This window comes from Malaya genurostris, chromosome 3 (assembly GCF_030247185.1).
Source record: "Malaya genurostris strain Urasoe2022 chromosome 3, Malgen_1.1, whole genome shotgun sequence".
Classification (NCBI taxonomy): Eukaryota; Metazoa; Arthropoda; class Insecta; order Diptera; family Culicidae; genus Malaya; species Malaya genurostris.
Genome location: NC_080572.1, coordinates 205,650,447 through 205,938,804, shown reverse-complemented (window position 1 = coordinate 205,938,804; position 288,358 = coordinate 205,650,447). Strand labels below are relative to the sequence as shown.

The 288,358-nt window shown below is 36.4% G+C and overlaps 9 protein-coding genes and 2 long non-coding RNA genes across 21 annotated transcripts; 5 read left to right on the top strand and 6 right to left on the bottom strand.

The window, feature by feature from the left end:
* Positions 1–88,567: 88,567 nt before the first annotated feature.
* On the top strand, positions 88,568–91,979 carry LOC131437542 (uncharacterized). Its single transcript, XM_058606951.1, has 2 exons — positions 88,568–88,787; positions 91,236–91,979. Exons 1-2 carry the CDS (start codon positions 88,611–88,613, stop codon positions 91,674–91,676), a joined length of 618 nt encoding a protein of 205 aa, XP_058462934.1. The 5' UTR covers positions 88,568–88,610; the 3' UTR covers positions 91,677–91,979.
* A 7,398-nt stretch (positions 91,980–99,377) lies between these two features.
* LOC131438626 (origin recognition complex subunit 4) lies at positions 99,378–101,209 on the bottom strand. The gene is made up of 4 exons (XM_058608757.1): positions 100,901–101,209; positions 100,501–100,846; positions 100,174–100,325; positions 99,378–100,122 (listed from the first exon to the last, which is right to left on the bottom strand). Exons 1-4 carry the CDS (start codon positions 101,090–101,092, stop codon positions 99,436–99,438), a joined length of 1,377 nt encoding a protein of 458 aa, XP_058464740.1. The 5' UTR covers positions 101,093–101,209; the 3' UTR covers positions 99,378–99,435.
* Positions 101,210–107,895: 6,686 nt separating this feature from the next.
* Positions 107,896–120,725, top strand: LOC131439065 (uncharacterized). 3 transcript variants are annotated; one of them, XR_009231052.1, is made up of 2 exons: positions 107,896–108,031; positions 120,076–120,725. XR_009231052.1 is itself a non-coding variant. In XM_058609607.1 (2 exons), the coding sequence occupies exons 1-2, from the start codon at positions 108,728–108,730 to the stop codon at positions 120,168–120,170; spliced, it is 375 nt and encodes a 124-aa protein (XP_058465590.1). In that variant the 5' UTR covers positions 108,307–108,727; the 3' UTR covers positions 120,171–120,725. The 3 variants fall into 3 exon arrangements, 2 of the variants coding, with proteins under 2 accessions (XP_058465590.1, XP_058465589.1); XM_058609607.1 differs by lacking the exon at positions 107,896–108,031 and adding an exon at positions 108,307–109,007; XM_058609606.1 differs by lacking the exon at positions 107,896–108,031 and adding an exon at positions 118,891–120,001.
* A 3,109-nt stretch (positions 120,726–123,834) lies between these two features.
* LOC131439063 (upstream-binding protein 1) lies at positions 123,835–185,526 on the bottom strand. Of its 2 annotated transcripts, XM_058609601.1 has the most exons (11): positions 184,729–185,526; positions 163,342–163,717; positions 138,281–138,350; positions 137,790–138,217; positions 131,693–131,753; positions 131,377–131,623; positions 131,026–131,313; positions 130,743–130,915; positions 130,309–130,683; positions 130,139–130,213; positions 123,835–125,285 (listed from the first exon to the last, which is right to left on the bottom strand). In XM_058609601.1, exons 1-11 carry the CDS (start codon positions 184,990–184,992, stop codon positions 124,793–124,795), a joined length of 2,850 nt encoding a protein of 949 aa, XP_058465584.1. In that variant the 5' UTR covers positions 184,993–185,526; the 3' UTR covers positions 123,835–124,792. The 2 variants fall into 2 exon arrangements, with proteins under 2 accessions (XP_058465584.1, XP_058465585.1); XM_058609602.1 differs by lacking the exons at positions 163,342–163,717; positions 184,729–185,526 and adding an exon at positions 138,413–138,719.
* Positions 185,527–190,191: 4,665 nt separating this feature from the next.
* LOC131439064 (probable inactive tRNA-specific adenosine deaminase-like protein 3) lies at positions 190,192–233,952 on the bottom strand. Of its 4 annotated transcripts, none has more exons than XR_009231051.1 (4): positions 233,704–233,952; positions 233,272–233,516; positions 233,030–233,208; positions 190,192–190,578 (listed from the first exon to the last, which is right to left on the bottom strand). XR_009231051.1 is itself a non-coding variant. In XM_058609605.1 (4 exons), exon 4 carries the CDS (start codon positions 208,182–208,184, stop codon positions 207,036–207,038), a length of 1,149 nt encoding a protein of 382 aa, XP_058465588.1. In that variant the 5' UTR covers positions 208,185–208,276; positions 233,030–233,208; positions 233,272–233,516; positions 233,704–233,952; the 3' UTR covers positions 206,970–207,035. The 4 variants fall into 4 exon arrangements, 2 of the variants coding, with proteins under 2 accessions (XP_058465588.1, XP_058465587.1); XM_058609605.1 differs by lacking the exon at positions 190,192–190,578 and adding an exon at positions 206,970–208,276; XR_009231050.1 differs by lacking the exons at positions 233,030–233,208; positions 233,272–233,516.
* Positions 233,953–235,864: 1,912 nt separating this feature from the next.
* LOC131436041 (WW domain-containing oxidoreductase) lies at positions 235,865–237,567 on the top strand. The gene has a single exon (XM_058604473.1). The coding sequence runs from the start codon at positions 236,109–236,111 to the stop codon at positions 237,327–237,329; it is 1,221 nt and encodes a 406-aa protein (XP_058460456.1). The 5' UTR covers positions 235,865–236,108; the 3' UTR covers positions 237,330–237,567.
* A 100-nt stretch (positions 237,568–237,667) lies between these two features.
* LOC131436039 (iduronate 2-sulfatase) lies at positions 237,668–239,799 on the bottom strand. Its single transcript, XM_058604472.1, has 3 exons — positions 239,525–239,799; positions 238,273–239,470; positions 237,668–238,210 (listed from the first exon to the last, which is right to left on the bottom strand). The coding sequence occupies exons 1-3, from the start codon at positions 239,735–239,737 to the stop codon at positions 238,074–238,076; spliced, it is 1,548 nt and encodes a 515-aa protein (XP_058460455.1). The 5' UTR covers positions 239,738–239,799; the 3' UTR covers positions 237,668–238,073.
* A 5,349-nt stretch (positions 239,800–245,148) lies between these two features.
* On the top strand, positions 245,149–247,103 carry LOC131436461 (uncharacterized). Of its 3 annotated transcripts, none has more exons than XR_009230627.1 (3): positions 245,149–245,207; positions 245,435–245,816; positions 246,218–247,103. It is a non-coding gene; the product is annotated as an uncharacterized LOC131436461 (long non-coding RNA). The 3 variants fall into 3 exon arrangements; XR_009230628.1 differs by lacking the exon at positions 245,149–245,207 and adding an exon at positions 245,238–245,345; XR_009230626.1 differs by lacking the exon at positions 245,149–245,207 and having other exon boundaries at positions 245,434–245,816; positions 246,218–246,525; positions 246,587–247,103.
* A 3,222-nt stretch (positions 247,104–250,325) lies between these two features.
* On the bottom strand, positions 250,326–251,024 carry LOC131438036 (uncharacterized). The gene is made up of 3 exons (XR_009230872.1): positions 250,971–251,024; positions 250,806–250,892; positions 250,326–250,744 (listed from the first exon to the last, which is right to left on the bottom strand). It is a non-coding gene; the product is annotated as an uncharacterized LOC131438036 (long non-coding RNA).
* Positions 251,025–256,129: 5,105 nt separating this feature from the next.
* On the top strand, positions 256,130–258,397 carry LOC131438377 (E3 ubiquitin-protein ligase RNF113A). Of its 2 annotated transcripts, XR_009230929.1 has the most exons (4): positions 256,130–256,398; positions 256,458–257,154; positions 257,588–257,848; positions 257,913–258,397. XR_009230929.1 is itself a non-coding variant. In XM_058608377.1 (3 exons), exons 1-3 carry the CDS (start codon positions 256,332–256,334, stop codon positions 257,751–257,753), a joined length of 930 nt encoding a protein of 309 aa, XP_058464360.1. In that variant the 5' UTR covers positions 256,130–256,331; the 3' UTR covers positions 257,754–258,397. The 2 variants fall into 2 exon arrangements, 1 of the variants encoding a protein (XP_058464360.1); XM_058608377.1 differs by having other exon boundaries at positions 257,588–258,397.
* A 5,969-nt stretch (positions 258,398–264,366) lies between these two features.
* On the bottom strand, positions 264,367–280,714 carry LOC131435806 (H(+)/Cl(-) exchange transporter 5). Of its 2 annotated transcripts, none has more exons than XM_058604016.1 (12): positions 280,089–280,714; positions 277,130–277,412; positions 268,792–268,955; positions 267,892–268,728; positions 267,622–267,836; positions 267,356–267,564; positions 267,156–267,296; positions 265,781–265,890; positions 265,620–265,720; positions 265,399–265,562; positions 265,122–265,335; positions 264,367–265,060 (listed from the first exon to the last, which is right to left on the bottom strand). In XM_058604016.1, the coding sequence occupies exons 1-12, from the start codon at positions 280,194–280,196 to the stop codon at positions 264,970–264,972; spliced, it is 2,637 nt and encodes an 878-aa protein (XP_058459999.1). In that variant the 5' UTR covers positions 280,197–280,714; the 3' UTR covers positions 264,367–264,969. The 2 variants fall into 2 exon arrangements, with proteins under 2 accessions (XP_058459999.1, XP_058460000.1); XM_058604017.1 differs by lacking the exon at positions 280,089–280,714 and adding an exon at positions 277,654–277,805.
* Between the last annotated feature and the right edge of the window lie 7,644 nt (positions 280,715–288,358).

The following is a 288,358-nucleotide window of genomic DNA, read 5'->3' as shown; positions in this document are numbered from 1 at the left end:
GTGAAACTCGATTACAAATCCTTGCCGGGACCACAATATTATACGGTGCGAGATTGGCAAGTGTTAAATCAGTCCGAGACATCGATTGAAGTCGAAAATTTTCGTAAGAAAGCTATGGTCTGGCAAGCAATTTGTAGCTGCGGTAAGATTTCGGAACCCTTCATCACCACTGCTTCAATAAACAGCGAAATATACATCAAGGAATATTTACAAAAACGACTTCTAGTCATGATTTGAAGCCACAAGGATCCTGTTGTCTTCTGGCCAGATATTGCTTCTTGCCACTACTCGAAATCAACGGTAGAATGGTAGGTATACTACCAAAAATGTCACTTTCGTCCCAAAAGACATGAATCCACCAAATTGCCCACAACTTCGACCAATTGGGGAATTTTGGGCATTAACGAAAGCACTTCTTAGGAAACATGTCTCGGCAGCCGAAACCATTCAACAGTTCGAAAAAGATTGGAAAAAAGTGTCAAAACTTGTCGCCAAAAGTCTGTACGGAATTTAATGAGGAACGTTCGCAAGAAGGTGCGCCAGCTAGTCTACAATGGCTAAGTAGCAAATGTTGAGAATAATATTCTATTATTGTAGATTAATATTATCAGTATATCGAATAAAATTTGAATATCAAACACTTGTGAATTATTTACAGCGAAATCAAAGTGCGTCCATACTTTTTGGGACAGTCTTTAAATATGTAAACAAACCACTGATAGCTGTCAAAAGGTGAACTTGATTCATCGGCAGTTCATTGGTAGTTCATTCGAGTGGTCATCGTGCAAAACCTAATTGACAATGAATACAGTGACTCATTTGATAGACCACAAATGTCAATTGAATTAATTGGAATACAGAGACAGTTAAAGGTCAGAAGTTTCATTTTCATCAAAATAATTTCATTTGAAATCGAAATTTTGTCGCACTGCAAGTAACCGTTTCCGAGTTACAACTACTTGAAAAAAGTGTGTGCAAATAGTTAAACCACCCTTTTTAAAAAAATCGGTTTTGAGTCGAATAAGTCTCCCTGTCCGTGCAAAATCAATGGATACGGAGAACGCGTACAAAGTTTCATTCAAATCGGAGTCACTTGATCCTGATTTGGTTACTTCTTCTGCTGTTAATTTCTGAAACTGCTCATATGCGTTCAAATGCAATAGATTCATATCCAAAGTTATCAAAACACAGAAAGCAGTCGTTTCGATACGCTTCCACGCGACCTAGATGAAGTCATTAAAAAAGCTCAAGACGACCTGATGCCGCCGACTCAAGTGCCTTGGTACTGGAGAACTCTAGTGCGACTGGGCACAATAGTCATAGTCTGCAGACATATTCCTAAAATTGTTGATATTCAACTGACAATGCTGCGGATGATCGATTCAGCACCATTTTTTTCAGATTCCAGACGCCAGCCAGATGGAACGGATGGGAACATCGAAACGTTAAACGTGTGAAAAGTCAAAATCAGTGTGCTCACTCCATTGGAAGATGACTTTTTCTTTCTCGCCCTTCTCTCGTATCGTTTGATTTCTTTATTTTCCAACTCTTATTTGTAACTTTCCACCGTTGGAAACAGCCAGCATAACAGTGGTCTCGCATACACCTCTGGTTCTGGACTCACCGTTGGCGATGGTGGATTGCTGCTTTGGGTCGGGTCGGACTCGCCTTGATTTGCATCTTGTCGAACTCAAATGCCAAGCAGTATTATGGACCCAACCAGTAGCAGCACGCACCGTTTGCCGTACTAGACCATGTCAGTTAGACAGTCAATCAGCAGACAATAATTTCGAGCAACCTGCGTGAGAAAATTTCTTCACTGCAATTTCAAAATTGATTTAATTAGCGATTTTCATTCTGTGCGCTTCGACTTCTACTTCATTCATACATCGAACGCGCCCATTTTTTTTCTCTTGGATTCGGATGGCTTCGATTGTCAGACCATGCCCGGTAGCTGATAGGCAAGTGTGAGCCAATCCGCAATTGTCATGAATTATTTATTAGCGATTTTCTGCACCAATTCAATCAATTAGGTTGGATTCATTTCGTCTTTCTTCGACAGCCTCTACCAATCCGGCTGAGACTTTCTTCTGTTTTGTCTACTTTAGTCTATCAGCCACGAGCGGGTATGTGCCGAGAGTTGTAGCTATTCGACCCGAGAGCGCTTCGTCGATGTTCAGTCAAAAACTACCGTATGGTTTTGGTGTGGTCTCTGTCTCTCTCTCTCTATCCGACGCCGCTCTATCTCTACAACTGCTACTCCCAGTAACGGAAAAATCCGTTTCAAGCTCAATTAGAGGGAAATCAGTATTTAGGAGAAGGCGCGTTTTTCTCTTTCCTTATGCGTTAGTAATTTGTATTTTCGAGACTCACATGCTTCTGGGCGCTACTGTTTTCAGGGCATCGCCACAATTTTCCCACGGGTAGTGTACGATTGAAAATTGGAGTTGGTTTTGATTTTTCCGTGTTTTTAGGGAGCTCTAATTCGGGGTTGGTGCCCTAACTTAGCGGCGGAAGATGCAACCTTGATTCTTCCAATTACATCAAATGGTAACCCCGTTTTTCCCATTCAGTGATTTTTCTAGCTTTGGAAACGTTTTAAAATGTTAGTAAATATTTATTGATTTTGATCAACAAATGAACAGCAATCATTTTGTGCTTCCAATTGTGCATTTGATTTCTATGGTTCGAATTGTATTAGAAGCTTGTTGCTCAATAGCTTCATCGGGGTGAAATACACTGTCAATTAATTGGTTCAATGTCAGTGTAAAATATTTTATGAAGTGACAATTATTTTGAACGAACCATCCAATAAAAACTCCGATATTTATAACATTAGCTGAGCCACCATAATGTTTCGCTGATTAAAGTAATGCACTTATTTTGAACATCTTTCTGCCTTGTAAAGGGACAAATGATCTCACTTCGCTCATGAATTCAATGTATAACTGAAAGAATAAAGTATGCACAAACGACTGCTAGACGCTTGCAACATACACCCGCCAATCAGCGCTCACAATAAGCTTCATTCGATATTTTTTTCATTTCAAAAAGCTTAGAATGGCCGAACATTCTCATTCTACTGATATGTCAGCACAAACAAACATTTATTGACAGCAGTACTTTAAGGTACCGCTGTGATGAATTTTATTTTTACTGCAAATTGGTGATCCAATTTAAGTGTGCAACTAGACGCTTGCAATATGCACCCGCCGTACTCTTCGAACCTTGCCCCGGTTGACTATCAGCGTTTGGTATTGATGGGACTCCCAATTGCAGTTGCAGTAGCAGCGACATGAAACCATTTTTGAAGAAGTAAAATGGCTTATCGACTGGTTTGCTTCGAAAGAAAACTGGTTGTTGGGATGGTATCCATATTTTTCCAGATATATGAGGAAAGGTTTAGAATCCAAAGGTTGGTGTTTCAAATAGAAAAATATCAAATTCCTCCCTGGAACTGAATGGAATGATACGGAAACAACTTCTAAACAAACCACTAATAGCAGTCAACCGCCGTTGCCGTTTATATTTGAAATGCACAACGTACAAAGATCAGAAACCATTGCTGAATGAATATATTTTCAGATGAGTGTATGTCGAAATAAAAGTTGTTAAACATACTGAACTATTTGTTTCATTAGACTCATTCCAACGCAACAATTGACTATAGCTAAAATATCTAAATCCAATTTTGCCTGCGGACCATCTCAAACGCCTTCAGTCTTCGAAGGATCAAAAGTTGTACTGCAGTGTGTGTTCGTGATGATGGATTGCTTGATTTGTTCTCTAGCAGCGACAGCGCTAAACTAAAAACGATCAATTCTCCGATTCTTCTGGAAGTTCATCAACTCCTGAGCGCTCATTGGATAGTGCTAGATATTGCGGTCTTCTCGATGGAGCAAAAACCTAATCTCCGGGTTTTTCGGATTTTGGAATTACTTTCAGGTTCGGTTCGGGTACGGGTTAGGACTTTTATGTTTTTATCGGGTTCGGGTTTGTGAGAAAACTCGGTTTTCGGGTTTTGCCTTTCTCATATATAAAGGTTATCCAATCACCGTGAAAACCGACTTTTGAACCGAGGCCCGGAGAGCCGAGTGTCATACACCATTCGACTCAGTTCGTCGAGTACGCAAAATGTCTGTGTGTGTGTGTGTGTGTGTGTGTGTGTGTGTGTGTATGTGTATGTAACGTTTATTTGTACTAATTTTTCTCGGAGATGGCTGAACCGATTTTCACAAACTTAGATTCAAATGAAAGATCTTGTGGTCCCATACAAAATTCCTGAATATTATTTGGATCCGACTTCCCGTTCCGGAATTATGAGTTAAAATGTGCAGAAAATTGTGAAAATAAGTGCACCAACTTTTTTCGGAGATGGCTGAACCGCTTTTCATAAACTTAGATTCAAATAAAAGCTCTTTAGGTCCGATACTACATTCCTGAATTTCATTTTGATCTAACTTCCAGTTCCAGAGTTATGGGGTAAAATGTGCAAAAAAATCTCAATTTGTTTTCTAGCTTTTCTCATAGATGGCGCGACCGATTTTCACGAACTTAGATTTAAATGAAAGCATACGGAATTCTTAAATTTCATCCGAATCCGAGAGTATATAGTAAAGTGTGTTAAAAAATTTATACCATCACTAAAAAGGGCGCAAAACCGTAAAAAAATTTCTAAGTCGACCCCAAATCTTCTCCAATTGATAGTTTTTATCAGTTGACGGTCAAACAATCCGATTCCGTTTATTCCTTCAAGAATCGGAGAAAATTATTTTAAAGAATACCACAGTATTATATGATTGATATAAGAAAGGCATCATTACACCGCTAGGTGGATTAAAACAGGGTTTTTTAGGATTTCGAAACTTTGTCGTCGGGTACGGGCTACGACCTACGACCTCCCCCTAATATAATGGAGACGAAATTCGATGATAATATGCCCCGGAAACTTGTAGATTGTACGGCCCATACCCCAAAATAAGTTTTAATTGGAATACAATTGCGATGAGCACGATATCCCAAAAACCAATCAATCGATTAATTCCTAGTTTTGAGGTGTCTTTACTAGCTCATGAACGTAGTAAATACTTTTATTTCTACACCACTTTTAAATTGCGATTTCTACCAAGCCTTAAAAGTTTCAGCGATGACGTCATCAATCGATTTAAATCTGTATTGTATATAAATTTATTTCACCTCGGTTTAAACCATTGAGTCTTTTACTGAGGGATTATTTAAATCTCTTTCCAGCAAGCTTTTTTTTAATTCCGAAAATAGTCGCTGGGGTCATTTCTGGTAAATATGGTGGATGCGGCAGGAATTCAAATTTCAATTAATGGAATTTAGCCATAGTAAGGATAAGTTCTAACCAATTTGCGAAAAAAAATTCATATTTAGCTGCTCATGCTGAATTGTGAGTACACTTTCTTTTGGTAAAGATATCTTCACCATGTCAGTCATCTTCTGAAACTTCAACCAACAGTTCCATTTGGACGAGAAGAGCGTGAAGCATAATCGGTATTTGCACGACCTCATTTAAATTCAGCATATCAGTCATTAATGGTTGATTGGCTTAGAGCAGAACTCGTGTAATGTTTAACAAACCTTTTTTGCTTGCCCATTATTATTTTTTTTAAAGAAAACAGTATTGAAAGCGCAATAACTAGAACACTTATAAAACAAGTACCAATACATTTGGACAGATCTGAAGGATGTTTCTATTGAACGCTAGAAAAATTTTTAATTGGTGACTCTATCTGTCTGTCAGATCGAGAGCTTATTGACGGTGTATTACCTTAACTTTACTTTACATTTCGAGGGTTCGACAATGTTCGCAATGTGATAGCAAATTTACGCGAGGTAGTATTTGTATTACCTCTTCATGCAATTTCAATACGACAATTTCAAATTTGAATGCTAAGATAAATCCTGATCCTCACGCGATCGCTAGAGTCTCTTGTAGCTTCTAATCGTATTTGGATAGTAAATTGCTCATGAATTGGTCATATTTTACACGAATTATTAAGAACGCTTCACCACGAAATGTATCAACATCCTTTAATTTGAAAAATAAAAATCTGAGCCGAGTACCCGATCTAGCGAAATTGTAACGCTGTACTCATGCAAAGGTTAGCAAAACAAATTTGGTTTTGCTTCAAACCATTAAGCTTACCCTAGCATTAGACTAAAAAATGTTTATTTGCTACTACGGAAGCGGAAAACCTTCTTCCGATTTATTTTATTTTAATTCGGCCAAATCCATTGAGCACCACACAATATCGATCCACACGTAATTCTCAGCTGAGTTCAATTAAAAGCCAATTTTCTCGATTTTTCAAGTTCATACTTCTGTGGTCTCTCTCTTTCTCTGTGCTTCCACCCATTCACCACCCTGTCTCGCACCCACTGGCTCCATTACTACCTGCATGATCTACTTCTACTCCATGAAGCAGTGAGGCTGGCATAACCGGCTCTTGTCCGAGACGTACATTTTTTTTCTTTTAAGCTGGAAACTTTTCTCTTCCGGTTCATTCTTAAACTTAATTTCCTTCCACACCACCGTCCCTGGGATGACCCCACGCCATCGCTTCACCTCCGGATTGGGCCTTCCAGCAGTTTTTTTTTTCGAAGAAAGAATCTTCACCATCAATCATCTTACCTTGTCCTTGAATTCAGCCAAAATTGTTCACCGGATACCATTGAACTGAACAACCGGTGATTCGTCTGTGGCGGATTGTGCTTCGTTGCTTCTTTCGCACCAACTAGGATGAGCAATTATTGTCATTGTTCGTGTTCGTGTTTATACAAAATATACTGTCCACCGCTTTATTAAGTTCGCTACATTCGTTATATTTGCATATATTTATAAATTAGGCACTGGGTGGAAATACCAAGCTTAAAAATAATGATAGTTAAAACATTTTGGAAAGTGAAACAAAGATATTCAAGTGAACGTTACAATCGTTGGCGAATAATAATTAAATTATTTCAAAGAGCAAAACTTCTAACACTTTTCATCTTCTGCAAGACTAATAGATTTCTAAACCAATACTACAATCCTATTGCAAAGCAATCATCATTCTAAGTTAGCCTGAAGCACTTGACAAACAAGTTATCTCTGTTTGCTACTTCGTTCTCAGTGATTTACGTTTTGTCTCCGAAGCATGACGAAACGAATTGTAGATTTACTAGTCACCTTATGGGAGGCTGAAATTCGTCAGTCATGCTGGGCGCTAGGCCATACGTAAATCCTTCTCGATCTTCAATCCGTCAACAATTTTCCAATTGAACCATTACCAGTTGAAGTGTGTTACTATCAAAAATTGATCAAACGAAAATGTTAGTAAATCTAACTTTTTTTTATTAAACAAAATCAAAATGTTTTCTTTCCAAGTTAAACTTTTACAGAACAAAGTTTTAGCAAATATGAATTGCCGGACCGTTTATTTGACTTTTTTAATCAAGTATTGCGTAACCTCCCTATTCAGTTTCCTTCCAGCTGAACACATCTCACCGATAACTATCGCATGACGATTGTAATTATTTCGACTTGTTTTGCTTATCGTTACTATTTGGAGTCACCATATGATTCTGTAGTCAAACACGTACCGATTCAAACGCGTCATTCAAATACTGCGCCTGCTGTGTGTTCTAGACATGCAAAATGCTGCGCTCCTGTTACTTCTAAAAATCAAACTCAGGCTAAATAGCGTTTTACTAGGTTTAAACAAAATAAGGCAGTGAATTCGCCATCTGGAATTAAAATAACATTTTGTCGCTATAATCACTGTTTTGAATGTGGAAAAAATATTGTTCTTCATATTGACCACCATTGTTTCTCCAGTTGCGATTCACTTCGGTGGCGAAGTCGATATATCATCGGAGACGTTCGATTATCGCTTAAGCGATATTTCTCAATGTGAACTTTCGTTATCAAATATTGCTGACAAAAAAAAATCACTTGTAAACTTCGAGGTTCAGTGTTTTGTGTTTCATGAACAAAAATCTCGGAAGAGATTTTTTCAGTCACCAAGTTTTTTTTTATAAACTCTCAACGACTGATTTTTTCACGAGTGGTAATGAAATGAACTTTTTCTGATCATGATTTTCCCAACACTGACCAAGACTTTGCTTTGCCTTTCGCTCTTCGAATCGCACATTTCAAATTACCATTAAACCGAAGATGAGGTAACCCTTTTCGAGACTCGAAGGGATTTGCAATCATTTTAAACCAATTTTGGATTTCAACGAGTGTAAAGAAGCGTACTCCAGTAACAGCGCACGGTGTCGATTGAAATAAGTGCTAGTTAGATGGCACCAAAGTTTTCAATCCATAGTTTTGTGAGTTCAAAATCTAACGGTTGAAAGAAACACACTATTTTTGCGATTTTTAGAGCTCAGCTTCTTAGAAACCGTGATTTGCGGTGTTTACTGTATCTCAGCGCAGACTTATCAAAAGTCAACAAATTAAAGCAGCATAGTTGGAGCAGATGTTTTTCTAGACCCCAACATATTTGTTCGATTTTTTTTAAATTTTTTTCATTTTTGCCTTTCTCATATAGAAAGGTTTGCAATCACTGTGAAAACCGACTTTTGAACCGAGTGTCATATACCATTCGACTCAGTTCGTCGAGTACGCAAAATGTCTGTGTGTGTATGTGTGTGTGTGTATGTGCGTATGTGTGTATGTAACGTTTTTTTGCACTAACTTTTCTCGGAGATGGCTGAACCGATTTTCACAAACTTAGATTCAAATGAAAGGTCTTGTGGTTCCATACAAAATTCCTGAATATTATTTGGATCCGACTTCCGGTTCCGTAAATATGGGGTAAAATGTGCAAAATATTGTGAAAATAAGTGCACTAACTTTTCTCAGAGATGGCTTAACCGATTTTCACAAACTCAGGTTCAAATGAAAGGTCCTGTGGTACCATGCGTAATTTCTGAATTTCATACGGATCCGACTTCCGGATCCGGAAATATAGGGTAAAGTGGGTTAAAATTGTATACCATCTCTGAAAATGGGGAAAAATCTTGAACAATTTTCTAAATCGACCTCAAATCTTTTCTAATTGATAGTTTTTATCAGTAGACGGTCAAACAAACCGATTTCGGTTATTCTTTTAAGAATCGAAGAAAATTATTGTGAAGAATACCACAGTATTATATACGATAATATGATTGATATGAGAAAGGCATCATTACACCACTAGGTGGATTAAAACAGGTTTTTGTGGTTGTTTAAAGTCAAAAGTACGTCATTTTGTAGCTGTAAAACCTCCCCAAAATAAAAAAAAACGAAAAGGAAAACGTCATGATCGGGTTTTTTACATGTAGAAAGTATGTAGAAATTAAAAAAAAAAGGTGAAGTAGTTTACGAATGATGATGAACACGGACCTTTAAAATCTGTTAATTTGAAGGGAGAAAAAAGCTCATTTTTGAACCCCCAAACTTATGCAAGGTACACATACCCATTTTGCACAGTTATTCTACGTTTCGTCTTTGACTCATCAGTGCGTAGCAGCTTATGTTAAGCTGCAAGCGCCACCTGGCCGCTCAACATAAGCCACTAGGCAGACGTAAAATTAATGCTATTTGCAAACCACTTTTTGCTATTACAAGGAAGTGTAATGTCGGACGAAACAGATTTCGGTCATCTATCCGTACAGATTATGATGATTTGAAGGGGGAAAAAGCTTATGTTTTAACCCCCGGCTAGATAGCCGAAATCTGTTTCGTCCGAGACGTCAGTCTGGACATTACACTTCGTTGTAATAGAAAAAAGTGTTTTGCAAATAGCATTAACTTCACGTCTGCCTAGCAGTTTATGTTGAGCCGCCAGATCGTGCTAGTAGCTTAACATATTCTGCTACGCACTGATGAGTCAAAGACGAAACGTAAAATAACTGTTTCAAAATCTACTTTCGAGAAAAACGCTTTTAAAATTTATTGTCTACAACAAAAAAAATATCTTTCTAACAACGTGGGGTCTAACACTATCGATAAATCATATATTTTCTTTGTATTTGTCATAATAAAACAGTTCAACAATGTCTTGTCAAATGTTCAAGTCAATCGAAGCAGAACTGTGCACCTGTGCGCAGACGTGTTGTCTGTTAGCAAAAAAGCAAGCGGGTAATGTCAGAGACATAACCGGATTGACGTGAATACTAATAATGTCCTCTAATTTAATGCAGATGCAATGAATAGTAAAATATCGGACACCACTTGCAAATCCTGTAGTCACCCAAGCGCATCAATTTGCACTCGTTTGATGCGAAGTTTGCGCTACGAACGGTTCACTAAGATGATTATTTCCATATCTATTTTGCATATTCCAACAGTTGAATAATTCTTATAGCACTTTTTTAAATATTTATAGCCCATAAAAGGGCTGATTTGTAGAATTTTCTTCGTCCTTGTGCACTTTTTGTTGTATTTTGCTCCACTGCAAACTGTATGCTGATGTAATTAACTTTGTTTGAGCGAAACTCACACTGCCAATGGCGCACAACATAAATCCCGCCACAATTTTTTACAGCACTTAAGCTAAGGCTTACAAAGCCAATATGCAAAATGCTTATTTACCAATACCATAGGAAGAAAATTTCGCAGTAGTTCTTCGAGAAAAACGGCGGAGGCACTGAAAAAAAAACGATAAAGTCACTTCGCTTCTCTAACATAGTCCACAATATTGGTGTCATTTTACTCGAATGTAGAACACTGAAACAGCAGAACATATTTCCTCCATTTCAAACTGAATACTTGACTCTGGAACTGAATTCTGAACATGTAACTACATTCAGGAGCTGAGCTCTGGACCTGAACCAACCAAAATAAGGTGTTCAAGATGAAATTACTTTATTTCCTGCCCAAAATTACAATCATCTCTCTGATTCAACAATTCAAATGTAAGAAATTAGCTGACATCCCTTATAAACAGTGCGCTTCCAGCTAGACATAGAAGTACATGTAAGTAATAAAGCCTACATGTTGTTCAAGCCAGTATAAACCATTCAATGTCGATGGAAGGATATCGAACAATACATAGCATTCAGCAAGAAACATACAACCTGTCTTGCGAGTGAGACACGGACGGAGTGAGAGAAGTTTGCTTTCGATCAATTAAATATGATGATAAGCCAAAGTCTGTATATTTTGATTCAGACTTAAACCTAATGATAATGCACAAAATATTCTTCTTGCAAAGGAACTTTACTCTTTCGCTCGTACCCTCGGGCTAAAGTATTTCCGGAACAACAATAATCCTATGACCATGTTAATCCATTCCATGTTCCATTTTAGCTCTCGCTTGTGGTCGTTCTTTTGATCACGATGAATCAATTGTTGGGTCTCTTTTCATCCGAGTAATTTTCATTGCGGTGTAAGCACAAGTACAACTTCTTTTTATTTTTTAAATCAGAAAACTTTGTATCTTGCTACGAACAAACTCAACAATTTGTTACCCGAGCGAAATTTCTGAGACTTTGTGATTTTCTTCAATATTTTAAACACTTTGTCGTATTCAACAGAATTCCAAATTGTGATAAATAATACTTCAGACTTCAGACCGATTGATTTTTTTGTACTATCGTGCAGTAATGAACTAGCAGAATATGGTAGCTAAGAGTTCATCAAAATCATCCACATCTCTTAGATCTTCTCTCGAAAGCCCTATCTGACTGTATTGTATTGAGAGATGTAACCATAACAACAAAAAACTACTTGAAGCAAAACAAACTTTCAAAAGACCACAAAAAATCTCGCACTGAGGGAGCGAACACAAAATAAAAGTATTCGCTTAATGGATTTACTCAGACGGAATAAGATGTGGTGGTAACACTGGAGATGATGATGATTACGCTGCTGTTGCTTCTGGGTAGAGACAATCTCCTTCCCCCCTCTCGTCCGGATACCTCAGGCTGACTGACTTGTTGGCTGGCTGGCTGGCTGGCTGGCTGGCTGAATGTAGAACTCTCTAACATCCATTAAATAATGGCGGAAGGAAATGGGATGTACTTTGGTATTTTAACTTTTTCTCTATTCTACCCACAAGCACTCAAACGGCGTTCTCAGCCAAAAGCATTTGGTGTTAAATTGTTGAGAAGATGAATAGAGTTGGACTAGCCAATATCGCCTCAACAAATTTGGAGGGGATATTTTGTTTCGAATCAAGCTACTGATTTGTTCCACATACTCAAATTGGGCTGGGACGATTCAACTCACAGGCCTTACTTCACATCAATTGTACAGTTTGTAGTAAGTTCGGAGATTATAAGATTATGTATTTCAAGCTTTCAGTTTAGAACTTATACAAAATACAACAAAAATTTCACTACAAATAAAGCTTGCTTCAAATAGAATTGGAACAAAGACAATTGCCTGTATTTCAGTTATTTATTATTGAATTCAAGATCTTTTTTTTTATACAAATGTAGCGTTTACTTCAAACTTTTATAAAAAATATGGATAAAATTATTCGTCACGGTTTCGAAGGAATTCTCGAATTTTTCCTGTAACACGGCTCATTAGGCGGCGCACATCTTCTTCGTCCATCGTTTTAGCTATCTTATTCCACCAGGTCGTCATCTGATTGATGTCTTTGACAACCTTCCCCTTTGCCTTGAGTCTCCTCTTCATGATTGCCCAGTATTTTTAAATAGGGCGGAACTGGGGGCAGTTGGGTGGGTTAAGGTTTTTCGGAACAAACTGGACCCCTTTCTCTGCAGCACCGAATTTTCAGGCCAAATCACGGTCCGACAGATTAGGATTCCTCTTAATCGTCTTCAAAATCTTACCACGCAGTTTCCGGTCGACAGTTCCACTCCGACGATTAGCTAGAGGCTTCCGAATCGACGTCAATGTTTCCTTATACCATATGATAACGCACCATACGGTATTTCTAGGTAATTTCAGCTATTTAGCTAGCCTAAATGCAGACCACAATCCAAATCCGTCCACCAGGAGCGCCACAATATGAGCAAAAGTTTGTTCCAATTCTAAATGAAGCAAGCTTTAATTTTTGAACCAAACCCAATGATTTTAAACGATGTGAAATTGTCTGGTAAGTGATTTATAATGTAGGTACTGTGACGATATTGTTTGTAATAGTGAACTTATAGCAGTCGACTGTATGTTTTCTACGTTAAATTCGCCCATTTTTCCAAGTGTTGTTCTTAACTAATTTCAGATTTAGGATGAATTAAACTAGTGATGGTGAAACAGTTAATTTTAAAGAACCGTTCTGAACTTGATAGTTCTACCGAAAGAACCGTTCATTTGTTCTTCTAAAATCTTGAATGTTTCTGCTAAAACCGCGCAAGAGCAAGTAATTACATTTCGTTGGTGACAAACTCTTCAAATGGAAAGCAATAACTTTTTTGCATGTATTTCAAGTAGACATCGTTCACTTTTGTGCACTTTTTCATAGATCGCTAATACGCACATTTTCCACTACATTCTTAAAATCTACAACTATTTCGAAATTTGCAGATATTATTACACTATCTTATCGAATTTATTTAATCGCTTTTATTTCTTCTGAAACGATTAGAGAACCATCGTTCGTCAACAAAGAACTGTTGTGCACTCATTTTTACATACAAGAGTTTTACAATTCATCTCTAAATAAAACCCATTAATAGCAAGGGTAGTTAGTTATAGTTAAAGACTGTCACAGAAAGAATGGATGCACTTTGATTTCGCTGTAAATAATTCACAAGTGTTAGATATTCCAATTTTACTCGATATACTGATAATATTAGACTACAACAACAGAATATTATTCTCAACATTTGCTACTTAGCCATTGTAGACTAGCTGGCGCACCTTCTTGCGAACGTTCCTCATTAAATTCCGTGCAGACTTCTTGGCGACAAGTTTTGACACTTTTTTTCCAATCTTTTTCGAACTGTTGAATGTTTTCGGCTGCCGAGACATGTTTCCTAAGATGTGCCTTCGTTAATGCCCAAAATTCTTCAATTGGTCGAAGTTGTGGGCAATTTGGTGGATTCATGTCTTTTGGGACGGAAGTGGTAGTATACCATTTTTGGTAGTATACCATTCTACCGTTGATTTCGAGTAGTGGCAAGAAGCAAGATCTGGCCAGAAGATAACAGGATCCTTGTGGCTTCGAATCATGGGTAGAAGTCGTTTTTGTTAACATTCCTTGATGTATATTTCGCTGTTCATCTAAGCAGTGGTGATGAAGGGTTTCGAAATCTTACCGCAGCTACAAATTGCTTGCCAGACCATAGCTTTCTTACCAAATTTTTCGACTTCAATCGATGTCTCGGACTGGTTTAACACTTGCCCTTCTCGCACCGTATAATATTGTGGTCCCGGCAAGAATTTGTAATCGAGTTCCACGTAGGTTTCGTCGTCCATGATTATGCAGTTCAAATTTCCAGCAAGAATCGTATTGTACATCTTTCGAACCCTCGGCCTTATCGATGCTTCTTGTTTCGGACTACGTTTTGGTTATTTCTGGTTCTTATAGGTTCAAAGATTCAATCGTTCTTTAGCACGATCGAAGTGCCAACTTTTTTGGCCACATCCCGAACTGAAACCTCCTTCTTTTGCTCGAACGCCTTCAGTATACGTTTATCCAACTGAGGGTTAGCAGGACCTTTTTTTCGACCCGTTTTCGGTGTTATTCTCACCGAACTTCCTGATTGCATTTACACGGCTTTTTCACTTACTCCTTCCATTTTTGCTATCTTTCTCAGTGACAGTCCGCGTTCTGTGCACCATTTGTATACAATTTTTCGACGTTGTTCTGCTGAAAGTCCACGCATTTCGAAACAAACTAATGAAAACGAATAACAGCTGCACAAGTGGTTAGAGAAGAGCGTAAACAACAGGACGCAGCCATAAAAATTGACAGATTCTGAACCATTGCGAAATGGCAGGGGTTTTTGGTTGCGTCCATACTTTCTGGGACAGTCTTTATTTAATGCGAAATATTTTCTATCGCTTTCTTCACATATGTATCACCTTTCTGGCTGCTTCAGATGTTGAACCGTTGGGTGAGTCATTTTCGCAAATTTTCCTAAGAATCGAAGCGCTTCTCTGAAAGTCCATGGCTCAGCGAGGCAAATATATTATAGTCGAACGGGGACAGATCTGGTGAGTAAGTCACATGGTCAAGCACTTCCCAGCGTGTCACGATCGCATTTTAGCTTGTGAGATTTTACATTCTCGTGAAGCCAAATTACCTTTTATTGTCTCAATCTTTCCTATAGATCCTAGATGTTTGGAAATTGCTAGCTGTTGTTCTTCCAGCGCCTCTGCATACTGTCGTTACTTTCTCGTGTCGCCTTCTTGCAATAATCCTTGCAATTCGGCGTCACACACAATTTTTAACTTGCCGGAGTGTGCAGCATCGTTTAAGATGAAATCTCGTTAAAGATTTCGTTTGAGATCTATCGTCATAAACCTCCAGAGGCGTACGGAGTCTGTTGATCAAACATGAAAAGCAGTGCATGGCACATATGTCTGAAATGTAATGTAGATGTAGTATTTTCTAGTCGCGATCCGGGACTTCAAAATATTATTTTTATTGGTAGCATCAATTTGGCATTCCTGACAACAAGAATCACTCACAAATTATCGTTGTAGTCCGAGCAGTAAGGAGATAATTTCAGCGGTTTGATCCGTCAAAACTGGATGAAAGTCTGGGTCTTCTCAATTACGGTCTTCTACTCCAAATCCACCAAAATTTACGAAATATTCAACATTTTCCCCTGTGTGTGTGCATGTGTGTATGTATGTATGTACGTGTGTATGCGTGTGTGTTTGACCTATCCAAAGCCGCATTGTCTGGCAGCGATTTACAGAAAAAGATGTTTCCATGCGTTTTGCAAATAACTTTAGTCCAGAGACTTTAACTCAATCGAATTCCGTTGGCCCATTTCAAATAGAGCGCAAATCGTGTTCCGAGGTCACCGTTCCATCGACCAGCCCCGCCTCAATGCAATGTTTGCATCAAATGGATTCGAATATTAAGGACTGAGGGCGTTAGATGCACATCTCCTTCGAATTGGACTTTCCGAAACTAATCATTGTGCTTGTGGCGAAAGTAATCGCGATATTGATCATGTCGTTTGGACATGCGTGGAGTATCGTGATGTCAATTCCTTGCGTACTCAAGGTAGACTATCCAATGTCCCAGTTCGCGACATTCTTGCTTGTCGTGACCTTACATACATGAAACTTCTTTAGCATTTCATTAAGTCCATTGGAGTTCCAAATTAAATTTTATTTTATGTTAGACTCCTTTTCCCTTCCATGAGTTCAACCAATATCCAACTATATGATATTGAATTAAAGTGATCAACTGATACAAACAAACCTGAAATAGTTATAAGATCATGTACAAAATAAACGTATTTTATTTAATTTAATTTAAAATAGCCACTCGCTTGATAAAAACAGTGTTTAGATTAACTAATGAAAGTACTATGTATTGTGGATGCCACGGCGAAGAAAAACTTATGTATATTGCCTATGAAATAAACGTATTTATGAGAATAAATTAAGGGCTGAGGCCAGTAGGTCGCGTATAAACACGTGGCTCGCTCTGCGTATTACATTTTCCTCCATGCTCTCTCGCAAATGTGCAAAATGACTCTCGATGTGGCCGGGTGGCCAAGAAAGTTTTGATATTTTCGGTTACAAGTTTGACTACATCACATAAAATCCAATAAAGCTACCGCTTGTTAGGCAGCCTTGCTGAGCCGATTTTATTTCTCTCTCATGTTTCATTACGTTACCAGGGAACTGAAATGGTGCCGACATAGAAATCGACAGTTCACAAAAATAACATTCACGCGACAACATATATGTTTTTATGCACTAATCGCATCGTCAATGAATCATTCTGAAATTTTCACAGAATAATCTAAACTGATTTTCTAAGAGATTGTTAGTTGGGTTTTTTTATATTCGTCACTGTTTATGAGAAAATCAGATTTGAAGCGTGAAAATAGCCCTCTAAAACGCCCTAAAACACACTGGCCTCAGCCCTTAAGGACAAACTTTCGATTCCTCACAAATGGCGAGAATATAAAAATTATTTACACCGAAACAGTTACACTGAATGTTGCACATATTTTTCGTGTATTTAATTCATTCATCCATTTTCAATGCGCACCTCCTTATATTACTCACACCCATCTAGAATAACGTTGTACTATTCACCGCACAAATGAGAGAAGGATGAGAATGAATAAGCAATAATCGTGGAGAACTCGAATCTACGAATACATTCTTCGTTGCTGGTATACATGGTTACACTTACTCATAAGACGCATTTTGCTTTATGCGACGAGTTATTTATGGATGAGATGAAAAATGTTAATCTATGACTAATTCAAGAAATATAACAAAATACTTTTATGAAAATAAGTTGACGAAAAGTCTATCCAGAATTGAGACCAATTTAGAACCATACTAAAAAGTTCAAATACACCTCAGCAAAAGGACGTCAAGTCGGAATAGTTTTCCTATTTGAAAGATATGTAATAATTTGCGCAACCTCTCATTCTACTACTAACGCCAATGCTTATCTATTAATGCCATTGAAGACTCGGGGGAAGACATGAGAAACCATCACAAATTTCAATATTTTTTATTACAAAAACTTTGATTCCTCTGAAAACTAAGTGATTTGGTCATAGAAAAAAATCAGCACACTTCAACTAATACTCACATTGTCGATATACATCAATACGTAGGCACCTCTACGCTAAATAATAGAATGCATTCGTCGAAACTCGGTTCTACTGACATGAATGAGAGCAGAAAATGTTCTGGGTTCGAGCCTTATAGGAAGAAAACAAATTGTTATTTGCCACTTTTAAGAATGTTAGAAATAACATGCTTTACTTTATTCGATGAACAATAAGTAGCTGTTTATGTGACCCAAAAGCCTTACTCTAAAATGCCTTACCCTCAGCTGTTTAGGTGTTAAAAAGTGCTAAAATGAATTAGTGCTAGTTACAGTTTTGAACGTTTATACCTAAGTTTATATCATTAAATTAACAATCGGTCCGAAAATATTAAAGTTAAATTTGTATTGACACGGCGTAGAGAAATTTGAATTTTATCTGGTGAGTAAAAATGAAGGTCTTCTTTTGTACAATTCGTGCTTGGAGCCGCTAGAGTTTTCGAGGTAAATGTCAATCTACGAAAATGACACTAAAACGTACTTTCGCAAACACACACCACTAGGAGTTTTAAACGTTACAATACTTGCTTGTGCTGATATCAAACATTTTATTTAAACCGACTGTTCTAAAGAAAAATGCTTCAAAATTTGTACACATATCACACTTGCTATGAAAATTTTGTTTCAGTTGTTGACAAAGGAAAAATCTTTTGAATCTATAAATAAAGGGTGTTTTTTATGAGCTTGCTCGTTTGAAATTTAAATAACACATATGCTAAATAATAAAATGGCCAAATTTTGTTTTGTATTTGGTAGATAATTTCTTGGCATTTAACATTTAAATATGATCTTGGGCATAACATACGCCCGCCACGACTTTTTTTCACATAGATCATTCTGGAGGTCCCACTTTCGACCACTTTTTCAAGTAATTCACCAGTCCAATTCTCGAAATAATGTTGTCGTTGAAATAAGTCCAATTCTTTCAATAAGTCCAATTTTTCGGCCGCAGTATGACAAGTGGCACCATCCTGTTGAAACCACATTTCATCCACGTCTTGAAGATTTGGCAACGAAAATTCAGCGATCATGGTTCTGTATCGATTACCATTCATGTCGTCCTTCCTCATTTGTAAAGGTAATTCTTGAACGGCCGGTGGATTTTCTTTGCTTCAAATACGGCAGTTTTGCTCGTTGACGTATTCATTCAACCTAAAATGCGCCTCATCACACCGTTGCAAAACAAAAAGTGTTCTGTAAGTAGCAGAAAATTTACGTCTGCTTAGCAGTTCAAATTGAACTGCCGAGTTTGACACTAAGCAGTTCAATTAGAACTGCTCTGCACTAATAATATTTTTTTTTCGTTAACATAATTACTGACACGAATTTGGGCTGATTATAAACATAAATTCATTCAAATTGTTTTGGTTAGTTCAGCAAAGCGTGACTCAACAAATATTTTGCATATTCGACAACATTCTCGAAACCAAAAGTATCAGCAATAATGCAATTGAATTTGACCGTTGAATACTTTCAGAAAAAAAAGTGCAGATAGAAAAAACGCGTTTTCGGTTACGAAAGTTACAGCCACTTGATCTTCGAACTTAATTCACAATCTAGTAGTAGATTTCAAACGAACTTAAGCTTGTAGAAATCGGTTCAGTAATCTCCGAGAAAATTGTGCGTAGTAAAAAATGCATTTTGTCGGTTGCGTCACTTATTTCAATATATATCTGGAACCAAAAGCTGAGTCGAATGGTATGTAACACTCGGAGTTTTCGGAGCTCCGATCATAAGTCGGTTTCTCCGGCAATTCTATTACCTTTCTGTAGAGTGATGGATTGAGAGCATTCCCCAAACCAAATGTATCAGCATTTATATTGATTACACTTTCTGAAGTAATTAGTTCGTCCATAGAAATCGGTAATGCTTTTTAAAAAAGAAAAGCATTTTGTCCGTTAAGTCACTTATACCAATATATCTCCGGAACCAGAAGTGAAAGCAACTTGATCTTCGAACTTGATTTATAACCCAATAATAGCTTTAAAACTAGTAAAAGTTTGTTAAAATCGGTTCAGTCATCTCCGAGAAAATTGTGCGGAGAGAAAAATCTTTAAAACGGTGCACACTTTAAAACATTTTCCAATCTCGTCAAGCTGAGTCGAATGGTATACTACACTAGGGGTCTCCGGAACTCCGATCGAAATTCCAGTAATTTTACTGCCCTTCTATAGAGAAAGGCAAAAACGCAAAATTCACACTGTTACTATCGGATGACCGCTTACATTTCTTTGTCTTTTTCTCTCTCTCTCTCTCTCTCTCTTTTCTTGATGCTGCTTTCGTATCTGGTGGTTGATTTTTCTCGGTAATCCGCTCGTACAGTCCCACTAAACGAGACATGTGATGGAGACTTTAGTACTGCTAGAAAACTATTCCGGAAAAGAAAAGTGAATACCTTACAACCTACTTTTAATTCACTTATCAAACCCAACTTAACAGTGCATCAAACCGCAGTTTCTATCTTGCAATTATGCAAAAAAGATGTCATTCAGATCGGAATCTTTAATTTTATAGATATGAATTATCTTTGAAGAAAACATTTAAAAAGAATGAATGTTTTTTTATTCAAGGTCACAATCATGCTTCGTTTTTGTAACGTTTAAAAAAATTTCCTTTTTCAACCATTCTACACTGTCACTACGAAACAATAAAAAGGACCAGGCTAATAATGGATCATCCCGTGAACCAAAAAATTGTGATCGATTGGTATGAGACCAAGGAGTATTATTATAAAACTTTACAAAGTAATAATAACCTACACCGAATGATACCTTCGCCGATATTTTGCAAACGCTGTCTCGTCGATTCGCCGCATATCCAAAATCCTCTTGCCCTGCCGATTTTGATATTTTGGATCGGCGTTGCAAGTAAGTGAATTTCCTATCGTATACCTTGCTAACGTAAATCGTTGAAACAAAATAAGTTTCATAAATCAAACCGCATACAATAACTAACTATATTATGTCTACATCTCCTGCACTTTTTCACGTATAGGGCACATATCTTGAAATATAATGTGTAAAAATGCATCACATAGTATCTGACAAATTTTATGTAACATAACATAAATGTCCAATATAAGTGAGCTCCAAACCCAACTCCAATGCTAGACCATCAACTCACTACCAACAGCAGCAATAACGAAATCATTGAAATTAAACCTTAATTTCAATCCACGGCAGCAGTATTTCCAAACCAGTTTAAAGACTTGAAGATTACTCCAGTAGCCTCTAGCACTGTTTACAACTGACGCCTCTAATCCGAGCCGTACAATAATATCGTGTTCATCATCGAATCAAAGAGACTCCATTAGGATGACGAGCGTCTCCGTTTCACTAACAGCTCTGCAGCACATCAGACGGGCTTTGTTAGACACGAAAAGTTGTTGAGTCATAAGCACCGCAGCAAAAAGAAACTCGAAAATTGTTCTGCTTCTGTCAATTAGCGCACTAGATTCTTTTTTCTTTCCAAACATCGATTGTGATTTTCACTCACGAGCAATAATACAAAGTACGTATAGGTGAACTCGAAGCAGACACTTCGTTCTGTACACTCTGATTTCAAGGTTGATTTATTATCATCATCATTATCAAGATGTCCACTTCTTACTTTCTTTGCTCAAGCGATGGATTCAAGGATGACCTGCCCAAACAATCCATGAATGGAACCGTGAATGAAAGGTTGAAGCCTCGCTACTAGCGTAACCTCAATGAATTTGTATCGCTCGATCAGCAGCCGGCGACTAACAAGTTTTAATGGATTTGTGCTTTCGAAAGGACTTGATGGACTCGTCCATTTATAACTGTGCCTTAGATGACGGACGGCGACCATGATGACGTATGTCTCGCCACACTGCTGTTCAGAACGAAATGCCACATGAACGGGCTGGACATGGGCTGGATTGTCCAGCTTCAGCTCATCCACTTGAGCGACCCGGCAGTTCGAAGCCATGTAACCATGCGAAGTGAAGGATGATTGTGCTTTTTAGATTTCCTACTCCTCCCCCAGATGTGTAGGACCATCTACTCCTTTGCTCGGGCTACAGCAACTACAGACCATCATCCCCTAAAAGCGGCTCCCGGCTCTTTGACCGCTACCGCACGCTTTTTGAACATCTTAGATTCAATTATCTCGTACAAATGGCTTTAAAAGCATGTGATTTTTTTCATCCCATTCGAGCATTGTATCATTTGGTTTCATTCAAAATGTAAAGAATCGGTTCTCAAAGGTTTTGTGTTTCTGTTTGTTGACCATTTCCAAAAACTGCGAGAAAGAATTCTAAATTATTCGCGGATTACGGAATCGCCTATATGGCTACAAGCCAACTTTGCTATAAGACTAATCGCGCAACACTCAACTTGCAGTCTTAAATGAGATATGGTAGTATAAAATAGTAGAGAGTTTCGATAACTTCAGAATAATTTGAAGGAAAATGAATCTTAATTGAAGCCCAGTTTGTATTTCACCCAAGAAAATTGGAATTGGATCGTGCGTCGACAAAAGGGCCTAACTGTTCTTCGTTTACGTTATATTTATATTTGAAGAATTTTATCGATTGAGTAACCAAAGACAAGCTCTCATTTGCAGTTAGGCACTTTGGTCATTGTGCGCTCGAATAATCTGCAACCATCACAAATCAGCTGTTTTTCGAAGAAAGGCGAATCATACAAAAGTAAATAAATCGAGTTTCTCTTTACTATTAATAAATGCTTCAGAATCCTACCATTTTGTCCCTAAATTTTGATTCTACAAAAATTTCAATCTTAATAAAACAACGAACTACAAAGAGCAAAACTGCCATTCCATTTGTTTTCCAGTTTTTTGTAAGTATCGCCTTCCGTGTCGAGAGAAAGGGCGAACCTATTTCGTTTTCGTCTTTTTAGACGGGTTTCCGAACTTTTCACTACTGGAAATAATAAATGGGTCAATAAAATTACTCGCGGATTTATTTTAATCTCGAAAACCAGTCAATTTCACGAAAAATGCACAAGGGTGTAACTTCATTATTCACACAGGAGGCACACAAAAGTAAACACTTCGAAAAATACCAAAGTTTTTTTTATGTTGATTTATTCAGCTGTACAGTTTGTGATTTATGTATAATTTGCTCTCAAATGTAAATTTAGTTCAATTGCGCCGCTCCTTTTAGTGCATGTGGCGTAAGTTTACACGATTTTTTTAAGTGTATAAGGGTGAAGTATTGCAAATTTCTCAAATTATTTTTTTCATTCTCCTATGGAAATGTAATACAATCACTTGAAAAAATCCTCTAGTGAAAATTGGTCCGGAGTGCCAAGTGTCATATTCCAATCGACTCAGTTCGTCGAGATGAGTAATGCCTTGATCTATCGATTGTCACAAACTTAGATTCAATGAAAGATATTATGGTCCCATTCGGAATCCCTGAATTTCCGAATCCTGTATATAAAAAAACGATACAAAAACATGTTCTAATCCACCTAGTGGTACGATAGTGTCTTTCTTATGAATATCATATTTCACGAGAAATTGTTGCAAGTTTCTTATTGATAGTTATTTTGAATAACTCAGGAGACTGTCGCAGTTCGCAACATTTATTAGAAAAACCAATGAAAACCCGGTCAAACTTTGACTCAGTCACGGTTAGTTCGTTTGGTTATAAGCTAATAAGACCTCCATGCTAGATGAAATTATTTGCTAGTTTTAAGGAATTTGTTCCATTTTCTATGCCTGGTGGAAAAATGTTGTGAAAAAATTATTCATTCTAAATAGTGTTTAGTTTGACTGAATAGTAGTTGTTTGATTTACCTCTCATGCTCCATTTCTATTTATCCTATTATTCGAAAATGAAACGAGCCAAGCGAAATCCTGCACTTATGTTACTTTTGTATACGAAATTCAAAATTATTTTTGAATCAGTTGCATAAAACCTTCTTTGTGATTGAATTTTTAATCAATTTAAATTTTGAATTAAATTCAGGGATTATGTTTGAAACTATAAGACCTCTCATTTGAACCTAAGTTTGTAAGAATTAGTCAAGCCATCACTAAGAATAGTGAGTTCGTTTGATTTTAAAGTAACCGGAAGCCGGGGACTGATATAGCCGGAATGGATACGTTTGACCGTCAACTGACAAAGCCCATTGATTGAAACTGATATAAGCCTCCAGCAATCCCGTTTCCCATGTTTTGCATCACTGTTCGTAAAAATCGATCACACCATCACACCTAAGAAAAGTGAGTAAGTAACATAAAATAGGAATTTTTAAGTAACATAAAATAAGAAGTCGGAACAAGATGAATTTCAAAATTTTTCTATATAATTTCAATACCTTTTATTTGAATCTACTTTCGTGAAAATCGCCTTAGCCATCTCCGAGAAGAATTAGTAGGCATATTTTCATTATTTTGCACATTTTACTCCATAATTCCGGAGCCGGAAGTCAGATCCAAGCCAAACTCAAGAATTTTATTCGAATGTTGAACGAATAATTTTAATCAGAATATACATTTGCAGAGTCATTACGAATCCTAGACTACGGGAAGCTTTAGTTACAATGTAACTTGAATGTCAGTTGTTTATCGAGCATTTATTTAAAGCTAGTCAAACAACCTATCGTAAAACAGCATTGAAATTGAATTAGACCTTAATCTGCATAAATGGTCAATATACTGGCTCGATTCGTGTACTGTGCTGAACTATGCTTGTGTAATCATCGATGGCAAAATTTATGCATTCAAAATTATTTTCTCCTTGATTTTGACAGGGTCTATCTCAAGAATGCGCATCGAAAAACTTCGGCGCGACGAATCAAATTTATACTGAATTAGCTTTTCCAGAAAAACTATCATCCGGTCATTAATATACGATCAATTACTGTCGAAAAAAAAACACAACACTTTGATCGGAGTCCACCGAATTAGAACATAAAAAATTCAAAACATCATCATCGCTTAATTTGTTTCCCGCTAATCAATTTTCGCTTCGACGATGAACTGAAACATGAGCCCGACGAAACGATGCTGGAGTGAGCATGGCAACTTTGGCCGAGACTTAATCTCCATTTGTCAAAACAAAATTAATATTGATTGATTTATAACTTGCCCGGGTTCTGAAACTCATCACAGCACTGGGTGCCGGAGAGCCATGCGCTTTTTAAGTAGTCTCCGAAGGTGTAGAAAGATCAATCGTTTACCGAGAAAATTTATTAGGTCTATCCTCCGGTATTAGGTCCGAACAGCTTGTGCGAGGAAACTGTGAAGGGTAAATAAAAATTTTCACATTGTCATTCGATCTTCATTTGTCATCTCCCTGTGTGGAGTACTGTCGGGATACAAGTGTTATCGAAAATTCACTGATAGCAGTCGTGTGCCTCTTGTCGAAAGGCACTCAAACAGTAGCAGAGAAGGTTTGATTTATTGCCTGTGAGTTTAACTGATCCGTGTGAGAAGGAATGTCTTACAAAGGAAACAAAACGTATTTCAGCATCTACACAAAAACTAATCTCCTGAAGCGGAATATTTGAGCAATGTTTAAATGTTTCGATAGGTTTTATAACAAAGAAAAGGATAGAAATACTAGCTATTATATATTCAAAAATGCACAGATTTTCACTCAGAGTGTCGCGATTTGTCGAAGTTTGTCGTAGCTAATCGTTTCAGCAGAACCAATTCTGACAACATGCCGAAACTGGAAACATACTCATCCCGTATCTACAAACGTAGTTGTTTTTTAATGATTTAATTCTTTCGCAACAGATCACCGAACAAATGATATATAATATAATAAATCCATAACATTAATCTTTCTTCAAAAGCGTTTCGCTTTCACGCAATCTACCTGGAATTGATCCCTATTCCGGTAATGTGTTACAAAAGCCACTATAATCGGCACAAACTAATACAATATACCTCTATTATCTCTAATATTTGTCTCAACCTGATAAAATGAAATACATTTGAACATTTGAACCTGGAAGTTTTGCAGGTCATTCATGAAACTGATTGGAATAAATGATAAAGGTTTCCTATTGAAAGTCTACATTTCAACTGGCTAACAACTCAGTTTAACTATTTGTGAATATCTTTCGAAGGGCAGGTTGGAAAAGAGGCTAGTGTGTAATGTCAAAGCCATAACCGAATTAATGTGAATGTGGAAAAAAAACTTTCTTCCAAATTTCCTTGATGTTAAACTATTTTGAATACATTCATAATGGACAAAATAATTTTTTGTCAAAACAAGTTCGCATTTCAATAACGACCAACGAGCAATGTATTAAAATTATCTTACAGACGATACGAACATAGTGTAAATTAATTAATTACTGATGCTGGCTGCGTAAACGGATCTGGTTATACATTCACATGACTAAGCATTCACAAACCAAAAGGCGTGGCTAACGTTAGCAAATGCATAACAATCGAAAAATGAAATGTTTCTTTATTCATGTTTTCACTGATCATTTAAACTATCATTGATAATTTTGTAAAGTAATTCAAAATAATATTTTCGGAGATACACCGATCAACAGAAACACATTTTATAAAAGAGATGCCTCATTGCCATGATTCCGGATGTGCTGTTTACACTGAGATTTATTTTTACGTGGAAGATACGTACAGCGTAAAAAAATGCAAAAAAACACAAAAGTAATCACATGCCAAATGTCTTAGGAATGCATGGAACGTCCAGATCTGGTGTAATCTGGGATGTTGAATAAAAAAATTTTTTGATACCAAATGTCTTAAAAATGCATTAAACGTAGATATCTGGTGTAATCTAAAAAAAAAGTTTTGAAGATTAGCAAAAACTTCGCAAATCCGTGTAATAAAACCACGTAACTTCAGAAATCCGCGTAAAAAAACGTGTATCTTCAGAAATCCGCGTAAAAGAACCGCATAAAAAACGCGTAAGGAAAGACCTCAGTGTAATATGCTTTTCCGGGTACTTCTGCAAGCACATTTTGGAATTCATAGTGTAGTTTGTCAAAAAAATCATAGTATAGTTTATCAAAAAACCTGTTTTTATGTGCGCAGATGCAAATACCTTGCCATAATATAAACTTTCTTGCGGAAGAAATCGAATTCAAGCTTGCTAAGGACATCTAACTGTTGCTTTATAGAACTTTTGTCCGGGAAGCTGCTCATAATCCATCTTCACGAACGTTTTATCATCCATGACATCGTTACTAAAGACATTCCCAGAAAGTATGGACGCAAGCAAAAACCGCTGCCATTTCGCAATGGTTCAGAATCTGTCAATTTTTATGGCTGCGTCCTGTTGTTTACACTCTTCTCTAACCACTTGTGCAGTTGTTCTTTCGCTTTCATTAGTTTGTTTCGAAATACGTGGACTTTCAGCATAACAACGTCGAAAAAAGTTGGCAAATGGTGCACAGAACGCGGACTGTCACTGAGAAAGATAGCAAAAATGGAAGGAGTAAGTGAAAAAGCCGTGCGAAATGCAATCAGGAAGTTCGGTGAGGATAACACCTTTGAGGATAAACCGAAAACGGGTCGAAAAAAGGTCCTGTTAACCCTCAGTTGGATAAACGTATACTGAAGGCGTTCGAGCAAAAGAAGGAGGTTCCAGTTCGGGATGTAGCCAAAAAAGTGGGCACTTCGAAGTCAAATGTTCTTCGTGCTATGGAACGTTTGAATCTTCGAACCTATAAGAAGCTAAAACAACCAAAATGTAGTTCGAAACAAGAAGCATCGATCAGGCCGAGGGTTCGAAAGCTGTACAATACGATTCTTGCTGGAAATTTGAACTGCATAATCATGGACGACGAAACCTACGTGAAACTCGATTACAAATCCTTGCGGGACCACAATATTATACGGCACGAGAAGGGCAAGTGTTAAACCAGCCCGAAACATCGATTGAAGTCGAAAAATTTGGTAAGAAAGCTATGGTCTGGCAAGCAATTTGCAGCTGCGGTAATATTTCGAAACCCTTCATCACCACTGCGTCAATTAACAGCGAAATATACATCAAGAAATGTTTACAAAAACGACGTTTACCCATGATTCGAAGCCACAAGGATCCTATTGTCTTCTGGCCAGATATTGCTTCTTGCCACTATTCGAAATCAACTGTAGAATGGTATACTACCAAAAATGTCATCCACCAAATTGCCCACAACTTCAACCAATTGAGGAATTTTGGGCATTAACGAAAGCACATCTTAGGAAACATGTCTCGGCAGCCGAAACCATTCAACAGTTCGAAAAAGATTGGAAAAAAGTGTCAAAACTTGTCGCCAAGAAGTCTGTACGGAATTTCGCAAGAAGGTGCGCCAGCTAGTCTACAATGGCAAAGTAGCAAATGTTGAGAATAATATTCTGCTGTTGTAGTCTAATATTATCAGTATATCTAATAAAATTTTAATGTCTTACACTTGTGAATTATTTACTGCGAAATCAAAGTGCGTCCATACTTTTTGGGGCAGTCTTTATAAGGTTTTAACGAAATCTATCGTATTTTGTTGAAACCTTAAAGAAAACTTCCTGTCACGTCTTTTGACCACTGAATTCTGATTCTATGTCCTGTTTGGTTGCTTACTGTCTCGAAAACAACAAAAGTCACTTCGTAGACGAATCCATCTGCAGGGCTTGTATTGTGAATGCTCAAACGAACGAAGCAACAAAAATCATCCGCTGTGGAAACTTTGCTTGACATAACTGAATAAGAGACCTGTATTACAGAGAAACTGGATGCGTCAGAGCGACGACACGACCTGCCACTCGTCTATCAAAACTGTATCGTAAATTTAACTACCCCTCAGTAACTGGAAATGTCAAATCGAAAACGCTAGTGAATTTTTTTAAACTGGCAGCACAAGTTGATATATTTATTGATTTTGAATAACAGTCACCATAACCTTGGTTACTGCATATCGAAGGCAAGATTAATGTAAACAAAATAAATTTCAGATCGGTTATTATATTACGGAACATTTTAATGGATTTACCTGACTCGAGCGGAATGTAAAAATTGAGGAGTATGAGTTATGTCTTTTATAAAGCCAAGTTCAAAATTCAGGTCTTGACTTGGAACCGTTGTGTGAGAAGGAAGACATGGAAATGACCGACAACGAGCTGAGCGAAGCTAGTGCTCTGCGGTACCTGCATAACGTACGGTAAAATGATTTCTTCGTGGAATTCCACTAGTAATCCTCGAATAGTGGCCAACAAAGTGAAATACTGTTTCCACTGCTGTGCAATCAACCGACACAAAACAATTTTGACACCGGCATATTACACCGAATCCTACTGCCCAGAAAAGCTAGCAGTTGAAGTGTACGGATGAATCGCTGGAAGCAGATCATTGTCCTCGTTCGTTGGTTTCATCCATAGTTTCGATTAAATTCCGAAAATCGAGTCCATTTAAATGCATTTCTGCTTAATTTGGACAAAGTTTAATACTAATAGAACTATTCCACCGCTTTCAAAACATGTTTATTTGTTTTGGGGTTCCTTGGTAACTAGTCCATAGCAACTTAAACAGTGTTGCTCGAGAAGATTATTTTTATCATTTACAAGGGGTCGCTAGATTTATGGTAACTGGCGGTGAATCGTTAGCGAACAGTTTTAATGCTGATTTTTCTTCGGAGTGCCTGGTCGTGTCGTCGGTCAGAGTATATGCTACTGAGCAGACCAGTTCCCTTACTTGGTGAATTGGCTGTGCTGCCAGTCTCAGTTAACACATGAACTAAGCAATCCATGGCAATGTAATGAAATGAAGGGTTCTTTTTAGTTAGTACTGTACGAGAATGAAGAACTTTTCTTCACAAGACCCAATTTGATCACATATCAAAAGTATTTCAAACATTGTATAGCATAAATTTTGCATTTGAGCCCGTTTTCAAAACGATCAATTTGTTTCTTGTAAGTTTATACTGTGTATATATCCTAGAAACACAAAAGGTAATGTTTATTCAAATAATATTCATCGGGACTCAAAGTTATGAATCTAGTTTTCTCATAGGCATCTTCAATATGACAACCGTTCATCAAATGCTAACCTCATGAAGCATACTCATCAGCTGGCGCACATTCTCATGAGCTAATGAACGAACGAAGCAGCTCTCCTTGCTTGGGTTGCACTGTGAATTCTACCTAACATACGAATGTGTGTGAATAGCGCATAGTGTGAAGCTCTTTTGTTAACATTCGTTGCTTCAATTTGCAAGCCCTGATCCTTCTGACGGTGAAGGTTATGCATCGGCTTTTCAGTATTGTATAAATTAAGAACTCCTCTTATTTTCTCTTCTTCCAACGTTTCGGTCCTTATTGGACCTTTTTCAAGGAATCTTATTGTGTCAATTATATTCAAAATTAAACAATTCATATAAACCTTTTTCAACATTTACGGACAATTATGGTGTTCTTTTGCCTGTTAATTTTAGCTAAACATATAGTGGTCATACTTTATCTAAAACTATTGGTGATATCATGAAGCGACGACGCACAGGTTTACCCAAACCTTCCACTGCGACGCTTGCTGTGATCCCTGTGATTTTCGGCTCGCGGTTTCCTTCTAGTACTACTTCTTTGAAAATAAACTAATCATGACGAAAGCACTAAAAGAGGAAACATTTTAATACCAACTGATGTCAAACCTTTCCAGATCCGATAACTAGGAGTGCTCCAGTAAAATAAACAGTGTGTCCAGATGCTAAATGGTTTCAATTTCATTGATCGGAAGTAAATCCTTATCGCTATACCATTGTAGCACCTAACGATTGGTCAACATAGTGTGTATGTACAAAATAATAAACAAAATAATTTCCTGTACACATTATCTCGTGCTATGTTGAAAAAAAATTGTCCGAGACTCTTACTGAAGTTCATCATAATATAGATTTCGCCATCCGGAATCGTCATTCAGAACCCTGTCGTAATTCTTCCGAGTATGTTCTACGCATAACTGTCCCACACACTACCTTGATCAGAAAGTTCCTGGATCCACCACCGCGTGGCGCTCTCAGTCAATCGACTAGATTTTTTTTGTAAGTTGTCACATCTGTCATTGATATTCTATCAAATTTCAGTTTGATACCTGAACGTTAGGAAAGTTACACAGTATGAGTACATCTGCGATTATGAATATCCTCGATTTTGGAAAATTTCCAAAATGGAATTGAATTTGTAACAACAAGTTAGCATTAAATTTTGCGTTAAGAATGGTTTTAATGGTGCGACGACATTTCAAATGTAAGAAGAGTGTTTCGGCAACGTTACCCTGAAGAAAAAAATCTTTAATCAGTGACACGAATGTTTCAGAAGTGGCCGTGGGTCTATGAATGATGATGAGAGAGTTTTCAGTCGAAAAAGAAGACGATGCTCACCGTTTTCATTGATTACAAGTGTGTTGTGTATCATTAATTCCTTCCACAAGCCCAGACCGTCAACAAGGAGTATTATTTGGGCGCTATGAGACTTTTGTGTGAAGCAATTCGCCGAAAAAGGCCAGATTTGTGAGCAAACAGCTCGTGCATCCCATAGAATTTAAGCAAAAATATAACTGTCAACATCTACAACACTTTCATGTAAAGTCCTTAAGTGATTGGAGGGAAATTTATCTATGAAATTAGTAACCAAAGGGAAGTTAAAAAAATGCTCTTAGGCCCTTTTTTGAAAAATCATCTTATTCAAAGAGAACCTTTCTTGAGTGAGATTGGCTAATTTCCAATTGAGTTTGCAAACAAAATAGAAAAAATATTTAAAACACAGGTTAATACTAATGCAACTAATAAAACTTTTACTTGTGTATGGCATTTCTATCAAATTCATCTACAAACAGTTCAACATGCCAATCTCAAAAACATATAAACAGTTCGTGCTCGCATCTCAGCCAACGCAGTCGAAAATCGTTTGCGGTCGAAGCAAAAGAAACAAAGACAATACAGTGCAGTGAACAATAGAGTGTACGGAATGGTCAAATACGATTTAACAAAGCCTGAAACTTGGCCAACAAGGCCAAATTCAATTTGTATAGATTTCAAGCGTTGCAAAGTTAGACCAGCAGCAAATGAAATTGAAATCTTACATAAAGAACGAATGCATCTAGACGCTAATAATGTAACTGAGATTCAATTCAACAAGGCGTCTAACTGTGTGTACATTATGTTTAAACGTGAAAGCGATGCTATTGCATTCGCTTCGGTTAACAACGAGGTGCACAGCGTTGAGTGTGACAACATTAAATACAAAATTCCTGTGCACATGGTGGACAATGCCATACAAGTACGCGTGCATGACCTTCCCCCGCTGTCCAGCGATGAGTATGTTCGGGAAACTATGACGCAGTACGGTGAAGTTCTTTCCATCGAAAGGGAAGTATGGCGGAATTTTTTTCCGGGTATCCGGAATGGCGTGCGAGTGGTACGTATGCAACTACGTAAAGCAATTCCATCTTACATCATTTTTAATCAAGACGGGAAACATCCGTGTAAATCGCTGATTACGTATGAAAATCAACTGGTTACATGTCAGTTTTGTGAACAACCTGCACAGTACGGCAAACCTTGCACTGAAACTGCGAAAACAAACAAAACAAACAAAAACAAGGACAACCGCTCAACAACGGAAACTAGTGAGTGCAGTGCTCCTGTTTCAAAATCACCTTCACCATCTAACCAAACAGCAACTGCAACCAATGTACAACAAGGCGCTTCTACAGTAACTAGCAACGAGATCAAGACTGCGAATAACAAGGAAAACGAAAAGAAAACGGAAATCAACAATGCCACCGATGCGTCAATGGACGACGAGACGAGCCACGAACAAAGTGCCCCTCAATCCTCGCAGGAGGGAAATGGAAGCTCCTCTCCCCCTAGAAAAAGGGTGACAACGAGATCGAATACAAAGAATTTTTTATTTAAAAAATCGGCTCAATCGGCCACGTAAAGCTTGTACACAAATAGGCCTGAATAAAGATGTCTTTTAAATAAAAAAAAATAAAAAACATATAAACGCTATAACAGCAACTAACTAGATTAGACGATAATGACTATTCCAGTGCACCATTCATGGCTTTAACAAATTGCGTCAATAATGCTCTGAGAACAACGAACCGTGCTAGCGCCGTTCAGGTGGGTTTGAAGTGAATTTATGTTTATGTTCCGACCGGCTCCTCTTTTTTTTCAATTCGGTGCGGTTCGACCAAAGAGACTCCGACTATAATTTATTAATTAAGTTTTTGTTTCGATTTATGATTTTTTTGTCTTTCTTCCACCCGCACAGCCTCAGACAGAGCACTTTTCGAGCGGTCAGCGTGAATTCATTGAGAAATTTCGAAGCAAAATAATTCAGCCACTAACTTTTACGAACGCACACACAAGGTGCCGCTGGGAGATTCCTATAGGATCAGATAGACATCAGAAGCGGTTTGCCGACAAAATTTTTAAAATAATAGCGGCGCTCCGATTTTGGGGTTTTCGACGCCCGCTGAGTGAGTGTGTGATATATTGGAGGGACTACGGTGTCGAAGAATTTCCGGGGCTGTGCTAATATTTACCATGCAGTTATAAGTTAGTCGAAATTTAATATCATCAGTAAGATTTTGCTCACAACGGGATACTTTTCATCGTATGCAAAGTATGACATATAAAGAAAATGAAATTCATTGATGGAATTGGAGAACAAAACTTTTCTTTTATGTATACGAACGACTTCGTCGGTATCGCATAGCACTTGTTTCAGTTTCAATCTGAAGTACCATGCAAGCCGCATTTCAAACACTATTGTAGTACAGGAATTCTGACGTGTCAGAAAAAAACCATTTACGGCTACCAGCTCAACATAACCGCTGATGATAATGACGACGATTCGGTACCATTCATTTCAATTTTACGACCATCCACATGAAACCGCCGTGTAGCAATCGGTTCTTTACTACGTGCAATGCTTTTTATCGCGTCTTTTGAGCGGCTTTGGGGTCCGCAGATTCGTGGAACGGTGCCGATCATTAAACTGCTAGGAACATCTCCGACGGCCGGTCTCGTTTGAGATCTGCTTTCGCTTGCTCTCATGATTACTCAATTAGACCAGATTGCCACGGCAAGAAGTCAAACTACACCCTACACCAATTTCAAGCACAGGCCGCCTGATTACCGGAAACGAAGTTTAGTTGAAGTACAAATATGCTACCATTCATCATCCGATAGATGGTGAAAAGACTATTTTTCATGTAGGTTTGTAGGGCCAATGTCGGCAATATGAGGTTTCCAGTCTATACCACCTCCGTGTCTCTTGTTTATTTCCTTTGTGCTAATCCACGGTTCGGGACTGTTACGCTTAGGAACGATGAAAAAGAACAAAAATAGAGCTCCGCTACACTTGTGGTAAAGCAAGGCTTCAAATATACCTGCTCCGTAACAAAGGAAAGCGCCAGTCCTCCACTTCAGCTTTCATGTTGACCGTTAATCATTTCAAACATGGGTCAAGGAAATGATCATCTCCTTTGCCGAAAGCCGTATTAAACCGATGAGATACCTTAAGAGAACTTAATACCATTAAACAAAGTTTCACCGATTTCGGTTAAATTTGTTTGGAACTGCTATCATTGCTGATCTACAAATCTAGTGTTACTCTAATGATTATCTTATTTGAGGATTAGTCAACAATGCGCTTATATATCGAGTAAACGAAAAAATCTTTTGATTGAAACAAATCGCTTGGGCATTTAATATTGATTTTAAACAGCTTTGATACATTCAAGTAAGAAGAATAAATCAGACTAGTATGAAATGAACACTAGCCCGAACGTAACTACAGAAATCTTTATTGTAATTAAGCCATTGATTTCACAGTAAAAATTAGAGGTTTTGTGGAAGAAAAACGTGATTAATCCACCTGGCAGTGAGATGATACCTTTTTTTATTAATCCGCATGTGTTTTTGCATCGATATTCTTAGGTGTTTTAGCTCTCATGACATTATTTTAATTATCGTCGTTTTAAACGGCAAATTGAGATTTTAATCACTCATTACCCTGTAATTTTGAAACTGCAAATCGTATCGAATTTCAATCTTAACGTGTGACAATCGATTGAACATTCCATGAGATGTTGAAGTAAGTTCCACTTTAGAGTTTTTCGTCATCATTTATGGTACTTCCAGAGCCGGTATTCAGGAACTAGCATAACCCAAAATGATTCGTATGGCCATAAATTAATACGCCAAACAATTTATATCTTCATTCGGTATGAATTTTAAAAACTCATCATCTGTAATTCCAGAATCGGATAAAATTCACCAATTTTGTATGGGACCTTAAGTCCTTAAATTAAGTTTTTGCTTTTAAAATTCGATTTGGCCTTTTTGAAAAAATGATTGAGCTTTGAGAAACGATTCGATACTGGAACCGGAATTCTAAAATCGGTGTAGCCGAAATCAGTTAAATTTACCTGAGGAGTGTGTAGACATCTTTGAGAAATTGTAGTGCGAATTAAAATTTGGGGGTACATTCCGAATCAAAAAACCAATACCGCTTAAACTGAAATAAATTTATTTGGTAATTATAAACGATAAACCTGATTAATTTATGTGATATGGACATTTTTATACTAATCACCCTGTATCTCCTAAACCAGAAGTCGGATCTGACTAAAAAGTAAGATGTTTTATAGGATTTTAAGAACTCTCATTTGAATCATAGATGATTCTTAGATTTCATTTGAATCTTAGATCGGTTCAGCCATCTACGAGAAAAATTAATTGCATTATTTGAATTTCGTTTCACATATCATCCTGTGGTTCCGCAATCAGAAGTCGGATACAAACGTAATTTAGGAACCTTGTTTGGGAGTATACTACTTTTCATATGAATCTGAGTTTGTAGAAAACGGTTTAGCCATCTCCGAGAAAATTGAGTGAAATTATTTGTCACACACGCATTTGCTGATCTCGACGAACTGAGTCGTCATATAATTCTAGCATTTATTGCTGTAAGTAGCTTAAATCAATATAATTATCGAATTACTTCCAACCCTAAAATGCTGAAATCATCTGGTTTACATATGCCATATTCGAACGATTATGTTGCCAAAAACGAACCGTGCTAAAATCGGTCCGAGACAAATTGTCATGAAAAAGGATGCTGTACACAGTCTTTTTGGTACTTAGAAACAATTGTATGTAACAGTATAAAAATTCGTGTTTTACGTTGTTCCCAAGCATTTCTTTGTCATACAGCGCTCAAAACTCCTACTGCTGGAATAGGGGGAAAAGTCGCTTATACAAAAATGTCGATATCTCCGTTGAAAATGGACGGATTTTAACAATCTATGGCTTGTTGGATAGCTATTACCGTGCGGAATCTAAGTCTGAAAACATATTCTGTTTTCAAGGTCAATTGTGACAGATACTGTCAAAAAACTGAAAATTTTGACATAAAACTTCGTATAACTCAAAAAGTAAACATCCGATCTCAAAACCATTCAATAGCGTTCTGGGTGACGGGGAGACCTTTCATTTGCGACTAGTTTGATCAAAATCGGTCCAGCCATCTCTGAGATCTCGACCTCTTAGTTGACAACACACATACACACACACACACACATACACACACACACACACACACACACACACACACACACACACACACACACACACACACACACACACACACACACACACACACACACACACACACACACACACACACACACACACACACACACACACACACACACACACACACACACACACACACACACACACACACACACACACACACACACACACACACACACACACACACACACACACACACACAGACATTTGCTCAGTTCGTCGAGCTGAATCGATTGGTATATGACATTCGGCCCTCCGGGCCTCGGAAAATTTTTCGAAAGTTTGAACGAATTCTATACCTATTTTTCATATTTATAAAAAAAAAGGTAAAACAGTACATATTGTGTTACCAAAGACGATGTTCGTCGAAAACCAATTACTTTTCCTATCACTCCTAATTCCGAACCAGAACAACACCCACTGCGTTAGTTAAATCAAAGATGCATTTTTATTCATTTTATTGTGCATTATTAGTCATCTGAAAAATAATTACAGTTTCTTAATTTGGCTGCATGCAAAAACAGCGATCTTTTGTTCTTACTCCAGCCATTAGCTATACAGACTTCTCTGCAATCGATTTGACTGCTTTTGTCCAAGATTTTCAAGATTTTTCTATAGTCGCTGCTTGTTGTCTTGGGCCAAATGACAACAAACTTTCAAATTTAAATTTGCATATAAATTAGAAAAGAATCGGTTTAAAAAGAGGTCCTTTTCTAAATTATATATAAAAAATTATATATAAAACTAAAAACAAACCAATTCACGGAAAAAATTAGTTTCATTTCATTTTCAGTGAGTCAACGTTACTCGTATTCAGGGATGCAAACTGCCTCCCCTTTTTTATTACTGTAGTCTGTTAACCCACATTTACATTTTCTATTATTCGTACTGTACCACGCTGCTGCATCCAAACTAAAATTCTATTACAGTAGGCATGCGAAGCAGTATCGCGTTAAAAACTACCGCCGAAATCACTGCCGCTTGAGGTAGGTAGAAATTCTATCTTTCTAAATTTTACTGTCTACTTTTCCGCGCTACTGTCTCCTTTTTCGCGCTACTGTAGCACAAAAAATGTAGCTCGCTACGGTAGAAAAATGTACTTTGCCGCTGTAGAAAAAACTACATTAGTGCGATAGAAAAATGTACTTTACCGCGGTAGTTAACAGTGGTATCGAAGAACAGTAAGCGCAGCACATTGCCTATATTCTTCGCTATTTCGAAGATGATTTTCACTTATTCAGAATGTTTATAAAGTAGTATTGCTAATATCATGTATTTAACCCCGGTTTTAATCTTTTGATCGTTGCCAGGAAGTATTAATGGTTGGTTTTGCCAGAGGATATTAATGAAGTATTTTTCTCGAACAAAAAATGTTTTGAAGTAAAATTATTAAATTGCAGAATTATTTATGTATTTCAAATAAAGAAATTATGTAATCGCTGTGAGAATCAACTTTGGAATAGAGGCTCATAGGGCCGAGAGTCTTATACCGTTTGAATCAGTTCACTTAGTTCGCACTGTGACTGTGTGATTAGTTCAATAAATTATTCATGTTTTCTGGACTTGTTAATTGATGGACAAGTAAACTAAATTCGACTTTACTGGTTCCGGAAAGTAGTGGGCGAAAGATATTTTTGAAATGGTTTGATCGATTCTCACTAACTTCGAATAAAATTGAAAGACTAGTTCCGAAATGATATATTTATACGTGTAAAATAATTCAAACCGCGATTTGAACAAAATAATAAAATCAATTAGTATTTCGATCGAAATGAATGAAAAACTCACTCGGAATGGAAATACTCGGAACTCTGCCAGTTAGAAGGTTTTGTTATTTTAAGAACAAATTAACTGATTAATGAGTGCGTTTCACAATAAAATATAATCAATAATTAAACACAGTACTAAAGAAACAAATTAAAATAGTAACTTAAACCGCCATAGTTAGATTCGTTATACTCTATTTGTACTACCGTCAATCATATGTATTAAAAATAGCTTTATACTGTGTTATAACATGCAGATCATCCAAATTTATTTCCATTGGTATGATCGCCGTCTTGCTATCCCCGTCAGCTGATTATTCATTTATATTATTTTTCCAATGGTGTCGCTTTAGAAAGAGAAAAGAAGGTGCTTCGCATATCGTGTTCTCTCTGACAGCAACCTAAGTACTACCTGAAAAGTGTTGACTTATGACCACTACGGTTTTTTACACTTTTCATTCTGTTACGCACTAAACACAGAATTGAGTCAACATCGGTTACATCAATCGAAAGCTTCCCAAGAAACAAATGCACCTAGTGTTATAAAATATCTAGTATATTTACATGCCTAGAGCCACTTCAGTAAACTCGAAGAAAATTAAATCTTACACAAATAATTTCAAGTGCACCGACTCTGTTAAACGGAAACCTTTATGATAATTGTTAGTTTAGGTTAGGTAGAGTTAACACCCACGCTATATCTGAGAAACGCTGGAATGACGACTTAGCCCACAGTGGGAAGTTTCTAATAAGAAAAAATCGGTAAAATATTGCTGACTTTCGAACAGCTCAACAATAAGATCAGTAAAAAGTATCATTTACCGATCGATCGGTAGAGCTGAGCTGAGACTTATTTCTTCATAATTTTATACTGAATTATTTATCACTCCATACTGAAGTTTGGGGACATTTACATAAAAATTGTAAATACACGAGATTGGTAAGCTATAGAGCATTACTGCTATTTTATTTGGTTTTTTTTACCTTTTTTTATATATATAAAAAATAGGTATAGAATTCGCTCAAACTTTCGAAAATTTTTCCGAGGCCCGGAGGGCCGAATGACATATACCAATCGATTCAGCTCGACGAACTGAGCAAATGTCTGTGTGTGTGTGTATGTGTGTGTGTCTGTATGTGTGTTGTCAACTAAGAGGTCGAGATCTCAGAGATGGCTGGACCGATTTTGATCAAACTAGTCGCAAATGAAAGGTCTCCCCGTCACCCAAAACGCTATTGAATGGTTTTGAGATCGGATGTTTACTTTTTGAGTTATACGAAGTTTTATGTCAAAATTTTCACTTTTTTGACAGTATCTGTCACAATTGACCTTGAAAACAGAATATGTTTTCAGACTTAGATTCCGCACGATAATACCTATCCAAAAAGCCATAGATTGTTAAAATCCGTCCATTTTTAACGGAGATATCGAAATTTTTGTGTAAACGACTTTTCCCCCTATTCCAGCAGTAGGAGTTTTGAGCGCTGTATGACAAAGCAATGCTTGGGAGCAACGGAAAACACGATTTTTTATTCTGTTACATACAATTGTTTCTAAGTACCAAAAAGACTGTGTACAGCATCCTTTTCCATGACATTTAGCCTCGGACCGATTTTAGCACGGCTCGTTTTTGGCAACATAATCGTTCGAATATGACATATATATATATACCAGATGATGGCAGAATTTTTTTAATTATATTGTTTCAAACTACTGACAGCAATAAATGCTGAAAGAACATAACATCCATATACCATTCGAATCAGTTCGTCGAGATCAGCAAATGCGTGTGTGACAAATAATTTCACTCAATTTTCTCGGAAAATTTCTTTTCTACAAATTCAGATTCATACGAAAATTCGTATGCTCCCAAACAAAGTTCCTGAATTATGTTTGGTTCCGACCTCTGGTTCCGGAACTACAGGATGACATATGAAACGAAATCAAAATTGTGTAACTCATTCTACTCGTAGATGGCTGAATCGATCTAAGATTCAAATGAATTCTAAGAATCATCTAAGATTCAAATGAAAAGTTTCAAGATTTTATAAAACATTTTGCTCTTCAGCCAGATCCAACATCCGGTTTCGGGGATACAGGGTGATTGGTATAAAAATGTCTATTCCACATAAATTAATCAGGTTTATCGGGTTAGCAGATTTGGATAGCCGATAAAAAAATTAACTTTTTGTCGATTCAGAAGGCACCTAAAAATTTAATTCCTGCTATGATTTCTCAAAGATGTCTTCACTGATTTTCAAATATTTTGAAACAAATGTAAACTATACAGCTATTCAGGTGAATTTATCTGACTTCGGCCATACCGATTTTAGAATTCCGGTTCCAGTATAAAATCGTTTCTCAAAGCTCAATCGTTTTCTCAAAAAAAGCCTAATCAAATATCAGAAACAAAAATTCAAATTAAAATAAACTTATATACAAAATTAATTAATTTTATCCAATTATGACTTCCGGTTCTCGAATTACATGATGATGAATTTTTAAAATTCACACCGATATAGAAGATGGGATTGAGCTTCAAAGTTGGACTCAAAACTGTTGTAATTTATTCGTCATATGGCCATACGAATCGGTTTGGGTTATGCTGGTTCCTGAATACCGGCTCTGGAAGTACCTTAAATTACCGTAAACTCTAAAGTGGAACTTACATATCATGGCATCTTTAATCGATTATCACACTTCTAGATTTAAATTCGATCCGATTTGCAGTTTCGACATTACAGAGTAATGAGTGATTAAAATCTCAAATTGTCGCTTAAAACGACGGTCATTAAAATAATGTCATGAAAACTTAAACACCGAAGAATATTCATGCAAAAAACACATGCAGATTGGTAAAAAAAGGTATCATCTCACTGCTAGGTGGATTAAACACGTTTTTCTATTAAAACCTGGTAAAATATCATCTTTGGTCACACAAAATCGATTTATTTAAGTGTGCTCGAAAAAACATTAGGCTTACTGCCCAAAACATGGAAAATATTTAGCTATCGAAGACTATATCTTTCAGAAATCGTTATTAGCTTTTCAATTTCAGTAAATTATGTAATTATCCGAAATTTAATTTGTGCTGATGATGATCGCTAGAAAGCATCCTAATATATTAGTAAAACAAAAGTTTACCATTTGTATTTTTTATCCTCATGTTTACCGGAATCAATAAAAAATCAACGCAACGCATGAATTATTCTTTTGCTTGGGATTTACTAAAAAAAAATTTTCTGACGAAAAATGATTTCCACTTCGAGTCACTAAAATTCTAAACGTAGCGAAATACTTAACGATTTCTTTAGACTCGACATTAGATTTTTCTAGTTGGGAGAGAGTTGTACAAGCGATACTGATCGTTCAATAAAAATACATCTTTAAAGATAGTAACATCGACAAAAGGTTAGAAGAGAAAATCAAATTGCTTCTTGTCCTTATTTGATTAAACCAAGCTTCTATTGGGTTGTAAACACAGCCTAAATATATTGTTTGCATGGCTAGATTACAGGAAAAGCCTTCTGTGTTTCCGTTGAAGAGACTTAAAAAAGTTCTTTGAAGAATCCCTTAGAAATGCATACTTTTGAAATAAAGATATAACTAGAGATAAAAATGCAAGGAAAAAATGAAATTGCCCGCTTCAGAAAACTTGATTTTTTTCTTAGTAGGGTAACGGTACCTTCATTCATTTCAGCTCCGTGCATCAATAAGCTGAAATATGATGCATTCTGAGTGCATTCGCGAAGGTACACTAGTATTATGCACAATTATGACGTAATCTGATTTCTCAGAGCCGAAATAAAAATATTTCATCCGATTTTATCATATTTTGTTGATTGGTACTCGCGTAATCCTCAAAATAACGTGGTAGCTCCACAAATGAAATGATTATTAGTACAATAACCCTATGTAAGATGAATGCATTTCTATAGCCATAAATTTTAATCTTTTATTAGTCTGGATTATTCAAAACATAAAATATAGTCAACACAAAAATTTTACAAGATAGGCTCATACAAATGCAATTCTTCGTGTAAAAACAGGTCTTGATACCAGATAACGAATTGCATCGTTCAAAAAGATTATCAATAATATCAACAAATTCCTAGTTCAATAAAATATAATCAGTTGTTCAAATAGATAAATAATTTGTCTTTACGCAAAAATAATACTTATGCATGTGAAAGATCAATTTAATCAAACTTTCACTACACACCTTCTGAGCAAACACCGTAAAGTACAGCGGTAGAATACATTTGCGTCCGCAGTAGAATACATTTTTTTCGTTGGCGGTAGGAAGCTACAGTACATTTTTGAAATCTACGGGAGTTTCGAGCAGCAGTACAAAGCCGTACCATCAAGAAAAGGTAGAATGAAGTAGAACAAAATTTAGTTTTACTTGTACCGTTCTGATCGTCGCTGGTACTCTCTCTGCGGTAAATGTACCATCAAGCTATTGTAGCAGGCTGTAGAATTTTGAATGTGTAGAATGTACAGGGATAAATGTATTCTACCGCTACCGTTTGCATCCCAGTCGTATTCACGTCAATCCGGTTGTGACTCTGACATTACCCATTCGGCTTTTTGGGGTCCTGAAAAGGACCATTTATTTAAAGCTTACATTATATAATAATATTATTTCTCCGGCGTTTCACAATGTCTAGTGCATTTCTCATAAGTGCACATCCAGGCCTGTACCCAGGATTTCGTTTCGGGAGGGGCCCAAAGATTAAAAATAATGTTACTGAAGATTCATATAATTCTAATTCTCGGTGTGCCTTTTACGGGTGTTTTTAACAGATACTTTAAAATTTTCCACTGGAACTGTTATTGTATTACATTTCTTTACGTTTACTGTCTTGTTATTTCTGCAAACCACGTTTTAGACCTTCTAAATAATTATATATCTGTTTTAGATTTCGGGAGGGGCCCGGGCCCCTCGCCCCCCCCCCCCCCCCCCCTCTGGGTACGTGACTGTGCACATCATCAGAAACTGAATGCCACTGTTAAAATTACCCTACAACAGTTCGGAGTGACTAAATTTTAAAGCGATTTTCGTGAAAAGCTCTCTTTTGTCGTGAAGACGATTTACTTTACTATGGGGGCCCTCTTTCAAAATTTACCCTCTGAGATAGTGATAAGTTTTTGACTGTGATAATCTCTTGTTGTATCTAACGTATTTTTTTGGTACATGCCATCGGAAATATGATCATCAACTTATGATAACATTTTCAGTTGTATGACATAATCACTAATAATTCAAAATTAAAGTTTTCTGAAATTTTTGATATCAACGAGTATCAAAAAAAGAAAACTTATGAAGCCTTTCTCGTACTTGAGTAGGTATAGAAGGTTAACACTTGATATATTTCGTTCATTCTAGCCTGCGCAGTTAACTGAGCAGGAAGTAAAGCCAGAGCATCATTCCGGTTGGTTAAGGTCCAGAGCTCAGTTGCAGATCCTGTATCAAGAATTCAGTTCAGAATTGAATCAATTGCGGGACGTTTGCAAAACCAGTTTCGCTTCAAACAAGAGTGATTGCATCATCCTGCTGCTGGGCGTTTGCATTGGAGCAAAATACAACGCAAAGTGGACAACGATGGGGAAACATTCTTCAAAATCTGCGAATGGATCTAAATTTTTTAAGGACTATAAAAATTACTTCTACGCAAATCGGAGCTAAAAATCCAGTGTAATTCTATGATAATTTGATTAGTTCCGTGCACTTTTCGCAGTACGAAACTCGCACCAAAGGAGTGCAAATAAAACTAGCATATTGCCACTTCGCGATCGAGAAAAATGTTCCGAACAGTGTTTGATATCGTAGAGAATTCCATAATTTGGCCTTGCTGAAATCCAGAAATGAGTCCCGTACAGCATTTGATAGTTTCTTTGGTTGAAATACGCTGCGCCTTGGTATTACATTCCTGTAGTGGAATTTGAACTTCTGTTTCAACAGACTTCGCAGCCGATTTAGAGTGTACAGAACCATTGCATGGCTGGTGCTACGATTCTACTGATACTACGAATCCTTCCAGGTCGTGGTTCGAACATACGACAACTGGTTTGTACATGTTTGGTTGAAATACACAAATCCGAAATGAAAAAATCAACATCGAAACTGTATGTTGCTCTTTTTTACCGTTAGGATCGCACTTTTTCCAAAATGGGCAAACGAAATCACGAAAGCTCATCACAAAAATTGCTTCCGTATCGAATCCACCCGCACTGTGAGCAGTTCTGCTGTGGGACGTTCAAAGTGCTAGTTTCGCTTGGAACGACGGAGAAAAATCAGAGAAATCGACCCTTCTAAGGGCTATAAATGTTTTCCAGGCAACTGATTTGCCCAGAATGTTGCTCGTGAAAATAATTATCAACTTTGTTGAAAGTCAGAGAACCTGTGTAACCTGGTAGCCTCTGGTTCATTTCAGAATGCAAAGCATTTTACAAAGAACTTTGCTCGAAATTGATGATTTATTAGTACAACAATGTACCAAAATAAATGTGCATTTCTACAGTTATCAGCCGCTGGTGGTGGTGATCTTACTTCGTCCGCGTTTCTTATCGCTATTTTTATTTTTATCATACTATATTATATTATATCATATTATATTACATTATATCGGGGCATCGGACGAATTGATTGTGAACAACCAGCCCAAGTATGTATAGCGATAAGCTTCATCAATACACTGGATATTATGGTTGGAAGAGCATCTTTTATTCCCGCGGAATACGAGTAAGTGACTCTGCTTACATATCCACCCAACCCTTTTTGCTCGCTTTTTTGTAAAAGCTATAGTAAGAAGGTGAATGAATGATTCATATCGAGGCTACTGTAACTCCTTGAACTGATGGTGGCTTCACTTCACATCACATCACAGGGTTATCTCGAATGAGAATGAAGCAAGTAAACCTAAATGGATCAGTTTTGATTTAAAGTCTTCACATTACTCAACAAATCTACGTCATACTCATAGCATAGTGTCACGGTTATGTTCATTGAATCCATTGTACGTATTTATTGCCTCCAGTTGAAAACGGTTACGGCTCCCGGTTCTGCGATTGTAGGCCAACTCTTTATTTAGCTTTCATTACCACACTTATGTCCTGTAAATATTGTCCGACAGGGTTCCAAACAGAAGCACTGAAGGCGGCGATCTACTGGGCGACTGTAAAAATTTCTTCTCATCATCATAAATTTCCATATATTATAATTTATATGATACTGTACTAATCACAGTAATTTCCCAGATTTAATTGTATCTGCCGAGTGCTACTGGTTCTGCTGCTCTTTACAGCCACGCCAAGCCTACAGTCTACAGTAGTTTACTACCAGTCGTAGCAGCTGTTTATGGGGCCAGAAGGTAAGAAACCAGCGTGACTCAGTGTATCCACAAAAAGTGGCAATGTCATGATGCATGTAGGTACAAGCCTTCCAGCGGATAAACGTCGCTAGATTGCGTCTACGATGACGTATAGGTTTATGAGGCAAACGTGTCTTATTGATGATAGACGGCATAATGTAAGCTTCAATATAAAATTATTAGAAAAATCGTTAAATAAAATACTAAGATTCTTAAAAACAAACATGATCTCAACAATTTATTTTCTACCTTTGACAGAAATTCCATAGATGTAAGTTGAATTTACAACAGTAACACAAAAGGTAACTTTTTTTTTTAATTAAACAAAAAAAACTATATTTCACGAATATTTAATTCATAATAAAACAACACTTATAGAACAGAAATTCTTCATGCCTATGACAGGATGTTCGTTGAAGTAAAACTATTGGCCATAGGCTAATATCGCCGTGGTGAGGTCATAACACTTCAGTCTGCTAATAAATAACATGTTGACCACCGCAGATTATACTGCGCTAAAATCCTTTGCATCGGCGGCTGGCATTATAAGCGCACGGGAATAAAAAAGAAATCCGACCATTTCGCGTCACGCCCAATGGCGCCAAGCAACGAGCTTGTAGAGCCCGCGTCTTGCCACATAGATTGAAGGCCGGGGGTTGGTTAGTTACCGCGTTTCTCCGGGCACAGCATCACGATCAAGCAGCAAACGGTCCCAAACCAGTATGTATCGGGAAGGACTGTCTATCCCCTTGCATTGGATACGAAAGATTCGGTCAAACAGAACATTATTTCTAAGAGTTGAGTGGCTGAGTGACAGACTTAGCTTCCGGTGAATCTCTCAACGTGAGGAGCAATTTGCTATTGGAGCGATCAATTTTTAAGTAAGCCACAAGAATAAAAATATAATTTCTCCATACGATAGTATCATCCGATATGCAGTGAAAGTAAGTACATTAGACTTTGAAGGAAAATAATTTCCAACATAGTATGAATCCGTGCCAACAACCGGCCAACTGAAGTTTGGTAGCGCAGCCTGAAATGATAAAGAAGAATGACAGATTATTTGCCGTGGGTACTACTAACTTTAATATATGGAGCTTATTCGAAAGCCTTCTTTTAGAGATGAGTAAAAAGCGATCGAGAATATCTCTTATTGAAATTCTCATGGTTAGCTAGCTAGAAACAATCACGCTTGGTGACTGAGGATTTCAAAGTTTTTCCGATCACTACAAAAACCTTTTTCGACCGGTCAGTGCACCATTTACGCCAAGTGAATGACAACCATTCACGTTAATCGAGTGACAATTATTCCATTTCGAACCATATATAGCTGATCAAGTTAGATGTGAAATTGTCGAAGTATTCCAAATATTCCAAACAGCCATTTTTCCACTAGGAATTGTTTCTGAACTACTAGATTTTGATATCAGTTATCATTAGAATATTTCAATTCCATTTTAATAGTATTCACGTCAGTTCGGTTGTGTGTCTTACATTACCCATCTCTCTTTTACTTAGTGAGATCCGATGAGAGTTAATTGTATACATTCAGAAATTTTTTTTGAACTTTCACAATATCAAAATTAATTTGCCTCACACATTACTGCAATTCATCAAATTTACGGTTACTTTCCTCATAAATGGGAAACGGAAAATCGTTTAAAACTCTTAAATTGGACTAAGTATAAGTAACAACGTATCAACTTCCTTTAAATATCTATGCGTTTTCGTCACCACTTTTAGATATTTTTAGATTTGATAGATTTTCTTTCTCCATACCTGGCATGACAAATTCGCTCATTAATTCTTTACATACGAATAAAAATTACACTTTCAATCCGAATGAAATTCAACATCAGGTGAATCCGGATCAGATTCATGAATCATTTTCATTGGGTTGATGCGCGGCATCCTGGTGACATGTCCAGCCAATCGCAGTCGTCCAACTTTTGATATATAATACAATTAGTCTATCAGAAAGTAAAAAGCTAAGAAATCTCTTTTGGTCTGCGTCTGCGTCAGGTCTGCGTCTGCGTCAGGTCTGCGTCTGCGTCAGGTCTGCGAACAGCCAGTAGTTACTGGGAGCCAGATCTGGAGAATACGGTAGATATGGGAGCAACTCGAAGTTCAATTCATGTAGTTTTGCATTGTTTTGATTGCCTGGCGACACGGTGCGTTGTCTTGATGAAACAACATTTTTTTCTTTGCTATATGCGGTCGTTTCTTTGCAATTTCAAACCTTCAAATGCTCTAATAACGCTATATAATATTCACTGTTAATGGTATTTCCTTTCTCAAGACAGTCGATAAATATTGACCCCCGCACATTACAAAATACCGAGACCTTTATCTTTGTAGCTAGTTGTTGCGCTTTCGAGCGCTTTGGACGAGGGTCACCAGTTACTGTCCAGTTAGATGACGATCGTTTCGTTTCCGAAATGAAATGGTGAATCCATTTCTCATCCATTGTCACATATCGACGCAAAAATTCCGGTTTGGCGCGTTTAAACATGGCCAAACACTCCTCAGGGGGTGTTTGACCATGTTTAAACGGGCGCTGGTCTTACAAGCAAGTTGTTACATGTTCGAGCCCTGACCTGGAAGGATTATTAGTGTCAGTAGAATCGTATTACTAGCCATGCAATGATTCTGTACGCTGTGAATCGGCTGCGAAGTCGGTTGAAACAGAGAGACCAAATTCCACAAAAGGAATGTAATAATAAAACTTTGCTTTGCTTATATGTCAAGAAGTATAAACAATAGACAAAAAAGGTAGAGTTTCTCAAAATCAGACAGATTTTTAAAAATTGTTGAAATATGTCCATAAAATGTTTTTCTACAAGATTTTATGAGATGATATCCGAAGAATTTTAGAGTCTAGTTTCATTATTCAAAATTGATTTGTATACATTTCGTGGATTGATTAATTTTATTTTGTGTGAACTTTTTACTGATTGTCCCACGATTATCATTTGCCGACGACCTTAAGTTATTCAAAATTATTAAGACAACTGAGGATGCCATTTCTCTCCAGAGTCAACTAGAAATTTTTTCGGAGTGGTGCGAGATTAATCGAATGACATTAAATATCAGTAAATGCTCGATCATCACGTTCACACGGAAAAGAACACCTATACGTTTCGACTATTCTCTCCGAGGATCTACGATAGATAGAGTCACATGTGTCAAGGATCTTGGGGTTTATCTTGGGGTTTTTCTTGACGAACAACTGAACTACAAGCAACATATCTCGTACATTGTTGCAAAAGCTTCACGTTGCCTGGGATTTGTAATGAGAACTGCTAAGCACTTCACAGATATCTACTGTTTGAAGTCTCTCTACTGCTCGCTTGTACGTTCAACGCTCGAATATTGTTCGGCGGTATGGAACCCGCTTTACCATAATGGGAATATCAGAATCGAATCAATACAGCGCAGATTTGTTCGTTTCGCTCTTCGCCAGTTACCATGGAATAATCCTCATCAGTTGCCGAGTTATGAAAGCCGCGGACTGCTTATCGGACTCGATACACTGAAGGTGCGACGTGATCTGTCCCGTGCATTGCTAATCGCCGACGTTTTGTTGAACAATGTCGATTGTTCAGCACTTCTTTGTCAAATAAACATAAATGTTCGCGCACGAGCTCTTCGCAACAACAACCTCCTCAGAATGCCTTTACGCCGCACTAATTATGGAATCAATGGCGCCATCATTGGATTGCAACGTTCTTTCAATGCTGTTTCGACGGGTTCCGATTTCCATGTCCCGCGCAGTCGAATTAAAACTAGTTTTTTAAATATACTTAGAAATAATCATTAGGACCATTTTTTGTCTGTTGATTATGTATATTAGTAAATAAATAAATAAACTTGTATTTTTATCCATGATTCTTCCATTTTGACTTACTGTTCAATAAGTAATGTTATAACCATTATCAGTAGTCAACGAGAAATGAGATATGAAAAAATCTCATGCTCTATCAGTGTTTGGCCAGACATTTTTATGCCATTAAATGTATTCTTTATTTTCAATTTTTTGTCTTTTATAACATTTTTTGTTACAATGCGAGAGATACAACTTATATTATTTCTTTTTGGGCTTCGAACGTTGCTTACATACTAAGCTGTTTTTCAAGTCTGTTTACATTTTCAACATTTCAGTTGATTTGAATTGTCAAACAGAGGGAAAAATTAAATTTGGTAAATATGTGTATGGTGTTCTGTGCAGAATGATGCCAGGGACGACACAGTTGATGGGAACAAAGATACATTCGTAAGGTCTTTGCGAATTTTTAGTGACGGCACAGTCAATTTATTTTTATTATCATCAATGACACATATAACATATCTATGAATAGTATGTAGAATTTTTCTCGAAGAAACATAATAAAAACACGACAATGCGTGTCTCGGAAAAAAATAGAATTGCGATGCTCCTCAGAAGTGGATTATCTGAAACCAAAACATCGAGGTTTAAAGATTATAGATTATAGATTCCCACAGGTAACGCTCGGAGGGTTCTTCAAGATTTAAATTTTTTAATTTGGAAGTCTTTGAAGGAGAAAACGTCATGGCTAGCGTTAAAAAACGATCGATTTGTTATTGAAAAACAAAAATTGCTAATAAATTTGAAAAAATTTTCCCGCGTTAACTACCTAATGTATATACGAAAATAGTATTTCTAATTTCAACAAAATCGGCAGTATTAATGTTATGAGGGGTACCGGCTTTGAAATAGGGAAGTGTGAGAAAAACGCTTTAGAAGTTGAACGCAATATTGACTACGATACTAAATTTTATACTCTATACTGACAAAATATACCGTTTAGGTGTTGTGATTTCATTTTACAATAACTTTAAAAAAAATTCAACGTTTCTTTTGGAATATCATTTCAATTATAAAACAGAGCTAAATTATCAACACTTGGATAAAAAATAAAACTAGGCATTTTTCCGGGCGATTTTATCCTATAAGGACGTTTGTACTCGCATTAAAACTTTTATAAATAAAACTGAAAAGTTAGGTATTATAAAGACAACAAAACATGTGCCAAGTAGTAATAGCGCGCACGGTAGAGATGGTCGGGAAGGCATTTTGTTAAACCCGAACCTGACCCGTTCCCGATGGAAAATAAAAAAAACTTTTACCCGTACCCTACCCGGACCCGAAATTAATTTTTCTTTCAAAATCCAAACCCCAAAACAAATAAAAATATTCACCTGTACTCAACCCGAACCCGAACCGTACCCGTTGAAAATGAAAAAATCGATCCGAACCCGACAAACATATCTTTTTCTGTACTCGAGCACGACCAATAACCGTCGGGTACGGCTTCGGGTCGGGATTCGGGTACAAATACCCAAAACCCGATCATTTCTAGTGTGTATGTCACTAATGTCACTCATTTTTTCAGAAATGGCTTAACCGATTTTCAGAAACTTAGGCTCAAATAAAAAATCTCACACTCCCATAGGTTGCTATTGAATTTCATCGTACTTTCATAGGGTAAAGTCATTTAGATCGACGATGTAAAACGTGCTTAATCCACCTAGCAGTGAGATGATACCATTTTTTTTATCAATCCGCATGAGTTTTTTGCACGAATATTCTTCGATGGCTTAGATCTCATGACATTATTTTAATAACCGTCGTTTTAGGCGGCAGTTTGAGATTTTAATCACTCACTATCCAGTAAAGTCGAAACTACCAATCGGATCGAATTTGAATCTAAACGTGAGACAATCGATTGAGCATGCTATGAGATGTCGAAGTTAGTTCCACTTTAGAGTTTTTCGTTATTATTTACGGTACTTCCAGAGCCGGTATTGAATTTTTTGCCTTTTTTGATAAAATGATTGAGCTTTGAGAAACCATTCGATAACGGAACCGGAATTCGAAAATCGGTGAAATTCAACTGAAGAGTTGAATAGTTTACATTTGATTCAAAATGTTTGTAAATCAGTGTAGACATCTTTGAGAAATCGTAGTCAACATTAAATTTTTTGGTACCTTCCGAATCGAAAACTGAATACTGCTAAAACTGAAATAAGCTTATTTGATAATCGACTATCCAAATCTACAAACCCGATAAACCTGATTATTTTTTGCGACATTTTTATACTAATCACCCTGAATCTCCTAAACCAGAAGTTGGATTTGACTAAAAAGTAAGATATTTTATAGGATCTTAAAAATTTTGTTTGAAACTTAGATGGTTCTTAGATTTCATTTGAATTGTAGATTGGTTCAGCCATCTACGAGAAAAATGAGTTACATTATTTTAATTTCGTTTCACATATCATCCTGTAGTTCCAGAACCAGAGGTCGGAACCAAACATAATTCAGGAACCTTGTTTGGGAGTATACGACTTTTCAAATGAAACTGAGTTTGTAGAAAACTGTTGAGTCATCTCCGAAATAATTGAGTGAAATTATTTGTCACACACGCATTTACTGATCTCGACGAACTGATTAGAATGGTATATGGGTGTTCTGTTCTTCCAGCATTTATTGTTGTAAGTAGTTTAAATCAATATAATTATGGACTTGCTTTCAACTCGAAGATTCGCCAATCATCTGGTTTTCATATGTCATATTCGAAGGATTATTTTTCCAAAAACGAACAGTGCTTAAATCGGTCCGATGCAAAATTTCATTAAAAAGGATGCTGTACACTGTCTTTTTTTGGTACTTAGAAACAATTGTATGTAACAGTATATTTCACGTTGCTCCCAAGCATCGCTTTATCATACAGCGCTCAAAACTTCTACTACTTTAACGATATCACCGTTAAAAATGAATGAATTTCAACAAACTATTGCTTGTTGGAAAGCTATTCGAAATCTAAGTCTCAAAACATATTCTGTTTACAAGAACAATTGTGATAGAAAATCTCAAAAACATTCAATAGCGTCAAAGGCAACGGGGAGACATTTCATTTGCGACTAATTTGATTAAAATCGGTCCAGTCATCTCTGAGATCTCGACCTCTTTGTTGACAACACACATACAGACTCACACACATACAAACATACGGACATTTGCTCAGTTCGTCGACCTGAATCGATTGGTGAATGATGATGTATGACATTCGGCCTAGGAAATTTTTTCTATAGTTTGAGCGAATTCTATACCTATTTTGATAAAACAAAAGTTGAAACCTATTTTAATCCACCTAGTGGTGTAATGATGCCTTTCTCGTATTACTCATTACATCATAAATATAACCGTGAAATTCGCAAAAACAACTGTTTATTGAATAGGAATAGGATAATTTGTTCGGATCTAATCTCACAAACTCTATAAATCCTGTTTAACCTGTAGTTCCGGAACCGAAAGTAGTATCCACAACAAATTAAGGAATTCCGTATGAAACTGTAAGACTTTTCTTTTGAACCTATAAGTTTGTGAAAATCTATTCGGCCATCACCAAAAAAAGTGAGTGAGATCCTGTTTGCAGTTTCTAATCACTATTTCCAATTCTCCCGAAACCGGATTCAGATGAACGGAATAGCCGAAGTTGGTTCGTTTGCTACCAACAAATATGACCTACAAATTGGAACAGTTTTGAACGTAGTTAAACTTATACTTACTATCTCATGCTCTATTTCGTTTAAACCAATTAAACTAAATCTAACGAAACGAACCTGCGTTTCTGTTACTACTGCGTGCTAAACAGCATGAAACATGTAGTAGGATTGTTATTATTATTATTGACATCACTACACAACGTGTACGAAATAGAACAATGCACGCCTTGTTCGTTTTGTGTTTTCTTCTTCTTTGGTGTACATATTGTCACTCTATATGGCGATTTGAAAACTTTGACACTCATCGCCCTGTAACTGCGGAACCGGAAGTCGGATCCGGATGAAATTTCATCGAAGTGAATTTGGTTTTAGGAGTTTTTCTTCTCCACTTTCGGTGCTCTCGGAACAGGAAAAGAGGGGACCAGTAGTGAAGAATTAAGTTTTTATGCCCACAAACTAACAAGCTCTGCAAACTAGAAGAATTTATCAGACAGTTTTATGGGATTTGTACCTGATTTTAACCATCGTTCGTGGAAAAATACTAATAAAATTGGTAATTTTCCACTTATCACGCTTTAGTTCCGGAACCGGAAGTCGGATCCAGTTTGCGAAAATCGGTTGAGTTGTTCCAGAGATAATTGAGTGTAAACTTTTTCTCAAATTTTCACGTATTACCATATAACTCCGGAACCGTAAGTCACATTCAAACGAAAGTCAATAGCAAGCTATGGGACCATAATACCTTTTATTTGAATCTTAGTTTGTGAAAATCGGTTCAGCCATCTCTGAAAAAAAATGAGTGCATATTTTTTTCACTTTTTTTGGTACATATCATCCTATATCTCCGGAACCGGAAGTCGGATCGGAATGAAATTTAATAGTAGGCTATGGGACTATGAGACCTTTCATTTGAATCTTTGTTTGTGAAAATCGGTTTGGCCATCTCTTAGAAAAGTGTTTAATGTCAACCGGGTCCGATTTCCGGTTCCCAAACTATAGGGCAAAGTGTGATTAAAATTTCAAACAGTCGTTTAGTGCGACGTTGCAAAATAAAGAAAAAATCCTTATCAACTTGAAAAGTTTGGAAAAAAATATTACTTGACAAAATCTACTAGTGATATTTTTATTTGAGTAATATGAGTAAGGCATGATTACACCACTTGGTGGATTAAAATAGGTTTTCATCACGACATCGCTCGACCACTTGTACCGGCTCTGATAAAAAACTATTCGATAAGATGACAGAATCAAAAAGTGCTTGTATTTCAGAAAAATTTTAAACATTCCAAACTAAAGCCCTATAATACATTTTTCATAACAACAAAATTGGTACAGATTTATGGAAGTTTTTGATCACTAATAATACTGACAATTATTGAACTATCAACTATCATCATAACTAAAAGAAGCAAATTAAATGGACAGAGACGGAAATAATCGAAATATAGGTTGATTACAAATTTAAATGATTCGATACCATTTGCAGTTAATTTCTAAGCTTAACTCTGAAGTAACTAACCAGTCAACTGTAAAAAAAGATCAATTACCAACCAACAACACATAAATTCTTACTTACTATCTGATGGTAATCTAGCAACTCTAGAAACCACAAACAAGTCGTAAATGTGACGCATTTATTGCACATTATTGCACCATAAAACTACCTGTAGGCAATAAAAAGTAACTTTTCGACCACAAAACGAAAAGGAACCGCAAAGGTGTTTACAATCGTAAATCCACTTTAATTAGACACCCATGGCAGTTATCGGCATCACTGTGATTTCTGCCCTTACGTTCGTCCACTGTGAGGGTGGCATCCATTCCGGTTCCGTGTCTAATTCCAACGCCTTCAATTTTGTGTCTTCTGCCTTTGTTTCCTCATCGTCGTTCCGCTGCACTCGGGAGGCAAGATGCAGTATGTCTTGCTCGGAATGGAAATTATGAGCCGTAACCTCCCAGCTAGCGCTAGTAAAGTAAGAGGAAGATATAATGTTATTTCTCGGGATCAAACGAAACCCTGGCTTACATCATCAAATGGGAGAAAGTAAAAATCATCACGCAAGAACCAAAAAAAGTGAACCAAGTGTCCACCCACTTTCTTTTCTCCAAAGTGTCAGGATAGTTATAAAACTGCCTCTCTGGATATAGAAATATTGAAAAAATATTTTACGGATATTACCCATTCCGAGACTGCCTGCAGAGAACATGGGAAAATGGGATGACGGGCAGCAAACCTAAAAAAAGCAGCTTTGTACCTGTGCTCTTGAAGAGGAACGCATCTCAGCGCAAGGCGCCGAGTAGATAAATCATAAATATCATAAAAAAAAAGACTTCAATATTCGTTAAGCAGCAGAAAAGGATGACATCGGCTAAAGGACAAAGCGTATTTAAGCACACGCTCTTAAAAACCGAAGGCATCCCATCAGGTTCAAACCTTTCATGCGCATCATGATGACCGAAAAATAGATTTTTAGATTAGCACAACCCAGTTGCCCCATGCTGTTCGGAATAACACTTTAATAGGATTAGCAGTTGTTGTTTCGTTCCAAACAGCAAGTTGTACCTGTCTACAACTGAGAAGGACATAGAAATGCAAAATCGATGCATACTACTGGAATGAGTTGAGTTGTGAAAACATTTTGCCAATCCAAACGATAAACAGTAGGATGATAAATGTTCATGTGTTGATACTCGTAGAGGTAATATATCATGGATTGTTTCTTGGAAAGAAACACTATTATTCAAATTGACTGCTTAGTTTGTATTCTTTGTCTAATTACCAATCAACGCGAGTGAATATTTTATATAGCAGCGTGTTTATGACAGCCAATCGATCCACTCCTATCGTTTGCACACCTATGTAAATAGATTTGTTCATTCAAGATAATGCATCCAGTTTCATTCACACGGTATTCACATTGGTTTAGCTTCTGATGTTGAATAATGTATGTCCACCCGGTTTACTCTCCGATATTTATTTCAAGTAAAACGTGTTCTACCGATTGATTGATATATGGATTATTTGTATTAAACCCTAACGTACACGACTTTGACTGAAACATATTTGCTAGATTTTCACATTTTGGCAAATGGCCGATTTACTTTTTTATGTCCTAATGCTCCAAGTAAGAAATTGTTCAAAGTCCACGTAGTCTCCTAATTTCATTTATAAAAAAATACTTCGAAACTCAGCCAAACCAGTCGGAAATTTATTTTCTTATGGCGGGAAATCATCATCAGCTGAGCTTAACTCAACGAAAAATAGATTCGTATAAGGTAAATGATTGAAATATCGAAAGTAAAAATTTGCGAAAAATACACCACTGAGGTTAAACTCGAACATGCCAACTTTTTGCTTGTTAATTTGAACCACTCTTTGAAAAAAAAATATTTTGTTTTCTATTTCTATATCCAGTGAAGACGAACGAAAAAAATTCAATCCCTTTTCGGCTTGTGAGTCTTAAATGAGTGATAGTTTATGGTAACATCTCAAAATAAAGAAATTTTCGAAATTTGTTAAGGGGGTAAGGGATAAACAGTTTCGGAAAGTCGTTTTTTTTTACATTCTCTTGTAGTTTTATATGTCGGGTGCATGATGGTTTTGTGTGCCTAAATTCCCCAGTTGAAGATCGCGTTTTTTGCTTAAATATGACACGAACTGTTAAAAAATCAAAATAATAACTTAAGTACGACGAAGAGGGGAGAAATAACTCGTACTTTAAGTAAATTTGAGAACATTTTTGATTTCAGATAATTCTACGCCGAGTAATCGTGTTCACCGGGCAACGTGATTCTCAAAAGAGGTTTTGGGGAATGCTCTGTTATCACCTTATTTTTCAATATTAATATACGGAAATTTACCTAAATATTCTTAAAATGATGTAAAAAACCTGTTTTAATCCACCTAGTGGTGTCATGATGCCTTTCTCATGTACATATAATATTGTGGTATTCTATTAAAAAAATTTCTCTTCGATTTTTGAAAGAAACCAAGTGATTGTTCATGCATAACATACAGAATAAAACAGTGCTTTGATTGCGAAAGCCATCCTTAAGAGAACGACACTTCCGGCACCGGAACCCGAGAACCGGTATAATCGAAGTCGGTTCGTACTGCCACCAACTAACATGACACACAAACTCTTCTAGTACGCACCCTATAACTCAGGATTCGGAAGTCGGATCCGGATGAAATTCAGGAATTCTGTACGAGACCTGAAGACCTTTCATTTGAATCTAAGTTTTGGAAATCGGTCAAACCATCGCTGAGAAAAGTGAGTGAGATCCATTTTGGTATATATGACCACTATTTCCGGTACTTCCGGAACCGGATACCGGGAACCAGGATAGCCGGAATCGGTTTGTTTAGTTGCCTACTGATAATGACTATCGATTTGTGTAGTTTTGAGACCAGTTTAGAAAAATTTTTACGTATTTTGTTTCGCCGGTTTAAGTGACGGTGTACAATATTGAACACACTTTACCCTATAATTCCGGAACCGGAAGTCGGATCCTGATGAAATTCAGGAATTATGTATGGGACCACGAGACCTTTCATTTGAATCCTAGTTTGTCAAAATCGGTTCAGCCATCTCTGAGAAAACCTAGTGAGATTATTTGACACATACACACACACATACATACACACACACACACACACACACACACACACACACACACACACACACACACACACACACACACACACACACACACACACACACACACACACACACACACACACACACACACACACACACACACACACACACACACACACACACACACACACACACACACACACACACACACACACACACACACACACACACACACACACACACACACACACACACACACACACACACACACACACACACACACACACACACACACACACACACACACACACAGACATTGCTCAGCTCGATGAACTGAGTCGAATGGTATATGACACTTGGCCCTCCGGGCCAATTTTCACTGGTCGGTTTTTCAAGTGATTGCATAACCTTTCTATATGAGAAAGGCAAAAAGTTTTAATAAATTTGCTTAAGCTGTTTCTTCTTAAAAAGTTACAAAAAAAAACTTTTTTGATTCAAATTATCTCTTACTTCCCCTTAAAACGTTTGCATTGGTGTGAAATTTCCTAACAAGTATAAAAATACTTTTTATCATTAGACTTAACTGCGGAATAATAATGGTGGTATTGAATGTTCCTTAGAACAGAAAAAGATTCTATTGAAGTTGCCGTTTTGCCAAAATTACCAGCACGAATGATTGTTCCGTTTGCTGTCAAAACACTAGCCGAAGCATTTCATTTGAGCGTCGTGAATATGATTCTGGCTGTAGTTTTGCGATCTACCTGTTGTTTTTATTAATCAAAAAAATTAGGACTAAACGACGTATTGTTTCACTGTTGGGCGCAATGCTGTCACAATAGTTTCGACGGGTTAATATAGGGATTATGGTTAAATTACCAAATTTAGGTTAGTATGGTGAATAAAGTAAGTAGTAAGTAGTAAGTAGTAAGTAGTAAGTAGTAAGTAGTAAGTAGTAAGTAGTAAGTAGTAAGTAGTAAGTAGTAAGTAGTAAGTAGTAAGTAGTAAGTAGTAAGTAGTAAGTAGTAAGTAGTAAGTAGTAAGTAGTAAGTAGTAAGTAGTAAGTAGTAAGTAGTAAGTAGTAAGTAGTAAGTAGTAAGTAGTAAGTAGTAAGTAGTAAGTAGTAAGTAGTAAGTAGTAAGTAGTAAGTAGTAAGTAGTAAGTAGTAAGTAGTAAGTAGTAAGTAGTAAGTAGTAAGTAGTAAGTAGTAAGTAGTAAGTAGTAAGTAGTAAGTAGTAAGTAGTAAGTAATAAGTAGTAAGTAGTAAGTAGTAAGTAGTAAGTAGTAAGTAGTAAGTAGTAAGTAGTAAGTAGGAAGTAGTAAGTAGTAAGTAGTAAGTAGTAAGTAGTAAGTAGTAAGTCGTAAGTAGTAAGTAGTAAGTGGTGAGTAGTAAGTAGTAAGTAGTAAACAGTAAGTAATTCGGCTTTTTCCAGATTTTTAATTAAGCATTTTATATTCGACTTTTGAATAAATTTTCGGATCCAAATTATGATTCCAGAATCATAGGTAGATGAATGATGGAATTTCTAAACCGTCACATAAATGACGAAGCAAAATTGGGTTAAATCTTTAAAACTAATTTAAAAAAAAATTAAATTTGCATATATTGTTAGTCGATAGCCACACAAACTCACCACGATTCGGGAAGCTCTATAAATTGTGATTCAAGAAATCCTAAATACTTCAAGATCTCATACAAATGTTGATCAGAAAGGCATCATTTCATTAGTTACATCATCTTGACGAAGTGTGAGTGATGGCTTCCTCATATTTTCATGCATATTACTGATGTATTCTACAAAAAAAATCCTTTGAATCATGATAAAAAGCAAGAAAGTTTAGCCTTTCCAATTTGTCAATGATTGTGAGCCAAATTAAAAAAAAAATCTCGCTTTTGCAATACCGCTCTAAATGACGATTTAACATTTAATACTATGTTCACACTATGAGTTAAAACAAGTTTTAACTCTGATTTCATTTCAGCGAAATAACATGTTTTACTTTTGCGTTATTTCATATTCAGAAACGTCACATTAAAACATGTTTTCCCGAAATAACATGATATAATTGTCAGTAAAGCACAAGCCTGCTAGCATTTTCCGTCACTTTACGACTATGTCAATTGACAAGCTGTTCAACAACAGCAGTTTTCCATCAAATAAGCCATGTAATCATAATAAAACAAAACTGGAAACTGGTACTAACGTTGCCAGGTATACCGATTTCTCGGTATTTATACAGATTTTTGCCGTCTATACCGAAATATAGATATGTACTCCCAAAATACCGATAACTCACGAATCATATAGATAAGTACCGATTTTGGTTTTTAGTTTGAATAGACATGAAACAAGGTTGTCGTGGGACCTTTTTTTGCTCACCTCTTGGTGACATTTTCTACTATTTATGTAGAAGAGACTCTGATACCGATATGGTACAGATAGATTTTTGCGTCGAATACAGATTTTTGGAAAAACGACCTGGCACGCAGACTGGTACAACCACTTTTGTTTTTGAACTAAAAGATGACTTTTTCGATCATTTGCTGCTCAAAAATATTCGAAACGTTGGCAATAATCGTGAAACGATAATATCCTTCATAGCTAGGAGAAGTACCTGCCTTACTTCTTATTTTTCGGATGTTGTCAAAATACTTTTTTCTTTCGTACCTGCGACGTAGGCATTTTTGCAGTTTGTTTTTAAACAAACTCAATATCAAGTAATATGTCATGCGTATAACATAATCTTAGTGTGAACAGTGCGGTTTTAACTTTATATTACTATCGTTAAAACATGTTATTTTCTGCAGGTGTGAACATAGTATAAAACACTATTCGCCCTGTATTTCCGAAACCGGAATTAGGATCGGGATAGAATTTAATGGTCCTGAGACCTTGCATTCGAGCCTAAATTAGTGAAAATTGGTTCAGCCGTATGTGAGAAAATTAAGTGAAGTTTTTGATCTTCTTTCACGGTACTTTCGAAGCCGAGAAGTAGGAAATCGGTAAAACCAAAATCAATGTATTTGGTAATCACCTAACCAGACCTGGCCACTGAATTATAATTCTGGAACCGGTAGTCGCACCCGGATAATATTCGATAAGGTTGTGAGGGATTGTAAGACCAATCATTTGAATCTAAGTTTGTAAAAATTAGTTGAAAAAATCGAGCGAATTTTTTCCATTTTGTTGCACATGGCGCTAAAACTTCACTACGATCGTCGCATCTATGTATTCCTGAAAAATGCAACGCACGTACAAGATTTATATAAATTCAAAAAATATCAACGTACGCAATCAAGTCGATTGGAACATAGTATTTTTGTGCTTGTGATTTTATTTTGCAACATCAGAAACACGGGGTCTCTTCCGTCATAAACCCCAATTTAAGTTCTTTCAAACCGAAGGATGTCATTTTATAGGTAATTATAATCATCAAATTTGTTTGACGATTTAGGCCATGATACACAGCTTTTCCAATCAGTACAATAAAAAAACCCAAATATATAAAACATTTCCCAGTTATGCACTGTCCGAAAAAATAAGCTGTAAATACTTTAAGCCGCATCTTTTACCAATTTTTGAAGGAACACATTGTTATATGTAAAAACACTTTTGCTATAAGTGTGTGTGTGGAATTTATTTTCCATCCATGTAAAACTCTAAGCGTAAACACAGAATGAAACGAATTCATCTTAATCGAGAACTTCACCAACATTTCCGAATCAAGTTTTACAATATCTGATTCAATCAATCAATCAATCTAATTGTATGAAGACTTTTCAGATTCTGGTGCATGTTGAACGCAAACTATAAAACAATATTGAATTTGTAACCTTTTCCGTCACAGATGGTGTAACTGTGATGTCTTTCGGTTTGTATTGGATCCCCTAGAGTGATCAATATTGATATGTACATAATAGTCCCACATAGAAAATTGGTACGTTGAGAAGAAATTCATATGGGGCTAAATATGGGCAGTATAGTAATATTAAAGATTTAATTGCCTATAGTAACAGCTTCCAACAAAAATATGTTAATGTCAAATAGCACATGTACTACACCAACTAGGAACTTTGATTCTTCATGTCAGGAATTGATATTTCCACAACTTCTTGTTATTCATATGGCGCCACCACTGGCAGGTAGATCAAGTCAGTTTCCCAACTTGACAAGCATTTCCTACCGATGTCTAACGCATGTACCGTTTATGAGTGGACTTTCTGGAGTAGGGTAAGAGAGGAAAGATCAAATTGATGGTAATTCCTTTCATCCTTCATCCTTCATCCTCAGGCATCAATCAAAGTGCGTCGGTCCGTTCGATTCTGGGTTCAAACAATCAACTAACTCAGGCGGCACAATTGTGTGAATTAGATTATGTGAATGTCAGGAAAACAGTTTGTCGGTCTAAGTCAAAAGATGTCGGTGATTGATGGCACTCTAATTTATTTTCAATCCGTTGTCAATCAATCAGGAAATTGGTGCAAGTTTTGCAACAGGTAAACCGAGCCTCTTTCCAGCCGCCGCCAGCTTGGAGACGCCACCTATTGTCCGTGTTTTGTCACTGTTTGTGAAAGTCAGGCAAATTTTCCCATTTTACGTCAATTCATCATACATTTCAAAGTCAGGCTGTAAACGAGAAGTTTGAAAAAACAACGTTACAATGGAAATCCACTTGAAAGACCGAAGTCGAACAATATCGAGAGCAGCAAAAATCACAAACCCTCCTCTAGACATTTGTTTTTCTTTGGCTCAATCTCGATCCAATATTAGAGAGAATTTACCACGGGATGCTTTTCTATACTTTCGGATTCTGATTTGTTTTTTTCTAGGTTCTCGTACCGTAAGCTAATCCTTAGTTTTTTTGCTGGGACGTCACGCAGAGCCAGTGCATTTCTATGCAAACAAGCTTAGCATTCGCAAATTCAAAAGTCATTCCTTATATGACGGTATGAGAAAATCATTTCTTCAATACGAAGAATCCAGTTGGTGGCTGTTTATGTATAGAAAAAAGTTTCTGTCTTTCTGTGCATATCAAGTAATCTCAACACGATTTTTTAAATCGTTTATTTACTCACGGCTTTTACCTAATTGTGGTCAGGAGGGTGGAGTCTAAGAAGCCAGTAAGAAAACTGTTTTCAATGTCGTATCTGATTCCAGTTTAATAATATTAATCAAAGAATCGTTCTGCATATATAGATTCAATCCGCAGAAAAAAATGACTCGTCGAAATGTAAAAGCAAAGTCTTGGCATTACATTCCTTTCGTGAAATTTGGCCTTTCTGTTTAAATAGACTTCGCAGCCGATTCTTAGCGTACAGAATCATTGCATGGCTAGTACTATGGATCCTACTGAGCCTAAGAATCCTTCCAGGTCGGGGCTCGAACACACATCGTCGATATGTATTATTTTCCAATTATCCTAATATTAAAAATGAGTCATATAAACGTTTTGTATTTGAATATCATACAAAAGCTGCAAAAAAAACTTGTAAGTTCCAATTTTGAAACATAAGAGGTATGCCAAATATCAGATCAATCGGTAAAATATTTTAATGTCCTTTATCTTCCACATTTCCTATGGCTTTTAAAATACAATTCTTCTATAAAAAATCTTTGATATCTTTCACATTACCAAGGAAAACAAAATAACCGTCAGAAAATGTAAAACTTCCATCAAAATACAAACATTTCTATACCTCCATTCGATTGTTTATACTTTGCAAATTAGGTGTCATGCACAAACTACATCACGCCAAATTTCCAATAAAATTATCTTCATTCCCCCTTTCCCCACCTCTCCCTCATTGCACAATTAACTAGAAAAAACAAAAATAATTAAATTTTAAAACCTCCCCACAAAAATCACGTAACAAGTCTCATACCCCTCCCCTCCCCTTCTTCGATTAGATTTTTCCATTCTATTCAATGTCTTTCTCGTGAAGCACAAAACATTGTGTAACGCTTGACAGCAGCACAAAAAAAAATTTTGAATTTTACTGGTGACAGAATTTCACAAACGATACAATTCACAACTACTTAATTTTTCAAATGACTTTATTATTCCACTCGCACAGAATTTTACACGCTCCGAGCGTAATCCGCCATGTAATTTCCAAATCACACAATTTTACATGTTCTTGAAATATAAATTTATATGAAATACGACGCTCCATTTATGTGCATCTTATAAGATGTAGAATCACAAGATTTTTTCGAACTGTAAGTCTATTCAAATTAATCTTTTCTATTTCAATTTGTTAGAACCCCTCTTCAGAATCTTTGGGCTGCGACTTTCGGAACTTCTTCAATCTCCTGCGAAACAATACATGTGTTGTTGACTTCAGGCAGTGCAAAGTTCAAGTTTCGATACAAGATACAACTTTGCTTAAAGAACAAATGCGAACATCAATTTTGCTTCAACTGAACAAAGCTAATAATGTTATATACATTCAATTCGTAAATGAGTAGAAAGCAATTTAATTCGTTGAAACAACCACAACGTGCGTTATGTACAATTATTGAGAAGGTTACACTTTAGAAGTTCGTGTGCATAACTTTCCATCAGGCTCTAGCGAGCGGTGTGTTCGTACGAAGAAATACATTCTATCGAAAAGGAAGCTTGGATGATTTTTTTTCTCAGGTATTCTCAATAGCGTAAATCTATTACGCATGCGCTTCAGGAAGCCTGTACCTTCTTATGTGATATTTAGGCAGGACGCAAAGATTTTGCCTAATTCGCTTGTCACATACAACCATCAACTTGCCAAATCTTCTTCGTTACAGCGTGACGTAATTTCTGGATGTCGCCTTACAATAAAAAAGACCAATTTTCCTTTCACTTATAATGTTAAAAGTTGTTAAAATGATAAGAAAAAATTGAATAGATCTCCTAGTTTCAAGATTCTATCTTATAAATGTTTGGCTGAAGCTAATATCGAATAGTTTGGAAAATCTGTTTTTCTGCTAAAATGAAAATCAAAGAATTCCAGAAAAAAAACTGTAATAAGCAAGTAAATTATACTTCTCAGGGACTACAAATAAGCAAATCATAGGGAGTATCCGAGTCGATACTTTGAGTTATCGATACTTTCTTTCAAGAATCGGGTATTTTTGGTATCGATATCGCATCAGGGCGATACTGTTAGTATCGATACTTTTGGTCTCGATACTTACAGTATCGCAACGGATTAAAGTCAATTTCCATTACGACGGATTTTTTTTTGTTTCAATTATAGAGGCTTTAACCTTAAGGTCAGGCGAATCTTCGGGTTAGAAAAACTTTCTAAGGCTATAACCACAAATCACGCACATAAAGACCATACTTTCAGAGGATTCAATCATTTCAATTTTTCACACTCATGCGCTCTCTCTTAGTGTGCCTGTGGGACGACGCGAGATTGTCGAGTACGAATTTTAACGACGGCTAGCCCTGGTCCCGTCGTAATAGCAACAGGAATTGTTTCTATTTCTTCGCGTTTTGGCTTCGGCTCATCAGTGCTTAAAGCAGTTTAAATTGAACTGCCATCTCGCGCCTAGTAGTTCAATTTAAACCGCAAGCTTAGCACTGATTTGCCGAAGAAATAAAAACAAAATATGTGTTTTTTGCACAAACCAACAGAACTCCTAAATGTTCAAAAGGAACTGGCTTTTAGTGTAGTATCCGTGTATCAATTTAAAGATTATGACATGAAATTTTTTGAGAAAATAAGTGAAATGCGGAATCATCATGACTCCAACACAAAGTGGCTTGCGGAAATTCTTTGACGTGGACCAAAAGTCACGAAAGGCGAAGTGCAATCTGTGTGGCAACCAATAATAGCGGTACAACAAATTTATGGAAAAACCTTTCTGTACATCATAATATAATGCCATAGTCGACAATTTTATTATATTTCGAAATGATTGCTGCGCAAGTATCAATTGATACTTATGACCCGTTTGTCTAGAAACTTCAAAGAACAACCCTATGACATAAATATTGTCAAAATCATAGAATATTTTTATAGTTTAGGCAGCAGTATTTTCTTGTTTCATAATAATTTACTTGTATCTATGCGAAATATTTTTTCGAAAATAATTCTTTTAAAATTTTGGATGGCCTGAAAAGCAAACCGATGTAAGTTCGATGTTGAATCTAGTTTTTTGAAGGGGCAAATGCATCAAATGCAAACACACTCATTGAAACTCATTGCCTCTTGGGTCAGCCAAACGGTGCATGAAATAAATTCACAGAAGGTCCACTTGCTGAATTGCAAATGCAACTGTGTTTCTCGTGTTATAAGAACCCTAAAGAAGCGTTTGAGTGCCCGAAGCTAAAAAAAATACCCAAACCAACTCCCTGCTATGAATGCTGGTTCCTGAAGCCAACGCTTTTTGTTGTGGCGGTGGTGTTGTTCTCAACAATATCTTAAGCTATGTTCATAGCATAGAATTTTGATTTTGTATACAGTATATAATTATGAAATTGGAATTTTTATCTGATATCCTGGAAATCATAAATTTCTCAATTCAGGATAGTAGATTTAAAGCCGAAGAATTTTCATAGTATTTTTAAAACGTAAATACTATCGAAGCCCGGTAAAACTCAATGTATTTAATATAAATATAATTCTAACTTGGTGCTCTCTATACAACCGGTAATTTGAATTTCCTTCGACTAAGAAATTGAATCTTTATTAGTATAGTTTGATTTTATACTTACGAAACAGTTTACTTTTGTTAGTGCTACCACATGAAGAAAGATATGAGCATTGCTTAAACACAGCATCTGATAGCGAAATTTTGGCTTCAAGCCAATTGCATATGCAAATGAAAATCGTTCAACCGGGGTGGTCCAAACATGCCAATTCGAGTCCACTAAAAAGTGGTGTAAGTCGTGGGCAGTATACCATGAAGCGTGCTGGGTTACATGTGTTTACGAGGTGCAAAAAAATCCCTTACCAGAAAGTAATTCAAAACATTACACGAATGGATCGTAATGGATGATGAAACTTACATCAAGGTCGAGTTCCGCCAACTTCCTGAGTAAGTATATTCGAGTGCCAAATCAAAATTATATATTCTGAAGGATGTTTGTTTTGCGAGTACGCAAAATGTCTGTGTGTGTGTATGTGCGTATGTGTGTATGTAACGTTTTTTGCACTAACTTTTCTCGGAGATGGCTGAACCGATTTTCACAAACTTAGATTCAAATGAAAGGTCTTGTGGTCCCATACCAAATTCCTTAATATTATTTGGATCCGACTTCCGGTTCCGGAATTATGGGGTGAAATGTGCAAAAAAATTTGAAAATAAGTGCACTAACTTTTCTCAGAGATGGTTGAACCGAATTTCACAAACTTAGACTCAAATGAAAGGTCTTGAGGTCCCATAAAAATTCCTAAATATTATTTTGATCCGACTTCCGGTTCGGGAGTTATGGGGTAAAATGAGCAAAAAAAAATTTGTGTCCTAACTTTCTCATAGATGGCGCGACCGATTCTCACAAACTTAGGTTCAAATGAAAGATCCTGTAGTCCTATACGTAATGCCTGAATTTCATGCGGATCCGACTTCCGGATCCGGAAATATAGGGTAAAGTGGGTTAAAAATTGTATACCATCACTGAAAATGGGAAAAAACCTTAAACAAATTTCTAAATCGACCTAAAATCTTTTCCAATTGATAGTTTTTATCAGTAAACGGTCAAACAAACCGATTTCGGTTATTCTTTCAAAAGTCGAAGAAAATTATTTTGAAGAATTTATATGATAGTATGATTGATATGAGAAAGGCATCATTACACCACTAGGTGGATTAAAACAGGTTTTTTAAATTGAAACCAGTAAAGATTATTTGTCATGAATTTGGGAATACCATGGTCAAAAAAATTCATTTCGTGGTCACAATCAGTTCAAAAGAGTTTCTAAAAAAACTCAGTGGCTGAAAAAATCACTGATGACGAATATCGCTAAAGAGATAATCGAGTCTCCGATGATATTTCGATGCTGAATTTCCATTACGCTTCAGTTCGACACCGATGTGATTCGAGTATGATTTAATTATTATATTTACTTCAATGATAAAATTTCAACTGAGAAATAATGACAGTGATATTTACTATGCACGTAAGGTGGTCAATATGAACAATAATATTATTTCCACATTACAAATAGTGAGCGCTATTTAACATGAATTTGATTTTTAGAAGTAACATTTGCGCAACATTTTGCATGTCTTCAACACACAGCAGGCGCAGTATTTTAATGACGCGTTTCAATTGGCGTCTGGCGTTGCGATAACCTGCGCTCCTGTTACTTCTGCATTCAACCTAAATTGGGTAATAGTTTTTAATCAGTTGGATAACATGCTTTGTGATTTGTATATTTTAATGTTTTTACTATCATCATAACTGTTAATAATTGTAGTATACATGTTAATATGATTTCAAAAAACCTGTTTTAATCCGCCCAGTGGTGTAATGATGCCTTTCTCATATCAATCATACTATCATATACAATACTGTGGTATTCTTCAAAATAATTTTCTTTGATTCTTAAAAGAATAACCGACATCGGTTTGTTTGACCGTCTTCTGCTAAAAACTATCAATTGGAAAAGATTAGAGGTCGATTTAGAAAACTTTTTACTGTTTTTCTCCATTTTCGTGATGGTATATAATTTTTAACCTACTTTACCATATATACCCGGATCCGGAAGTCGGATACGCATAAAATTCAGGATTTTACCCATAACTCCGGAACCGGAAGTCGGATCCAAATAATATTCAGGAATTTTTTATGAGACCTCAAGACCTTTCATTCGAATCTAAGTTTGTGGAAATCGGTTCAGACATCTCTGAGAAAAGTTAGTGCACCTATTTTCACAATTTTTTGCACATTTTACCCCATAATTCTGGAATCCGCATGAAATTCAGGATTTTACCCATAACTTCGGAACCGGAAGTCGGATCCAAATAATATTCAGGAATTTTTTATGAGACCTCGAGACCTTTCATTTGAATCTAAGTTTGTGAAAATCGGTTCAGCCATCTCTGAGAAAAGTTAGTGCACTTATTTTCACAATTTTTTGCACATTTCACCCCATAATTTCAGAATCCGCATGAAATTCAGGATTTTACCCATAACTTCGGAACCGGAAGTCGGATCCAAATAATATTCAGGAATTTTTCATGAGACCACAAGACCTTTCATTTGAATCTAAATTTGTGAACATCGGTTCAGCCATCACCGAGAAAAGCTAGTACAAAAAACGTTACATACACACCACACACATACACACACAAATGCTGAATGTCGCATCAAATCAGCTAAGCCCTCTATACGTGGGCCCAAGCATTAGTCACAATTGGCTTACACGCTTAGTTGTAGCTACTCAGTGGCACAAAATGGTTTTTACCCAACATTGGGTAGAACCCTACCAAATTGATTGATACGATATCAGATAAAAGTGTCACTGAATTTAAGTGACTCTTGGCTAACTTTTTTTATACAAGTCTTGAACAGGTATGGTTTTTGCAAAAATTGAGCAGCTGGTACCTAATTTTGTAAAAACCTTGCCTACCCTAAAAAAAACTAAAAAAAAACTCTACTGATAAAAACTGATGCACTCCTAGTCCGATTACTCCCGTTTATGTTTCTCAAACCAAATGCGTTTTGTAACTGAAGATTGTAGCTTTCGAGCAGTGTATAACACCCCGAGTGAAAATATTATTTTCAGCACTATTACGCAAGACCAAAAGTGACAATTTTTGCCCCGATCTCTCCTATTACTGATCACAGCACTTGCTGCATTAATTCATGATATTATACATGATATATGAATTTCGAATACATCACTACTGTTCATCCACTTATCAACATAGCATCAAATCGCAAGAGATAAAATTATGCTTTTTCTTTTCATTTCAGTTTTTTTAATCGGTGAAATTATTCATCATGTGTACTGCAAAGTTGAATTGTTGGTATATAACGGATATGAAAACTCACTTCCCAAAAATCTTCTGTTCGTGAATCATATCGGATATATTCAATCTGTCAACTTTTTTTTCTAAATATCATCGAGGAAAATGATCGCTAGTAAACTTTTCACAACTGATTTTCTTCTATGTGGAATCAGTTTCAGTGAGAATCGCATTTGCAAAAAAATCAGTAGTAAACTTTTCTACAGTGTATATTCTGATCGATTTTTTTTTGCTTAAAATCACTTGCGAAAAATTTCTGTAAAATATTGAATGCGGAATTGGTTCAATCCTGTGCACACTTTCGTCGAGCACGCATCCAATTCGAAAAGCTGAAGCATAATCGAGAAGAACTAACAGTAAGACACCTATCGGTCACTAGCAAAAAGTAACTAACCAAAGTCGATACAGCAGCTCATCATAAATAAGGCGGCTCTCGTGACAGGTAACTATGTACACACAAACACGTGCTCATTTTCAAATATCAATAAAATAGTACACCTCTTTTTTCATGCATCGTCGTACTAAAGTGACCTAGGTACTGTAGCCTGGAATGAAATAACAACATTATAGCGTTCTATGTTCTTGGTAAGCATTGGCCGTATCCCAATGCATGTCAAAAACGCATAACTTGCCTAATTTTCGATTTAAAATCTGAAAACTGAAAACTGCTATTGAAAAGCAGGGGGTAATGGGCTTTGCGGTGAATTAATGGACAAACCGGTTTCCCCGATAGGCCCATGGCAAAGGAGGTACATTTTGCTTTTGTTTAGACTCCCAATCAACCATTCATCGCGGTAAACATATTTATTATTCTTACACACTGTCTTACTCCACCCTACTGATGCGCCCCTGCTGTATGTTAAATATGGAAGAACGGCAAACCGGGCAAGTAGCCCCGTGAGCGGCTCAGGGTTGCGGTGCACCGCACGGTGTTGTTACTCAGTTACCAATCAACTACAGAACAAAATAATTTTTAGTGGCTTAATACGCACGTTGATCGCTATCTGCCAGATACGGAGGAAATTAAGTTTTGCAGGAATTCATTGAACTGCATTCGCACCTTCGAAGAAAAGATACCCGTTTTGCAGTGCTTTTTAGGGAAGGAAAATGATAACTTGTTTTAATGTTCTTATAAGAATAGTCGTGCTGCAAATTGACATTGGAAAAAGTAATTTTTTGATTGTTATTCTAAGATAAACAATCAGTCTCCTGAAAAAAGTGGAAAAAGAGTTCCACAAAATATCCGGCGAACATAAATGCGTTTCATTTCTTAATAAGAAAACTAAACAATTTCCAATCACGAAGTATCGAGTAAAGTATTAAAAATTAGAGTTTACGTTTACTCTTGACAGACTAGAAGTTATCAGGAATAGATAGAGTTCTTTGCATTTATTGGAGCTCAGCCACGCCTCTTGAAGACACATTTGTAAAGCCTGTTCACTCGATAAAAACCCTGTTTTAATCTACCTAGTGGTATTATGATACATTTCTCTTTATCGTAATAAGGGAAATGGATTAAGTTTCCACTTTAGCATTTTTGACAACGCTTTTTTTCAAAATTGACAGAAATTGCAAGTGAGAGTCCCATCGAAGCAAAAGAGATGGTCCGACGGGTCGAAGCCTTGAGGGTACGGCATGTGCCATGATACTTTCCAAATGAGTTCTTTCAATGCGTCCTTCTCCAGTTTAGTAGTATGAGACCAAGCCCTGCCTTCGGACATGTTTAGGTCGTTTTTAGATCAAAGCAGTGTTCAAAATAATAATTCATGATCGGTTACGATCCTTGTTAACCATTTATCCAGATTCCAATAACTTCTTCACTGCACCAGAATTTTAATGGTGATGACAACAACTCGAAAAATTCGTCCTAAATGTTGGTAATGTCTAAAACTTTATATTGGATTCCATTTTTTCCGTTTCTTTCGTTTTGTTTTATCAGTGCATTAGCAGTTCATGTTAAACTACTAATACCACCTAATAGTTCAACATAAATCGCAAAGCAGATGTGAACTTAAATTTATTTGCAAAGCCTTTTTTTGCACTGTAGGGCCATGTCTTTTCGGAAGTGCCGAGAGAGTACTCTAGTAATGATTTTGCACAAAAAAAGGTTTTATGCACATTTTTTTTGAAAAAGGTGTTTTGCAAATAGCTTAAACTTTACGTCTGCTTAGGGGTTTATTTTGAACCATAACGTGGCGTTAGCAGTTCAAACTTAAAAATAAAAAAATGGCAATGTGTACTTAGCGCTAATCGGTACCCATGCGGAACCAATACTCCAAAATAACTATGTTTATTCCAATCGAACAGCAATCAGAAACAACCTATATCTTACTTGATCTAATCACTAGATTAGATTGCGCCACAAACTTGATACTTAAAAGTGATACTACGGCGAAGAAAAACTTATGTAAACTGCCTTAAGAAATAAACATATTTATGGAAAAAATCTTGATACTTGGTAAATAACTATGACGCTATTGTAATGACGGAAGCCTTACATACAAACCGTCTTCGTATGCAACAGGTGAAAGGCCATTTATCGGTAGCTTACATCTTTATTCGTGAATACGACTTATTTTACTATGCCATGTGTTTTCTATATTTACCCTGTACAAAAATGGGTAGAACTAAATCGTGAATATGGATCTCTTGTTTTATTTAAAGGAGCACCTTATTTTTTTCTCCATGCCGAAGGAAATATGTTCAGTAATTTATAATGAATTTTTCACTAGTATGAGATATCAAAAACTCAAAAAATGAAGTTTTCCAAAATTTTTGGTATGAACGAGCATTAAGGTGAACAGATTGACTGCTGTGGGTTTACGACACGCAGTCACGAGAACATTGAGCGGTAAAAAACGCTTTGAACACACAAAGTCATTTTCCTATCTCGTCGAACTGAGTTGAATAGTACATATATAATACTCTGGGTCTCCGTCCTAAAGTCGGATTTTCCAGTAATTCTATAGAAAAAAACCTGGTCTTGTGATTGCCATTCAATTTTATCCAGATACGACTTCGGTTCCGAAAAAATAGGATGGAGAATTTCGAAAATTTTAATCTGTCATTAAAAGTGGTTTTGCAAAATCTTTATGCAACTGTGCTTAAACTGTTCCAATATACAGGTTACGCCATCTAACTTTTTTTTAAACTAGCGGTTATTTCGCATTGGTAACCATAATGTCACTTCTGATTTGACAGAAACTTAGTTTTATCCTTCCGCTCAACGAAAACGCTTGAGAAACGCGTGAAAATAGTGAAGTTTTACTTTAAAAATCATGGTAATGTTACAGAATGTGTGCCAAAAAATCATCTTCTCGGATGAGGCACATTTTCAACTCGACGGGCATGTTAACAAGCAAAATTGTCGCATCTGGGGGACGGAAAACCCGCACGTTATCATGGAGAAGCCGATGCATCCTCAGAGAGTGACGGTTTGGTGCGGATTTTGGTCTGGCGGCATCATTAGGCCATTTTTCTTCGAAAATGAGGCAGGAGCCGCCGCCACGGTCAATGGCGAGCGCTATCGCGCCATGATTAGTGATTGGTTCTTCCCATTACTTGAAGAGGAAGACTTGGACACCATTTGGTTCCAACTAGACGGTACTCAGTGCCACACAGCCAACGCTACGATCGATCTTCTGCGCACAGTCTTCGAAGATCGAATTATCAGTCGAATTCGAAGAGACAATTCAAGCCTTAAAGGACAACATTCGTGCAGCCATAGCTGAAATAAAGCTGCATACAATCGAAAATGTATTAAAAAACTGGACCGACCGTATAGCATACTGCAAGGCCTGCAATTTGAATGAAATTATATTCCACAATTACCCGAAAGGATTGTACTTTAATATGAAAAATTAAATTTGAAATCGGATAAACCGTTTGTGTTGTATTGCATGTTTAAAAAAAAAAGTTACATGGCGGACCCTGTAACAGATCGGCTGAAAAGTTCGTATCGTTTCTATGAGAGGGCGTCACTAGAATTAAATCCATACCATTTTCAGTTAGTACCAACCTTCAAAAGATACGTGTATAGATTTGACAGCTGTCTGATTATTAGTTTGTGAGATATTGCATTTTGAGTGAAGCTACTTTTGTTATTGTGAAAAAAATGGAAAAAAAAGGAATTTCGTGTGTTGATGAAACACTACTTTTTGATGAAAAAAAGTGCCGCCGATACCAAAAAATGGCTTGATGAGTGTTATCCAGACTTTGCACCGGGCGAAGCAACAATTCGCAAGTGGTTTGCAAAATTTCGTACTGGTCATATGAGCACCGAAGACGATGAACGCAGTGGACGTCCAAAAGAGGCTGTTACCGATGAAAACTTGAAAAAAATCCACAAAATGATTTTCAATGACCGTAAAGTGAAGTTGATTGAGATAGCTAACACCCTAAAGATATCAAAGGAACGTGTTGGACATATTATTCACGAATATTTGGATATGAGAAAGCTTTGTGCAAAATGGGTGCCGCGTGAGTTCACAATCGATCAAAAACAACAACGAAAAACCATGCTGAAATTGAACGAATTGGGCTTCGAATTGCTCCCTCATCCTCCGTATTCTCCAGATTTGGCCCCCAGTGACTTTTTCCTGTTCTCAGACCTCAAGAGAATGCTCGCTGGTAAAAAATTTAGAAGCAATGAAGAGGTAATCGCTGAAACTGAGGCCGAGTTTGAGGCAAAGGACAAATCGTACTACAAAAATGGTATCGAAAAGTTGGAAGATCGCTATAATCGCTGTATCGCCTCTGATGGCAATTATGTTGAATAATAAAAACGAATTTTGGCAAAAAAATGTGTGTTTCTATTAAACGATACGAACTTTTCAGCCGAACTGTTATAGGTCTTGTAAGTTGATGGCCCAACGAATCGACTTTGCCTACACCCAATCTTTTAGCCATTATCATCAACTGCAGAACATTCTGTCTTTTGAACGCAATGCAATGATTTATTAGGATTTACGTCGTGGATTATCAAGACTAGAGGACTTCAATCAACTTAATTCGACTTTTGGCAGTGCAGCACCACCTATGCGACTGTAAAAAATTGGTATAACGAATTAAATCGTGGTCCTAGTTCGCTTGCCGATGAGTTCAAAAAAGGTCGTCAAAAATCAGTGGTTTTGCCAGAAAACATTGATGCAGTTACAAATCTGATAATGAAAGATCGTCATGTGACGTACCGTGAAATGGAGACATCCTTGGGCATTCGGGTGAAAAACATATATGTTATTCTGCATGAACATTTAATCGTGAAAAAAATATTCACATAATTTGACAATCGCTCAAAAAAGACTCGTATCGATTGGTGCAAAGAAATGCTGAAATTCGATCGTGGTATTTTAAATTTGGTGTATAACACAGGTAACGAAACATGGATTTACTCATATGAGCCCGAAACTAAACAGCAGTCGAAAATTGGTTCAAGCGTATGCAAAAGGGATCAGGGTCATTTCGCCGAAAGCAATTTCGCCTAAAGCCGTTTCGCCGAAAGTCATTTCGCCGAAAGGGCAATTTCGCCGAAAGAGTAATTTCGCCGAAAGGGTAATTTCGCCGAATGACATTTCGCCGAATGGGTCATTTCGCCGATTCCTGCAATTGTCTTAATATTATAATAGGAATTGAAATAAAATAAAAACAAATGAATGATAATACGTTAACGCCCGTTTTGTTGACCTACAATTGTACTTCTTGAATAAATATTGATTCTTGTACTCTTGATTCATGAACTACAGATCGGAGTTCCCAAGAAACTTGTTGACTATTAGCCACTAAGTATCAAAACAATCGTATAGGTGTATCTACCAAGCAAATGTATGTGATAATTTCCGTTTACTAAGTGAAAAAATATCTAATGCGGCTTCGCCACATTGTTTTGATTCGTGTGCTGTCCGACCTAGCTACCGCTCGACCTAACTAAAGCTAAGAAACCTAGCTTTGAGTAGACCGGGTGTATGCAAGAGGCCGCCGCTTCAGTTATACAGGAGGCATAATAACACAAAAAATAATAATATAATGTATTCGAAATTACCCTTTCGGCGAAATGTCCCTTTCGGCGAAATGTCCCTTTCAGTGAAATGACCCTTTCGGCGAAATGACCCTTTCGGCGAAATGACCTATTCGGCGAAACGACTTTCGGCGAAATGACCCGCTCCCATGCAAAAATGTATTGATCATCAAGGGGAACATTTTGAAAAACAATAAAATCATTTCCGAGCAAATAAAATACTGTTTTCATTTTTAGACTAAATATATGATACACGTATTACGCAATTTTGTTACAATAGAAATATGAATTCAGTCGAGATTGTGAGATACCTTCAAATTTTAAATTTTCATTTATCATTTCGAATTCCTGCTCTTAATAATAAAATTCATAGGTTCTGGTCAGTCTTTTTCATACACATCAACTAATTTAAATAGTCATACTACCAAATAGTTTGAAATCTGGTAATTCAACAAGAAAGATCATTTGTGACTTTTGTGACAACACATCAACTAATTTAAACTTTTATACAGGTATATTGTGAAACTTAATAATTCAACATAAATAGTATACCATGAGGATTCGTTTTAGAAATTTGAATATTCTGTGAAGATGCTGTTCTTTTCTGGGACGCGGTGTATTGTGAAGTTTGTTTTTTCGGGAATATACAACATTCTAGGAAATAAATCGTTGGTCAATAAGTTCCCAGTCCGACAGATAGAAAAATCCCCTCTAGGGTTCAATAGAAAAATCCTTCAAGTGTCATCACTCAAAATTTCCTGACATTCGGTTTATTAGTATGTTAATTACAGTGCTTTCAGTGACGCTCAGAGATGCCAGATCTGCAGATTTGTCTGTAAATCTGCAGATTTCGGATATAGTGCTGCAGACATTTTTTGTTATGCAGACTTTTGAAAATCGAGTTTTTCGCAGACTTTCGTCCAAATTCATAGACTTTTGAAATTGCCGCAGCCTTTTTTTTTGCTCGCCAAATCAATTTTGCGTGTTTTACTTAATAGAGAAATTGCTGCCACCAAGGCATGTTTGCGAACTGCAGATTTTTATTCACATTTACAGACTTTTTAAACCCTGACTGCAGATATTTGAAATTTTCACCTGGCATCTCTGGTGAAGCTTCTTCTAGAAAATGGGAAGCAATGGAGATAAAAAAAACGTCGTGTGTTCATTAAACACTGTGTTTTTGCATAGAAACAAATACTGTGCAAGCATAGAAAAGGCTCGATAGGCATTATTCGGCAAGCAAATAAACCATTCTTGTTATTGGCATACTGAATTTATACGGTCGTGCAAACATCGACGATGCAATACGCTCTGATCGTCCAGAAGAGGCTGTTGTTGCGGAAATCGTCCCAAAAGTTCTCTCCATCGTTATGTGTTAACAATTTCGCATAACCACTAGAATATAAAAAAACGTAGCGTTTTCTCACTCTTCTTGATGAAAAAAACAACGACGGAAACATACTGGCTCACAAGAATGTTTGGCCATTGTAAAGCGTAGCGGTCAGCAGTGCGTTTAAAAGGCAGAATTTAGATAAAACGATCCGTAATGTAGAAGAAAAAAGTGCTGTTTTCATCAAGAAACTCGCATTGCTAGCGTATCCACCACATTCACCAGATTCAGCCTCCTGAGACTATTCATTGTTCTCAGATTTCAGTAAGAAGAAATTCACATCGAATAACGATGTCATCGCTAAAACTGATGCGTTTTTAGGGCTAAGGAGAAATCGTAGCATGAAAGTGGTGTAGAAATTTTGGAATTGAATACGTTGAATCATCAAATGGATATTAAAAAAAAACGTGTAGGTTTTTAACATACCGGGGACTTTTTGGCCAACATGTTAGTTTATTTAAAAAAAATTAATTCCAGGAAATAGTTTTCAGTGAAATGTTTTCAATAGCTTTATCTAATTGAACCAGCAAACTTTCCAGGAAATGTGAGTTTAGAAGTAATTGTGTTGTGAAATCAGTTCTCAAATGAACTCAAATAGCACCAAATAAATAGATTAAAGTTAAAAAACGGGTAAGCGTTTGATAGTTTCCAATCAGAACAGATACTATTAGCTTCTAGTAATCAGCTTCTAGTCATCGAACGAAACAGGATGGCAATGTCCTGATTTAACGCATATGCCATGTACGCTGGATCCACTGGATGCTTGTTCTCGCCTTTAAACTTTCCGAGACCATTCGAAACATTAATGGAACACATGCTTAACGCAACGTTCGTTGGGCAGTCTGATATGAATACACGAACGGAAAGAAGATTTTTTTTAAATATATTATTAGTGGCTTCCCCGGTGAAAGAATCGCCCTTTCATAACCCGTTTGTGTAACAGGAACGAAATAATATGCATTGAAAGGGTATGCCAGTTTTTGTATTCATTATCTACTGCATCATTTACATATTTGATAAATTTTCGCTTAAAACCAGAAAAATGCTTAAGCACAAGTTGACAGTTGAAGCGTATAACCTTCATCGTTATCAAAATCCTTCGTCTCGTATAAAATGGATAAATGTTCGATCGTGCTAAACTCTTAACGCATAAGCTATAAGCTGCATTTTTCCATATCAAGATTCGGCATCTCGTTTTAACATGCACCGATGGAATCTTGGTTGCATATCGAAGTGATAAAATCAGCGGTAATTTCTGCAAGCCAGAAATTGAAGGAATATATCGGTGTTAAGATTTCGATCTTTGCCAGAGTTGGAATCAAACCAATCTTCAAAAGAATAGACTGGGCCCGCGATCTTCCATCTCAGCATTGTATATGGAATTCAACATGAAACACTTGCCGCTACATTTTTTTATACACTCTCAGAATGTGCGCTTTTTTATTAAATCATTGAATTAATTACGAACAAAGTAATGTTCGCCGACAAAATATGCTCCTTTCGGAAGCGGTTTTTCGTTAATCTCCAATGTTTCGCGCGCCGCAAACCTGTAAGAAGCTCACGGCCGCGAAGCATAAAGCTATTAATTAAAAATCTTTATAATTTTCCTACCGCATTCTGGAAGCCGCGTAGGTTTGCAATTTGCTGAAACGATACTCGGGTCCAGCTGGCAATCCTGACATAGCAGCCCAGTAAAAAAAAACAAAAATTACATAATAATTAAGCTTCGAAATCACGCATGCAGAAGATGACGCATAACGCAAACTAATTCAATGCCAATGTTTGCCTAGTCTAAAACTATTTCATAATATATTGTTTAAATTCATCTGTGTAAAATTACCTTTCAATCACGAGTTTTCCAGTTTTCGTTGGACATTTTCTCTTTTGTTTCTCACATTCATTATAAATTGCGTTCGGGTTTTAATACGTGAACACTATTTTAAATCACAATAATAATTGCCAAAATCTCGTTGCAGCACAATGTAACCAATCAAACCATCGTGGAATAATGGTTTATTTCATATTTATTTGCATACAACAATGTACTAGCTATCTATCATATGTTGCCAAAAATTTTATTCTATTTTATTTATCGATTCAGTTATTCAGGCGTATCTAAGGCGCAACGTTGTTTTAGATCGCTTTTTGGTAATTAAGTCGAGAGACCGACTTTTTGTTGGCAAAACCGATCCCCTACGATGGAGGGTGACATATCAATTTTTACCCCGGGCGCTTATTATACTAGGTATCAATGTTTTCTAATTCAAAAGAGCAATACTAACACTCCAATGCTTCTCTAACTTCTCGATGCCGCGCTTATAGAAGAATTGGTCATTTGCCTCAAAATAGGCTTCAGTAATCACTGGGAGCCATAACTGAACTATACGGTGGATGAGAAAGCAGTTCGAAATGCAATTCGTTCAATTTACACATCGCTGCCATCGACTTGAGAATCGGTGCATGTCTAGGTGAAACAGTGAGTTTTTCTTCAACATATGAGCCCGCTTTTCCTTGATTTTTGCATTCAAACGATCCAAGATAGTCGATGAAGATTATACCATATGCATCTCGAAATGTAGAAGCCATAACTTTCTCAGTTGACAGTTGTGCCTTTGGACGCTTCGGACGTTGTTCGCCAGCTGCAGGGCACTCAGACGATGATCGTTTTGATTCCGGAGTGAAGTGATGGATCCATATTTTATCCATTGTCACATTTCGGCGCGAAAAAAGTCTGATTTATTACTCGTAAACATGTCCAAACACTGCTATGAATCCTCAACACGTTCAATCGCCCTTATTCTGAATAATGTGGTTCGATCGAATCATAGCTACCTTTGATTTTGCTAGCGTTATTGGGAATGCAAATGAAATACGTTTTTGGGAATACAAATGAATACGTGGTTCACGCAAAACTCACACGCGCGTGTAGACGCTTCGCAAATCTTCTCATTTATTCTGACAGCACCCGAAAAACTTCATTTTAAAACAAAAGCCTTTCTTTTCTATTTTTTAATAATATTTTTTTAGACTCACTTGAAAGTTTCTATTCGATTGAAGTTCTATTCAAGTTTGAAGACTTAATTGCGGCCACTTCTGGTTCCGAATAAATAATGGTGTAAGTGACGTAAAAGACAAAACACTAATTTTACGTCATTTTTTCTCAGTTGGTTGACACAAACTAGATTCCAAACGAGCCTAAGTTTGGAATTAACTATTGGTTCCTTTAAAAGGTTTGAAGTTCAAATGACTGTCGCGTACGGTTCCTGTGATGTAATGGTATAATGTTGCCAAATATATGACTGCACGGTAACTGCTAAATCATGTTTTTGTGAAATACTCTTACCCGAATTAATCTGAAGGAATTTGTATCAAAAATTAACCCAAATTCGTGTGAGAAATAATCTAAATAGAATGGCAACAAAATTTAACTAAAACTGAATCAATGACAAGAGAAAAGCATTTTCACACCACTAGGTGGATGAGAAATCGGTTTTTATTTGCAATATTAGTAGTCGCTTTTAACACATTTTGTCTTATTATTGAGCAACTGAAAGGTACTATCCCAAAAGAAATTTTCATCTTTCATTGACATCATTTTCGTGTCGCACCGATGAAAAGAGATGAAAATCAGAAGGAGCCAGGTCTGGTGATTATGGCGAGTGTGGATAAGTTCTCTACATAGCGTAAAAAGAAGCGGTGTCTTGTTGCAAAATGACTCTGAGTGTCTACGAGGCGTTTTTCGATGATTTCGTTGCTTTGATTTATAATTTGTTGGCGGTAGCGGGCAATATTAACTGGTTCGCCGGGTTTAAGAATCTCGTAATACACTTCTTCCTTCTGATGCTACCATACACATAACACGAAATGATCGGCTGAATGCGAAAATCGAATAAGTGCAACATAGTTTGAAAAACCCGTTCAAGTATTTTGGAATTCAAAAACCGGATGAAAACATTGAGTGCAAAAGCCGGGCAGGGATCTTTTCTGCAAGATCCGGACAAAAAAAAACTTTGAATGCAAAAACCGGACAAAAACTTAGCCGGTTCTCCCGAAACAATTATGTTTATCCAGTTATTGCTTTAAAAATTCTAAGTACTTTGCTTTGCTAAGACGATTACCGAGCACTTTGTGGTGCAAATCTCGGCAAGTATATATTTGTAACGACATAACTCCGGAACTACTCAACGGATTGTTATCTATTGCAAACTTGGTAGTTCTTACTCTTCAGAGATGTTATTATAAGGGTATTTTTGAAGTGAGAGGGCGAAACATGGCATGTGGTCCTAATTTTTCTCGATGAGATCAGAGATTGATTGCCACTCAGAGGTGAACGAAGGGGTGGAGGTCGTAGCAAGTGCTTCTAAAGAAAGGAAGGTGCAAAATTGATCGAATTTGACTACAAATAATCATGGAGAAAAGCTGTTGTTAATTTCACTAAAAAGGGGGTTTTCTTAGTAAAATTTTTTTCTTTATGAGAACAGATACTACTTTTACATCAGAGAGGGTTATAAAGATAGTTATTTATTTATACAGCTGGAAAATTTAATAATAATTGACATTTGTTAAATTTGGAATTGTCGAGATCCATGCCAACATTACATTTGGTTACCGTGTATCCGATGTGCAAATCTAGACCATTTTTCGCAAAAACTCAGCATTCAAATTTGAGTGTGATTTACAGATAAATGGGTTAAATTCCTAGTGTTAGTGCCATAGTATCAACTGATAAATTCTATGGTCACACAGTTAAAAAAATTCTTGTGATTTTACATCTTACCAGATGCACATAAATGGAGCGTCATATTTCACACAAATCTATATTCAAGAATATGTAAAATTGTGTGATTTGAAAATTACATGGCTTTAAAACGAAAGGAATAAAAAATCAAAAGATCGACATCAACAACGCGACTTGAACCGAAAAACATTAGATCACAAAGCACACCAGTAAGTCGACTGAGCCACAGAAGCACATATCTGCTTGCAGGTAAATCGTGCATATAAATTCATACAGTCTTACTTGCTAGCCGAGTGCGAATAACACTCGGAGCCGGTAAATATCTGCACGAATGGAATAATGTGTCATTTGAAAAGTTCAGTAGTTATGAGCTGTATCGTTTGAAGAATTATGTCACCTGTAAAATTCATAATTTCTCTCTGTGCACATTAATGCTTGAGCTACTATCCTTTGGAAAAGCCATAATTGAAAATTATTTTCAATTTTTAAACAATAAAGTACAGTTGTTTTACATGCCAATTATGATAGGATAACAAGAACAATGACAGAAGTTTAGTGGCAATTCAAAATAATTCCACTCCATCTGCCTTCCTAACAACCGATGTTATACTTTAGAAAGGCCATAATTGAAAATTATTTTCAATTATTAATCAATAAAGTACAGTTGTTTTACATGCCAATTATGATAGGATAACAAGTTCAATGACACAATTTTAGTGACAATTCAAAATAATTCTACTCCACCTGCCTTCTTAACCACCGATATCGGTATTTATAAGCATGAATATTATATGGTTTGCCAACCAACGATAATCACCTTTTCATACAGGCCTAATGAATGTCCATCGCTACAACGACTTAATGAATCATTTAAAACCACATAAACGGTCTTGCAATCGGTAATAATTTTCGCGTTTATTTACTGTAAATTTTATACCATTTACACCTTACTTCACGCCTTTTCCCTTTCATCGGTGCTCGTGCACTTATTCATCCAACATGATCAGTAAATAAAAACCACAACCAAACTCTACAAGCAGTTCAGCGCATCGAGCAGACTCGAATGATCAATAAACACAAATAATGAATTTGATGATTGTTATTATCCTCATCAAAGACGATAATCATGAAATCATAACTTGATTGCTATGGAAAGCTTTGGTTCACATGCAAATGAACCTGGTAGAGCATTATTCTCAAATATCTTATTCGATACTCTTTGCAGTCATGATTTTACTTTTCACCGAAAACAACAAAAATTCGTCTAAACAAGCTTGGTCTATTGCCATTCCGAGCAGGTGGCGATGCAGCGATCATATCACGCGAAAATACACCACTCTGACCGGGTTAAAAATGACGATCGTCAGCCTTTGTGACAGAGTGTAGTGCCCCACATAGAGCCGTGCCACCGTTACTATAGCAACGGATCGATGATTGGTGGAACGCACTGAACGCAAGCTCCGCCCATCGCATCTGTGCGGTTTTCCATGATTCGCAGACCCCGCTCAGTCACTATAAACCATATTTCATTGGAACGTGCATTGAAAATATGGCACTTGTTAGTGCAGCTGCGAATGAAAAAAAATCATTCATAGTTTTGTACGGCATTGATTGATTCTACCCAAATCATGACAAGTTGTAACGAATCTTTACCGACTCGTAAGAAATGAGTTTTAACAATTGCCAAAGTTTACAACTTACTAGTTATAGAAAAAGAAATGTAAATTTTCAATATTTATTCATGCTAACGATTTTATTGGCTTGTCCGGATTCTAATAATTATTTGAGCAATTTTTGGAATGAAGTAATCGAAGAAATCAAAGTAAATATTAATTAAGACTATACTCGTCGACGGAGAATTTGCTTATGGCTTTCAATACGTTATACATTTTCCAACACATTAACTAAAAAATGTCACAAAAAGGAAAACTTAGCATCATGCGGAATTGACAGGTATCAGTAGTCTTGCCAGTTTAGGCTAACGCCAATATCATTTCGAAATTTAGTTAGAATCTCGTTGGTCAAAGTGTTCGTTAGTTGAATATTGACTAGTTGGAGCATGATCCAAATAAAAGACAAAATCTAACGTAAAATTGTGTTGACGTTTGAGCGTCATTATAATGATAATGATTATAATTATAATAGTCAGATTCGTGACTATCATTGAGAAAACATTCGCTAATCGAATAATCTGTGTACCACACTGTAGCTTTCAACGAGGTCAGCCATCTCTCATAAAATTGAGCGTCTATAGCAGCCCTTACACGTGACAATATTATTGTCAATCCAAAGTATTGTCAATACCAATTGACTTGGTAACTTGAGTCCGCATTTTTCGAGAAAATCAAGCGTTTGGAGCTTCAAATATTGCAAATGAACATTGAAATATTGAGAGATGAGTTCATTGCACATATTTGGCAGTTTCCTCTCTGTAGAGAAAGTATTGTCGGATTGATGAGCAGTTTTGATTTCTTGACAATATTTTCGTCAATCCAATGAAGTTTCCACTACACGATCAAAAGTATTGTCAATACTCCTTGTATTGACAATAATATTGTCTCGTGTAAGGGCAGCTTATAAGAAAGGCAGTTTGTGTTCGCCAGAAATACTTTCTGACCCTACCCGCATGCATGTGCCTGGAAGAGTTCCCCCCAGACGCCTGGCCGTGTCTGGCAGAAGGTGTTGCGAAATGTTGGCAGAATTCCAGCAATGTAACAACCGTTTCCGGCATAGAATTTCACCTAGCTGTTATGAACGGTTCTGTTTCTGCCGGATTTACAAGACTGGCAGAACCGTTTTGAATCGGTTCTTCATTTTTAGCACCTTTGGTTTTATTTTTTCCATTATAAGTTTAAATGAAGGGCAATTACATAGCTTTCGCACTATCAAACATAACATCTTCATCTCTCAATATACCAGTATTTTCATTTCATTTACCTGGTCTCAAGACTCGTTTTCATTTTTGGATGAACATGCAGGATTGACGAATATCAAATAATTCATTTGAAAGGAAAAAGAAGGAAGAGCGATCTTGCTATACGTCACGTGGCGCAAAATTGACGCAATTTCGTCTGCAAAATTTTGACAGTTGCCGAAATCTTGCCAGGCCAGCTGTCCGAATCACTCAAAAGCGGATATGTGCGGGGTTGGGAATCGAACCCAAGCGGATTGCGCAGAAGACATTAATTTATCCATCACGCTACACCCGACCCCACAAATCACCAAAAAGATGACAAACATATGTGTAAAACAATGGGAAATATTTCAAATATATTAAATCTTCCTGCTTCCTTTCAATTGTTGTATTTTATGTGCAGAAACCCGGAAATTAATTAGGAGTACAGCTGGTAAAAGTTATATATGTGCGAGTAATAGCATCTCATTAGTACAAAACAGACAAGACGTTTCCGAATTTTGTTTTAAATCCTTTGAAGCGTTTTTTCTTGTTTTTTTTCCTCATAGAAAGGACTCAAACCTTCATATTTATCTTTACCGTGAAGATTCTGCTCTGAAACATGTGTAAAATACGGTCCAGAACGCTACACGCAGAGAAATGGTGCTTGTTTAAAATATGAATATGATTGTTTTAAACCATTTTCTTACTTCAACATCAACAAAGATCTCTGTTCAATGTGAATTAATATTTTGGTCATGCCAAACGAAAAAAAAATTGTTTCAGCTGATTTTATTGTTGAAATAATTTATCAATATATTGCGTATCAACAAAAGCAGAGTTGATTTTATTGGCAATATGTATGTTGATTCAATTCTTTATTGTTCAAAAGAACCGTACCAGTCCTATTCCTTATAAACCAGAGCTGTTGTTCAATCGTGAATGAACAGAAAAGTTTTTTTAAGCGTTTCAAAAGTAAAATTTTATCTGCTTATATAGTTTTCATCGGGCTTTTCATCAATCCAAGCATAAGTATTGATAGTTAATAATATTAGAAACTGCAATAGCACGTTTCCTTAACAGCATATATTTGATACAGGTTATCTCTGTCTTCACCGGGAAAGGGTATTGAATCATTGGATACTATAAAAAGTAATATTGGATTGATTGTGGTATGTAGATAAATATTATAAATGAAAGGAATATAAATGTAATTGGAATTCCTTACAAATATATAAATTGATGAAAAATGTACCAAAAACAAGCCTTCAAAATTACTTCGAAAGAAATCATTTTACTCGTAAAAACAAAACAAAATGAATAATATTTACAAATAAAAGCGTAAGTTGAAATACTATCATTTCAAGTTGATATTTTTTTCATTTATTTCAACTGCCGAGTTTATAAATTCAAAACACTATAAATATTACCTTTATCCAAAATTAGTTCATTTTAAACTGATTTTTCAAGTTGAATTTACTATGAAATTGTTTGTCAAAATATTTGTTGGTATTATCCAAATATTTATAGAAACAAACTAATCCACTGAGCAAAATCAAATACCTAGTTTTGTTGTTTCAATATTTGCTATATTAAAATAATTTTTCTTCTGTCACTATTACAACAACATAAATTGTTACGTGAAACCCAAATTTAGTTACATTTACAATATTTTTCTCTGTGTGTACAGATGACCTGTTGCTCGTTTGTAATCATGAGTGAAAAATCGAGTTCAAGACTGCATTATGTCTTAAAACGAACCCCAATAAATAGTTTAAACACTTTTTGCTATTGCACTGAAGTGCAATGTCTAAACTGACGTCTCGAACGAAACACGTATCGGTTTGCTGGTCGCAGAGATTATGCACGCAGAGAAACAAATTGTAAAAATTTGAGTTTCACCGAACGAATATTTTTGTTGTAATAGTTACAAACGAAAATCTGGTTTGATATTGCAAATATTGCTACTTGAAACTACAAAACATGATCGTTTATATTTCTCGGTGGATTAGTTTGTTTTAATCAATAGTTTGATAATAATAACAAATATTTTATTTCCCTTAAATTTTCCTGTCAATCTCTTGACAAACAATTTCACAGTAAATTCAATTTAAAAAATAGTTTTAAATGAAACGAACTCTAGTTAAAGTCAATAATTGTAACGCTTTAAATTCACAAAACCTTTTAGTTGAAATAAATTTCAAGGAAATTAGTTATTTCAACTAACGCTTTTGATATCATGACGTTTGGACATGCGTGGAGTATCGTGATGTCAGATCTCAACTAATAAATTCTTTGCGTACCCAAGGTAGACTATCCAATATCCCAGTTCGAGACATTCTTGCTTGTCGTGACCTTTCATACATGAAACTTATTTATCATTTCATAAAGAAAACTGGAGTTTCAATTTAATAAAGGCCCCTTTCAAGACTTAGTTCTGATCCCAGCTGCGTCCATGAGTTCAACCAATAGCTAAATTAGAATAAAAATAATGTAATGATACAAACAAACTCGAAACAGTTTATGAAATTATTAACAAAATGTCTGAAAATAACAGCTTATTTTATAATTTATAGAAGTTAATCGTTTGGTTCAAATAATATTTCCGAGTAGATTTCATAATTAATGACGAGTTACCTAAGATGATATTTAAGTAATAAGAGAATATGTTTTAATAAATGCAAAACGTTGTGACTATGTTAGAATTAAATTAGGATAAGAATATTATGTAAAAGTGATGCTATGGCGAAGAAAAACTTATGTAAACTGCCTTAAGAAATAAACGTATTTATGAAAAAAAAACGCTTTTGATTGTTGGAACCATACATTTTTGTTTGATTTTAGGAATAAAATGATTTCTTTCAAACTAATTTACCAAGTAATGTTTGATACTATTTTTATTTGTTTTCAATTTCCTAATGTACAAATTTTTTAAATTTTGCATTTTTTATCGCTTGATGAAGCCATGATTTTTTAAATTTTATATAGCATCCAACGATTCGGTGCTCCTTCAGTCAAAATAAAGATCCTGCATGAAATATGTTTTTGCAAAGAAAATGTGTTATGCAATGTTATGTAATTTTCAAAATATTCCCAATTATCGATACATACGCTTGAATTATTGAAAATCTCCTAGGAAATTAAAGAAATGTATGTAAACGTTACTTATGAAACTTGCAAAAAACTTTATCCGCGGGAAATAAAAAAATGCCCTGGAGTATTCTCGCGGGAAAAAATGCTCTTGTTTATTAGAAATAAAACTGTTACGGTTCATTTGAACAGTAAACTTAGTTATATCAGTACACAAATAAGATTTGAATTGAACCCATTTTTTTTCTTGAAATAAAGATACAGCAGGATTGAGTCAACACGGATATTTCGATAACGTCAATTCAACTTTGGTTGACATGTAATAAATAGTTAGTTTATTTCAACAACAAAATTCGTCGGGAGCAAATAAATTGTTCGTTTAGTTAAACCAAAGTTTAGATTCAAATCAAGTAGTGAGTTTTTTTTATATTTAAGGGAGAAATTGGTTCAAAACACTTATATTCTAGCTTGAAATGAACATAAATCATTTTAAAAACTCTACTAACTGTTTTTTTTATTTCAAACATGCTCCATATATCTGCGTGTAGTAGTTTTAAAGGTTAAACACTGCTGAGTCGGAGACGATACTTAAAAAGAAATCAAAGTGGTGATGTGCATTTATCATAAATTTGGAGGTTATGTTTGACATCTCAAATTACTAATTTCACATTGAAGACTCAGTCAATAATTCCAAAATACAGATAAGCAAATGATAAAACCGAAATGCAAATGCGTTACGAAAGTTCATTGCCTTTCTATGTTCAACTATGTATCATATCATTGTGAAAAAAATCAATACCCCGACGATATGGATACAAATTAAGTCAGCTCTTTCCAAATTTACATTAAATGCGGGTATAACGTTTACTGTATAAATACCCCCCGTAGTTCCATTTATAACGGCAGTCTGTTATCGAAGAAGATAAAACAATACCAAATAAGACCACGTATAATTCACAATCCACAATGAAAATTTTCCTGTTACTCACACTAATCTACGTTGTAAACGCCGCTGAAACACCAGGATTTTTCATCAAACTTTCCAAAAGCGTTCCTCGCATTGGACGTCGTGGGGATTTCGAGAACTTTTTTCTGAAGCAATCAAAAAGTGTTCCTCGAATTGGTCGACGAAGTGGATTTTCAGTAAGTAGGGATGAAATATTACAGCACTTAAGACAATATCAGAAAGCATGCAACATATGCTAAATCAACTGTAAAAATTTACACGATTTTTTTCAAAGTGTATAGATCAAACAGTGTTACAAGTTATATAATACGATATCGTTTTGTTCCAAAATTCTGTATTTTGAATTCTTAGTCTAAATGTTTCTCAAAGTAGATCTGAAAGGACTGATTAAAAAGATAAAAAGATTAAAAAGATAAAAAGATTAAAAAGAAAGAAAAGATTTTCTGCTGTGAACGACCGTAACTAGGTTAAAACCGGGTAAAAATAAACGATATAATAATAATAAGATTTTGCCCCACGGAGGTGAGTGAAAATTGACGGTGCGGGAGAGCGAAGTAGTAGTGAGTAAAGAGAGGTACAATTTTTTTTTCAACAAGTACAATTATTATAAAAGGAACAATCGCCAACCTCAATATGGTTGAATTAATTATTTTTTACATGTGGAATATGGAATGGAATTTTATTCAAAAGATTTCTCCCGAATTTTGGGTAGAGAAATTCCACATGCATAATCATCCGGGTTGGGAGAGCTCGACACTCACAACACGTCTTTCACCGGCCCCGAGACTCAATATTGCCTTTCATAGCAAAGATCAAACAACTATCGACGCTTCTCTCGAAACCCAAGGCCAAGATCATAAACCTTCGTTTTTCTGCTATATCTAAGCTCTTAGATTGATGTCAGAGTGTGCGCGGAACGCGAACCGAAGCGAAGCGATTCAATGTGATGTAGTGCATCGCATTCACTGTGACAGGTTTGCTTTGATCAAATCAAAGACATCATATTAAGAAGATATCCAGCTATCATATTACTCGAACAAATCATTGGCAACATCGTTTTTTGCGAGCATGGCGCCCTCAGGCGAGTCCGCATCGAATCGCGTACATAGAAGTAGTGGAGAGCACTGCGCACCAATACAATTGACATGATACGTTGAATGTGATGCCGTGCGATGGCGTTGCTGAACTGAAGATTGATTTCGCTCCAAGCTGACAGGATCTGAGTAAAACCATAAATCAAATAAACATAGATTTCCCATTGTACGGAGACACTGACAGCGCTTCTAGTGAGAAACGAGTGTACTTTTTTCCATTAGCTACTGTAGTTGTGTTAAATGCGCAGGCTACTTTATACATGTATTTTAGGAGCATTTACGCACCCATTCTACACCAGACGGCGCTTTTGGTGTCACTTGTTGCTCAACTACAGTACTATTACACTGGGGAATGTAGGTTTATTTTATTTATGGTAAAACCCAACCCAGTTCTGACCCCAACTGCTATCAAATGTATGCATTCGACAGCAGTTGGGGTTGGAGTTAGTTTTGGCTTCACCCCTCTATCGATCATGATACGTTAGTGTCACAGCCTAAATAAGTTAAGGCATATTGACTCTGTTTTCTCAGAGTCAATATGCCTTAACTTATTTAGGCTGTGAACCATTTCGCGGTTAATTTTAACTTTTGGTTGAAATCTGACACTCGAGCGGATAATTTGATGTTGTCAAAAATAACCCTGCTCGAGAGCATGGTTATTTTTGACAGATCGATGATTATTTCCCGACACTAAAAAAAATCTTCCAATGAAAATTCTAATATTAATTCTTTAGTTGAAATTATTTCCAGTGGAAAATAAACCCAAATTACTATCTTTCCTTCAAAACTTGAAATGGGCCGCAGTTTAAGTTAAATTTAACTACTCGACACAAAATAACCACTCAAGTGTCAGATTTCAAATAAAAGTTAAAATTAACCGCGAAATGGTTCACAGCCTTACAAATATTTTTGGGATTTCCAATGAGCGTAGGTGATTTAGGAATCCATTCATTTAATACTGCGTGCATGTGTTAAAAAAAGGTTGAATCAGGGACATTTAGGATCTAGATACGTCTAGGAAAATATCTGGATGGATTAATGTCTTTCGAAAGCAGTACAACATTTCAATGGGTCCATATGTTCTGTGATTGAGAGACTGATTTCTCCGGTTTTTTAATGGCAATCACTTTTACTTGTCTTCAGTCAGGTGGCACAGTATTTTCAAACCTGTTCAAATATTTCATTTAGCGTCTTTAGGCGACGTTGAAGGCAGATTCTTCACGAAGTTGAATTTTATTCTGTCTAACCCAGGAGCATTATTATTACAAGACAAAAGTTTGCGTAATCATTCTTCAATTCGAGTATTACTCACTCTCATTATCCACGTACCGATATCTTATTTGCCTGGCCGTATTTCAACGAGTTTTAATTTTGTAACGAATACCGATCGTTAATACGGGCAGTATTAACGAAACCATAAACGCTCTAATGCTTTTTACAGATGAACCAGAGATTTGTGTCATTTTTGTAAAATCCTGTCATTTAACGAATTCTAGAGTAATTTTTCATTTCATTTATCTCTCGTTACAGCAACCAGCACAGGAATACTCCAGCAACTGGTTTGAACGACTTATAAGTCCTTCTAAACGACCATTGACTGAAAAAAATGATTTGGCGGAAAGCAGCCGCACTTATAGTAAAGTGCGTCCTCTCGATCTGCACCACATTATTGACATTCTCTCGGATGACCTGTTTTTCGGATCAGATCTCAAATTTATCTCATGGGACGTCCTGGACAAAGCACTGGAAGAAGATCCTGATCTAATGAACAAACTAAGTGCATTGGCGCGAGATAAGGAGGTCCATCAGTTGAAGCAGCTACTGTCCACTGACAAAAATGAGATAGTCCAGTACGTTCCGCTCGAGGGCGAAACGGCAGATGCTCGTTCCAATAAAGCCTATATTTATCGCACTGACGGGAATGGACAGAACGCGCAAGTTAGTAAGGAGAATGTTGAATATCAACAATGAAATTATGTAAATGACTATCGAAAATAGATTATAGTTTCTAGAGGGAACAGATTTCCAGTGATAATGCAAATTTACAGATTGGATAGTTTTGTACTTTATACCACTAAAAGGAAATGTAATATTTCATAAAGTTGATGGAAATGAGTATTAAGATAACACCTAAAATAAGAATTTTCAGACGGACTATCAAATCCCTCTATAAACTACAATCAATCCTAGTGCCGAACTCATTTCGGAATAGTGTAATAAGATCAGTAGGATAAATGTATTTTATATATGTCAACAAGATGTTTGTCACTTGAATCTACACTGTGTTCTTTCAATTTCATGCTAAAAATGTTTCGAAATCCATACAATTTTTCGATAATAACGAAATAGACAATTTGCACAATCTTTGATATTCGAACAGAATCAATAGTCCAATAGTAGCTTTCCCACGAGCTTAAGCTTGTTGAAATCGGTTCAGCCATCTCCGAAAAAATTGAGCGGTAAAAAAATATTTGAAAAGCGCTTACACATATACACAGAGAGAGATTTTCCGATCTCATCGAGCTGAGTTGAACGGTTTATAACACTATGGGTCTCCGAGTACTATCTTTTCATAGAGAACGACAAGGTTTATTCACCAGACCTGGCCCTTTCCGACTATAATTTCTTTGTCTCCTGTGGCCACGCAAAGCGTGCATCGATATTCACTGAGTGCTGAGTCGTGCTCACAAATTACCAAAAAGAAACACATCGATTTTTTTTTTAATTATTGAACTGATTTTCAGGCAATTAGGAATAGATAGTAATTTTGTCTTAAAAATTGATATTGATTTTAATTCAGACCTAGTTTTTCCGGTTCCGTAGAAAAAAAAAACAAAACCCTAAATATAAACTTAGTATTTTTTCATTCTATCTGCCAAATCCTGTAATATTATTTGCTGTATCTAGAAAACGTCTTCAACTCGACCTATGGCCGGTCTTCGCCAACCACCCAAGGCAGTTCGCTTTCTCATCTCATCAAAGTCAGTCGATACAACAAAACCGCTTACGTTCGGGACGGAAGAAACCAAGTACAGTATTGTGTAGTGAACAATAGAACGACCTCGAAATGAGTGAACCAAACGAACAAAAGCTACCACAGCTACGAAAGAATACAATTATTGTTGACTTCAGCAAGTGCAAAATTCGACCTTCGATACGAGAACTGAAAGGTTTGCCTAAATAGCAAATGCATCTTGACATTAAACTTATTTATTTATTTATTTATTTATTTCGTCAAGCAAATGTAGACTACATATAAATGGTTTACAATGTTTACTTAGATACTACGCATTATTTCTACGACTAAGCTGTAATTTCAATTCATTTTTGGACATACAAAGGTCAAGATGTTCGCAATATTGATTGTAGTGGCGCATTATACGATTGATTGGGCTATATTTTGCATAATTTGTTCTAGTGTTTCTTTCTAAAAATAATTTCCTGGTTCGTAATTGACGGCTAGGTGTATAAAAATTTATTTGCGATAATAAAGAAGGTGATTGAATGCGTTGAGAAATAATGTCGCTGATAAAATAAACCATTGCAAGGTCGCGGCGTTCTTTAAGTGTTTGAATATTGATGAGCATGCAGCGTGCTTCATATGGTGGTAAAGGAAATGCTGTCCAGTTTAATTTACGAAGTGCATATAAAAGAAATTGTTTTTTAATAGATTCGATGCGTTCTTCGTGAATAATATTGTATGGATTTCATACTAGGCTGCAATATTCCAAAATAGGTCTGACATATGTACTGTATAATAATTTAACTGTGTATGGGTCCTGAAAGTTATGACTGAAGCGTTTAATAAAGCCCAGCATGCTATTTGCTTTATTGATTATGGTATTGTAGCGTTCCACAAAAGTGAGCTTGGAGTCTAAGATTACGCCTAAATCTCTTACAATTTTACATTTTTCTACAAGTTGATTTCCTAGATGTACATATGTTTGTGGATATAGTTTCATTTTCCTACTGAAAGTTATTGAGTTACATTTTTTTACATTGAGTTGGAGTAGACTTTTGCAGCACCAAATGTGGAATAGATTGATTTCGTTCTGGAATATTACATTGTCGTTGATATTTTTTATTTCCATGAAGAGTTTCATGTCGTCTGCATATATAAGCACTTTCAGATTTTTTAATTGGTGCAGACAGAATACTTTGGAAGCGGACTACCTGTACACGATTCGTTAAGTATGATTTGAGCCATTCCAGAAGAGTATGTTTTATGCCATATTTTTGTAGTTTGTGTAGAAGTAATGGTATGTCAATACGGTCGAAGGCTTTGCTAAAGTCAGTGTAAAGAGTTTCTACGTAGTTTCCGGCGTCCATTGCATTCAGAGTGAATGTCATAAATACTAAGAGATATGTTGTAGTTGAGCGGCCTTTAAAAAAGCCATGTTGTTTGTTTGTTATTACATTTTTAAGTTGATGAACAAGTTTTTTGTTAACAATTTTTTTGGTACAAGAAAGGAAGATTTCCATGCTTTAGAAAAAGTACTTTTATTAAGTGATAAGTTAAAAAGTAGTTGTAGTGGTAGTGTAAGTTCTTCAGCAAGATTTTTTTTAAATATTGGTGGTATACTGTCAGGTCCAGGCCCTTTTGAGACGTCTAAGTTTTTCAGTGCTGTCGAAATGTCATGTTCTGATAGATAGTTTACAGAGATGGAGTTTGAAAATGCAGGTATGAAGGAGAAGTATTCACGATCACGGTCAGTTTCGGAATAAGATGTATATACTTCTTGAAAAAAAAATTTGCAAATTGATTGCAGATTTCTGTACTATTTTTCCCTACATGTTCGTCGAGGTGCATTTGAGATGGAAAATTGTTGCTTTTTAGTTTGGTTTTTGTGTAGTTAAAAAAGTTCTTAGAACAAGTCTTTATTTCGTTTTCAATTTTGCGGTTATATTCTTCATGTGCTGTGTTAATGGCTATTTTGAGTTGATTGCATAGGTTTAAGTAATTTTGAAGATGAGCATCACTTTTTTCTTGTTTGTAAGTTTTGTGTGCTTTTTGTTTCCTATTTTTCAAATGTTTTAGTTGTGAATTGAACCATACAGGTAATTTGTTGTTATGATTTTTTCTTCTTCTTTTCATAGGCAAAGTTTCGGCTAATATTTTGTTTATAAAGTGATAGAATTTGTTTACTTCGACGTCGATGTGTTGTTTACATCCAGTTTTATGAAGAGTTGAATGCAATTCAATTCGCAAAAGACGATAACAATGTGCACTATGTGGAGCACGAAACTATTAAGTACAACATTTTAGTATATATGGAAGATAGTGCTACAGAAGCAGGGTTGCAAACGGTACTGGAGAATGACACGAAACAGCAGACATTCAAACTGCGCAAATGACAGCAGTCGCCGATTGTACTTCGCCACGACTGCAGGAGATGAAAAATGTCATAGGTCTCATGACATTTTTTCTCGTGAATGTCGCCGTTTGCACTCATCGATAGCTGTTCTAATCTTTTCAATCTGAGAATGGCTAGCCACAATAAACAGTAGCTCCTTCCAAATTCAACAACTTTCGATAGGCAGTCGCCAACAAGGCTTAACTTAGAAATTCGTTTTATGTCGATTCTCATGAGGTGTAGGGGGACATGCACAAGAAAGTCTTGCTTTCCAATGCAGACGGTTTTTTTTTTGTGTATCCTTACGTGTTTTGTTTCTCTGCACTCCCGTTGGAAGGAAGCGGTTCAGTGAGAAAAGCAAAGTAAATACTTTGACTTCCAGAATTTGGATGCACTTTTTCGATCAAACAATTGAAGCCCGTTTAGCATGAACAAGAATTCTAGAAGTAATAGGAGCGCAAAACTTATTCTCTCTGCTGTAAGATTTCTTGCCTTTGCGTCATATTAGAAAGGCAAAAGCTGCGCTCCTGATACTTCGTGTATGAAATTTGTGTAAATAATTGTAATATTTTTGAAACATCTGCATGAACAAGCTTTGTGATTGAATTTTTTCGAAACTGAAATTGAACCGACAATAAAAACACCGCCGTTCGCATTAAATTTATCGCCACAGATCAATCACAGCGGATATAACAGTCCCGTTATGAAAATGTCATGACATTTTGAGCTCGTGACATTCTCGAAACCCGTGACCAAAAATGAACAAAGCAGCTACTTATCCAGTATGTACCTACACTACCACAAAGCGAACGCTGTGGCTTTGACTGCTGTGAGAGAATGCGACAAAATTAACTGCTCTCAATATTGCTGTCGTGTGTCGTGGCTCTCATGATTGCGCCAAGCTCTCGTGTCATTGCGAGTTGGCTACTGTTGAACGTAGCAGCTGCGCATATCGTTGGCAGTGACTGTCTTATGCTTGGCAACAGTATAAAAAAATGTCAAATTTTCGCACCCCTGTATAGAAGTGCGTGTGCATAATCTTCCCTCAAGCGTCATCGATCCTTATATTCGCAAAACTATGCCTCAATACGGAGAGATTCTCTCTATCGAAAAAGAAAAGTGGAAGAACTTTTTCCCCGGTATTCTAAATGGCGTACGTTTGTTACGCATGCGCTTGAAGAGACCTATATTTTCTTATGTGATTTTCGGTTAGGATACAAGAATCCCGTGCAAATCACTTGTTGCCTATGACAACCAGATGGCAACATGTCAATATTGCCAAAAAGCTGTTCACTACAGTAAGCCATGTGATAAACTGGACAAGGAGACAACTACACCAAAGGACAACGGTGCTTCCTTCACACCAACACCAAGCAACTCCAGTACACCTGTGACAGCCACCAACAACAATGAAGCATCCCCTTCAACGAAGCCATCAGTATCTCCTATAGCGCAAAGTACACCATCTGCAGTTAACAGCTTAACCTCCAACTAACCAGCAACTGCAACCAGATTGAAGGATAATTTTCATCGGGTTGTCGTCCGCCATCCTAATGACATGCCCAGCTCAACTTTTTGTGACGTTTAGCTATTAAGAGTGTCTAAAATAGGATGAATCGAAATAATTACATCCTAGAACCTCTTTGGAAACCAAAACTACTATGGATTCGAGCACACATGTTCACTCAAACCGAAAATAACTAATAGGGGTAATGTAGTGTTTACACTTCTGCTGGCTGTCAGCATGCTGGTGTCAGTGTAATGCCCTCTTAGGAAAAAAACGTTCAACGGTGGTCCTTCGTTGGTTCAATACGTTCAATCATTGGACCACCGTTGAACGTTTTTTCCTAAGAGGGCAGTACACTGACACCAGCATGCTGGCAGCCAGCAGAAGTGTAAACGGGCCATAAAGGAAAGAAAGAACACAATTTTGGATCCACTGTTCCGCTTATGTCGTTGGCTGGATATGGATTTCATTCTCATAATTTGCAAGCGGAGCTGAGAGTGACATTTATTTCACGCGATTTTATGACTTTTATTAGCCTCGTTTTGATACCCGAATCAGGGGCATGATCTTTGACATACCTCAATAATGTATTCGATAAAGAGAAAGACATCATTACACATCACTAGGTGGAGTTTATTTTTATTTGGTAAGCGATATGTGAAATTCGTGATTCATCCAACGACGATTATCTGAGCTGAGCGTGTGTGGCGTCAGGTCAATTTTGCGTTTTGATTTCATTTCAGTCTCATCAGTTATTTTTTTCATGAAGGCACATTATTTTGATTAAAAGAAAACTGACGGACTGAGCGATTAATTGAAGAACTGTCAGTTAATCGGATGAAACTGAGCTCGAGAGCTCCAGTCAATAAACCGGATGAACTCTTCAGTCACTTCAATTAATCGTTCAATAATGACGTCACACACGAAAAACTGTCTGGAAAACTGAACGTGTATGGGCCGCTTAACAGACTCAGAACTAACACACTGAGGAAAGTTGTGAAACACTAGTATCTGTATCCGTTACTATTTTGAGAAGTTAAACATAGTGAAAAACAATGAAGTTTATTTTCTTATAAAACGTGCCAATAGTTTCTTGATTGATCCTGCCAAAACTCGTATGATTGTCACCTATAATTAGGAAATCTTGTATAAAATGAGATAACTATGAGATTTTGGAGAGTACAGAATTTTCACGAATCGTCGACATTTATTGGCTGAAATTTGTTTTTTTTTAACATTTCGTCTTTGACTTTTCAGCAAGAAGCACCTCATGATGAACTGATAGTGGTTCAGAAAAGAAACAAATATAAAACTACACAAAAACTGATCGTCAAAAGGCGAGATAACTAAATGCTGTCTGTGATGACATTTGCTCAATCGAACGGCATCGACTAGGTGTTATCACCTTCTACGTTATTAGCAGTATGAAAGAGTGTGAATTCGTTTGGATGTTATACCTTATGATAAAAAAAGAACCGGAATTTTATTAAACAACGCAAAATTTCAATTTTTAATAAATTTCTTTATTATCGCCTTCAACGTACTCTCTTCCTGCGGCAATACATGCATGCCAACGCTTGATCCAATTTTCCATACAAGTTTTATAGGCCTTCAGTTCACGCAGCGAATTCTATTTTATGGTCTCTATGGTCTCAAAACGCGTTCCCCGCAATGGCAATTTGAGTCTGGGGAAGAGGAAAAAGTCACACGGGGCCATATCTGGAGAGTACGGTGCTTGGTTGATGATATTAGTTGAGTTTTTGGCCAAAAACTGCGATACAACCAACGCTATTTTTGAATGAAATTCAGCTGAATATTAAAAAAAACTTATATCCAAGGCGACAAATGTGTTTCTGAACGAATAAAAATTAAGAACTGTCAATCTTCATTGCACTAAAAAAGTTTGTGCAAAACGACGTATAGAAAAAGAACAGATATTAAATTTGTTATGTGCAACGTCTACTTGTGCTAAACAAGTACACGAAATCGTTTCATAGAATATATTATAACGAATTATAAGAAACTTATGCACTCTGCTATGTTTTTTCTGGTGATATTATTTTACTTTACACCAACAATAGCTAAAATATTGTGTTGTACTGACATATTTCGTCCTGGACATCTTATGGTCATGAAATTGACATTGATTTATCTAGACTTCTTGTCAACTTGTTTTCATAAAACCGCCTATAACATGCCTTGCAAAACATTAGTATTTTTCGTTTTTTTAGTATTTTTCAATTCATTCCCAAAGAATTCGACGTAAAAAAAACAAAATACAACGTATGAGTAGTTACTTATTTTATTCTTGACACTTAAATGCTCAATGTTATTTAAAAAACAACATATCGGAACCGTCTCAAACTTCGTATTTACGCGTTTCATGCGAAGTTATATTGAAACAAAGAATCGACCTAACGTATTTAAGGGTTAATATAAGTGTTTGATGCATGTATATGTCCCAAGGGTGTAATTGACTGGTTCTGAAAATTAAAGGTTTGGATACAATTGGTGAGCAATAGCACTTTGGATGCAAACTGGAGTATTGGTAAGATTGCAAAATGATTATACAAAAGTGATGAACATAAGCTAAATACGCGTCGATTGCTTGCCATTTGCAAGAAATCTTACGTGTTTGAATCGTATTGAAAAAAAAATGCATTAATGCGGGGCAGGTTAGAAAAACGATAACCTCGAGAAACGGTTTGCTCTTTATACGAAATGAGTTATCCGAATTGAAAAGTTCTCACCTCTCTGAGCCTTGTTAGTTTACTTTTAATATTTGCACATATAAATAAAACACATGACATCTTTTTTCTGTAAACCGCAAAATGCCTTTATTACTTGGAAATCATTATTACAAATATAATCACACTAAACAACGCTGCGCCCACTGACTGATCTCTGTTGGCAAATTTTGAGACCTCATGACGGCCTGATTAATCTGTCCGTATGTTAACAGTAACCGATGCAACTGATACTCTTTTTGCACCTTCGATGCTGTACCACTGACTGGCACTATCAGTTCTAAATTTTTAATATGTTCATAGGATTTAAGCACAACGCTCCGCTCTATTCCCTGCATAGTAGAACTAGAATTGGCAAACTTGTTATAACGGGTGAGCACCATTTCAAAGTTGAACGGATCGCGATCGTAAATTTCTGAATGATGTTTCATTGCTATCAGCAAGCACAACTCTAGGACTGAAAGACCGCATAGTAATAACACTTTGTCATCGCTATCATACCTCTGTCCAAGAAGCTGTATGCTTTCCGCGGTAATCCACGGGTTAGCTTCACTTAACTGAGACACTATCTCGAAGAGAAAGCTTTTGAATGTCCCCTCGATAACTTCGTAGTTGTACATATTTTGCAGGACGACAATAACATTCCGATTGGAGGCAAGAGCATCGATATGTTTGTTCCATTGATTGACCCATGTAGCTGTAAAAGAATAATCATTGGGATCAAAAATTCGACGGAGTAGCGGCATTTCGTCGTTTTGTAATGCTTCAAGTGGTATCGGTTTATGGTTATTATTTAACTCCTTCAATTCCTACAAAAAAGTAATACATAACTAGAGTTCATTTGTTTGGTTCATACGAACCTTTTCCGTCGTCAACTTCAAAAGCGTTTTAAATAACATGATGCGTTCTTCAGTCTCATTCTCTTTTGGTAGTAAAAAAATTTGACGATGCGAAAACCGAGATTTCACTCTCTTTTCGAGTAACTCAATGACGTCCAACCGAGCAGAAATACCTATGAAAAGTGAATAATTGTAATGAATCAATGACAATTTGATGGCTCTTATTTTGAAAAACGGCATAAAGATGTTCGACCATGTAGGTAGATCAAATGTACGTTCTCTTTGAATTTGCTAACTCGACCTAAAATTAAAACGCCACTATTCAAGATAAAGGTGTATAACTCTTACCCAGCACACATATTGGAGCCTGAGCAGATTGAGCAACGTCAAATAGATTGTAAAGTAACGTTTGATTGTGATGTGAGCAAAAGAGATCGAATTCTTCCAGCAGGAAAATTACACTTTTCGATTTTTTCTTATCTCCCGCCTTAAGACATTCAAGCAAAAATGCGAGATTTTCAGCAAATGATCCAAAAACTTTCCCATCAACAGCATTCTCTAATTTCATTTGTGAAGTTGCTGACTTTAATGCCGATCGGTCGTCCGTGTGAATTAATCCATTAAGATACACAATTAAGGTATTTTTGAAGAACTCTTTCTCTGGAAGTAAGTCCGCCAACACCGAAGATACAAGCTGCAAATATACGTTAGTACTGATACATAATACATCGAAAAGTTATTGACTTACCGTTGTTTTACCACAACCTCTAGGACCCAAGAGAAGAGCACTATTGGATTCACCGTGTTCCGCGGTTCGCGACAACAGATCACGAATATGCTGCCATTCCGTTTCAAATCCTCGGAAACTTGTTACATCCGTGAGTAGACGACTTTTTAAAAACTGACGAGTTAAATCAGTATAGTTTTGAGCTACCGGCATTATCAAAATCAAACGATCGGATATTACTTATTTCATGTTAGAAATAAACAACACAATCTACAGCTGCCAATGTTATTTTGCGCCGAATAACAAGTGTCGGTCGATGAGGATGGATGTCGACTAACACGGATGTCGAAAGCAGAGATGCCAGGTCATTTTTTCAAAAATCTGTGATCGAACCCAGAACCTGTCTGTGAAAATCTGTGACCGTTTTCCGTACCCCTACAGCTGTTCAAAATAAAATTTGGTGAGCAAAAAAAACAAAGGTCTCTCCACCCATTTTCCGTACCATTTCTGCTGATCGAATTCAATTTAGTGAGCAAAAAAAAAAAAAGGTCTCACTACAAACACGCTGTAGCTTTTTGGTGCTAAACTGTGCTCGATTTCCAAAATCTGTGAAAATCTGTGATTTATTCAAGAATCTGTGGAAATCTGTGATCATTTTCAAAAATCTGTGAAAATCTGTGTCAGTTTTAAAATCTGTGCAGAAAACTCAAAATCTGTGAGACACAGATTAATCTGTGAACCTGACATCCCTGGTCGAAAGCAATCCGTTGTCAAAACACACACACTTAATTGAGGCTACCTAAAATTCAGTATAAAAAACAAAGTCGGCATTACATTCCTTTTGTGGAATTCGGCCTTTCTGTTTCAACAGACTTCGCAGCCGATTCTTAGTGTACAGAATCATTGCATGGCTAATACTATGGATCATACTGACACTAAGAATTTGAGTATAAAGACACACAAATAATTGGACATTGCGAGGTTTCTATGCCGGTGAAAAATGAGCGATTACACTCAAAATAATATTCATATTATAGTTACGTGAAAAGTTATGTGAATATTTTCCACCCTACTTTTCACGTAGGTTTTAATGGACTGGCATTTAAAAGCTGTTTAATGCATAATCCAGTAAAAGTTACGTGTTTCATAGGTAAACGTAATGTACTGTTCATATCACATTTATCTATCAGTTCATATCAAATTTAGATACCAGAAAATTACTATTTTATATATTGGTTGAAGTCGAAAAGGAGATTCCAGATTTTGATATAAATCTATGAAATCAAAAATGCCATGAAATATAAAACATTTATTTCAGAATATTGTCATATAATTCCAATGGCTTAAAAAGCAACTAATAACGTCGTGGTATCTCAAATCGACAAGCCTCCAGAAATCGTTTATGTTGTCACTGCCATCCAACCAAAGCCGAAGTCGAGATCCAAGAACTCCCACAACACTACCGATGCAGGTTGAAGTCGCATTACATGGTTCATACCGACGGCCTGTTTGAAGCATTCGGCAAGAGCGGGTTAACTTCCAGACTCACGCAGGCACTCGGTCCAGTTGAACACATGGAAACTTTCATACTGGAATGGTCTGGTCGATGGAGTAAAAAACTGTAATTAAATAACTTTTCTCGCAAATATTTACACTACTTACACTTTGAGGGCCACTGCTCGCCATTTTCAAAATCGAGTTTTTCACACTGGAAATTCACGTAGATTGTTTGACGTTTGGTCAATTCACGTAAACATTATGTGATGACTATATTCATTTTAGGGGATGTTCGTATAACATTCATTTTCGTCACGTAAAATATTCAATTTGACATTTGAAACCATTCTACGTGATTTTTCAAGTGAATCGAACGTGAATTTTTATTTGAGTGTAGAAACTAGTGAAATATTGGTGGCCAATATATTCCTTAATGCAAAGAAAACAGTTTCTAAGAGCGATAAACACGTGACACTAGGGCGACTATCACCGGCATGGAATGGTTATGAAACAACAACATTAATTGTAAGCAATTCTTATGGAGGCACATAAAATCAAGTTCACGGAACATTTTGACGTCCGGTATATGAGTAATAACCGGCTAGAAAAATTAATAAATTATTCTTGACATCGACCAAAGGTGATAATTCGTCTGAATCGTTTAAGTGCTGGTGTTTCCCGATGAAAATATTGATAAAAAAAAAAATAATAAAGCAATCTCATTTGCATTTGCGGTTATAAAATGTAAGTTGTCAAAAAGGGTAATAATGGGCGATCTAACGTTGTATTTCACAAATAGAGGTGAGGATAATGATTTCATGTTTATCTGTCAAAATGCAAGGGAAAACGATTTTCCACTTGCAAAATCATTTATAAATTATTTACATCATTTTTTCATGCAAAAAGTTAATATTCATGTAAAAAAATCATTCCCTATCTCTTTTTCGTTAGCAGCACCCAAGATTCTATTTCAAACAATTAATATTTTCAGTTAAGAGTTCAACATGTGAGAAAATGTTATGTGAATACTTTTCAAATAATTTTTTTTCGTCGCGTACAGTATTAAATGTCATTTGAAGAACTACACGCGTAATCTTTACCAAATATGCGCTATATGATGAAAAATAGCATTTCACCGCCTTTTAACTTATGTCTCTAGCGTTCAACATAACCTCAACTGAACCGAAACAAATTCCAAAATTCGACATTGGTCACCATAAAGTGATTTTCACTGGTGGTTAACAAAGATTGCGATGCGACAAGATAGCGTAACTGTCATTCTTATCGATTCAACCCCTCCGAGACCACAAACCAGAAAAATATTTTTTTCAAATTGGCCGTTAAATGACTTTGTATCAATAGACATCTTTGTCTTTGAAACCTAGTGCTTCACTCGAAACATTATCAATATTAACCATAAAAAATAAGTTACTAATAAACATTGAAAATCGGTTACTCTAAACATTCAGTCGTCTTTGACAGATACATATTTGTTGATGCTTTAATTGAACAAACAAATAATTCTTGTTGCTAGAGAATATTACCTTTTAAATCTGCAATTGCCTTTTATCAATCAGACGATTTATTCCTCTATTCACTCTAATTCTTGATATAAAAATGCTGCAAACTTCAGTACAACTGGCAACGAAGGGGTTAAAAAACTGTCCAACTCCTGGACAGAGATGCCAGGTAAAATTTTCACGTTTACATACTAGAAATCTCCTAATGCAAGTGTTAAATTTTAAGGTTGACGAGAAAAACTAAACAAGAAGCCCGACGCTATTTTAAAAGTCTGTAAATTGGACGACTGTACATAAAAGTGTCAAAAACCTGTCAAAAGTCTGCAAAATTTTCAGAGTTCTCTTACAAAAGAAATCGGCAAATTTTCATGCAAATCTGCAACTTGGCATCTGTGATTCTGACACTCATTATTTCGCTATTCTGCGGCGATTCCGTCGCATTCTATGCAACGCTGAAAATCACAATATCATCTTAAGAAATCAAAGATGATTACACGAAACCAGCGTTTGGATAAAAGAAGCAGTCAAGATAAGTATACATCCCAACTAACCAAAAGATCGGATAAAAGGGACTGATTTGGCTTAAGCAGCTCTCAAAGTTAATCAATAGCATTCTAAGCAGCCCATTTTTTAAGTAATTATCCACACTTGAAAGTTCACGCGACGAAGCGGAACGAACTTCTAAGCTGCCTCTAGAATACATTGTTCAGCTTCTATGCAGCGAAAAAGTTCACGCGGAACTTGTTCTGTACTTTCAAGTTGCTAAAAGTACCACGTGCACTCTTAAGCAGCGAGAAAGTTCACGCGGAACTTGTTCTGTACTTCGAACTGTCAAAAATTGCCACGTGTTTTCTTAAGCAGCTAAAAAGTTCACGCGGAACTTGATCTGTACTTTCAAGTTTTCAAAAGATCCGCGTGTACTTTTAAGCAGCAAGAAAGTGGACTTTTTAAGTAATTGTGGAACTTCTGGTTGCTTGGGATGCTTCACGGCGTGTGATATACATAAATATGTCTGCTTTTTTAACTATGTGCCATTTGATAAAGTCTGAGCCTAGTTATTCCGTTGGCGGTAATCATTCGATGCACGAGAATGAAAGAGAGCAAAAAATGTTCACCCATACCATTGTTTCTCCTTCTCTCGGTAAGAGAAAATGGCTCTCCTCTAGACGAAAACCGTGTTTATCGTTGAATTACAAACAATCCAAAGTCTGAAACTTTTGTTACTGCAGTAAACTTCATAAATATTTAGAATGGCTGCAAAAATATTCTGAATTATGTTAAATTCAGCAGATGAAATTTGAAGGAATTTATAGTAAATTACAAATTTACAAACAAATCTGCAAGCCCGATATCTCTGGCTAAACTGATTCTTATTGTTTACTTTCTCTTTCGATTAGTTTATTGTGTTTACACTCAAAACTTAATATTGATCTAAGCGAAATATTACGGAAATTTCCGCTAAGATTGCTTGTTCCAGAAGAACAAGGTTTATCATTTCCGATTATTTAATGATATCAACTTACCGAAATCACGGTAAACAGCTTTAAGACAACCAAAATTCGGTGATTCATCAAAGTAGCCATTTTTCTTTAGTACAAAACTGTGAATAAGTGCATGTGCTCATATGTGGAATCAGTTGCAATTATTCGTGACAAGAAATCCCCCAGAGAATCCTAAGGAACACGGGATAAATATCCTCGCAACGCAAATCTACTACATGAAATTGATTGGGTATATATGATGATATATTTCCTCAAATATTCAATGTATTATTGGGTCATGGCTTTCGTTGTAGCCGGGTCCTTTGTTTTGTTTTACTTTTCTTTACGTTTCGTCTTAGACTCGTCAGTGCAGAGCAGATCAAAAGTGAACTGCTTATTGCCAACTTAAACAGTTCAACTTGAACCGCTAAACAAACGTAAAGTGAATTCTATTTGCAAAACACTTATTATATTGGTCCCGAAAGGCCATGTCATTGCTAATGTGCCGAACGAAAACGTTATTTTCGGCTAATACTGGCCGATTCAGGTATGGTCATTTAGAAGTTATCTTAAGTTTGTGCTTAGGGCACATAACCGTTTTTACGTTTCTTTACAATTAGTCTTAGATTTGTCAGTGCAGAGCAGTTCAAAAGTGAACTGCTTATTGCAAACTTAAACAGTTCAACTTGAACCGTTAAGCAAATGTAAAGTTAATACTATTTGCAGAACACTTATTAACTGTTGTTGTTGTTTGTATTTGCTGACGTGCCAAACGAAAACGATATTTTTTGTGGTTCCGACTGGAAATAAAATGAAAGTGGATCCATTCTACTGTGTATATGTTTTGCAGTATTTTCTTCATATGATCATATATATTGTTTCTTGTTTTACATTTCTGAGCCTATCAGTTTATCCACCAACATAATGTTGAAGTCGATAAATCTGAGATAACGAGTTTTAACTGGGATGTGTATTTTATATTTCATTTCAATAACGTGCTTAAAATTTCGCCAATAACTCGCACGCATGAACACCGATAATTTCGGTAATTTCTCTCGGTAATTTATAGTCTTCCCCAAACCGAAAATCTCGGTGAATGCAATTACCTGTCAAACGAAAAGTACCGAGAGTTTCAATTATTCTAATGTTGGCCGAGCACTCGGCTGTTCGAACACAGACTAACAGACAGGACACTCAAATTAGATTCTTCAATCATTTTAACGGTCATTTCGAATATTCCTTTATTTGGGACAGTACTCACATGTGTCATGATGGCGCCACGTTACCCTATCAAAAACATCCTGTCTGTCATCTAGACTGTGTTTATTTTTTCATTTACCAACAGAGTTGCCATTCATACAGAATTATCTGTAATGTATTGATTTGTTTACGTCCATGCGAATTTCATGCAGGATACAGATTTAATACATATTGCCAAAACTATATACATAATTGTGCCTACTTCTCATTCTCCAACGGAATACAAAATCGTACTCGTTTTGTTACAATATTTACATGCTTCTGGTGTGCCGCCACTTAATTTCGGGCGAAAACTACCAAAACAATAAAAAATAGTCTTGATGAACAACGTTGAGTCAAATAAATGGTTATCTTCGCGAAAAAGTTAAATGTATTATCAACGTAATCCAATAATTTATTGTGTCGATTCATTCTCAAATATGTTGATGAAATCAGGCATCCCTGCAAGCAGCTGATCGGTGTTGACAAACGAGGGGAAACCAACTAGTAAAAAAACTTGTACATAACACAAGGGGTGTACAAATAGTAAATAATTCGCGCAGTACAATATAGGTGGAACTAGTGCATCACGAAAAATTATTTTCAAACGAATTTACTCATACTGTCTTGTCTGTTAGTCTGTGGTTCAAATCTCTGCATAACTTTCAACCCAAATCTGCAAGCTTTCGGTTAATGATGGATACTTTGAGGAAATATCTATAATGGCTCCGTAATAATCAACAGAGAAACTAAGCGAATAATAGCTCTCATTTGCATACAGACCGTTTTGTGGTGAGGTGATCGATTCCTGCGTTATTACACTAATGTTCCTTGCCTATCTAGTTCTGACAGTAGAATGAAAATTTCGGGTGTTATTCTACACCGAATGTTTGAAAAGTAAACGTGCAAATTAAAGAGAAAAATGTGGAAAGCGGAACTATCATTTTCTTATGAGACCTCTTGTAATGTTCACATCGTATTGTGAAACGTGCAAGTGAAAATAACTCATTTCGAATTTAGAGTGTCTCCACTATGCGTCTCTCTTTTTAACTTTTCTCTAACTTGACACACACTAATGTAGGCTCATCTCTAATGAATAAAACTCACAAATTTACTGCTTACGTGTTGTGAATTAACTTATTTTCTTACTGTTGGAATTTATAACAGAAGACTTCACTTAATTTACCTAAAAAATCTTGTGAAGGTAACTTATAGCTCAAATTATTTCAATAAACTAAGATAAAGCTTATATTTTGTGTATTTACTCCACCTTTCCTAGAACGAGACCGATATTTATTAGCGGAAAACCGGAATACTAAAAATGGTTGAACTCAGTTCCAGTAACGACCCTTTTCAGCACGGGTTTCCAAACATTGTTTTTGTCGTTCCAGCTATTGTAGTTATTGGATTGTCTGGTAGGTACACAATCTTAGGCGTTTGCCGAGTCCATTGTTCAATTTTGAAGGTTCCATATGCTAGCACGTCCATAGTTTTACTGATACTGATGTTTGATGTTTACGAGTCATACGTATAAATAATAATTTAGGTGTTTGATAAAGAAGAACACATCCAGATAATAAAATTGATTCGCCGGCTCAGTATTTTACAATCGCTTTCTGTATTAATTGCAATGTAGAACCAACTTCAAGTAAAGAATATCACCCCTATTATGTACTTCGATCGAATGTAAAAATTTGTATTCTCTAATACGATCGACTGATGCTTTTGTAAAGGAAACTCAATCTCGATCGAGATACAGAATGCAAAAATTCATATTCGATCGAAATAATCCGACATACAGAATCGGGCTGTATATTACTCAGTAGTCAACGTAATATTGAGTAACATACTAGTGCAGTATTTCCAAAATTGTGCATAGTATAGTTGATCTTTAATACGTTTCTAACACTTCGCCAAGCTGATAATAATATCATGCAGGTACTGCTTATCTCTACGAAATGGTACATATTACCGTTCAACAATTCGATTTCTGTGCTTTTAGATCAGTTGGCATTACCGAAATAGGTTGTTAGGTTGTGTTACATAGCGAATACGTGGATGCGAAATTCTTCCAACGTGTCCAAATAGTCAGTTTTGAAAAATAACAAGACATGGAAAACGTAATAGATGATGTAGTTTCGAATATAGCAGATACTGAGTCAACTCAGAAGGGCCCCGAAATGATGCTAAATGAAAAGGGGGACTTTAAGATGCCCAATTTAGAAGAGTTTATAAAGATGTTAGAACACATGGACGGTATGTCTGACGAGGAAAAGGATCAATTAAAAAACGAAGTGTTGAGAAATTCCATGCGAGGTCGTAAAATGGATGTAGGGTTTTCGGATTATCTTGTGTTTCTAACAATGGTGATTATTATGGCATCTGTTTTTGGTAAGAATTTAGTTGCTTTCTAATCTACATCAAACAGACTAGTCGATATGATCTAGTGCGTGCTTTATTCATAACAATACGAATATTCGGTAATGTCCTGAAAAATGGAATTGTAATAAAATGCATACAAAAATTGAATGTAAGTTCGATGAATTGGTTTGATATATGACTGTGTCAGTAACTCTGTGATTCCATAACGAAACTCCTCGCATCAAAAGATCTTTTCAATCAGAAGCACATAGTGTAAGCAATGCTATTTAAAAAACCAAACGTTTTAAAATTTTACTCACAATTTTGGAGAATCTGTCATTGTTAAGATGCGCAAGAGCAGTTTTTTACTACTTTACAATTTAATGAAATTAAATAAAAAAACCTTGTAGAAAAGAGTCAGTGGATGAAACTGCTGTATGTTTCAGCAATTACTATTTTCCTCAAATCGTAAGAAGAGCCTTCAATAAATCGTCCAACGGGAGGTCGACTCGAGACCTCCTTATATTAAATAATAGAATAACAACACATTTTCCAGTTATATGTTGAAAACATCCGATTTTCACACAAGTTTTGTAGGAAAGACAACAACAACAAACCGTTCCGAGTATTTCGTTCAGTTTGTTGTTCAACAAGCGCTCTACGTCCAAAAAGTGTGTAAGTCGATGCCTTTCACGCAGCCCACCTGGGTTCGATTCCCAACCCCGCACATAGGGTCAGGAAGTTTTTCGGCTTCGAAAAGGTGAATGACCTTAAGGTTAAAACTTCTATAATCGAAACAACATTTTAAGGTAGCGCTTCGCCGTGGTCAGGTCAAAGCGAGACAACTCACTGCTTCCTCTTGCTTTGTCGCCGAAATTTCACCCTAAATTGCAAATTTCTCCAATACTAACCCGATTCACGAAAAATCAAAAACATACGATTGTAGGTAAATGATTTTACTATGCATTTGGCGAAAAATATCTGTTAGAAAGCTTTTCTTTCGCGAGATTTCGTGCGAGTTTTGTTAAACATTTTGTTTTCTTTTTGTCGTGAATACGACTTACTTTACTATGGGGTGCCTTTCCAAAATTAGCCATATGGAAGAATGGGCAGAACTTAATCGTGAATATCTCGACTTGTATTAACGGTAGCAACATAATTCTTTCACCATTTCATCAAAAATATTATCAGGAATTGAGCATAATATTTTGAACAGTGTGAGATAACCACAAACAACTCAAAAATAAAGTTTTCTCAAACTTTGAAAACAATGCGGAAACTCTTTACTTTAGTTTGGCTTTTTCGCGCAAGGACGACGATTTTGAGGTAGTCAGGCACATATCTTCAACTGACTGCGTATAAAAGGGGAACCGTGGTCAAAAATCGATCATTTCTTCTTGTGCGTTGGACGGAAGCAGACGTCGCGGGACTAGCAGCTTCGGAGAGTGCACCTTCTGCGTGGTTAAAAACCTCAAACGCTCAGGTCATGCTCTCATTTGGACTTCAGCCGTCAGGTGGAGCAGTCGTCAATGAAAGCAGACCTTTTGCGTGGTATAAAGCCTCAAACGCTTAGGTCGTGCTTTCATTTGGACTTCAGCCGTCAGGTGGAGCAGTCGTCAATGAAAGCAGACCTTTTGCGTGGTATAAAGCCTCAAACGCTCAAGTCGTGCTCTCATTTGGACTTCAGCCGTCAGGTGGAGCAGTCGTCAATGAAAGCAGACCTTTTGCGTTGTACAAAACCTCAAACGCTCAGGTCACAGAGCCAGTTTCCCTTCGAAGAAGATCGATTACATCATCCTGTTGGTGGTCGTTTGCATACAACGGGAAATGGACAACAATGTGGAACATTATGCAAAATCAGCCTTTCTAATGGCTTTAAATGTTATTTAAAGAACTATAAAGATTGCTTCTTTGTAAATCAAAAATTGAAATTAGCATTGCAGTGCTAATCTAAGATAATATGATCAGTTTTTTTTTCAATTTTCACAGTTCTAAATTCGCAACAGTGTTCAAAATCGTTTATATCCAATCAGTGTTTAATATATTAGAAAATTATGCAATTTGGCCCTTCACGCACGCCTTCATAAGAGGTTCTTTCCAAAACCACCAATATTTTATCATAAAGACTATACTGGTTATTTTGTAATATTTGTGTTGCAGAATGTTTGATGTAACTAATCTGTACTGTAGTTTGGTTGTATCGTTTCAAATTCTAGTAGTGTAAAAGAGCAAAACTTGCACAATTAACACAATCGATCAACTAATTGATATTCGGAAGTATAAAGAAAGAGTGCCAGTTTTATTCGTATTCACGATATCCAGTTATGTCTCTGACATTACACACCTGTACTTTTTTCCTTTTCTCGCTATAAACAAGTCGCATATGTAGGGATGTGCTACGTTTTCAACAAAGCGTCAAAGCTAGTAGCGATGAAAATCATTATTGATTTCTGGTTCTACTGAAACATGAATAGAAATTATTTTACAAAGTAGTAACACTTACTTACATTTTCAACGTTTACGCAGAGAGAACGGACAACGAAAACAAAAGAAATGTTGTTAGCGTCTACCGCATGTGGCATTTTGCACACCCCAATGCATGCGTTGACATTGTGTGCGTGCGAAAGAATAAGGAAAAACTCATTTATTTTTATAACTCGCACGAAATCTTTCGATAAAAACGTTTATCAGGCACAATTTATACACGAATCTATAGAAAAATTAATTATCTAGAATCGTATGTTCTTGGAATTTCCGTTTTCCTTCCCGTTTTCTCACAATTTTGGGTAAAGTGCGTGAAACCCCGGAATAGGCAGTGAACTCCCGTGACCACGGCGAAGCGCTACCTTCAATTATAAATAAAATAATTTTCAAAAATTACAATCTGCTAGCAAATCAGACATCAACATTGAAAACGAAAGTCATTTGCGTTAACGTTTATAATTTTTTTACGCTCAGCATTATGGCGAAATTTGATCGATGAATTCTTCATGTGTGACTTTTGCTACTAACTTTAATCCCGTGAATTTAAATGAACATCTTAGATGATTTTCTGGATAAAATTTGCAGAGATTTTGTGCACATCTAGAATTCTCCCAGAATGGATTTATTTGACAATATCCTAAATATAGATTTCGCTGTTCGTCCATAAGTATTGATAATTTTTAATAAAAATCTTCACCTATAAAAAAGTTCAATTTCGAAGTCAAAGTTTTTCAACGTTTATACCAAAGAATTGGCAAGTTGAGTGATTTGCAAATAAAAATTGCTGACAGTTTAGCTGTTTTTTTTTGTCGGATTATGTGGAATTAGTTGCGAAAAGTAGTGGGTCGTATGAAACTGTCATCTACTCTTGTCTCAGCCCTATTAGGTTTTTTACAGTCACTGCTAACCTCAATCGGATGAACACATTTTGACAGTTCAGCAGTACTGTTTGTAAACAGAAATTCCTTTTGTTTGTTTATTGACAAATTAGATCAGACCATTTACGGTCCGTATCGCCTAAATAAAGATTTAAAACATTTGTTCATGATTGAATACTGTTTGTTTTTGATATTTAATAAATAAAAGTGACTAGTTGCAAAGTGTAAAGATGATTGTTTTAGATGTGCTCTTCGATTTTTGTTTGAGCTTGTTTGTAAACAGTACCGCTGAACTGTCAAGGATGAATACTTGTTCATTTGTGTCGTCACGATAAAAAACCTAATACCCTATAAATTTTAGAAAAGCTATCCCGCACAAAATCAAAATGGCGGTCATAAATATTTCCTGAATGCAAACTGCACTTAGCCCATCACAAATGTGTCATAAATGTACCTTAGAACCATATAAGTGAAACTGTCATCCAATGAACTCGTTCACACAGAACTATATTTATGAAAGAATTGAACTGACAATAATGTTTTAAAGAGAATGCTAGAAAGCAATGTTAAGGGTGTACATTCCTTTTGTGGAATTTGGCCTTTCTGTTTCAACAGACTTCCCAGCCGATTCTTAGTGTACAGAATCATTGCATGGCTAGTACTATGGATCCTACTGACACTAACAATGGCTTGTAAAAGACCAGCGTCCTATGCATTGAACCGCCAACCCGGGATATGTTAGTGTTAATGGTGTATATATGGTTTTAGTCCAATTCATGTTGTTTAATTATTAGTTCAGTTGTTAGTCCGTGTAAAAGGTTTAATAAAAGCTTTAAAAACTATTATGTTACTTGTCAAAAGGGGAACTTATTATAGTTGTCATAGAACTTGTAGTGCAAAATTCACACAATCATTTAACTAGTACGTTGCGATTTACGATATTCGGATGTGTGGAAAAAGCATGTCAGTTTTATTCGTATGCACGTCACTCAGTTATGTACCCTTCTGCCTTTTTCGAATTCAATTAACCAATAACTAACCTAATGGGGTTGAGTCCAGTTCGGGTATAGATTCTTAATTTCACCCGTGTACGTTCGGGTACGAGATTAGGATTTTTTTCTCAGGTTCTGGTCATTTTTTTTTCAGGGTTGGGCTCGGGTTCAAAAATTTGCATACGAGCTCAAAAATTTAAAATTTGTAGCCAAAATAAACAGCGAGGTCGGTATACACTCTTATAACAAAATAAATCGATGTCAACTTCAGCTAAATTAACTGTGAAGTTCATGATATGATCCATTTTTAATTACTTAGAGATTTTAATTCAACTGAACTGCGACGCTCCTTTTATGTGCACCTATAAAGACGTAAATTAACATAATTTTTTTTAAGTGTGTACATTTAGGAATACCAAATTCGTCAGATACCAACAAAAATGAACGAAAATTTTAGCGAACAGTGACTAAACTCTTCGAAACTATTCTACCAAGACAAAACTTTTTAAAAACCCCTGCTTACGATTGCACTCAATGAGCTCTTAAAGCGAGAGAATAGAATTATTTATTCTCCTGTATTAATCGAATCCGAAAGGTGATGGTAATGAAGTAGATACTCCAGTGAGTGGGTAAAACCCACTCCTGCTCCTTGTTTTAACCAACTGCTGAATTTCGTCTGATTTCCCAAAATAACTGGAATTACTGGCTCGCAGCTCATAGTTCCATTTACGCAATGGCTGTACTATTGCAGTCTGTTACTGTTCCATTCTTACGGCAATCCAAGTAGTTTCGTGACGACAAACCTCCGTAACAAAAAGAGTTCACGAAAAAATAAAACAGTTTATCATTACTGTTTGTTTGTGACATAACACCAAATAAGCAATTTTCAGTATTATCTTTACTGGATGGGCGCTAAAAACTTGTCTCTACTTATTCTGAGATTCGCGTATAATTAACACGCTGCTGGATCTTGTTACGATGAATATTCCAATTCACACTTACTTCTCACATTGTTGGTTTATTGACTTAAGATTATAGCTGGATTGGTTTTATAAACACCAATCGTCTTTGACGGTTGTCACCGTGTTTTCGTCTACCAATTTTCTCGACGATCGACAACAAAACTTCAAGATCAATGAACATTGCAACATAGTTCAAATTGATACTCTATATTTTCATACAAAATTTATATGAGGTTCCTGTGAGCAATCCAAACGTTCTCGTGCCATAAAACACAGTTTAGTACATATGCTTTTCCGATTTGTCGAAGTGATACCGTGTCACCTGCTAGTTCATTCGTATCCTCACACAACAATCCATCACGCTAAGGAAGTCGTTGTCGATCATTCGGTTCACGCCAATCCAAGCACCACTTTTAAACCAAATTGATCGTGTGTCATACATTTTGACCGAGATTTGCTATTTTTGGTGCTGCTATCCGTTGCCGTTGCGGTAATGGATAGCAAATCATCAGACTACACGTATTCCGATCTTGACGAAACTTTGAACACTTTATCAATACAAAACAGCAAAAAAATATTTATTTTGCATGAATATAGAGACCTACTGCACACAAATGGTATCTAAGAAGTTGTGGCAAATCATTTAGCTGCTCTAAAAACACTTCATATTCAACCTAATGGTTCGACCTTTTCCTTTTGACTTGAAAAACATTTTTCTCATGCTTGGGTTTGTAAAAAGCGCAAATGACTGATTCTATTTTATATTTTCACGTTTCGTCTTCGACTCATCAGTGCTTGTTGAGCTGCCGCTCCTCTCATGTGGCGTAACCAGCAAACCGCACTTCTTTTCAATTCAATTAATTTCTTCGAACATGGCTAAACCGATTTCAACAGCCTGAGGACCGCTTGAAAATTACTAATGCTTGTACTCGAAAAAGCCTTTTCTTAACCCACTTAGTGGTGTGATAGTACTTTTCTCTTATCATCGACACAGTCTCATTAAAACATTGTTTGCCTTTTTCATATAGAGAAGCTATACAATTACTGTGAAAACCGAAAGGGCAAGTGTCATATACCATTCGAATCAGTTCGGCGAGATCGCAAAATGTCTGTGTGTGAAATTTTTTTCCCCGAGATGGCTGAACCGCTTCTCGTCAACTTAGACTCAACTGAAAGGTACTATTGTACCGCAGATATTTTATGAATTTGGTATAGATCCAACTTCCGGTTCCGGAATTACGAAAAAAAATATGTGAAAAAATGCACAAAATATACACGGAAAAAATTTTCACAAAATATGATCTTCGAGAAAATTGAGCGGTAAAAAATAAAGTGCGTTTTGTCGATTAACAGTAACAGGGATTTGATCTTCGAACTTAATCAATTGCTTAATAGTAGCTATCAAACCTAAGTTTATAAAAGTCTGTTCTGCCATATTTGAGAAAATTAAGTGGTAAAAAACAACACTTATTTAAGCACTTTCTGATACCAATTCATTTAGTTGGGTAGTTCACATAAACATGCCTCAGCGCTTACGTTGCATATTCGACAACATTGCTCAAACCAAGTGTATCAGCAATAATAGGGTAACGTGTTTGGTTGCCGGCACCCCACCGTAACTTTTGACATAAAGCAGATAGCGTCATTCCGACAAATGTTATGTGTGTTTAATAACAACACGCTCTTTTTGTGCTGAATACCAATGCGATCTTTTTGTTTTTGCTAGCTAAACTTATTATATGAACTGGCATCTCTGGTCATATTAGACACGTGGACAACTTGACAGCTTCAAAACATCCGTCATATAAGTAAAAAAGTTGGTTCTCTGGTTTTGTTAGCCATGGCGGCTTTAAAGAAATCATCAAAGTCAAGAAAAATGAGCTCCATTTTTAGTGAAATTTCTTGGGGCGCCGATAACAGAACACGTTTTTTTTTAAATGACCAAAATTTTTAACTACTAAATTGGTAATAAAGTTTAAATCAATGATTGTGAAAAAAAGTGCATTAACTTTTCTCAGAGATGGCTGAACCGATTTTCACAAACTTAGATTCAAATAAAAGGTCTTGAGGTCCCATAAAAAATTCTTGAATATTATTTGGATCCGATTTCCGGTTCGGGATTTATGGGGTAAAATGTGCAAAAAAAATAAAATATGTGTTTCAACTTTTCTCATAGATGGCGCGACCGATTTTCACAAACTTAGGTTCAAATGAAAGGTTCTGTGGTCCCATGCGTAATTCCTGAATTTCATGCGGATCCGACTTCCGGATCCGGAAATATAGGGTAAAGTGGGTTAAATATTGTATACCATCACTGAAAATGGGGAAAAACCTTAAAAAAATTTCTAAATCGACCTCAAATCTTTTCCAATTGATAGTTTTTATCAGTAGATGGTCGAATAAACCGATTTCGGTTATTCTTTTAAGAATCGAAGAAAATTATTTTGAAGAATACAACAGTGTTATATATGATAGTATGATTGATATGAGAAAGGCATCATTACACCACTAGGTGGATTAAAACAGGTTTTTACTCGTAAAATGGAGCGTCCATTGAACATGCAACTTTGTATCACTATGAAAAATTTTGCATTCGTTTCGAGTTTGGTGGAATCGTAGGGACATTGATGGACGCAATATGATATGAGAAGGATATATCAATAAAATAAATCTTAAAAAAATTGATAAATTGAATCTTTGCAATTAAAATATTATGTTGGGTAAGACTTTGGAACTTACTTCTACATCTTTTTTTAACTAGGCATAGATTTCATGACTACACTTCTCTTCAGTAAATATTTGCCAAAGAATTCTCTGCAAGCCGGGCTAGAGGAGGAAATAATTGCAACTCCAATGCCATCCAATTCAAAACTTCCTAAAAATGACTAAAATAGCCCTATCGTTTTGACAGAACCAGAGAACCAACATTTTTGTAACGCTTGAGAACAATGGGAGCTGACAAGCTTTTACCCGTTTTGTTGTATCAAACCATAATTGTTATTTTCACTATATAAACAAAAAAATCGATGAAATTACGAGCAGTTAAATTATTTTTTCAATATTTTTTTCGTGTAAAGCACTTGTACTACTTGAGAAAAGAAAACTTTTGGTAGACGATTTCTGTCGCGATTTAAACATTGCTCTTCAAGTCATTGTAAGGGATAGCTCGCTACACGAAATATTTCTTTGTCAGCCTCGAATGCTCAATATGTTTGAAAATCTCTCTCCCAGCTACCGTAGAACATTCTTGTTCAGGAAGTTAGATTTCATTACTAGTTTCCTTTAATCGAACTTTATTAGCTACTTGTTCGGACGAACGACTTGATTTGCTTATCGAACAATTCAGATTATTGTTAGGCAACAGTCCTACTAGATTTTTAGTTCGATGCACGATTGTACTTGTAGGGTCTAATGGCTGAAAAAAACACAATTTTTGCAAATTTTTTTAGAGCTATCGTTCAACAAGAAATTCAAATGTTTTGTATAATACAGAGCAACATTTCGTAATTTTTTGTATATTTTTGTTGCAACTTGTTAGAACAAAGTTGTCGCAACAAAAAGTTACAAGGGTGGTCTCACCCCGGTAATCTAATACCGCAGGTAACAATTAACAAGCCTTGTCCCTACCCAGTGTTGGTGATTGCTGAAAATTTGACAGAAGCTGCTCGATTTTTATCTATATTGTATACAACATTTTCAATCCGGTAGAAGATGCTACAAGAATTGAGTCTCTCAATGCATGAACCTCGAGAGAATTTTTCTACATTTCTTCGCTCCACTTCATACTCTGAGTATTTCATGGCCCTTAAAAAAATTTCAGTCTGATAATGATCGCCGCTGAGTGGAATTTACCAAGAGAGAATCGCAAGTTGACAATTATCGCAGAAAATCGAATCGATGATTCGACTTGATGATTCTCATACTAGGTTGCAATATTTAAAAACCCTTGTGTGGAGCATTCGCATACATTTTCATAGACACAAATTATACAAAGGTTATAAGCACATAGTTAGAATAAGCGGCAATAGTAAAATGATTCTATCGCAATTATCCACTGCCCATACAGAATCGGATCGCGAAACGAGAATAAGCGACCGTTTGTTGCTTCAGAGAGAATTCCCACAGCAGCGTGCTAGCCGTTGATTCTCAGACGGTTCACCGAGAGAAATTCGCTCTCGCACTAGTGTCTATTCTATGTTAAATGTACCATGCCGGTTTTTTGTTGTTGCGATGATTTCCGATTCTCTTTGATGGTCCGATTTCATCGTGGAAGAGTTGCGAGTGAGCATTCTTTGATACGATAAAAGCCATCCTTGTCCCTACCTATCGTATTTCTCTTCGGTTCGTCTTTAACTCGATAAAGAAAATGCTACTTGATTGACAAGAGAAAGGTGTAATTAACCACCAAGTGAATTAAGAAGCGTTTTTTTTTGTATTTTGAATTGAATGTCAACATAGAAAAGAATTTAAAGAATATTGTTAATCACAAAATTCGTCCAAATGCATTCGAACTGCAGGTTGTCGTTGACTGTCATGCTGCAAGAAACGGCTATCTCGCTATCTCATAGTACATTCAACGTATTAAACGTCAAATGCATCACCATTGCGTTATATCGTGATGAACATACTGATTGTATTCCCTACTAAATGCAATCAATAAACAAACTGCCCGCTAGTATAAAAATCTACAACATATTTTTGCTTAATGTTTAGCCAAACGGTCCTTTTGAAAGTCCAAAACAGATTAATATAAATGAAAGTTGATTAGGAAATTAATTATATTAAATTGTGCATTATTCTTCCAAATTATGTTCTTGCACATGTAATCGTTAAACATCTGGTCAGTGGAACCTCATCGGTGCATTATAAACTCTTATCGACAGTTCGCCATGCAGACACTTTAACTGTCTCAAATCCACAGCAGTCATTACCTCGGTTTACGACTGATGAAGAATCTAATCATTGCCGCGTTGAGCCGATAACGCAAGCAATCTGTATAAGTGCAAGGTTTGTGTTTGCATTAAAACTTGTTGAACACGTCACCTTCTCGTATAAAATCATCGCTCTTACTGCGATAAATAATTCCGGCCGCCTCAGTGTCAAATCTGATGCCGTAGATATTCCGAGCTAGCCACGTTTACACAACTGCCAAACGACACGCACGCAAATCGACGAGTAGATTCCAAAAACAATTGTTTTTATGTAGTAGCGCGAGAATTCCCACCACTACTCGAACTGTGGCAGGCATGCTGCCGTTAGGAGTGAAGTAAATTTCTTTATTTAGTCTACGATGAACACCTGATTACTCAATCACCTAAGCGATCTGAAAATATACCAACATTTTCTTAAAATGGACATCGAGGAAAATCCTTTCACCGAAGCACTGCAATCCGATGCATTGGTGCAGTTACTCAAGAATAAGGATAAGCGCGAACTGGCCGAGAAATTGGTTGAAAATTTGAAAAAAATGTCCGAAATGTTTGTACAACTGTCGGACAGTGAAAAACAACAATTCGTTACTGAGTTCAAAGGAAAATTTGTAAATCAACTGAAAGCGCTAAACGAAATGGTCTTACAGCAAACTGTTGCCGAAGAAAATTCCGAAGCACAAAAGTTAATTCCTGACTTTGATGTATCTGGGACATACCAGGAAGAAGTGAAATTTTATTTAATGATAGCTTTTGGCATGCTAGTTCTGTTATTTGTTGGTTTGTTAGAATATAGTCATTTAAGCGTGGATGGAACACAAACTGAATGAAATATCTTTTCTCGTTATTTTCAGTGTTTTTCGGCTACAAATTATATCTATCCTTAACGGAAAAGGAGCGCAAACGGGAGGAAAAACTCAAAGCTAAACAAGCTAAGAAGAAAAAATGAGTTTTAACTAATCGTGGAAGTGGCAGCATATGTACTGGAGGTAAAACGACTCGCCAAAATCAGCACAAATACATTCCCCAGACGAAAAGCTCGTAGCTGTTCGTTGTTTTCACCAAACTGGACCGCACTAAATGCAATCAAGTGAGACTTTGTATGACTAGTTTGATCAGTAACTATAACTATTCCACACTCGTTTCAACTCAAATGTCTGCAATAGGATAAAAAAGACTTTAATGACCACAAAAACATTGAAATATGTTGAGTAATGATACATATTTGTTTATTCACTATTTAGAATGTGCAAAACAAAAATTTTTAATTCGTCTGTTAAGTTTTGTACTTCTTAAATGTAATTCCAATGCGCATTAAAAACAGTCTGACAAGAAAAAGCAAGAATATAAAAAGAGTTTACAAGAGTTCAATATATTTTACGTGTTTATGTTAAGGAGCAAAATCAAACTCTTTGAAGTAGCTGATATTAACTTCGCGACGGAAAATATTTTTTCTGACGGTATACGGTTTAAATAAAGTAATAAAAACAGTGTGTACAATGTATGAATGAATCAATTTTTCATCATATCCGAAAGCTATTTATATCAATTAAATAAAAACATGTTTGAGACTAATTTGACTCAAGCCTTATTGATATTCTTCTAGCAACAATCGTTTTCAAGCAAAAAGAAATTTCGTCATTATTTGTGGTACTTCCAGTGCCGGTATCCAGGAATCAGCATAACCTAAAACGGTTCGTGTGGCCATAAATTAATATGACGAATGAATTACAATAGCTTTGAGTCCAACTTTAAAGCTTTTTGGTTTGTCTTATTCTGTTTGATTCAAAATTTTTGAAAACCAGTGTAGACATATTTGAGAAATCGTAGTACGAATTAAATTGTATCTCCTAAACCGGAAGTCGGATCTGATTAAAAAGCAAGATTTTTATATGATCTCTTTATCTTTATAGGGAACTCTTCATTTTCTTTGAAATAGCTGAGTCGATTTTCACAAACTTAGATTCAAATAAAAGGGTATATAAAAATAGACTGCTTTTGACGTTTGTTCGGGTGTCACATTCGGTTCCAGAACAACAGGGTGATATCTGTTTAAAATTTTAAACCGTAGTTTAGAGCGAAATAGAAAACTTGTTTGAAGATTCCCTTAGTAATATTAATGAAAACATGAGACATGAGAGTGGTAATAAAGCACCACTAGGTGGATCGACACATGATATCTGAAGGAGGTCTTTTTAATTAGTGACACCATCTATCTGTCAGCAGTGCAGTAAAATTTCATTCAATCAGACCCTGTCAGCTTGGAGCGATCTCAATCTTCAGTTCAGCAACGCCATCGCACGGCATCACATTCAACATATCATGTCAATTGTATGGGTGCGCAGTGCTGCTGTTTTGGCGCGCACGAATTTGACATTTCTCTCTCCTACTTCTATGTACGAGATTCGATGCGAACTCGCCTGAGGGCACCATGCTCGCAAAAAAAGATGTTGCCAATGATTTGTTCGGGAATTGTGAGAGCTGGATATCTTGTTAATATGATGTCTTTGATTCAATTCAATTGAAACCGAATGTGAAACACACTGACGATCTCTCTACTGCAGTAAACTTCACATTCTGACACACACAACGTTCGCTGACTTACCGAACCGGCAGCATTCAGTTCTTCAATCGATTCTCTTCAAATCAAAGATCAGTTTAACCACTGTCAGTTGATCTCTTGAAGTAACAGAATATCTCTTTCAATAGTGTGAGATCGGCCTTCAAACGAAATTTGTGTAAACATTTGAATTGGTTCAAGATAATAGATGAAAGACAAATCAGGCAACTGAAAGATCAATTACAGAATACACATAATTAATAGTTTCCTCCTGTAGTTTTCATTTTTTCCTTTCTCATATAGAAAGGTTATGCAATCACTAGAAAAACCGACTAGTGAAAATTGGCCCGGAGGGCCAAGTGTCATATACCATTGGACTCAGTTCATCGAGCTGAGCAATGTCTGTGTGTGTGTATGTATGTGTGTGTGTGTGTGTGTATGTGTCCAATAATCTCACTAGATTTTCTCGGAGATGGCTGAACCGATTTTCACAAACTTAGATTCTCGTGGTTCCATATGGAATTCCTGAATTTCATCCGGATCCGACTTCCGGTTCCGGAGTTATAGGGTAAAGTGTGTTCAATATTGTACACCGTCACTTAAACCGGCGAAACAAAAAACGTAAAAAAAATTTTAAACTGGTCTCAAAACTACACCAATCGATAGTCATTATCAGTAGGAAACTAAACGAACCGATTCCGGTTATCCTGGTTCTCGGTATCCGGTTCCGGAAGTACCGGAAATAGTGGTCATATATACCAAAATGGATCTCACTCACTGTTCTCAGAGATGGTTTGACCGAATTCCACAAACTTAGATTCAAATGAAAGGTCTTCCGGTTCCATACGGAATTCCATAATTTCATCCGGATCCGACTTCCGGTTCCGGAGTTATAGGGTAAAGTGTGTTCAATATTGTACACCGGCGAAACAAAAAACGTAAAAAAATTTCTAAACTGGTCTCAAAATTTCACAAATCGATAGTCATTATCAGTAGGCAACTAAACAAACTGATTCCGGTTATCCTGGTTCTCGGTATCCGGTTCCGGAAGTACCGGAAATAGTGGTCATATATACCAAAATGGATCTCACTCACTGTTCTCAGCGAGGGTTTGACCGATTTTCACAAACTTAGATTCAAATGAAAGGTTTTCCGGTCCCATAATTTCCGGTGCATAAAATAGTGAGCCCACTTCGTTTTCTTAAGGATGACCTACGCAATCAAAGCACTGTTTTATTCTGTATGTTATACTAGTTAATGCACAAACAATCTCTTGGTTTCTTTCAAAAATCGAAGAGAAAAATTTTGAATAGAATACCACAATATTATATGTACATGAGAAAGGCATCATTACACCACTAGGTGGATTAAAACAGGTTTTTATAATTTACTCCAGTTATAATTCTATTCATTCGAACTTGCTTACTACCAAGAGCGAAAACAATGAAGGAGGTAGACTACTTGACATTTGAAACCAGCCTCCTGCTATGACGTCATGAAACTGTGACCAGCATCATTCTGTAAAAACCAAAACAATGAAGAAGAACGCCTTACAAAAAATTGGATAATACAAACTACTTGTTTATTTAGTACCCTTTACCGCACTTCCCCACAAATTATCGATCAGAATATCATCATTACGATAAGGAAATTAATATTTCACTCGATTTGAAATGCTCGAATGTTTGATTACCATACTCTGAGCGCTCTGATTGCCCACCAAATGCCCCAGATGTTGGCTACGATAGCACTTGCTGCAGCGCCCTATCCTTGCCACCGGGCTACTTGAAACTGAGCAAGCAAAACTTCAAATGACTAGGTACGATTATTCAATTGACGATGAATTCTGGGAGCTTCACTTGAAAATGGCAGCAAAAGTCCTATGAACTTGTATCGACATGCTGACGGTCAGTGGCCATAAATATCATTTTCATCTGATATCATTCGATTGAAAATGAAATTTTACCGCACTGTCTGTCAGACCGGGGATTTATTGACTGACGTGTTATAGCTTACCCACAATAGACAATTCAATGTTAATAAAACATTCCGGTTGCGGTTTCGCACATTTCTTTTATTTATTAATATGAAATAATTTTTTCTGCTTACAAGACATATATTTTTGTTCTAAAAATTGCACGCTGCCACTCAAGATTGGCTCGGCTACAGCACTGTGTCTATTATATTCGTATCTATCAAATTACACGGAGACCTATGTTTTAATGCAGCCATATGCAATAGTTGTGTAAATTGTATGTGAATAAGATTGTTTGTTTGAATTTTAGGTTGCTGATGTTTTACACTTATTGCAAAATGAAATGATTTTGTAACTGCACAAATTGTTTCGTCGATAAGGCACATTATCAGAGGCGATCATGTTTTAGTCTTGCATAGTTTACTTAAATTCAAAAAGATTTTTTGTACTTGCAAGAAATCTCTTGTTTTCGATTTGTGATCATCAGTCCAACGTTTTCTACTACAGATAAGGACATCTTTAGACTTTCGCAAACGATCAGAAAAACTTGTTTTCGCTATTCAATAATTCTTATCAATTTCATTTCGATTGTTAGCATTGTTGTGCCTCGGATAATTTAGGCAATTGGATTAAATAAGACATGCTGTAAAACCGTTACCAAACAATACTGAAATTATGCAGAATGTTATGATATAGTGTTTGCCGAAGTCAATAAAGAGCATAATATCAATGTTTGAAACCATTTATCAACAATCTGCATAATTTTTTCTACATGAAAAGTGAAAATATTGAAAAGAGATGGCTATGGAAGTTATTCACCTTGAACAAATAATAGCAACATCTGCACTATTCGACAACAGATCCATCGAATGAATTTCTTTCCTATTCAAATTAACGTACATCCAACACCAAACATTCAGAACAATTATCTGCAACAGTAAGTAACAAAAATTCGACACTAAAAATCATCTGCAAGACAACGGATAAAAATTCATATGATTTGTGTCGCTCTCACGCGACAAAAATGTTGACATTTTTAATTCATATCATTTTCCCCACGGCTAGAGGCCCCACTTGCACTACAGGTGGGTGCAACCGCTTTCATCAATACATTCCCGTTTGATTTAATCTCGATCTGGAACAAACTGTCATCCCTGATATTACTCAGAACGTCCTCCGTCATTAGCACATGTATGCCGTTCGGACCGTTGACGAGCAAATTCATACGTGGAGATACCGATGACGATGAAATGGGTGATGACGGGGATGGAACTGATACGTGTGCTTCACTGGTGCTAACATTGGAGTACTTGTTCCCTGTCGAGCCAGCATTCTTCAGCGAACGTTGATAATTTCCTGACCACAGGACGCCACTCTCTAAAGCGCTGGATCCATGAATAGCCTCCATGAAGCCGGGAATCTTTTGCAGATTGTACATCAATTCCGGAATCGTATTGGCGTGAAGATAGATGGCGTGATACATGCTGTTGTCCAAGGATACATAAATTGTCAATCGCGGTGTAATAGCTCTGAAAAAAATAAAACAACATGTAATATTTGTGGTGATTATATTTAGTAGCATTATTATCATATGTCGAAATAATATAATGGAGACTACTCATACTATAACTTCACAAAAAGGCAATTATAACTGTGGGTTAGTTCAGTAAATTGCAAAAATAAAAAGTTGGTGGGTAATGTCAGAGCCGTAACTAGATGACGTAAATACGAATAAAACTTCACACTTCTGAATATCTGAAATCGTTCTCACAAATTGAATTATTGTGTGAATTGCGCAAGGTTTCATTTCTTTACTTCCTAATTTGTAACGGTGCATCTATAATAAAGTACGACGAATTCACGACACGCTTATGCTAGCATACAAATGAATATGGAAGGACAAAAGAATAAAAAGTGTTCGCCTGCAAAAGTACACACGGTACCAATAACAGTAGTTTATTGATATTCGAAGTCAACTATGCAGGCTAGAATGAATGAAAGGTGTCAATTTTTACATGTTATACCTACCCAGTTGGTAACCCGAAAATGCAATGAATCAAAACCGTCGTTCAAGTGCGAGAAAGACAAACAAGCGTCATGAGTTTTTCTCTTTAATGCTCGTTGAAACCAAACATTTTAGGAAACTATAATTTTGGGTTATTTGTTGTTATTTCATACTACTGATAATTATATCATAAATTGCTTATAATATTTCCGATAGCATGGAGAAAAAATTATATTATTGGGCTCAGTACTACAAGTGATATTCACGAATAAGTTCTACCCGTTCTTGTACAGGGTAAATTTTTAAAAGGCGCCCCATAGTAAAATAAGTCGTACTCACAACAATATCAACTTTAATCTGCCTCACGTGCAAAGTTTCCGCTTAAGTCCTATTTCGTGTATTTCGTGGAATATTTAATTTTTTCCTCGAACACAGTTGGATGGATGTTCAAGATGTAGGTGCCTAACGGAATCCTACAGAAGATCGGGATATATTATTCATATGAAACTACATAGGGTAACGTAGAGTGCCTATAATCAGAGTGACACCGACGACACGACCTGCCACTCGTCTACCAAAACTGTATTGTAAATTTTACTACCCCTCAGTAACTGGTAATGTCAGAACGAAAAAGCTTGGAAATTTATTTAAACTGGCAACAAATACCGAAAATTATTTATTCCGAATAACAGTTACCTTAGTTACCAATGTTGTCAAATTGAAAAATATAAACAATTAAAAAGGAATCAAAATGTGATTTGTGTGAATCGGAAAAAATGCTAGTATGCTCTTTGTAAAAGCAGAATGTTCCATCGAAAGAATTCGAAGGATTATAAAGTGAAGATTTATCCAGATAGCAGAATTTTCACAAGAAAAAAATATCCCCGGCCATCTAACATCACACTGAATGAATCACGCGTGGATCAAAGAAAAATTTACACTAGCTTCTAAAAAATTTCTCGACTGTCTCTGATTCAATTTTTGTGAACAATTTATAAATAAAAATGTAAAAGGAACAAATAAACATGTAAAATACATATTTATTACATGTTATGTTTAGGTAATAACATAATTTACCTAAATTTTATTTTTATTTCCTTTTTTTTCCATTTTGTGCCTTATAATCACCAAATTATCAATTTTAAGTACATATTTTCTGTGTTTTCGTTTGTTCTAACCTTTTCGAGTCTTATAACTTTGCTATTTCCCAGTGAAACATAACATGAATTTGTCGTGAAATATGAGGGTATGAGCATGCTGACTGTTTATTTATAATGCGTCCTTTGTGATTGAAACATTTTCGAAATTACTTTATCAATTAGCATTTATAACTGATATCTATGCAGTTTATATTGATACTCCATAATATTCAGAACCACACATTCCTTGTATTTGTCTTTCAGGCAACTAGTATTTTGAAGATCTTCTTCGGAATTGTTTTCTCGCATTCAACAGTTTGCACACAATTTCTAAGACACCGTGCTTTTGTCCAGTGCCTAATCAAAACCTTCGATGGAATACCATCCAAACCAACTGGATGGATTAAAGTTGTAGCCATACTAATCCCTTACAAAATCTTCCTGCTTGTCACGGAACTGGAAAAGTTAATATTTTAATCCAAGATTATCGATATATTAACAATATTTAAAAACCTAAGTCAAATCTTTTGAACAAATGGTTCCTGTTTTTGGAAAAAGCACTTACGCTTTTTACGCTCCCGCTGCTCGGTAATGTTTTGTTTGTTCATATTATAGAGGTTTCTTGGTAACCTGTACATAGAAATCAGAACAGTGTTGCTCGAAAAGATTATTTTTATCATGAGCAAGGGGTCTTTCGATATTCGATAACTGATGGTAATTCATTAACAGACAGGTTTAATACCGACTTTTCTTCGGAGTGTCTGGTCGTGTCGTCGGTGACACTATTTGTAAAATTTGTTCAACCAACGTGACGAATACTTGCAGATGTCACCGCGATCGGTACTATTTTGGGTGCTACATTTACGCAAATTTTTGTAGTTGATAAATATGAAAAGTTGCTATATTCTGATTGAATTCACATGTGATTTAGACGATATGGGAATGAAGTTTTCATTTACTCTTAGAGAAATAGTATAAGAAGTGTCCAATGGTTTTTGTCTTTATTCAAAAGGTTTCCAGCTAAAGAGGGAAAATTGGCATCACTGGGAGTGCGATGCGGTGTCCTGGTGCTGCTCTCAAAAAAGTATAATTTCAAAGTGTCGTTGGATACGTATAGTTAAAAATTAGGTTGAAATAGTTATTTTGAGTTATAGTGCAGGTGTAGCAAGTGTGTGTTTAGTAGTGAGAGTGCTGTTTATTGAATAATATTTATCCGCGAAACTAAAAATGCTCAAGCGGCGGAAACTGAGAATTTACCGCCCGAAAACTCAACGATGTTAACCTGTTAACCGATCGAAGCGCTGTCTGCATGTCATTGTCGGTGTTGTCGGATTTCTATGGAATATGTGAAAGTTTACAAGTCGATCGTGTCATTCAGACTGAATGTCAAGGGTTGGTCTGCAGCGGACATATTCGCGAGTGTTTATATTCTATTATTTCAGTGGTCGTGTTCCATCTCGCGTTGCTGACAGCAGAGCGAGTGGGAGAAAAGGGATACTGGTGAGATCGTTCCTTGAAGATAATTTATATTTTTCTTATTCATATTTCTCCTGGGTATCGAAAATCAGGTTTTGTTGAAATCATATTGTTTACCAAAACATATCCGGATCTCTTTCCCTCCCTACTAACAAATCTTCTATACCGTGATGCTCGTGGAGATACAGTGGTACCCGCGATCTCTAGAAACAAGGAGTATCGGATTAACATTCCTTCCTTTCCCTTATTATTGACCATTTAATAAAAAGTTTAGAGTGAGTGGGTATATACAGTGAAAATGATTTGCTTCTCCCAAGCTTTATTTCTTGGTTCATTGTACATTTCCACTCATTCGGTCAATCACGAAGTGTAACTACGGGCGATTTACTTCAGCTCAGCTTATTCAAAAGGTTTTTAGCTAAGTGTCAAAATTGTTGTATGTATTTGGAATTCTTCCATAACAGGCAGGAGTACATTATTATCGTTTCGGAGCGTAGTGGAAAGTTTTGAAAAATCGCGGTGAATAGTCGAGTAGGTGGCAATAGTGAGCTCCTTGTTTCCAATAGAGCGAAATCTGATATCTCTTCGATGCATTGACTCAAAGCATGGAATGACGCTTCGAATTTTCGCGTCGCTTTATCAGCAATAATGCACATTTGCCGAACCAATTCCTTTGATATTTCTTCTAAGATCCAAAACGAAAAAAATGTATCTGATTTTATGGGAATTCGTTGATCGGAAGTTGTCTATCCGCTAAATAACAAGGTGGCTCTACTAATGAAATGATTACTGATACAATAATCTTATATGAATGAATCTCACTTATTGATTTTTTTCTTGTAGATTTTTCTAGCGGTAACGAAGGAAAACTGCTATTGCGTTTTCCAACATAACCAGCATTGTACTTGAAATATGAGCGTGTGAAACATCCGAAACAACAATTTTACATAAGCCTCATAAGTAAACGTTTTGACATGTAGATTTTTTTATGTAAATTTACGAAATCAATTAACAATTTTCTCTAAAACTGATCATAAATTTTATCATTTTATCATCAATATCTTTCGAACTTCGGATTCATCAATATACTGAGTTACTTTAAATATATCTGACGTTTATTTCAACTGAAATGTCCGGTACAGCTCCATTTTCCCTAAATTTTTGACTTTATCAAACAACAATATACTTACATTTTATTATATTTTGACACAGTGCATTTTAATTGGATCATGCTCCAACTAGCGAATATCCAAACCCCAAACACTCTAACCAACGAGTTTCCAACTAATTTATTCCGACTGTGTATAACCAAAGATATAATATCATCAAGATATCCAGCTCTAACATTTCACGAACAAATAGCTCTAACATTTTCGCATCGAATCTCGTACATGCAAGTAGGTAGGAGAAATGTCAAATTCATGCGGGCCTAAATAGTGCCCATGAAATTGACATAATATGTTCAATGTGATACCCGACTTCGGGTGCTTTCATTCGCGAGACCGAAAGATAATTTGTTCATGTTGTAGTGGCTCGGTGGTGCGACGCCGCGAGATACCTTCAGTCAAAATATGTAACTATTTTCAAACGCTTTCAAATTTGGTTGTCTGGACTATGCGTACAGAGGTTTCGATTTGTTAACGGGGACAAAATCTGACTAATCTTCGGAGTTCTGCTTTATATAGTGGATATCGATTCGACAGTTTGGAAAAGATGGGTATTTAGTCGAATCAAATTGAATAAAAATATAATAGATACTCACTTTGAATGAAGTATATTGAACATACGTATGCCATCCGCCAAACCACAAATTTTGCACAAATCATCCTTAGACATTCTGAAAAAGAAAAACAAATTGTTCAAAATGCATAACGATCACTTTGTAATTTGGCTGAACACAACTAGTTTCAATGCCAGTTTGTTGTTCCTTACCTTAACAAATCTGATCCTGAAAACTGCGAAAAGGTCTTCGCATAAGAACTCAAACGGTGATAGTTCAACCATTGGTTCAATACCGAAGGACTTGACTCCTTCGTAATTTGAGGCTCATAATCGTCCATCTCGACAGTAACCTGAGGCGGAGACAGCACATTCTGGTCCATCATTTTACAGATACTGTTCGTGGAGGACACATTGCTGATAGCGATAGGATTACTGCTCACGGCGGCAACTACCGCAGCCATAGCGGCAGTTTTGGTGGTTGGGGTTACCGGTCCATTGCAGAAGGATGACATAATATTCTCCAGTTTATTCATTTGCACCGGCGAGGTTGGTGCAATAAGAAGCGGTGATATGTTTCGCTTAATACTGAAATGTGTTATGGTTAGCAATGTTTAGAACATCCTCCTCATATATAAGGTACTTACTGTTCAGGGCTGTAGTTGCCAACGAGCGGTGTCAGCATCGACTCTGTTGTTATATCAGTAAGAATTGTGCATTCGCAGCTACGCTGGAATTTTTCCTGCTCAGCAGGTGGTCGTTTAAGGATCTTTTCACGATCCTGTTTGTGCTTACGATCAGCTCCTTTCAATTTGAAAACCTTCGTGGATGGTAAAAAGAAGTCAAAATGTCGGTGTAAGCAACAAAGAATTATGACTCTAGGGATAATAGGATTCTAACTATTAAATTCGACTCAAAAATGTAATTAACCTTAATTTGACATGCGGCAGCATGCAATGGCTTAACCGTACTGTCCAATCCGCTGGATTTTGTACAAGTATCGTTTAACGCACTGTCCAGATAGGTTTCAACCTGGATCCGGAACGGGACGCCTTTTTCGCCGCCATGCTTTTTTGGCGTAAATTCGGTCGAAATACAATTCACTTTGACATACACACCGACCTCCTTCATGGGGTCCCAGTATACCTCCATCGTGTTTAACAGACTGCTACTATTCGGTTGCACCTGAATCAATCCATAAGAAAGGGGGATATCAACCTAAAAGCATAACAATTAAATACACCCGCGTATTCAGTAACGACCTGTATCAACACTACTGACGTCTAAAATCCTTTCACCTGGCCGAGAGGCTTGCCAAAGCTGCATTTGTTCACGTTCCATATACTGCAGACGTCGTTCGTGGAAGCAAATTTTTATAATACTTTTTAGTATCTTCCCCCGGTAGGGTGACAGATCACCCAATTTCTTCAGTTTGATTTCGTAACTCTGACCTTGGTTTAAATAGGTTAGAGATTCTTCATTGTTCTTTGTGGCAATAGACGTAGCTGCTCCTAGTACGTATTGGAACCTAAAATACAACGATAAAAATCAATAATTTCTGTCTCAAAATTTGCTTGTGATTTCTGAACACCCTTACCTGTTATCATCATGAGCCTTCTCAAAACGCTGCGTGTTGTCACAAGATTTATTGAGATTTCCTGAAATGAAATGAAATTTGTTAAGCTTGTTTTATATGAAAGAAATAAAGATCATTACACAAAAAAACCAAACGTTTTCGTAGGATGGCTATCATTGCACCACTTTATACAGAAAATGAACTCTAAAACGAGATATTTTTTTACGTCTAGTAATTTCATTACGCATTATGCGACGTCAATACTGGTAATATCAACATTGTTTTTATCTAATCAATCCATCAATATGATTTTTTAGTAAGGAACACTTATTTTTATGTGCATTGAACTGTTCCTCGAAATCTTTGAATCGTCAATTATAGCATTGATCGCTTTATTATCTCAAAAAATGAGAAAGAACATTCATCAAATCAATGAGGCAAAACGCATCTTCTTTAAATTTCAAAAAAAAAATTAGCCTTTTCGTAAAAGTGATGCTTTTTAGATGGAATCACTATTAATCATTAAATTAATATTTTATGCATCATTTTTTTAGATGTATTTCTAAAAAATCCCAGTCATTTCAATCCCATTAACATAAGACGACAATTTTGAAGATGATTAAATATAATTTTTAATACATCATCTGCATAAGAACTGAACTGAACATAGAACAAACACCAAAAACTGCAAATAATAACGACGTCATTGGTTTTTTTTATTTTTTCCAGACATGGGTAATCCGCAGGAACCAAAGTTTTTTAGTAATATCTTAGCATTCTGGACCTCAGTTTCATTGAAATTTTCCCCTAGCTTCTAGCTAGAGCAGAGCTTAAAATTGTCACACATTCTCATTGAAAGAAATCCAATCCAACAGCCTTATGTTCGCTATTTTACTGTCTCGTTCGTAGATGATCGCCTCCAAAACAAACGAAGACAGACGAAGCATTTTCGTCTTTCATTGCAAAAAAATAAAGTATGAATGCCTCCGTCAGTCATTCCCCTTCGACAAGACAAAATCAAAATAACGTCTGCAGGAAGAATTGGTCGAATTTCAATTCTCATTCTTTCATCGATAAAATGAAAATCTGTGACGTTTAGCTATAAAGAGTGTCTAAAATATGATGAATCGAAGTAATTACACTCCAGAACCTCTTTGGAATACAAATGTACTATGGATACGAGCACCTACTGGTAAACATCAATGCGAATAGTTTTTTGTCATTATTAATTCTCGAAGCATCGGTTGAATATTGACACTTCACAGTATACGCTTTGCACTAAAAACCGAAAATGTCTGAAAGAGTAAATGAAAGAAAGAACACAATTTTGAAACCACCGTTTAGCTTTTGTCGTTGACTGGATATAAATCTCGATTTCATCATTTGCAAGCGGAGCTGAGAGTGACATTTATTTCTCGTCGGTTTTGTCTATTTTAAGTCTATGAAAATGACTTTTATCAGCTCTGAACTGGAGTGGAAACACTGTTATTTGCATGGGAAATTCAGTCGCAAAAAAAGTCTTTTGTGGACTAGGCTTTTTCCCATTCTGTTTTAACAGACTTCACTGCCAATTCTAGCGTACGGAGCCATTGCATGCGAGAACTGGCTTGTAAGACCAGTGACTTGTGCATTGAACCGCCAACCCAGGGCTAGTCTTACTAGACGTAGAATGTTGCTGCCTCTGTTAAAAAGGTGCAACTGAAAACCCTCATCCATGACAAGTGACTGAAAACTACATCCAGCATTTATTTTTTAGAAGAAAGCTTTGCGAGTCGTTCACATCGAGAAAGAGGCAATTACTTTCAATAACAATCAGCAGGAGAAGTTTCGCATTCAACGAAAATGCACTCGCCCTTTTTACAATCAACAATTTGATTCTTTTGAAAACCAAAAATCGAATTTTTCAATTTAAATAATTTTTCGATTCGTTGTATTTATGTTCTTGTTTGTCCCACCTTACGAACTGAAGACACGTGATGACGCGAATATTCAAAGACACCATTCATTCAGCTAGCGTCAGTATTAGAATAATACGCACTGTTTGCAGTTCCTCTACCTTGCGTTCGTCAGTGTGTGCTGTTCGTGCTGATAAAGTGGCAATTATTCTCGCCAATATTCGGCAGCAGAAGCTTCACGTTCAGTATTTAGTATCCCATGAATTCAGCAGCATCCATCGAAAATCAAATTCAACTCCAAAAAACCACCACCAGTGCGGCAAAATTCCATTTTCAATCGAATATTATTAGAATTCAAATGGTGCTTCATAAATTCATCAATTGAAAGTGAAGATTACTGCAGTAGAGTGATCGTCAGTGTGTGCCATATTCGAATTCAATTGAATTGAAAAAAGTTTTACTGCACTGATCAACACCCACATAAATCGTTCTTCTCAGAAACGCTATTACTGCTACAATTTTTTTAAGCAAAGAAGTAAAAGCTTGCACAATTCATATAGTCAATTTATGTCATCCACCCACCCTTTCTTTACCCGAGAGTCTAATGACCACAAGGTTAAAACCTCTATAATTAGAACAAAACTATTGATCGGTTACAACCAAAATTTGAGTAAAGGTATTCCATTACAATCGAGCAAAATGTGTTTTCTGCATAATGCATTAATATTTAATCTCTTTCATAATGTTTGAAAACAAAAATGTGCTAAACAATCATGGTTTAGTTTAGTGTTGTTGTTTCGCCTCACACGCAAATAGCCTAATATTCTGCTTCAAGATTACTTGAAACATGAACAGTTCTTGAAGAATAAAAGGTAATCATCTTTTTCTAAGTTTAACTCTTTTAAGAATTATATTTCGAACTTATCAGTCATATTCAAGACTATTACTAAATCAGCGGTGACGCAACTATGTCAAAGTGGGCTTATTTGAACTACACACTTAAAACCATTTCTTGAGCTCGGCATATCAAAATGCCGAAACTGATCAGCAACACGTAAATTTGCTAATAGCTCAGTAATCAATACGCATGTTTCTGAACTTCGTTAAATGCATTCACTGATATTTCGGTAAAATGCTTCATTTTGCCGAAATTTGGCATAATTGCTTGCTGAATGTATCAGTAAACAACAGATATGCCGACATCAGCAGCGACGTTTGCCGAGATTTCGGAATATGCGCTAGCTTTTGCCGAAATTCAGTACAACAGCTGTCATTTTTTGCCACGTAAAATTTTCGCTTCGCATTGCGCGATTATTTTCTGATGAAATTCTCTAGTGAAAAAATGGATAATCTTCGAAGAAGTGTGGAACCACTTGCGAGTAAACATATTGAATAAATAGCTTGAATGTTTCGCTTTATTAAAAGCGACTTTATCAGAGCACTCGCGATTATAAGGGAAAACACCCAACTCGGGGCTCAAAGCGTCCTTGAGACAAACTTTGGGGGATATGCGAAAAAATAACCCAATGCATGGAATAATTCAATGGATCAAAGTAAGTTTATTTGAACAATACCGTATATGCATCATTAAATATTGAAAATTTTTGTAAACCAGAAATCAATGCATATATTCATTTTCATATTTCCAGCTCGACTCAAGCCATCCGGAAACGCCGCTGATGGTAGTGATGTCTGAGGAATTTGGCGAAGGAGACTGCTCATTAGTTTGGAGAGATGTAATAATTCCCATAGGACCGGAAATACTGTCAGCATTTAAAACTCTTTGCATGGTTTTTACAGTATGCGAGCCTTCCGACATTTTTTTTAAATTTTTCTGTATGCTACATGCTGGCAACAAATTTGTAAGCCTCCTTTAAATGTTAATAAAATGAATTTTTGATCCTAAATGGCGTGTTTATAATGTTGAGAAATCACAAACAAAATTAATCTACTAGATTTTTAATTACTGATGATTCAGTAATTAATTTTTTCATTTTTTTCGTTTTATTGGATTGCCGAATATTCAGTGAACGTTTCACTGAGCAAATAGTAAATCTTATGCTGACGATTTCGGCAATATTTGACGTTTGTCAAATTTGAGGGTGCCGAGACGCTCAGTAATTTTATTTTTGCCGAGATGATTGCTGATTACTCGGCTGTGCGAATCTCGGCATATTTTTGCCGAGACTCAGCTATAAAATTTAAGTGTGTAGGAGGTTGTTCTAAAGCTAATTCCCAAATGGCCCACTTGTTTCTCTCCTGTGAGAGAACCTTGTTCAACTGATCTGGTCCTAACTGATGGCAGATCTTCAAATAACATTCAGAGTTTCAAATATTGTTATTAATTATTTATAATAATCATATTAATGATTGTTTATTAATCCAATTAGTGCTATATTCAACTACCATAGCGCTAATTGGTTAGGATACATATCTCACATTGAAAATAATGTGACTCATGAAATTGCATTGGAAAATTTTTCCGACATCAACAGAGCAATAGAATATCTATCAGTCTCAAAAACTCAAATTAAAATCATTTATCCTATCATGGACGACAATCTTCAACTGCTCATTTGCTTGAATAATTTTCTTCGACGATAATATCCATTTTCTCGTGAGAACAAACATAGATTCACTCCTTTGTAAAATGAAAATTTCACTAAAGAAGTTGAACAAATTAAATGATATTCTATACCCCTCTGGAAAATTTCAAAGGTCAATGGTCCAGAAATCAAATCCAAAAACCAAAAGATGAAGAAAATCAAAAACTTGCTACGATACTTAAGATTCTTGGGTAAAATTTTCCACAATTGTTTTGCTTTAGCTAACTTCCCTGTTAAGTAGATGAAAAAAACTTTAAAGTAATTCCTATACTTAAACCGAATAAGAACTCATCAGAAACATCAAGTTAACGACAATTGATTTACATTCTTCTTGATGACTCATGTCAGGGAGAAATCAACTTTTTATCGAGGCAGTTTAGATCTCGTCTAGATCGTATAACTACTCATCAACTGAATTAGAGTCACTAACATGAATAAAACAAATAAATTTTCAGGATTACCGACGCAAGCGAAATTACTTTCGGTGAAATGGCATTCGGCGAAATAACTCTTTCGGTGAAATGGCTTTCGGTGAAACGCCATTCGGTGATATGGCTTTCTGCGAAATGACCCTGATCCAAGCCGAGCACCTTTTTCTTTTTTTTCGTGGTCTAATTAACCAAAATATCTAGGTTTAATGTATGATAAAAATTTCACTTTCAAGGATCACATAGCAGGAATCCAGACGTTTTAATGAATATATTAAATGTTTATATCCTCTTATAATCAGGAATATCACGCTAGTGATTTTTAAATAAATATTACCAAAAAATTACTGAATTTTGAACGCAAATGATGTTCTAATGATAATGATAATCATAAAAAATATTTGCGTTGAAAATTACTTAATTCACATTCATAAAAAAACGCTAACTAATCGTACTACCAATCGAATACAAGCCCAGTTAAAACATATGGAATTTGATTCAGTATGTAGTCCCAATGGATTCTACATCAGATGCAACAACCGATTCCGACTCGGATTGGTTGTTCATTTAATGAATCAGTAGTGTCCAATATTCTACACAGGGCCGCCGAGAGGGGAGGGGAAGGGGAGGAATTTTCCCGGGCTCGGACTTTTTCAGGGGGCCGGAAAGTCGAAGATTCAAAATTGTTTTTTTCATTCTTCATAACAGAACAAAATAATTTGGCTTGCAAATTATTTTGTTAAAATAATATATTTAAAAATCTCTTGATACGATGATATTCCCATGCTCAAAATGTTTTTCAATTCTCATGTTTAGGAATTCGTAATATTGCAGTCCCCCCGGGTCCGAATTTTCTCTCGGCAGTCCTGATTCTACGTAAAAGTTGTGGTTGTATTTAATAATATCTGAACGTATTCGTTCAGAAAAGCAATTTCGCTCGAAGGACAATATATAGTGGTACTTTATAATTCCAATACGACATTATTCTACAATGGGTGGAATATATATATTCAAATAGTTCTCAGTTTCGTAGATAAACATGGACATGCATCGCATCTTACATAGCAATACTGGCCAACACTTCGCCAAATTAGGAGATAATTTAAATTCATAGAAAATCCCTACTTTTACTTGTCGGCAATATGACGATGGTACCTGCTTAAAAATGCTGAATGATAAATTTACTAACCTGTGCTATCGTAACGATTACTGTGCATAAAGTTTTGTAATCCTCCCATATTGCTCATGGGGCCATGTACCCCACCGACAATACCCCCCACGAGCGACTGTTCGTTACTGACAGGAGACTGCTGTTGAACGCCATTGGTATTGCCACTGTTACCTATGCTTTGCTGCTGTTGCCCAGCCTGGTTTTGTTGTTGTTGCTGCTGTTGCTGCTGCTGCTGCTGTTGTTGTTGTTGATCCTGATTCTGTAACTGTTGGTGATGCTGGTGACTATGATGCTGCTGCTGTTGTTGTTGATGCTCCTGCTGTTGTTGTTGATTAAGTGAGCTTGAAGCCGCAGATATTTTCGAAATTTTTATAACTTCGTTTGCAATTTTTTGTGGTGGTGATGGCAATTCTTGTTTGAACACCGGGAAAGTCAACAATGAATCACTGTTAATGAAAAACGAATTATTCAATTTGCACACTAAAAATAACTAAAATAACAGTACTAACCTCATATATCCATTACCAGACAATTCATTGCTTAGATCGAGATCCAGCTCTTCAGGCCAGCGAATTGCACCTGTAAGTGAAAAGGATTCCGATTAGATTATACGTTTAACAAGCCGATAATGTATCAATCACTTAGATCATTATTGTTGCTGCTCACGTTTACATTGAAACTTTTAAGCTTTTTACGCAAATAATCTTTTTCCGTGATATCTCCATTACTGTAGGCCTCATTCATTGTTAGAACCGGTTTGGAGAAATTTATTTAAAGCGAACTGAGGAGGAATCCGTCAAAGCTTCGGGGAGGCATCGCTATCAAGCTTATAGGGTTTATGTTCCACAATCGTATGATATTTGATTTGAATTAGTGCACAAAATGTAAACAATCCGACAAACAGGATTAGTTATATTCACTGAACGTCATTCATATGAACAGGTTTGCAGATGAAAGCTCAGTTATGTTAGGCGATAACAGCGAATGAACTTGACCCTATCGTAAAACTTTGATCCACTGTGAATAAACCTGACAAATACGGAACCTATGCTATTGTTAGAAGAAAACCGTTGCTGTCTGTCAATCCTAAGGGTCTATGCTTCACTAAACAAATGAATCAAAATCACTCGAACAGAATTAACTATTCACTCACTTCAACATCTTCACTAGTCACAAAAGATTCTCGAAAACGAATCAACAAGCAAACCCATATCAGACGGGACACGACCCACCGGCCAGTATAGTCCATTCACTGAGAGCGAAAGAGAAGCAGTTCCGCGACAGCTTGGTTTGTTTGTGAAAACGGTTATCTCGAGAAATTTACACGTTATCAACGTAATTATTGAATAAATCAAAAACATTTTGTCATACCACCACCAGCATCACCATCAGCATGTGTGCGCCTAGCAGTGGTAGTGGTTGCCCCGCACTTTGCATTTGTCTGGTCACTCTGACAGCAAACAAACTCGAAATGTTTTTGACACATCTCACTCATAAAATCTAATCAAACAAAATAACTTGAGGTAGCAAGCTCGTCTGTGTAAGTATTATTGCCAAGCGGAAAAGTGCTAAACGTAACAGTAAGCTAGCGCACTGACTCTCAACGGGACAATGTTGCTGGAGGAATATATTGATTTGAAAATATCCCCAGATATTTTGCGAATATTATGCTCATCAACAAAATTAACATTAGTGTAACTTGCGTAATGTCTAACATTTCGAATAGTTTTGAATGATCGTGTATTCAACCGATCGGGGTGCAGAAACCAGTGTGGTTCGTCTGGCCCAAACGCTTGAATTGATTGAGAATTGTTGCGATTTATCTAGAAATCGTGAAAGTGTGAAAAATCTCACCTATAGTGTGTCTGCCCTTGACTACTTAGATATTCTACTTCTTGCGAAAAATGCTAATGATTAGCAGGTGCTTCCCAGCAATCCAAGCTCCGAACTGACCGAACCTGGAACAGAACTCGTTTATATTGTATGTCTCATTTCCTCTGTTTAGTTTTGCTTCCAGTTCGATACTAGATAATTGATATTTTTGAATAGAATTTTTATCACGGTCAATGATGTAATCACTTCAAACACAATACTTCCCAGAGTGCTGTCATGAATATATTCTGGAGTTTCAGTCTTAACTAATACTAGTTTATATATTATCTGCTAGTACCACTCCGAACCAATTGTAGGTTTCCCTTCATCTGGGCCATTCCGGACCTTCCGCCACGCGTGCATCCTTCTTGTACTGCAAACCTCATGATTGACAATCTCTTCTGTTGATCATCGTTTTTGCTTTCCTTCTTGAGTACACTCTACATGCTCATTCTTCTGTTGCATCAAACTTTTCTTGCAAAGTCAGTGTGTTTATAATCCTAATGCTGATCATAATTCTATTGTCAGCATCTATTTCTACTTTATCACGGAATGTTCAGTGCAGAATTATTCACTCAAACGAGTAAAAGTACCAGAGAGTGCACATCTGCAACATCCCTTCTAAGCAAGTTTCTATTTCATGTCTCCACGTGCTTCCGTTGTTGACAGAAGTCAACTGGATGCTACCGCTTCCCGCGATATTAGCAGAATGAGAGGGTGCGAATGAGCAAAGGTGCGATGACCCTACTGTAGGGCATTTCACCAGAGTGATATACGCTGGAGTCAGATTTTTGCCACACCGCACGGAGAACCCTTCGATCATAAAATTGCGATATCGCAGTTTTTGATTTTTGCGATAGTTGATTTAGCTAATTTATTTTTGATTCAATCAATATGGTTTTTGATTTGCATATTTTCAAGTAGTTGAAAAATATGTTGTTTTGAATGCTGTCAAATGCCGGAGACAGTTGAAAGCAAAACAATAATTGCAATGCAAAATCAACAACTTTTTTAGTTGAAATCTGTTCGCGTCGCTTCAAAATGTCAATGAAAACAACATCGATGGTTAAAGCTTTTGGTGAAATAGTGTTCATTCGATTTGAGAAATTCATGATAACAAGTGTTTATCTAACAGCGGTGTTGTGATAAAGTTAACCTTGTTTAAGCTGAAAAAGATTTGGTGACAAATTAGAAAATGTTAATGAATGATCATCTCGTAATCTTTCAGGTATGCGCAAAAATTTTATGCTCCAAATTCGATCATTGATTTACTTCCAGCAGACTGTTTTACTTCCAGCTGTTTGATACCGATGATGATGTTCATGCATTAGCATAAAACGCTTTTCGACATGAATTTAATTTATGAAAGTAACAGGAGCGAAGGGTTTCAAACACACAAAACACGCTGCGATTGAATGGCGCATTTGAATTGCCGTCGCAAAATTCCAATTCCCAGCGGTTGATGCACCCAAGCTCATATAAATTGACTAAAATTTTCGCAAATCAATAACATTGTTCGAATTGATTCAATGTCTAAAACAAATAAAACCGATTTATTTTTCAACTAACAGAATTTTGTTTCAATAACAACACCAGTTATTTCAACTAAAATATTTGGTAAAATTGAAAGGTATGTGTCCTCACTAATTGACAGCATTTTTTTTTCAAAAAGTTAAATTAGTTGTTTCAACCATCGTTTCTGCTAATCGAAAAACAAAAATGACAGTTCAATTAAAACAACAATCGATTAGTTGTACCAAATTTTAACCAATCGAATTCAGAAAATCAACTAATATTCTGGTTGAAATGGGATCGCGGGTGGTTCCGTGCGAGAATGCAAAAAACGAAGCACCGCACAAAGAGGAAAGCGCACTTCTTCTCAGTGTCGAATAGACAGCATTTGAGTGTGTGCTTGTGGTTAAAGCAGCCGGCGCGAGTGAAACACATTCTCTTCGCATGAATCGCTCACACGCGCTCTCGTCTAAATACACCCAAGTGACCACTGGCGCGTGATGGTGAGCGAACACTTCTGTGAACTTCAATTAATAGAGAGTAGATCTGGCCTTGCTATGAAAAATTTGCAAGGAAAACCGAAAATTTTACGATAAATTGTTTTATTTTGCTGATTTTGCGTGTCCATGCTTCAGCTACGAAAACCATACAGCAGAGTGCTCACCGGCGTGTACACCTCTGTGAAAGTATCTGCATACACCTCAGAGAATTTATTAGCTAATGCTCTAGCACTTTGGTGCGATTCAGTGGAAGAGGTAAAAGGAAATAAACAAACGCACTCATGATGCGTGCACACTTTACACAACAGTGGTGTATAAATGTGAAAGAGAAAAGCTCTCGTTGAAGTTGTCAGTGCAAGGGGAGAAATTTTGCTTGCTCTTCGTCACACAGAGGAGATAGACATCTCTGACTGTAGGTACGATTAAATACCTGCCGCAGGTGTTAGATGCGTCTCCGACGAAACAGAGGAAAAAGGCAAGACAATAATAACTATGCGAAATCAAGAAGAAAATACAACTCGTGAAAATCGGCAACCCACATGGTGACGAAATATGGGCTACGATTGGAAACTCGGCACATGGAGCTGAAATTAAATTGGTTTCCTAGGACACAATCGAACACTGCATGACGAGCTCCAAACTCTCGTCTTCGATGTCGTAGCACTGCTGAAACTCTGTTGGACGGGACACAAAGTGTGGAGCGGGCTACCTTCTGAACACGCTATCTAGGAACGGGTTTTATAGTGCTGGACAAGATGCGTCACCATGTGATTAGGAAGCAACCAATCAGTGACATGATAGCTTCGGTTTTCAATGTGATGTTCACCATCATCTTCATTTTTTTTTTTCCATAAATACGTTTATTTCTTAAGGCAGTTTACATAAGTTTTTCTTCGCCGTAGCATCACTTTTACATAATATTCTTATCCTAATTTAATTCTAACATAGTCACAACGTTTTGAATTTATTAAAACATATTCTCTTATAGCTTAAATATCATCTTAGGTAACTCGTCATTAATTATGAAATCTACTCGGAAATATTATTTGAACCAAACGATTAACTTCTATAAATTATAAAATAATCTGTTATTTTCAGACATTTTGTTGATAATTTCATAAACTGTTTCGAGTTTGTTTGTATCATTACATAATTTTTATTCTAATTTAGCTATTGGTTGAACTCATGGACGCAGCTGGGATCAGAACTAAGTCTTAAAAGGGGCCTTTATTAAATTGAAACTCCAATTTTCTTTATGAAATGATAAATAAGTTTCATGTATGAAAGGTCACGACAAGCAAGAATGTCTCGAACTGGGATATTGGATAGTTTACCTTGGGTACGCAAAGAATTTATTAGTTGAGATCTGACATCACGATACTCCACGCATGTCCAAACGACATGATCAATATCACGATAACCTTCTCCGCAAGCACAATGATTAGTCTCGGAGAGCCCAATTCGAAGGAGATGTGCATCTAACGTGTAGTGATTGGACATGAGTCTGGACATCACCCGAATGAAATCCCTACTCACATCCAGTCCCCTGAACCATGCCTTTGTCGATATTTTCGGAATTATTGAGTGCATCCACCGACCCAGATCATCTCTATCCCAAGATGCTTGCCAGCTGGCAAGTGTTCTTTGGCGAGACGAACTATAGAATTCGTTGAAAGCAATTGGTCGCTCATAAATTTCACCCTCAATAGCACCACGTTTGGCTAAATTATCGGCTCTTTCATTGCCTGGAATGGAGCAATGAGCCGGGACCCAGACTATAGTGATAAGATAATTATTATTCAATATGTCGTTCAAAAACCTTTTTTTTTTTACCCAAGAAAAACGGTTCATTTTTGCCAGCAGCGATTGAGCGAATGGCTTCAATTGCACTCAGACTATCTGTGAAGAGGAAATAATGGTTTGGAGATAATGTGACGATTACACTCAAACTATAATGAACTGCTGCTAGCTCTGCTATATAAACAGATGCAGGTTCTTGAAGCCTAAATGAGGCCGAAACATTATTGTTGAACATACCAAACCCTGTCGCTTCTTCAATTCGCGATCCGTCCGTGTAAAACATTTTCTCAGAGTCAATATGCCTGAACTTACTTGAAAATATTTTTGGGATTTCCGTCGAGCGTAGATGATCCGGGATTCCACGCACTTCACGCTGCATGGATGTATCGAAAAATAAAGTTGAGTCAGGGGCACTTAGGATGCTGACACGGATAGGAATATATCTTGAAGGGTTGATTTCCTGTGACATATGGTTAAAATATACTGTCATGAATTTTGTTTGAGATCGAAGCTCGACTAGTCGTTCGAAATTATTAATTACCATGGGATTCAGCACCTCACATCTTATTAGCAGGCGTGATGAAAGCTCCCAAAATCGATCTTTTAATGGAAGAACTCCCGCCAGAACTTCAAGACTCATTGTATGTGTCGAGTGCATGCAGCCTAAGGCAATTCGCAAACAACGGTACTGAATTCGCTCAAGTTTGATAAAATGAGAGTTTGCAGCGGAACGAAAACAAACGCATCCATATTCCATCACTGAAAGTATCGTTGTTTGATACAATTTTATTAGATCTTGCGGATGAGAACCCCACCAAGATCCTGTTATTGTTCGAAGAAAATTTACTCTTTGTTGGCATTTCGTTATCAGATACCTAATGTGTCCTCCCCACGTGCATTTGGAATCAAACCACACCCCGAGGTATTTGAAAGTCAAAACCTGTTGGATCATTCTTCCCATCATATGAAGCTGAAGCTGCGCGGGATCATGCTTTCTTGAAAAGACGACCAGCTCTGTTTTCTCCGCAGAGAATTCGATACCCAGATGGACAGCCCAAACGGACAAGTTATCTAAGGTATCTTGCAATGGTTTATGCAGATCAATAGCTTTGGGCCCAGTAACTGAAACCACGCCATCATCTGCCAATTGCCTTAGTGTACATGGGGTTACTAGACAGCTGTCAATGTCATTCACGTAAAAATTATAGAGGAGCGGACTGAGGCATGAGCCTTGCGGGAGACCCATGTAGCTAATTCTGAATGTTGCCAAATCGCCATGTGAAAAATACATGCACTTCTCTGACAAAAGGTTGTGCAAATAATTATTTATAACCGCTGGAAGTCCATGTTGGTGGAGCTTGTCTGAAAGAACATCAATGGAAACTGAATCAAATGCTCCTTTAATGTCTAAAAATACAGATGCCATTTGTTGCTTTTGAGCGAAGGCAATTTGGATGTCAGACGAAAGTAATGCAAGGCAATCATTCGTCCCTTTATTTCTACGGAAGCCAAACTGAGTATCTGACAACAAACCGTTCGTCTCGACCCAAGTGTCGAGACGTCGTAGAATAATTTTTTCGAACAATTTTCTGATGCAGGACAACATCGCAATGGGTCTATATGAGTTGTGATTGGAAGCTGGTTTCCCCGGCTTTTGAATGGCGATAACTTTCACTTGTCTCCAGTCAGGCGGAACAATATTTTGCTCAAGAAACTTGTTGAACAATTCCAACAAACGTCTTTTTGCGATGTCGGGCAGATTCTTCACCAAGTTGAATTTAATTCTGTCCAACCCAGGGGCGTTATTGTTACAAGACAAGAGTGCTATAGAAAATTCCATCATTGAAAATGGGTTATTAATAAAACCATTATTTGGAGGAGATTCCCGTATAATGCTTTGCGTAGGAACAGAATCTGGGCAAACTTTCCTAGCAAAGTCAAATATCCATCGGTTCGAGTATTCATCACTCTCATTGCCTACGTTACGATTCCTCATTCGTCTGGCCGTATTCCAAAGAGTGCTCATTGAGGTTTCTCTTGACAAACCTTCGACAAAATGTCTCCAATAGCCACATTTTTTGGCTCGAAGTATGCTCTTGTACTTGGTTTCTAAAACCATAAGTTTTTCAAAATTCTGAGGAGTTCCTCCTCCCCGTTTTAGAAACGTCTTGCAAGCATTTTGTTTTGCGAGTTTAGCCTCTGAGCACTCTTTGTCCCACCAGGGGTTGGGAGGCCTTCTGTTAGTCGTTGGCCCAGGAAAGCGTTTAGTTTGGGATTGTTCTGCTGCCTCCAGAATCGAACAAATGAGGAAGTCATATTCTTCAAGTGGAGGGAGCTCTTCCATTGAATTCAAAATACTAGAGATTCTACTTTGGTATTTAATCCAGTCGATATTTTTTGTCAAATCATATGGAATACTAGCTGAATTAGCAATACATTTGTTACAGCTAATTGAGATGATGATTGGTAAATGATCGCTACCGTGTAAATCAGGCAATATTTTCCAGGCGCAATCTAGTCGAATTGATGTTGAGCAAAGAGATAGATCTAATGCACTTGGGCGTGCAGGAGGTCTTGGGATCCGTGTCATGCTACCCATATTTAATACCGTCATGCTAAAATTGTCACAAATGTTTTGTATTAAAGATGATCTGCTATCATTGTAAACGGAACCCCACATCATTCCGTGCGAATTTAAATCCCCCAGAATCAATCGTGGAGCAGGAAGGGCTTCAACCATTTCATTAAGCTGTCGCTGTCCAACTTGTGCTTTTGGAGGAATATAAACCGAAGCTATGCAAATATCTTTGCCTTTAATGTTTATTTGGCAAGCAACAACTTCTATACTAGAAGTTGAAGGGATGTTTAATCTATAAAAGGAACAGCATTTCTTAATTCCCAAAAGCACTCCACCATACGGAGAGTCTCTATCGAGACGTATAATGTTAAAATCATTAAAATTTAAAGCTATGTTTGAAGTAAGCCATGTTTCGCATAAAGCAAATACATCACATTTTTGACTAAGCAATAAAATTTTAAATGAATCAAGTTTTGGCATGATGCTTCGACAATTCCACTGCAGGACAGTGATTGTATCATTTGCGGCGGGTGATAAATTATCCATCAAAAGATACAAAACCTGAGACAATTGGCCATTGAGCTGATAACTGCTTCAAAAAATTTCTAGCTATTGGAAGGAATGCCATTATGAGGGTCTTTAAGGGTTCAGATATATTGAATGCTGAGAAAATCCATTCAACAATTTCCGAAAACTTCAGTAATCCTGTTGGTGGCTGTGAAATGGAGCCCACAGGATTATTACCTTTTTCTGTGCTAGATCCTGGATTGGTTTGTGAATTTGACAAACCAGGAGGCACAGTCTTTGGTTTTGACTTTTTTTGTTTAACACGGGGATCTTTTTTTGAAGATGAAACTTTAGGTGTCTTTTTTGGTAATTTGGAAGAAGACTTCTTTCTCTTAACTGACCCTTGGGTAGTGATAAACGAATTACCTTCACTATTTTCGTCAGAGTCAGAGTCCTCTGTTTCCTCTAGATTTGAAAACCCGTTTTCGGTTTCCAAAGGGGGGACATCAATGACCGTTTTAAGCATTTCTGCATATGTGCGCTTAGACCGTGCTTTTAAAGAAAGCTTAATTTTGTCTTTGTGCACTTTAAATGCAGTGCATACTGAAATATCCTCATGAGGACTTTCCCCACAATAAATACATTTTTCAATTTCCTTGTTGCAATCATTATCTTTATGAGGTCCTTCACACTTAATACATTTTGGTTTATTGCTACAGTAAGTAGCTGTGTGTCCGAATTTTTTGCAGTTCGTACAATTCATTACATTTGGAACAAAAAGCCGAACAGGGAGGCGAATTTTATCGACATAGACATGGGACGGCAACGCAGATCCGGCAAATGTCACTCGAAACGAGTCTGATGGGCGATAAACTTTTTTTCCCTCTTCATAAACTACTGAGTACAGTTGTTTGCACTCCAGTATTTTCACACTCTCAAGCATAGAGTTCTTGAAACGACCAACACCATGCTTGAGTAAATCATCTACCGAAAGACTCGCTTCGGTAACAACACCGTCAATTTCGACATCTTTGGAGGGTATGTAAACTTTATACTCTTTAATGAAATGTTCCGAAGAGACAATATCATTCGCGTGTTTCAAATTATTTACCACAACACGAATTTTATCGTTATTTACTTTTATGATCTCTTTGATTGAAGAGTATCGTGATGTGAAACCTTTAGAAATTTGGTAAATGTTTAATGGCTTTGATATACGTCTAAAAAAGACTATCCAAGGCCCAGAAGAGCTCTCCTGATATTTTTTCGTTCGTGGGGGTATAGGATTCATGCTAGGATTTACGTCCATGGATTCATCCATCACATTAAAATTTTTAATCAAACTTTAAAATAAAAAATGAAACCAACACTACACAGTACTCAATTAAAAGGAAAAGAAAAAACTTCTACCTTGAAATTGTTGTCTATCTCCGTTGCACTGCCGTGTAGATCCTCGTTGCTCTAGATGTTCTTGTTGGATGTATCTGGACGTTGATACAATGCTGAAGCTCACTGTAGCGATAGAATATGATGTGATGCTACTGCTACCTGACATCCAGCACCACTCGAATTCCGATTTGCTTTCGTCTTCGCCAGCTGTAACCAGCGCAGGTCACCGGTGTATACCTGCGTGTTGTATGGCAGTGGAAAGACCGAGTTGTCTTGTCTCCTTCTTCCTTGTGCTCCGCACCGATATGCTTCTGCACCGAAGTGCCTTCGCACCGGTGTGCTTTTGCACTCTCCTGCTTCTGTGTGCCTTTGCACTCTTCTTCTTCAATGTGCCTTCCCGGGTAGAAGTGATTTGCAAACCAATACCAAATTCCGGGTTTGCACTCTCCTGCTCAGCACTTGTGGCTGTATATTGTGGCCTGGGTAGAGCTTGGGAAACGCCCTTTGTTGTTTCCTTCACCAGCTTAGCCCAGCACTAGGGCTCTCTTATGCAGCACGATTTTACGTTTTAACGGCTGCTGCCAACAGGTCTCTACCTGTAGTTCAACCGTTGTCGTATTTAACGCGTGTAAACTAACCAGCGTTATTAAACTGTACGCTTCTATACACAACCTTCTCGGTTGAACGGCTATTACTGAATGACCATCATCTTCATGTTACATGTTAAAATATTTCGACTCACACCTTTCAAAGCAATATCGAACAAGCGACATGAAAGTCATTTGTCTTGACGTTGCAATCTCAGAAACTCGATGGAACTCGAGAACGTCCCAGATACTCGGACGAAACATATCACTCAATCCATTATTTCTTTGAACAATCGCGTCACCTTATTCGGATAACCCTTTTTTAAGCATAATTCACTATTGCTGATCTCCATCGATTTTATCGTATGCTGCTTTGAAGTCAATGGCATGGTAATTGATTCCCCTTAGTTATCTCCAATCTATACGGTGTTTGGGTGTTTGTCTTCGGCTGAACGTGCACCCAGATTAATTCCTGTGACGATCTCTCTGTCTTCTGTCCGCCGACGCTTTTTTTTGGACGCTTGAGCCCAAATTTTTTTGAACTCCTGCATGTTCCCAGCTGCCTTACCAGCCTTCTTGAAGACCCTCTTCACGATTGCCTAGTAACGTTCGATCGGTCGAAGCCGAGGGCAATTTGGTGGATGGATATTTTACTCGACGAAATTTATACCCTTTTCCGCAAGTAAATTGAGAGTGGTTTTGGCATAGTGAGCCGACGCTAAATCCGGTCAAAATAGTGGAGGTGTACTATGCTTTTTATATAAAGACAGCAATCTCTTCTGGAGACACTCAGATCGATAGATTTCTGCCTTTATAGTTCCAGTAGTGTAAAAAATGGTTGACTTCAAACCACAGGAACATATTGCTTGCCATACCAGTACCTTTAGACAGAATTTCTCTACTTGAATCGACCTGCCCGTATAGCTTACATCCTCCCCAACGACGACAGTAAAGTATTGTGGACCTGGAAGGGTCTCATCGTCCATCAAATTGCACGCATCCGGACACTGCAAAAGACGCGAATACAATTTCCGGGCCCTTGTTGCTGTTCGCTTCTTCTGTTCGACACTTTATTTCGAGATTTTCTTCTTCTTGTAGGTCTTCAGGTGATTTCGCCTCTTGATACGCTGGATCATTGCGACACTCGTTCCTGCTTTTTTGGTCAAATCACGTATTCACATTGATTTGTTCTTCATGATTAGAGATACCACTTTCTGGTCCAGTTTTGGATTGGAGAAACCGGGTTTTCTGCCTCTTCCTGGTAGCTCATCCAAAGAATAGTGTTCCCCAAACTTATTAATGATGGTTTTAACACTGGCATGATGAATTCCAAATCGCTTCGTCAATTTTCGCATAGTGATACCCTTCTCACTTAGCCATGTGTCCAGAACCTTCATATTCACTTCCTTTTCAATACGCGACATTTTGGTAACGCAGAATTTAAACCACACAACAAGTAAACAACTGAAAGCTGACAGCCAAACGCACAGCATGCTGTGATCTGACCATAAAAAACCATCAAAATACATGCGTACAACACAAATGTATGTGGATAGCTTATTTTCGATACTCCTTATGACAACAAAAGTCAAATGAATAGGAAGGCATATTTGGAAGGCCAGAAATTTTTCGTCATTGTGCAGAGAGAATCACGATTACTTATAATACGAAAATGAAAAAATCGAGGATCCTTTCATAAGCTTAATAACAACCATTGTTATTCGATAGAGTATCATAAATAAACATCTTTTCTAAAAACGTACGACGATATTCCAAGATTGATAAGTCAAGTAGTTTGCAACTATCGGTGCGAATTGTACGAAACATCTTTGAGTGCACTCTAATCGGTAGCTTTGATTGTCGATCAATGGAGCCAAAACTTGTACAACATATTCCACTTTTAAATTAGAGCGCAGTGGAAAATCATTTAGTATAACGGAAGGCCACAATAGAACATCGCTATTGTTGAAACCTAGTCTAAGCAGCTGAATTTTCTTTCGATCGGCCAAACTGTCAACAAGGAATACTATTTGAGTGTTACGCGTCATTTGTGCTAAGCTATTCGTAAAAAGGCCGAAATTATGAACTGACACCTCTTGGTTTTTTCACCACGGTTTAAATTGAACTGCTAGGCGGAGATAACAGTTCAATTTGAACTTCTTTAGGCACTAATGAGTCGAAGGCGAAACGTGAAGAAAGTCGAAATGTAATGTGTTTTTGCACAAACCAAAAAAAACATAAATGTTCAAATTCTGAGGCAAACAGTAGTCAGTCATAACTTATTTACGCCCGACACATAAAAAAATTTATTACATAAATAGTTTAAAATTCTAAGCAGTGATGAACCGAAGGCGAAACATGAATAAAGTCGATCGAAGTGTGTTTTGTTTCTTGTTTACTGCATGCAAAATGCCTACCCAATATAAAATAAAGGCTAGTACATATAATGCAAAATCTGTAATCACCCGAGAATTTAGAAGCAGCCTTGAAATGTGTCAAAGAAGGACAGTAGGCATTTTTAATTTTTCTTCTTCTCAATTTTCGTTCCTTCATTCTGTGAAAATGGTTAACGAATAACAAAAATAAATTCAAAGTCGTTGTTAACACAACAACGAGTACTTCATTTCTGTCTTATCCTCCTCTAATTAATTCACAACAAGTTGCATCTAAAAGTGAAGCCAAAAAGAAAGCGACAAGCGACGCGATGCGAAACTTGACAGATCGCAAGGAGTCGCGCGGCAGGTCCATTCAAAATCAGCAGAAAAATGACATGTATGTCAGAGTTAGTGCGATGCGATCGTTCAGTAGTCGCTTCGCAACGCATCGAGTTCACTCTGACATACATATTTTTTGTTGCAATAATTCATTATGGTAATCATTTTCTCAGAACAAATACTTTAGATTAATAAGTTATGTTAGTAGTATTTTCAAAAATATTCAGTATTTGTGTGTTACTTCCTGTTCATTTTATCTTAATTTAAAGAAAAGTGTGCATCTCTCCCCACTTTACCCTAATAATTTATTTTTGTGTCAACATGATCTTCAGGTGCTTCAACCAATTTATCGAGCATCATGCCTAATTTATGAAGTTGCTGAATGAAAAAAAGGTTAAATAATAAAACTGAAACTGGAGTTACTGAATGAAAGAAAGGTTCAATAATGGTTTTAGAGCTGCAGAAAACACGAGAATATTCAAGATTTTCATTAGAAACTTTTTCAACACCACTCTACAGCTCTGCCTTGCACTTAGTGAAGACTTCCTCAAATATATTATAATAAATTCCTCAGATGACTAAACTGAGGTTAACTGTAGAACTTTAGAGCCCGGGTTGGCGGTTCAATGCATAAGGCGCTGGTCTTACAAGACAGTTGTCGTATGGTCGAGACTTGACCTGGACGGATTTCCAGTGTCAGTAGGATCGTAGTACTAGCCAAGCAATGATTCTGTACGCTATTAATCGGCTGTGAAGTCTGTTGAAACAAAAAGGCCAAATTCCACAAAGGAATGTAATGCCAAGACTTTGCTTTGCTTTTTGCTAAGAGCACCCTTGAAAACTGGTCCGTTTCGCAGACGGTGAGGTTATAAACAGAAAGTTGTAGTATCGGTGCGAAATGAAGGGTAGTAATGTGGAAAAGTGAAGTAGATTTGTAAGAAAATAAATGTTCTACTGAAACATATTTCATATGATTACGAGTATAACTTTTTCTATGACAAAACGGTTCTTGCTTTTCAAATATGATTACATTTTCCTGTATTTTATTAGCTCGATTCCTAACTCCGCGAATAAGGTATTCGTTTCTGATTCAAGTGTCGAAAGGTCAAAACTTCTATAAAAATGTAATAATAACAAGTATCGAAATTCATTTGTTTTTTGTGTGTTTCTATTGTTGTGATATTTTAACTGTTTCAACGTGAAAATACTAATGCTTGGAAATATTTTGAAATGTATTCTCGACTATTCTTCGGTTGAAAATCATACTAACTGGTATAGGCAGCGATTGAGCACAACAAAAAAAACGGATCTTACGATGAATCCAAACTGGATAATACATTCAACACATCAGTTTCACTTATTTTCAAATTAGACAGGTAGGTTTTGTTGAAGCAACGCAAAGTCTTGGTCCTTTTGTGGAATTTGGCCTTTCTGTTTCAACAGACTTCGCAGCCGATTCTTAGTGTACAGAATCATTCCATGGCTAGTACTATGAATCCTACCGACACTAAGAATCCTTCCAGATCGGGACTCGAACATATGACAACTGGTTTGTAAGACCTGCGTCCTATACATTGAACCGTCAACCCGGGTTGAAAACACATCGAAAAATATCGCCAAAATGATGGTGTTCGATACAAAGTGATTGCTGATATATCAGAAAAAAATCAAAAGTTCGGCTTGTCGTTTACGTCACTTATGCGATTATCTCTCCGGAGCCGGAAGTGAACATGGAAAAATTCTTACACTTTCTCGGATAAACAAAGCCTTAGAGTGTTAATCAAAGCAAAAGATTCTTAGAAGATTCCGAACAGAGTCAAATAGCACAGTATAACGATTCCTTCTCTATTCAGACCAAATTGACAAATCGAGGAAAGAATTTGATTTTTCATTATACGATCGAACGTATTGTATTGATTATGATAGGTCCATTGTAATCCTCCTTTAGTGATCCCCAGTGCGTAGCTGCAGTCATTAATTTTATCATTCAATCTGTCCTAAAGCTCGAATAAATTATTCAATGACAATCGATGGTTTTTAGATACCAAATCAATATTGTATGCAGGTTGTTAACATTAATACACATATGTAGAGGAGGGAAAATATTCTGTTATGTTTCGTTTTTTAACAACAATGCTGCGCCTTAGGTGCAGAGCTAGTCAACTTTTTCTGAGGAATACACAGATATTGGATCATAAAATATATAAAAAAAAACCTAAAAACTGGCCATGGGGAACCCTTGATATTGGGTGATACATCCGCATATCCGAATTCGAAATTAATGAATAATTTATGTGCAGGGCTGTCTGGTCCCCTCGCGGTTGTTCATTGATTGAAGAAATATTTCCTCTTTAAAAATAATTATAACGGTTTTTCATCCACTTCGACCCATGTTATAGATACGATCGGTACAGAAAGATACCTCTTATGTATCAAATGATTGGTATTCAAATGCAAATTAGAAAAAGTTCCCTATACATAAACTACGACTGTGTGGCGATGTCTGGTCATTTTTTACGCTCATAATATCCACCTCAGATCAATAATAAGCGACGACTGCGTTCATATAAGATTGTAGCAAAACAAGTTTGACCAGCTCCTTTCATCAGTGTGAACCCCCTTTCAGTCGTTACGAAAATAACAGGGCTACCAAAGGAATAACCAGCAATTTATAGGAACGTCTTTTTAGTCACCTGACATGCATGAACACGGTTGTTTTTTTTTGTATAAAAATGAACATCATCCTTGGCCGAAATAATTGCAGACATTAAAACAAATTCTTGGTGTCTGAATGGTATGATCTTTAGTATGGAACTCACAGTTCATCAACGGTTGAAAAAACATCACCTCTTTTCATTAGACAAAATTAGAATCGTAACATAAAAAATATTAACAAGATGAGGAGGAAATAAGGTCAAGTGCTAATCGACAGAATAATAGCAAAAAAAACTCGCTCACATATCGGATGAACAATTTTCTTTAGCGTATTATTCGTGATTAACATCAAATCTGTGTTCTTCTGAGGGTACTGTAAGTAGTCTACAATGTGCCAAATTTAAAAAAAATCATGCCTACTATTAACAGATCGGCTGAAAAGTTCGTATCGTTTCTATGAGAGGGCGCCACTAGAATTAAATCCATACCATTTTCAGTTAGTACCAACTTTCAAAAGATACGTGTATAAATTTGACAGCTGTCTGATTATTAGTTTGTGAGATATTGCATTTTGAGTGTAGCTACTTTTGTTATTGTGAAAAAAATGGAAAAAAAAGGAATTTCGTGTGTTGATGAAACACTACTTTTTGATGAAAAAAAGTGCCGCCGATACCAAAAAATGGCTTGATGAGTGTTATCCAGACTCTGCACCGGGCAAAACAACAATTCGTAAGTGACGATGAACGAAGACGATGAACACAGTGGACGTCCAAAAGAGGGTGTTACCGATGAAAACGTGAAAAAATCCACAAAATGATTTTCAATGACCTTAAAGTGAAGTTGATCGAGATAGCTCACACCCTAAAGATATCAAAGGAACGTGTTGCACATATTATTCACGAATATTTGGATATGAGAAAGCTTTGTGCAAAATGGGTGCCGCGTGAGCTCACAATCGATCGAAACCAACAACGAATTGATGATTCTGAGCAGTGTTTGGAGCTGTTATATCGAAATAAAACCGATTTTTTTCGTCGATATATAACAATGGACGAAACATGGCTCCATCACTTCACACCGGAGTCCAATCGACAGTCAGCTGAGTTGACTGCACGCGATGAACCGAACCCAAAGCTGAAACTGAGGCCTATTTTGAGGCAAAGGAAAAATCGTACTACAAAAATGGTATCGAAAAGTTGGAAGATCGCTATAATCGCTGTATCGCCTCTGATGGCAATTATGTTGAATAATAAAAACGAATTTTGGCAAAAAAAATGTGTGTTTCTATTAATCGATACGAACTTTTCAGCCGAATTGTTATACGCTGTGTAATATTTCAACGTTGAATAGTTTGTTTCTGTTTGCTTTCGACTGTTATTTTGTAAAAAAAAAACTAATAGCGACCATTGGCAGTCCTCTTTTATCTTAATCTTTAGAACGTGACATTTGGCCCACTATGTTTTGTTCCTAACCTTGCTTTCAAACATACACAGTTCAAAAAATTCTTGTGATTTTACATCTTATCAGATGCACATAAATGGAGCGTCATATTTCACACAAATCTATATTCAAGAACATGTAAAATTGTGTGATTTGAAAATTACATGGCTTTAAAACGAAAGGAATAAAAAATCAAAAGATCGACATCAACAACGCGACTTGAACCGAAAAACATTAGATCACAAAGCACACCAGTTAGTCGACTGAGCCACAGAAGCACATATCTGCTTGGCTGGTAAATCGTGCATATAAATTCATACAGTCTTACTTGCTAGCCGAGTGCGAATAACACTCGGAGCCGTAAAATTTCTGCACGAATGTAATAATGTGTCATTTGAGAAGTTCAGTAGTTATGAGCTGTATCGTTTGAAGAATTATGTCACCTGTAAAATTCATAATTTCTTTCTGTGTAGTACACCAGTTGTCGTATTCGTTCATATCTAAAAAATACGAAATACCAGGCGTATTCGAAAAGTAACGTCTGTGCGTACAGTGAACAATGTCCGTGATAACAACAGCTCTGAAAATTTCACTGTAATAAGATTTTTTTTTGTGCAAAAGGATCTTCAGCTGCTGGTTTAAAAACCTACTGTAATGAGTGAATAAAAGGTAACAATGTCTCGTTATTTAGAAAACGGTCATGACGAAAAGTGAAGAGAATCCCGGTATGAAAATCGATGGAATTGTTTTTCTAGTGAACCAAAGTTTGCGATCAGATCGTCAATCAACGGTTAGTGCTTTAGCTGATAACTTTCTTAAACTACTATCTATACAATTGTGCAAGATGTTACAGCGGCACGAAAAATGCTAATAAACCCATTTCCTTTGATTATATTCTTCAAATGCAAAATGACCCTTCTGCTTTTCGTAAATTCCTATAACTTTTAATTCAATAAGCATTATTTTCTGCAGTAAATTATTATTTTTTGCTAAATTTCTGTTTTCCTATCCTTAATTTAAGATATTTCAATTATTGTCGGAAACTATTATTTCCGTAAAATTTTCAAATCGCTTCACTTAGACAAATCTCGAATTAAACAAGGAACACCAGGAACTAAAGTTTAATGATGGAAAAATACTCTAAGACTGCTAAGATGCTCGATGAAAATCGTGCCTATCAAATTTTGATGGTATTCGAAACAAAACGAAGATCGCTGGAAATTTCTAGTATAGATAAATGAACACAAATTAGGTGTTGAATATGACTGATATCTACGAAGAATAACTATGAAAAGATCGTGGTTATAATTATCATACTAATGACATTTTTGAATAAACTTTTGTTCAATAAATAATGGTTTATTCTTGTACACATTTGCTTTTCAGAGTGAAACCAGGCTGTTGCGGTAACAAATTATGTCTTTTACAAAACAGGATATTAAATTGATGTGTTGATACTACGGCATATATTTGGTCTTCAAAAGTAGCTGAATGTAGATCTTGCTCAATCACCAGCTACTACGAGGCTTATTCAAAAAGTGAGAGCCGTTTTCTTGTATTTTTAAATCAACAAGTCCTAACATGTATAAATATGTACCAGTTTGTATGTATGTGCACTTCTATTTGTAGCTATGTCAGATGATATTTTGATTCAGCGATCCTTTGTCAATCCATGCGTACAGTAAACACTACCCACGATAATAGTTACTTCCACCAGCTGTGAAATAAATATTGTTATAAGATTTTTGTATGCAAAAATGGTCTTCAGCTGCTGAAATCCATCGAGAGTCAGGCTTTTTTCATGGACCTACTACAATGAGTGAAGGAAAAATAAGACAATAGTCTTGCGATAAAAAATGCACCAACAAATGTTCATGACGAAGACCCTAGTGATAGGTCTAGAACTCAAACCGGTGTAATCTGGTTAACCAAAAACTGCAATTCGATCATCGGTTGATCATCTTCTTACCTTGGACGCTGATTCAACTCGTCGACGGCACAAAAAATGGTAAGAAATGAATGGCGATTATATGGAAAAGTGAAATAGTTAGGAAGGAAACTAAATTTGATGATAAAACCTATTTCATATGGTAATAATTTTTTATAACAAAGCGGTTTTTAGTTGTCAAATACAGAATATAGTATTTTCGAGGATTGTTAAGTGTCACCATTTTTTAACGGAATAATTGCATTGCTGCCGCTTTAACATGTCCCGGGTTGGCGGTTCAATGCATAGGGCGCTGGTCTTACAAGCCAGTTGTCGTATGTTGGATCCCCGACCTGGAAGGATTCTTAGTGTCAGTAGAATCTATAGTACTAGCCATGCAATGATTCTGTACACTAAGAATCGGCTGCAAAGTCTGTTGAAACAGAAAGGCCAAATTCCACAAAAGGAATGTTATGCCAGGACCTTGCTTTTGCACTTTAACAATCTCAAAGGCCAGCAAACCGAAATGATAAAAAAGTGTTTCGTAAGTAGCGCTAACTGCTTAGCGCTGTAAAACTGCTAAGTTGCGCTAGTAGTTCAATATAAACTGCTAACGTATTGATGAATCGAAGTCCAAATGTAAAGGACAATCGTCTTTTTTTTGCTTTCTTCTATTTATATTGTCTCGCGTTAAGAATTAATATAATGAATTTCCGATTCTTCGAAACATTTTTAATTTGTTGAACATGCCATTTTCCGGTGAAAATGGAAAATATGTATAAAAAATTTTATCACAAGTTATGAGTTAGTTACAATGAAATGATTAAATAATGTTTTTGTAGAATTCAGTATTTGATAATGAGAATATTGAATTATTCAATTGATCATTAGAAGCTATTCATATAAAAACTGCTTTCGATCATAAATCTCGGTTAATTTTTCAAAAGGGCGTATAAGCAAGTGACAGTTTCTCTTTAATCACTCTCTCTTTCAATTATTGTGATGTGATTAAAAAGATTTTCTTTGATATCACTATTCTGTTTGAAAGTCGAAAGTTTCGGGTATCATTTCATGCAAAGAGTTGAGTGATAAACGTGTAAACCGCTTGGTAATTAATAGAAGAGAAAGTAAACAAAGAGAAACTGTCACTCGCTTATACGCCCTTTTGAAAAATTAACCGAGAAATATATGTACAATCTGAATAAAATTTATGTGACGTAACTGATTTGAAATGTATGCACAAAACCGTCTACATTAATTTCAAATTTATCAACTTATTTCTATCAATTCAATTTTTATTGACACACAACCAAACGCAACGCGTTTTTTTATTTGTTCTTCTTGTGAAACAAAAATAATATACACGTATATTGAAGCTATCACCGCTTTATTACCTGAAGAGGCTGTAATCTTTTTACTTGGGCGAACAAACATAAGCCAACCTAGTTGAATTTTAAAATGCACTTCAAATCTGACGCTCAAACCGATTCGAAACATGATTAGGTCGGAGCAGATTCGGAATACGGATTAGAACTATCGACTGTCGGATAGACGTTCGGAATAGATTAAACGAGTATATGTGAAAGTTGAGAAGCAACCGCAAAATATTTTGAAACAGATCACAACTATATTTGCATAGTAGAGCTGTACTTTGGAAAAACGCAAAATGATTATGCAAAGTAAGATTGTCTGATTTCGATTTTTTTTTTGTATATATCGTTTATTTATACCCGGCTTTAACCAAGTTGCGGTCGTTCGCCGGCGATTTCGAATATTATTGTGCGGTTTATCGATTACGTCCCTAATTGAGTTTTTTTGCGGAACCGGATGTGTCCATTTCTCTTTCTATTATTATGAAACGACTGCGACAATAATGGAACGAACCATTTGAACGAGATCTGTGACCATGTCATATCTTTCAAATGAGCCCAAGTTTGCTGAAATCGTTTGAGATATATCTAAGAACGTAAACCGTTTTGTCGGGTTATTTACCTTATGATCAAAAAAGTGTTCCGAAACGTTGAAAATGTTAGAAAAGGCCTTCGGTGAATCGTGTCTAGGAAAAAACACAGGCATACGAGTGGTATAAACGCTTCAAAGGTGGTCTTACAAGCTTGGATCATGATGAGATCCCTGGCCGCCCAACATCTGTTACTGAAGAAAACATTGAATCGGCGAAGCAAATCGTGTTGCAAAATCGTTCTGTACCGATTAGAGAGATTGCTGTGTTATTGGGCATCTCTTATGGATCAGCCGAACACATTTTAACTGATGTTTTGGGTTTGAAACGCGTCGCTTCTCGGCTGGTGCCAAAAAAGCTGAATTTCACGATAATGCGCCGGCTCACACAGCGTTGGTTGTGTCGCAGTTTTTGGCCAAAAACTCAACCAATATCATAAACCAAGCACCGTACTCTCCAGATATGGCCCCGTGTGACTTTTTCCTTTTCCCCAGACTCAAATTGCCATTGCGGGGAACGCGTTTTGAGACCATAGAGACCATAAAAGAGAATTCGCTGCGTGAACTAAAGGCCATACCTTCGGCGGCCTATAAAACTTGTATGGAAAATTGGATCAAGCGTTGGCATGCATGTATTGCCGCAGGAGGAGAGTACTTTCAAGGCGAAAATAAAGAAATTGATTAAAAATTCAAATTTTGCGTTTTTTAATAAAATTCCGGTTCTTTTTTGATCATAAAGTATATGATTATATATCCAGACCCGGGAGTATTCTCCATAATCCATTTGAACGTAATCTGTGACCGCCCTGTAACTTTCAATGAACCAACATTTTTGAAAATCGGCTAAACCATCTCTGAGTAAATTTTTCGGTTGTCGGTTATGTCGATTGTTACACTTATACGATATCGGTGAGTATGTCGGTTATGTCACATATGCGATTATATCTCCGAAATCGGGAGTGTTTGTCAGGAGCTGTTTGAACTTATCAAATAACGCGACAGTAGATTTCAAACGGGTATTAGATATACGAAATCGGTTTAGACATAGTTGAGAAATCTTAGTAGATACAAGTAAGTGTAGTTTATCGGTTTCTTCAATTGTATCATCATATCTTCAGAACCGGAAGTGTCGGCCATTTGTTGTTCGAACTTGATCATAGGCTCCATAATCAGTTCGGGTTTACATCTCATCCAAGTCAGTCGACAAACAAAACCGCCTACGTTGGGGACAGAAGAAACCAAGTACAGTATTGTGTAGTGAACAATAGACCTCGAAAATGAGTGAACCAAACGAACAAAAGCTACCGCCGGTACGAAAGAATACAATTGATGTTGACTTCAGACAGTGCAAAATTCGACCTTCGATACGAGAACTTGAAGGTTTGCTTAAGGAGCAAATGCATCTTGACATTAAACGTGTGCATTTACTTCAATGCAATAAGACCAACAATGTTGTTTATATCCAGTTCTATAAAGAGTTGGATGCAATTCAATTCGCTAAAGACAATAATAATGAGCACTATGTGGAGCACGATAACATTAAGTACAACATTCCAATATATATGGAAGATAGTGCTATAGAAGTGCGTGTACATGATCTTCCCTCAAGCGTCAACGATTCTTATATTCGCCATACCATGTCCCAATACGGAGAGATTCTCTCTATCGAAAAAGAAAAGTGGAAGAATTTTTTTCCCCGGTATTCTAAATGGCGTACGTTTGTTACGCATGCGCTTGAGGAGGCCTATACCTTCTTATGTAACATTCGGTCAGGATACAAGAATACCGTGCAAATCACTTGTTACCTATGACAATCAGATGGCCACATGTCAATATTGCCAAAAAGCTGTTCACTACGGTAAGCTATTTGATAAACCGCATCTACAACAACTAGCAACGAAATCAACAACAATACCACGGCAATGGATAACGCGACAAACCACGAACAAACTGCCCCTCAATCCTCGCAGGAGGAAAATGGAAGCTCCTCTCCCCCTATAAAAAGGGTGACAACGAGATCCAATACAAAAAAAATCTTTTATTTAAAAACTCAGCTAAATCGGCCACATAAAGCTTGTACGCAAATAGGCCTGAATAAAATATCTTTTAAATAAAAAAAATAGGCTCCATAATAGCTTTCAAATGAGCTTGAGACTGTCGAAATCGTTTTAGTCATCTTTGAGGAAATTAAGCGTATAGAAGAAATTGCAGTTTATCGGTTTCGCGACTTATACCATTATACCTCCGGAGCCGGAAAAGTCAGCCATTTCATTTCGACCAATGATCAACGATCCAATAGTAGCTTCGAAACGAGTCTAAGATTGTAAGTATCGGTTGAGCCATGTTTGAGAAAACTGAGTGATTTCATCAAGGTTCGGTTGGTCGGTTACGTCATTTATACCATTAAATCTTAAAACCGGAAGTGTCAGCCGGGTGATCATCGAAATTAATCAATGTTGCAATAGCAGCTTTAAAACGAGCCTATATTTTTTGAAACCGTTCTGGTTATTCCCAAGAGCGTTGAGTGGACAATTTTTTAGAAAGGTGCACACACATTCACACAGGCATTTTCCGATCTTGTCGAACTGAGTCGAATGGTATATAAATCTAGAGCTCTCCGGGGTTCCGATTAATACTCGATCGGGTCTTCAGCAATTCTGTATCCTGTCTATAAAAACAGTTTAAACACTCCCACCGATCGAAGAGAAATTTTTTTGGAAGGTAAACACCGACATTTTCCGATCTCTTCCGATTTTCCGATAATCGTGCATCATGGAAATTTATATTTGTTTGTTAGTCACTGTTCACTGAGTTCAATAATTACTATTGATAAACTTAGTTCCCGGTTAGCAGATGTACAAATCCAGTTTTCCATGTACAGTGGAAGATACAGTTCTTTGTATTTATCTAGGTATACAAAAAGTGGTGGTCGCAGAAACATATTCTCGCTTTTTTAAAGTAAATGGTTCTACATTTAACAGAAAAGAAACGCGTTTTTTATGCGACACGAAAAATTACAATGAAATATTTAAGCGCTTTTACACATTATTCATCTTTTTTCACGTCGTTTATAGCTTTTAAGTCCCATGAATAATCAAGGATAAGATCGGAAAAACTTTTTCAACACTATGTGCATGACTGGGAGTCGACCCCAAGTAGACTGTGCGAAAAGCAACTATCTAACGTATCAACCTATTCACGTTCCCCATGTATCATACTTGACAACTTACAACATTTTAAAAATGATTATCGATTTCAGCTCTAATACTGGACCCGTTTTTTGAGATTATTAAAAAATAAAAAAGTTAAAATATCTAACAAGTGATCCCATTTTTGAAGGTCAAAATTTATCAACTATCTGATTATTGGCATTATTGAAAAGATTTATTGGAAAAATTTCAAACAAAAATATCATTAAATTCGAAAAAAGATACTTCCTATTGAATACGACTTCAAAGTGTTTGTAGATCACACTACTACTTGCGTCGACCACACTTGGTCACATGATAAGAAGTTCGACGAGCTAGGTTCGAAGCTGGGTCTTGATTTGGCGTTGTACACGTTTTGCTTGCTAATCTGCGTAGTATTTAAGTCTGCGAAAGCGTCGGTCATGTTACTAGTATACTGCTTCTGAGTGAAGGGCATTATAGAGATAACTGATGACCAGCTTCGGAACCGACGAACACAGAAAAACACTCGTTCAGTGCATCTGAGTAAAGTTAGCAGACAGTCATGAGCCAATGGTGGTCACGGTCATTTCATATGTGGTAGATCTTTAACAACCACAGTCTCAAACATCGAAATAACATAAAACATCTCCTGTCCCCATCTCATCCGTTTCTACTTGCATTAATTGGATTTACATCAGGGGTTACAATACAATTTAACTGATAGAATTCCGTACACAGGAAAATTACTGCAGATTTTGCGCAAGTTAATTTACTGCAGGGCTGTTATCAGTAGCTTATCAAATCGAATGTAGACATCAAACATTATCCTCTTCAAATTCTACTAATCTAAAAGACCTTAACCTACATAAGATATCGTTATCACAACGATGGTTGGCATGTGAGCGAAACTGCGACAATGACAAAAGTGATGGGAAAAATAATTCTTAAAAAGTGATGTACCTTTACGTCTAGCATCGGTGCGTTCTTTCTCGGTAGCGGCAATCTTCGGCTCGGAACTGTCATTATCGTCCTCCTGGTTAGTAGCAGTCCACTCAATGCGTCGCTTGCGCGTCGGTATGCCAGCACTAAATGTGATGTCTTGCTGTGCGGCGGCCGCCGCTGCGGCTGCTGCTGCCGCCACTACGACCACGGACGTTGTAACATTAGTAGTTGCACCGCTATTAGCGGTTAACTCTGATTGCATCTTGTCGTACTCAGCAGGCCAGGCCTCTTTGGAATCCGGCGGCGAATCTACGAATGTGTTGCGATAGTCCTGAAGATTGCTTGGCGATCCACTGTATGTGTCGTCGTTTTCAAGATTGTAGTTCTCTGAAATCTGAAAATGAAACCAAAGTAAAACTTATATTAGAATCAACTATTATGTGCAAGTATTGTGTATGCAAAGTTTTGTAAAATTTAAAATGTTCGCACAACGTCCAAAAGAGTCTTAGAATGAATTCAGATTTCATAAATACTTTTTAATAGCTTTTGAAATGTTACTCACACATTTCATTTACATAAGTTTTTCTTCGCCGTAGCATCACATTTACATAGAATTCTTATCCTAATATAATACTAATATAGTCACAACGATTTGAGTTTAATAAAACATATTCCTATTATTTTTAAATACCATATTATTTGAACCAAACGATTAACTGCTAAATTTTACTCACTCGCAATATTGTGTAATAATTATATTTACTGTTTCTTGAATTAGATAACAAAATTGCGCAATTCTCATAAACGAAAATTTTCAATTGAACCTACTAACGAGTAAGATATCCTTACCGACAAAAAAAAACTTTTATCCCGATAAAAACTTCATTTGGGTAGCTTCGTCGAAGCTAATTATTATGTACGTTTTCTCCTAAACGTTCCAAAGTGTGTCAATTGTCAATTGCGACTATCTAAATAGTATTCTTCTGGTCATTAAAATCTGACGTCTTTCTCGTAACCGTGTTTATGAGAAATCAGTGTAGTTCAGTGTAAGTTCCGATCTGAAGGTTTTGATCACTATTTCTGGCTTTTTTCAGAGAACTTAGTAAAACCTGAGGGTAGTTTTTAACCTTTCGAATGACCACAGTTTTCTGTTTTTCAACTGACAAAACTTTTACATTGTTTAAGTCCAGTTTTGCATCGTCAATTTGACTGATGTTTTGAAAATTTAAATATTCATCAACCTATTATTCCGGAGCTTAAAGTTGGATGAAAATCAAATTCAATAGCGATCATGGAATAATAATACATTCTAAGTTTGCAGGAATCGTTAAACTATCTATGTCGCAAATAGGTCCATTTTGACCACTATTTTTGGCACATCCGGAACCGAGAACTGATACTGCCGAAGTGAGTTTGCTTGGTCACCACACTAGCGTAGCCCTTTATTTCCGAAACCGGAAGCTGGATTCGGATGGAATTCCATAACAATTTATGAAACTTTTGAATCTAAGAATTAAAAACGTGCTTAATCCACCTAGCAGTGAGATGATACCTTTTTTATCATCCGCATGTGTTTTTTGCATGAATATTCTTCGGTGTTTTAGTTCGCATGACATTATTTTAATGATATTCAAGCGGCAATTTAAAGTTCTATTCACTCATTAGCCTGTAATGTCGAAACTGTCAATCGGATCGAATTTTAATCTGAACGTGTAATAATCGATTGAACCTTCTATACGATGTCGAAAAAAATTCCATTTTAGAGCTTACGGTTATTCACGGTACTACCAGAACCAGTATTCAAGAACCAGCATAACCGAAAACGATTCGCCAATATGGCCACAAATTAATATGACATATAAATTGCAATAGTTTTGAAGCTTTTTTGGAGTGTCGTCTTCTATATCGGTATGAATTTCAAAAACTCATCACCCTGTAATTCCAGAATCGGATAAAATTCATTAATTTTGTATGGGACCATAAATCCTTTAATTTGAACTTTTTCTAGTTAAATTTTGATTTGGACTTTTTGAAGAAAACGATTGAGCTTTGAGAAACGATTCGATACTGGAACCGGAATTCTGAAATCGGTGTAGCCGAAGTCAGTTAAATCCACCTCAAGAGCTGTATAGAAAAATAAGTAACACTATTTTGATTTCGTTCCACATATCATCCTGTAGTTCCCAAACCAGAATTTGGATCCAAACGTAATTCAGTTGAGTGATATTATTTGTCACACAAGCATTTGCTGATCTCGACGAATTGATTCGAATGGTATATGGGTGTTATGTTCTTCCAGAATTTATTGCTGTAAATAGTTTAAATAAATATAATTATGAAATTGCTTTCAACTCGAAAATGCTGGCATCATCTGGTTTACATATGTCATTATCGAACGATTATGTTGCCAAAAACGAACCGTGCTAAAATCGGTCCGAGGCAAAATTTCTTGAAATAGTAAGTCTTTTTGGTACTTAGAAACAATTGTATGTAACAGTATAAAAAAAACGTGTTTCACGTTGCTCCCAAGCATTGCTTTGTCATACAGCGCTCAAAACTCCTACTGCTGGAATAGTGGAAAATGTCTCTTACACAAAAATGTCGGTATCTCCGTTAAAAGTAGCCGAATTTTAATAATCTATGGCTTGTTGGATAGATATTACCGTGCGGAATCTATGTCTGGAAACATATTCACTTTTCAAGGTCAAGTTTTAATCCACCTAGTGGTGTAATGATGCCTTTCTCATGTACATATAATATTGTGGTATTCTATTTGTACTTCCGGAACCGGATACCGGGAACCAGCATAGCCGGAATCGGTTTGTTTAGTTGCCTACTGATAATGACTATCGATTTGTGTAGTTTTGAGACCAGTTTAGGAAATTTTTTATTATTTTTGTTTCGCTGGTTTAAGTGACGGTGTACAATATTGAACACACTTACCGGAAGTCGGATCCGGATGAAATTCAGGAATTCCGTATGGGACCGGAAGACCTTTCATTTGAATCTAAGTTTGTTTAAATCGGTCAAACCATCGCTGAGAAAAGTGAGTGAGATACATTTTGGTATATATGACCACTATTTCCGGTACTTCCGGAACCGGATACCGGGAACCAGGATAGCCGGAATTGGTTTGTTTAGTTGCCTACTGATAATGACTATCGATTTGTGAAGTTTTGAGACCAGTTTAGAAATTTTGTTACGTTTTTTGTTTCGCCGATTTAAGTGACGGTGTACAATATTGAACACACTTACCGGAAGTCGGATCCGGATGAAATTCAGGAATTCCGTATGAGACCACGAGACCTTTCATTTGAATCTAAGTTTGTGGAAATCGGTCAAACCATCGCTGAGAAAAGTGAGTGAGATCCATTTTGGTATATATGACCACTATTTCCGGTACTTCCGGAACCGGATACCGGGAACCAGGATAGCCGGAATTGGTTTGTTTAGTTGCCTACTGATAATGACTATCGATTTGTGTATTTTTGAGACCAGTTTAGGAAATTTTTTACGTTTTTTGTTTCGCCACAATATTGAACACACTTTACCCTATAACTCCGGAACCGGAAGTCGGATCCAGATGAAATTCAGGAATTCCGTATGGGACCACGAGACCTTTCATTTGAATCTAAGTTAGTCAAAATCGGTTCAGCCATCTCCGAGAAAACCTAGTGAGATTATTTGACACATACACACACACACACACATACATACACACACACACAGACATTGCTCAGCTCGATGAACTGAGTCGAATGGTATATGACAATTTTCACTAGTCGGTGATTACATAACCTTTCTATATGAGAAAGGCAAAAACTAAAAATTTTGACATAAAACTTCGTATAACTAAAAAAGTAAACATCCGATCTCAAAACCATTCAATAGCGTTTTGGGTGACGGGGAGACCTTTCATTTGCGACTAGTTTGATCAAAATCGGGCCAGCCATCTCTGAGATCTCGACCTCTTAGTTGACAACACACATACAGACACACACACACATACTCACACATACACACACACGCACACACACGGACATTTGCTCAGTTCGTCGAGCTGAATCGATTGGTGTATGACACTCGGCCCTCCGGGCCTCGGATATTTTTTCTAAAATTTGAGCGAATTCTATACCTATTTTTCATATTTATAAAAAAAGGTAAAAATCGGTTCTAACATCTCTGAGAATATGAAGTGAGTTTTTTTTATGTTTTGTCCATATTACCCTGTCAATTCTGAATCACAAATCGGATCCTGACAAAACTCAATTGCACGCTATTTTGATTCTAAGTTTGTGACAATCGGTTAAATCATCTCCGAGAAATTGAGTGCTTATTTTTGTCATGAATGCATGCATAGCCTTTCTATATGAAAAATCGGCACTAAATAAATTTCAAAATTCAAAAAATTTGAATAAATCCTACTAAACATTGGTCATGGCCGTTATTATGAATATAAACTTGCTTTGTAAGGACTCTTTTAAATCAGCTCTTTCTGATCGACTGAAAATAATCAAATCCCCATCGTTTATATTTCTTGCTCGGAAATGACTACATGTAACCCTGGTTTGGCGGTTCAAAATCTAGCGCACATAAAAGTCTATTCGCACTATGCCGGGACGGGCGATCCGGGACGTTTTTTCCTCATCAGCGACTGAGCTGCCGGCGTGTGCATGTATTGAAATGCCGGATCCGGCATAAAATCTATTTGGTTGTCACCGATATTCCTCGCCTCCGTACCGACGGTGCGAAAAACTCGGCGAATAATATTGGCTGAAAAAAAATAGATTTTATGCCTGATCCGGCATTCCAATACATGCATACGCCGGCAGCTCAGTCATCGCCGATGAGAAAAAAACGTCCCGGCATATTTTGAATATACTTTAACTTACATGCTAATTATTGTATGTTCAAGCCCCGATATGTTAAGATTCTTAGTATCTATACGATCGTAGCACTACTCTAACAAAGTTTGTTGAAACAGAATGGTCAAATTCCATGGAAGAAATAAAATATTATGCTCATTGTGAATTCAGTTTAAGTTCCACCGTTGTTAAATTGTTAAAACAAATTTTGAACGTGAATTAGATGCGCAATTAACATTTTTAATTATATAACTTTCGGGACCTCTCATCACAGAGAATTTAGTTACTACTAATTCAGTCTTTGTAGTCTTAGTTGTTTTAATTTAAGTTAATTGGAAACCAAAAACTCGGATACTTCAGGATGTGATGTCGTATGGAGAAGCACTAGGTTGTTTTCTATCGAGATTCCTACAGCTTGCAAGAAAATTCGTACCATACCAAAGCATTAACGTACAGATTGTAAACCAAATTGAGAATTAAAAACCCATCTTGAAGCTATAGTAAACATAGTTAACAAAAAGGGAAAAACGGATTTTTGAAATTTGATTGCGTTATTGAATTCTCAAAATACCAAAGCGTCTACCAAGCAATTCAGTACATATAGCGGAAGATGGGGTAAAACGCACCCCCGAGGCATAATGCACCTTTTGCTTTTCTCAAAAGTTACCAATGTTTTTCACTGAAATTTGAATGAAACTGAAAGTCCGTCATAACAACAGATTACTATAAAAGTTTGGTAGCGATGGTTCAATCATATCTGGAAAAATTCTAAAAAACCAATTATGTCTCTATTATAAGTAATTTTTGATGTTTGTTCCTTAGTAATTTTCTAGGGTGAGGAAGACGATTTTAATTATGTAACCAGTGAACTTCTTTGCCAATCATTCGGGTTTATAAAATTAGTTCTAATACAGACGATGTATTTGCAATCGTCACTACGCGTAATTTAGAATGTATATTTTTCACGTTTTCCACGATCGGGCGTCATGCCCCGCATATATTTCAATAGACAATTTTTAAGGGTTTTAGAAAATAAGATATTTCTTTTTTTTTCCAATGTATTCAGCGAGTATTTGTACGTAATTTTGAGAAATAAAGATTACGGAAGATAGTCATGCATGAAACTCTTCCGTGTTATTCTCTATAGTTAAGATATAGCTATATTTCCTTAGGGGATGCATTTTACCCCATCTACCCCTACCAGTTACGACAGTCACATTCCAGCACCCAAGAACAGAACGAAATACGGGTGCCATTGAAAGCCAATTCCGACAAAGAAAACAAAAATGCCGAAGGTCGGCAAACTCTATCACAGACTCTCTTTTCCTTACATGTTAGTAATGCTCAGGCACCAATCAGACACTTATTCCTCATAATTGATATTTGAGCATATTCGTTTCCATTCTGAAGCACAATACGAAGCAATCCAGGACACAATATCTGCGTCGATTGCGCAACCAAGAGCACAGTTAATCATTCTGGTTTTTGCAGACACAACAACGTTTGTGTTAAGCGACTTTGAAATACGCGATCTCACTAACAAAACATAGAACCTGTTGCTACAAATTATTATTACACCTTTTAGACTGATTTGGCGAATTGTAACAAAAAAACGAGTTCTTGCGTTAAACTCAATTTTAGATTAAGAGTTACTCATTATTATTGATGGTAACTACTCAATTTTTGACGTTTCCATTTATCATTTGAAAATGAGTAACTAGTACTCAAACTCTGAGTAACCTTTTCCAAGCGTGTAAGGTATTGCTGTCAACAAATGTTTATTTGTGCTAATATAACAGTATAATAAAAAGGTTCGGTAGCTCGGCTGTTCTAAACATAGTATGTAGCCTCTTTTTCGCTTTCAATACTACAATACACCAGACACAGCATTTTCAACATTCATAGAAGGTCCTTATTCCGGAACCGGAATTCATTCAAATTCAGCATTTAACAGTGAAAGTGAGTTACTTTGACCATCAACTGACAAGACATTTAAATTGAAGAAATTTTGAGATACATTCTGCAGATTTCGCTTACTCGCAATATGTACTGAATGTTCACTATTATACCTGAATTACACATTCAAATGAATTCAAGTTAAATTAGTACAAAACTTACTAGATTCAATCATTCGTCCTATCAATCACATTTTTCTAAATGTATTCCAAGTTACTCGCAGTACAACCTAAACAATCATTTAAAACCATTGATGTTTTCATCCTTATTTGAATGATCCCCCGTATTATGTATCATTATGACCTATATATTACAATAGACTAGAGGAGGAATTGCTTCTTGTCCACTTAGATCATCATCATTCTCAATTTGTTCTTATTACCTCAAGTTGCGCTTAAATTCACAACAATTGAACAACAGTTCTACCAGTTAGGCTACTTCAGAGAACGAGCAATAGAAACTAATTGATTCAAGGTCTTAGTTGTCACTTTAGACGAGCAGCAGGACAATCGTCAACAGACCATAAAATTTGAATGTGTCCTTTGATTGTTTCATTCAAGTGGAAGAATAAAGCAGTAAAAAATTCAACGTTTCAGAACGCATAAAAATCATGAAGACGTCATACCGCAATTGGTAAAGTTCATTGCCTTCTATACGTATAGCGCTACTGGGTTTAATTCCCAGCTTACGTGAACGATCGGATTTTCTTGATTCCAGAATATTGGAAAACAATGGGGAGAAATTTATGGCATCATTATTATTTATAATAAAGTTATAACATATATTGATATGACGTGATAGAAGATCGATCGTGATAGGTTTCCGAAATGTATTTGAAATTTGTTGAGGAAATAAATAATGTTTTACAGATGTGACCGGAGTTACGGCTTCGTAAATAAACATTTTTTTATGCTTGATTTGAAAACTCAAAAACTCAGACTACCATACGTACCTTGTATCATGTAGCTCATCTGTTATGAAACCATAAATAGGACAATTTAAACACCGATCGGCGAAAATTTTTTCGCTTGTGCCGCAAAACTTCGATCATTCAAAGATCATTTCAATAAGCTTGTTGATGACACTGAACATTGAAATTCCAAAAATGCTCTTTTATTCACCGTCTTAACACCGCAGTTACACTACCTGTCCCGCTAATAGAAGCAATCATATTTGCGTTGCTAGTCACACTTGGATTCGGTCACGCTTGGACAAAATGCGTGACTTTGTATATAAATTTGCTGGCCATATGGGTATTACCCGACCAAAAAGTGAGAACAAACTGCGAATTTAACTTAATTATGCTGATATAGTGGTTGCCTAGATTGTTATTGTTTGTTCGATTGTAACCTCACTAACTAAATAATAATTTTAAAATTAGATGAAAAAACGTTTCTTAGGGGACGGGTGATGTTATTTTGTTCAGTATAAAAACCATTTGTTTTGTACGGGTAGAAACACCCAAAACACAAACTCAGAACTGTTTTTTTAATGGTGAATGTATTTTTTAGTTATACATTTTTCAAATCGGTGTTAATCGGATGCTGTCAACTTAACAACTGAAAGTTTTTTTCAGTTCATTAATGAAAGTGCTTGAAAGAACATATCCGCCCTTTTACAAAATCAGTCTTAAGTCGAACTGGTCCATCCATCCGAGGTAAAATTTTTATCCAAATCGAAGTAGGTAAAATCTGATAACTTCCCATCTGTTTCTGAACCCGAAAATTTGACAGTACTTTCTATTAATAATTTCAGTTTATTTCTAAATTTTCTAAATTTGTTTACTTCATAGACAAAAACTATACAGTTTCCAAAATTAGAGTCACTACGAGTCTTTTCAGTAATTAAGATACTACGGCAAATGAATTAGGGTTATTGTACCAGAAGTCATTTTATTAGTAAAGTTGCCATGTTAACTAAGAAGGAACACCGCAGAAGAAATAGTATATAGTGCAATACTGCTGTTATAGCAACGCGAAAACTCCTAGCAAATGCACCTATTTTCATGTTACCCTTAATGTCAATTTATCGAACAGAGATGTCACTCTAACTAATGATTTTCGTATATGTGATGACTACTGGAATTGAGGTGAATGGGGCTACCGTTATCCAATTTAACTTTATTTCAATTAGTGTTTGTACACTTTTGTACAGCAGCCCGGCTCAATTATTAAAACTAGAATGTTAATAGCTACGTTTATGTACAGAGTCAACTAAAGAAATTGAGTTTGCGCCTAGTAACTCGTATATATTACTTATATTTTGCCTATGTTTTTTTATACCACAACAGTTCACACTTCGACGACGCCTTTTATCATACAAAGTTTAAAATAAATTTACGATAGAAAATGGTTGGAGCGGAAATAGAAAGTCTGTGTTATACAATTTAGGATACGCTGATGCACCACTAATCTGATTTCAGTGGAAGCAATCAATGGCATTGAGTCAATGCAGATCGAAGACATTTAAAAACTTACGTATGAGATAATCCGTATATGGTGTCATATTTCTCAGAAGAAAACCTGAAAATTATACTACGCCTTATTCAAAGAACAATCATCGAAATGAAAAGGAAGAATGAATAACATAGTGGTCGTGTTAATCTTCTCAACCAAAAAAAAATCATGCTGTCAGTTCCGAATGACCAAAAGCGTCAGCAAAAGCCTTAATGAAACTATGAATTTGTTTTCACATACTTCGCTGCGAAATTTATCGCGCTGTGGTAAATTTCGATTGGTTGTGTGTGGAACAAAAAAAAACCTGTTTTAATCCACCTAGTGGTGTAATGATGCCTTTCTCATATCAATCATACTATCATGTATAATACTGTGGTATTCTTCAAAATTATTTTTCTTCGATTCATAAAAGAATAACCGAAATAGATTTGTTTGACCGTCTACTGATAAAAACTATCAATTGGAAAAGATTTGAGGTCGATTTAAAAAACTTTTTACGGTTTTTCGCTCTTTTCAGTGATGCTATAAAATTTTTAACACACTTTACCCTATATTTCCGGATCCGGAAGTCGGATTCTGATCAAATTAAGGAATTACGTATGGGACCACAGGACCTTTCATTTGAATCTAAGTTTGTGAAAATCGGTCGCGCCATCTATGAGAAAAGTTAGAACACATATTTTCATTTTTTTGCACATTTTACTCCATAGTCGGATCCGAATAATATGCAGGAATTTTGTATGGGACCACAAGACCTTTCATTTGAACCTAAGTTTGTGAAAATCGGTTCAGCCATCTCCGAGAAAAGTTAGTGCGAAAAACGTTACATACACACATACGCACATACACACACATACACACACACACACAGACATTTTGCGTACTCGACGAACTGAGTTGAATGGTATATGACACTCGGCCCTCCGGGCCTCGGTTCAAAAGTCGATTTTCACAGTGATTGCAAAACCTTTCTATATGAGAAAGGCAAAAAAAATTTTCTTCGATTCTTAAAAGAATAACCGAAATGGGGGGATGTATGGGACCACAAGACCTTTCATTTGAATCTAAGTTTGTGAAAATCGGTTCAGCCATCTCCGAGAAAAGTTAGTGCACTTATTTTCACAATATTTTGCACATTTTACCCCATAATTCCGGAACCGGAAGTCGGATCCAAATAATATTCAGGAATTTTGCATGGGACCACGAGACCTTTCATTTGAATCTAAGTTTGTGAAAATCGGTTCAGCCATCTCCGAGAAAAGTTAGTGCAAAAAAACGTTACATACACACACACACACACACACACACACACACACACACACACACACACACACACACACACACACACACACACACACACACACACACACACACACACACACACACACACAGGGACATTTTGCGTACTCGACGAACTGAGTCGAATGGTATATGACACTCGGCCCTCCGGGCCTTGGTTCAAAAGTTGGTTTTCACAGTGATTGCATAACCTTTCTTTATGAGAAAGGCAAAAAAAAAAATTTTTCTTCGATTCTTAAAAGAATAACCGAAATCGGTTTGTTTGTCCGTCTACTGATAAAAACCATCAAATTGGAAAAGATTTGAGTTCGATTTAGAATTTTTTTTAAGGTTTTTCCCCATTTTCAGTGATGGTATACAATTTTCAACACACTTTACCCTATATTTCCGGATCCGGAAGTCGGATCCGCATGAAATTCAGGAATAACGCATGGGACCACAGGACCTTTCATTTGAACCTAAGTTTGTGAAAATCGGTCGCGCCATCTATGAGAAAAGTTAGAACACACATTTTATTTTTTTTGCACATTTTACCCCATAACTCCCGAACCGGAAGTCGGATCCAAATAATATTCAGGAATTTTTTATGGGACCTTAAGACCTTTCATTTGAATTTAAGTTTATGAAAATCGATTCAGCCATCTCTGAGAAAAGTTAGTGCACTTATTTTCACAATTTTTTGCACATTTTACCCCATAATTCCGGAACCGGAAGTCGGGTCCAAATAATATTCAGGAATTTTGTATGGGACCACGAGACCTTTCATTTGAATCTAAGTTTGTGAAAATCGGTTCAGCCATCTCCGAGAAAAGTTAGTGCAAAAAAACGTTACATACACACATACGCACATACACACACACATACACACACACATACACACACACACATACACACACACACACATACACACACACACAGACATTTTGCGTACTCGACGAACTGAGTCGAATGGTATATGACACTCGACCCTCCGGCCCTCGGTTCAAAAGTCGGTTTTCACAGTGATTGCATAACCATTCTATATGAGAAAGGCAAAACGTCTACACGTCTGCGTGTACACATTTATCGCCCCACTTTATCCATACTCTCCAACCGTGAAGGCTGGCGGGTGACCTTACCGGTGTTTCCCGCTTTATTTGCAACTGTCTGTGTGGTAGTTGGTCCACCTGACGAATGAAATCTATTAGAACATCACGATAATGTATGTTGGAATGAGAAGCCTAAACCGGACTGTGAATTTTTATGTAAATCTATATATACCGTATCGTCCCCAACCACCGCACGGCCCACCGATTCTCCGACTAGTTCGATGCTTTCTCGGATGTTTGCACGAACAAGCGGATATATTCGTTCTATTTCACGATGATTAATTTTGTATTATTTCTATGAGGTTTTAGTAAAACTAGTTGTATTTAATGCCAGCTTTACGTAGTGGATGCATATTCTAAACAAATTCCAACAGCTTGTTCTCGAAAAAAAGTATGATGTATTCATATATCAAATAAATTCCTTAAACTGAGCGGAATTGTAATTGATTATGATCGGTGAATGGAAATCCCACCGTATGTATTTGGGTAATACCGTATAATGCATATAATATGAACATATTTTAGTAGTCGTGATCCAATAATGATTTTGTTTGTTTTATTTTATTCCAGAAACAAATTTGAAAAATTTCTTAAATATTTAAAAACCTTGTTTCTCGGACTCTGCTTGTAAAATTTTCATCTGAAAAGTGGGTTTCTATGGAAAATTATATTTTGAGTACCACTAACCATACCTTTCTATCACAAAGTACTTTATATACAGTACTCTAATTAATTTCGGTGTCTTTCGATAGGTGACTCTCTATGTGTTTTGTTGTATTTGGTAAATGTCATTTCATTTCGTCGTTTTGATTTTCGAAACTGCGCTGACGTTTTTTTATAGAAAGTTTTTTCAATCAGCTATCATCGTGAATCAAAGATGTTGGTATACAAATCAAATTTTGAGCTAATGTGCCATTCATTGCTTTTCATGTTCAATCAGAAGAAAAAAGGTGTTCGTGATCCACCGTGTGCTTGTGAACATGTGAAAGGTGGTTTCTAAAATTCAAACAAAACAAATTATTGGATGAAGACAACACGTAAGCTTATCGACAGATTTCAGAGTCGCTGAAAGTTTAACAGCAAACAAATTACCAAATATCTACGAGGCTTGGAAAATATTCAGACAGAAAAAGGTGATTTTACTCCACCACAGGTCGAATTGCGTTCAAACGGTGGGATGTCTCCAGTGGAAAAGTGCTTGACCATGCACCTTACTCACCAGACCTAGCCCCATCCGACCTTTTCTCTTTGGGTCACTTTCTGAGCAGCTCTTCAATTATTACGAAAATTTACGAAAATCGCTCACCTCATTTACAAAAAAAAAACACAAAATTTATAATATAAAAAAATTAATTATCAGTTATTTTGACTCCAATAAATTTAACCATATTAAATCAAATCAAACTACATTAAGTTTACTAATCACTATTCATTTGCTACTTAGCTATTGGCTTCTTTTTCGAACAAGAATGTTTAATTCTTTTGTACGCAGGAAATGTCCAAAACTCTAGAACCATATTATATCTGATCACACGCTTGAAACTGTCAATTAACTAGAGCCGTTTTCGCCTTTCTCATATAGAAAGGTTATGCAAACACTGTGAAAACCGACTTTTGAACCGTGGCCTGAAGGCCCGAGTGTCATATACCATTCGAATCCGTTCGTTGAGTACGCAAATTGTCTGTGTGTATGTAACGTTTTTGTAACTAACTTTTCTCTTAGATGGCTGAACCAATTTCCTCCTCCTTAGGTTCAAATAAAAGATCTTGCGGTCCCATTCAAAATTCCGGAATTTTGTTTGGATCTGACTTCCGGTTCCGGAGTTATGGGACAAAATGTGCAGAAAGCTGAGCCGATTTTCACAAAATTAGATTTAAATGAAAGGCCCGTGGTCCCATAGAAAATTCCTGAATTTCATCTTGATCCGACCTCCGGTTCCGCAATTACAGGGTGATTAGTCTAAAAGTTCCAATTTCAAAATACTTTTCTCAAAGATGGTGTGGTCGATTTTTACAAATGAATGGTCTCATGGTCCTATACAAAACTTCTGCATTTTATCTGGATCCGACTTCCGGTTCCGGAATTACAGGATAAAGAGTGAAGAACATCTCACGCATTTATACAGAGCAGTGATGAAAAACACTAAAAATGAAGTTGCTGGGGGCTCAAATCAGTTCCAATCTATAGACTTTGTAAGTTAACGGGCAAACGTATCCAATCCGGCTATGCCGTTTCCCGGTTTCCGCTTTCGGAAGCTCCGGAAATTGTAGTCACAAAATTTAAAATGAAACAAACTCACTTTTGTCAGCGATGGCTTGACCGATTTTTACAAACTTAGTTACAAATAAAAGGCCTTGTTGTCTCATTCAAATTTCCTGAATATTGTTTGGATTCGACTTCCGTCTCCGGAATGATGGGGTAAAACGTGCAAGGAAAAAGGAAAATTAGGTCACCAACTTTTCTCTGAGATGGCAGAACCGATTTTCACAAACTTAGATTCAAATAAAAAGTCCTATGGTCCCATAGAAAATTCCTGAATTTTATCTGTATCTGGCTTCAGGTTCCGGAATTACAGGGTGATTAGTGTAAAAATTCCAATTTCAGATTACTTACTCACCTTTCTCAAAAATGGCGTTACCTATTTTTACAAACTTAGATGTTATGAGTTCCAACACAACTCCTGAATTTCATCCGGATTTGACTTCCGGTTCCGGAATCACAAGGTGATGAGTGTCCAACCAAAACAAACTAACCGTGAATGAACCGGTCGAACTTTGATTCAAATAATTATTTTATTATCCTATTGAATGAGGTTCCGACATTCAGGATAATAAAAGATAAAAAATGTCTAAACTTCATATAGTTGACGACACAAAACAGTACGAAATTTTCGAAACAGATTGTAAAACTATTCGAACTTGTAGACTGGCTATTCAATAGCCCCAAAAACTGACTGCAACTGTGACAGTCTCCCAATTTCGGCTCCGAAAACAATTATCCAAAATATCCAATATAAAAAATTGCATTGATTTCTCGTGAAATGGTAATGAGACAGGCACCATTACCCCACTAGATGAATTTAAACAGGTTTTTATTTTTAGACTTTCTGCTAAAATTCATTACGCGTCCATAATAGGGCCATTGTACCAATAGTCATCTCGTTAATAGAGTCGCCATGTTATTTTGTCGATTACTCAACTTTCGAGTATTGCTGTTATAGCGACGCAAAAACTCGAAGCGAAAGCACCCATTTTCATCTTACTCTTATGAATGGTAGATGAATGGGGCTACCGTTACCTTATAATCCTGGCAAATATAAACGATGATGCTCCATACTATGCTCTTTTCAGATGTTACATCAGTGATAAATTTTGTATTCCTGTATTCCTCCATGAAACACGGAATGGATGCACAATTTTCAAAATAAAGTTGCATTTTCGATGGATGATCCATCTGACAAGTAAACAGGGATGTTACAAGGGACGTCTAAAAATTCTAGAAGATTTCGCGAAACTCAGTTGATAGCCCCGGTTGTAGGCAAATGACCAGGATCATGAAATATATAGATCTAGAGACCCGACTGTTATAATAATGTAATAGCTGTCAGTGACAATAAAAGTGGGTGCGGAAATGTACCCAAAATGTACATATATGAATTACCTGCGCATTTCACACAACTTCAGCATGTGTTGGATAAAATACACCCATTTATTATTATAGTGCTGATTCAGTATCTCGCTCTTTGATTACTTGCTTTCGGCTAAAATGTAATGGAACTACGAAAATTCAAATTATGACAGTAAAGATACCAATACTTTTTTTATATTTTAACAAATGTGAAATAGCAATGGAGATCATTTAGATGTTTACAAAGAGTGAATGAAAAATTACCATCCACAGTAGATTGAAGTACGCATCCTCACCGTGTGTAACGGTGGAAAAACTCATAATTTCCGGCATAGGTTGCATGTCTGGCTGTGGCGATACGCTGTTCGCATACAAAAAAAAAACAGATCCGCAAAAATTGTTTAGTTCATTATCTTGCCATTCGTTTATCTGTTGCGATTATAAAAAAATAGAAGCACAGTTTGATTCAAATACACACTTTGTTGATATTCTTTCGTTGTATTGGAGCTGAGTTTGTATTGAATCGTTGATTTTTATTAGCGGGGCTATTTCGGGTAATGGTTAGAGCTAAATTCGATTGCACACTTCGACCAAAAACGAGTTTTAAATTTTTTTTCACGCCATTACAGCTTCATTTGTTACGAATGTGAATGGTGTATAAATACGCAATTTGTAGATTGCATGTCTAGGGAGGGACGTTCACCCCAAATTAGTTCGACTATAATATTTTATTTAACTCAACTCATTAATTTTTTTGCACTCGAAACAAATATTTGTAATATAATTTCTTCTGACTCTTGTGTTCAAAATCGTACACTGCGGTGATTTTCACCGAATTTTCATTTGTAAGCTTTACACAGTTTTTTTTATAAAAAAAAAGTTTGCATGCGATTGGATGTCTATTCTACACTTTTACATTACAAAAAGTGCAGCTTATTTGAAAGCTGTCTAATGGTTTCAAACTTAGATATCTACAATAGTTTTACGTTATTATTCCAATATCAATTACGATCTCAAACTCTGATCCCCACATCCTGAATGAGAGCATGAAACATTGTTCTGCCATATTTCGTATCGTGCTTGGATCAAAACACTACTCCTCTTCGTTTTGAAAGTCAGTAACAATTAGTACTGCAACGAAAACTACGTAGTATCGATATAATCGATACTCTGTTTTTGGTAGAGTTAATCATTACACCGACGACACGACCAGCCACTCACTATTCAAAACTGTATCACAAATTTAACTACCCCTCAGTAACTCGTAATGTCAAAATGAAATCGCTTGAAAAATGTTGGAAACTGGCAACTAAGCCTGAAAAACTGTTGTGTTGGAAATAACATCTACCGTTACCCTAGTTACATTTATTTACTTTTATTTACATTTATTTTATTAAGTTTAATATGGGTTTAAATTCATATAAGGAACAAATCAGAGTTGACTCCTTACTTATTAAGAAGTGTTCGTAGGATTTATCTTCGCTAGCGGAATTGTGCTTAATATATTAGATCTACCGACATCATACCGAATTTTGTTATCGAAGATAAAGAGGCGTTGGAATATGAAAAATTTTACAAGACGAAAATATTAATCGATTTATTATTATTGCGCCCTGACTTAATTACAGATTAAGATTAATTATTATTATAATTGTTCGCATCTTTGGAGTACCTTCAAGTAAAAACATCGAACTACGAATTAGTAGTTTTCTAATCAAACAAAACTATCAAGTTACGAAAAAATCCATGGGGTCTATTTAAAAAAAAAACTATGTTCATTATAGTTATTTATTCTTGATTTTTCGCGATATGGATACAAAACTTGGTAAACTGGGCTTTTTTCTACTACCATTTCTAAATCTATATATCTTTAGACGACCAATATCGCCAAGCACCTTAAGAGATTATAAAGTCCGTCTAATTTGCAATCAAAGCTATTGCTCGAACCGCATTCGCATAGGCAGCCAATTCTTGATCACATTCTCGATCAATTGCAGTCCACAAAGAAGACTCTTCTCCCGACATGTTTTATCGGGTACAAGATTTTTGAGTGTTTGTTTCTTGCGATTTTCGAGTGTTTGGTTCACGAGATCTCGAAGATACAATGAGCTTAAAACATCAGAAATTTGCATTATGTCCTGATACTTATTATCCGGACGCGTGGCTCAAGTGTCATATTTGGTGTCCTGTAATGATCCGTCATAATAATCAGGTCAAGATAATTAAACGAATAAAATCATTCACTAATAATTTTATACTCGTACTTACAGAAGTTTGAAATCACTAGGGAAAATCGTTTTGGTTTTATTCGACATTCTGGTTTGTTTATTTACCATGGAGCTCCTTGGTAACTAGTTCATAGCAACCTAAACAGTGTTGCACAAGAAGATTATTTTTATCATTTTCAAGGGGTCACTATATTCGTGGTAACTGACGGTAAATCGCTCACTAACACTTTTTATTCCGATTTTTCTTCGGAGTGCCTGGTCGTGTCGTCGATTACACCATAAGCAACCAAAATCTAGTGCGAGGCATGCATGGCTTTCAAATTGAAGCAACGAATATTAACAAAAGAATTTCACCCTCTGTGCTATTCACACACATTCGCATGTCGGGTGAAATTCACAGCACAACCCAAGCAGATGCTTCGTTCGTTCATTAGTTCATGATTATGTGCGCCAGCTGATGACTCTGCTTCATGAGGTCAGCATTTGATTAATGGCTCTCATATGTAAACTCCCAAGAAATAAATTGATCGTTTTGAAAATGGGCTCAAATGCAAAATTTATGCTGTACAGTGTTTGAAATGTGGTCAAATTTGGTCTTAAGTGCAAACATTATGTTCAAAAATGATTTCTGTAAACCTACACTGAAAAAACACCGTAAACATTGCCTGTACGACCTTGCTTCGCGTCTAATAGCAGGCAGTGAAGCAAAGTTCTTCATTCTCGTACAATACGAACGAGAGGGATCCCTTCATTTAATTGCATTACCATGGATTGCTTAGTTCATGTAGTCACTTTTGGTAACAAGATTAGGGAATGAAAGCGAATATTCTGAGATGAAAAAATCATAATTAACAACAGTGCACGTGTATCAGTAGTTAACAGTTCATTACAGTATACAATATATGCCGCTACGGATGAGGGATGGTAGCTTGTATGTTACGGGTAACCTGATCTATGCGTTCCCACAGCGGATGTCGGTAAAAACTTTGAAGGCAAAAACCGGATTAAAATATTTGTTTTTAAAGAACCGGTTACGTTTTTATCTTTATCCGGTTTTTACAACCTAAAATACTTAAACGGATTTTCCCAACTAAGTTGCATATATTTACATAATCATCGATGTCGTTTTCATTGACATTTTTAAGCTACGCGAACAGATTTCAACTAAAGAAATGGATGATTTGGAATTGCGATTTTTACTTTGCTTTCTGTTGTCTCCGGAATTTGACACCAATAAAAAAAACACATTTTCAACTACTTTAGTATGTGCAAATCAAAAGATATATTGGTTGAATAAAAAAGTGTTGAATCAACTATCGAAAAAATAACAAACTACGATATCATGATTTTATGATCGAAGGGTTTTCCGTGCTGCACAATTCATTTGTACTATAGCAGGGAGGACACTTCAAGATCATTTTCAGAATTTTCTTCTGAATCCTTTGAAGCGTTTTCTCACTGGTGGAACAACAGCTTTATCAAATTGGTACGGTATGAAGCATGGCTGGTCTGAATGTTCGTTTACAAATTAGTTATTTGTAGAACATTCTATATCATTTATTTTACCCCGATTTAAACCTTTTCATTTTATGCGATCCTTGATAGTGAAACTATCATCACACCCATTAAATCTAAATATTTTGCTTGATCAAACCATGTCAATTTCAAACCATTCAATTTGATTGCAAGATTTTTGTTTGGTTTAGGAAAATAAGCTCTGGACTCATGAGGAAAGACAATTAATTGCCCTATTGGCGCATTTGATGTTTTTTCCCAATTTTTCAGTAAATCACTGGAAATATTTAAGCTTTTTTGTAGTCGACAGCAGATCACTCAAGAATTCCTACCCGTGGATGAAAGATTTGTATCGTCGAAGAATAGATTTATGACAAGCAAACGGATAGATTTGGGAGACTTGAGGTTAAAATATTGAATAGAATTGGAGCTACGCTCGAACCTTAAGGAACACCTGCTCGTACGGGTAGCGATTCAGATTAACAATTCTGATAGCTAACCTGAAAAGTACGATTAGTTAAATAATGTTGAATCATTGTGATCAAGTAAATTGGAAATTGGAAATAGGACATTTTTTCCTTGTGCCAAACATCGTATGCTTTTTCTGTGTCTAGAATAACAACTCCATTGGATAAACCAGATTTATTTGCTGTTGTCATGTTGGTTATTCTAAAGTTGAATGCTGAAGACGAAAGCGTAGCTGCTCCGTTTAAAAGTTGAACGTCCTAAGTAATCTAATTCATTCTATTACTATTTTCAAAGATGTTCAGGCGGATTCAAATAGATGAGAGGCGTAAATGAGATTCATTAGTAGCTTGTTGGGGATTGAAAATTTTAAGAAAGCGTAAATATTTGTCGTAAAACAAAAATTTATGTAAGGTGCAAGTATACTACTTTGATGAAAAAGTTCCCGAAATCCCTACCGTGTGACGATCTCAGTCACCCGATTACTTTTTTTAAGTTGCACATCTGTCATTGATATTCTACAAAATTTTCATCTTGACTCCTGGACATTTGTAAAAGTTACACTGTATTGAGTTTGCATTAAATTTTGCTTTAAAAACGGTTTCCATGGTGCGACGATATTGCAAATGTTAGAAGAATTTTTCGGAAATGATACTCTGAAAAAAAACAGTCGTTTATCAGTGGCGGTCACACCGAATGAGCCGCGACCAAAAAAAAAACGTCGATTTAAGTCGAAAAAGAAGGCGATGCCCGAAGCTTCCATTGATCACAAGGGTGTTGTGTATCACGAAGTCCTTCCACAAGGCCAGACCGCCAACAAGGAGTATTATTTGGGCGTTATGATATGTTTGTGTGAAGTAATTCGCCGAAAAAGACCAGGCAAACATCGTGGATCTTTTACCGTCACAAAATGCCATCGTTATCCGTGAACATTAGACTAAAAACAAAACGAATATCATTCAGCAACCACCGTATTCACCTGAATTGGCTTCCTGCGACTTTTTCCTATTCGGTCGATTAAAAAAACCGCTCCGTGGAACGCGTTTCAGAACCCGAGATGAGATTATGGAAAAATCGCAGGCCATACCGAAAACTGAATATAAAAAAAAATGTTTCAAGGATTGGATCAAGCGCTGGCATGAGTGTATTGCAGGCGATGGGTGTACTATATCGATTTTGATGAATAATCTTGTATTTTGAATTTTCTGAATAAATACCGGGAACTTTTTGATCAAAGTAGTAGAGCGACCGTAGTTGAAAAATTTTCTGAGCCTATATAAATTTAAAATGCTTGACAGGTCTGATTAAGTTATAGGACAGCGAACCTGTAGATAATTTCATTAGTGTTTTCCTTATTTTCCCAAAATGTGGTATTTAATCGGTGCATTGATTACTAGAGCACCACAAAGCTTATGTCGTTTTCGTTTTTAAATTGCACTACACTGGTGTAGCGAAAGCTGCACTGAAACCGTTCGTTTTTACCAATTGCACTACACCAGTGCTACACTTTTTCTGCACCGATACCACTGGTGTAGCACTCATCAAAAGTTTGGTGTAGCTCTGTGCAATGGAATCGTGTATTGTAGTCAATGGTTACTGTTTATGTTTTCGTCATTTTTGTTCGTTTATTCATGCCTCAGTGTAGCACTGCACCGGTGTAGTGCAAATTAAAAACGAAAACGCCATTAGTTTTTATATTGTTCATACCATTTTCAACTACACATATCTCAATATATTATCGACTCAAATTCCGTAAGGTTAAGGTTATATAAAGCAACATCAAAAATATATTTTAATAAGGAACTGCAAACCACGGATCTTCCGTTACTTCTCAGGTGTTTTTTATCAGGTTTGAAAACATTCATTCGGTTCGATTTTTACAAATCACATGATGCTAGAACATACCTCCTCAAAATGTTGTTGGTTCTGCTGCTGATTCGACTGCTGCTGTTGCGGCGGCTGCTGCTGCTGCTGTTGTTGTTGCTGCTGCTGATTGGTGTAGAAAGAAGTAGTGTATTCCATTTGTTCTTCTTCGTCGATGGGTTCAGGGCCAATGTTGGCCTGTGGGAGTTGGTCGCTGTTGTGATAGTAAAATTTCAACGGCTCAGGTGTCTGGCAGAGCTGCTCGAAGCCACTATTGCATAGGTTTGCCAGCAACGATACCGCCATTCGTAGTTCTATCGCATCGGGAGTTCCAGCTCGTTCTTGATGAAATTACCACAAAATTGAACTTTCTATTGTCAACAATCGATTGTTCGATGTTTCACTCACTGTCACAGAACCGAATGTAATCTGCTTTTGGCTTTTTTTTTTCTTCTCTTCTCACAATCGTGTGATAACACGCGCGTTACTCGGATAGTGAACTCTTGGATTGGTTAGTATGTCCCTTATTTTTCAATTGTTCCAGGTGCAACGGATGATGTTGAAAATTTCCACAGTTTGTACAGCGAGCTTTTAACAGTTTACATATTCGTTCGATAAGTATCCCGATCGAAAATGGTTGAACGTACGTGCCTGTTCTCTATGTACCTTAATATTATTGCTTTTTTTTATATATACTTTATCTAAAGAATATATCTAGAAAATTTGCACTTTCACTAGTATTTTTTTCGGGAATTATATTTCTGGTCATACGATTACACTAAGTACACATATTGGATTGGACATACACAATAAGTCTGGGCATTGAAATTGCGAGTCAGTTAAAACAACACGAAGAAAGAATTGTACAGCTTTTTTATTCCAGTAGTTTCACGCTGTCGATGGTTTTGGAGTAAAGAATTGTCAATATCAATCAGCATCTTGTTGACCATGAAAACGACGAACTCCGGACACTTATTTTCCGACTCCATATGGCACACTAATGGCGCAGAATTTCAGCGACAACTGTTCAAGCACTTTGTTCAGTAGCAGCTCCACTTTGATAATGTTCCCTAGTGTTTCAGATAGAACGTCTTTTAGGTGAATTTTCGAACAGCAGCTTCTTTCACTAAACCTGTTTTCCGCTTCGGTTGATTGACTTTTTCGCACACATTCAGTTCACATGCACGATGTGGAATGAGCCCTTCCAGTGGAAAAATTTTGATATCGCTTCGTTGTCGGTGAATGTGTCAATGTAGAGGAAAACGGTACAGCCCGAGCACACGCGCGCACGATTATCTCTTCAAGGATGAAGTGGCGGCTTCTAATCGTTGATATAATACTCAAACGACCTGATAGAATCCATAATACTAATACTGCATACTGCTATCTCCAACACACCACTAAATGCTGAAGCATAGCTTCGCGCGATATTCCAGCGCACACAGCATTTTTTGGCTTGTTAACTCCTCCAGAACACAACACAAAATGTGATTCTCACTCAAACGGTAACAGTTGTTTGCTACTCCGTCACTATCTGCCTTGTTTGATTTGCTGCTATGGGGGACTCATTCAAGGGGGCACCAGTTAGACAGAGCAATCAACTTATTTTACTTTAAATTAAGATTTATTAAGCCCAATAGAGCGTCGACAACTCGGTTTGTCTTGGCTTGCGCGCCCGCGTATCTTCCGTTGATCGAAATATAATTTTATTTCATATCACCACTTTATTCCGCACTAATTTACTGCTCCCGTTCTTCTGTTTGCGTTTACACTTTTCACTTTAGCAAATAAAGCTTGTCTGTTTCCAACTGAAATGCGTCTCGAACAGAAAAGTCTTGTTCAAGCTTTGATTTGTTGGCGTTTCGGTTTCCAATGTAGCGCACGATGTTTAGCAATACTACACAATAGCCGCTAATACTAATTACTATTTTGGAATTCGAATTCGCTTCACACACGTTCACAGCGCCACCCAACCTCGGTCGGTATGGGGCAGTTTTTATCTATATATTCAACTTCCACGCTGGCGTCTTGATGTTCGCCCTCTGCTATTCGCACGGATCAAAACAAGTTTAGTCCGTCGAGTGGTGGTCGGTCATGCAAAAAAAAAGTATATGATGGTTTCTATTCAGGGTTGACTCTTTTGCACAGGGACAAAATGGCTTTCCTGGTCAAAAAGTGGCTCCTATCTGAGTACGTATCACTCAACCGAATCACGCGAAACAACTGAAAAGGAAAAAATATGCTATTAACGATTTTATAAACATTTCGAGACGCGTATACGGCTCTCAGCTTTGTCGATGTGTGTGATTATTAAACCCAGAGGCCGCTGAGAGTTAAGAATGAGTAAACACAGCAGGAGAAACACACGGTAAACATGTTCCGAAGCAGGGCGTACGTCAACATGTTGTACCCATTCGGCTTATACGCAAAGCGTCGTCAAGCCAAGCCGAGTGTTGCTTGATTATACAGCTAGTATGGCGTCCTCTGAAATCGAGTAATCTTCTCTTCGCTGCGTTCGTTTTCTCTCGACAGCTCAGGCTAAAATAAAAATCACCGATACCTACAACCACCTAGACAGATGGATAAATATGCAGGACCCGTTTATTTAATCAGAAAAACAAAACTCGACTCGACATATCCAACAGCAAAGTGACGAACAATCTTTACGCAAGTGTCGCGCGCGAATTTCAGACGATCTCATTCGCTATCGCAATACTACCTTTCCGTGCTGGTTGATAGACGGTATTGAACATTGCACACTCTATTTTCGGCACGCCGGATTATGATTTTAAGTTCAAGACTCCCACGTACTGACGCAAACGTGTACGTATATGAAAGTTTACTTCAATTAGTATCATCCCACCGTGCATTCATGCCGTGAGAGTGAGTATACACTTACTGGTATGATCTTTTGATATTGAGAAATGCGTACAAACGACCAACGCGGATAACACCAAATATAACATAGTATTGTATACCGCATGGTAATATAATATCTGAAGGGCTTGAGAAAAAATAAATATGGCACGATTCAAATGTTTGAATCTCTCACATTTTTCGCGAATGTTTTGTTAGTCCACTGTATATATGAGCGAAATATAAGCGACGCAACGCAAATCTTTAATTCCACATTCCGAAACAAAGTCTGACCTACTTTTCAAAAAACGATAGTACTACAGCAGTAGCAGTAGACTAACGATTAATAATTATTTCTGGGCTCGAACATACGACGATAAGGCTGGAGAGGTAGCACCTGACGTCTTAAACCATCTGTCTCATGTCACTGAATTTCGGCTTTTTTCGCAAAATTTACTCAATGTAAGTCGAGTAATAACCGAAATAATAATACGACATTCTACCTTATGCTAACGCATCCCTCTGGACTGAATAACACGTGCCAAAAATCAATAACAACACACTGAAACAGCTCCACCACATCTGACGAACTGGTGGAAACGCATAGCAGTTTGTTGCCAGATTCCCGAAGCTGAATGTTATTCTTAACCATGCTATGTTTCATTGACCTACCTAATTAAAGAGTTCGATTTTGAGTGTCTTGGGAAAGTAAAAAAAAACAGAAATATGACGTCAGTGCCTTCAATTATTAACAGCTACAATTTTACTCCTTCAAGTAATGTATGTATATTCGCTTGAAACGACAGTTGAACAATTGAAAAAATTCACCTATCAGTGTCATAGTATCCACATATAAATGAAGATAGTCCCTGGACGAATTGAATAAACTCAATCTCGGGTTAGCTTTGATGAAAGTTTTGAAATCAATATAGGGGAATGGGAACTAAGCTGGGTATACTTGATATCTTTTTTGGATACTAGTGCCATTGTGAGTTACTGTGTTACTTTTATTATTTTCAGAACAATGAATCAAAAACAATTTCGAGTTTTAATTTTACACTGCTTCTTGATGGGAAAAAATACCGTTCAAGCGAAGCAATGGCTTGAAAAGTGTTATGGAGACTCCGTTCCATCAGAAACAGTGGTCGTAGAGACACCGATTTATGCTGAACGCAGTGAACATCCAAATGAGGCGGTAACACCAGAAAACATAAAAACAAATCAAAATAACGTGTTGCTTTATATTGCATGAGCATTTGACTATGAGAAAGCTCTGTTCAAAGTGGGTGCCGCGTTTGCTCACTGTTGACCAAAAACGAGAACGTGTTGATGATTCTGAGCAGTGTTTGGCCATGTATAAACGTAACAAACCGAATGTTTTGTGTCGATATGTGACAATGGATGAAACATGGATTCATCACTTCACTCCGGAATCAAAATGATCGTTCACAGCAACTGGTGAACCTCGTCCAAAGCACCCGAAAGTACAATAATCGGTTGGCAAGATTATGGCCTCGGTATTTTGGGATGTGTGTGGTGTAATCTTTATCGATTATCTTGAGAAAAGAAATACCATTAACAGTGAATATTATATAGCGTTATTGGAGCGTTTGCAGGCTGAAATTACCAAGAAACGACCGCATTTGGCAAAGAAACAAATTTGGTTTCATCAAGACAATGGCCAAACTACATGAATTGAACTTCGAATTGCTCACACATCCACCGTATTCGTCAGATTTGGCTCCCTGCGACAACTGGCTGTTCGCAGACCTGAAAAAAAATGCTCGCCGGTAAGAAATTTTGCACTATTGAAGAAGTTATCGATGAAACTGAGGCCTATTTTGAGGCAAAAGATAAATCGTTCTACAAAAGTGGTATTGAAATGTTAGAACGACGCTGGAATAATTGCGTTGCTCTTGATGGAGATTACGTTGATGAATAAAGTTAATTTTGAACCGAAAAAATCGTATTCTCTTTGTTAGACCCGGGATGCGGAGTAACACAAATACCAATGCCCATAATGCTGATACAACTTAGACGCACAAAAAATGTAATTCAAAATTATAAAACGATTCGTTCAACTAGTGGTTGGAATTTTGCGCGCATTTTTTGGGACTACATTCCAGCTTAAGGGGCGGGTAAGGCCTAACACTTTTGAAAAATAATTTATTTATTTTTTGTTTGTATTTTCTTATAGTAAAATTTTTCCAGAATATTCTGTGAAAATTTTAAGCCTCTCGGAAAATAACTCAGCATGTTATGGGCCTTTATCTTTGCTTATCTCATACTGCGAAAAAGTAAGAGCTTGGCGCACAGGCTCAAGATTTCTTCTTCGATTAAAAATTTGACAAAACATTATAGAAATGTTTCATTATAACAAAAACCAAAAGAAAAAGTATGATTTTTTTGAAAATCTACTGTCAAAACACCACAACGTCTTACGTCTTCGGGTGTGTTTTATCAAACTTCTCGCACGGCTTACAGTAGAGCAGCAGCTTTCAGATAATATTGATTTATGGCTCATGGATTCTACATGGATACTTTGTGTAATCCAACAAACACATAAGAAGAACTGGGGTTTCTTAATTACATGTGCAATACTCGTACCTCAATCAGTCTACCGGGTAATTTAGTTCTACACTTGCCTTTCGATAACAAAACGAATCTCTCCGTACTGCAACATGTTTCTACGAACGCATTCCTCGGTAGTACCCACAGGATCATGACACAACCACAACTGTCCATATACACTGGTGTGTTTCATGTTCGACAAGAACACATTATTGTTATCGGCTGCGAATTTAACTGCCACACGAATAGCGATAAATTGAATATATGTTGCACTGTTAGTTTTGTCAAATTGAATCTCTTCAACTTTCCTTAGGCTGCACCTTAAACAAAACTTTAATTTCGAATTCTAGACCATCGCGCTCGTACCTAAACCAATTACTCGTTGAGTTGGCTTATATCGAAATAGTCATCTTGTTCCTCCCAGTTAAATTCTTTAACGGGGGATACGAGCTTTGAGGGACCGTCCTGAAAAAGAAGACATTGATAGCACAATTTTAATGACATTATAGCAAACTTTCATTGTCTATTTTCATTCAAAACAAAATTAAAAAAGTGTTCCGCATACAGCAGACACTTTACGTTTACTAAGCGGTTTATGTTGAAATGCTAGGTGGTATAACAGTTCAACATAAACTGTTATGCGTGTTCTAACAAAACCGGATCTTAGTTCGACGTAAACTTACATAGAAAATTAAAAAAAATTGCAGTGAACATGAGGATTGTGTTAAATCAATAGTAAAAAATGTCCCTTCTGACGTACGTATATATTCTTTTCATAATATGTAAACTTACGCAATTTTTTAAATGTATATTAGTTAATCAATGATAATGATGAATTCAAGAATTTGTAGTAGGCTGACTTTTTACATTTTACTGCAATTATTTTGAACGAAACTGTAAACAAATTTGTAATTACAACATTGTCGATTATACCGCATTAGATACTATGTGATTCTTCAATATCGTGTAAAAGTTATTGAAACTATTGAACTGTACTGTGCCTGAATAGAAACACGAACAATTTCTGATCCTAATGAACTGAATCAATTAGTATATTAAAACCGATAATTTTAGAACTCGGTCGAAATATCAGTTTTCACAATGGTTGCATAGCTTTTCCTTCTGTAACAAAGAGAAAACACGCGAAGACCTATGTGGCGGTCACATGATCTAAATATAGGTATGTTTTCGTTGGTTTTTGTCGTAGTTACCAACTGTTCATCCCAGTCCCAAACACGCAAACTCGTTAGCAATGACGGTCTCAACAGTGCTACCATTTAATACACGAGGGAGACGCATTTGTTCCGCGCACAATACGAAAGCCGGTTGAAATTTTCCTGCTACCAAAATAATGTGCTATCATCTTTTATTATGCCTGGTAGTACAATAGCAATCATTATGACGAATTGGAAAAAACAGCATCGTATTAAATTATTATTTGAATGCTTGCCTGTCACCAAAAATTCTATCGTAACCTTCACAGGTTAATACAAATTACTATTGGAAGTACTTTTTGCATATCTCGGTCGCACGCATTACATAAGCAAACAACTCCCTCCGAATTTTTATGGGTTGCCTGGTTTCGTTTTTCTGTACTTCCACGTTTGATGAGGCCATGAGACAATATATTTGATTCTTTTCCGACTTTTCTACAGTCATACATGTCAATGGAGAGAAAAAGAAAAAAATACACATACAAACAAAATACGAGTTAATGGAAACTGTTAAATACATTTTGGCTTCCCAACCACTTGAAATGTATAAGGAGCACACTCCATTACATACACACATCATCATCAAATCTAGACTATTGATCAGGCCTCAAAATAGATTTAATTAGTTTTCGCTGTTTCAGAGAAATTCCATTCCTCTTTCTGTCGCAAGTCAGCATGATTCAAATTGATAAAGGTTACCAGAATTCAAATTGAATCCCTACTGCATGGGGTCAATGCCCTCACATACAGCTACTCCTATTCTGCCATTACCGGTCGAAGGAACAACTTCAACTAACCCGTGTATATTCTCCGATCTACGTTAGAATGAAAACAACGTAAAGCTGTGGTAAATAATCAAAGGAGGCTCATATGATGAACAGCGATAATAAAAGGTAAAAATGAAACGACAAAAAATATTGTTCTGCAAGGTGAGCAGACCGTACCCGAGCAAATTCCGACGTCGATAATTGGAATCATATTGTATTACTAAAAGATAAAAAAATATGGAGCACCCTGTAATTGATTTGTTTTGAGCGTTAGAGGTAGCCAAAACGATAGTAACTTGAGTTGTTGTTACCTGCCATATAACAGTATGAAATTGAATTGGAACTTGATTAAAGCCGGGTATAAATAATTAAGTATAAAATAAGTATCAAATTGAGTTCTCAATTTGGTATATGTTAACGCTCGGGTAGTGAATTGTTAATGATTGCTCTTTCAACTGACGAGATACGTTGAAGGAATTTGATAATTTCGACAGAATAAAAATCGATTTTTGTAGAAGAAGTACATTTAGTGTTTGATAGCATATCCGTTCATCATACTTTTCTTATAGTAAATGGCATATCTAGCGTAAATAAATCAGATTAACAAATTTTGTTTTATTGTTGCATTGTTGCTCTTTCATTACGATACTTTATTGCTTTCGTTGGATCCGGATCATTTTCAAATAATCGGTAGTTTTTACCGTTACATCAGTTAACTACGCAAGTTCTGAGCAGGACTGTTTACATTCTCGTGAGGCAACTCGTTTCAAAATAAGGCAAACATTAGACAACACCCATATAATCATACGGTAGTATTGATTGGATACTGTTGTGGTCGAGCCCGAATTAATTTGTGACGTGACGATAATAACCTAATTTATTCGAAATTGACATAACTTCATACAATGAGCTCATGAACTTCGTATCACATGGAAAGAAACAATTTAGCTCTAATGCATAATCTACATTTCATGCATGTGTATGAAAAAGGAAAACTAAAAAAAAACTAAACATAACTTAAGATAACGAAGAATAGAACAAGATTCTTTAAAGTTTATTTCAAAACTGTTTGAAGCGGAATGGTTCTCATGCATTACGACTTTTTTTTCCTTTCTTATATAGAAAGACTATGTAATCACTGAATGAAACCCGACTTTTGAACCAAGGCCCGAAAAGCCGAGTATCATATACCATTCGACTCAGTTCCAGTGTTACCAGACATACGGATTTTTCAGTATTCTACTGTTTTTCAAGTACAATGGTAAAAATTACTGAATTTTAAGCGGATTTTACAAAACATACTGATTTTATACAGATTTTTAAGAAAGTCGCGTTTTTCCACGGATGTGAGTAACATTGCAGAACATTCAGCTGAACTGATTAACTGTTGAATTTCCAAAACGCACCGAAAGTTTGTAGTACATGTAGGTACTTTGTGCACTCTTCACATTCAATACACTTATGCGCCTTTTTCGCCATCAGTTGCCCTTTCCTTCGACATATTTGTGCGGATCCTATATAATAATTATGCATTTAACACTGAAATCTGTGTCAGATTTTTGCTACGAACTATGAAAGAAAAACTTACAAATCATTAAAAACGATGGAACTTCCTTTTTCTACCGGAATGTTTTCTCCTTCCGCTTCAATGAGTGCTAAAATTCAATTTACTCGGGATTAAACTACATTTTTCGTATTAAATAATAAAAATCATACACATTTTCACCGATTTTTTTCCTCTACCACCCCAATACTAGATGGAAATACGGAAATTCAAAGCGCACGAGCTGGCATCGCTGCTCAGTTCGTCGAGTACGCAAAATGTGTGTGTGTATGTATGTGTAAGTACGTGTGTATAAAACAAAAATGTGCTCTCGATTTTCTCGATTTTCACAATCCTGGATTCAAACGGAAGCTCTCTTGGTGCCATAACCTACTAATGAATTTTATTCGGATCGAACTTTCGGTTCGGAAGTAACGGGGTAAAATATGCAAATTAAATGGAGAAAGTGCGCTCGAATTTCACAGAAACCGTTCATCCAATTTTCACAAGCTTAGGTTCAAATAAAAGGTCTTACAATCCAATATACCGAATTTCATACGGATACGACTTCCGGTTCCGAAATTACAGACTAATAAGTATTAAAAATTCATTTTCAGGAGCATGTTTCCATACATGACACGGAAAAAACAAACGCAATATTTTCAACAATCCGTATAACTCTTCAATTGACAGGTTTGGTTAGTTGATGACCAAATACACTGATTTTGGGTACACAGCATCTTTGTTTCTGGTTCCGGAAGTACCGAAAAAAGTGATCGTGTAATTTGACTCAAAATTGTTTTAATTTGTAGATTGTGTTAGTTGCTGAAGTTCCGAAACCACTATTTGCGGAAGTATCAAAAAGTGGTAAAAATTTAAAAACGGAACTCTCTTAATTTTTTCAGAGACGGCTGAATAGATTCTCACAAATTTAGACTCAAATTAAAGGTTGTATGGTCTTATAGACCGCTAATGATTTTTGTTCGGATGCGACTTCCGGTTCCGGAACAACAAGGTGACGTGTGTATAAAATTTATAACGTCATGTAGAACGAAAATGCAAAAGAAAACGACGAATTCCGCAGTTTTGACAAGCATGAAAAGATTCGACAACAAAAATCTTCACAATCGTTGAAAAACATGATTGAATGTTTCATTCAAATCGCCTTTTTCATACGTTAAAGTTTTTCTTCGCCGTAACATCCGAAATAGTACTTTAAACCTAACACTATTCGAATATCATATTGGTGTGTCGGAATTCATTAGTTAATCTAAACAATGTTTTTATCAAACGATTTGCTACTATAAAATCCATAAAATGAAAAAAAAATATTTATTTTGTACATGATCTTATAACTATTTCAGGTTAGTTTGTATCAGCTCATCACTTTTACTCAATATAAGATAACTGGCTATTGGTTGAACTCAGGGAAGAGGAAGGAGTTTAACATAACATAAAAACTAAATTGAAACTCCAATTGTCGTTATGAAATGATAAAGAAGTTTCATGTATGTAAGGTCACGGCAAGCAAGAATGTCTCGAGCTGAGACATTGGATAGTCTACGTTGAGTACGCAAAGAATTTATTAGTTGAGATCTGACATCCCGATACTCCACGTCATGATCAATATCGCGATAACCTTCGCAACAAGCACAATGATTAGTCCCAGGGGTGTGATTAGGGGCCCAGGCTCCTCCCGAAATCAAAAACATATAATTATTTAGAATGTCTCAGACATATGTTACAGAAATAATAAGACCGTAAAACGTAATGAAATGTAATATAATATCAGTTCCAGTGGAAACGTTTAAAGTGTATGTTAAAAACAGCCGTAAGAAGCACACCGAGAATTAGGTACATAAGCAATCTTCAGTAACATTATTTTTTATTATTTGGGCCCCTCCCGAAATGAAATCCTGGGTACGGGCCTGCTTGGTCGCTTTCTCTAATCTATTTCCTACTCTTCGTTCGTCAGTTAATTTCTTTTAATTATTTTTTTATTTTTCGAAAATGCTTCTGATTTTTTTTTGTCGAACATACACAAAAACATCCAATATGTTAAGCCAGCTTTTCCCCAATTCAGCAATTGTTCCATTCAGTACATGGTGTTGTGTTACCTCAAATGAAATATAATAATGGTTTTGAGTCAACAAAACGATCATGTTGTCGTTTTCTCTAACTTGTGTGTCCGTTTCCGTTGATACTATGTAATTTTCGAAATAGAGTATAAATATATTTTCAGCACACAAAATGTATTTTAAACATGGGGTTCCGTGAAGAACAATAATATGTTTCGGATGGACAGGTGGCGAGATTGTTCTATGTGTGAGTACAGTTGTTATTTAATTCTGGAAAAATAGGACGATGAAAGGAAGGTCCTTTCAGGTCGGGGCTCGAACATACGACTACTGGTTTGTTAGACCAGTGTCCTATGCATTGAACCGCCAACCCGAACCGGAGCTACTGTTCAATTTCATCTGGATCCGACTTCTTGTTCCGTTATTACAGGGTGAAGAGTGTTCAAACTTTCAAACCGTCATTTGAAAGTACAATAGATTTAAATTTTTTTAATTGTAAGAAACAACAAACACGGGTTTTTCAGTCCGATTTAGTTTGTATAATTTAACATTTGGTGATATGTGCGGTCATCGAACGATAGGTTCCCACTCACAAGTTACATGATTCCCGGTGTTTTTTGGATGACCGGCTTCGACTGGGTACTATCGTCTCCCTCGGTAGTGCCGAATAATAGGGTGCGGGTGAGCTATTTATTTACCCCTAGACAGAGTCGAAAACCGGGTGCCAATTATGTGGGGTAGTGTACAAAAACGAAAATCCTCACAAAAATCCCTTCGACGAGACAGAGGATCGATGCGGGCTTTACTATAGTTTGCCCGGAAAATGCTAGTCATGGAAAATCAAAAAGAAAAATCTACAGCAAAAGTACTATCATTATTTTGCTATGTTCATGTTCGGTTTTCACACGGGAACCAAACAATTGTTGTACGTTTGTGGAATTAATTGTAGTATGTAGCACAACATGTTATAACATAAGGCAAGATGAATTGATGAAGTGGTGTGATGTTTTGAATGGCTAGCGACGAACGTTACTGTTTTAATGAGAAATACGACACCTGAGCAAAACATTTTTCATCGCTTTCCCTTGAAATTTTTTGCCTTACTTGAAAAAGTTTTTAAATATATATCTATATGTATTCGGCAAGCTTTCATTGTAGAATTCTGTAAACAGATATACAATTCCCAAGTAGCAAATGTAACTTATTGAACTTTCAAGATGGTTTACAATTGATTTAGAAATGTTATTTATATTAGATATGTTCCGAAAGGTTTTTAAATATTTTAAAATTGGTTGTGCAACTTATCACTGTTAAGTTTCACAATACTACCGAACAAATCACCGTAGAACAACTTTAAGTACATCTAAAACAATTGTGCAGTAAATTACCAACTTGTTTATGTTTCACTAAAGCTCTGCAAAAAAAAAATTCACATCGTCATGTAACAATAACAATTGTGCAAATACGTCGAAATTGCTTTAAATCTCTTGTGGAAGAAAAATTAGTAAAATATTGATTGCTCTTCGCAAGTTTGCATGTTTTTGTAAACGTCATTCCATTTCTTGTTTACATTACGTAGTAGTTCTCACGAGTTTCACAATTGTTTTTTCACTGATTTTATTACTGCCTTTGTGATGGGATCGAGGCATGAGTTTTTGTATCAAATGCACAATCGTTGTGAATAAATGTTCGTAATAACGGATGAACTTGAAGATATGTTGCACAACACAGAAAAATTGCGCTTTTTCCATAACAGAACAGTTATCAGAATAGTAATATAAACTAACTTGATAAATTGCACAATCGGTAGAAAAATACAAGACAGCAACTTAACATGCTACTTGGGTTCATACAGTTAATCTGAATAGTCACCGAGTAAGGTAAAAATCGTACTATTCATATGGTAAAATTATCTTCCAATAACCGAGCTAACTGTCAAAGAGTTATTAAAATTTTCAGTAAGTGTCTTTTTATTAGCCAAATGATAATCTTGAAGGGTTGGTCGAATGAATTGAGATGCAGGTGCACACGTTTAGGAAACATTCGAACTATTCTAAGCTTTTTGTTTACTTATAAGCAGAAAATAATTTCAAATCGAAAACACGTTTTCGTTCGGCACGTCAGTATAGACATTGCATTTCGATGCAAGGAAAACCAGTGTTCTGTAAGTAGCAGAAACTTTACGTCTGCTTAGCGGTTCAAATTGAACTGCCGAGTTTTGCATAAAGCAGTTCAATTTGAACTGCTATGCACTGATGAGTCAAAGACGAAACGTAAACATATCAAAATCGGTTATGTGCCCTGCCCTAGCACAAAATTTAACTAACCCCTGAATGACCAAACCTGCATCGGCCAGAAAAAGTCGAAAACACGTTTTCGTTCGGCACGTCAGTATAGACATTGCATTTCGATGCAAAGAAAACAAGTGTTCTGTAAGTAGCAGAAACTTTACGTCTGCTTAGCGGTTCAAATTGAACTGCCGAGTTTTGCATAAAGCAGTTCAATTTGAACTGCTATGCACTGATGAGTTAAAGACGAAACGTAAACATATCAAAATCTGTTATGTGCCCTAGCACAAAATTTAGCTAACCCCTGAATGAATTTCAAATCGCTTGTTCATTTTTGAAAAAAAAATTTGAGTTAATGGAAATGTCTTTTTCCTTATAAAATCGATTTTTTTTTTCAGAAAAAGACTGCCAATCACACAAAAAATCTTCGTTAACGAACTGGTTATACCTCGAATCGAAGAAACATTTCCCACGGTTCTCTCTTCATGAAATAAGATTGTAGTTAGTGATTAGGTTATCTCTTTTTTTATATTTGACGATATCGAAATTAGAAACAAAATGTTCAATAAATAAATTGTGTTATGGAATCTTCCAAAGCGTCCCACATTCTTCTGTGTTGAGGAAGTCCTACGGATACTGCGTATGATTTTAGAATAACAACTCTACATTTTATTCGCATTAGCATTCCATGTGCTGGCCGATGTATGCCTTTAATTTACGCTCCAATAAAGCAAACGATGATCGACGAGCCAAGCAGACAATTAAATTGAAAGTGCTATGCCCTCTTCAATTGACCCCAATCGACAATACTATCTTACATTTAGCATAGTTTCGCGCTGTTTCTCATCAAAATATTAGTAGTTTTGGCTTGAATGTTGTACAAAGCTTTTATCAAACATATTTGAACACATACTGTTTCCCATTCAGCAAATCTATATGAATACAGACAAATGAAGGTTTGTTTAGACTACTTGTACAAAAGCGTTCTAATAAAAATGGTTTCCTCCAAAATACATCACAGAGAGTGGCATATCTAGAGGGGGGCGAAGGGGGCGTTCGCCCCGGGCGCAACGTTTTTAGGGGGGCGCAAACTTATTCTTGGGACCTTTTTTTTGCTCACCCAAGTCATCTATCCGGAGATAGAATTTGCTTTGTTTTTTTTTTTTTTGCTCGCCCAAGCCATTTTCCATGGATGGAATTCATTTTTTTTTCTCCCTAACCCACGATGGGGGCGGCAAATCTCTTATTTTCCCCGAACGCCAAATTTCCTCGGTACACCACTGATCACAGATCTGCGAATTAACTTAAATTAGAAAACGAGGTCGAGGAATGCTGTTTAAATAGAGCGAGAGAATACATACTAATATGGTATCCCACGACTTCACCTAGGTCATGACACAAAAGTGGACAACCCTTGAAAATTATTTTGTTGATTGATTGAAAATGATGATTTCAAATTTTCCCTAAATCGGAGGAAATTGTGCGGATAGAGAAAAGTGTGGATTAGAGATGGGAAATCCCGTTCGTTTTAGAGAACCATTCAGAGCTTTATAATTCTACCAAAAGAACTAGCTCATTTTCCGTTAGACGCACATCTCTCCGAGACTAATCATTGTGCTAATAAATTCTTTGCGTACCCAAGGTAGACTATCCAATGTCTCAGTTCGTGACATTCTTGCTTATCATACCTGAAACATCTTTATCGTTTCAATTGGAGTTTCAATTTAGTGCATTAGTTCAACCAATAGCTAATTTTGAATAGAAATCATGTACTGATACAACCAGCCTCGAAATAGTTTATGAAATTATCAACAAAATGTATAAGAATAACAGCTTATTTATAATTTATAGCTAAGCTTTTTGTTTACTTATAAGCAGAAAATAATTTCAAATCGAAAACACGTTTTCGTTCGGCACGTCAGTATAGACATTGCATTTCGATGCAAGGAAAACCAGTGTTCTGTAAGTAGCAGAAACTTTACGTCTGCTTAGCGGTTCAAATTGAACTGCCGAGTTTTGCATAAAGCAGTTCAATTTGAACTGCTATGCACTGATGAGTCAAAGACGAAACGTAAACATATCAAAATCGGTAGCTTATTTATAATTTATAGCAGTTAATTGTTTGGTTCAAATAATATTCTTGAGTAGATTCAATAATAATTGACGAAATACCTAATATGATATTTAAAATATATGAGGAATATGTTTGATCAAATTCAAATCGTTGTGACTATATTAGGATAAGAATTCTATGTAAAAGTGGTGCTACGGTGAAGAAAAACTAATGTAAACTACCTTAAGAATAAATGTTTTTATGGAAAAAAAACTAGCTTATTTGAAACGTTCTTTCATTATTCTGAAATTTCGCATGTATCTCTAAAAAAAAATGAGCCATAATTTTTATTTTATAATATGAGGTTCCATTTTCAATATGCTTCTACAGCTTTATATGTAACGAAGTTGATGTTCTATGAAAATGCGATGAAATACAAAAACGAATCTAAATCCTACGGACTCTTGACGAAACTGCACTAAGAATCCTTCCAGGTCAGGGCTCGAACATACAACAACTGGCTTGTAACCCAGGACTACTGCTGCAAATATTAATTAAGGATCAAGAGTAAACCAAGTTAACTTGTGTTGATAATTTGTGTATTACGTACATTTTTTTGGAACGTATGTCATAGATCTATGTATTCATATATGCAGTGCAACCAGTTTATCAAAGTGGCTTGCACGATTGAGTTTCAAACAATCTTTTTTAGCAGTAATTTATTCTCAAACGAACGTTAATCCAGACTTTTTGGATGATGACGTTGGATGGAAAATTGCTTACATTTCCCTAATAAAAAAGTTAGCAACACTGCTTCAATGGATTTGTATTAGATTGCGCTACACAAAATAAACAAAACTAAATATTTTCTGTTACAAAAGCAGTTTTCCGGAAAAAAATAAATAGTTTTACAACATTCCACATCCATTGCCTTTCGCGTGTTAAATTAAAGGTTCCTATTTTGCGGGTTTACTTATAGAAGGTTCGCAAATCTTCATATCGCAATAATTTCTGCAAGAGGAAATCCATATAGAAATGTGTTTGTTGCTAATCAATTGTGTTAGTGGATGTAAGCTGAAACTGAAATATTTTTCTCGAGCAGTTTTAAGGAAAGCGGAAAAGTTTTAGACTAAGATTTTCACTTTTCTTGAATTGCAAAATCAGGAAAAGAAGCGCCGGAATTTGTTTTTACGCACACATTATTGACATTACTCATACGCTTGCAAAGAGTCTTGCTCTTTAAGTCGATTAGTATATAACACTAGGGGTCTCCGATCAGAAGTCAGTTTTTCGGTAATTGTATATTCTTTTTGAGAATAAGGCAAATAAAGAAATAAAACTGTGACGACTTGACATCAACCTAGTTTAACGATACAGTCACGGAAACGCACATTGGTTGGACAAGTAAAAGGCACATATAAATTCAAACAGATTATGGTAAATAACTGCATTTATGTCGTATATGAATTTGTGTTATTTATGTAATTTATGTATAAGAATGAATTTATTTCGTATTTGGAAAGTCGGCATGTTGAGAAAAAGACTATTAACTCTTTATTTTCAAAATTTTAGATATGTTGTACTGAACTAAATCTTAGCACTGTTGCACGAAATATTTGTAATTCACTACGAATATTTCAATATAATCTCAATGATTAGTTTCACTGTATGGTACTTGCTTTTCATACGGGACAGACAAGAATTTTTACTTTTTTCACATACTACAGAACAAACCAACAATTTTTATTGCAATTTTATAAAGTATAGTAGGGAACCCTATTCCATCATTGTTTATTAAACTAACTTCAAAATGGTAAAAATCTAGATAAGAATAATGTGCAAGAATTCACGGTATACATTTCCATTATCGTTATTCTTTATCGTTTTTATATCAAAATTTAAATTTCCAATGAAATTATTGTTCATATATTTTTTTACAGTGTAGTTTGGAAATATTCAATAGCCGTGAAAATAATCGTTGTTCAGTATAAAGTAGAAATGCACTTCAAATGAGTGATATTTTTGTATCTACTTGTAAATTAGGCATATTTTTGAATAATATTTTATACTGTGTTTCTGAATTTTTAACCATGGATGAAATGAACGAAAATTGAAAATTTTAAGTCTTATGTTTGTCATTCCACAGATAAAGATACTTGAAGATAATTTACTACAAATAAACATAAATAATAATCCACTAATTTCAGAAGTTTTCCAGAACACTTTTTTATTAGAAATTTAAAATTGAAAACATCCGCCTCAAAATTATACACATCAATCCTCTATTGGATTTTGGGTCAGGAACTGCATAACAGATTCAGTAACATTAGAAGACTACACTCACAGCACTCCAGTGTATATGTATGACCACATTATTACTCTAACGCCACCATTCATAACATCTGCTTAAACATTGTATGCATTAAATATTCATTTACATTTAGTTGATTTGATCAACACGAAAAGACGTCCTACTGAGCAGTAGCATTCAAATTTGACGCGTCGAAAATACAACGAGCCGCCAATACACAGATAGAGTGTTCGCGTGTCGTGTCATAATATAGAAGTAAAGTTTCGCACTCCATTCTCTCATGAAAACTTTTTTCTTGGAACACAGGCATTATAATTATTCGTTCTCAGCACAATACAAATCGTTTCTGGAGACTTTCACTTCATGGCGCTTATTGAACTTATTATATGAATCAACAGCAGTTACTGTAGAGTAGTCTCTAATTATCTTAATTGGGAATCGTTGGACCCGCATCGTTAATTTCTTTTGGTTAAAATTTCTTGGAACCTCGAAGTTTTTTTCTTTTTACTTCAGCATTCAGCAACATATTATTTAACGATCGATCGTGGACTTTCAATGACAGACACGTTCTTGCGTAATGAACTTCTGTCTGTTGGATTGATAAAAATCAGAATTCTCTTTAAATCATTGGTGTGTTTATATGATTTTATAACTCAACAGCTTTAAATTTGCATTTAATAAACTTTCCCTTGGTAGAAGCCTTTTCAATGATATTTGAACATGAATCTCAATTTATTAAGATTTATGTGTAGTTTTGAAGCTAATTTAAAATACCAGTTCTTGTATGATAATTTGTTACAACGTAATTTAACGAAATTCTTCAAAACATCAAGAAAACGACTACTTCTAGGAGAAAGGTAAAATTATATTCTGGTGATTTATTCACCTCAATTTATCAAAAACTTGAAATTTTGAAATTGTTTTAGCTGTAACTTCTTCGTATTTTAAAAGCCACTAATACAACCTACATCAAATGATTTTTAAATAATTTTCTGATTTTCTTAAATTTTCTGATGATTGAAAAAACATTTGAATTTTTTGGTGAGTATAAAAGTCTCAGAATTCCATTGAGCCTTAAGTTTCACCATGTTATTTTGCCGATTACTCGACTTCCAATCAACGAATTGTGATAAAATCGGATGCAATATCTTTGCTTCGGCTCTAAAAAGCAATACCACCGAAAAATTGTGCAATGTTGATGCGCAAGCTTCTAATTTCATCTTCATCTTAGGTTGCTGTCAGAGTTAAAGCGTAACGCGAAGCGTCGAGGTACGCGTGCGAGCTAGTTGCATTTGATCAAAGCAAACCTGTCAGAGTGAACGCAATGCGATAACAGCACATTGCATTGAATCGCTTTGCTTCGCATCGCGTTCCGCGCTCACTCTGACATCAACCTTAGGATGAAACCAGAGAGAAAGCGACAAGCGACGCGAAGCGAAGCGATGCGAAACTTGACAGATCGCACGCAGGCGCGCGGCGGAGCTTTCAAGTTTAGCAGAAAAATGACATGAAAAATGACAGTTTAGCAGAAAAATGACATAGTCGCTTCGCAACGCATAGAGTTCACTCTGATATACTTGTCATTTTTCTGCTGAACATGAGTGGACGGAGCTCTCCCGTGCGATCTGTCAAGTTTCGCATCGCTTCGCGTCGCTTGTCGCTTTCTCTCTGGCTTCACCCTTACTCTTAAAGTCAATCTATCACAAAGAGACAGCAGATCTCACTCTAACTAATTGTTTTTGTATATGAGATGACTATTGGAGCTGAGATGAATGGGGGTACCGTTACCCTATAGTCGTTTAAAAAACCCTTCTCGAAATCTTTGCTGAACCCCGTACGACATTATTAACAAACAGAAAATCTATCAACCGAGTAGTTAAGAGCTTTTCTATTCATTTGTTTTGAATCGATAGCAGGCCCCGCAGGAGTCATTCAAAGGATGGATTCAAAGGAGGTGGGGATTCAATGGAGCGCGGGTGGCGGGTGTTCAAAAAGTGGGGAAGGTGCAAAAATTTGAAAGAAAAGTACGTCATCCACAATATTGACACTGCAAAACAAATTCTGAGAAAGAAGTATGAATTGTCAAGTTATTTGCACTTTTATATAATAAGTACTCTATTGTTTATAAAACTCCTTCGATTTTATGGACAAACAACTTGGAACGCGTTTAGCAGGTTTTAAAAGTCCAAGTCCATCGTCATTCAAAAACTACTGCACCATTTTTTTTTTGCACACACTTTCTACATGTAAAATATCAGACCCCACTACTTTTTATTGTTTGTTACTTTTGGGAGGTTTGACAACTTATTTGTTAATATTTTTCCGCGAAAAAATTACATGTTATTCGAATGATGCTTTTTATTATTAGAGGCAAAAATATGCTTAGCAATATTAAGACAAACTTCTTTCTATTGTGACGACAATGTTTTTGTTCAAATGAGAAATATGCGTGTAAAAAATTCAACTACACTAAATGATTTATCCAATTCGATCAAAATAAAAATCCGAAGATTGTTTTTAACGACCACAACAATTGTCAAAGTATTGTTCTTCGTTCTTCTACAATTCTCAATTATGCGCTTGCTTCCGATCTGAGTGTAATATGTCATCTGCCCACATTCCTACGGTTCAATTATTCTATTCCGATGAGGAAAACCGGATTCTCGAGTGATGCGTCAATAAAAGGTGTATAATATAGATTAGGTGTTGCGGTTTTACCACTAATCTGTAATCCGCCACGTCTACCGCGGGATATAGTAAAGGTGATACAAATTATTTTAATTTGCCATTTAAAACAGTTTTTTGCAAGTTATTGACAATATCAAACATTGTTATTATGAACTTCCAGTCAGTTGTCTGTTCAATGACGAGATTAATTCATTTGTTGAGTGCCAATGTTGGTTATTTTCCACTTCCTGGTACTACTTCTAAACACAATTAACCAGTTTTTTTTTAAATATCAGATTCACTCCTGTCTATAATTCACGTGGCGGATGAATGTGTTTGTCATTTCCTTTGAAAGTAAAACCGCAAAATCCAAACCATGATACTTGATACTCGTAAACCCGAGGAGCCGGTTCTAATCATCAGTATAAAATAATCTAACTCCATAACCGATGGCTCTAGATTCAAGCCAGATCAGCGATGAATAATATGACGATTTCAATAATTGGTCATAATTAATTTATTCCTGATATAAGAATATGTTATCTCGTTTTCTTTTCGATAGGTTTGAAAACTCAATACTATCAAATGAGATTCGATGAATTTATACATGATGATGTTGTTGGTATTAAATTCTACCGGAAAATTTTGTATCTGTATTCATGTTCAGGTGTCCTAACTTCTCTCTGAAAAATCACTTCCATCAGTTTCGGAATGTCTTCCCGAATAGTTCCAGTCGATGACTCGTTGCTCAGCCCAGAAGACAGAAGTTAGGTATCAAAATAACAAAAAAAGGTTAGAATTTTTTCTGACAGAGCTGATCTGAGCTGGAGTAGACCACCCGCAGACACACTTCTTGATGGATCAAATAAGTAAAAATTCATCGTTGATAACAAATCTGTCCACGACCAAAGGCTGTGCTACCGAGAATTTATTTATTTATTTAGGAACAGGAAAAAGTCCAATGGAGTTTAAATTTCATAGTATCTCTCTCCATCAGGCATGAGACCTCCTCATCTTTTATATCAACAGATTACAATAATCCAACAGATATATCGCCATATACTTATTACTACCAATTTAAACTAACCCTATTACTACTTAAAGTCCCGGGTTGGCGGTTCAATGCATAGGACGCTGGTCTTACAAGCCAGTTGTCGTATGTTCGAGCCCCGACCTGGAAGGATTCTTAGTGTCAGTAGGATCCATAGTACTAGCCACGCAATGATTCTGTACTCTAAGAATCGGCTGCGAAGTCTGTTGAAACAGAAAGGCCCAAATTCTACAAAAGGAATGTAATGCCAGGACTTTGCTTATTACTACTTAAGAACTAGAAAGGGTGCTTAGAAATATTTTTTTTTCAAGGCGTTGCGAGACAGGTGGAAATTGAACGCGTGAGAACAGGCGCTCTTTATCCTAGGTACGATACTGGCTGGTTTGAAGGGTACTAATGTGCCATTGATAAAGTTCACATCTCAATCGTGCTCAAGAGGTGAATGTAAAAAGACGTTTTGTTTCATTTTGAAAACCGCTTACTGAAAAAAAACAGATTTTGATACTTGAAATTAACCTATTGTAGCGCATTTGAAAAATGTTACGTACCGAAGTCGTCATCTTGGACTATTAAATCTATAAAAACAATCTTCTGTCAAATAGATTTTAAAAATGCCAACGTTGAAAGAAGAATTAAGAATATCGATTCATAAAATTTTCTCATATAATCAAGAAAAATATCGAAAAATCCAAATTTAAACATTGATTGTTCTTATTCATCGTAATCAATAACAAATGAAACAGAACGGGCAGTTGAATCTTATGCCACGAGAAATACCCATTTCTAAAATTCTACAAATCAAGATGGAAACTATTTTAGTGACAATTCGAAGTTAAAGAGTACTGTCTTCACATTTAATCTTATTCTCAAAATTCGTGGTTTATTTCAAATGCCGAAAATTAAAAATATTACATTTTAATAACCCTATTCATTATATCACAATTAGATTATCATGAAATTTTAAAAACTAAATAATGGTGGTTAAGATCTTTTACACAGTGCATTTTAGTAATGGATCCTAAAGCTCCTTTCTCTGATTGAAGGTGATAAAAAACACGTTTTATTCGGCTGTGCGTCAGAGCCATAGCACACATAATGCAGGGTTCGTGTGTCAAATATGCATCATACCCTGTACAGAGATAAGGCCCGTACTTGGTTAAATTGTCTGCGTGTTGGGAAATATCGTCATCAATGTATGTGGTTGATTCTTTCACAGGTTGCGCACCAAATTTGATATCAAAGAACTTATCGTTCAACAGTCGCATGTACTCAGAGTCAACACCATCAAGATTCCAATCACCTTCGGCCGGTAAAGAACTTCGATAACGTGCTCGCCATGCGCCTCCATTTTGCGAAACCGCCACATTATCAATTAACACCATCGGACAGTGCATTATCGGATGTTCTTCACTTTTACCAACACCGATAGCAGCGACTCGATTGAGCTGCGGATTAACACATATGCCGAATGGTTTATTTTCAAACCTTTTCATTAGATACAAACATGCATTCATTATCCGCAAGTGATAGGATTTTTCGGAGCTGTTGAAAATGGTGTTCATGTATAAGCTCTCTGATTCTTTGTTGGGATGAAACTTACAAGGCCAATATGGATTGGCATTCTCGTATTGCCATCTTAACTTAGGCGGATATCGTGCAACTTGCCGTCTAACGATAACACGGCAAAGATTATCCACTAACAGTTCATTAACATTTTGTTGCCTAAAATATCTGGCCAGACAACAACCAACATAAGCGTCGTAGGTTTCATCCTTCGCGAGATCATTGACTTCAGCAGGCGTCTCCGAACGCGGTTTGAGCTTCAGCAGTTCTTGTAAGTGGTCAAATTCTGCGAGAATAATCATTCCATCACGATCAACCCGTTTCAAATGATGCAACCTCGGAATCGGCAGGCAACGGTTCAGTTCTGGAACTAGTTTGGATATGTGTCGAGAGTCGCCAACGTTACCAACATAAACGTCTGCTAATTGAACTGATTCATAAAACTCGTCCGATAAGATGGACTTTATTTCGGTCAAAGTGATCTCCTCTTCGATTATCTTAGGCTTTTTTGACACTGGTGTCTCCGATTCACTCATAGCGAAACCTTGAGTTTTGCACTGAGCAATTATTGATTATAGCTACTATCTTCTGCTCGATGTTCAATTTCTTAAAGTCATTAGATTTGGGTCTGCAAATAAACGAAAAAAACATGAGTGCACATTTGTGCCAATCTAGCTACGAATAAATTTTGACTTGACAATTTGTTTGCCTTTCTCAGAATGTACATGCACTCAATGTTTCTTTTAAATTAGAATTTAGCTAACGCGTTACGTGGTTCAGTTGGACTTGATATTTTCTTTTCGGAGTATTGTTATGATTTGTTCATCCTCCCAGAAAAACAAATTCTATTTCCTATGTACATCATTATTTTCAGCAGCAAAGCATTAAGTATCGTGTTGATAGGCTTTATGAACACCGAATGTTGATACGTTTTATGAAAATCGAATTTTAAGCACTTCAGGTGCTCTTGTTATTCTAGCAAAACTTCAAATAGCATTTATTGCTGGTTGTAAAATGCAATGCTTAGTTCTTTGGATTTACCTATCTCTATCTTCACAGCAGAAATTATATTCTGTTAATCTTCGACATCCATGAAGACTGGGTCGAGTGAAAATTCGAAATCGAAAAGAGCGGTCAGCGGATTTTAAGCGAAGCCCAATCTCACCGTTCGATATCAAGTGGGGATTGTCATCTACAACCGTGCATCGCCCTAAAAACATCGTGACGTGAAAACATGACGATTAGATAGAGTACGATCGCGGAAGCTGTACATGAAGACACTGGCCAAATTTTACCTGGTACAGGATGATGAAACTTAGGGCCATAAAAACTTTAAACAGCTGCCAGGAAGAAATATTATAAGTCAACTAGAGTTTTTCAAAGGCATTAAACTTTCGAAATTCGCAAACAAGTACATTTACAGTCTGTTACATAAGAGCGTGGTCACTGTTGTGAGAAAATGAAAAGACTCAACATGAAAATACATTTGAATATTGTTTTATTAGATCAAAAACTTGCATGCAAATACATTAATAGCAAGTCCAATCCCCTTCAGCGTTGATAATGGCATGACACCTTGGAGGCATACTTTGAGCGAGGTTTTTGTGCGTATTTTTCTGAAACTCAAAATTTGTGAATTCGGTGAACAAGCTGTTTCAAATTGTGCGGTCGGGTTTTCCCAAGTTTCATCTTCATTTGAACAAAACGTTCTCAATTGGTTTGGCATCGGGCGACTGAGAGAGCCAATCAAAGTTCACCACACCATTTTGCTCCTTTGCCCGTTCAAGACGTTTTTGAACGTATTTCACTCAACATCGGTTTTTGCAAAGTACTTCGAAATTTCAAATTATTTGCGATCAAATGTCTGCGAGCAGCTCCATACGATATACTTAAACCTTTTTTGGTCAATTTTGACGCACTTTTGTGTAAAGTTAATGTCGGATTCTTCAAAAACAGGTCACAAACCACTTTTTCGTCTTTTTACCTTTTTTATGAATATAAAAAATAGGTATAGAATTCGCTCAAACTTCAGATAAATTTTCCGAGGCCCGGAGGGCCGAATGTCATATATCAATCGATTCAGCTTGACGAACTGAGCAAATGACCGTGTGTGTATGTGTGTTGTCAACTAAAAGGTCGAGATCTCAGAGATGGCTGGACCGATTTTGATCAAACTAGTCGCAAATGAAACGTTTCCCCGTCACCCAGAACGCTATTGAATGGTTTTGAGATCGGACGTTTACTTTTTGAGTTATACGAGGTTTTCATCTGGCACAATTAACCTTGAAAACAAAATATATTTTCAGACTTAGATTCCGCACGGTAATACTTATCCAACAAGCCAAAGATTGTTATAATCCGTCCATTTTTAACTGAGATATCGAAATTTTTGTGTAATCGACATTTTCCCCTATCCAAGTAGTAGAAGTTTTGAGCGCTGTCTGGCAAAGAAATGCTTGGGAGCAACATAAAACACGATTTTTTATACTGTTACATACATTTGTTTCTAAGTACCCAAAAGACTGTGTACAGCATAATATTTTGCCTCGGACCGATTTTAGCACGGTTCGTTTTTGGCAACATAATCGTTCGAATATGCCATATGTAAACCAGATGATGGCAGAATTTTCGAGTTGGAAGCAATTCCATAATTATATTGATTAAAACTACTTACAGTAATAAATGCTGGAAGAACATAACAGCCATATACCATTCGAAACAGTTCGTCGAGATCAGCAAATGCGTGTGTTACAAATAATTTCCCTCAATTTTTTTCGGAGATGATTCAACCGTTTTCTACAAACTCAGATTCATATGAAAAGTCGTATACTCCCAAACAAAGTTCCTGAATTATGTTTGGCTCCGACCTCTGGTTCCGGAACTACAAGATGATATGTGAAACGAAATTAAAACTGTGTAACTCATTTTTCTCGTAGATGGCTGAACCGATCTAAGATTCAAATGAAAAGTTTTAAGATTCTATAAAACATCTTGTTTTTTTTTTTTTTTTTTTTTTTTTTTTTTTTTTTTACATTCAGTAATAGCCGTTCAACCGAGAAGGTTGTGTATAGAAGCGTACAGTTTAATAACGCTGGTTAGTTTACACGCGTTAAATACGACAACGGTTGAACTACAGGTAGAGACCTGTTGGCAGCAGCCGTTAAAACGTATAGTCGTGCTGCATAAGAGAGCCCTAGTGCTGGGCCAAGCTGGTGAAGGAAACAACAAAGGGCGTTTCCCAAGCTCTACCCAGGCCACAATATACAGCCACAAGTGCTGAGCAGGAGAGTGCAAAGGCACATCGAAGAAGAAGAGTGCAAAGGCACACAGAAGCAGGAGAGTGCAAAGGCACACCGGTGCGAAGGCACTTCGGTGCAGAAGCATATCGGTGCGGAGCACAAGGAAGAAGGAGACAAGACAACTCGGTCTTTCCACTGCCATACAACACGCAGGTATACACCGGTGACCTGCGCTGGTTACAGCTGGCGAAGACAAAAGTAAATCGGAAATCGAGTGGTGCTGGATGTCAGGTAGCAGTAGCATCACATCCAACAATCAGCAACCAACAAGAACATCTAGAGCAACGAGGATCTACACGGCAGTGCAACGGAGATAGACAACAATTTCAAGGTAGAAGTTTTTTCTTTTCCTTTTGATTGAGTACTGTGTAGTGTTGGTTTCATTTTTTATTTTAAAGTTTGATTAAAAATTTTAATGTGATGGATGAATCCATGGACGTAAATCCTAGCATGAATCCGATACCCCCACGAACGAAAAAATATCAGGAGAGCTCTTCTGGGCCTTGGATAGTCTTTTTTAGACGTATATCAAAGCCATTAAACATTTTACAAATTAATAAAGGTTTGACATCACGATACTCTTCAATCAAAGAGATCATAAAAGTAAATAACGATAAAATTCGTGTTGTGGTAAATAATTTGAAACACGCGAATGATATTGTCTCTTCGGAACATTTCATTAAAGAGTATAAAGTTTACATACCCTCCAAAGATGTCGAAATTGACGGTGTTGTTACCGAAGCGAGTCTTTCGGTAGATGATTTACTCAAGCATGGTGTTGGTCGTTTCAAGAACTCTATGCTTGAGGGTGTGAAAATACTGGAGTGCAAACAACTGTACTCAGTAGTTCATGAAGAGGGAAAAAAAGTTTATCGCCCATCAGATTCGTTTCGAGTGACATTTGCCGGGTCTGCGTTGCCGTCCCATGTCTATGTCGATAAAATTCGCCTCCCTGTTCGGCTTTTTGTTCCAAATGTAATGAATTGTACGAACTGCAAAAAATTCGGCCACACAGCTACTTACTGTAGTAATAAACCAAAATGTATGAAGTGTGAAGGGCCTCATAAAGATAATGATTGCAACAAGGAAATTGAAAAATGTATTTATTGTGGAGAAAGTCCTCATGAGGATATTTCAGTATGCACTGCATTTAAAGTACACAAAGACAAAATTAAGCTTTCTTTAAAAGCACGGTCTAAGCGCACATATGCAGAAATGCTTAAAACGGTCATTGATGTCCCCCCTTTGGAAACCGAAAACGGGTTTTCAAATCTAGAGGAACCAGAGGACTCTGACTCTGACGAAAATAGTGAAGGTAATTCGTTTATCACTACCCAAGGGTCAGTTAAGAGAAAAAAGTCTTCTTCCAAATTACCAAAAAAGACACCTAAAATTTCATCTTCAAAAAAAGATCCCCGTGTTAAACAAAAAAAGTCAAAACCAAAGACTGTGCCTCCTGGTTTGTCAAATTCACAAATCAATCCAGGATCTAGCACAGAAAAAGATAATAATCCTGTGGGCTCCATTTCACAGCCTCCAACAGGATTATTGAAGTTTTCGGAAATTGTTGAATGGATTTTCTCAGCATTCAATATATCTGAACCCTTAAAGACCCTCATAATGGCATTCCTTCCAATAGCTAGAACCTTTTTGAAGCAGTTATCAGCTCAATGGCCAATTGTCTCAGGTTTTGTATCTTTTGATGGATAATTTATCACCCGTCGCAAATGATACAATCACTGTCCTGCAGTGGAATTGTCGAAGCATCATGCCAAAACTTGATTCATTTAAAATATTATTGCATAGTCAAAAATGTGATGTATTTGCTTTATGCGAAACATGGCTTACTTCAAACATAGCTTTAAATTTTAATGATTTTAACATTATACGTCTCGATAGAGACTCTCCGTATGGTGGAGTGCTTTTGGGAATTAAGAAATGCTATTCCTTTTATAGATTAAACATTCCTTCAACTTCTAGTATAGAAGTTGTTGCTTGCCAAATAAACATTAAAGGCAAAGATATTTGCATAGCTTCGGTTTATATTCCTCCAAAAGCGCAAAGTTGGACAGCAACAGCTTAATGAAATGGTTGAAGCCCTTCCTGCACCACGATTGATTCTGGGGGATTTAAATTCGCACGGTATTATGTGGGGTTCCGTTTACAATGATAGCAGATCATCTTTAATACAAAACATTTGTGACAATTTTAGCATGACGGTATTAAATATGGGTAGCATGACACGGATCCCAAGACCTCCGGCACGCCCAAGTGCATTAGATCTATCTCTTTGCTCAACATCAATTCGACTAGATTGCACCTGGAAAATACTGCCTGATTTACACGGTAGCGATCATTTACCAATCATCATCTCAATTAGCAGTAGCAATTGCATTGCTACTTCCGCTAGTATTCCATGTGATTTGACAAAAAATATCGACTGGATTAAATACCAAAGTAGTATCTCTAGTATTTTGAATTCAATGGAAGAGCTCCCTCCACTTGAAGAATATGACTTCCTCATTTGTTCGATTCTGGAGGCAGCAGAACAATCCCAAACTAAACGCTTTCCTGGGCCAACGACTAACAGAAGTCCTCCCAACCCCTGGTGGGACAAAGAGTGCTCAGAGGCTAAACTCGCAAAACAAAATGCTTGCAAGACGTTTCTAAAACGGGGAGGAGGAACTCCTCAGAATTTTGAAAAACTTATGGTTTTAGAAACCAAGTACAAGAGCATACTTCGAGCCAAAAAATGTAGCTATTGGAGAAATTTTGTCGAAGGTTTGTCAAGAGAAACCTCAATGAGCACTCTTTGGAACACGGCCAGACGAATGAGGAATCGTAACGTAGGAAATGAGAGTGAGGAGTACTCGAATCGATGGATATTTGATTTTGCGAGGAAAGTTTGCCCAGATTCTGTTCCTATGCAGAGCATTATACGGGAATCTCCTCCAAATAATGGTTTTATTAATAACCCATTTTCAATGATGGAATTTTCTATAGCACTCTTGTCTTGTAACAATAACGCTCCTGGGTTGGACAGAATTAAATTCAACTTGGTGAAGAATCTGCCCGACCTCGCAAAAAGACGCTTGTTGGAATTGTTCAACAAGTTTCTTGAGCAAAATATTGTTCCACCTGACTGGAGACAAGTGAAAGTTATCGCCATTCAAAAGCCGGGGAAACCAGCTTCCAATCACAACTCATATAGACCCATTGCGATGTTGTCCTGCATCAGAAAATTGTTCGAAAAAATTATTCTACGACGTCTCGACACTTGGGTCGAGACGAACGGTTTGTTGTCAGATACTCAGTTTGGCTTCCGTAGAAATAAAGGGACGAATGATTGCCTTGCATTACTTTCGTCTGACATCCAAATTGCCTTCGCTCAAAAGCAACAAATGGCATCTGTATTTTTAGACATTAAAGGAGCATTTGATTCAGTTTCCATTGATGTTCTTTCAGACAAGCTTCACCAACATGGACTCCCAGCGGTTATAAATAATTATTTGCACAACCTTTTGTCAGAGAAACGCATGCATTTTTCATATGGCGATTTGACAACATTCAGAATTAGCTACATGGGTCTACCGCAAGGCTCATGCCTCAGTCCGCTCCTTTATAATTTTTACGTGAATGACATTGACAGCTGTCTAGAAACCCCATGTACACTAAGACAATTGGCAGATGATGGCGTGGTTTCAGTTACTGGACCCAAAGCTATTGATCTGCATAAACCATTGCAAGATACCTTAGATAACTTGTCCGTTTGGGCTGTCCATCTGGGTATCGAATTCTCTGCGGAGAAAACAGAGCTGGTCGTCTTTTCAAGAAAGCATGATCCCGCGCAGCTTCAGCTTCATATGATGGGAAGAATGATCCAACAGGTTTTGACTTTCAAATACCTCGGGGTGTGGTTTGATTCCAAATGCACGTGGGGAGGACACATTAGGTATCTGATAACGAAATGCCAACAAAGAGTAAATTTTCTTCGAACAATAACAGGATCTTGGTGGGGTTCTCATCCGCAAGATCTAATAAAATTGTATCAAACAACGATACTTTCAGTGATGGAATATGGATGCGTTTGTTTTCGTTCCGCTGCAAACTCTCATATTATCAAACTTGAACGAATTCAGTACCGTTGTTTGCGAATTGCCTTAGGCTGCATGCATTCGACACATACAATGAGTCTTGAAGTTCTGGCGGGAGTTCTTCCATTAAAAGATCGATTTTGGGAGCTTTCATCACGCCTGCTAATAAGATGTGAGGTGCTGAATCCCATGGTAATTAATAATTTCGAACGACTAGTCGAGCTTCGATCTCAAACAAAATTCATGACAGTATATTTTAACCATATGTCACAGGAAATCAACCCTTCAAGATATATTCCTATCCGTGTCAGCATCCTAAGTGCCCCTGACTCAACTTTATTTTTCGATACATCCATGCAGCGCGAAGTGCGTGGAATCCCGGATCATCTACGTTCGACGGAAATCCCAAAAATATTTTCAAGTAAGTTCAGGCATATTGACTCTGAGAAAATGTTTTACACGGACGGATCGCGAATTGAAGAAGCGACAGGGTTTAGTATGTTCAACAATAATGTTTCGGCCTCATTTAGGCTTCAAGAACCTGCATCTGTTTATATAGCAGAGCTAGCAGCAGTTCATTATAGTTTGAGTGTAATCGTCACATTATCTCCAAACCATTATTTCCTCTTCACAGATAGTCTGACTGCAATTGAAGCCATTCGCTCAAACATGACTGGCAAGACTGAACCGTTTTTCCTGGGCAAAATAAAACAGTGCCTGAACGACATATTGAACAATAATTATCTAATCACTATAGTCTGGGTCCCGGCTCATTGCTCCATTCCTGGCAATGAAAGAGCCGATATTTTAGCCAAACGTGGTGCTATTGAGGGTGAAATTTATGAGCGACCGATTGCTTTCAACGAATTCTATAGCTCGTCTCGCCAAAGAACACTTGCCAGCTGGCAAGCTTCTTGGGATAGAGATGATCTGGGTCGGTGGATGCACTCAATTATTCCAAAAATATCGACAAAGGCATGGTTCAGGGGACTGGATGTGAGTAGGGATTTCATTCGTGTGATGTCCAGACTCATGTCCAATCACTACACGTTAGATGCACATCTCCTTCGAATTGGGCTCTCCGAGACTAATCATTGTGCTTGCGGAGAAGGTTATCGGGATATTGATCATGTCGTTTGGACATGCGTGGAGTATCGTGATGTCAGATCTCAACTAATAAATTCTTTGCGTACCCAAGGTAGACTATCCAATATCCCAGTTCGAGACATTCTTGCTTGTCGTGACCTTTCATACATGAAACTTATTTATCATTTCATAAAGAAAATTGGAGTTTCAATTTAATAAAGGCCCCTTTTAAGACTTAGTTCTGATCCCAGCTGCGTCCATGAGTTCAACCAATAGCTAAATTAGAATAAAAATTATTTAATGATACAAACAAACTCGAAACAGTTTATGAAATTATCAACAAAATGTCTGAAAATAACAGCTTATTTTATAATTTATAGAAGTTAATCGTTTGGTTCAAATAATATTTCCGAGTAGATTTCATAATTGATGACGAGTTACCTGATGATATTTAAGCTATAAGAGAATATGTTTTAATAAATTCAAAACGTTGTGATTATGTTAGAATTAAATTAGGATAAGAATATTATGTAAAAGTGATGCTACGGCGAAGAAAAACTTATGTAAACTGCCTTAAGAAATAAACTTATTTATGAAAAAAAAAATCTTGTTTTTCAGTCAGATCCAACTTCCGGTTTCGGAGATACAGGGTGATTAGTATATGAATGTCTATTTCACATAAATTAATCAGGTTTATCGGGTTAGCAGATTTGGATAGCCGATAACCAAATAAACTTATTTAGTTTTCGTTTCGGAAGGCACCCAAAAATTTAATTTGTGCTACGATTTCTCAAAGATGTCTACATAGATTTTTAAACATTTTGATAAATTAAAATAAATCCAATTTTATCCAATTTTGACTTACGATTCTGGAATTATTGGATGATGAATTTTTAAAATTCAAAGCGATATAGAAGATGACAATCCCGAAGACAGACTGTACATTGCGACCGGAACATTTCGCTAGGAAATTTATTTGCAGGAGTGCATGAAGAATGTATTTTGGCTTTCTCCAAGCAACACAATTGTTCCATTTCTTTTTTGGCCGGATTCTGCATCTTACTATTTCTTGGAAACAGGTCGAGGGAAGTAACTAAGGTGACTATGTCACATTCTTGTGTATTTATTTTTTTTTATCGTAATCACAAATACATCTTCGACTGAAACTTGATCTTCTGTTTTATCAAACTACTTCCGTTGGTGTCGTTTCCAAGACAATTATATACCGAATGCAATGATTTTAAAGACTATAAGTTATTAATCAAATCTGCTCAAATCAGATTTGGACACAAAATGTACGTTTTTCGGTACACAACGTTATCTGTCATATTTTCCTTAAATTTTCCATTGAAGTCCAACTCAAAGCGCGGGAAATTTGCATTAGGTTTGTCACTTTAATTGTCTTATATTTTTAATCTTCTTTGTCTGTAGCGCATTACATTTTCCTCACCCAATTATTTTGATAATCAATCAGATATCTATTAATTAGTATTTCTTTATCGCTGCTGCATTTCTTTGTTCGCTTTTTCTGGTTTAGTGAATGGTGCTTTATTTATTTGTAATCCAAAAACGTTTTGTTATTATGAGGAAAGTTAATTCAGTAATTGTACGACATATTAGATATTGATTTACTTCTTGTTTAATTGAAGGCTTCACGTTGCATAATCATTGTTATCTATTCCGATCAACCGAAAGCCTGTGTTGGGGTTAGCAGAAAATAGCTAGAAGCTAGAAAGCTAGAAAATAGCAGTTTATCGGTTTGATCTGCACAAAATAAAAAGCGAAAGTGAACTGATGAATTTATAATTTTGGACTATCAAGGGTCTGCATTGCGATAAATAGATATCGATTAATAAACGATTTTATGAATTAACAGGAAATTGATACATTATTGTTTGAATTACAAGTTTACAATCTATCACTTCTTTTATCTAAGCCAGTTGCTTCAATTGGAACCGCAGTTTCAATTATGAATATGTTATATGATCGTGCTCCATACGAAGACAACAAAATAAACCCGAACAATGAGTACGGTACACTACAATGAATCCACTACCCGATCACGATCGAAAAACGTTGTTTGTGTGATTGAAACCACTACTATTTACTGCACCTACGCAATGAAAATATTAACTGCATTGATAAGACCGAGAACGCCGACAAGTCAGTAGGCAAACAAGTAGCTATTACTGATGACGGGTGGTGAAACCTGCATTCTCAAGCGATGGAAATCATCCGGTCGAAGGGAGAAGGTGTATAAAGAAAACATGGAAATAACCAGTTAACAGTGGATAAATTTAACTAAAACTGAAATGTGCCAGTTAAGGTTGCATCCCTCCTTAGAGGACATCATTCCTCAACCAATACATGAATAGCTGCGCTAGTAGCAGCACTAATAAAAATCCTTACACTGCCTCTATTGTTGTTATCAACCGCGCATGTCTCATGTACCTTAGAATTAGATCGCAAACGATAACTAATCCTGGGTTGGTGAGTCAGGAGGCGTGACACTTATCTCGAAAAACCGTTATCATGTGATGAAGTCTCAGTACTAGTCGTTCCGAATCGTCATCGTCAAAATAAGTTTGTAAATCAACTGTTGAAATCAATGTATAACAAAACCATAGTACCGTACCATACAGCTACGATCTCACTGACAACAAAAATTCTTTCTGATCGGGCCTTGAACATACGACATTTGGCATATGAAACAAGTATTTTACGATTTATTCACGCTTTGTGTTCAACGTTTCCATGCAAAACACTTCCAATTAAACTGTTATTCCACTTAGTAGCTCAACCAAAAATGGAAAGCAGACATAAAATTCAAGCTCTACAAAAGCTGCAACTTCATCGAAACTAACGAGGCGAACGAAAACAGCTATCATCATTCTGACCGACTTCAGCTTCGGTAATATTGCACCGAACTTTTTCTTAGTGTATTAAAAACCACCAACTGCATTTTCCATGCAGTACCAAATTTTGAAAACAAAAGTATCTTTTTCAAATAACGTACGTATGTTATTTCACAGGCCGGTTAGTTTTAATTTTCAATCAGGGTGTTTTTAATGAATAAACGAACATTAGGGATGGGCGTACGGGTACGGGTTGAAGATCAAAAGGATGGGCACCCCGAATAAAGTCTAACATCAAAATTAGAACAAATTGATATTTGATTATGATAGCCACATCAGATTGAAATCCTAATATGGTATCGACTCATCCAATTTTCAATTATTCACATTGTGTTATCATTTTGCTGTTTAAAGGCAAAAGTTTTGTGAAACTCAAAAAATGAAAATAATAATATCAACAACTTAGTGAATCCATTGAAATTGATCAAATTTCAAATGGCAGCACAAAAATACAAAGTTAAGTTTCAATGGAAGAATTATTCCTTCAATTCTTTTTTGCCTTTTACAAAAATGCTTTGACATCCTGCCGAGATCCTGCAGTTGACCGCAACCATAATCTTTTTAACCACGAGAATATTGGTGTCAAACCACACGTCTGTGAGGCATTAGATAAATTGGCGATCGTCGGTACCACGTTTGTCTGGAGCAGGTCAATCTGAATAGTGGCTTTGGCATTCCCATCTCGCTGATCGTCTGCCGTAGAAGTAGCTTATTTCTGAATTTGATATGAGAAATATATTTGACGTCATCTATTTCCTTCTAGATACGTTAAGTATCCGATTCTGTAACAATTTTTGCGTTCAGTTTAAAAAAAAATGTTTCGATATTTGTAATCATACGACGTCGCGAAGCTCATTCCAAAGTTTTTAGACCATTATTCTCAGTGCATCAAGAAATTGGAGACCTGGATGGCGAAAATAATCTACTCGCCAAATCCGTTCTGAAAATGTCCATAACTTTATATACAGCAGTATGGAAAAATTCATTGTTTACGAAGTTCGAACATCGAACATTGAATGTCTCAGATTTCAGAACCTAGAACTAATTCTTAATAATACTTTGGTGGCTTAGAGGAGCCACAAAGAAAATATATGTTTAATTTGTATATTCCTAAGTAGTCCACAAACTTTGTCGAAAACACTCTTCAAAACAATTCTTATTCCTAGTTATAAATGCTTAGAACTTCATATTCTCACTAACGCTAGATGCTATGAGAAGTATTTTATCAATCAATGAGAAGTATTTTATCAATAGATCTTGAAACTTTAGTACACTTTTCTAAAGAACCCGACTAACTAAATCTTCATAATTTTGAGTCACAGGACTAATTCTGCATCAAATGATCGTAAATTATAAGTCTACACAAGAACTGAAGAGATTCTGATTCTATCTGTGGTCAGAAGCGAGATAATCGTTCATTGTCCCAATTAGCCGAAAAATCAGATGATCTGAGATAACTTATTGCCGGATTCCTAATTCACGTTCCCTGTGTTGTAAAAGCTTTACTGTAAAAGGTTCGGTCTTCAGAGCCTCTAAATTAGTATTTCAAAGTGATTACATGTGCGAGTTATATGCGATCAAGTAGGTAACTCAATTTGATGTTATAATGTTTGAATGCTACAGCTTTGGATATGAGAAGGACAAAGAGAACATTTTTATACTGTACTCAAATAGCCACACTGCTATTCACGGTGGATGCGGGATGGAAGCGACGCAACGAGTGTGCACTGACAGAAACTACCTGTATACAACTTTGTGAAACAACACTGCTTGTCATATAACCGAACATTTTCCATTTCCTGATAACTAGGCTTACAATCCATAGCAATCGCCAAAAGTTCATATTCCAAAACACCTAAGTTCGAAACCGGATTCTCTCCGCGGGTAGTGTGGAGATTGCATGAAATCTTTTTTCTTGCTTCCGACTAATATGGAGATTGCATAAAATCTTTTTTCTTGCTTGCGAGTAATATCGCCTAAATGTATACTATCCCGGACCTTTTTTGGCTGTTCTATTTTTAGATTATGCTCGTGACGTGTCATTTCGAGAAAATCTACAACATATTAAGTTTTCAATGTGCTTTCACTGAGAGCAAAACTAGTTTCCAGTTTGATGTCACACAGCATTTTTTTTGCTTTCCATTTTGATCTTTTAACCGTTAAAACGACCAAAACGATAGCAAATTAAGTAATCGATATATACGAACAGCACAACATCAAATTGAGTTTTCTTTTTAATCTCATACTCTACTCGGGAACCGAATCAATCTGAATAAATTTGTGTCAAAAATGAGTCCAAATTAGTGCAAGAAATTATCTCAATAAAAAGGCAAAACATATTTGAATGAGACTGTGTCGATAAAAGAGAAAGGCATTATCACAACACTAGGTGGATTGAGAATAGGTTTTTTTATGGAGTCCCAAGTAGAGTGTGAGATTAAAAAGAAAACTCAATTTGATGTTGTGCTGTTCGTATACTAGTTTGCTCTCAAACTGGAAACTAGTTTTGCTCTCAGTGAAAGCACATTGAAAACTTAATATGATGTAGATTTTCTCGAAATGACACGTCACGAGCATAATCTAAAAATAGAACAGCCAAAAAAGGTCCGGGATAGTATACATTTAGGCGATATTACTCGCAAGCAAGAAAAAAGATTTTATGCAATCTCCATATTAGTCGGAAGCAAGAAAAAAGATTTCATGCAATCTCCACACTACCCGCGGAGAGAATCCGGTTTCGAACTTAGGTGTTTTAGAATATGAACTTTTGGCGATTGCTATGTATTGTAAGCGCTAGCTATCAGGAAATGGAAAATGTTCGGTTATATGACAAGCAGTGTTGTTTCACAAAGTTGTATACAGGTAGTTTCTGTCAGTGCACACTCGTTGCGTCGCTTCCATCCCGCATCCACCGTGAATAGCAGTGTGGCTATTTGAGTACAGTATAAAAATGTTCTCTTTGTCCTTCTCATATCCAAAGCTGTAGCATTCAAACATTATAACATCAAATTGAGTTACCTACTTGATCGCATATAACTCGCACATGTAATCACTTTGAAATACTAATTTAGAGGCTCTGAAGACCGAACCTTTTACAGTAAAGCTTTTACAACACAGGGAACGTGAATTAGGAATCCGGCAATAAGGTATCTCAGATCATCTGATTTTTCGGCTAATTGGGACAATGAACGATTATCTCGCTTCTGACCACAGATAGAATCAGAATCTCTTCAGTTCTTGTGTAGACTTATAATTTACGATCATTTGATGCAGAATTAGTCCTGTGACTCAAAATTATAAAGATTTAGTTAGTCGGGTTCTTTAGAAAAGTGTACTAAAGTTTCAAGATCTATTAGATGATTGATAAAATACTTCTCATAGCATCTAGCGTTAGTGAGAATATGAAGTTCTAAGCATTTATAACTAGGAATAAGAATTGTTTTGAAGAGTGTCTTCGACAAAGTTTGTGGACTACTTAGGAATATACAAATTAAACATATATTTTCTTTGTGGCTCCTCTAAGCCACCAAAGTATTATTAAGAATTAGTTCTAGGTTCTGAAATCTGAGACATTCAATGTTCGATGTTCGAACTTCGTAAACAATGATTTTTTCCATACTGCTGTATATAAAGTTATGGACATTTTCAGAACGGATTTGGCGAGTAGATTATTTTCGCCATCCAGGTCTCCAATTTCTTGATGCACTGAGAATAATGGTCTAAAAACTTTGGAATGAGCTTCGCGACGTCGTATGATTACAAATATCGAAACATTTTTTTTAAACTGAACGCAAAAATTGTTACAGAATCGGATACTTAACGTATCTAGAAGGAAATAGATGACGTCAAATATATTTCTCATATCAAATTCAGAAATAAGCTACTTCTACGGCAGACGATCAGCGAGATGGGAATGCCAAAGCCACTATTCAGATTGACCTGCTTCAGACAAACGTGGTACCGACGATCGCCAATTTATCTAATGCCTCACAGACGTGTGGTTTGACACCAATATTCTCGTGGTTAAAAAGATTATGGTTGCGGTCAACTGCAGGATCTCGGCAGGATGTCAAAGCATTTTTGTAAAAGGCAAAAAAGAATTGAAGGAATAATTCTTCCATTGAAACTTAACTTTGTATTTTTGTGCTGCCATTTGAAATTTGATCAATTTCAATGGATTCACTAAGTTGTTGATATTATTATTTTCATTTTTTGAGTTTCACAAAACTTTTGCCTTTAAACAGCAAAATGATAACACAATGTGATATTAATTGAAAATTGGATGAGTCGATACCATATTAGGATTTCAATCTGATGTGGCTATCATAATCAAATATCAATTTGTTCTAATTTTGATGTTAGACTTTATTCGGGTTAGTTCACAAAAGCATGCTTCAACGTTTATGTAACATATCTGCCAACATTTCTCAGGCCAAGCAACTCAGCAATAAAACATTTGAGGGAGATCATAGGCCACTATCTGAAATAGTTATACGGGTAGAAAAAAAATTGTTCTGTCGATTACGTCACTTGTACGATTATATCTCCGAAAGTCTCGTCCGAAAGGCTAACATAAAACCTTCGAAATCGGTGTTCAGTCCAATTTTAGTCTCAAACGAGCCTAAAGTTATTGATGTCGGTTAATCCATGTACAGGAAAATTGAGCAGTAATAACGTTTGACGTTTACGTCATCTATGTCATTACATTATGCCGGAAGCGTCCAACCGGCCTATCTTTGTTGAAATCGGTTCAGCCATCACGAGGAAATTGAGCGGAGAGAAAATGCACGTATGGTTGGTTACGTCACTTATACCATTATATCTCCGGAACCAGATATTGCAACCATATCCAAGAAAATCGAGTTGAAAGAAATAAAGTGCGTTTCGCCGGGTACGTCACTTATATCATTATGTCTCCGGATTCAGCCGTCTTCGATTAAATTGAACACGAAAAAATTCGCACACACACATTTTCCTATCTAGTCGAGCTGAGTCGAACGGTATATAACATTGTGGGTCTCCGAGGCTCCGTTCGGAAGTCGGTTTGTTCAACAATTCTATTATCTTTTTATAGAGAAAGGCAAAAATGCTTCTGTGTGTATGTGGTAAAAATGAGCACTTGATTATTTCGGAGATGACAGAACCGTTTTTTATTAACTTAGATACATATAAAAAGTCATCCTTCTCATAGAACACATTGAATATCATCTTGATTCAGTCCCATCGGCGAACGACTAGTATGTTTAAAACCGTGGTGAATGAAGATATAAAAAATTATCTTCCGGTTTTGGAATTACAGAGTGATATGGGCAAAACATATGCATTCAATTTTCTCAGATTTTATACGGAAACGACTTCTGGTTGCATAATTACATGATGATGAGCGATATAGCCTTGGAAATTATATAATCGATGTGGTTTTTAAAGTTTAACTTGGCATCAAGAATAATACCTAAGTCCCTTACGAACGATTCGCGTTTCAGTCCTTTTTCGGAAATGTTGTACTTGTATCTTATGAACAAGTGTTTGGGAGAGAAAGAAGTAACAGAGCGTTTTGAGAGTCCTGTTGATTTGACACCAATTGGTGAATGAATCAAGCTGTGATTGTGAAAATATCGTGTCTTCTTAAGATTTAACCTGTTGATATAGCTAGAAGTTGTCAGTTTATAGCATTTTAGCAAAAAATTGAGATCGTTGAGATATAGTAAAAATATAAGTGGTCCAAAATGGCTGCCCTGAGGTACTCCAGAGCTAGCGGCGAAAGGTGTCGTCGAGCAGAAAAGGTCCATTGAAACCAAGCCTATTGGGTTTGGCAACTATTATTTGATACTTTATCTTGTCGGAGGTTGATAACAAAACCGATTTTATCGTATGTTTGAGACCCGACTTGACGCTTTTTTTTATATTTCTTTTCTTATCCACGAATTTACATTTACAAAAACATCAGAAAGAATTTTAGAGTTTTCGCCTTTTTGTGTATCTGTAACTTGATATTTCATAGCTTTTCGATGTCTCATAAAATACCCTCCTTAAATTTTAACAGAACAATCCCCTGGTTGGCGGTTCAACACACAGAACACTATTCTTACAAACCAGTTGTCGTATGTTCGAGTCCCGACCTGAAATGATTCCAGATGTCAATAAGATCGTGGACCTAGCCATACAGAGAATCGGATACGCGAACATTTTCTACCATTCTTGAACAAAATTCGTGATGATAAGAATGACAACTTCATCCCCTAAAAATGTGTGACTATCTAAGAGAACTAAAGGGAGCGAGATTCGAGAAGTTAATTCAGCTTGCATAGATCTTACTTGAAAAGTACAACTGAAAACAAGAAAACAAAGTTAAATTCCTAGGAATTTCCAATCCGAATGTTTCTAGAAAAGAATAGGAATCTAACTCAATATCTCTACCAATATCAGACCATAATTCACCGAGGCCTTCCCACCAGGGAAATTCATCGCTAAAACCACAAGCAACGATGGAATGACGAGCCAAATGCCGATGATCAAAGCCAAATCCAATTTCATCAACAACTGTAATTCTCAGTTAGAACGCTTACAATTACTGTTTAGAACAATTACTGTTTTCGAATAATAACTGAATATCATTCAAATCGACCATATTTAGTTTCTAGATAGTCGTTGTGCACAAAAGACAGAAACACTTGTAGACGAATTATTCATTTATAATGATATCAACTCGTGCTTCTATGTATCATCACTTAAGAGTCGCACGCAATATTTTTACTATTAGATTAACAACTTTTGATTTTCTCGCATATTTTAAACTCAACTTGAATATCTGTCTCCTGCGATGAAACCTCAATTAAAATGAATTGAAATCGCCTGACTGACTTCCTTTCATTAATTTTTATTCGCTATTGTTCTTATTTATCTCATTCTATCGCCAGGGTTAGTTGGTTTATATAATAGTAAATGAAAAAGAAGCATGTGCGAATCATGACAAAATACGGCAGGTTATCAATTGAAAAGAATCAGAAAGATAAACTCGAAAGATTCAGATTATTAATATACATTAACATGGCTTTGTTAAACAAATGATGTACTTAACTGTTTTCATTCTACCTGAATAATTTGGATATTTAACTATTTGCATCGAAACATACCCACACGTGGGTTTCTATCGTATCTAGTCCAAATGCCAATAGTTTAATTTTATGCAATCCGTCAAGATTCCGGCAGCTGTCATGATCGCTTAGAAAGAATTGTGCCATTCTCTTGTCGGCAATGCTTCACTTATTCACATTTGCTCAGATTCTTCTTCATTCTTCTGTTTCGTTCCATTCGATGTTCGTCACGTATATTTTTTGGAACGTAAAATGTTATAGATAAATTAAATAAATGAAAGGACAATGTTTGTATGAGTGTGTTACTATTTTCTTACTCTCCTCTTTTTTTTTCCTCAGTTGTCAATGTCTAGCACAATTCTCTCTTCTTTTTTAATAATCAACGACTGAAATATGGAAACCCAATAGGTTAGTGACCTTGCAATTGGCTTGCACGTCAGACAATGTAGTCTCTGTTGAAGTGTTTGAGGCAAAATGTCTCAAATGGAGGGAGTTAATCTCTACACACAAATTGCTTGCGTGATAAAAATATGATTAATACTGATACTTTCTTCAAAACATATTCTGGATAAATTTTTGTTGGGCACTGGTTCCACCTACATTGAACTGAGCGAACTATTTAATATCGGTTCACCCCTTGTGTTATGTAAAAGTTTTTTTTAATAGTTGGTTCCCCCCCGTTTATCAACACAGATCAGCTGCTTGCAGGGATGCCTGATTTCATCAGGCTTTGTAGAATATTTATGAATCCATATATATAAAAATGAATGTAAATTTGTATGTTTGTAACGCCATAACTTCGGAACTACTGAACGGATTGCCACCAAACTTGGCACAGGTACTACTTGCATTTCAGAGATGGTTTAGGGATTTTTATAGGGGAGAGAGCGTACCAAGTGTAATTAAGAGGAGAGGGGTCATGAAAAAATTCATATAACTTGACGAGAATCGATACGTTTAGAAGACCATAGAAACATTTGGCATACATTAGATATGATTTTACGGGGGGTGGATGTAGCAAGTGGCTTTAAAAAGGGGGGTGTAATGTTTGAAACGGCACAATTCCGAAACTATTGAACGGATTGCCACCAAACTTAGCACAGATACTTCTTCCTCTTCTGAGAAGGTCATAAGGGTAATTTAATGGAGGAGGGAGCGTAGTAAGTGTCCTTAACAGGGGGAGGTCATGAAAATATTTGTCTAATTTGACGAGAATCGATACTTTTTTAGACCATAGAAACAGTTTGCATATTTTAGATATGATTATATGGGTGGTGGATGTAGCAAGTGCCTTTAAGAAGGGGGATGTAATGTTTGTAATGTAATAACTCCGGAACTAATTAACGGATTGCTATCAAACTTGGTACAGATACTTACTGCTCTTAAGGGATGGTCATAATGGTCCTTAACAGATGGGGGAGTCATGGAAAAATGTGAAAACCATAGAAACATTTTGCATTCCGTAGGTATGATTATATGGGGGTTGGATGTACCTTTAAAAGGGGGGGGGGGTTGTAATGTTTTCAACGCCATAACTCCAAAACTACTGAACGTATTGCAATCAAACTTGGCATAGGTACTTCTTGCTCTTCAGAGATGATCATTAGGAAATTCTCAGGGGAGAGAGTGTGTAGCAAGCGTTCTTAATTTGATGAGGCCATGTCGAAATTTATCTTATTTAAAGAGAATTGATACTTTTTAAAACCATACATACATTTTGAAAAACTCAAATATGGTTTTTAGGATATTTGTGGGGGGTGGACATAATGAGTGCCTCGAAAAAGGAAGTTTAATGTGAAGTTTATAGAATTTTCCATAAAACGGTACTTCTTGCTGAGTATAGATATTATTTGCGCTTCAGATGATCCTAAGAGCATTTTTAAGAAGAGAGTGGGAGCGGGTGGATAAAGGGTCTCATCCAAGGGAGGAGCAAAGTTCAAATTGTTGATATAATCGAACGTAACTCCAAAACAACTCAAACTCACCACACCTAACTAGGTTGGATATTTTAAGGTGGGGAGAGTGGGGGGGGGAGCAAAGTTCCATAACAACTCAGTAAATTATCGCACAGGTACTTTTTACTGTTCAGAGGTGGTCACGACAAGCTTAGATATTCAACACAAAGGTTTATTATAACCTTTTCTTATTCGTCGTCAAACAAGATAGGGGGCGGAGTCAAACTAGAAGAAGGGGATTTTGAAAATCAATTTTCATCTAGATTTTTTTTATAAAATAAGAGAGGGGCAAGAATGTCAAGATTGTGCTAGATAGTATTGCTATCGTTAATTTGAATTAAGTAGTACTGCTATTGTAAATTTTATGGATTATCATGGACGAGAGCTGTAATAAGTTCACTAATAAAAGGGGAGTTCAATATAAAATTTATTCTACGAGAAACGATGCATCTTAACAAATACAGATACTACTTTTATGTCAATGTAGATTAAAAGGTTATTTTAAGGGAAAGGGAGTGCAGCAAGTGCCCCAAATATGGGAAGTGTAAGGTAAAATTGATTGAATAGCCACATAAAACTGCTCAGAGTAATACACTAAGTACGACAACTTCGGGAATTTTGTTCGGCCTTTTCTTCCCGAAACATTTCCGAGCAACGCCGGGTCATTCAGCTAGTATTTAATAGATTATGGGATTACTCTGATAGTATATTTAACGTTTTTAGCAATGTTTTAAAGTAAGAAAGACTATTTTTGATAGTGTTCGTAATTTTCACCCGAAATTAAGTGGCGGCAGGCCAGAAGCAAGTAAATATCGTAACAGAACATGGGTTCTATTTTGTATTGCGTTGGATGATTAGAAGTAGGCATACAATTCGGTATATAGTTTTGGCAATATGTATTAAATCTGTATCCTGCATGAAGTCCGCGTGGACGTATTCAAATCAGTACTCGAAGTGATTTGTCGACCCAAGTTGAATATGAACCTAACGAAACAGTTTAAAGTAATTTTCATTTCATTGTTAGCTAAGCCCGATATTTGTTGTATTATAAAAACGCAGCACACGAAATGAAGATATATTAGGGGTACGCAATACTAAAAAGATTCTACCACATTTTTGCAATACATATATATCCCATTCTAAGTTATTTTGTATTGTCACTCTTAAATTTATCACTTTATCTTGATAATCAATAATTGTGATAATTTTGTTAAACATATTATTGTAGGTTTAGTATTATTGACTTTGGCTCAAGAAATATAAATGTTCTGGGTTTTATTCTCAATAAGCTTGAGTAAATTTTTCCTAGTCTAATTCGCAACGATTTCCAAAATAATATTAATTAGAGATGACGCTTCTACTAGAACAATCAACGTGTATGTGAATATCCTAAGCAAATAAATGGATTAAACAATTCTGCAATTGGGACGGCAAATCATTGATGTACAATGAAAATAGCATTGGCTCAAGTATCGAACTTCTAAGATAGTGGGTTATGTTTCCGTAAAAAATCTCAGTTAAGCCCTATTGGCCTCTCCATACCCGGATGGTGTAGTGCAATCAACATCTGAAGATGAAGTTCTATATTACATTTGAATTACTGAAAGGAAAATTAGGATAAGTTAAACCAAAGACATCATATTAACAAGATATCCAGCTCACATTTCCCAAACAAATCTTTGGCAACATCCTTTTTTGCGACCATGGCGCCCTCAGGTGAGTCCGCATCGAATCACGTACATAGAAGTAGGGGAGAGAAATGTCAAATTCGTACGCGCCAAAATAGCAGCACTGCGCACCCATACAATTGACATGGAATGTTGAATGAGACGCCGTGCGATGGCGTTGCTGAACTGAAGATTGAGATCGCTCCAAGCTGACAGGGTCTGGTTAAACTTAGTTAGGAAAACCCGTTTCTGAATTTCTGAATAAGACAATCGAATGAAAACATTGAGATCAAAAATCGGACACGGGTTTCGCAATGCAAGAATCGTTTAAAAACATCTTTTTTGCAAATTGTTGAACTTTAAGTTCAACAAAGGAATCCCATAATCATTGAAAAGCATATAATTAGATCATATTGTAACTGAAAGAGAAAAAGGATAACAAATGCAACTCAATTTCTGTAAGTTATCGATTTAATAAATTCAATTAAAAAGATAATCTGAGCATGATAAATCCGTGTTGTCGGTACAGTGTAATTTGTCTTCTTTGAATATTCGAAAATATAAAACTCGGATAAAACTGTATATGTTTTTTTTTTGTTTCTGATAATCAGAACAGTCGGAATCATGGCAGAAGTGCTACGCCTTGTTGATCGACGTTTCTCCAAAAATATTCTGTGTAATGGATTCACAAATTTCCAGATTTTTTTAAATTCATTTTTTTTACAAAATTTCAATGGAAGAAAAAAGTCAAAATACAAAAGTTAACTAAACATTTTAGAAAATTTTAATTTTGAGTTATTTGTGGTTATTTTATACTACCGAAAACTTGATAAATTGCTGATCATATTTCCGATAGTATGGAGAAAAAAATATGTTGCTGAGTTAAGTAGAACAAGAGATATTCACGAATAAGTTCTACCCATTCTTGTACATGATACATTTTGAAAAGGCGCCCCATAATACAGAAGGTCGTATTGACGATAGAAAAAATCCCGAAATAGGACATCACACCAACTGACCCCGTTAAATACATATTCAAACGAATATATATATATATATATATATATATATATATATATATATATATATATATATATATATATATATATATATATATATATATATATATATATATATATATATATATATATATATATATATATATATATATATATATATATATATATATATATATATATATATATATATATATATATATATATATATATATATATATATATATATATATATATATATATATATATATATATATATAATTATACACACAAAAATTCGACAATCAGATGCAGATCGCTTTTTTAGCATTGTTTGAATTGACGGCAATTTAATGTATTTTGCATTTGTTCAAAATAATAATACTTGGCAACTATAAATAAAACAGTTCTCTTACTATACTTGATCCTATATCTTAGTTGACAACACAAAAAATAAGAATGTTCAAAATTTGGAAGAAGGAATAAACATTTAAAATCAAAAACCATAGTTTTTTTCGTTTGTTTCGAAACACAAAACTCTGGAATTTATAAACCGGAAGTCGGCTTCGGATGCCATCCAAGACCAGCCAATTGGACTATATGACCTTTCATTTAAATATAAAATAATTCAAAATTTTGAAATTGCATACATTTTATTAAATTTGACCATTCTATTTCAACAGACTTCGCAGTCAATTCTTAACGTACAGAACTACACACTGCTAGAAATGAACAGTTTTTTAAAGTGTTTCTCTAAATACATTTCCGCCAAGCCATCATTATAACAAGGTATCAAGCTTTCACAATCGAATCTTGTACATACAAGTAGTTGAGAGAAATGTCAAAATCGTGCGAGCGAAAATAGCAACACTGCGCACCCATACAATTGACATGATATGTTCAACGTCATGCCGTATGATGGCGTTGCTGAACTGAAGACTGATTTATCTTTAAGCTGAAAGGGTCCGATTGAGTGCTCTCGAATGTTATCCTGATCCAAATTCCGGTTTCAGAATTACAGGTTGTCAAAGACAACATATTTCCTAGATATTCAACTCACAATTAGCTGGTCTTACAAGCCGGTTGTCGTATCATTTAGGAGTAATTCTATGTTTGTGCTTAGGGAAAATAACCGTTGTAAGATGCGGACTCGCCTGAGGGTGCCATACTCACAAAAAGTATGTCGTTTTCGATTTGTTCGTAAAATGTAAAAGCTAGAGAAGGTCTTAAAAAAATCGGTATGAATTCCATTTCGAAAACCAATTTTTCAGCCAAATTTTACTATCCTGAATGTGATATAAATTTGTGACAATTTCCAAAACAATGATTTCCCCATATCTCAATCGAAACACGAGGCTGTGGCAGGCGAACATTATTTACTCGTTTTATATTAGGTATGAATATTCATAATTATTGTACTAATGGTTGGTCTTCACAAATTATATCCCGAGTTAGTTATTTGCAATGGAAAATGTATAACTCCTATAAATAGTCACAATAAAAAATATGTATTGCTATTCTATAAGACCAGATCTAATACAGCTCAAATGTTCCCCCAACTTAATGGTTAAGTATTTAACAGACGATATTCAACTAAACTATTGAAATTCTTCAAATCTAAGCGCATATTTTTTTTAGTGAGATCAACGATTTGTAGTTGTAACATTGTGATCATTCGCCTATTGAAACAAAAAAAACTGTGTCGTCTATTAAAACAGAAAAACAGATTGTAGGACACAGCATAAATTAGGCAAACCTCGATTTCCCACTGTACGGAGAAACTGACAGCGCCTCTAGTACGAAGTTGGTGTACTTTTCTCCAATACATACTGTCATAAATGAAATCCCAAAAAGATTTCCCAGTTAAATAGTATGGGAATTGAGCAACCCGTGACATAAAAAAAAGTCTGGCGAATAATGGGTGCATATATGTCCTAAAATGTATTTATAAAGTTGCCTGCACATTTCACACAACCATAGTAACTATTAGAAAAATTACACCGCTGTCGGTGTCTCTGTACAGTGGTAAATCTAAATTTACTTGATCTATGATACTGTGATTGTGTGAAATGCGCAATTTACGTTATACATAATTTTAGGAGCATTTACGCACCCATTTCTCACCAGACCGCGCATTTGATGTCACTGTTTGCTTTTTGAGCACAGGTAGGCTTTGTAATTGATGATCCTCTTATTCTTCACGTCATGCTGGCTCCTCTCAACATAAATTTACCTAATGCTTACCAGTAGACGCTTTATTAAGCTATTGCTATTACCATTTCCAATTCATAGAATTATTCCAAATCTCCATTAATTCAGCTTACTCGTTTGTTTTTCGAATTGGTTTTGATTTTTTTTGCATAGTTTTGTTATGATTTTAGTCTGTCGAAATCTCTGTATTTTTTCGTACTAGAGCGGATCCAACGTTGGACAGATAGAAATGTTATGATAACTCCTTAAAAACGAGCAAGTTTAGTCGATGTTACAATGTTTTGTAATACATAACTAATGTACTCACGATTAGTTATGGAATCGTTGCGCTACTTTTATGCCGCCCGTTGTAACTTCGAGCATAAATCAAGTATGTTATTTATGCTTCGAGCCTCAAGTATGACTGATTGTAAATTCTGATAATATTATTCAAATTCAAAATATCATGTAATCTCTTATTTTTTGCTTGAATTGCCAGTTCCAATGTTATTGAAATGTCTTTTTCTGGATATATGAACTAACCAACAAGCCAGCACGTGAACTATTACAACTCTGTTATGAATTGCACGACAGAAAAAAACAGGTTCTGATATATTGAAATATGCACAGCATCTAATAATTTAATTTATAATATACATTTCGAGCAATAAAAAATTGTACAAACCTGAAAGTGGACAGTAATTAACAATTAGATTAATCCATATCAAGTCTTTGTAAACAACTATGTAAATTCTCTTACCCAATCATCACATCCAACGTCATCCTTTTGTTTTGACGAACGATCTAACCAGAAATATTCATTGTAATTTTCCTTTGCCGTTTTCGTAATCTGCTAAGGCACATACTCGAATAATAGTGCATATACTGTGATCAGCAAATTATTAATTGAGCGTAAAACTGTTATTTTGTCAGATAGAGTATTAATTTTATCAATGAAAATGGAATCTATGCGTAGGATCGAATTGAAACTTGTCGAACGAAAAATTCATTCCGGTGGCCGTTGTCAAAAATTGCTTTACATCGGTGTAGCGGAAATTGCACTGAAACAAGCCATCTGACACCGGTATGTTAGCACCAGCCATTTGAAAGTACTCCGATTACGTTGGGCATGTTTTTATACTCATCGTATACACTCTTTAAACATAACTCATGGTTTGAGTTGCGAATATTCAAATTCATAAACTGGAACAATATGTCAAAATTTAAGTATGGATTTAGGTAAAATAAACTTGTTGTCATGAGTTCTCTCGCATTTATTCATACATCAGAGTAAGCGTTGAGTTTTTAAACATTTGAGTGAAAAAAAATATTTCTGTCAGTTCAGTGCGTTTTCATTCTCGGAATATTCTTATCGAAATAAAGAATGCAAGAATATGTCGTTTTCTATTGCCGTTTCTAGATCCGGTTTTAAAAACATGAATCAACGTCAATCATAGATGTTTTGTGGTTTCAATTATGCTTAGTGAAAAGCGCAACATAAGGAGTGAAAAGCGCAACATAAGGATCGAAACAATTCAATTTGTACTCCAAACCGTTCAAAAGGAAACGGTTTTGAATCACTATTTTGCGCATTCAAAAGCAAGAAGAATAACTTTGTATGTGAAAATTACCGAAGAAATTTTTTTTCATTTTGAGAGCAGGGAACTCAAATTTTGAGTTGAACTTACTCAAATTTTGAACAAAATATTTTTTTCTTATCTTGAGTAAAAATTACTCAAGTTTTGACAATTTCGTCCCTTAACGCAAAAATGAGTAGATAGGTGGTAACTCAAGTTTAGAGTAGTGCACTTTTTATGAATTTGGGTGATGTGTCACTCAATTTTGAGTTAGGTTCAATGAGAGTGTAACTTTCAAATTGTGAAAATTACTTCCACTTGATGTCTTAAAACACTATCTGCTGTATTTTAGATAAACCGACAAGTTATTGTGAGAGAATCGAACCTAAAATCTCTCAAGATGGCGTCAACTGAAACCGTTCGTTTTCGTCTATTCCTCCCCACTGAGAAAGCGGTTAGATCTTGTTAGGCTTTGAGCGTTTGTCGAACATCATACTGAACGATATACTCGTTGTTGGAACGGTTTGTTGTTGTTTTCTTACCTACAAGAATAGTGTGAAAATTGAGTGTTTTCTTCATATAAAAGGAAAATGTGTTGTTATTTTACGCGAAGTAGAAGTATTCTACAGGTATGTAGTGTTGATTTAAAAAATAGGTAATTCGAACCTTCCAAAATTCTTCAGTAAAACTAGTCCAACCGGGCTCCAACTTATTATATTTTATATTATCTGGTTCAATTCTATGCACCCAAACACAAATATTGAAAACCGGTATTTATCTGTGCGAAAAAAGAAAAATCTGTATTTTAGGAATGCGTATCTGCAAATTTTATGTTTCAAAATCGGCAAACGAAAGTCCCGAATCGACATCCCGTTGAACGATTTATTGTTCTTAGAGGGACTGTACTAGTGCACTGAAAATAATTTGCACGCAATCGCGCACGTTATTAGATTTTTTATCGCGAACGTCACAAATGAACAAGAATTCATCCTTGACAGTTCAGCGGTACTTTTTACAAACAAGCTTAAACAAAGCTTTATGGACCGATAGGACTGAGCCAAAAGAGAGAGAGAGAGAAAAAAAGCTTATACAAAAATCGAAGAACACATCTTAAACAATCATCTTTACACTTTGCAACTAGTCACTTTTATTTCATAAATCTCAAAAACAAACCGTATCCAATCGTGAACAAATGTTTTAAAACTCTATTTAGGACCGTGAACGGTCTCATCCAAATTATTAACAGACAAACAAAAGAATCTCTGTTTACATACAGCACTGCTGAACTGTCAAAATGTGTTCATTCGATTGAGGTTAGCAGTGACGGTAAGAAACCTAAAACCTAATGTTCGATGTCTGTAATTACTGGGTATTATGATTTCGACGATCATTTATTCGAAATGATGGTTGACCCCCGTTGCAAAAAAAGTTCATCAGTAAACGATTCATTTTCGATTTATGTTTATGTTTTTTTTTAATGTTTATGTGCCATACAAATATGCGATAGGTGTACTCTAAACCGGTTAATCGAGTAGTAAATGTTGACTTTTCATTGTAGTATAACAAATCCAAGTGAAAGTTCAGCGAAATGCCTGTTCCTCTTCCTGAATCGGATTCCGAGGACGAACTGCCACCAGCCTGGGAAGAACGTGCTACAAACGATGGGTTTGTTTACTATGTTAACCACCAAAGCAAAACTACCCAGTGGACTCATCCGAGAACAGGAAAAATGAAACGTGTCTCTGGAGAGCTCCCACTTGGATGGAGCAAACATATCGAAGACTCTACTGGGAAGATTATTTTCACCGAAGAAGCTACTCAAAGAAAATCATACACTGACCCCAGACTGGCTTTTGCGATTGAAGAATCTCCCCAAACGGTTGGGGAGTTGCGTCAACGATTTGACAGTGGAACGAACGCGCTTCAAATATTGCATGGACGAGATCTCAGTGGAAAAATCGCACTAGTTACGGGTGCCAACGCTGGAATCGGATTTGAAACTGCACGTTCTTTAGCCCTGCATGGATGTGAAGTTATATTTGCTTGTCGAAATGAAAAGGCAACTGCAGAGGCAATTTTAAAAATAATGAATGAGAAAGAGACAGCAGGAAAGAAATGTAAATTTATAAAACTAGATTTGGCCAGCTTGCGGTCAACTAAAGAATGTGCACAGCAAATTAGAGCTCAATATAAACACATAGATATGCTTATTTTGAATGCTGGAGTTTTTGCCCTACCGCACAGCACAACAGAAGATGGATTGGAAACAACATTCCAAGTGTCCCATTTATCGCATTTTTATTTGACAAGCTTACTATCTGATATCCTGGATCACACGTCGAGGGTGGTAGTGGTCTCATCCGAATCACATCGTTTTAGTATGCTTAAGACAAGTGATATCACAGAAAGTAACCTCTCTCCTCCTTTGAACAAATTTTGGAGTATGGCGGCCTACAATAACGCAAAACTATGTAATGTTTTATTCGCATTTGAATTAGCCAAACGTTGGAAAAGTCGCGGAATCTCTGTGTTCGTACTGCATCCAGGCAATATGGTTTCTTCGCAAATCGCTCGCAACTGGTGGTTCTACAGGTTGCTTTTTACCATCGTTAGGCCATTCACTAAATCACTTCAGCAAGCTGCCAGTACTTCCATTTATTGCGCTACCGCTCATGAGTTGAACGGCCTTACGGGACTTTATTTCAACAATTGCTACATTTGTGATCCTGGTCGTAACGCGAAAAGCGAACACAAGCAGCAAGTTCTTTGGGAACTCAGTGAAAGTTTGATCAATCGTATCATGAACTGATTGGAGGTATAAATCGTTGAACTTTTTTTAATTAATGTACTGCTTTACATGTTTTAACTCAACCTCATACTATTATTGAAATATGCATTGTTTTAACCCAACCTCATACTATTATTGAAATATGCATTGTTTTTATTGAAATATACATTGTGTACGAATTTGCCAATGTTTTGAAGAATCCAACTAAAATATCTCAGCTCCAATAACTAAGCTTACCATGCGTTAAAAACAAACATTAAAGCGGTTTAAACAAAATGCGCCATTTTGAAAATATGTTACACATTGTCGATTATCAAGTGAATCTTTATAGTATTTTCAAAGAGTGATATCAATATAAGTTGAATTTCGAATATAGTTTATTTTATTGTTTATATTGGCAGTACACTATGCTATGGTTACTGTTAGAATGATAAGTTCCAATACCATTCAGGTTCCTATACTCAACCTTTTTCAATTACGGGCTTCAATATTTTTATTACTTTGTAAAATTTCAGCAAATGTTAGATTTCGGCAGGTAGTTGAAGAATGCCTAAATTAACATGGTCAGCACAAACCTGCGCAATGGTTAATCATGTTACTTCCGTTTTTGAGTTTACATTACTATCAATTGATGCTCAAAAATGCCAAGCAAACTAACATGGATCTTATTACTATAAGACTAAATTTTAGTGTGAAAAACTGATTTCTATAACACAAAATTGTCACTTTCGTGATGAACGGTGATTACAAACATGTTGCAATTTGTCAGTTGAATTTCGTTTGAAGTCGAGACATAAGAAACGATTTTATTTGTATCAGCTGTGGTCGATTCGCAAGGTTCACGTTCTCTTGAGGATCGATGCTGTGATCATACAATTCTTCGCCGTATATTTTAGTCCAATCTGTGTGTGCAAAAATGATTCATATTTACAAATGAGTAAACTACTGCATATGATATTTTTACCTTTTGTAAACGTGACTGGATCAAACCGTACCCACGCAGTATACCGAAACCGCCTGTTGCGAATACTATATCCCATTATTTTTATTTGGTATAACTTTGGCTTGTCGCTATTTGGATAAACGGAGGGATACGTTCCAGGACGTGGATACTGACTGAAAGCCTCCTCAATGGAATCGTCCGTGGGTGCACCAGCAAGATACGGAAGTAATGATTTACCTTCCACGCAGGTTTCCAAATTAACATTCGTTCCGCAGCTTTCAATTGGCGGTAATCCTGCCAAGTCCACCATCGTTGGAAAAAGATCCAATAATTCAACTATTCTGTCTATCTTGTTTTCCGGCTTGGTCGGAATATCCGGACTATGGACAATTAGTGGAACATTCAAAGCTACGTCGTAGTTACTAAATTTAGACCATTCAGCATGTTCACCTAATGACCAACCGTGATCCGACGTTAGAAGAATAATCGTGTTATCTAAATCTACATCCTTCATTAGTTGTCCAATGAGATCATCTACATAACTTATAGATGCGTAATAATGCTGTCGAATCTTCATCTTGACGGATTCTCGAATCGGTCCAAACGGGAAGCTTATGTTCAAAGCTTTCATGTCGTCCCGACTTCTAATATCCAAATAAGAGCTCCATGCCACAAAGGGCAAACCATTTGGAGGATAGTCAAGGTCAAAAGTTTTGAATTTTCTAACATCATGCAAATCCAAATATTTTAAAGGAAACTTAAACGGGATATGTGGCTTATGAAATCCGACCGCTAAAAAGAACGGGGTGCTGGTGTTACGGTGCTCTGTTAAAAATCTTTTTGCTTCTAACGTGCTCTGTATATCAGGTAAAGTTTCATCAGGTTGCAACTTCAGCACAACTGGACAAAGTAGATTTTTCCTAAGGTTTCCCGATGATTTATCAATGCACGTTGGTTTATTCATGAACTCTTCCGTGGGAGGATGATAAGGAATCTCGTTCCAACTCACCGGAAAATCGTCTGAGTAATTCGATGATACTCCAGGATGAAATATTTTACCTATGGACTGAGTGCGATAACCATTCTCTTTAAAGTACTGAGGAATAGTAGTGAAGTTTCCAACAGACTCTCTCCAGTAACTATAAAAGTCATATAATTTGGTCGTATCTGGTCTACGTCCAGTGAGGAACGAATTTCTACTCGGAGCACAAATAGATTGCTGAAAATACAGATTTTCAATTTTCGATGTCTTCTAATTGAATTAACAGCATACCTGTGCGAACATATTTGTGAACATGTAGCCATTTTTTGCCAGCGAGTCGATATTTGGTGTTATTGCGTTTTCATCGCCAAATTCCCGTATTGCCGGTCGAAAATCGTCCAACACCAGCAGTAATACATTATGGCGCTTCACAATTTGAGCCGTTGACTCGAAAACACCAGTTATCACCAGGTGAAAAATTATACATGCTCCGATACGATTCATTGTCTAAAAATTACTGCCAGAACTTCGATTTCGCTCACTTTGTTTTGCGATTCTTACTTCACAGCTGATTCTAAACCCCCATTCTTCAAGGATAAAAGTGCAGGGAATGCATACAGCTATAACATTACATATTATTTTTTCGTTACACTTTGTCCTTGTCCGATAGAATGAGGCATAGTTAAAAGATAAAAGTCCTGGGTTTATTACCGTAATGTTAGAATAATCCATGAAATGATGGTATCAAATGAAAACATAAATACTTTAATCCTTGCATTCAAATGAAGGTCATTGCGGAATTAGTCGTGAGTAGATTAGTGCAAGAACGGCCCGAATACACCTTATCATCGTGATATTGAAAATGTATCCCAACGTATGTTAATATGGTTATTAGATATATCCTAATTTCCATGTTTGATATTTTCAACATAGTTTCAAAGTTAGTTAAGTGTATTTATTTTTCTAGTAATTTACGACGAAGAAAAATAACAATATTCTGAGTAATGCCGTTTTTGTCATGAACTATAATTGAATAGAAATCAATAGCAAATTTTGGAAACTGCGAACCTGTAAGCCTCATTTCGCATGCTTGTTTTTCGCTCAGTAATTCCGTTTCTACCTTGACAATATATTACATTATTTACTATATAAACCTGACGACCTCTAATGTGTACCGAGGAATTATTAGAACTTTGATTGGAACCGTAATAACTAGATGAGGAAGCAGATAAGAAGCTTCTCGGTTGCTTTTTCGTTGTATCTTTAATGTTACCTTTGATTCATGCTGCCCCGATTGGTCAAAGCAAAGATCGACAGTGTTGTGTTACGTCGCAGTATCTGGGACGTTTTCGAGTCACGGAGAGGGTTACGACAAGGTGTGTCTCGTTTAATATTGCTTCGGAAGGCGTGATTCGAAGATTGACTCCAGTGGTATGAGTTTCCGAAAGTCTATACAGAAATTTTTTTGCACTGATAGTAGAATTTGGTAGAAAATTGTTCATGCATGGACTATTCGATCGCGTAAAATACGCCACCGCACTAAATTTACCATCTTCAAAACGCTCATTAGATCGGTTGCCCACCATAGCCACAAGACCTAGACCGACGACACGACCAGGCACTCCGAAGAAAAAATGAAATGAAAAGTGCCTGTGAGCGATTTACCGCCAGTTACCACAAATAGAGCGACCCCTTGATAATGATAAAAATGTTCTTCTTCAGCAACACTGTTTAAGTTGCTACGAACAAGTTACCAAGGAGCCCCAAAGAAATAAACAAACATTTTGAAGAAGTGTCAATTGAAATAATTCAATTTTTGCGGCCTCAGTGCCACTTTATAGTAGTAACTTAAGAAAGTTAAGCATCCAAATTCTACAGCCATAATCAGTGCAAGATATAGTAAAGGTGAGTGCTTAAATTTTATTTGTGAACTATGAATATAGGAATGTTTTGTTTTTGCTCCTAGAGTTGGACATATACAGCCAGCAAGAATCACACCAGATATCTTATCCATACCCAGAAACTAGTATCTGCCTTCCGGCAACATCTGCCCGCGTCACGTGGAATCTCGGTGCACGTGTACAAAGTAGCTGATATTGAATGTATTTTTTTTTTCAATAATGCAACGAATTTTAAGGACCGTTATCTTGCTGAAACCAAACCCAAATCGATATAGCCTCGCTGATGTATCCGGTGAGGGTAAAGTGCCTGTAACCAGATTGAAAAGCTAACAAAACTGCCAACATTTCGGATTAAATTTTTTGAATTGTCACTTTGGGTGAGATCATCATTTAACGTTCGTATACGAATCTTTTTTCATTGTTCAATTTTATGTTGATTTACCCGTTTGAATCGTTTACAAACGTTAACTGGTGACATGTATCATTGTACATTTAATAAAATATTAAAAATTGGCATATTTCAATGCAATGAACAAATGAGAATTGAAAGAAAACGCTCATAAATCATTGACTAAATTTATTTTATTCGAATACGGGGCAGGGCAGTACATTTGATCATTTCAAGATCAGTTCACTGCTTTTCGAATATCCTATTACTACTAGTAGAATTTATCGTTAGTAGCATGGAATAAGTGAGTTCCAAGTCAGTTAGAATATATTCTTTCCAAACACAACAGTACTCTGTAGTCGTACAAATCGACTAATTTGTAGTCGCAAATGTGATTTGATAAGAGGAACACGCAATATGGTGCATCTCTTTATGCATACATCACGCATCAAGACCGACTGATTGGTCCACTTCTATGACAGGTAATAATGCTGGAGAACTTGCAATTTACTGCACAGAAGGGATCTTCCACTCGAGGCAGCCGTTGAATCCATTTTAAATTTTCGTAATAAAATATCCATTTTGCAGTTTGTTTTGTTTACATTGCTCAAATCTTCAATTTGCAGTAACCAAGGATATGGTTACTGTTATTCAAAATCAATAATTTAGCAACTTGTGTAGCCAGTTTCAATTTTTTTTCAAGCGATTTCATTTTGACATTACCAGTTACTGAGGGGTAGTTAAATTTGAGATACAGTTTCGATAGACGAGTGGCAGGTCGTGTCGTCGCCTAGACCATGTTTTCGAAAGGAATGTACTGCATACGTGCGGACGTGGAGACGGCCTATGAACCACGTATTGCAACAGTTGCTTGAGGAACCACCTATCATATGTACAGAAGAAGTTGGACTGCATGAGTCAGTACCTCACATACTCCCGACTGAGGGATCACGAACAGTCGAATGTTTTGAATTTAATCTAGGTCTGACATACGGTTTCGGAATTACAGAGTTAAATGAGCAAAATAAATTGTACCGAAAATATTGATACAGAACACAAAAAAGAACTCTACGAATTCTCATAAATATCTGAATCGATTTTCATGAAATTGAATTCAAATTAACCGTCGTTCAAAATGAATTGTTATTAAAATTTTGGAATTGCAAGACGAATCGAAGATAGAAATTGTATGAAACCTTAAAATTATTTTTCAATTTAAGCGTGTGACACAATCGATTAAACATTCCATGTGATGTAGAAGTGAGTTTCTCTTTAAAGTTTTTGTCATTATTTATGGTACTTACAGAAACGGTATTCAGAGACCAGCATAACCAGAATTAGTTCGTATATCCATGAATTGTCATACTAAATTGAATTAGTTTTGAAATAGTTTTGAGCCCAACTTTGAAGATTTTTTGGTATCGTCATCTTCTGTAACGGTTTGAATTTTAAAAACTCATCACCCTGTAATTTACAATTACAATTTTGTATGGGACCATAAGTTTATTGAAATTTGAATTTTCGTTTATTAAACTCGTTTTGGCTTCTCTATTCCCGATACTTTCGGAAACGGAATTCGGAAATCGGTATAACCGAAGTTAGTTTAATTCGCCTAATACATTGTTAACCATTTCATTAGATTCTAAATTTTTGAAAATCAGTGTAGCCATCTTAGAGAAATCATAGTGTTCAACAATTGTTACTACTAGTGACCGAGGAGTTATCTGCATCACCACAAGTGTCACAGGAAAGGAGTGGTGTTAGTGGCGCGAGGAAATGATCAGTATTTATCATGATAGATAATGTGATTTACTTATTACTTATAATATTTTCATGTGTTTATTGCTCTGGGTAGCCGGGTACCGAGAATTTGATCGCGTTTTGTATTAATATGTGCTTCCTACTAAACTACGAAAATTCTTTCGAAACTCGTAAAACTCCGGACCGCCGGCTGTCGGAAGGTTCGCCATCAAGTCATATATTCAATTTATTGGGTTCTGTTTTTTTGCAATTTAGCAATTTGACGTCTCAGTTACTCACACCGATGCAGAGTGCGCAGATCTATTCATATACGAAATTAGAATGTGTGCGAGCCGAAGTCAAAGTTTGTTGTGGGTTCAATTTTACACTGAGGTAAAACATTTTTAACTCATATTCATACACTGCGAAAAATGCATATAGAATTTCGAAAGCTATGAACTAATGAACCAAGTAGAAGACAGTTCCATTGCGTGATATAGAGTTTCATGAACGATTTTATGTCTTTCTCAACTGTTCTCTTGGCATTGCAGTGGTTTTTATTGCATATATGTCTTCAATAATTGGCACGATGCGGCTCGAAAAAATTCACTGGGTTATTTCGACATACTCACACTAGCATTAACCTTTCAACTGCCGAGAATAGCTACACCAACACATTCGCACGTGGATTGGACTATAGAGAGCCGTAATACAACAGACTAACAGACATGACAGTATGAGTAAATTCTTATAAAAATAATTTTTCGTGATGCAATAGTTCCACAGACTAACAGACAGGACACTCAAATTAGATTCTTCAATCATCTTAACGGTCATTTCGAATATTCCTTTATTTGGGACAGTACTCACATGTGTCATGATGGCGCCACGTTACCCTATCAAAAACATCCTGTCTGTCATCTAAACTGTGTTTATTTTTTCATTTACCAACAGAGTTGCCGTTCATACAGAATTACCTGTAGTGTATTGATTTGTATATGTCCATGCGAATTTCATGCAGGATTCAGATTTAATACATATTGCCAAAACTATATACATAATTGTGCCTACTTCTCATCCTCCAACGCAATACAAAAACGAACCCTTTTTGTTACAATATTTACAATATTTTCTGGTCTGCCACCACTTAATTTCGAGTGAAAACTACCAACATAATAGAAGTCAGTCTAGATGAACAACGTTGAGTCAAATAAACGGCTACCTTCCTACATTGCGGAAAAGTTAAATATATTATCAACGTAATCCAATAATTTATTGTGACGATTCATTTTCAAATATTTTGATGAAATCAGGCATCCCTGCAAGCAGCTGATCGGTGTTGACAAACGAGGGGAAACCAACTAGTAAAAAAACTTTTACATAACACAAGGGGTGTACAGATAGTAAATAGTTCGCGCAGTACAATATAGGTGGAACTGTGTGTTAGTCTGTGGTAATACTGGCAAGATATCACTCGATCATTATTAATCGTACAACAACAACTTACGCGATAAGAAGTAATTTCGATATCTACTCTCTAACAGAATTTTTTTTTTAAAAAATCAAATGGATCCTCCAGTCTAAACTATATTTACGTCCATCCTTGTTAAGCCTCGAAGACCCATGTTGTTATATACCATTCGACTCTGCTCGAAAAGATCGTGAAATGTCTGTGTGTGCACCTTTCAAAGAATTTATTTGGTTTCAACAAGGGGCAAATCACTCTAAACTCTAGACAAATTCATACTAATAAACTCATTTCATTCTGAAATAATCTTTTCTAAACTCATTTAATCCCAATTAGTCTAGATAAGTTTGGGTAATTTTAAACTAATCCAACCTAGATTTGCCTAATCTTGTATGAAGTGTATCTGTCATTCGAGGTTGCAAAAAAGTGTATGACAAGTAAACAAAGAACGATATCGTTTTGAAGATAAATTTTCAGGTAAATATGGTTTGTTTTTTGATTTCAATCATTTCTTTCAATTTCTGAGCTGAGATGGTTAAGCTTGAGCTTGAGAAACCACCTCTGGTTGCTACTCCTCAGAACATTAAGAACTTCGCGTAATTTATATTGGCCGAGGTATAACTAATTTATTGCGTTTCATATTCTCATTTCATTATAAAATGAAGGTTTGATACGTTGATTTGACAAACTGTTTAATTTTACAGCTCGCTTTCTGGGAAGGTGTCGAGAATGATTTCGGACACATACCAGACAGAATCAAGACAATACTCAATTTACTAGGCTATACAGGTAACTTGAGTATAGCATCATTAAAGGCACATATGCTGGATGACATTGAAAAGGATGTGCAACTACTCGTCCAAAATGGATTAGACAAATTCCTTGTTGATTTCCGTCTCATGCACGCGGATAGAGTCCAGCTAATATGTTTATTTGATTTTTTCTCGAAAAGTGTAAAAAATACGTCAATTCCAAAATTCGCGCAACACGATACCCAGAGAGATGCAACATTACGGATGTGGATTGTGAACAGGAAAAAAAAAGTTTGGAGGACAAAATTAGTTATCAGTTCGAAATATACTTACCGTAAGTAAATGTTTAGGCTAGTATAGGATTCTTAGGCTGCAGACAGAGAGCGCGAGAAGCTGAGTCGAGCTGATCAAAAGCGAGAAACATATTTGCAGCAAATCGAAAGGACCCTGTCAGAGTAAGAGCAGAGCAGATTTCTCGCTTTTACTCTGACGGGGTCCAATTGATTTGCTGCAGGTATGTTCCCCGCTTTTGGTCTGCTTATGTCAGTCATCAGCTCAACTTAGCTTCCAGCCTCCATTTTGTTCGGCGACGCCATACACTAGAGTACAAAACATTTGATAACAGATACACTAAGGATCATGAAGATTTTGAGCACAATATTTAGTTAGTCTCTACCAATGCACCTTGATCATGTTGGCATAAAACTATTTATGATTACTTTTTTCATGTTACAGGTTCTCCAATAAATGCTGGAAAAATTGTCACTGATTCTCCATTGCTGGAGCTGTACTCAAGTCTACAGCAATCAAAGATATATCGTTCTAAAGGTATGCGTTATTCAACGTTTGAAAAGGATTTGCTAGCATATGAGTTCAGGAAAACTGGAAACAGTTTTTACAAATACCGAGCATCAAATAAGCATTCCGCAAGCCATTCAGTTTTGCACAAACACATTAGGAATAATACAACCGATACAACAGAATGAATGCTATTAATTGAGCCGCTTCGAAAATATCTACAGTCTCAGGATTTACCTTTTGTGGTAAGCCTAAGCAAAGATGCAACTAGTATTGTTCCAAAACCAGGATATGATCTTCGTACAGATTCTCTCTCCGGTTTGGTGCCGCTTTTTGATAATAATGGTATGCCCATAATGAATCAATTTCGAATGAAGTCTGCGCAGCACATGTTACACGTTTTGAAAAACTTTGCTGTAGGAACACTGACATATATGATTCTCGCTACTCCTATGCAGCTCCATTTTGTATTTGATACGCCTGTGCGGATACTAATTTCGATCATGAAGTGGTTCTTAAACGATGGAAGTATGTTGAAAATAAATTAATGGAAGTTGGAATTAAGGTTATAAGCACTGTTCTGACGGTGATCCTAAGTTTTTGAAGGCGATGATTAAACGTACTAATTCAAGTGAACCCAAGCCAAATATGCGATGAGGATATTGGTTTCGAATGGAAGAAAACAGTTCACCAGTATGTATACAGGACACAATTCATCTGGTGAATAAATGTCGGCACAGTTTAATTAATCATGCTAAACAACTTCGTATTGGTGAAATCACAGAATTCACACAAGTAAATGATGAAATTAGGTTATCTTTCCTCTAACAGGTAATTACACCATCGCAATAGTTCGAGAGTTATTAGGTCGAGTTGGGAAAGATAAACATTTATTAACGAAGAGTGACCTAAACAGTGGCGACAAAATGCGGTTTGAACCAACTCTTAAAATCATGAATGCTACACTGAGCAAAATGCCATAGTAACTGTAGCCTGTTTTTCATTGTCATTTCAACTATACGCTTAAATAGTAGCAAGAATCATGATATACGACTATTCACCATCTGTATTGTATAAATTACTAGACAACAAAGACTACGACTTGACTAAACTATTTGTATTTATGACTTTTCTGGCATGGTCATCCTGACAATGGTAGTCATCTCAAATATAAGAACAAATAGTTAAAATCACAATTTCTAGTAAGGTGAAATTGCTCTCGAGCCTTGGTATATGAGGAGCTAAATAGTTATCGCTACCATGTAAATATGTCCGCAGTATAATAATGTTACCATAAATAGATACATTGTTTGAAAGAAATTATGAAGTTTGAAAAGTTTGACTATACAAATTGTCAATAAACGGATGTACCTTGTTATTGTCACATAAAGTTACAATACAGCAGACAATTTCGTAACACATCAGTGATTGATTTGAAAAAAATCTATATTGTGACTTATACTGTGCAATTTGGAAGGTCTTGGAGGTGAGTAAATTTTGTAGCCTTACTAGTTTCCGTCGTTGAAATTAAATTTTTCAACAATTTTGCCGGTAACGGCTGTTTTCTAGTGAAATCGACGTCCTGTATAATTTTTATTATTCGTTATCGGTCGCTGTAGAAACAACATCAAGCGATTGATGAAAACGACGAACATCATTCGATTCCCGGATTCAAATCGCTCAAATCCGACGGAAAAAATAACAATATATGACAGGTGGGTATTGAGGTTTGCATCTGGACTTGGCAATTAATTTCTTCCATGCTGGCCATTCCTACTTCAGGAAAAACTTCACCGAACAGAGCCTGGGATCAACAGTTGCAACCAAGCAACGCTGCTCCGTGTCTACGATGATAATCAATATTTCACCAGGCACATCATCATTTGATTTGATGCAAAAATAAAATAGAATTCAATGAAACTATTTTGTTGTTCTTGTTCTAGAATTCAAATTCATAAAACTTTTTAACATTAGCTCATGTTTTGCTGATCTTCAGCATTGTTGAATCAACCACTGTCTTTAGTTTCGAAATAACTAGAAGTGAAATGTCAAAAATACCATGGCTCTGGTTATAGCGAAAACTACAATGTAAATAATGATTCGGTCATGGTTAGCCTAACCATCTCAATCGTATTAGTTATTCATACAATATACTGTTCAATATTACTATTCTAGAGCCGATACCATTTATAGTAAACATGAACTTGACTATTGTTGAAATCATCTGATTTAATAGTCGGCTGAAAACCACTATACTCGCATGGTCAGGTTGTCCCTCTATATAGTAACTGTTACCATAATGTTTTTCTGAGTGTATGGTCAGAACTCTGCTAGACCAACACCAACACGCCACGTAGGTAGTTTCCCTGGTAGAAAAGGTGCAATTCTTCTGTTGGATATAATGAATAAAATTTACATCGCTTATACTTCTACTGATATTTTGGCCTTGCAACGTGTTTTTTTCTAATATGGTGAGGATGTATATATATATATATATATATATATATATATATATATATATATATATATATATATATATATATATATATATATATATATATATATATATATATATATATATATATATATATATATATATATATATATATATATATATATATATATATATATATATATATATATATATATATATATATATATATATATATATATATATATATATATATATATATATATATATATATATATATATATATATATATATATATATATATATATATATATAGATTTCAACATTATCAAACTTATAATTTTCTCAGGAACTCTCTGTTCGTATTACGTGCTTAACAGCATTACTTAACGTCAAATGTGTATCTATCTCTTTAGATAAATGCTCATTCACTAGTTCTTTTCCTTTCTCGATGTCGTGATTGCAACACACCTGAACAATTTATTGTATCTTACCTATCAAGCCAACAGAACGAATACTTTTTTCGAGAATTATGTGCAATGTCAACAGCAGATACAACAAAAATAAATTTTTCGATGTTTGAACGGAATTCAAAAATGCGACGCTTGCAAATGCAAATACAAATAATGTATCGATGGAAAAATTATGTAACCTTCCCAAAAACTAAAACTGAAACCGATAAAAATGGCCAAACTTTACCGTCCGATCGAGATATTATTATGACAATAGATCATGCTAGAGAAGATGCTATTGACATGCTTAAAGCGATAAGCATTGATCAACCAGACTTTAATGATAGCATATGCATTTCAAAAAAATCATCTAATGAAATTTCTGCTTGCGAAACTCAATCTGGTGATGAGCAAGGAACTATGGAAAATGCGATGAGTATTTTTGAAAAATGGGGAGAATTAAATCTTAAAAACAGTACCAGTGGTACTGAACATACGTTTATGATTCAAGATATTAAAAATAAAATAATTCATGTAAAAAAGTCCACGATTCTTTGGATGCTGTGAAACAAACAGTATCAGCATACTAATGATAGATTACGACGCTTTCATCAAACCGAAATGAGTGACAAAATTTCAGACCGTAATGATAATCATGTGCTAGAAGACATTCATATAGGAGATTGGATCTACTTTAGTTCATATGCTTTCTGCCATGTGAATGGATTTGCTTACAAAATTGATAAGCCATCCGCTATACTATTAGTTTGATTCTTTTGGAATGAATTATTTTGCTAGTACATTTCATGTCATGTCCTAACACCGTTGAAGATCGCGGAATGCTCGTGACAGGTACATTTTATACTTGACATTGAAACTTATGCCTACATGACTGATGTGTGGTATTTGATGCAAACGGCAAACGTTCTTCAAATGGTTAACCTTTACACTCTATAAAAACTCAACAAATCATACTGTAAGTGTGACCTCCGTGCTGCAAATTGATACTATTTCCCTAAATTTTTAATGTTCGATTACAGGACTTTAACTGCATGGATTTATTTCCGTCTACTACAAGCAAACCCGTCGTTTGATGTGTAAAATCGGTATAATTGTCAAAATACTTTCATAGGAGGCCAATAAATAAAAAAGGTTTTGCAACTAGTTTTTCTCAAAAGAATTGTACTTCATCAAGTTCGTAGCATTTTATGACTATTACATAACACATGAAATTATATAAAAAAACTAATCTTTGGCACATGGAATACCAGATTTTGATTTTTTGGAGAGATCCTTAGTAGAACCGGGTGGCAATGCATTTTGTTGATTAATGACGAACATGATTCATCAACTAAGTGTTAGCATTTTGTCAGCAGCTCCTATGACTTCGTTAAATTTATTTAAAGTGCTACATATAAATCGATCCGACTTGTTTTTATCAGTGTAGAGTTGGACCAAATAACGATGAGGACTCGTCATACTCCGCATAATTTGTTCTCTAAATCCTTTATCAAGAACATCTTTGATTCGAAATCAACCAGTATTGTTGGAATCATTTATTTATCTTTCACTCGCTTACGTCTAAAACAAACGAACTTACTCATAATAAACAATATGTTAACATTATATTCGAAAATTTTACCTTATGCGACTTATAAGATAACCCGGGTGAAACACATTTTGTTGAGTTAAGACAAACCACATCTTGACGAGCATTTTGCTGTTGAATCTATAGCATTAGAAAACGAAAATAAAAACAAAAAAAAAACAAACATTACGTTGAAAGCTTCTTATGTCAAAATAATACCTTGCCAGATCTCGGCTAAACTTTTCTAATCCCATTCTAATCACATGCGATCCCTATTAAACTTTTATACTCCCTTTAAATCTTACTTGTGTTCAGACAAAGTTTAGAGTGATTTGCCCCTTGGGTTTCAATATTCTCGGAGATGGCTGAACCAATTTCAAATAACTTGAGCTCGCTTGAAAGCAACTATTAAGCCATTGATGAAGTTAGAAGATCAAATAGTTGTCACTTCGGGTTCCGGAGATTTAGTGGTATAAGTGTCATAACTGACAACACGCACTTTATTTTTTACCACTCGATTTCCTCGGAGATGGTTGAACGGATTGCAACAAACTTAGACTCGTTTGAAAGCTACTCTTGAAGCATTGATGAAATTCGAGGATCAAATGGCTATTGTTTCAGGTGCCGGAAATACAATGGTATAAGTGACATAACCGCTGGTCTCACAATCCAGTCGTCGTATGTTTGAGCCCCGACCTGGAACGATTCTCAGTGTCAGGAGGATCGTAGCACGTTCGTTTGGAAGCTACTATTAGGCCATTGAGTATCAAATGGCAGTCACTTCTGGTTTCGATCAAATGGCAGTCACTTCTGGTTCCGGAGATATAATGGTATAAGTGACATAACCAACAAAACGCGCTTTTTCTATCCTCTCAATCGCTCTCAAACAATCTCGTATATTGCTGACATTTCAATTTTCGGAGATAGAATCGTACAAGTGACGTAATCAAGAAATCAGTTTTTTCTATGCGCACAATTATTTCAGAAAGTGACCGATGAATAAGCCCAAATGTATTATTGCTTATACATTTGGATAGGGAAATGGTGATGTATATATGACGTAAGCACTGATGCATACTTTTGTGAACTGTCCGTATTAATTTGAATGGATTGGATATCAGAAATGAGCCAAAATTAGTGTTAGAAGTTATCTTGACAAAAAAGGCAAAAAATGTTTTAATTAGACTGTATTGATGAAAAGAGAAAGGCATTACCACTGCTCTAAGTAGATTAAGCAATGGTTGTTTTTTAATAGAATGGACACTATGTATAGTTTCCGTATGTGTAGTCAAACAGTGATAATACTTTTTTCGGTATTTTAACGATATCAAACTAACTAGAGATTATAAGAGGAGAAAGAATATGAAATCATAGAGCCATAGTACTCAAGGAAGAGCAAGGATGTGAAGAATAAAGTGCGGAAAAGTGAGACGTGACAAGGGTCATTTAAGTAAGCAGAAGGCTTCTCGTATCTAAACTTTTACCTTCTACCAGAGGAGTCGAACTTAGGCATCTTAAAGATACGAGTCATCCGAGTCTCTGATATGTCAGAAAGTAAAGGCAAAGGTCGTTTGCCATTTACTGTCCGAACCGGTTCGGACAGTAAATGGCAAACGACCTTTGCCTTTACTTTCTGACATATCAGAGACTCGGATGACTCGTATCTTTAAGATGCCTAAGTTCGACTCCTCTGGTAGAAGGTAAAAGTTTAGATACGAGAAGCCTTCTGCTTACTTAAATGACCCTTGTCACGTCTCACTTTTCCGCACTTTATTCTTCACATCCTTGCTCTTCCTTGAGTACTATGGCTCTATGATTTCATATTCTTTCTCCTCTTATAATCTCTAGTTAGTTTGATATCGTTAAAATACCGAAAAAAGTAAAAAATTACTGACTGACCAGAAGTCATAAATAAAAAAGTAAAAAGTGATAATACTTGAATGAATGACTTTTTTCAAGACAATAGCAACATAGTTTGCATTGTAGTGAGTAATCGAAAAAAGAAGAACCCTATTGCGGAGTACACGATGTCGACCGAGGTGAATTTCAATTTAGCCTTGTAGAGCAGAGTGGGATAATCAATCCTATAGCTCAGCATCAGCTATTAGTCCACTTACTTACTTACTTAAGTAAGTAAGCTAAGGAGTAATATACAATCTAAGAAAAGTAGTAATTGTTGAAAAACGCAAAAACAGTTTTCTCCGATGCCGTCGAGCAGAAATACGAAAAAATAGATGACAGAGAGAATTTCCATCACGAATCAGTCTATTTGTCTGTGGTTGCACTAGAAGCGCAGTATAAATTGTTAATGAAATGATGAGTCGAGGAAGAAACATCTGTAAGTAGTATAAATAACACCCAAATTAGAACGGTTGCTGTAACCCGCTTGTGAGGAATTCTGGCAACCGTCAGAAGGCTGGCTGCATTCCGGCAGCTGTCAACATTGTCCAGGCGAAATTACGTCATTACCTCGCCGCACGTGTCTTGTTTATTTCTCTCTTCCTTATTTTTTTCATATGTACTTTTTATTGAAAAAATAAAACCAAGACGATAAAAATTTAGAACCGATTCAAAACGGTTCTGCCAATCTTTTATGGCAAGAATCCGACAGAAACAAAACCGATAATAACCGATAGGCAAAATTCTCTGCCGGAAACGGTTGATGCATTGTTGCCAGACTTTTGCCGGAATTCTGGCAGAACTCCGGCAAAAATGGCTGGCAGACATAGCCAGCCGTCTGGGGGGAAATCTCCCTACCGCGTACAAGTGGGAACTGATTCAGAATCCGTTTGGATACTCGGAAAATGAAAACTACCTATTGTTTGAGTTCTTTTTACTTAATTTTGAGTTCTTTTGAATCTTTTCTTCCATTCGCTCCTTCCATTGTTGTCAAAATACAAAGAGCAAAACCACCCAACAGCGAGAGTTTCGTTCAATAAGCCAAAATTAAGTAAACCGTATCAACTTGAAATTGAGTCAATACGACTCAACTGTACACTCAGAAAAATATTATGGTAACAGTTACTATATAGAGGGCCAACCTGACCATGCGAGTATAGTGGTTTTCAGCCGACTATTAAATCAGATGATTTCAACAATAGTCAAGTTCATGTTAACTATAAATGGTATCGGCTCTAGAATAGTAATATTGAACAGTATATTGTATGAATAACTAATACGATTGAGATGGTTAGGCTAACCATGACCGAATCTTTATTTACATTGTAGTTTTCGCTATAACCAGAGCCATGGTATTTTTAACATTTCACTTCTAGTTATTTCGAAACTGAAGGCAGTGGTTGATTCAACAATGCTGAAGATCAGCAGAACATGAGCTAATGTTAAAAAGTTTTATGAATTTGAATTCTAGAACAAGAACAACAGAATAGTTTCATGGAATTTTATTTTATTTTCACATCATATTAAATGATGACATGACATGAAATGTTCAATAGCAACGTGGACACTGAGGAGCATTGTTTGGTAGCAGCAGTTGATCAAAGGCTCTGATGTCCGGTGGATTTTTTCCTGAAGGAGGAATGAGCAGCATGAAAGAAATTAATAGCCCAGTCCAGATGTAAACCTCGTTACCCACCTGCGATATGTTGGATGTTATTTCTACAGCGACCGATAATGAATAATTAATCGTATACGAGACGTTGATTTCACTGGAAAACGTAGCCGTTGTCGGAAAAATGGTTGAAAAATTGAATTTCAATGACGGAAACTATTAAGGCTACAAACTTTACTCACCTGCAAGACCTACCAAATTACACAAAGTCATCATATAAAATATTTTTTTCATATCAATCACTGATGTGTTAGCCACGTACGAAATTTTCTGTTATATTGTAACTTTATGTGACAATAACATAGAACATTCGTTTATTGACAATTTGTATAGTCAGCACAAATGAAATACATAGTCGGTTAAAAAACAAAAAATACACGATAATGTGATTACTACATAAATTCTGTTGATATGGACTACATGAATAGTGTTTTCAAACTTCATAATCGTCTATCAAACCATGTATCTATTTATGGTAACATTATTATACTGTGAACATATTCACATGGTAGCAATAACTATTTCGCTTTTCATATATCAAGGCTCAAGAGCAATTTCACCTTACTAGAAATTGTGAGTTTAACTATTTGTTCTTATATTTGAGATGACTACCATTGTCAGTATGACCATGCCAGAAAAGTCATAAATACAAATAGTTTAGTCAAGTCGTAGTCTTTGTTGTCTAGTAATTTATACAATACAGATGGCGAATAGTCATATATCATGCTCTTTGCTACTATTTTAGCGTATAGTAGAAATGACAATGAAAAACAGTTTGCGGTTACTATGGTTCTTTTCTCAGTGTAGAGTAAATATAACTTACCATTGAGTAGATATAACTAATCTTTAAGTATTTTTTTCCACGTGCTTTACGGAAACTACCTAGAGCCACTTTACCAAAAAATAGGTTATTGAACGGAACCCCCAAATTGGGTAGAATGTGCTTAAAATTAGGTTGTTTTGCGGTTTCGTGTATGGCTTTGTGCCAAGTTTAGAAATACCTAAGACAAGACCTGACAACTGGCTTCTTATTCTTCCTTCCGAATCATCCTTCTCGTCATTTTCGCCCTGTGGAATAAATACCAACGATTGGGCTACAGTGTAGCCATATTTATAGGTTTTCTAATAACTTTATGCTAAGAAAGAAATATTTATTAAATTTAAATTTTTAGACTCGGTTTTTGATTTGAAATAAACATGAAGAATGTTTTGGTGAATGCATTTTTTATTATTTATTAATGCTTAAAACAATTAATTAAGCGTTGATGACCAAACACGAAATATCTCATGTTGAACGCGAAATCGAATCTATTGTTGACATATTACCGGATCTTTAAGAAACCGGAAAAAGTCAGGTTTGGATAGAAATGCTTAATGCGACCACAGTGTGGAACACAACACTGCATTCTTCTAGTAAAACTAAACACACTTTCGAGTTTACACTAATTTAACAATTTTTTTTGGTTACACTTTAATTCACTAAAAAGATTGATGTCTATTTTAATTACACAGTCCTGCCACTATAAACATTTACTACCAATGAGATTGAAAAAAAAGTGAAACATTCTCCGAAAATTTTCATTTTCATTGGTGAGCTAAAATTATACATTTAAAAAAAAATTGTTTTCTGATTTTCTTTATACTTGGCATCATTGCTCGCGTGCTCTGCAAAAGTTTTTTCTTTTCACAATGTGCAGGTGGCAACATCAAAATCAGCCAATCAGAAACTGGTCCATTTTGGAACAAAAGCAGCCCCCCCCCCCAGATGTCAGGTCTTGTCTTAGAGAAATACTATTACTTTAGTGCTTTTAATTAAGGGTGTAAAACATGAAAATGTCACCTCGATCATGTCCTCTTTGAATTTCGTTCGTAAACAACTTCTGGTGAAATCTGCCGAAATTTATTTATAAATAGAAAAGATAATTGAATTCTGCATTGCAAATAAGTACTAACTGATGTACTTGATACATATGCGTTACACAGTAATACCAAAAACTCAGAAGTAAATAATGTCGTTTATAAAACGCAACGTGAAAAATAAGTTTGCTCGCAAACGAAAGGAATCATCCGAATCAGGTAGTAAATTGAACCGTTTAGAGTTATTTTAAATATAACCATTATATATATTCTTCAAGATAATGATGAAGCTGAATCAGCTATAATAATCGGCCAAGAACGGAAAAGGAAAGCTAATCCAAATGTTCAAAGTACATCATCCTTGAAAAGTCGCCGTAAAGCTACTGAAAACTGCTCGGATTCCGACACTAGCGATGAAGTTGGTGTCAGCTATAAATCAAACCGCTCAGCAGCACCTACAGGTCCGCAGGATCAGGGAGCGACAGCTGAATTGGAAATAGAAACTTCTAAAAATAATGATGCTCAAGCTATCTATGCGAAAAGTATTGAAATCAATAAAGAACTGGAAGGAAAAGAAGATGATAAAATTTATCGGGGCTTGAATAATTATACCCAGTTCTACAAGAAAAAGGATAGTGCACTGGGAAATGCCGCTTCGGGTTTGGTACGTAAAGGTCCAATTCGAGCACCTTCTAATATACGATCAACGGTGCGATGGGATTATCAACCAGATATCTGCAAGGATTACAAGGAAACTGGTTACTGTGGCTTCGGTGATAGTTGCAAATTTTTGCACGATCGAAGTGATTATAAGCACGGTTGGCAATTAGAGCAGGAAGCATCTACCACCGGTGGCACATATGCAGATGATTCCGATGGTGACGATACGAAGTACGAGATTCACTCGGACGATGAAGAGCTACCGTTCAAATGTTATATCTGCCGAGAAAGTTTCGTCGATCCCATTGTTACAAAGTAAGACCGAAATAGAACTCTGCTCTGTGCATCGAGGGCGTTGGACGAAAAATATCCTTCTCTAATTCTAATCTCGTTTTTGTTTGTTAACTAACTATTTGAAACCAGTTTCGATTCTAGTTTCATCGCAATTGAACTGAAATTCGGGTCAGTTTCGAACTTGACTTTCATATCGGATTTGTTCACATCACCGCTTTTAGTACGAACTGAACTGAGTTTCGTAGAAATTATTTGTTTGAAGAATCTGTCCTGTATCGGTTCCGCGTCTCTTAAGCAAAAACGACATAAGAAATTCGAATGACTTAACATGACATTTTTTTTATTTTCGTTCGAAGTGAGGTGAGGTCTTCCGTCATAAAATGCACAGAAAAAGATCGTTGTATAAATTACCGAAAAAAAAAAACGAATGAACTAATTTAATTTTTCATTACAGATGTAAGCATTATTTTTGCGAGAAGTGTGCTTTAGCAAACTACAAAAAATCTACCAGATGTGCGATTTGTGGAGTTCAGACCAATGGAATGTTTAACCCCGCGAAGGAATTGATTGCACGATTGAAAACTAGAGAAATTCAAGAGGATGAGTCCGATAGTGATTGAGAGATGTAGCGTACATGAGTTACAAAATACAACTTCAAACCTGAACGAAAATTTTACAATTAATTCATGTGTGTTGGGACTAATATAATTTCATGGTAAATTTTCATCTCTTCTATTGAGTATACAGTCAATTTTAATTTTACACGGAATAAATACTAGAGCGTTGCGTTATGACGATGGTCTTGGCGGATTGCACACTGACATAATCATGTTTCCTGCTGTTTGAATAATAGGAGTTGCTTAGGAAATAGTATCGGGAATTAATACCAATTAGGCCATAACTCAAACTGACCATCTCAACATTATGATAGCCAACATTGTCGACTGCCCCCATCTCTATCGTTTTCTGACAAGGAAGATCATCATTCTTATTTATAGGTGCTGCGAAGTTTTGGATAGGTATGAGGCCGCAACAAGCTAGCGGCTAACGGCTATGGGATAAGATTGAGTTCAGAATGCACAGTTGGTTTTCATAAGAAAATAAAAAAAATACAAAAATTAGAACAATCTCCCAGACTACACAATTCCTGTCAAATTGAGCAATTTAACGTACCTTCAACGCACACGGATGCAGTCTGTTTAGATAAATTTCGCGAAAAACATCAGATTAGGTGCAAATAAATGCAAATGACAGTTTCTTTTTACTTACTTTCTCTTTCAATTACTACGGAATATTTTTTTATTGATCGATTATTTCTTCAGTGCAGATTAAAAGATAGTTGTTATTATACGCAAATCGTTAGAGTGTGCTGAAGAAACGTTTTAGAGGGGTTACACCACTGTAGAATTTTCAAAAAATCGGAAATTTTTTTTTCATTGCAAAAGGTAATGTATGATCTTGAAAATAATATTCCAAAAAATGAAAAGCGGGAAAAATTTCTAGACGTCTTAATTTCGAGATTTACCGCGAGACTCCGACTATTATACTCCGAGCGCCTTTTGTGTTCAGAACCACGTTTTTTTAACTGGCCGGAAACATAAATCATGTAAATCTTGACCTTACTTACCTTACCTAACAGCTAAAGGCCTAAGGTGTCCTTTGCTGTATCAAGCATACGTCTCCACAAAACTCGGTCCATGGCTGCTCGTCGCCAGCCACTCAAGGCACGGATGCTTCTGAGATCACCCTCCACTTGCTCGCTGCGCTCCTCTTCTTCTCGTACCAGTCGGATTAGATTCAAGAACCATTTTCACTGGGCTGTCGTCCGACATCCTTATGACATGGCCAGGCCATCGTAGACGTCCAATTTTAGCTGTCCGTACGATGGGTGGTTCTCCTAGCAGCTGTTGCAATTCGTGATTCATACGCCGTCTCCACGTCCCGTCTTCCATCTGCACTCCGCCATAGATGGTCCTCAGTACCTTTCTTTCGAAAACACTGAGGGCGCGTTGGTCCTCCGCCAGCATAGTCCAGGTCTCGTGGCCATAGAGAACAACCGGTCTAATGAGCGTTTTGTAGATGGTCAATTTCGTGCGGTTGCGTACTTTTCTCGATCGGAGGGTTTTCCTGAGTCCAAAGTACGCACGATTCCCTGCCAAAATACGTCTATGAATTTCTCTGCTGGTGTCATTATCGGCGGTCACCAATGAGCCCAAATACACGAACTCGTCAACCACCTCGATATCGTCACCGTCTATCAATATTCGTGGTGGGAGGCGTAATGTTTCTTCTCTAGAGCCTCTTCCTCTCATGTATTTTGTTTTTAACGCATTTATGGCCAGTCCGATACGCCTAGCTTCAGCTTTCAGTCCGATATAGGTTTCCGTCATCTTCTCAAGGTTACGTGTCACCATATCAATGTCGTCAGCGAAGCCAAAAAGTTGTACGGACTTTCGGAAGATCGTGTCACTCGTGTCGATCCTCGTTCTTCGAACCACACCTTCCAGGGCAATATTGAACAAGATACAAGAAAGTCCATCACCTTGACGTAGCCCTCTCCGAGATTCGAAGAGACTTTAACCTCGAGACTCGTTGCTTTGACCAATCGCGTCAGTTTATCCGGGAAACCGTATTCGTGCATTATCTGCCATAACTGTTCTCGATCGATTGTGTCGTATGCCGCTTTGAAGTCAATGAATAGGTGATGCGTGGGTACGTTGTATTCACGACACTTCTGGAGTACTTGTCTTATCGCGAATATGTGATCCGCAGTGGCGCGGGCTCCAGTAAATCCCACTTGGTACGGCCCTACGAATTCCTTAGCTATTGGTGATAGACAACGGCAAAGGATTTGGGAGAGAACCTTGTCGGCGGCGTTGAGCAATGTGATTGCGCGGTAATTGCAACAATCTAGCTTATCGTCCTTTTTGTAGACGGGACATACCACTCCATCCATCCATTCCTGCGGTAGAATCTCCTCCTCCCAAATCTTGGAAATCATCCAGTGCAGCGCTCTAGCCAGCGCCTCTCCTCCATGTTTGAGCAGCTCGCCTGGTAACTGGTCATTGCCCGCGGCTTTGTTGTTCCTCAGCTTGCCGATCTCCTCACTTATCTCCGTCAGACCAGGTGCTGGGAATCTGTCGTCGGCTGAGCGTGCACCCAGATTGATTCCTGTGTCGTTCTCTGTATCCTGTGCTTCGCCATTCAGATGCTCATTATAGTACTGCTTCCACCTGTCGATCACCTCACGTTCGTTCATGAGAAGGTTACCACTGGTATCTCTGCACATTTCGGCCTGTGGCGTGTAGCCTCTACGTGAGTGGTTCACCTTCTCATAGAATTTCCGTGTATCATTTGCGCGGTACAGTTGTTCCATCGCTTCGCGATCTTGGTCTTCCTGGTGGCGCTTTTTCTTCCGGAAAACCGTGTTCTGTCTGTTCCGTGCCTGTCGGTATCGTTCCTCGTTCGCTCTAGTGCGGTGTTGCAACATCCTCGCCCTTGCTGCATTCTTCTCTTCGACCACTTGACATTCGCCGTCGAATCAGTTATTTCCTCGATTCGATAACCTCGTACCTAGAACGGTTGCAGCAGTGCTACTCACGGCGGACCTTATGTTCCTCCAGCCGTCTTCAAGAGTCGCCGTGCCAAGCTGCTCTTCCGTTGGTAGCACTAGCTCCAGTTGTTGCGCGTATTCATCTGCAGTACGAATGCTACGTAGCTGCTCGAGATTTAGTCCCGGCGTTCTTGTGCGACGAGTATTGTGCACTGTCGATAGTTTTGAGCGCATACAAACCGCGACAAGGTAGTGGTCAGAATCAATATTGGCACTGCGGTAGGTGCAGACATTGATGACGTCGGAGAAGAATCGCCCGTCGATGAGAACGTGGTCGATTTGATTTTCCGTATGTTGATCAGGTGATCTCCAGGTGGCTTTGTGGATATCTTTGCGGGGGAAGAAAGTGATTCGAACTACCATTCCTCGGGAGGCTGCAAAGTTTACGCATCGTTGACCTTTGGCTGCCACTCAATCACGCGCTGGCGCATCTTGCCCAACACTACAAATCCCGTTCCTAGAACGTTGGTTGTGCCGCAGCTCTGGTAGAAGGTAGCCGCTTGATGCCCACTTTTCCACACCTTCTGTCTCGTCCAAGAAAGTTTCTGCAGTGCTACGACATCGAAGCCGCGGATTTGAAGCTCATTATGCAGCATTCGGTCGTATCCTAGGAAGCCAAGCGATTTGCAGTTCCATGTGCCAAGCTTCCAATCGTAGTCCTTATTTCGTCGCGTAGGTCTTTGCCGATTATTCAGAATCGTATTTATATCCTGATTATTCGTAACAAGTGTTTTCCGGGCGGCTTGTTAGGCCTGCACCAACCTCCTGTCTCGCCGGAGGGCCATCGTGTAAGCACTGTTTAGAGTCCCACACTGACATAAGGACGGTAATCAGCTGCTCCTAACATGGAGAACAGACGCTGTTTCGAGCCGCCCCAACATGGGGAACAGACGCTCGGGTAGGCTCGCTCTCTGCAAAGAGAAGGCAAGCCCCCCCTTCCCTGTCAGCATACGACCAAGGTCCCACCGGTGTTGGTTACCCGATCTTTCCTATGGTTACTCGTACCCCAGCCGGCACCGCGGGGAGGTAGGGATAGGAGTTATTGGACAAGAGGCTAAGAACCACATTGGGGCCTGAATTGCGCATTGTCCAGTCGTTTACCAACCACTCGATTCAAAAAATTTACAGAATATTCTCGATAGTTATCTCCACAGAGGTACGTAGGAATTTTTGAAAATTGTGAATATATTTTTATGAACAATTTTGTGATGAAAAAATGCCCTCCCTTTGGTTGGTGGGCTTGACGGTATTGCAAACATCATCACATACAATCAATTAGCGTTACAATTTGATAAAGATATGCGTTACAGTTTTTAGTTTCATAATTGAATTAAATGAATAATATATGGAACGACTTGAATAAGATGTTGATTGCATTACGCTCCAACATCCGGGGTTGGAGAGGCCGGTAGGGCTTAACTGAGCTCTTTTTTATGTTTTATTTTCATACTACCGGCCCTTATTACCAGTGTGAAGTGAAAATTAAGTAGAGTAAACGTATCCCAATTGGGTTTCACACGATGGCAATAAATGAACGGTAAATCGAATCCATCTTTGACGTTTATTGGTGGTTTGTGTACCATGGAATACTGTGGAATGAAATAGAATATTGTAGAATATAATAAAATAATAATGACCGAACCAATGAGCAAACCACTGATAGATGTCAAACGATGTTCATCCAGTTTATATTGTGAGGATGTATCGTTTGGGACCTGATGGGTGAGATGATGTGTGAATGAAATGTAAGAGTGAGTGCATGCAAGAACGGTAATAAAGGCCACCGTTTCAGCTCAGGACTAACGATCGACCAATAGAAGAGATAGAAATTGGGTAACGGTACCCCCGTTCATCTCAAATCCATTAGTCATTTCATGTACGAAAACCATTAGTTAGAGTGAGATCTGTTATCTCTGTTTGATAGATTATTTTCAAGAATAACATGAAATCTGGAGCATTTTTTTTTGTTCGTTAAAACAGCAGTATTGAATCATTTCTGAACTACTTTTATGTTCCATTGCTTCTTACAGACGAGGCAAAGATTTTGTATTCGATTTTATCTCAATAAATTGATTGAAAGTCGAGTAATCGGTAAAATAACATGGTGACTCTACTAATGAGATGACTATTGGCACACAAATTTTAGTTAGAATCTATTAGAATAGGAATAGTAACTCAATGTTGTGATGCTTGCTTGTGGAATACATGTAGGTATGTATGCATGTGTGTATGCGTATGTGCCTGTGTGTATGTATGTGTTTTTGTGTGTACAACATACATTATACCGTTCCCTCGAGTGTGTTGTATCAAATTGGTTGTGACACATTTCGATTGCGAGTCAGGGTACCAGATGTTCAAAAGTGCCTGAGCGGATGGTAATATACTGTCAAGAATCAACCGAAGATAACGAAATGTGAACATGCTGTAGAAATACTATTAAACCCAAGTGTTATTATCATTTAAATAAAAACGCATGTCCTCAGTTCTTATCCGTCAAACCATGATGAGCTGCTCTACAAAGATCAATAAAACACTATTTTTTTTTTTTTTTTTTTTTTTTGAAACGGATGATTGGATGAGGAACAAGAAATACGAAAATGCTGAAAGAATTAGAAAGGAATATTGGTAAGAATATAAACACCATTGCATACAACTAACTTTTACATTTAAGGAAGCAACATAACATGCCAGCAAAAGTACGGAGTGAAAAATGACAACAAAAGACATGAATCACAGCTGAATAGAACACTGGAATTAAGGTAAAACAGAATACAAACTATGAACAAAGGTAAGAAAACCAACATGAAGAAATAATAGAAACTGCTGGGTAACAATGTAATTTCCTCATATTGAAAGAGGCGTTTATATGGCGCGCATGCGCTAATTCGGCCTGATACAAATTAACGGGGAGGGCAATACATTTTGGACAGGGCTGTAAAAAGCTGATTGGAACCCTTTCCCCACCAAAATGTAATATAAGGAAACTATGAGGAAACAATTTTGTGATGAAAAAATGCGGTTTTATTTTCAAAGGGCTGCCATTTAACAGAAAGTTATTATTTACACACTCTATGCACATTGTAATATGAAATTAGAAACTGTTTTGTTTTTTGTTCTAGATCGAGAATTGCGGGAGCTGAATTTCCGGCCGTTAAAATGCAGCATTTTCGCGAAAATGCCGCCATTTTGTTTTTCAATTTTTAAAACTGATCATTTTTTTGTACTTAAATATACATATTAAAAAGTGCTTCATACAAAATTCAGATTACTCCATTTTTCTGGATCCCAAAATAATTTACTAAAAATGTGACTTTTCGAGCCACATGTTCTCGACCCCTGGATTAGACCATGATTACTAGTTCTCCGTAATCACCAACTTGACACAGAAGTTCGGTAATGATAAAGAAGCTTCATGAGTCACTCTAATTGAATACAGCATAGGATTTGTAATTCCCTACGAAAATTTGATAGATTCGCTTCAGTTTATCATAGAATCACCGCATAATGACAATCATAAGGACTTCATTACATTTTTTGGCTAAACGAGTTTAAGGTAATTTTTTGAGGAGCCCACGCCAACTTCGATTGTATTATTCTTTCAATAATGAAAACCAGTACAATTTTTATTACATAAATATACAACTTTATTATCTGTTGTTTTGCGTTTCTTTCGACTGTCTATTGCGTTAATAATGGTACCGCGGACATTTTTATTCTCAAGTTTAGCCATCTATTACCATTGTTTTACTATTTGGATAGGAACAAGTGGCCAAAACTGCATTCGATGTCACATCGAGTGCCGACCTGTTTCAATATACATTACAAAAATTGGGGTAACAATGTATAAAATTCCTCTAATGTATTTGATTCTCTACATACAGCCTATCTGCATCTAATACTCAATAAACAGCCTTATTTAACGGATTCCAATATTTACGTTCAATTCTAATAAATGATAAACAGGTATATGTAACTAGGGTAAATTCGATAACAGAAATATGTAACTATGAGTAATGCATCTATCCTGTTGTTTTATTTCACATAATTATGTCTTTAGTAAAAAGCTAAATCAAACAGTTCTTTAAAGATATAAATATCAGAAGTAAAATTGTGTTCATTGCCAGAAGCATTCAATGTTTTTTGTTGCTTTGAAGATTTCGAACTTAGTAAATGAGTAGATTTGTTAAGTAAGGGACAACAGAGTGAGTGGAAGCCAGTTTTTTTTAGTTAAACAAAACTGTATTTGGATCTTCGTTATCCATTTGTTTGACATGTCGCAGTACATCCTTTTTGGTAATTACACCCAACAGACGCCTGAAGAAAATTAAGCGTTACTTTACTGGTGCGATTTGGGACTCAAACCACATAAACATACCCATTGTGTGTCACAAGCGTTTGCCTTAAACCCAACTTCCTGAACATATCGACCACGGTTTCCATCGGTGTTTGATCCGTTACCGTGATTGGTGCCATATCAAGGATTTTCTTCAACTTCAGCGGAGATGGGCCCAGACTTTGCACAGGTTGTGCCGACGTAAATATCACCAACGATTGACCCGTGATACTGTCAATCATACGCCGAGCATTGGCTGACAAAGTAAGAACACAAAATGCATCTATCATTCGTAAATTGATCATATAATTAGTCTTACCTATAGCAAGATTCAGATTCCTCCGTAGAACAAAGCCGACGAGGTACTGGTTTTCTTTAGACACAACCACCGGAAAGCCGTTGTGTTCAGTCTCTTTCAGAAGGGTTTCAACGTCATCCACCGTCATTGAGTCCTGTGTGATCACCGAAAGTGTTTCATTGCGCCTGCAGAAGACGAGTTATTATAACTGATATAAATTTAAGATAGTAATTAGTAGTCACTTTGGTTGCATCACATCAGCCGCTAGCGTCGTATGCTGGAACTCATCTTTGCTGTCCAAGAAAGGATATCCATTGAGTGCTATATGGGCGTCATAGATGCCCTTCAAAGTTCAATAGTCAGTACACCAAGTAGTTATATTTTTATTCATATTTTGTACTACCTGTCTTCCTAATGCATCTCCAACCCACTTGGACGCCATAGCAGCGGCCATAAGCGGTACGATATACCGTACGCCTCCGGTTAGTTCGAACATTATGACCACCAATGACACTAAAACAAAAAAGATATTTTTATGAATTTGCGTTGCTAGTAATGTTGAATCGATAAACTGTGATTTTTTGGTTCTCAAAATGTGAGATAACTGATTGCTCCCAAGTTTCTATCTCATGCCTTCTCGTGTGTCAATTTTAACATTGATTCAACTCGCTGAAATATCCGTTAGGACCGCCAATTTTGTTTAAGAGTGCAAATGAAGCCACATGTAAAGAGAACCACTCTGGACAATTTCTGCTTTGCAGTGCGAATTTGCTGCAAAGCAGTCTAAGACCGACATTAAGCGGTATTTCAGAAAAATAGACCGAATATTGCGAAACCTCGCTAGAAAAATTAAAAAAATAACTTCATACTAAAAAAAAGCATATAAAACCAAGATTCTGCTGCTTTGCATCCGAGACAAAAGAAAGAAACTATCAAATATCGAAGAAATTCAACATACCGGTCTTTTTAGTGCAAGAGATCTCAAAAATATTCCCATATACTCTTTCACTGAAACAGTAAGGAGACCACATTTGAGGAGAACACCATTCACGAAAATCGCATCATTTTTTAACTGAGTGCAGTTCTGTTGCGGGGTAATTTTTAACATATAACATATTCGAAAAGTTCAAAATATCGGCTGCGGAACTTGAGTAGTATTAAGCCGAAGAATCAATATTAAGCTCGAATCAGTCCTACGGCAATCTAGCGGTTATGTTTGTGACATTACCTACTCCAAGCTTTTTTTTATTCGCTGCACTCTAACCTGAAAATTTATTGACATGACTAATCGGTTGTTAACTATTCCTAGAAAATCGATTTGCCTATGTAAGATGTCAGAAAACTTCAGTTCCCTTGTGCAGAAGCAGAGGATAAGTAAGACTGGCTATGCGATATGTGGACTGATCTCTTGCGAGAAGGTTACCTCAGGGGTATGACGTGAACTGTGTTTCTTCTGTTCAATTAGGGTGTTTCTTTACACGCGGGAAGAAGCGGACGGAAGTCCGGTCTCTGAGGTAAATTTTTCGAAAATTTTCATTCCGCTTTCTCTCGTTAGATACTGATAGAAACTTATTCCAGAAAAAACTGGTCACCAGAGGAAAAGACAAGAGCCGGAAATAATTGATCCCAGAAAAAATATATGCCCCGATTGATTTAACTCAATTTTACAAGGAAATCAAAATAAGCGGCATTTGACCATTAAGCAGTATGTCGTCTAGACCGAACAACCTAACATCAATTCACTGTACGGTTTTCGGTTTTCTTCCACAATAGCGTACCTGTCATTCGGGTAACTCCTCCCAACACTGCTGCCGCTCCAACCATAGCATACAAGCCCGGTGTGATGCAGTCGTCGCCAGTTGAGCATTCTCCTGAGAATATCCATATCTTGGGATAGTGATAAGCTAGTTGTTCCATACCTAAAATAACAAACCATGACACTCTAGAGACCGTCTATCAAAAACCGGAACTCGATTACCGATTCCAACGATACGACCCATGATTGCTCCAAGGGCCAGAGATGGGATGAACAGCCCACATGGTACCTTCATACCGAATGTGAATATGGTCATTACCAATTTCATTCCGAGGGCCAGAGTCAGCAACCAGATTGCTTTGTACACACCCGGACCAGCGGCTGCGATTTCAATTGCTGAATTAACGTCAGTGAAATTTCGGTTATAGTCACTGCAAACGAAACGCTATCTAGAATATATCTTCGCAATTTAAGTGGTGTTCACATACCAGAGGTAATCCCTGTTGGAGATTCCACACTGACTGAACAGCAAATAGATCAATTCGCTTGTATTCATGCGTGTGTAGTGATTCGGGTATGCGATGATGGCGGTTATCAGTGTGACCACCAACACTTCTGTCACCGGATACTGACCCAACTTGCTGTATTTACGGAACCGACACCACCACAGGTTCGCTTTGATAAACAGTGTAGCAATGATGCCCTATAAAAATAAATGGTTGAAAAACGAAGCGAATCTTACTAAAACTGTCACTTACCCCAATAACTCCCAGCCCGATGAAAGGCACCAACTCGAAGAAAATCCACGGCTTATTATATTCTACATAGAATAACACCGAATGCTCGTTTCCGAAAGGATTAATTGAACGCAGAATAAAGGCGGCAATCAGTGCACAGAAAAACGACCTCCACAGCGTTTTCAGCGGGAAGTAATAGGAAACCTCTTCCAAACTGAACAGAACGCCTCCAATAGGTGCTCCAAAAGCCACAGATACTCCTGCTGCTGCTGCGGCCGAAATAATCTCCCGCTTTTTAGCTTCGTTTCGGCCATATTTTGGGAACAAATACGACAATATGTTTCCTATACAACTTGCTATGTGAACCATAGGACCTTCTTTGCCGAGGCTAAGCCCCGTTGACACGGCCAGTATCAGACCGACGGATTTAATGATTAACGTCCACTTCCCCAGGTAGCTGCGAATGATAAACCCTGAAAGGATTGTTTTTATTTCCGGTATACCGGAACCGCACGCGTACGGTGCAAACATGCGCACCAAAGACGCTGCCAAAAGTGCAAATAACATCGCCCACGCGATGTAGAAAAAATATGATATGATGTAGGCGCCCACGCCCTCTCGAGATGAAGCTATGATCTCCGACCACGTGTACCACTGAGAGCAGTTCCCACTGACGAAGCTCGTTTCGTTCGATGACCAGCAGCATTGTTCTCGATTCAACCAAAACGCTTGAGGGCATATTCCAAACTTGAGATCCGTCATCCAGCTGGCTCCGATGTCGATGAGACCAGCAACGCAGCCGGTGAATAGACCAACCAGCAGTACACAAACCCAACCCGATGATGCATCATGTGCACCCTAGAAAGATAACAGAAAAAATACATTACGTACATTCGTACGGCACTACAGAGCAAGACAAACCTTTATAAGATCCCAAAACGAGTCCTGTCGTTTCTTCACGATGTACCTGTGACGCATCCGATCTCGAGCTATATCGCGTTGCCAATCTATCGTGTGAAAATCGTCGTACTGGCCAATGCCAGGAATGTCATCGCTGGTGTCGGTCATTCCGGAGAAAGAAATACCTAGAGAAATGATAGCAATCCGTTTAGTTCCAATGATGCTGTTGCTAATAATAGTAATCTTAGAGCTTTGATCATTTAAGCCAATTGTCAGAAATCTCAGAACAACATTAAGCTCATTGAGTTCATTTTTTAGATAAATTCAGGCAGATCCGATAATTCCCAAAATCATTCTGGCATTTTACAAAGGTATGCACGTTACTTATTCGGTAACATTTACGAAACCGAAAAAATCGGTATAAACTACAAGGATCAGTCCCATGGGGTTGTTCGAGCCGTTGATGTGGAACAAGGCAACCAAAATTTGTAATGATCTACAATCAAAAAGTTCAATCAAATCCGAACCAACACCGAACATCATTTGTCTTGATTTGCATTTGTTTTATGACCGACGAAATTACACCATTATCCCAAATATATGCAATTATATCTATGTACATATTTGCGATTTCGATAATTAAGCTTTTCTTCGCCAAGCTTGTGTTCAAGTTTTTTATGCAAGCAGTTTTTTAGTGTTAAGTTTCTCTACCATTCTGCGATTTCGGTTGAAGCGATAAACGATTTCTCATTATCAATCGAGTTCATCTAATATAAATTAGAAATTAATCTTAAGCACTCAAAATTTATCCAAAGGTAGTTGTCAATTTCTCATGGGGAAACGACATAACATGGAATTCCGAGCTTGCATGATACAAGATCAGAGCATACCAATTAAGGGCTGAGGCCAGTGTGTTTAAGGGCGTTTTAAAGGGCTATTTTCAAGCTTCAAATCTGATTTTCTCAGAAACGGTGACGAATATCAAAAAAACCAACAGTAAATCTCTTAGAAATATAGTTTAGATTATTCTGTGAAAATTTCAGAATGATTGTTTGACTTTAGCGGTCGGGAAAGTCTTTTAATGTGGAACACATTTTTGTTTTCTATATAGCGGTGCAAACTAGAAATTCAAGAAAAATACACGTAGAAATGTGGTCAGGTTTTGAACAATTACAGCTCAGTCAATTTTGTATCAATTATTAATATTACGTCACCATTTGATTGGAATATTTCTACGGATTGATTTGAATGTTCCTAGCCATGTATTGTTAATTTTATATCATTGAAATGTTGATTAATAGCTAGCAGTGTCCTATTTTGGCTGCAAAAAATCTCCGGCATACCGGATTTCCCTGCCATAGTCGACGGTTTTGAAGGAGTAAGCGATATATCAAAGGGAAAGCAGCGCTCTGATTGGTCAATCGAAGCAAAAGCAAAGCTGTTGGAAGCACGCGAATCTACAAATAGAAGCGAAATTATAGCTAACGTTTCAGTCTTATGGTAGAGTCTTATTGCTAGAAATAGGTTGTTGCTAGACAGCAAGACAAAAAGTGCCATAAACGATTTGAAGCTTTTATTGGTATGCTCTGATCTTGTGTCATGCAAGATTGGATGCAATCCCATGTTATGTCAATTCGCCTGAGAAATTGACAACTACCCCAGGGAAAATTTGGAGTGCATAAGACTAATTTCTAATTTATATAAGATGAACTCGATTGATAATGAGAAATATTTTATAGCTTTAACCGAAATCGCAAAATGGTAGTAATGGTAGAGAAACGCTATAAAAATAACTGCTTGCATACAAAACTTGAACACAAGCTTGGTGAAGAGAAGCTTAAATTTCGATATCCGTATCGCAAGCATGTACAAACATATAATTGTATACATTTGGGCTAAATACAAATCACGATAAATAGAGTCTATATTCTAGGTTCGCGTGTTCGGTGTTGATTCCTAATAAGGATCAATCTAAGCAGACTCTTGTGCATTTGCGGACTCAAAAGCGTGACGATTAATTGAAAATGTCAATCATTGGAAATTTTGGTTGCCTTGTTCCACATCAACGGCTGGGGCTGATCCTTGTAGTTTTTTTCTGAGGGAAGAGTTGCATAGCTGAAAACGGCAACTTTCAACTTGTTCATTGAATATCTCGCCTTCAAAAGCATGGATCAAAAATTTATCATGACAATGTCTAGATAATTTAGTTTAGATGCGATAAGTGCATAAAAACATATATGTTGTCGCGATAAAAATTAAGTGAATGTTATTTTTGTAATGGTAAGTACGTTTCTATGGCGGCAACATTTTTTTCTGCTCTTGTATCCTGGTAACGTAACGAAACATGAGAGAGAAATAAAATCGGCTCAGCAAGGCTGCCAAACAAGCGGTAGCTTTATTGGATTTTATGTGATGTAGTCAAACTTGTAAACGAAAATATCAGAACTTTCTTGGCCACCCGGCCACACATTTACGCACAGCGAGCGACACGATTTTACGCTAACAACTGGCATCAGCCCTTAAAGCTTCAAATCGTTTTATGGCACGTTTTTGTCTTACTGTCTAGCAACAACCTACCTCTAGCATGCTAGGAATAGGTCTGAAACGTTAGCTTTAATTTCGCTTCTATTTATAGATTCGCGTGCTTCCAACAGCTTCGCTTTTGCATCGATTGACCAATCAGAGCGATGCTCTCTCTTTGATACATCGCTTACTCCTTCAAAACCGTCGACTATGGCAGGGAAATTCGGTATGCTGGAGATTTTTTGCAGACAAAATAGGACACTGCTAGCTATTAATCAACATTTCAATGATATACAATTCAAAATACATGGCTATAAACATTCAAATCAATACGTTGAAATATTTCCTATCAAATGATGAAATAATATTAATAATTGATACAAAACAGACTGAGCTGTAAGTGTTTAAAACCTGACCACATTTCTACGTGTAGTTTTTCTTGAGTTTCTGATTTGCACCCCTAATAAAGATGTGTTCCACATTAAAATGCAGTTGAACTTGCTCATTGACCTATTTCAAAAGAGACCAAGTTGGTCGAAATCAGTTGAGTTTTTTCAAAGCAAATAATATGTTGTGTCGGTTACGTCATTCACACGATTATATATCAACCAACAGAAATTTTTCACATAATCTTTTTTTTCGTTTCGTTTCGTAATCTATTTAAACGTGATCTGTGACAATATTGTAGCTTTGAAACTAGTCCAAATTTGAACCAATCTACCAGAGTGAAATTGTTATGAAAAACGTAAACTTATGTATACGAAACTTTTGTCTCTGTTGGAGGGAAATATAATGATTGGTTGTGAGTTTGGGCAGTAAAGCAGTCAGCAAGTACGATGCAGATTCGAAAAGTAGGAGTCGTCCATTTGTACTTCAAAATCGTTCAGTCTGAACACGTTTGAATTTGTTGGTGATTTTCAGAAGTTGTTTTCAGCTATACTACAGTGAAATATTTCCGCGATAATCGTTACTTCCACCATCTCTGAAGTTCACGCTGAAATCTAACGTTTGTGTTCAAAAGGGCATTATACCGCTGACAAAGGTGTCAACAGGTGAAATAACTAAGTGCTCACAAATTAATGATGATGGCATTTGGTCAATAGAACGACGTCGACTGGGTGCTATCACCTGCTGCGTTAGTAGCCGAATGAGAGGGTGCGAATTGATTCGTATGTAAAAACTCCGAAATACGAAAATTATTAAAAACCCTTCAAATAGATGACCTATTCCGGTTTTATGTCCTATTGCTGATGTGTAGTTGAACGTCTTAATGTGATCGCTTTAAAATAAAATTAATTCCACTATATAATCTTTACTATTTCGCCACTAATTTCAAGAGATAGTAACAGACTTAGATACTAGTAGATCGATATTCACAACTTTCATCGGTGTGCAGCGCCCTTAGCAAATTTTCCTTTGAACTTGCTAGTATTGTAGAAAAAAGTAGGAAGTCGTGAAGGAAAAACTCGTCACCTTTCAGACAAGCCTTCACGTCAGCGTAAACGCGACGAGTAACAACAAAAATATCTTTTCACGGGCACTGGACACTGCCACTGGCATAGTGACAGTGGTCTCGGCTTTCGGTCGAACTTCGGGAGAAAGTCGGATGAACTTTCTACTTAAAATCACAAGCTCGGCTTGTACTAAAATCTTCGGGCTTTACCCGAAAGTAAATGTTAGGAGCTTAAAACCCCATAGTTGGGAAGAATAACAAGTTAGCCAGTCTCAGAGTGTTCGCTGAAAAAATCGGTTAGTTTCGGGCGTCGGCCCGTAGACAAGGTAGTCGGTCCCAAAGAGTGAACGGCAAATAGCCGTTAGTCGGTCAGTCAGTTCACGTGAGTTCAGTGTCAGTTCCAGTTCGTAGAACCCAGAAAGAACTATATGAAACAAGACGGCGTCGCAAGTAACCTTAGCTCTGTGAACTTCATGAAAATTACAAAAGTAAAGTGTTCCACCCAATATATCAGAGAATCAGAGTAAAATATTTCATCCAATATGTCGGAAAATCTGTGATTGAGAATATTATTCATTATCTTTATTGTTGTTTCGACCGCGAAAACAGAAGAGTAAAGTCCGGTCATTAAGAATATTCGAACATTCAAACACAATTGTTGCCATAGTGTAAAAGCATGAAAATAGAACCGTGTAGTTGATTGAGAAGAAATAGAAGTAATTAAAAGTTTAAAGAAGAACAGAAGAAAAAATCTGTTATTTTCTGACTGTGGAAAAGAAAATATCCCTCCAATCCTCGACGCACGCCGCTCGGACTGCGCGGCAATATAGACTATTCGGGAATATAGGCTATTCAAGTGTATCAGTTCTAAGTCCTTAAAAATTGTTTAAATTGACGTTAAATTTACTCAGTCTTTGTGTCAACTTGTTTTATTAGAAATTCCTTGCATTATCCATAAGTTAGCATCATCTCATCCTTAAATAATTCGACGTATAAAGTAACATACATCTAATGAGTAAGAGTTACAGTTTGGGTAAACATATTTTTTCTATACTTATTATTAGTGTTTTAAAATATTCAAATGTTTGCAATATCATACTATGCCCCAAGGATGTAATTGGTTGGATTCGAAGATTAATGGTTTGAATACAATTGGTAAGCAACAGGCATTGTATATTAAAAACGTGCTTAATTCACCCAGCAGTGAGATGATACCTTTTTTATCAATCCGCATGTGTTTTTTGCATGAATATTCTGCGGTGTTTCAGTTTTCATGACATTATTCTAATGTCCGTCGTTTTAAGTGGCAATTTGAGATTTTAATCACTCATTACTCTGTAATGTCGAAACTGCAAATCGGATCGAATTTGAATCTAAAAGTATAACAATCGATTAAACATTCCATGATATGTCAAAGTAATTTCCACTTTAGAGTTTAGGGTAATTTAAGATACTTCCAGAGCCGGTATTCAGACCCAGCATAACCCAAACCAATATTGAGTCCAACTTTAAAGCTTTTCGGGATTGTCATCTTCTATATCGCTTTGAAATTTTAAAATTCATCATCCTACAATTCCAGAATCGGAAGTCAGAATTGGATAAAATTGGATAAAATTTGGTTTTATTTTAATTAGAGCTTTTGTTTCTGAAATTCAATTTGGCTTTTTTGAGATAACGATTGAGCTTTGAGAAACGATTCGATACTGGAACCGGAATTCCAAATTCGGTGTATCCGAAGTCAGACAAATTCACCTGAGTAGCTGTATAGTTTACATTTGTTTCAAAATGTTTGAAAAACAATGTGACATCTTTGAAAATCGTAGTGCGAAATAAATTTTTGGGTGCCTTACGAAACAAAACCTGAATACAACCAAAAATGAAATAAGTTTGTTTGGTTATCGACTATCCAAACCTGCTAACCCGATAAACCTGATTAATTTATGTGAAATAGACATTTTATTTTAATCACCCTGTATCTCGGAAACCGGAAGTCGGATCTGACTGAAAAACAAGATGTTTTATAGAATCTTAAAACTTTTCATTTGAATCTTAGATGATTTATAGATTTCATTTGAGTTTGAGATCGGTTCAGCCATCTACTAGAAAAATGAGTCACACAGTTTTAATTTCGTTTCACATATCATCCGGAACCAGAGGTCGGAACCAAACATAATTCAGGAACCTTGTTTGGGAGTATACGACTTTTCATGTGAATCTGAGTTTGTCACACACGCATTTGCTGATCTCGACGAATTGATTCGAATGGTATATGGCTGTTATGTTCTTCCAGCATTTATTGCTGTAAGTAGTTTAAATCAATTTAATTATGGAATTGCTTTCAACTCGAAAATTCTGCCATCATCTGGTTTACATATGGCATATTCGAACGAACCGTGCTAAAATCGGTCCGAGGTAAAATATCATGCTGTACAGAGTTTATTATTGTATAATATTGTAAAATCAACAGACACATTGTAGTCCTAATGATAATTTCTAATACTAAGTAAAAAATTTGCTTGAATTGTTTTCCGTGGAAGGTGGAAGTCGAATCCAGATGATACACGATTGAACGATTTTTGCAAGCTTATGACGGCACCGTTTGTTCCATAGTTGGTGCGACGTAGAGGTAGTCGAAGAAAGGCGTTGTTACGAAGACCATGGGGACGAACATTGAGATTATCCTCACGGAGCAAAGCGGGGCAGTCAATCCTATCATTGAAAATATCACCTATCATCAAAGCACGCGACAGCTCTCGTCGTACTTGTATTGTGTCAAGACCAATCAGCAATCCGCGACTTTCATAGCTCGGCAGTTGATGTGGATTATTCCAAGGTAATCGTCGAAGAACAATACGTACGAATCTACGTTGTATAGATTCTATTATATGAGCTCCATTGAGGTAAAGAGGGTTCCAGACTACTGAGCAACATTTCTTTGCCAGACAGCGCTCAAAACTTCTACTGCTGGAATAGGGGAAAAAGTCGCTTACACAAAAATTTCGATATCTCCGTTAAAAATGGACGGATTTTTACAATCTATGGCTTGTTGGATAGGTATTACCATGCGAAATCCAAGTCTGAAATTATATTCTGTTTACAAGGTCAATTGTGACAGACACTGTCAAAACACATGGAAACATGTTTTTTTTCTGTAAAACCGCTGCCAACACACATACACACATAAAAGGGTCTTCCAACTGCTGATACCCATCGAAAAGTCATGCCTATTTAATGGACCTACTACAATGCTTAGTATGCAAACTGATGAGATTGTTTCTCTAGTGCGAATTGGATTGAAATTTAAGTTCAGTTAGTACGAAAAATGCTCCGGAGTGATTGGTTATAATGTAGAAAAGTGAAGTAAATTTGTAGGAAACCAAATATTCAGACGAAACTTATTTCGAATAGTAATAGTTTTTAACGACAAAACGGTCTTTAATTTTTCGAATATGCCTCGTAGATTTCTACGCGTATTGTAAAGTAATCTGATCTTTATGACCTATAACCATATGTCAATTATGATTTAAAACCAGAGCTGCTAAATGTCACTATCAACGAGCAACTTTGCACGACGAAGATTGGAAAGTTTATGTCACTGGACTGCTGCCAACCAGGCTCTACCAATCATCAAATATTGAGTGTCTGAGAGCCGATCTGTCATAACTCAAATTCTTTTGATATTATACTCACCAGGACGCTCATTGATTGCCGATGCGATTGATATTATCTTTATTTCTCCTGTCTCTGCTTGATTACGATGTGACTAAATATGAATCAAGCAGCATAAACATTGAATTAAATTCATGTACACCAATAAACTCCGAAATCCAATGACTTTTTACAAAGAACAATGAACTTTATCAATTTATGTTTATGTTAGTACTCTCATGGATTTTTTTTACTTCAACAGAGAATAAGAGAATGAGAGAGAGAATAAAATGCGTCGCCTGTCTTTGACTGAGTATACTTCTACTTGGTCATTGAACTATCGAGTATCTCATTTGACAGACACTTTGATCGTACCGATTACAGTTGACGATGATTTTAGTCAGTCTGTCAAGGTCATTTGACATGACTGACAATTTGCAGCTCTGTTTAAAACAAGCCTCATGGAGAACCAGTTATGGTAAATGTCATTAATAAACCCAACATATTTTTGATTTAGTGAATTCAGACATTTTATGTCTACACTTTTCTAATGTAGCAAGAATAAGGTTCAAGAAAAACATCGACAAGACAAACTACATGTTGACCTTCTTCTCTGATAAAACACCTTAGCTACTATAGTTGACCAGGCATGTACAACAAGAAAACCGAAGATAGTTGAAAACTTGCACTAACGCTGTATGAACAAATTAAGATTGCATGATTAATTATGCTTACCTTCATGATCCGTATGGAAATCTCTTCCGAATCTAGAGTGCGTGGGCGATGTCCGTACGCTACTATCGCTGCCACCATGCAATCCCCTGGCTAGACCACTCCCATCATTTACATTGTTAGTATCCAGTTCGTCTTCTCGGTGATTGCCGTTCGATGCCGACTGGTACTGATAGTTGGGATTAGTCACACTACTCGGCGTTATGTCAATCATTTCGTTGTCCGATGCGGCCGATAGTGATGTCGTGTTTATGAATTTCTTCTCATTTGCTGATGAAGATGCAACCTGCAAACAGAGAACAAATAGAAAATTGCATTGTTTAGAACATACTCAAGTCACAATTATTATCATTTTGTAAATGGGACATTTAATTTGTTTTCAATGCAAAAGTTGCAACTTTATGTTTTCCAAGATATTTGAAGTATATACTAGAAACCTCTACATTTAGATACAAATTAGTGCTTAACGCTCCTAAACACATCAATGAAAAGATACTCCATACAACACTTGGTGACACGACACTCACCGTAAATATGACAAACTAACAAATACATTATTCCGATAATTATACTGAGGGAATAACGATTATTTAAGAATTAAGTCGCTCATTTAGGTACAATGCTGATATTAACCAATGTTTTGCGAAACAGACTGTCCTTATGAAAATCGATAAATCGATGTAATGCGCATGATCCAACTCTATGAGAATCTGAAGGCAGATTTATAGGGCACCATGGGCTATCATGATTACAAACCATTCCGGCTTGTCAAAATTTGTGAACAAAATGGAAAAATTCTAAATGATCCAAAATTTACGCCCTCAACTTAGGTATAATCACCCTCATTCTTGTTTACGTCCGTATCCGCAATACGACGAACGGGTACTTTCGAACGAATACGAATAAGCCATTCTTGTTTTCACTCGAATGAATTCGAACGCGACTCGTTTGCCACAAAATATTCAAATATCAGTAAACTTCTTAAAATAAATGCTAAGCCTTGATGTAATCAGTCCAATTCATGTGATTAACCATATGCGAAACGCTAGAATGTATGCCATTTTAGTTTCAAACGAAACGTGTATTCGAACATCATTCGTACGAACGAAATGTCCCATTCCCGTTTACGGACGAATAGACGAAATGTCGTGGTTTCGATTCGTCAGTTTAATGTTGCGAATCAACCGTTCGAACACATTGAAAAAAGTTTAAACGATCTCTAACAAAATTATTTTCGAATCTGAAGGTGATTTGTAATCAAATCATAAATTTGTGTTTTGCATAAATCATTTAGAAAGCATAGCAGTATAGTAAAATGCTGTTTTTTGTGGGGAGCCCATATGCGAGGTTCAAAATTTTTACGCATCAATTTTGCATCTATTAAGTACTTTATGGAAAATGCGCCATGGGTAAACATGCTTTATTTTATATTAAATGCATGATTGTACCAATGAAATAAATATATAGGCTATCGAAAACATGACAAAATTGCAAGAAAAATGCAACATATTTTTCGCAGATACTACTGATCCGACTGCTATTTCAAATGCTTTTTTTACTTTGCACGAAGTTTAATTTGAAAATTTCATTTACCGACTGGAATTAAATTGGTCCTGAGTACGATATTTATTTATTATGTAGCATTCGTCACTTCCTTGATGCTTGGAATCTTCCTTAAAAAACTACCTGCGCCACCGATCCTTCTTTTGCACAGGAATCGCGTACGTACACGTTCGAGTGAAAACAAGAATGGCTTGTTCGCATTCGTTCGAAAGCATGTGTTCGTCGTATGGTCGATACGGACGTAAGCAAGCATGATGATACAAAGTCAGTGAAAAAAACAAGTCAAATAACAAATGATAGCAAAGATTTTTATTTACAACTCAAATCTGTACCAGAACTGATAATTTAAAGTTGGATGGGCGTTGTTATTGTGCATGTACGATGTTTAAAAGTGTGATTGATTCGAACGTAAACGGGAATACGAATTTGCTATACTTTCGAACGTATCGCATACGGCCGTAAACAAGAATGAGGGTGAATACCTGATTTTATAAATTACATTTCTACATGACATTTAACTAGCCTGTTTCAACAGACTTTAAAGTGTACAGAATCAATCTAAGGACTCGAAAACACAAATGACTGGTGGGACTAGCGCTCTATGTGTTGAGCCACCAACCCTGGCCTACAAATTACGCGGGGAAAAACAGAAAGCGCTACTTTGCAGAAATACATAAAAGTACTATAAAACCCCTATACTTCCGAAGGTACGACTGTTCCTCGTAGCTTTAGGAAAAAGAAAAATAAATCATCTTATAAACTCCTTGAAACTCGATTCACTTAATATTTGCTTCTATGAACAAAAAAAATACAGTTCGGTAGAATTGAAGAAGGTTGGTAAAAAAATGATGAAATTCATCTTGTTGATACAGTATCACTTAAATGTATCTCGACTGTAGTGGTAAGGCAAATCTACTCAATCATTTACAATGCTTTTGCGTATTTTGAATTGTAGAAGGCGTTTTCGCCAAACTTTTAATGTATTTTTTTGGTACAGGTGTAACTTAATATTTGAAATAAGAGATTTTTTTGGTAATAATTTCTAGATTTCAATTTTTGAATTGACATAAATTATGCTAGTGCCATAATTTATCTTGAACTGGAACACTGTTGAACATGACCATTAGATTGGGTCCCAAGAGTTTAACAACTGACACCAGTATTGCCGGACCGAACATCTTAAGTCTCTTCTATATCTTAACACAAATTATTTGTTGTTTATTTGCAAATGATGGTATAAACATCATATCTTAGTTTTCCATTAGAACTTAGTGGAACAGGTATACGTAGGAGTTTTTGAATAAATTATACATTGAAAGAAACTCGTGGAGAAAATTTTAACTGAAATTAAAACTTTGAACGTGATATTATTAAGCATTCAAAAAAAAGTAACGCTTACCTTTTTGTTGACAGCCTGATAAGAGGGAAGATCTCCGCTTAGAGGATGGGTGCTAACCACCGATGATGATGTGGAAAGATTTGTTCCCTTCAAAGGAAATTTTTCCATTCCGTCTGAACTATTTGTAAAGCTTCACTATTCTTGGCAAATTAAGACTTATCAGCTATTGAATTGGGCTACTGAATTGTCGTTACAGTGCATCTTCGGAAGTAGCCTAGATAGAGTGGAACTACGGAATTAATCTCCTATTTCCCAATGGGCGGAATGCGATGTTTACACAAGATAACACTACGAATCTGTCTCGTCTGTATATAAATGAGATGCTACGTCCGTGGAAGTTGATTTGCTTCAGAAATCTCTCATAAAAAGTTGATTTCTTCGGTGAATTATATCGTTTCACGAAAATTTCTCTTCAAAAACGTATCCAAAATGAGAAAATTCACTATCCATTTTTGTTATTTCAGATCAATGCTACTAACGAGAAATGCATTACTCACGCAAGACATAACATCACAATAGCAATACAATTAGCAAACAGTAATGTTCACACTTTAATCTATGAAAATATTCTTCATAAAATTCTAGCACCGTATCGCACTACGATTAGATGAATGTTGAAAAATGAGATGACATTTTGCTGCATTTTAAGTGCAACAATTCGAGAACGTGTTCCATTAACACCCGCTTAGAAAAAAGTCTAGCAACCATGATATTACACCTTCTATGGATTAGTTTGACAGCTCTGCTACACCCCGCACGGCCTTTTGGCTACCTAGGCAGCCACGGCCACCAGGCGGCTTTCAAAATTGATTAAGTGACGGTTGTCAAATCTAATTTGGCAAATCATAGTCGCCTGTATTCTAATTAGTTGAGCGTTTTCATCTTTTCACCACACGCGTCTCGCATAGGCATGGCTGCCAAACGGCTGACCAACGGCTGCCAGCGGGCACGATATAGCTGGCAGCTATTCTGGTGTCCGGCTGCCTCACCACTGCCAGACGATACAATCTTATCCACCAGGATTTTTCCACATCGAAATCTTTGACATTTTCAGCGAAGATGAAAAGATGAAAACTGAGATACAGGTGACTATGTTTTGTCAAATTGAATTTGACAGCCGTTACTGAATCAATTTTGGTAGTCATCTGCTGGCCATGGCTTCCCAGGTAACTAAAAGGCCGTGCGGGCGGGATGCAGTGTGTACTGATATATTTGTAGACGTAATAAAAAAGCGCGTGAGTCGCAGTCGAGTTTGTTTACGGTTCTCACTCTAGTCTTATTTTTTCGAATTTCATATATTTCATGCCTTACTAATGATGATGAAACGAGAAACATTCGAGAAAAGTTACGAGACAAGCAGCAAAACATTTCCCGAGTTGATGTTTAATGATTAATTTCCAACATTTCCCGCTAAAAATCTCCACATCAGCTCATTCCTAGTAACTACTCCAACACATTCACACTTGGATTAGACCATAGTAAGCATCCCATCAAAAGTGTTTCAAAATCATTGCAATACAGCCAAATACAAATAACAAACTGATGTCATTGTCGTTTTTAACGGTGGCACCAAATACAAATTATAATACAGAATACTTCCACAAAGGACACATTTTGCATCGTGCGGTACACTGTCAGAGTGACAATGTACTTTAACGAGTTTTCTATTAAACTAGTAACACTGAAGGGTAAGAAAAAGTTCACCATAGTTACTGTTTATTATAGTGAAAAATAAATAAACAAACAGTTTTTATCTGATAATCAGGATCACAAGCGAAATGTAAGTTAAACAATAATCTAGAATGGTTAAGCCACCATGAATATACTACTGTTTTGATATTTGTAGATTCGTGGGTGTTTGTGTTCATTTTTCATCTTTTGTGCTAGTGCCGGTAATATTTAGACTGATTGTTGCAGTTTAATACAGCAACGATAAACATAAACAAACAAGTTTGTTTTGCACCGTAGCAACTAGCATAAAGCGTTGCCAGAAACGATCTCCTTCCACTAGAGTGCCTATAACCAAAGTGACGACTTCTCATCCGTAATGCTGGCAACAGTTCAAAACATTCCATTAGCTTTACATTGAATTGACAGGTCGTTTGCTCGTTTGGAACTGGTAGCTGTCATTCCAAACGAACAGCTGTCGTCACTCTGATTATAATCACTCTACCTTCCACATTTTCAAACTATCGCAATGAAAGGGAGTAATTTGCTAGGCTTACTTGGTCAGGCTGTGAACCAAACATTGGCGGTTCGTTTGTATGGGACTTAGGAGTATTATTATTTGTATTTGGTGGCACTACACCGGTGTAAATAAGAAAAGGATGCCTTGATTACACCAAAATCGGAGCGAATATAATCACAGACTAACAGACAGGACAATCAAATTAGATTCATCAATCATTTTAACGGTCATTTCGAATATTCCTTTAGTTGGGACAGTATTCGCATATGTCACGATGGCGCCACGTTACCCTATCAAAAACATCCTGTCTGTCATCTAGACTGTGTTTATTTTTTTCATTTACCAACAGTGTCCATTCATACAGAATTACCTGTAATGTATTGATTTTTATACGTCCATGCGAATTTCATGCAGAATACAGATTTAATACATATTGCCAAAACTATATACATAATTGTGCCTACTTCTCATCCTCCAACGAAATACAAAATCGAACCCGTTTCGTTACAATATTTACTTGCTTCTGGTCTGCCGCCACTTAATTTCAGGTGAAAATTACCAACACAATAAAAAATAGTCTAGAAGAACAACGTTGAGAAAAATAAACGGTTACCTTACAACATCGCGAAAAAGTTAAATATATTATCAACGTAATCCAATAATTTATTGTAACGATTCATTTTCGAATATTATGATGAAATCAGGCATCACTGCAAGCAGCTGATCGGTGTTGACAAACGAGGAAAAACCAATTAGTAAAAAACTTTTACATAACACAAGGGGTGTACCGAAAGTAAATAGTTCGCGCAGTACAATATAGGTGGAACTAACGCATCACGAAAAATAATTTTTATAAGAATTTACTCATACTGTTATGTATGTTAGTCTGTGATATAATCACTGCTACACAACACCGATGAAGTAATAAAAACAAAAACGGCATAAAAAGCAAAGCCTTCCACTTGTGGAATTTGACCTTCTGTTTTAACAGACTTCGCAGTCGATTCATGCGTACACAATCATCGCATGACTGTTGACATGTTGATTCTACTGACACTAAAAATCCTTCCAGGTCGGGGCTCGAACATACTGACAACTGGCTTGTAATACTAGCACCCTATGCATTGAGCCGTCAACCCGGCAAAAAACTAGCGATATTTATTATTTTGAATAATGTTTTTTAGTCACGAGGAAATGGTAGGTCTAAAAAATTAACCAAATTATATTTTAGGAGTATAATAATTCATATCAGTTTTATTCAAATCATCATTTTATTTTACAATTTTTATTATTCCCCGTTTAGATTTTAAACAAAATAGTTTATGCATTGTTGAATATTTACTTTCATGAAACATATAAAAATCATCGGAATTAAATAAAATATTAAGTAATCGCAACGTTAAAATGTTCCGCACAATTTTCTTTAAATTCAGAGTCGTATTGCTATCTCCCTGTGGATCACCAGTACAGAACAATAGTCGCATTAATTTAACCCTACCAAGTAAAGAAAAAATAGCAATATTGTACAGCATTAGCAAAGATGAACTCAAGAGAGTGTTCAGCTTTTTTTGTATGTAGAGGAGAGTGTTCGGCTTCCGGTACCCTTTTCTTTTAAGCTTATAACTTCTGACTAAGTGCACATTATGCGGACATATATACCTCAATGGAAAGCTAAAATCCCTAGCTAACAACTGAATAAGAAACTAAGTTGATTCAATCGATTGAAAAAACTTTATTACCAATTTAGTAAAGTGATAAATTTTGGCCATTTCAAAAAAGGTGTTCGGTTACCGGCACCCCAAGAAATTTCGCTTAAAATAAAAAAATATAAGTAAAAACTGCAATTATTCAAAGAAAAAAACGATTATTTTTTTTCTTTTCGGAGGCGTTTTGGACAAAAGTCTTCTTTGCGTTGGCTCTCTTGGCCAATAATTTGGATGGTGGCGCCTTTGGTGTTGATTTGGCCGGTCTTCCACCGGCTTTGCGGGATTGAATACGTTGCTGCAGTCGAATTTTTAGGCTTCTTATCCACTAAGCAACGTTTAATGGCAATAATCAGTGCATTAATGTTAACAGAACCAGAGAACCAAAGTTCTCCACGTGTTGCATATCACCCGAGATGCCAGGTAATACAATAAGTTTAGCTAGCAAAAATGAAAAGATCGCTTCAATTTTCAAAAGTCTGTAATTTCTGACGAATGTCTGACGAAAACAGGTTTAAACGTTAACCAAGAAATTTGATGATTTAATTGTTGTTAAAACAAAAGCATGTTTTATTAGCACGAAAAGCAAACAGATCTGATATTAATATGATAATACATTCAATTTGACAATGATGCGCTCGTAATTGAAAAAGTTAACTTTCCAAATTGAAAGAAACTATCTCTTTTTCAATAAATATTCTCAAGCTCCTAAAATGATAACCTATACTCTTTGCAGAAAACAGCTAACAAATATTCTTGAATTTACCAACAATCTTCTTGAAAAAACCAACGTTATCAAAAATTACTTATTTAAACAATTAGCGGAATGAAATAAATGGCTTTAAATTGAAATGTTAAATTGAAATTGAAATGTTTGAAATTCTAGAGGCGAAATAGTAAAGATTTTACAGTGGAATTAAATGGAATACATTTCAATTTAAAGCGATTTAGTTCATTCCACTAATCTCTCAAATAAGTGATTTTTGATGCCACCAGATAGTATCAAGTACAGATACATACAGAAATGAAAGTAAAAAAAGTAACAACTAGAATTTCGATGTCGATTATTTCATTTCGATTTTGCATATTTCAGTGAAAGACACTATTAAAATGCTGTACTTTATTTCTGGCTTTAGGAAGGGCCAAATTGTGGAATTCTCTACGATATTAAACACTTTTCGGAGCATTTTCCTCATACGCGAAGCAGTCAAATGCTGGCTTTATTCGCACTCGTTTGGTGCGAATTTTGCACTGCGAAAAGTGCACAAAAGATAATCAAATTGTTCTAGGTTTGCACTAACCTGATGGTTTGTATCTCTGATTGACAAAGAAGCAATCTTTATAATTCTTTAGATTAGAATATTAGAAGCCATTAGAACAGCTGATTTTGCTTAATATTCCCCGTCGTTGTGCATTATAAGGGCTGATTTTGCATAATGTTCCCCATCGTTGTCCACTTTTCGTTGTATTTTCCTCCAATGCTAATGACCAGCGGCGTGATGACGCAATTGAGCTTCTTTGAAGAGAAACTGGCTCTGCGAACGTCCCGCAATTGATTCAATACTGAACTGAATTCTTGATACTGGAACTAGAGCTGAGCTCTGGAACCAATCGGTATGATGCACTTGTTCTATTTTCCTGATCAGTCAACTGCAAGCTGCAACTGCAGATATATCAATATATATTATACCTACCCAATAGGAATGGTTTCGGGTATTTGTACCCGATACCCAACCAGAACCCGACAAGTATTTGTTGGGTTCTGGCACAGAAAAATTTATGTTTGTCGGATACGGGTGCCGATTTTTTTCATTTTCAACGGGTACTGTTTGAGTTCGGGTTGAAAAATTGGGTCGGATTTCGGAGCTTTTTTCGGGTTCGGGTCGGATACAGGTAAAGATTTTTATTTTTTTTACCGGATACGGGTAAAAGTTTTTTATTTTCAATCGATTACGGGTCAGATTCGGGTTTGAAAAAATGCTTACCCGACCATCTTTACTATTCATGTACGAATAAGGTGTCAAGAATTTTCTTCTTTGATACTCGTTGATACCAAACATTTCAGAAAACTTTAATTTTGAATTATTTTTGATTATGTCATACAAATGAAAATGTTCTCATAAATTTATGATCATATTTCCGATGGCATGTAGTAAAAATTATGTTGATACGTTATATGCAACAAAAGATTTTCACGATCAGAAACTTATCATACTGGGGGACGGGTATAGCGTGATGGGATAGTCGATGCCTATCACGCAGCCCACATGGGTTCGATTCCCAACCCCGCACATAGGGTCAGAAAAATTTTCTGGTCCGAAGAGGCGAATGACCTTAAGGTGTTAAAACCTCTATAATTGAAACAAAAAAAAAAAACTTATCATACACTGAAATGAAAATCTTATTTATATTCATTAGATTTGTCATATGAATCATATGCAGAATATAATTCATAGAAATTATATGGAAACTTATAATCTTTATTTAATGTGTACGTCAAATCTAAATGGACGTTATCATAATGAAAGTTATAAAAATATCCCATGGAAATCCGATGGAAGTCGTGAATCGTACTGCTTGAAGCTGAAGAAATAGTTGTGTCTCCGATATTCATCAACTGCTCCAGACCATTTTTTTCAGGAAGTTCTGCATTTTAAATCGCTGACAAGACAGCTCATCCAACTTCGTTCAAGGATATGCGTTAACGGACCATGAAATATATATCCGGTACATTTCATTACTCTATCTGTCTAGTAAGATTCATTTTTATTTTCAGTCTCGGGATCTCACTTCTCTTTCGCAAATATCATGAGGTGCTCCCTTACCGAACGGAATACTAGTAAAGCTTGAATACTCAAAGAAAAGTAGTAGTTGGCGATTATCTGCTATTCGTATGAGCTTCATTGAAAGTTATATATATATATATATATATATATATATATATATATATATATATATGTATGTATATATATATATATATATATATATATATATATATATATATACATATATATATATATATATATATATATATATATATATATATATATATATATATATATATATATATATATATATATAAAAATTTTAAAAAACTAGTCATATGGTATATATGAACCTATCTAAATAAAATCGAAGTGAATATAATATGCGCTTCATAAATTGTTCCAATATATGTTGTGCGGATATCTAGTAATGGTTATAAGACGCGCCAATCAATTTGACTCAGATTGGAAATTTCATTCGTTGAAATCCTGTAAAAATAACGTTAAGAAGAGTTTTATGTTTCATAAGATTATCTCATATATTTGACATGATGTTGAACACATCTTGTAACTATTATTGGAAATGCTAAAAGTGCAAAATCATTAGAATATCATATAATGTGAAAAAGAAAATTTAGCTCAGTGTAGTAAAGTAAGCCGTACTCACGGGGAGGTAATAATATGTAAAATCAAATGTCAGAAATTATCGTCTCCTAAAACTTCCGCATACACAGTTGGCCTGAGGAAAAATAATATTGCTTTTGCTTTCGAATATAATATTTGAATTGTAATTTAAATGTTTGAAAAAAAATCAAGATAAAACACCCGTCAAATCGAGATCACTGCCGAAGAAGATCGCTGAATAATGTTTTCATGAAAATAATAAGTTTAGAACGTAATCACATTGATATTGTTTATTTGACAGCTATCACTAAACAACAGAAATTCGCACTGCAAAATTAGTATATATATATATATATATATATATATATATATATATATATATATATATATATATATATATATATATATATATATATATATATATATATATATATATATATATATATATATATATATATATATATATATATATATATATATTTCACACTACATAGTGATTAGAGCGACAAAAAACGTTGTTTTACTTCCAGCTGGTTGATGCTGATGATGATGTTTATGTACTATTTTGATTGAACACAATAAAACGCTCTGTGACATGAATTTGATTTATAGAAGTAACAAGAGCATATGGTTTGAACACACAGCAGGCACTGCGTTTGAATGGCGCGTTTGAATTGCAGTAGCAAAACCTGCACTCCTGTTACTTCTGTGTACGATATTCAAGCTAAATAGCTTTGTGATTAAAATTCTTTCCTTTTTCTACCATACTTCTAGTAAAGCGGCTATGATTTTTCTCAATCGCTGTGCAAGTGCAATCAAAACCAAACACTGATAACAGACTTTCGTACCCGCTCCGTGATATGAAATCGCGGTGTTGTGAGTTCTTAATCCTTACCAACACATGTACGTACCGGTGACGTTTATAATTCACCACCCGTCATTAGATTCCCAAAGGTTAGAAAATCTATAACTCCCAGCGATTGGTACACT

Coding starts and splice junctions, on each gene's coding strand:
- LOC131437542 (XM_058606951.1), top strand. CDS start 88,611: ATGAAAATTTTCCTGTTACTCACACTAATCTACGTTGTAAACGCCGCT. Junction 88,788..91,235: donor GTCGACGAAGTGGATTTTCA/GTAAGTAGGGAT, acceptor CTCTCGTTACAG/CAACCAGCACAGGAATACTC.
- LOC131438626 (XM_058608757.1), bottom strand. CDS start 101,092: ATGCCGGTAGCTCAAAACTATACTGATTTAACTCGTCAGTTTTTAAAA. Junction 100,847..100,900: donor GAGGTTGTGGTAAAACAACG/GTAAGTCAATAA, acceptor GTATATTTGCAG/CTTGTATCTTCGGTGTTGGC. Junction 100,123..100,173: donor TGAAGTTGACGACGGAAAAG/GTTCGTATGAAC, acceptor ACTTTTTTGTAG/GAATTGAAGGAGTTAAATAA.
- LOC131439065 (XM_058609606.1), top strand. CDS start 119,644: ATGGACATCGAGGAAAATCCTTTCACCGAAGCACTGCAATCCGATGCA. Junction 120,002..120,075: donor GCTAGTTCTGTTATTTGTTG/GTTTGTTAGAAT, acceptor CGTTATTTTCAG/TGTTTTTCGGCTACAAATTA.
- LOC131439063 (XM_058609601.1), bottom strand. CDS start 184,992: ATGGCGGTATCGTTGCTGGCAAACCTATGCAATAGTGGCTTCGAGCAG. Junction 138,218..138,280: donor TCTGGTAATGGATATATGAG/GTTAGTACTGTT, acceptor TTTCATTAACAG/TGATTCATTGTTGACTTTCC. Junction 125,286..130,138: donor TTCAATATACTTCATTCAAA/GTGAGTATCTAT, acceptor TATTTTTTTCAG/AGCTATTACACCGCGATTGA.
- LOC131439064 (XM_058609605.1), bottom strand. CDS start 208,184: ATGAGTGAATCGGAGACACCAGTGTCAAAAAAGCCTAAGATAATCGAA.
- LOC131436041 (XM_058604473.1), top strand. CDS start 236,109: ATGCCTGTTCCTCTTCCTGAATCGGATTCCGAGGACGAACTGCCACCA.
- LOC131436039 (XM_058604472.1), bottom strand. CDS start 239,737: ATGAATCGTATCGGAGCATGTATAATTTTTCACCTGGTGATAACTGGT. Junction 239,471..239,524: donor TCACAAATATGTTCGCACAG/GTATGCTGTTAA, acceptor CTGTATTTTCAG/CAATCTATTTGTGCTCCGAG. Junction 238,211..238,272: donor TCCAGTCACGTTTACAAAAG/GTAAAAATATCA, acceptor TTGCACACACAG/ATTGGACTAAAATATACGGC.
- LOC131438377 (XM_058608377.1), top strand. CDS start 256,332: ATGTCGTTTATAAAACGCAACGTGAAAAATAAGTTTGCTCGCAAACGA. Junction 256,399..256,457: donor AAAGGAATCATCCGAATCAG/GTAGTAAATTGA, acceptor ATATTCTTCAAG/ATAATGATGAAGCTGAATCA. Junction 257,155..257,587: donor GTCGATCCCATTGTTACAAA/GTAAGACCGAAA, acceptor TTTTCATTACAG/ATGTAAGCATTATTTTTGCG.
- LOC131435806 (XM_058604016.1), bottom strand. CDS start 280,196: ATGGAAAAATTTCCTTTGAAGGGAACAAATCTTTCCACATCATCATCG. Junction 277,413..280,088: donor ATCAGGCTGTCAACAAAAAG/GTAAGCGTTACT, acceptor CTCTGTTTGCAG/GTTGCATCTTCATCAGCAAA. Junction 265,336..265,398: donor GAATCTGAATCTTGCTATAG/GTAAGACTAATT, acceptor TTACTTTGTCAG/CCAATGCTCGGCGTATGATT.